Source organism: Pleurodeles waltl, chromosome 1_2 (genome assembly GCF_031143425.1).
Source record: "Pleurodeles waltl isolate 20211129_DDA chromosome 1_2, aPleWal1.hap1.20221129, whole genome shotgun sequence".
Taxonomy (NCBI): Eukaryota; Metazoa; Chordata; class Amphibia; order Caudata; family Salamandridae; genus Pleurodeles; species Pleurodeles waltl.
Window position 1 is genome coordinate 1,248,483,122 of NC_090437.1, and position 288,358 is coordinate 1,248,771,479.

Genomic DNA, 288,358 nt, shown 5'->3' on the forward strand with positions numbered 1-288,358 from the left:
CTGCACACATAAGAAAGTACGCCCCAAACAAAACTAACATGTCATTGAGAGAGCGTAGTTTAAATATTACATACATTAGATGTGAAATGCTTATACCTAACAATGCTGCATACAAAAACGATCACAAAATATTATTCGCTTGGATGTATTCTTAACGCAATAATAAGTGTGAAGCTGCTATTGTACACATATACTAATGTCGACTATAAGAAATAATTGCTTGCATTATGATTAATTGAATATGTTAACACCTATTAAGATTAAGTTTATTAGAATCCATAAGTCTTAAGTTAGCGTGAGCCGAAAACTTAGCCGTGTAGCTCTCATATTAAAGCATATTTTTCTGTTTCTTCAGTGTGCTGACTCGCAAAAGGCCATGACCCAGTATGTGTTCTTTTCTTTGTTTTATGTTGCAAGTTATGCTCCGTTCCCATCCGCAAGCTAGCTGCCTTAGTATAAGTTTTATACATTTTGCAACAAATATGGAAACATTCAAGGACAATCGACCATGGAAAAGAGAACTTTTGACCTGAAGAACGTGCCAGAGAATGAAGTAACCCCGGATGTGCCACCTACGAAAAACGTCAATTATGAAGACCAATCAAAGTGTTATAAATTATCGTGGGGTGATAATTGTATTACCTAATGTATAATTTGATAGGCTAAAGATAGTGGGGTATAGCGATTATCCAATAGAATTTTGGGGGAAGGTATTGCGAAAAAGGGATAAAAACCCATGACACAGAAGACTCGAGAGAACTAGGTAGGGAATGATATCGATTGCATCCAGAAACTCTGTCACTCTGTTTGGTGATTTGAGACTTAAAACCATCCTCATCTATATACTGCCCCATTACACTTTTCCTCCTTATGAGGGAAGTGTCCCCCGTCCCTTAGACGAAGTAGATTGACGGCGATCTAACTGATGTCCTGAAGACGAAGACTGATCCTGTATGCTGACTCATTCCGAGGAGGGTAATTATGACAATTGCTATCGTAATTTGTCTATCTGCTTTTCCTTTCTAGGTACCAACTGCTGTATTTTTGGATAGAGACCTTAGCTAGATGTTTTCCAAATTGGTGTTCAAAATTATTTTGCATGAAGCCCAACATGCTGATGCTAATTAGTGGTTAGGTTAGGAAATCACTTTGACTGACACAAATAGACGTGACTGGCATTGTGCTACGCTGAACTAAACGTATATGATGTTCTATGCACTCTGATCTGTGTATATCTTACATTGGTGCTTTTATGTTTGTGATCTTTGCATTATCAAAATCTTGTCACAGTTGCCATATCGTGACTATGCTCTTTTGCTTCTTGGTTTTGAGATTGATACTCTTATTATTAGATTGTAATCAATAGGGAATAAAATTCACAAAACTTCAAATAAAGGTGTGGTTATTCATGGCTGAAAGGTCATGGTTGTGCCGAACAATTTAATAAATGTTTTCATCTAAAGTAAAGTATATTGTGGTGATATATGTTGATAACATCATTGACATATTGCTTGACATATTGATTAGTTATCTCGTTCTACCGTGTCTCACCACTGGGTCAAAAGATTCATCGGCCTAAAACGAGTCCTAATGTGTATAAATTGACATAAAGGGACGCATTAGCAGTTCTGGTAGCAGAGCGACGGTTTGGCCCTTGGGGGCCCTAGGACGGAGATTCATTGTTTAATTTGTTTTTCTGTGATAATGCAATTCGGAGGTATGATGGGTTTCTAAGTTCACCATGGCTTTCCCGGGATCTCGGAGCCTGCCTAAATGAGTTGGGAATGTTCTTGGCACCATAGAGTGTGTGGTTAGGGTCTTTGCGCTTGCCTAAGCTTACGCATTTTACAGGTGATTGTGAAAATTTGTGTGTATTTAGACCAAATTTAGTGTTGTTTAGTAGGAGTGGGCGTACTCCACAGTATGAGAGTAGGGAAGTCGGCGTACTTCATGTGAATGTAGCGCTTGATGCTCAAAATTATCCACGTGGTTGGTTGTTGTGTACGGACCTGTTGAGGTCTAAGACTCCAGAGTATGAAGATAAATGTGGTTTATGTTGTAATCTGTGCGGTTTAATAGGTCAATCGGGCGTGGTTGACAAGTCGAGTTTGAGTTATAATGTGTGTATGAAACCTTCGATGGAGATTTGACGAATTCTAAAGTGTATTAGAAGGAGTCATTGACAAGTCGAGAGTAGAATTTGCGGGTCGAATTCTGCTTGCGTATGCGGGAACTGATAAGGAGAGAGTAGCGGCTGAGGCTTCAAGTGAAATCTCTGTAAAGTTCTGAAGCGAATGTGTTACCCTTCCTGTAGTAAACCGACAGATTTGTGTTGTCATTTTAAGGTGCTCGCAATAATTTGCATTAGTTTGTGTTAGTTATAGGGGTTTAGTGAGGAGCGGAGAAGCCGCAAGACTTTGTCAGCTGCAGTGTGTGTGAGTGTGATGTCAGTGGTGCCGCGCTGAGATAGGTCAGATGTCGAGAGGGGTCACGCACGGATTGGCTGCCGTCCGTGAGAGGCAAAAGGTTGAGAAAGGCAGGTGAAGAGTGTCCTGGGAACTAAGCCATTTCTGATTAAATACGAAATAAGAGGATTGCAAAAATAAATTTTGTCAAAGCATTCAAGAGCGCTCTAAAGGGAGATGTATATATTGTTGCAACCGATGGGGAACCTACACCACCTGAGGGTACTCCAGCTTATACAGTTATGGAAGACAAAGGTGTTGCGCCTTATTTATGGATGATACAGTGGCACAAATTAACAGAGAAAGAGGGGTGTCTAGCGTTCCCAGAACATGGGCCGTTTACCCCAAAGGTGCTAGAAAATTTGAGGTGGATGTTAAGTACGGAGAAACCACCTTCGAGACCGGCACAATATGAGGCTTTGGCGATTTGGGACTTGATGGCTCTTAAACATAGACAAGAAAGGTTTCAGTGAAGACTGAGGAGGGCAGAAAAATCCTATGCGGAGGCTAGATGGGATAATGAGAGCAACATGTGGAGACGGGGAATTGTAGACGGGTTGAAGTTATTCCCAGCAATAACACAGGGAGATGAAACGCAGGGAAAGAAAGCCTCCTGTGAAACCGACAAAGATTCAGGCAAATCTAAAGAAAATAAAAGATCCTGGGAAGAGGAAGATGATTCAGACGATGAGGAATTTATGGATAGATTGTTACATGATCGTCCGCCACCATATGCGGTGAGCGACAGTGCTCCAAGTACTAGCTTGGATCCTGGGAACCAGAAGCAGGAAAAGGGAGTTACTGATACGGTACGGACTAGCGATACAGCTTTGATACAGAATGGTGTCAGTGTACCCACTGCACCAGACATGCCGATACAGTTACAGCCTCCACCGCAGATAAAGAGAATCTACCCTGATGTTCCAGTACTCGAGACTACTACGAATTTGATTGTGCCGCCAGACCCAATATATACAAAGCCAAAGCTAATACAGATTGAATCGACTCCAAAATTAATGTCTCAACCACAACCACAGTTAATACCAGGGTATAACCCTGTAGCGGGACCACCGTTAGTACCTGTTCCGGGTACATTGGAACAGACCTATGGAGTTGCTGCTCCAAGAAGTCTGGGTCCAGGTCAGACACCTGCCGCAATATCGTTACCCATTACTGTTGGTCCCCCAGTGCCATTATATGCACAAGGTAAAGCAGAGGTGTGTGACCAGGGAGTGATGACTCAGGAGGCGATAAGAGGAGGGTCTATGGGAACTCCACAGATAATGGCCCCTGGAGAGCAAGTAAATGAACCACCGAGACCCCTAATGAACCTTATTCCAGTGGGGGCACCTCTCGAAGCAATGCGTCAAGCAGGGTTGGGAGTTCTAACTCTGCAAACCATGAGTACGAATACCTCACATTCTCCAATGATACATGCAGGGAACATTTCACTGCAGGGTTTCACAGTTCAACAGTTAAATGAATGGTTAGAAAAAACTTATACTTCACAGAAGACTGCAGTGACTACAGTTGAACCTGAGAAAGAAAAGCAAGATGAATACCCGAACGTTGTACGACTAGGGGCGGAAGCTGCCGAGTTAGTAGAAGGGACAATGGGAGTAAATAGATTGGAGTCATACACAGAGGCAGAATTGAGATACTTGTGTCCCAAGATTACCAAGGAAGTAGGCAAAGTACATCAGAGATTAGAGAACTTAGCAGACAAATACAATATCGATATCGGAAATACTAAGCATTTGAAAAGGAGTTACAGACTAGATTTTGACTCAAAAGATTTTGAACATATGAGATCTGCAGGCATGAAAGCACATCTGAGAGAACTGTTGCAGAGTGCACAAATTTGGGGTGCATTGGAGAAATGGGAAGGCCGATGGGCAAAGAAAAGAGATAAGGGAAAGGGTGATAGCCCAGGACCTAATCAAGCTAGAACCTCACCTGATTTGGAATCAGTAAAAATATTACCTATGAGAGAGACAGCTGGTGGTGTTTTAGTACATGTGCCATGGACTAGAGGATATATTCTATCCTTTACTAATGATTATCCCAGATTGAGAGAGAAACCGATCGAGTGGTATCAACAAACGGACAGGTTTGTGAAACTTGCAAAGTGTTTCTGGGAGGACTTGAACACTTTATTTGAGATCATTGTTCTGCCTGATTTGTGGCTCGAGTGCAAGAGAGGGGTAGATTGGCCAACGAAGGAGCCGGCGAGAGATAAGGTGACTGGAGCACCTTCAGAAGAGGTGATGAAATATTATCATAAAGTGATTGAGTTTTTTAAACAAAAGTTGTCGCCGAAGGTAACCGACTGGCAGAAAATCGACCGGACTTCTCAAGAGGTTAAGGAGTCAATACATGCTTATTATGAGAGATTGTTGAAAGCATTTAAGCATTACAGTGGTACTGAGACTATTGAACCAAAAGACATGAACCACCTTGTGTTTAGATTCGTCGAAGGATTGAGACCAGAGGTTAGCCAAATGATTAAGAATCATTTGATTTGTTGGCAAGCTAAACCAATTGATGAGGTATTGCAGTATGTAAAGTACTGTAGTGATGAGATTGAGTTGAAGCAGAAAAAAAGTTGAAGGAAAAGGTGATGGTGATGCAGATAAGAGCTGCACAGGCTGGAATACAGGGAAATGGAGTTCAGCAGATGATACAGCAACAACCGCAAATGAATGGTGTGTTTCAGTCCCAACCGAGGGGCCGAGGCCGAGGGTTTGTGAACCGCGGTTTAGACATGAATAACGTTGTTATTCAAAATGATGTTCAAGGAGTGAAAAAGATGTCACCATGTCACGCGTGCGGGGCGTGGGGCACTGGAAACGGGAGTGTCCAAATATGGTGCAGGATGGTGCAGTTCAGCAGAGCACTAACGTTGGTACCTTACAAAATTCACGAGGCCCAAAAATAAGACATCAAAATCCGAATTTCCAGAATAATCTGGTACAAATGCAAGGGGTACAGCCCATACAGCAGATGCAAATGCCACGTTTTCAGTCAATACAAATGAAACCAGTACAACAGCAGATTCCTATGGTGCCTAGACAGCAAATGCAATTACCAATGGCTCCGATGGGACAGCAACAGGTGATGCTTCCTCAGCAGGTCACAGGTCAGGTAACAAATCAAAATAACAATGTACAACAGTTCCCACTACGAGGTGAAAATGGGATGAATGAGGATTGGTCAGACGATAGTTCAGACAGCGAAGAGTGCAGACTTGCAGCATCCCTAGAGGTAGATCAGAGAGGCCCATACGTAGAAGGGAAGGTGATGGGCTATAAGGTTTCATTTCTGGTTGACATAGGAGCCACACGCTCTACAGTCAGAAGTGCGGAAGTTCCGAGATTACCACTGTCAGGGCGTACCATACGAGTGGTTGGAGTAGCAAATCAGTATCTGACTAACCCAATTACAGATCCAGTACAGGTTGAGATTGGAAATTTCCAGGGACTACATAGGTTTGTAGTATGTGACTCAAGCCCGGTATCCCTACTGGGAAGAGAATTAGGCGGTCATTCTGACCATGCGGTTACCGCCGAATGACCGCCCCGCGGTCAAGAGACCGCAGCGGCCATTCCAACTTTCCCGCTGGGCCGGCGGGCGACTGCCAAAAGGCCGCCCAGCGGGAAAGCCCCTGCAACGAGGAAGCCGGCTCCGAATGGAGCCGGCGGAGTTGCAGGGGTGCAACGGGTGCAGTGGCACCCGTCGCGATTTTCACTGTCTGCAAAGCAGACAGTGAAAATCTGTATGGGGCCCTGTTAGGGGGCCCCTGCACTGCCCATGCAGTGGCATGGGCAGTGCAGGGGCCCCCAGGGGCCCCACGACACCCGTTCCTGCCATCCTACCGCCAGAAACAGGATGGCGGGAAGGGGGTCGGAATCCCCATGGTGGCGCTGCAAGCAGCGCCGCCATGGAGGATTCCCTAGGCCAGGGGAAAACCGGCGGGAAACCGCTGGTTCCCCTTTTCTGACCGCGGCTTTACTGCCGCGGTCAGAATAGCCCAGGAAGCACCGCCAGCCTGTTGGCGGTGCTTCCGCTGCCCTCCGCCCTGGCGGTCAGAGACCGCCAGGGTTGGAATGAGGGCCTTACTGTGCAAGACAAAATGTTCAATTACCTGTTCCAATGACGGAATTGAAGTACAGACAAATAGTGACGATGAGGGAGACGAAAGTAAATTTTTAGAGGAAGAAACAGGGACAAATGAAGATTACCCTTTGATTACTCTATTCCCAATGCATACTTTGATTGATCTGCCTGTTGAACTGCAAGGAACGGTAACAGAGAAAGTGTGGGATTTAACCGGGAAAGAAGTAGGATTGATAAAGGGAGTAGAACCAGTCAAAGTTCAGATAAAACCGAATGCAGTGTTCCCACAAGTGCCACAATATCACATGACCCAAGACGTCCTTATTGAAGTGTCACAAATAATTGCAGACTTTCTCAGACAGGGAGTCCTGAAAGAGGTTTTGAGCAGTCCATGTAACTCTCCCATAATGGGTTTAAAGAAGCCCTGTGAAAAAGTTCGAATTGTGCAAGACTTGAGAAAAAAAAAATGAAATTGTGATAAAATGTTGCCCTGTGGTACCTAACCCAGCAGTAATAGGGGGTCATTCCGACCCCGGCGGGCGGCGGGCGCTGCCCGCCAGGCGGAGACCGCCGAATGACCGCACCGCGGTCAAATGACCGTGGCGGCCATTCTGGCTTTCCCGCTGGGCCGACGGGCGACCGCCAAAAGGCCGCCCGCCGGCCCAGCGGGAAAGACCCAGCAACGATGAAGCCGGCTCCGAATGGAGCCGGCGGAGTTGCTGGGGTGCGACGGGTGCAGTGGCACCCGTCGCGATTTTCAGTGTCTGCAAAGCAGACACTGAAAATCATTATGGGGCCCTGTTAGGGGGTCCCTGCACTGCCCATGCCATTGGCATGGGCAGTGCAGGGGCCCCCAGGGGCCCCACGACACCCGTTCCCGCCATCCTGTTCCTGGCGGTAACAACCGCCAGGAACAGGATGGCGGGAAGGGGGTCGGAATCCCCATGGCGGCGCTGCAAGCAGCGCTGCCATGGAGGATTCCCTGGGCCAGGGGAAAACCGGCGGGAAACCGCCGGTTCCCCTTTTCTGACCGCGGCTTTACCGCCACGGTGAGAATGGCCCAGGAAGCACCGCCAGCCTGTTGGCGGTGCTTCCGCAGTCGTTGGCCCTGGCGGTCGGTGACCGCCAGGGTCAGAATGACCCCCATAATGTTCCAGGTTCCCTGTGATGCTGAATGGTTTACCGTAGTAGACCTATCACAAGCCTTCTTTTCAATACCTCTTCATGAGGACAGCCAATTTTTGTTCAGTTTCAAATTCCTGGACACGGTGTACAGTTGGTGCAGAATTCCTCAAGGGTTTTCTGAATCACCATCCATCTTCAATCAGATATTGAAAAAGGATTTGGAACCTCTTGTGCTGCCTTTTAATTCAACTCTTGTGCAGTACATTGATGATTTGCTAATTGCGTCCAAAATAAGAGACAGTTGCAAATACGATACCATTGCATTACTAAATCATCTGGGAAAGAATGGGCATAAGGTGTCGCCCAGAAAGTTACAATATTGTCAGAAAGAAGTCAAATACTTGGGACATTTGATTGAGAAAGGGTCCAGAAGAATATCAAAAGAAAGGATAACAGCTGTTTTGCAAATGAATCCCCCAACAACAAAAAGAGATGTCAGAATGTTTTTGGGAATGGTGGGCTACTGTCGCCAGTGGGTACCTAAATTCTCAATCATTTCAAAGCCATTGATAAAACTGACAGGTAAAGAAATCAAGGATGAGCCATATACTATAACCCTATCAAAAGAAGAACTTGAGTTGTTTTTGGAGTTAAGAGAGTGCATGTGCAGGGCACCAGCACTGGGAATGCCAAACTACGAGAAACCTTTTCTGTTGTTTTGTCATGAACGTGATGCTTGTTCTTTGTCTGTCTTAACAAAGGTCCACGGAGATGCAAATCGCCCTGTAGCATATTTTTCAGCTACCTTGGACCCTGTCGCAGCAGCCTTACCGGGTGGTTTGCGTGCAGTTGCAGCAGTTGGTCAAAGCCTTTTACAATGTGAAGGCATAGTCATGGGATACACTCTGACAGTAATGGTTCCACATTCAGTTGAAATTCTGTTGACACGAACTAAGACGCAGCACATGACAAAATGCACGTCTCACTAAGTATGAGACGATCATACTGGGGTCGCCTAATGTCACTCTTAGAAGATGCACTGTACTGAACCCGGCAACTTTGCTTCCAAATGAAAATACAGAAATTAAAGATGGCGAAGAATTTGAACATGATTGTCTTGAGGTGACTGAGCTGTGCACCAAACCTCGTCCAGATATTCAGGACACTCAATTGAAAGAAAATGACTGCATTATGTTTGTCGATGGGTCCTGTCTAAGAGATTCTGCAAGAACACTGAGAGCTGGTTATGCAGTATGTACTATAACTGGCATTGTCGAAGCCTCCTGGGTCGAAAAAGTGTTTTCTGCGCAAGTGGCAGAATTGATTGCTCTTACAAAAGCATGCCACGCAGCTGTAAATTTAAAGGTCACTATCTATACTGACAGCAGATAGGGATTTGGAATCGTACATGATTTTGGCCAGCTTTGGTCACAGAGAGGTTTTATGACCTCCTCTGGTTCTCCTGTGAAAAACGGTGAACAAATAAGAGATTTGTTACACACGATTCAGTTACCTCTCGAAATTGCCGTGGTGAAATGCAGTGCTCACATCAGATCACAAGATTTTGTGTCTATGGGCAACGGCTATGCAGATCAAGTCGCAAGATTCTGCGCATTGAACTGTATATCGTTTAAGGAGCAATGGGAATTGTTACCACAAACTGAAAATGATACGTGTTTAAACTTAGCATTACGGGTGGTTGACACCTTAGATGAACTAAAAACATTACAAAGTCGTGCGAGCAAAGAAGAAAAATGCTCTTGGCAAAGAATGCAATGTGTGCAGAGAGCCGATGATTTATGGGTTTCAGAGGAAGGAAAATTGGTCTTGCCAAACAGCCTTTTGTCACAGTTTGCCCGGCTCTACCATGGGCAGGCACATCTGGGAAGAGATGCCATGATCAGATCCTTTAAAATTGATTGGTTTAACCCAGAATTCAGACATGCCTCAGAAATCACTTGCCACAGGTGCGTCATCTGTCAACAGATGAACGCCGGAAAAGGAACTGTGGTAACTTTGAGTCACATTGGGAGAGCTGGAGGTCCATTCAACAAAATGCAAATGGATTTTATCGAAATGCCTGTTTGTGGAGGATTGAAGTACGTGTTGGTGATTGTGTGTGTTTTCAGTCATTGGATTGAGGCATATCCCACACGTAGAAATGACAGTCTTACAGTTGCAAAACTACTACTTAGGGAACTGATACCAAGATTCGGGTTTCCGGTTTCTATAGAATCAGATAGGGGTAGACACTTCGACAATGAGGTGATTAAACTCCTGTGTGCCGCACTCAACATTGATCAAAAGCTGCATTGTAGCTATCGCCCTGAAGCATCAGGACTAGTAGAGCAGATGAATGGTACTTTGAAATCAAGGATGGCAAAAATGTGCGCAGCAACCAATATGAAGTGGCCAGATGCCTTACCTCTAGTGCTGATGTCAATGAGAAATACCCCAGACAAGAAAACGGGACTGTCCCCCCATGAAATCCTCATGGGCAGAGCTATGAGATTACCGGCAGTACCTGCAAATGCACTAGTGAATATTACAGATGATATGGTGTTGGATTACTGCAAAGGTTTGGCTGACGTGATTCGCTCTTTTTCTCACCAGGTGGAAGCTAACACGTTGCCGCCGATTAGCGATCCAGGCCACTCTCTACAAGCCGGTGACATGTGAGGAAATCGTGTCTAGAACCACGTTGGAAATGGCCATATCAAGTAATATTGACGACTACTACCGCTGTAAAGTGTGCCGGGGTTCCCAACTGGATACATGCCAGTCACACGAAAAAGGTAACGTGTCCTGTTGAAGAGGAACTTGAAGTTTCCGGCACAGCAACTTTGGAGGGAGAGGTCTCAGGGTCAGAGAACAGTCAAGAAGGAACTGAGACTACTGGAGGGCCCACTGAGAACGGCCTTGTCCCTCAAACAATCAATGAGCTCGAGAGGGGTGACAGTGTGCCTATCTCAGTAGAGGCAACAGGAGAACTAAGTCAAGGATAGGTTCTCCCAGAAGTAGACGGATACGGGTTAGAGCCCGAACCCAACTTAGAACCGGAAGAAGAAAGAGAAGGAGAAATTGTAGAGAGAAGTCAAAACGTGTCAGAATCTCCAGAACCAGTTGCAGGTCCGTCAAGAGAAAACACCATATCACCAGAGGAGGGTGCTGTCCAACGTCCTGAAGGAAAACGTTGAGAAAAGACACATAGAGGCGACAATTGGCCAGACAAGCAACTCCTTAAAATAAGGGAGATATCAAATGACACAATAATAGAAGAGAGTGATACATCAAGCAGATGATCTGAGTGAAGGAGAACAACAAGGTGAACGAAGGTTAAAAAGAAAAAGAATCGCAAATAGAAGATATACAGGTCCTGAATGGGCATACGCTACAACCTCTGAATGGCCACAACAATTCCTAGCATTCTGTTTTGATCGAGAAGTACCAGGCCAATATTACGGTACCTGAATGAATCCGAGGAAAGCCTGGTTAAGTCTTGGAAAATTTTGAAACTAAAAAGAGACATTATAAACTACCGGAAGTGACACTGAAACTGGATTGACTTTAAACCTGATTACGACAAGCTGCTAACCGAATTTGACAAGAGGTCCTGGAGTGAGTGTAGACGCTGTAAAATACACAGAAAAGAAAAAAAAAAAAAAAGTTTATCCTCAAGTTGATTGTTGATCTACTATTCTGATTCTATATAAACATGGCTTACAATAGAAATAGTAGCAAGGGAAGTAAGGTGTGTGGTTGGTTAGGTCTTATAATAGGTGTTGTGTGTGCAGTAATAATTGTGGGAGTGATTGTAGGAATGTCATGGATAGAGAAAGAAGCTATTAACGCTACTTCAAAACCTGAAACTACCACACTAACACCGTGGGAGAGATTTGAGCAAGACGCAAGACACATGCATGAGGGAACTAATGCAAAAGGGGAACTCTCTACTAATGTCTTCTATCGCTTACTAAACGAGTATGTGGAAACCATGGATGCAAAAGATTGTTATGTATGTACTAAAATTCCTTCATCTGTGCAGGAGGGGGTTACTTATCATAGCCTCCCTCTTACTTATGGAATTAGTTGCAGCTTGCTACTAACAAGATTCTGTAATCAAGAGCATGTGCAGTACTTTTATTCAAATTTGGATGTTGTGTTTTCCTTTGTGCCTGTGATTTTAATTTTTTAAATAAATTAGCTAAAGAGCACAATATAAAAATAGTTAGAGGATTCTTTGAGCCGACACTTACATTTGGAACTGCCTATGCACACCGCAACAATTTGACTTGCTTACTGTCATCTGTAGAGAAAAGCTTTCTAGATCACACAGACGATAGACGCAAAGCACTGAAAGAAAGATTAGAAAAAGGATTAGAGAAACGTACCTATGCAAATGATTATGCTTACACTGTAATCTAGACGCAAGGCAAATTAGCTATAGATGCATTACATGTAGGTAGGCTTTGTATATATAGGCCAAAATCTGATCAGGATAATTTGTTTGTGGGAACGAGTGAATGCAGACATGTGTTTTTGTTTCAGAGCAAGTGGACCTTTATGCTGAATGGACAAGATCCAGCGATTCCTGGAATCTATTACATCTGTGGGCTAAATGCTTATTACCGTCTCCCTAAGGGATGGTATGGAACATGTTATTTGGGGATAGTATTCCCAAAGATATACCAAATTGATGACTTAAAACAAATACCTAAAACATCTGAATTACAACATCCTAGACAAAAACGAGAATCAGTGGCGGCTGTCATTGGTGATATATTTGGAGCTATAATCCCATCAGTAGGGGTTATCTTAAATTCCATGAAAATTCAAAAGTTGTCTACTATACTGGATAACATGTTGACAAATTTTAGAGGGGCCATACTCCTGATGGATACTGAACTTGCTGCAGAAAGAGCTATGACTCTTCAAAATCGGCTTGCTTTAGACATACTTTTAGCTAAGAGTGGAGGGGTCTGCAAGATGCTTAAAGAGCGTCATTGTTGCTCATTTATCCCGGATAACAGTAAGAAAATTAGAAGCATGCTTACTAACCTTACTAGAGATAGTACAGATTTGAAGGATTTGAAAGAACTTGGTGTTTGCGAGAAATTTGGAAGGGGAATTGCCCGAGTTGGAAGCTGGTTTACCAACATTTGGAATGGGGTACTTGCAAAAATTCTGATGGGTTTACTAATTGTTTTGGTTTGTCTATTAGGATTATGGGGGCATGTAAAATTAATGACAAAATAAAAAGAAATTGGACTAAAAAACCAGAAGAAATGAAGAGAGTGAAAGAGAGAAAATGTTCAATGAGATATGGGAAAGCTCACATAAAGGGCAAGATGTTGAAATGCGTATTATGCGCAAGGTGAAAAATTAGATCAAGGAGAAATTTGTGTGATGACGAGCGTCATCAGAGGAGGGACTGAGAGAGCGTAGTTTAAATATTACATACATTAGATGTGAAATGCTTATACCTAACAATGCTGCATACAAAAACGATCACAAAATATTATTTGCTTGGATGTATTCTTAACGCAATTACAAGTGTGAAGCTACTACTGTACACATATACTAATGTCGACTATAAGAAATAATTGCTTGCATTATGATTAATTGAATATGTTAACACATACGAAGATTACGTTTATTAGAATCCATAAGTCTTAAGTTAGCGTGAGCCGAAAACTTAGCCGTGTAGCTCTCATATTAAAGCATATTTTTCTGTTTCTTCAGTGTGCTGACTCGCAAAAGGCCATGACCCAGTATGTGTTCTTTTCTTTGTTTTATGTTGCAAGTTATGCTCCGTTCCCATCCGCATGCTAGCTGCCTTAGTATAAGTTTTATACGTTTTGCAACAAATATGGAAACATTCAAGGACAATCGACCATGGAAAAGAGAACTTTTGACCTGAAGAACGTGCCAGAGAATGAAGTAACCCCGGATGTGCCACCTACGAAAAACGTCAATTATGAAGACCAATCAAAGTGTTATAAATTATCGTGGGGTGATAATTGTATTACCTAATGTATAATTTGATAGGCTAAAGATAGTGGGGTATAGCGATTATCCAATAGAATTTTGAGGGAAGGTATTGCAAAAAAGGGATAAAAACCCATGACACAGAAGACTCGAGAGAACTAGGTAGGGAATGATATTGATTGCATCCAGAAACTCTGTCACTCTGTTTGGTGATTTGAGACTTAATACCATCCTCATCTTTAGACTGCCCCATTACACTTTTCCTCCTTATGAGGGAAGTGTCCCCCGTCCCTTAGACGAAGTAGATTGACGGCGATCTAACTGATGTCCTGAAGACGAAGACTGATCCTGTATGCTGACTCATTCCGAGGAGGGTAATTATGACAATTGCTATCGTAATTTGTCTATCTGCTTTTCCTTTCTAGGTACCAACTGCTGTATTTTTGGATAGAGACCTTAGCTAGATGTTTTCCAAATTGGTGTTCAAAATTATTTTGCATGAAGCCCAACATGCTGATGCTAATTAGTGGTTAGGTTAGGAAATCACTTTGACTGACGCAAATAGACGTGACTGACATTTTGCTATGCAGAACTGAATGTATATGATGTTCTATGCACTCTGATCTGTGTATATCTTACATTGGTGCTTTTATGTTTGTGATCTTTGCATTATCAAAATCTCGTCACAGTTGCCATATCGTGACTATGCTCTTTTGCTTCTTGGTTTTGAGATTGATACTCTTATTATTAGATTGTAATCAATAGGGAATAAAATTCACAAAACTTCAAATAAAGGTGTGGTTATTCATGGCTGAAAGGTCATGGTTGTGCCGAACAATTTAATAAATGTTTTCATCTAAAGTAAAGTATATTGTGGTGATATATGTTGATAACATCATTGACATATTGCTTGACATATTGATTAGTTATCTCGTTCTACGGTGTCTCACCACTGGGTCAAAAGATTCATCGGCCTAAAACGAGTCCTAATGTGTATAAATTGACCTAAAGGGACGCGTTAGCATCATCATGTTGTTGTAAACCTTTATTACATTGCCCCTGATTCTGAGAAATAATTTGTTGAGGAGTGAGAAGATTTACATCTTTGTGATATTCAGAAAAGCAGTAATTACTAATAATCCTTGAGATGTTTGAAGACTTGGAGCAAGAGATAATTTGACCTAACTCCTACTGTCACACCATTAATACATGCATCAAAAAACTGTTTGTACACAATTTCCTATCCATCCTATCTTTCCAGAGGGGCACTGCTGGCAAAGTGGGCATCTCACACACGTCAATTTCGCTGCTTGCAACATGATAGCACCAATGGTGGCACTTCGGCCACCTTACCACAGAGAGCAACATTCCAACAAAGACATGACCGTAACTCCATCAATGTACAAGTTGACTCCGATGCCAGGTCACTGATGTGTACATTGCCTTTCCTGGCTGCACACATGACACCTACATTTTTCATAATCTTCTTATTGCACATCAGTTGGCTGTTGGTGATTTCAGTGAACTGTGGCTACTAGGTAAGTTCAATCAACTCACACTGGGATTGACATCGCAAACATAGGCGGTCATTCTGACCCTGGCGGTTGAAAACCAGAGTTGCCGCCGAAGCACCGCCAACATGCTGGAGGTGCTTCATGGGCAATTCTGACCGCGGCGGTAAAGCTGCGTTCAGAAAAGGGCAACCAGCGGTTTCCCGCCGGTTAACCCCTGCCCCAAAGAATCCTCCGTGGCGGCGCTGCTCGCAGCACCGCCATGGGGATTCCGAACCCCTTCCCGCCATCCTGGTCCTGGTGGTAAAAACCGCCAGGAACAGGATGGCGGGAACGGGTGTCGTGGGGCCCCTGGGGGCCCCTGCACTGCCCATGCCACAGGCATGGGCTGTGCAGGGGCCCCCTAACAGGGCCCCATAATGATTTTCAGTGTCTGCATAATGATTTTCAGTGTCTGCCTAGCAGACACTGAAAATCGCGACGGGTGCCACTGCACCCGTCGCACACCAGCAACTCCACTGGCTCCATTCGGAGCCGGCTTCATCGTTGCTGGGGCTTTCCCTCTGGGCGGGCGGGCGGCCTTTTGGCGGTCGCCTGCCCGCCCAGCGGGAAAGTTAGAATGACCGCCGCGGTCATCTGACCGCGGTGCGGTCTTCTGGCGGTCTCCGCCCGGCGGGCGCCGCCCGCCGCCCGCCGGGGTCTGAGTGACCCCCATAGTCACTTTTAAATTCACACCATCACAATGGACACCTATAACACTAACTCCAAATGCATAGAATTTGACTACATTCTCAATGTAATCATATTGTAACAACAAATATCACACATCCATGTTGCCTGTGAGCCTGGATATAACCTCTATCCCGTTTCCTAACCCCTTCCAAAATTAAACAATTCTGCCTCAACTGAGGTGTAACCAAGTACATACACTTATGAGAGCCATCATTGAGCACAATTATGGCATCCTTAAATTGTGCATCAGGTGTGTAGACCATTGTGAGAAATTAGGGCCCATATTTATACTTTTTGACGCTAAACTGCGCTAACGCAGTTTAGCGTCAAAAAGTTTTGCGCCGTCTAACGCCATTCTGAAGCGCCATGCGGGCGCCGTATTTATGGAATGGCGTTAGACGGCGCAATCAGACCGGCGCTGCCTGGTTTGCGTGGGAAAAAACCACGTAGACCAGACAGCGCCGGCGTAGGGGGAAAATGGCGCATGGGCGTCTTAAAATGGGGCAAGTCAGGTTACGTCGAAAAAATCGTCTTAACCCGACTTGCGCCATTTTTTAACGACGCCCATCCCCCATCAACATGACTCCTATCATTGTAAAGATAGGAGTCATGCCCCCTTGCCCAATGGCCATGCCCAGGGGACTTATGTCCCCTGGGCATGGTCATTGGGCATAGTGGCATGTAGGGGGGCACAAATAAGGCCCCCCTATGCCACCAAAACAAAATATAAAAAAATAAAAAATTATACTTACCTGAACTTACCTGAATGTCCCTGGGGTGGGTCCCTCCATCCTTGGGGGTCCTCCTGGGGTGGGCAAGGGTGGCAGGGGGGGTCCCTGGGGGCATGGGAGGGCACCTGTGGGCTCATTTTGAGCCCACAGGCCCCTTAACGCCTGCCCTGAGCAGGCGTTAAAAAGTGGCGCAAATGCGCCGTTTTTAGCCACGCCAACTCCCGGGCGTCTCTTTTGCCCGGGAGTATAAATACCACGTAAAGGCCTGGGAGTCATTTTTTAGACGGGAACGCCTCCCTTGCATATCATTAACGCAAGGAAGGGGTTCACGCTAAAAAATGACGCACATTCCGGGAACTTTGGCGCTATTCGCCTCTAACGCCATAGTATAAATATGGCGTTAGTTGGCGTTAGTTTTGCGTCGAAATTGCGTCAAAAAAAACGACGCAATTTCGGCGCAAACGGAGTATAAATATGGCCCTAGGTTACTGGTTGACTGGGGTGTGAGTCCTGGTCAAATAGCAACTGCAGTCCTTATCACGGTGGGGAAAAAGCCAATCCTAAATTAACCCGTAGTCAACCCTCTGGTAGCTTGGCACACAGCAGTAAGGCTCAAATAAGAGGCAATGTCTATAGTATTTGTTCAACACTTCTAACAACAATATAGTGAAAAAACAATACAACATGACCCTACATCAAGTTAGACAAATAGAGTAAAATGTAATAAAAAAGACAAAAACAACGCGGTGCTTGCTGTGCCACCCTGTTCCACCAGGAAAGGGCAGAAATGTGCCATATCTATGAAATACAGCACTTTTCTGTCCTTTCCCCCTGCACTTATGTAAAATAGGCTGCATTGAGGTGATGATTGTTTTTGTGCAGGAAGTCACACCTTCCTGAATAAAAACAATCACTAGAGGTGTTTTGCTCTTTCTGTGTGTGCCCTGTTGCGTCACTTCTAAGCCACCTCTGAGGTGGAGTAGGAATCTAATGCATTCCCAGGCTTGTTAATTTCTTAATGCATGAGATTCCTTAGTATTTCGTGGATGTTGCGTGAAAACACACACAGCAATACACATTGAACACCCTTTTTATGCAGTTATCTGTGTGAAAGGGGCCCATATTTACAAGGTCATGAAAAGCCACACTATGGCCCTCATTCTGACCCTGGCGGTCTTTGACCGCCAGGGCGGAGGACCGCGGGAGCACCGCCGACAAGCCGGCGGTGCTCCAATGGGGATTCCGACCGCGGCGGTAAAGCCGCGGTCGGACCGGCACCACTGGCGGGGTCCCGCCAGTGTACCGCGGCCCCATTGAATCCTCCGCGGCGGCGCAGCTTGCTGCACCGCCGCGGGGATTCCGACCCCCCCTACCGCCATCCAGATCCCGGCGGTCGGACCGCCGAGATCCGGATGGCGGTAGGGGGGGTCGCGGGGCCCCTGGGGGCCCCTGCAGTGCCCATGCCACTGGCATGGGCATTGCAGGGGCCCCCGTAAGAGGGCCCCTACATGTATTTCACTGTCTGCTGCGCAGACAGTGAAATACGCGACGGGTGCAACTGCACCCGTCGCACAGCTTCCACTCCGCCGGCTCGATTCCGAGCCGGCTTCATCGTGGAAGCCTCTTTCCCGCTGGGCTGGCTGGCGGTCTGAAGGCGACCGCCAGCCAGCCCAGCGGGAAAGTCAGAATTACCGCCGCGGTCTTTCGACCGCGGAACGGTAACTTGACGGCGGGACTTTGGCGGGCGGCCTCCGCCGCCCGCCAAGGTCAGAATGAGGGCCTATGTGGTTTTGAGTGGCCTTGTAAATATGAGATGGCACACTGCACCACCGGAGCATAAAAAAATGACTTGTAACCAGTTATGGATCACAACCTCACTGTAGCTGGGTCAGGTGTCTGGAGCAGGATGTTGGGAAGCCTTTTATGTCCCTGATGCATAGGTAAGGAGGCAAGCAGACTAGACCTAGGAGTCACTCAGGTGTCCAGGGTCAAGGGTTTAGTTGCAGGTCACGTTCTCAGCACGAGTGCAGCAGACTGCAGTTCAGCACAGCAGGGTGGTAGTTCCTTCAGAGCAAAAAACAACAAGTGATGGACGGAATGCTGAACATTGTCAAACACTCACCCCCAGTCATAGATCTGGGTTTAATCCATCGTTCTTTTGCTTACCATGCCACCCCAGTTTGGACCCAGCCATATGCAAATCAGTCTTGACCCTGTTCCTCATGGGAACAGTCCAGCCTGAACTGCCAAGCCAGGTCCTCACTGGACCGGAAACAAGCATCCTGGGACCGGTTTCGGGGTTTCACCCCTCATCAGCCAGGCTAGCTTGAATCCAGCGGCATGGGAAGCACGGGACCCAGGTCTGGGCATACCCTTCCCACTTAGGGCGACAAAGCAAAAAACAACAAGTGATGGACGGAATGCTGAACATTGTCAAACACTCACCCCCAGTCATAGATCTGGGTTTAATCCATCGTTCTTTTGCTTACCATGCCACCCCAGTTTGGACCCAGCCATATGCAAATCAGTCTTGACCCTGTTCCTCATGGGAACAGTCCAGCCCGAACTGCCAAGCCAGGTCCTCACTGGACCGGAAACAAGCATCCTGGGACCGGTTTCGGGGTTTCACCCCTCATCAGCCAGGCTAGCTTGAATCCAGTGGCATGGGAAGCACTGGACCCACGTCTGGGCATACCCTTCCCACTTAGGGCGACAATGTTGTTTTTGCATTTTTCGCCCTACGTGGGAAGGGTATGCCCAGACGTGGGTCCCGTGCTTCCCATGCCACTGGATTCAAGCTAGCCTGGCTGATGAGGGGTGAAACCCCGAAACCGGTCCCAGGATGCTTGTTTCCAGTCCAGGGAAGACCTGGCCTAGCAGTTCGGGCTGGACTGTTCCCATGGGGAACAGGGTCAAGACTGATTTGCATATGGCTAGGTTCAAACTGGAATGGCATGGGCAGCAAAAAAACGATGGATTAAACCCAGATCTGTGACTGGGGGTGAATGTTTGACAATGTTCAGCATTCCGTCCATCACTTGTTGTTTTTGCATTTTTCGCCCTACGTGGGAAGGGTATGCCCAGACGTGGGTCCCGTGCTTCCCATGCCACTGGATTCAAGCTAGCCTGGCTGATGAGGGGTGAAACCCCGAAACCGGTCCCAGGATGCTTGTTTCCAGTCCAGGGAAGACCTGGCCTAGCAGTTCGGGCTGGACTGTTCCCATGGGGAACAGGGTCAAGACTGATTTGCATATGGCTAGGTTCAAACTGGAATGGCATGGGCAGCAAAAAAACGATGGATTAAACCCAGATCTGTGACTGGGGGTGAATGTTTGACAATGTTCAGCATTCCGTCCATCACTTGTTGTTTTTGCATTTTTCGTCCTACGTGGGAAGGGTATGCCCAGACGTGGGTCCCGTGCTTCCCATGCCACTGGATTCAAGCTAGCCTGGCTGATGAGGGGTGAAACCCCGAAACCGGTCCCAGGATGCTTGTTTCCAGTCCAGGGAAGACCTGGCCTAGCAGTTCGGGCTGGACTGTTCCCATGGGGAACAGGGTCAAGACTGATTTGCATATGGCTAGGTTCAAACTGGAATGGCATGGGCAGCAAAAAAACGATGGATTAAACCCAGATCTGTGACTGGGGGTGAATGTTTGACAATGTTCAGCATTCCGTCCATCACTTGTTGTTTTTGCATTTTTCGTCCTACGTGGGAAGGGTATGCCCAGACGTGGGTCCCGTGCTTCCCATGCCACTGGATTCAAGCTAGCCTGGCTGATGAGGGGTGAAACCCCGAAACCGGTCCCAGGATGCTTGTTTCCAGTCCAGGGAAGACCTGGCCTAGCAGTTCGGGCTGGACTGTTCCCATGGGGAACAGGGTCAAGACTGATTTGCATATGGCTAGGTTCAAACTGGAATGGCATGGGCAGCAAAAAAACGATGGATTAAACCCAGATCTGTGACTGGGGGTGAATGTTTGACAATGTTCAGCATTCCGTCCATCACTTGTTGTTTTTGCATTTTTTGCCCTACGTGGGAAGGGTATGCCCAGACGTGGGTCCCGTGCTTCCCATGCCACTGGATTCAAGCTAGCCTGGCTGATGAGGGGTGAAACCCCGAAACCGGTCCCAGGATGCTTGTTTCCAGTCCAGGGAAGACCTGGCCTAGCAGTTCGGGCTGGACTGTTCCCATGGGGAACAGGGTCAAGACTGATTTGCATATGGCTAGGTTCAAACTGGAATGGCATGGGCAGCAAAAAAACGATGGATTAAACCCAGATCTGTGACTGGGGGTGAATGTTTGACAATGTTCAGCATTCCGTCCATCACTTGTTGTTTTTGCATTTTTCGTCCTACGTGGGAAGGGTATGCCCAGACGTGGGTCCCGTGCTTCCCATGCCACTGGATTCAAGCTAGCCTGGCTGATGAGGGGTGAAACCCCGAAACCGGTCCCAGGATGCTTGTTTCCAGTCCAGGGAAGACCTGGCCTAGCAGTTCGGGCTGGACTGTTCCCATGGGGAACAGGGTCAAGACTGATTTGCATATGGCTAGGTTCAAACTGGAATGGCATGGGCAGCAAAAAAACGATGGATTAAACCCAGATCTGTGACTGGGGGTGAATGTTTGACAATGTTCAGCATTCCGTCCATCACTTGTTGTTTTTGCAGTTCCTTCAGAGCAACAGTCCTTACAGCAGCACAGCCTTCCTTCTTCCTGGCAGAGTATCCACAGGAGCAGAAGTGTACTCCGAAGTTGGTGTCTGAGTGGCAGCATTTATACATAGTTGTGCCTTTGAAGCCATCCTCCCAGTGATGGCCCATCCACTCACACCTAAGCTTTCCATTGTGAGTGTGGCTGTCTAGGAGGAATACACAAATCCCAACTGTCAGCTACAGCCAGTCATGCTGCCAGAGACAGGCTGCATCCACCAAATGGCCGAGGCAAGAACATGCCAACTTTCCAAAAGTGGCATTTTCAAAACTGTAATTTAAAAATACAACTTCACCATATGTTAGTGTTTTAAATTACAATTCCAAAGACACCAGACATGAACTGGGTACCTGTTTCCATTTGGAGATTACACTTTTAAAATTTAATAAGACGATTCCAATGTTACACTCTAGGAGAGTTAGGCCTTGCCATTGTGAAGAATGAATTTAAGTGTTTTTTAGTACCAGGACATGAAAAACTTAAAAATACATGCTCTAATTTTTTTATTTTCTGCACCCTACCCTCGGGCTGTCCATGGCCTACACTACAGGTGGCTTTCATATATTTAAAAAGGTTTAGGCCCGGCAAGAGGTGCATTTGGCCAGTTTAAATGGCAGTTTAAAAATGCACACACAGGCTGTGCAATGGTAGGCCTGTGACATGTTTAAAGTGCTTCTTAAGTGGGCGGCAAAATCAGTGCGGCAGGCCCGCTAGTAGCATTTAATTTACACATCCTGATTATAAAGTAATGTACTGCTCGCTATTTATTTTAAAATGCACATTTTAACTTAGCATTTCTTTTCTGATGGTGACCATTTACATGGCTTTTGACTCATGCGATATGTACAGAGAAATCACTGCACAAGCAGTTTGTGTCTTGTAAGCATTGATGCCATCCAGTTTGTACACTTTGTCCAAGGCTAAGCACACAGAATGTGATGTCTTAATTATTCTGATTGTGCTTGGAAACAGTTCTGCACTTGCAGACATATCATAGCATCGAGTCTGCGCCTCTAACACAGTGTGACAGGAACAGTGCTTGTATTATAAAAACTGCCTCTACACCACATTCTGCACTACACCAGACTGGATTCCTGGTACCCTTCCCAGGTATTAGGGTTTGGGCTGTCCCAATTGATCTGGCAGTGGGTACTCCCATTATATTCTCAATAGTGTAGATAGCAACAGATATGAGTGAGCCAACAGAATAGCACTACAATGGTTGAACTTTTTTATCTTTTTAATCATTTTGGTACTGTTGGTTACATGCTTTGTCTCATTTGCCTAATATTTGCAGCTCATTTTTTTTATGCAAGAATAAGATTGTTGAAATAAATGTTCCAAAATACATTTCTGCATCTTGCTTATGTCTCATCCTGGATACGCAGAGTGACAACAAAGGGTAATCTGTTTCCACAATTTTGTTGTGACTCAGAGTAGTCATGCTTGATGTTGCAAAAATCATCTAGTACCCTAATGTGTTCAGGACGTTCAGATTGGGCACTGTGAGGAAGCTATGAATCCTATCAACATTTCCATATGATATATGTGGACTGAGTCCCTATACTCTGGTGTTTATGTTAACCAGATAGACAGTCGTATTTGGTTTGTAGAAACCATATTATAGCCCTGGGCACAGGTAGTGTGCGCTATTTCTAAGATATGGTGCACCATGGCAGTAGTAAGGGGAACTGGCGTCAAAATTGTTGACGCTAGTTTGGAGCATTGAAGGATTAGCGTAAAACATTTTGATGCTATTCATGCAAAGCCCATTGAGGGCCATTGTAAACAATGGTGTGCCTCTTTTTAATACCTGCACTGAACTGGCGTTAAAAGTACCCCAAAAAATGACAAATTATTTCTTTGTGCCATTTTTTTGGCCCCTCTGGTGAGGGCATAATGTAGCGCAAAGGGTTACAAAGTGGCACAATTCATGCATTGCCCCACTTTGTAAATTTGGCACAGTGATTTTGGCCTTGTTGAGCTACATTAGCATTAAAAAGTGATGCTAATGTGGCCCGAGGAGGTGCTATGGGCTCCTAAATCTTCCCCTTAGGATGCCAATTGGATACAACCAATCCTACCACATTTTAAGGAGAGAGCACAAGCACTTTATTATTGGTTAGCAGTGGTGAAGTGCACAGAGTCCTAAGATCAACAAAAACAAACTGGGCAAAAAACTTTAGGAGTGACCCTGTAGAAAGGGTCAAGTCCAACAACCATAAATGCAGGATGCCCCAAAACTAGCTAGAATCACTGCGCAAGGTCATTGTAACATGTTGCACAAGATCATCACAGATTAGGACTTGCATGTAGATTTACCCCTTGAACTACAGCCCTATTGAAGCTCCTGGGGTGGAACGTAGAGCAGAGGACAGAGTCTACAGGTGAATGACTAACTGTTGGCCCCATATTACAACTGAGCTGCTAGTTTGGGTGTTCAGTGAGGTTGAACAGTGTTTAGTCAAAGGTGAATGGTGGGTTGTGCCATTGTCCATGTTTACCATAATGTCATACCTAAACCTGCAGCACTCAGTGTAATATGCATACACTAACACCAAACTAAATTACATCAATCATTAATACACATTTGCAATTTACACTCACACCAGCACACCCACAAGAGGTATGTAGACAATAACACATTTTTCAGGTGATACATCTACTGATCTTCATTTTCACATGCATCAGAAAATCATGAACACAGGCAATTTTCTAAATGTACCTTATTACATTGCCAGTGCATTAAAATTCTCTGCCTCTGCAATGTAGGTGGACAACTACTTGGTAGAGTTGGAGAGGAACATAACAGCTGTGGAGAACTCTGTTCTGTGCTCTTTTGGTAAATAAAGCCCCCCAGGTGGTTGATGATCAAAAGGAGAGGGTCCCAGGTTCTCACAGGAGCCTTAGAAATCTTGGGAGAGGAGGGGTCCTCCAGATTAGCCTCAGCTTTAACAAACTGAGCAATATAGTGTGGAAAGAACTCTGGCAGGACACCATTGTGGTCTGCAGTGTAGTGACTATTCGCATGTGATGATCCAGGAAGGACCTCAGTCCTTGAGATGACCCTTAGTGCAGGACAACGTTGTAGGCAGAGGACATATATGGTACCCCAGGCTTTCCTCACTGCACAGGAGATTCCTGAGAACAGCAAGGTTGGAGACCTCCATGTGCAGCTGAAAGACTAAGAGCAGCAGCAAAGTGGTAAGTCTTAAAATATAAAAAATGAAAGCCTTTATCTGTGGAATGAAAGTGTCATATCTAATGTTTCATTTGGTTATGCCCATGTTGTCCTTTTTATATGCTGCTGTCTAAAAAGTATAGTAGAACAATTTTCATCCATGTAAATCATTTATCCTTAATAAATATTTTAATGTCTTTTATATTACGTTGGCATTCAGGAACTCAGGCCCTCATTATGACCTTGACTGTCTTTTTAGTAACGGCCACCAACAGACCACCGCAGAGAAGGCTATTCGCCCGCCATATAATGACACACAAAAACAAAACCGCCGGAAAGCAGCCAAAACAACAATTCCACCAGACCTACCGATGTCGAAAAACAGTCGGTCCTACCACCCTCCCCGCCTAGGCTGCAACACACTACCCTCCAAATGATGACTCCAGAATCACCACAGTGGTCACTCAATGGTGGTTACCCATTGGCGGTGCGGACTGCTGCGGTCGATTTGGCCACTCCATACCAACAGAAGGCTACATTGGCCAGATTGAAAAACCCACACCTGACACGTATACAGACACCATACACAAACCCTCCAACAGCACTATAGAACAACCCCCCACACAACCCACAACCTAGATACACATTGCCAGCCCAAATATTTAGAGAACTGCACACACAAGCCACAACCACCTATACACCAGTCACGTATCACACACCACACACCATACATCAACACCTAACACACACCAACACTGTACACCACAGCATCCCACATACACACACCCTGCATCCTTACATAACATTCCACCCTCTGCACAGCACACACACTACGCTCACTACATAATAGGCATGTGCCCACAAAAGAACCCCTGTTTCACTGATGAGGAGTTGCGGGTGATGGTAGACGAAATCGTAAGGGTTGAGCCACAGCTGTTCGCTGCACAGGTCCAGCAGATATCCATTGCCAGGATGCTGGAGCCATGCCAGAGGATCATGAACTCATCCACGTACAAGGGCCAACATAAGAAAGAGTTGGAATGACCTAAGGGGGAAGGTGCGTACAATGTCATCCAGCAACACATTGCTGTCATGAAGACTGGCAGTGGACCCCTATCTCCTCCTCCACCGCTGACAACATGGGAGGAGATAGTCTTGGCTATCCTGCCTCCAGAGGGCCTCACTGGAATCACTGGAGGGCTGTACACTGGTAAGTCACCATTACTACCCCACCACCACCGATACCTGCATAGCCTGTCACTCCATCACCCTGACTCCCTTCACTGCACTCCATCCCAAACAGAGAACCAGCCCACATAACCACCCTCAACTCTTTCTCCCTGCATCCTACCCACTGTAAGCACACCCCTCCAAGCTCAGCATGCACACACACAGTAATGCATGGGCAGCATGTAGCACTACCATTCCCACAATCCATCACCATACACAAACCAAAGGTGGAAGAACACCACCCATCACATAGATAAAGGCAGAAATGCTGAATATGTAACTGACAATGACTGTAACAAATCTCATACATGTCCACATGTACCCCAGCCAATGTCAGCAGCCAGCATGTGCCACGTCAACCCAGTCCTCCACCAGAAGAAGGCTCTAGTGATAACAGCAACTCTGGACGTCTGGATCTGGAAGATCTCCATGGCCCATCTGGGACCACTGGTCAGTCAAACACCACAGGCAGCACCTAGTCCACCACAGGGCACCCCACATCAGACTCCAATGCAACAGCAGCCACCCAACGTCCCAAAACCTCTGTCCCCAGGACACGTCAAATAACAGTGTACCTACCTGTACAGCGACCTGAGTCAACACCACACAGGCAAGATGATGAAGGTCCTGCTGCCAGTGTGAGTGGGCACACAGATCATGGGACACAGGTACAGGGGGCCATTGGGATGATAGCTGTGCACCAAGGGCTGGGCCAAACCAGGGAACCGACTGCCCAAGAGGCACTCTCACATGTCCTGGGAGCATACCAGAAATCCCAGGACAGAATGGTTTAGGTAGTTACCACCTTACAGGAGATCCAGAGGCTTCAAGGGAAACACCACCAGTAGGTCATGCATCAGTTGCAGGCCTTAAATGCCAACATGGCCTCCATTGCAGGGGTGCTGAGTGACATGGCTACCATCATGCATGAGTATACAACACACCAGCAGGCCCCTTCCACTAGCCAGTGTACTGACCAGCCCTCCACATCTTCCTCAGCTAGTGGACAGGACGATCTGCCAAAGGACTTACAGGCCACCAGCACCCCTCCTTCTGCAGCAGAAGAACCACCCCGCAAACGTTCCCTGTGACCCAGACAGCCACAGAGACTGAAGCCAAGACCCAAACTACTGCCAGGAGGTAAGACCCTCCTAAATGTCTTCCTTGTGTGCCACTGAGACACCTTGTTTACTTTGGACTGCCATTGCTCCTTTTCCCATGGCCCTATGGATACAGGGCCTGTGCTACAAACTAACTGGGCCACTGCACTGAGGATTTCGTCCTTCATCATCCCCACTGTATTGCACTATCCCTTCTTTTTTGTCATTTCAATAAACACACTTAAACACAACTGAAGGATTTGTGTTGTTATTTCATCAACATGCAATGACTTGACCTTTATTATCCTGTGCAAATGTAGTGTAAAGTGTGAATCCATTCAATGTACAATCAGCTTGGGGTGCACATTACAAAGGTAAGAGCATGCCACAAGTCACCATCCACCAAACTGTGTGAAAGCAATCTGTAGGCATTACATGAGTTCACAGTAGTGACCACACCAACATCTGCAAAAAGGGGAACCATTAGTGACATTCAAATGAGAATTTAAGGAAGTAGAGCAACATGAGCCGCTGTAACATAACAGCCTGCATTTAGCTGGTCACTTCAACTCAGAAATTTGCACAGCAATTGACTCCAAACACCATACATGATGAGAAACAACTCATTTCAGGCCCTCACAGAAGATACCACAGTATTAGCTATGCTATGTTGGCAGTATGCCAATCCTCCTCTGGACCACCAAGTCTGGGCTACACTGTCAGGGAATTTGAAGTCATAGAGCGGTAGTGTAAACATATTGTAACTCACTTGACATTCCCAGCAGAAAAATGCTAAGTGCTGTATGGAATGAGGGCACAGTTTGCAGTGGGCAAGTATTTGAAAATGGTAAACTACTGATACATTGCATGGGCTTAATAAGCTTGATCACTATCACATAACACTGGCACGACTGACCACAGATGGAACAGTATCAGGTCACATAATGCACACATTTGTGCTTGGTACAACACAGCAGCCACACAGCGCTTAATTGCCTGAGGGCCAAATTGTGCAGCATGCAGCAGGTCTCCACTATCTGGCAGCCTTTCCCAGGGGCGTAGAGTAGAGATCCACCAGAAATATGGAGGCTCCTGAACCTGGCTTTCAGTACTCCAAAAGTCCTTTCAATTATTCTTCTGGTCCGATCATGTGCTTCATTGTAACGATTCTCTGACCCTGTCCTCAGATTCCTCACTAGTGTCAACAGCCAGGATATGTTTGGGTAGGTGGAGTTACCAGGAAGTAGTGAGAGACACACATTACTCATGTACAATAGGACAGAGAACAACTCCAGGTGGCATACAGTGACATACATGTGAAACTTCAAGCTCACCTATGAGCCACACACTCTCTCTCTCGGTAGTTGTGCCTTCATGTGTGGAATGCTTATGTTCCTCAATATATAGGCATCATGCACAGGTCCTGGAAAGATGGCAGTAACGTGGGAAACATACTGATCAGCAAGGCACACCATCTGGACATTTATTGAATGGCAATTCTTCCTATTTCTGTACACCTGCTCATTTGTCCTGGGAGGGACCAGGGCAATATGGGTCCCGTCAATTGCCCTAATCACATGTGGAATGTGTCCCATTGTGTAGAATGCAGCCTTCACAGTGGGCAAATCTTCACTGTGGGGGAATGAGATATAGCTGCTTATGTGTTTCATCAAGGCAGCCAAAACTCTACTCAGCACATTATAAAACATTGGCTGTGACATACCTGCAGCCAAGCCCACAGTCAGCTGGAAAGAACCACTGGACAGGAAGTGGATCACTGACAGCACCTGTACTGCAGGTGGTATTGCTGTAGAACTACGAATAGCAGGAATAAGATCTGGCTCTAATTGCTGACACAGTTCAGTGATTGTGGCCCTGTCCAGACGATAGGTGAGTATAATATGGCATTCCTCCAGTGTAGCCAAGTTGACTAGGGGTCTGTACACGGGTGCATGCCTCCTCCTCTGTGGTTGGTATCTAAATAAACAACACATCAGAAGTGTGTGATAACAGGAAGGCTGGACACACAACATCACAGTACACAGAGCAGTCTCATCTAATTCACGCAACCAATCATTGTAATTAGCACTGGTGTCCTCTACATGCAAACAGACTTCTTCAAAAATTACATACTATTCATTTGCCATTGTGTCTCACAGATGTAGACCGAGTTGTGTGTTGTGACTTGTAGCATCCCATTTTAACTGTTCTGTCAACTACTCATCTGCAAGCAGTGCACTTTTAAGAGATCTAATTTGAGTGCCAGAATCTACAACCAAACCAAAGTATGTAGCGGATTGGAATTGCCTTGATGTGTACCATTGGTACCTATGATGCACATTAAATAGACCGACATGAGTAGCAGCATCTGGAAATGGCAACCGCCTGTCCTGCATGCAGGGACAGGTGGAAGTGACCTCACTCCGCCAGCGTTTGGCATCATGGCAGAGAGCAGACTGTACAGCCGTGCAACTCCACAATGGTTAACATTGCAGTCTATTGAGCACAGGGGCCAATGATGATCACCCCCGGCGGTGAAGGTGTTCACCGGTGGGTACATGACTGCCATTTTATGTACCCCACTTCACTTGATTCCTGAATCTCACCATATCAACACATGGTGGTCAATCCGGAGTTGGATGGGTACATGAAGGCAGCACACCTGCCACAAGGGGGTGAGTACACACTGTGTGGAATTCTTTTCTGATTCCTGCCATTGTGTTTGGGTGCAATATGCTAGTCAGTGTATGGCCCAATATGCCTGTGTAGCTAATCTTGTAGACTCCTGCTTGGCAATGATGAGTGGTATGTACATTTTGTATGGGCAATTAGCCGGTATTTCATCTTCATTTGAGACCTAAATCCTGACTCACTGGTGTTGTTGTGATGCTCTGATACTCACTGCCAAGGTGGTGTGACCTGTCAATTGCATGTTGTGCAGTTACTTTGTTGGATATGTGTAGCTTTGACTTTGTCAACAGGCAGACATGGCTTAGTGAGTCCCAGTAGGTGTGCAGATGGCAGTGTCTGGGTTAATTTCTGCTGTTGTTCCCAGGAACAACTGTGGTTGTTACTGCACAGTGTTAATTCCAGTGAGTCATTGTGATGTGTATGCCAATGTGCTGTTATTGCTGTAATTCACCCTGTGTTCCCTTTCTTTCTCCCCATCCTGTCTCCTTTTCTTCTCCTGTCCTTGTGTGCATTAGCATCATCTGGCGAAGGAGCAGGGGCACCAGCAAGTGAGGGAGCTGCAGCCCATGGGACCGATGAGGCAGTGTTAACTGATGCCGATATGAAAAGCGGGTTGGAGGGTGAGGGGAGCTCCACGGGGAGACAGGAGCTACAAAAACAGACTCTGATTCCTCCTCTGATGAAAGCTCCCTGGTGATGGCGGACCCCTCTTGGACCACCCCACCTACACCATCTTCCGTCACCCGTGTACCAGCACCACCCTTCCAGTAGCCCCCCACCAAGATGCCCTTGGGTGTCTCCTTCACCGCAGGCACCTCAGCCCCTGCCCAGTCAGCCCTACTGCCCTCACTGAGGAGGCTATTGACCTCCTGAGATCAATCTCTGTAAGGCAAACAACCATAGTGAATGCCATCCAGTGTCTGGCATCTCAGATGCAGCAATGCAATGTCTTCCTGGAGAGAATTCACAGTGGCTTGGCTGCCCTACAGAGATTGTTTCAGGTTCTGGCTTCCTCTTTGACAGCAGTCAGTGTCCTGGTTCTTCCGTCCCCCTTCCAACTGACTGTTCCCAGTCCCAGAGCCCTCTCCACCCACCCATTCCAAGCACACAATCAGACCAGCATGCACCCAAGACAACAGACAGGACTCACCATGACAAGCACAGGCACCACAGATCACATCATGAGTAAACACACAGCCAACACCCAGGAGCAAACACAACAGCCACTCCCCTTCCTCCTTCTCCCTCACAGTCATATCAGCACTCACACCTGCAAGCACTGCATCCTCAGTCCCAGATCCTGCCACCTGTACAGCCTTGCCCACTGTCACCATTACAGCAGATATGCAGACTAGCAGCCCATTCACCACATGCGCAGTCACCATTACCACCATCACAACCACATGCAGCACACCCACCTCACTTGCAAACACCACCACAACATACATGCACACGACCTGTTTGTCCTCTCCCACCCTGTCTGCCCCCCTCCAAAAACAAATAAACGCTCCCACTCAGACACTCAACAGCCATCCACATCACACATGTACACTGTACATGCACCTGCAACCCAGTCCAGCACACCTACTCCTCCTACAACCACTCCCTCCACCTTCACTCCCAAACCTCCTCCCACACTCCATCGCACTGTACCTAAAAACTTTTCCTTGCCCACCTTGACTTCTTCCCTCCTCCTGATCCACCCCGTGTTGTCCGGAAAAGGAAGGTCCGCTCCCCCAGCTGAATACCTCCAGCTCCCAGTCCTCCCATGGCCCCCCTAGTGTTTCCAATGTCCCACCCCGCTAAGAAGGCTTCCACTCTGGGACATAAGGTAGCGAGTCCCAGCCCCCACTCCAGACCCACTCCCCCACCCCTAAAAGGGGAGCAAGAGCCCACCTCTTCCCAAATCCAAGTCCAAGGACCTCCCTTCCAAGAAACCCCCCACCACCACCCCCTGCCCCCTGAGGTACCTGCCTCCAACATTGATGTCCCTGCCCAGTGGAGTCACTCTGGTTGTCAGGAGTCGAGTTGGGCCTCTCACGTTGTCCAGTATAGTGCCATGGACACTTTTGGACTGGCCAATGGCCCTTTGTGTGTATAGTTTGATGACTTTGATGTGATCTTTATTCCCACTGGATTACAGTGGTTGGACCAAAGGTGTTTGTCCTGCCTATTTTTTACTTCTGGCTTCTATTTTTGTTGTGCTTCTCAGAGGATTGTTCTCCGTGTGTGGTATGTGTGTTTGGTGTGTGTTGTGTGTGAGGGTGTGTCACTCTCCCCTCCCTCCCTTGTGTGCTAGGCGGCTGGATTCACCGCCGTCGTCTTCGTCTGCGTTGCTGCTCCTGGACTCCCATTGCATGGTACAGCATTGGCAGGGCTTCCCGTTCGGGTTCCATGGTGGCTGCGGACTCCTATGTGTCCCTGCAGGTGAGTGTCTCCTTTTATATGAGTCGTTTCTGCCAGGCTTTTCATGGTGATGGTCCCGCCCCGGAAATCCTGGCGGCCTGCTATGTCGTAATATGGTGGGTGGTGCATGGTATTCCGCCAGCCTGAAGATTGCAACCGCCGTGGTCGGTGGCAGGACCGCACTGGTGGTTCAAGAGGTCCATTGGCTGTATATGGGAGGGATCACCACCATAGTCATAAAATCATAAAACCTTCACTGCAGCCTGGGGCGGTACTACTGCCATCACCATCGCGGTGGTCCGCTGACCACCAAAGTCATAATGAGGGCCTTAATTTGCAATGTATTTCTGCTTTAAACTGTGTAAGGAAATGCCTCCTTGGCATGGTTACCCCCTAACTTTTTGCCTTTGCTGATGCTAAGTTATGATTTGAAAGTGTGCTGGGACCCTGCTAACCAGGCCCCAGCACCAGTGTTCTTTCCCTAAACTGTACCTTTGTCTCCACAATTGGCACAACCCTGGCACTCAGGTAAGTCCCTTGTAACTGGTACCCCTGATACCAAGGGCCCTGATGCCAGGGAAGGTCTCTAAGGGCTGTAGCATGTCTTGTGCTACCCTGGGAACCCCTCACTCAGCACATGCACACTGCCTCACAGCTTGAGTGTGCTGGTGGGGAGAAAATGACAAAGTCAACATGGCACTCCCCTCAGAGTGCCATGCCAACCTCACACTGCCTGTGGCATAGGTAAGTCACCCCTCTAGCAGGCCTTACAGCCCAAAGGCAGGGTGCACTATACCACAGCTGAGGGCATAGGTGCATGAGCACTATGCCCCTACAGTGTCTAAGCAAAACCTTAGACAGTGTAAGTGCAGAGTAGCCATAAGAGTACATGGTCTGGGAGTTTGTCAAACACAAACTTCACTGTTCCATAATAGCTACACTGAAAACTGGGAAGTTTGGTATCAAACTTCTCAGCACAATAAATGCACACTGATGCCAGTGTGCAATGTATTGTAACATACACCCAGAGGGCACCTTAGAGATGCCCCCTGAATACCTACCCGACTTCTAGTGTAGGCTGACCAGTTTCTGCCAGCCTGTCACACACCAGATATGTTGCTGGACACATGGGGAGAGTGCCTTTGTCACTCTGTGGCCAGGAACAAAGCCTGTACTGGGTGGAGGTGCTTCTCACCTCCCCCTGCAGGAACTGTAACACCTGGTGGTGAGCCACAAAAGCTCTCCCCTTTTGTTACAGTGCCCCAGGGCATCCCAGCTAGTGGAGATGCCCGCCCCTCCGGCCACTGCCCCCACTTTTGACGGCAAGGCTGGAGGAGATAATGAGAAAAACAAGAAGGAGTCACCCACCAGTCAGGACAACCCCTAAGGTGTCCTGAGCTGCGGTGACCCCTGCCTTGAGAAATCCTCCATCTTGAGTTTGGAGGATTCCCCCAATAGAATTAGGGATGTGCCCCCGTCCCCACAGGGAGGAGGCACAAAGAGGGTGTAGCCACCCTCAAGGACAGTGGCCATTGGCTACTGCCCTCCCAGACCTAACCACACCCCTAAATTCAGTATTTAGGGGCTCCCCAGATCCCAGGAAATCAGATTCCTGCAACCTGAAGAAACAAAAAGGACTGCTGACCTACAAGCCTGCAGAGAAGGAGGAAGACGACAACTGCTTTGGCCCCAGCCCTACCGGCCTGTCTCCAACTTCAAAAACCTGCTCCAGCGACGCATCCGACAGGGACCAGCGACCTCTGAAGCCGCAGAGGACTGCCCTGGACTAAAGGACCAAGAAACTCCAGTGAACGGCAGCCCTGTTCAAAACCAGCTACTTCTTTGCAACAAAGAAACAACTTTCAAAGACTGCACGTTTACCGCCGGAAGTGTGAGACTTCACACTCTACACCCGACGCCCCTGGCTCGAGATCCAGAGAACAAACACCTCAGGGAGGACTCCCCGGTGACTGCAAGCCCGTGAGTAACCAGACACGACCCCCTTGAGCCCCCACAGCGTTGCCTGCAGAGAGAATCCAGAGGCTCCCCTGACCGCGACTGCCTGTAACAAGGGACCCGACGCCTTGAACCAACACTGCACCCGCAGCCCCCAGGACCTGAAGGAACCGAACTTCAATGCAGGAGTGACCCCCAGGCGACCCTCTGCGTAGCCCAGGTGGTGGCTGTCCCGAGGAGCCCCCCGTGCCTGCCTGCACCGCTAGAGTGACCCCCGGGTCCCTCCATTGTTTCCTACCTGAAACCCGACGCCTGCTTTGCACACTGCAACCGGCCGCTCCTGTGCCGCTGAGGGGGTGTTTTGTGTGCCTACTTGTGTCCCCCCCCCAGTGCTCTACAAACCCCCCCTGGTTTGCCCCCCGAGGACACCTGCTGACAGACTGGAACCGGAGCACCCCCTGTTCCCCATAGGCGCCTATGTGTTTTGGGCACCTCTTTGACCTCTGCAAATGACTGGCCCTGAGCTGCTGGTGTGGTAACTTTGGGGTCGCCTTGAACCCGCAACAGTGGGCTGCCTATGCCCCAGAACTGAGACTTGTAAATGTTTTACTAACCTCCTAATCTAACCTTTACTTACCCCCCGCAGTAACTGTTGATTTGTCCACTTTGAAAATAGCTTATCTCCATTTTTTCAAAGACTGTACATGATATTGTTTTCATTCAAAGTTCCTAAAGTATCTAAGGGCCAGATGTAGGAAAAAATCAAATTGCGACTTGCAATTTGCGAGTCTGTGCGACTCGCAAATTGCAAGTCGCAATTTGACATGCAGAAAGGTGTCTCAGACACCTTCTGCAACTCGCAATGGGGTCGCAAAGACCCACCTCATAAATATTTATGAGGTGGGTCGCAGTTTGCGACCCCATTGCGAGTATAGGCACTCGCTAACATGGAGGCCTGCTGACGTCAGCAGGCCTCCATGTTAGCGACCTGCCTTTTAAATAAAGGTTTTTTTTTTTTTTGAAGTGCAGCCCGTTTTCCTCACAGGAAAACGAGCTGCATTTCAAAAACATCCGAAACCTTTTGTTTCGGTTTTTTCAGGGCAGGGAGTGGTCCTTTGGACCACTCCCTGCCCTGAAAAAATAATTTGGGGTCCATTCACAAAGGGGAAGGGGTCCCATGGGGACCCCTTCCCGTTTGCGAGTGGGTTACCATCCACTTCAAGTGGATGGTAACTGCGACTCCATTTGCGACCGCGTACGCGGTCGCAAATGGAGTTGCATACCACTCCGACTCGCAAATAGGAAGGGAACACCCCTTCCTATTTGCGAGTCGCAAATGCATATTGCGAGTCGGTAACGACTCGCAATATGCATTTGTGCATTGCAAACCCACGTTTGCGAGTCGCAAACGGCGATTTTCGCCGTTTGCGACTCGCAAAAGGGTTGCTACATCTGGCCCAATGTGAAGTACCTTACATTTAAAGTGTTTGATGTAAATCTTGAACGTGTGGTTCTTAAAATAAACTAAGAAAATATATTTTTCAATATAAAAACCTATTGGCCTGGAGTAAGTTTTTGAGTGTGTGTTCATCATTTATTGCCTGTGTGTGTACAACAAATGCTTAACACTACCCTCTAATTAGCCTACTGCTTGACCACACTACCACAAAATAGTGCATTAGAATGATCTCTTTTTGCCACTATTTTACCTCTAAGGGGAACCCTTGGACTCTGTGCACACTATTTCTTACTTTGAAATAGTATATACAGAGCCAACTTCCTACAAACTGTTTAGCTGAATATTGGCCCAGGGCCTTATTTATTACAGTGAGATACTTACTAATATTAAATACACAAAACACATGTAATCCAGGAAATGTCCATAGTGTCGCACACACAGGTCACAGACAGTGTGAAAAACATGTTTAACATTTTAAGAAAGTTATACACATAACATAATAATTGTCATGTAGAATACAAACAATATGCACTTACAAGCATCAACCATCACATGCCCACATAATACCCAAACATGCAATACTAGTCTATCAATCCTTGACCTTCAAATCCAGTATATGTTCTCGTTTGCCATTATAAGGGTTTTTCAGGATGACACTGTTTTAGTAATTCATGATGACCCGTATGTTAAAGTGACATTGCTATTTCTGTAACACTCTAGAATTAATCATGCTTAACAGGTTTAATTGGGACTAGCATTTGGTTCAGCTGCACCTTTCATAACCAGGATCAACCACTGGCAAAAATGGCATATATGAATTATGACCTTGTATGAGAAATGAAGGCCCGCTTGGAAATATAATGGGCTAGGGCTGGGAGTTTATGTGCCCCTCTTGTGCTCTCTAAAGAATTCCTTCCTTCACTATAAATAATAAAACAGGCACTGACCTCGGAAGAGGAAGTGTTCACAGAGCAGAAAAAATTAGAATATTCAAGGGGTTAATGGTGCTTGGAAGTCATCTTGGAATTGGCCGCTATTCAAACCTTACCCATCGGATTCTCATTGTTTTTATCAGATGATCTGAAAGGTATCGGAACTCCCTGCTTCCAAAATAAGGAGCCATGAAGGCTGACTCTGCAGTGAGGTGTGAGTGTTAAGTGACTCAACAATTTTATAAGGATGAGCAAGCTGATGGTGAGAGCTAATGTTTATTGGGTAAAAGAAATATGGATTTCATGGGGTGATTTATCAGCCAAGAGGAAATGAGTCTGGAAGCTTTAAAGGAAGCGTCAAATGTTAAAAATGCAGAACACACATGGAAATGCAAACGGCATAGAAGCCCTTCTAGGTCCATGTGCCCCATCCCTGGGTGACTAAAGAATAGCGCAGCATCCCACATAAACAAAGCGGGCATCTCTAGGAACAACTGAATCATGGTTAACATTTACTGACAGGAGAAATAGATTATTCCAGTTTGGTTGAAGGGTTAGGAGCTGGCTCTCGGTCCCTGAATAATAACAGCAATTGTATTCTCTTCTTTTCTGAAGGAAGATGTGCAACATGTTTTCTTTAATTATTTTAGCTTATGTGTTTTGTTTATAATTTGGCCCTGACTCCCTTCCCGTTAGGCGTATTCATTTTCTACTATGTGTTCTCCTTCCAGTGGTGGTTGTATGGCCACGAGGGGTTCAAGGTTTCACACTCCCTTTGTAGCCTCAGTAGAGAGAAGAACAGGTCTCTAAAAGTTCAGGGTGAACCTGACATCTAGTCTGACCTGCAACCCCAGGTGACTGCACTTGTGAAGAAGCTTCCGTCCGTCCTACCTTGCGAGAAAATGACCAGGAGTTTGGTCCCTTAACCCAGAGCAGCTCGTCGGACACTTCATCTGTTTGGGGATTCACTTTTACTTTATTCTTGACTTAGAATGTTTGTTTTTAATTTGAAAATTAATGTTCTACTTTTTTAATACTGCATCTGCTACATATTACTGTACAATTCATTATTTTCTAGGTATTATCCGCATTGCCTTACCTCTCTAGTTGACTCTTTTTTGTGGACTCAGAAACTATTTTGTTCTTCCTCTCCTTCCCAAGAGCAGTCGGCTTATCCCTAAAACCTATGTCCAATTTTTTTTTTCTCCATTTTTGATAAGATATAGGAATATAAATATTTAACGCTATCATGTACGCTTTTTAAATATTTTCTCTGTGTGTGATCATGTTTGTATATGTTTGTGATTGTATTATTGTAAGGGTTAATGTTTAATATACTACAGTCTCCAAGGAAACATTACATTATTTTCACACGCTGTCCAGGCTCATATAAGATGATACACAGGTTAACTGTAATTGCAAGTAATAGTTATAGAAAATATTTAACCATATGCATTTTGTAAATTCACCTTAATTGGAGCCATTTTGCATTGTGCTTATCGGTCGCTTCACAAATTGTCTATTCACAGGTAGGGTGACCACCTGGCATTGAGGCAAATTCTGGACAGGACTGTAAAAAAGTCACGACAAAGGGTCAAAATTCAGGACAAAAATTCAAGAACAAACGTCAGTTTTATAGACACACGCAAGAGATGTTGTCAGTGCATTTCTTTACTCTTTTTTAACATAGCACTATTTATTCACTGTGGTCTTTTGGTGATTGCCTCCTGGTATGCTACGTTCAGGTGTCACATTACGTCCTTGTTCAGTAGTAAATTAATGCCTTTCAGTACTGAGACAAGGCCATCACCCCTACCCAAATGTACCCACTGTTTCTTGGAGAGAAAGTAACAGCAACATTTTGATTATGTTGCTGAACATTTTTAAGCCCCTGGCAAACAGTATGGGAAACATTAAGGTAATTAACCTTATGCTAGTTTAAACAAATTGGACAAAAACATCTGGCTTACCCCAACCGCCCATGGACTTTCAACCTAATTTTTTTTAAAGAGGTAGGGCAGATGTGTGTGCTCTCACACCTAATGTCAGGATGTGAGGTACCCATAACTTGTCTGTAGTCTCACTGCACTAGAGTGTATGTCTGGGACTCTACATTTAGCTCAGAAATGGGAGTCCGGACTACCAATCAAAGATGATAAAAGAGGAGGATAAAATCGAGATCAAATGGGAGATCCACGGCAAGTAATTCAAAGGGTTGTTGCTAAAAACTGGATGAATAAAGAAGAGAAGAACAAGGTGGGACAATTCCTAAAATCAGACAAGATGAATCCACAAAGACTATTCGAAGTTATTGGGTACCTGGGGAGTTGTCTCTGCACATAGGAGCGAAACAGAAGAGGCACTGTCAAGTGGTTGAACAAGCAACACCCATCCACCTTGGCAAACTCATCTGGTGAAATGGTCTGCTGTTAGTGCTTGTGAAGGGTGAGCAGGGGCCAGACCCCTTGCAAGGTTGTGCAAGGCAATTGCCCGCTTTGTCCATGTCTTTTGAAATTGAGCAAAAGCCAAACTAGAGATCTGGGTTATCCCTAAGTGTCAAGTACACATAGAATCTTCAAAATATTTGGGATGTAAATTGCACAAACAAAATGTAAAAATGTTAAAATGTAATTAGTGTTTCTTTAACATATGGAACTGTTTTACCCTTTATATACAATTAGATCTCAGGTTGAACTGGAAACCAGTTAACTTTTGATACCTAGTGATTAATATCTACACTGATTTCTAGGATGAAAATCTCGGCAGAGCGAGCGGTCCCTTCAAGCCCAGTTTGCGTTTTATTCTTCTCTTCTGCTTTCTGTAGTGGGCCACGTGGCACTAGTGAAGATGGTGTGCTACCCCAATGATAGTATTATTTTTCAAACCTTCTCCTGCTCGTCCTTCATTCCTTCTTCAGACAGGCCACACATCTGATTTGGTCGCTGCGGCACCATCGGATAGCTCTTTCCACTCTAAAGCTAACTGTGACTGAGGGTGGAATAGGTCTTCTGGACTTGGAATGCTATTATTCAGCTGCACAGGTCCAATGGGTGGCTTGCTGCATGCGATGGGGTTTACCAGTAAAGACTTTTAAGGAAGGCTTAGTGCACCGCTCATTGTTTCCTACTGACCATTCTACGGATCACCATCCCGGGTTATCATGTACGGCTTTCTCTTGCCTTGCCAGAACCTGTAAACTCACCGACACGAAGAAACCCTATGCTCCTGCACTACCCTTGCTAAGCCTTCCCACTCGCACAGGATGGCTGTGCTCAGAGCAACTCCATCAGTGGCATGTTGTAGGTATCTTAAAATTAGGGAATTTGTTTCTGAACAGTGAGCTACTAAATTTCCAAACCCTTGTGGCAGACTACCATCTTCACCCCAGTCAACTCTTTACTTACAACCACCTTAAATAATCATTAAATGCCATATTTCATGTCTGCCACCTAGCACTAACCCTACAAGAGGTGTGCCAGAAGCTCTATACCATAGGAAATGGTGGCAAACTGATAGAATGGGTGTACAGACCTTTCCTGCAACATGGAAACCACTCCAGGTCTTCTCGTCATACTACCTAGGTGATTGGACTTTCCTCACAAAGTATCCCACAGCTGTCACTTTAAGTAAATTCATAGTGCTTCTATGTGAATGCATTCTGCCCGTTGCTTGCCATTGGCCTTGTGATTTGTAACTCACAACTTGTTACTTTCAATATGCTGGCATAATTTGTTTTAGGCTATGCAGCTTGAATTCGTCCCTTCTCTTGCCAAAACTTTATTTACAGTATCCTTCTGAGTGCTCCCTTTCTGTAAACAGGCCTTTAAATCTTGATCTTATCTCATCACATTTGCTGTGCATTCAATGAACAAAGTCAAATGTCAGGCTCTGTCTTCCGTGGGAACTTAGGTGGTCATTCCAAGTTTGGCGGGCGGCGGTTGCCGCCCGCCAAACTTACGCCGCCACTTGGCCGCTCCGCGGTCAAAAGACCGCGGGGGCCATTCAGACTTTCCCGCTGGGCCGGCGGGCGCCCGCCAAGGGAGCGCCCGTCGGCCCAGCAGGAAAGGCCCTGCAACACAGAAGCCGGCTCCGAATGGAGCCGGCGGTGTTGCAGGGGTGCGTCGGGTGCAGTTGCACCCGTCGCAATTTTCACTGTCTGCTATGCAGACAGTGAAAATCATGCTGGGGCCCTGTTAGGGGGCCCCTGCACTGCCCATGCCAGTGGCATGGGCAGTGCAGGGGCCCCCAGGGGCCCCACAACACCCATTCCCGCCATCCTGTTCCTGGCGCTAAAAACCGCCAGAAACAGGCTGGCGGGAAGGGGGTCGGAATCCCGCAGCGCCGCCATGGAGGTTCAGCCCAGCCAGGGGAAATCCGGCGGGAGACCGCCGGATCCCCTTTTCTGACCGCAGCTTTACCGCCGCGGTCAGAATGGGCAGGAAAGCACCGCCAGCCTGTTGGCGGTGCTTTCCGCCGTTCACGGCCTTGGCGGGTTTTACCGCCAGGGTCAGAATGACCCCCTTAGTGTTTACTTCCCTTTCTCTGACTTCAACGTGAGAGGATTTATGCGACAATCTTGCTGGATACTGGGGTTAGGAAAGAGTTTTTTCTATCACATGACAACATTTAAATAAACTTCAGAATATATCAGAATTAGGAGTACAAATGAAGCAACCGCTGGAAACAAATACCTTTACATGATTAAAACAAATCATTGCATTAGGTGATGCAATTTCCACACATCATTGTCTCTGCACAGTATAGTTTGATTTGAAAAACTGTATATCTGTGCAAATGTAATGGTCATTTCAATCAAAAATGTGTTGTCTGTAATGGCAGTGTGTTAGCATACCATCCATACTGCACTCCACTCTGCTCTGCACCACTACACGCCACTGCACCCTTCTCTGTATCACTCTACTTTACTCCACTCTTCTCCATTCTGAACCACTCCACATTATGCCACTGCACTCTATTCTACTTCACACTATGCCTCTCTACTCTGTACCACTCTACTCTATGCCACTGCACTTTACGCCTCTCTACACCACTGCTCTCTGCTCCTCTGCACGCCATTCCACTCCAGTCTAGGCAACACCAATCTAATCCGCACAACCCCACTCTCTGCCACTCTGCAACACTGCACTGTACGCCACTGCACTCTAAGCTAATACACTCTGGGGGTCATTCTGACCTTGGCGGTCCATGACCGCCATGGCGGAGTGCGGCGGAAGCACCGCCAACAGGCTGGCGGTGCTTCCTTGGCGATTCTGACCGCGGCAGTAAAGCCGCGGTCGGAAAAGGGGAGCCGGCGGTTTCCTGCCGGTTTCCCGCTGGCCCAGGGAACCCGCCATGGCGGCGCTGCTTGCAGCACCGCCATGTGGATTCCAACCCCCTTACCTCCAGCCTGTTTCTGGCGGTGTCCACCGCCGGAACCAGGATGGCGGGAATGGGTGCTGTGGGGCCCCTGGGGGCCCCTGCACTGCCAATGGCATGGGCAGTGCAGGGGCCCCCTAACAGGGCCCCACAAAGATTTTCACTGTCTGCTTAGCAGACAGTGAAAATCGCGACGGGTGCCACTGCACCCGTCGCACCCCTTCAACTCCGCCGGCTCCATTCCGAGCCGGCTTCATTGTTGAAGGGGCTGTCCCGCTGGGCCGGCCGGCGGTCTTCTGGCGGTCGCCCGCCGGCCCAGCGGGAAACCTGGAATGACCGCCGCGGTCTTTTGACCGCAGTGCGGTCTTTCAGCGACCGCCGACCGCCGCGGTCAGAATGACCGCCGACCGCCGCGGTCAGAATGACCGCCTCTATGCTAATGCACTTTACTCTGTAACACTCAACTCCATGCCCCTACACTCTACATCAATACACTGTATGTCACTCTAATCTACTCTGCACCTCTGCACTCTATGCCATCACACTCTATGCCGCTCTATGCAACTCCACTCTACCCTGCACCCCTCCACTCTAAGCCACCTCACTCTACTGTAAAATGATCTACTTTATGCCACTGCATTCAATGCCACTGCACTCTACCCTGCACCTCTCCACTCTATGCAACTGCACTCTACTCTGAAACAATCTATTCTACACTACTGTACTCCATACCACTCTGACCACTGCACTCTAGTTCAATGCACTCTACACCACTACGAGCTGACACTCTACTCTGCAACACTGCACTGGCCGCCACTATACGGTACACCACTCTGCTCTGTACTACTGCATTCTGCACCAATATACTCTATTCCACTGCACTCTATGCCACTCTACACTGCCCAATGCAACTCTATGCAACTGCACTCTACACCAGTGCACTGTATGCCACTGCCCTTTACTCTACACCACTGTACTCTATGTCACTGTTCTCTGTACCAGTCTACACCACTGCACTGACACTGTACTCTGCAACTCTGCACTCTACAACACTCTACTCTATGCCAATGCACTCTATGCCACTGCACTCTAGGCACTATACTCTACTCTACACCACTCTACAATACTCCACTCTGCACCACTAACCCATTGCACTCTATGGCACATGAGTCCACTCTGCAATCTGACACTGCACCACTCTGCATTACGGCACTTTCTGCTACTCTATTGTATGCCACTCTAATCCACTGCACTCTATGTAACTCTACTCCATGCCACTCTATGCCACTGCACTCTGCACCACTGCACTATAAACAACTGCACTGTATGCCACTGCCCTCTACTCTGTACCACTGTACTCTACGCCACTGCTCTCTGTGCCACTCTACATCACTGCTGACACTCTACTCTGCAGCGTTGCACTCTCCACCACTGTACTATACACCAATCTACTATGTACTACTGCATTCTATGCCACTGCACTCTATGCCACTCTACTCTGCATCACTCAACTCTACGCGACTGCACTCTACAGCACTATACTCTACTCTGCACCACTTTACATTACGCCACTGCACTCCCTGCAACGCAAGTCTACTCTGCAATCTATGCCACTGCAACACTCTACATTACTGCTCTCTCTGCCACTCAATTGTATGCCACTCTATTCCACTGCACTCTATGCCACTCTACTCTGTCCCACGCCACTCCATGCCACTGTACTCTAAACCATTGCACTCTACGCTAACACACTCTAACCATCTGCACTGTACCCCACTGCACTGTACTTTGCACTACTGGGCTCTACGCCACTGCTCCTATGCCACTCTACTCCACTCCACACCACTATGCCACTAACTTTAAGCCATGCTGAACAGCAGCTATTCTGGTGTATAACATAGTTAATGGCTGAAACACATTAGCAAAGCCAATTACTCTTTCAAAGACAAGACCTATTGGCTTTGCCAATGTTTGTTAGTACTATGGGGTACCGAGGTCCCTGAAAGACCTGTGAAAAATACAATTACATCATAATAAAGGCTGCTAAAAAATTTGCAAATACATTTTGGTAAAATTTAAAAAAGTGCTTCTCTAATACAGATTTGAATAATATACAGTTTATACCTAGTACTAAAATTTGTTAAAACACTCCATTAAAACGACACACTCCACAGCTCACCTTGGAACACCATTACAGTACCTCTCTAAAAGAAATATCTTTGCCACCAAAAAACTTCAAGTGACTCCTTTTAGTAAAATCAATGCAGGTTTTCAAGCCCCTTTGCATTTGCAGATGTACCAGTTGCCCACATTTGCATGTCTTTAGGGAAGGAGACACCCTAGCAAGAAGGTCTGATTCTTATCTGTCTGCCACTCCCTCCCTCAGAGTAGAGGAGACTCCCTGCTGTTCAGTCCACCTGGGGAAACTAAACTGCCTGTAATTTCACTCTACCTTCCCTTGTCCTTTTGGTGAAAGGCTAAAATTACGGACAAATGCCGTCCGTTAAGCCTTTTATCACAGACAACAGACGGCAGGGCGAAATTACGGGCAGTCCGTGAAATTTACAGACGGGTGGTCACCCTATTCACAGGGGGTAGCAAAATTAACTGCCAAGTGAACATTAGGCAGGTTGCAGCTCGTCCCCACTGAGTGGAATGGTTGTCAATGCAGGTGCCAAGACCTTCAAGGGACAGCAAACCTCGATTACTTTTTTTGCTTTCTGAAACAGGAAATACGCAATTAAAAAAAAAAGCCATTGTCCATTAAAGGCACTGGTGCTGCTTTAAAAAAAGTCATTGGGGAAGCAGGCAGGGTTCCACACTGCCCGATGCATGATTCCTCCTAGGCTGCTGATATTCCCAAAGGAGATGGTTATTCGAGGAGACACTTTCCCTTTTGCAAATAAGTTACCACCTTAAGCGCCACTTGGGGGTCAGTAACTTATCAATGGGTCCAGACCACAGTTGCAGTTACAAACCTTCCACACATTCCTTACCAAACTACAAACAAGAAAAGGACGCCTTTTCCATTCACCTTCTTATATGTGATTCAGAAACAACTGCAAAAGCCCATAAAATGAGTTGGGAAATAATTTTCTGACTTGTAAAATGGCATTGTGCATTAAGAAAGCCTTTTTAGTTTCACAAACCTCTAATTTTGAGAATCATAGGGTTTAGGACCACATAAGGCCTTTAAACATTGGTCCCTTGGTGAGTAGTTGAGGAAAAAAAGTACAGCAAGACTGTGAATCTCAACTCTGCAAATTGGTAGATGATTCAGTTTGGCATTTTGAGACAACAGTGGTTTGACATTTTGAACAGAGGAGAAAAAGCTTTTCTAATGCTCACAGTCCACTTTTATTTGGCATCAGTGAGTCAACTCTCAGAGTGGTGGCTGGTGATATTTAAAAGTTATGGGTAGTAAACACAAAAATTTGGAAGAGTAAGTGAGTCAAGCCATCAAGCCCAGGTCTTCCAATAGGGATCCGTAATTGTTTTGGAAACTTTTAATGTATAGGCAAGTGCTGTGGATCAAAAATAAAAATTAAATTAGTCTCTGGGAGCCATGGTTATGCATGCTTTCTGAATTGCTCCATGTGTCTTTCTTTGTTCTATTTTGTGGTATTACCCTATAGTCGTCGGGAGAGGAGACATCACCTTCCTCTGAAGCCCTGACATTAATATTGTGTTTTGAAGCTGCTATAGGTCACAGGTCTAATGGATTATCCACCGAAATCTAAATCCCATTATGTCTAATGGCATTTAGATTTTGGCAGATGGGATATCTGTCACCACTGTATCGGAGTAGCCCCTCTGCCAATTTCTAAATCCCATTATTTTTAATGGGATTTTGATTTCGGGAGATGGGATATCTGTCATCATTGTGACGGAGTAACACCTCCGCCAATATCTAAATCAGGCCCTTAGTCTGTGCATGTGAAAAGTTTCCGCCTGTCACATAAGCAGGCAGCAAATGCTCTGTAGGATTGGGAAACAAAGGCAGTGTGTGCTTAGTTGAAGAGGCAGTACACCAAAGCCTTAATGAACGACTTGCCATTGAATTCTCACCTATGTCTGTGCCATATGCCCAGAGATCTGCTGAATAGGTAGTTTCTGATGCTTTCTTCAGAAAAGATGCATTTTGGAATATGTCTCCACCTCCTTCCATTGCTGCTATGCCTGTGGCTCTGATTGCAGCAAATCTTAAGGTGTTGTTTTCCTCACGTTTTTCTATCTATGTACCAACTTTGCATTTCATATATTACATAAATTAATTATTTGAGTGCACAAATCTGATTTATAAATGCATTACAGTTAAGGCCTGATTACAAGTCAAGGTGTTATTTACCATCCCCAATAAATAATAATACCGCAGGGTACGTTATTCACTGGGTGCGATAAATAACAGCTATTATGTGTTTATGGGGAATAACATGCAGATTTTGGTATTTAACCCTGAGAGATTTTAGTAGGTTTGCCCTGCTGAAATATAACTAATGTTTGGTTATTTAAAAATTCAATAATAACTATTGTTAATTATCAGATGTGTTAAATAAAAACAAACTGTAATTCGGTCCCATTCATTAACAGGGGCTTACGCATGAATGGAATTAACTGCCTAACATTTAATCAGGCCCCTGGTATTATTTAGTATTGTTTGAAGAATTTTACTGAGTAACAATTGCTTCATTATTGTTTAATGGTTCAGCAATAATTCATGAGTGGAACAAGATTCTTTTGTCAATTCTTCCATTTGCCATCATTCGATACAAGGCCTCCTCTTTTCAAAATAATGAGAAAAGTGCATTTAAGTTGGGTCCAGACACGTCTTGTGAAGGCCACAGACAGGTATCTTTAAAACAACCCAGACTTATCAGCTCACAAGAAAACCATAGCTACCAAGCAGGGATAGCCAACGAATGGCATAATACATGTTAGAAATTGGGTTTGTGATTGACAGAGGTATGCACCCTGTCCAAGCAGGAACCGCAACCCTACTCAGGATAAGTCACAAACACCCGCTAAATTAACCTGTGCTCACCCTCTGGTAGCTTAGCACAGAACAAAAAGGCTTAATTTAAGAGCCAATGTGTAAAGTATTTGTGCAATTCTTCAAACAGTAAATCAGTCAAAACACCTCACAAAAAAGATACACCACTTGGTTAGCAAAACAGACTTATTGAATAAAACCAAAATGAACTACAATCTAATAAGTAGACCATGAGTTATGGATTGTTAAAAAATAAACTGTAGAAAAGCTCTAGGAAGTAACAAGTGCAAATCAGGGATATCTGGTTGCGCTGGACCAGCACAAAGTCAAATGTTCAGGCCAACTATGATGGAGCGTGGGCTGGCTACAGGGGCACTGTTGGGCCCGCTGAACCAAAACACCTTAATCCTGGTTGCGTTGACTTCAAGGTTGTGGGAAGCAGGCTGAAGTGATACATCGGTGGTTATATCCACAGTGCCGGTGATGCATCAGTCCTTCTCAAGGAGTAGTGAAGATGCTTTGATTTTCTCCACTCACAGCAGCGATGCTTCAAGAATTTGGTTCAAGAAGCAGCAGTTCTGAAGGCAATGCACCAAGGTAAATTTGTGCTGGAGAGGCAATACACGGACCTCGATCCATGCAAGTGGGCTGATACGCTGGTTCTGATTGACATAACAGGGGTGTGCCGGGTCTGATCCTTATAGCAGTTGTGATGCATCATTTGAACACCTTTGGTCCACTGGATCCAGGTCTATGGTGGCATCACTTGGCAAGACAGATTCACAGATGGCAGAGTTCAGTTGTAAAGTTAGATTGGTTGGAAGTCTTTTATACCCCTGAGACCTCAATTATGACACCATTCAGCTGGTCCTTTGAGTCACTCTGGGTTCTGGGTTGGAGAGATGCAGGTCCAGTTCTTCTCACTCCCAGGCAAGAGGGCAGCAGGCTTCAGGGAAGCACAGCAAAGCAGAGTAGCAGTTCCACAGAGTGGCAGACCTTAAAGCAACACAGAGGTCCTTCTTCCTGGCCTAATATCTATCAGTGCAGAAGAGTACTGATTTTGTAGTGCCAGAGGTCCAGTGCTCATACCCATGTGTGCCTTTCAAACGGGCAGATACCTTTGAAGTGCACTGCCATTCCTGCCTTGGCTCCAGACACACTACAGGTGGTATGCAGCCTTTTGTGTCTGGGCAGGACACACCCTATTCAGGTGCAAGTGAGCTCCTTCCTTCCATCCTGCATAGAATGGCCCATCAGGACACTGATAGCCCATCACGTCACACTTAAGCTCCTTTTTGTGCAGTTATCTAGGGGAATACACAAAGACCAGCTGTCCTCAACCCCAGAAATATGATCATAGACAGGCAGCAGGCACCAAAAGGCTAAGACAAGAAAATGCCAACTTTCTAAAAGTGGCATTTTCAGAGATTCAATTTAAAATCTGAATTCACCATAAATTGTGATTTCAGAGACACCAAACCCCCAAAAATGATCTCCTCAAGATTGTGAATTACACTTATAAAATGTAATAAGGTAATCCCAAAGTTAACTTAGGGGAGGATAGGCCTTGCGATAGGGAAACATGACTTTAAGAGTTTTTCACTACCAGGAGATGTAAAACTAAAACATACATGTCCTACATTTTGAATACATTGTACCCTGTCCTTGGGGCCTACCTTATGACACCTCACTGCCCCTACACAACAGAGGGAAATTCCAGACAGTTGCCATCACATGCTGCACGTATCATTGCAGTTTCTGCTGAGACCTGTCGCTTTCTCTGCCTCCATGTGGGAGGACTGTCAGTAGACCAACAGACCTCTTCTTTAACTACAAACACAGGTATGGAGGATGAGTTCCTTCTAGGGGGCCTCATGGGCAGATTAGGGCTAACACTGCCATGCTCTTGTATAGAATATTGTAGTGCAGGTAGGGATTCCAAAAAAATTGTTGTGACAGTATGGTGGGACTTTTCTTATGTTTCATTTTCCTTGTCACTGCCTTACCTTTATTATGTTTTATCATCCTTATAATCCCAATACATGCCTTTTTACATAGACTTCAGTTGATTTAATAAAATGTATTGCACCTAGTTCTGCTTGCCTTTGTATGTGTTAGACATATGTGATTGAGAGAAAGGGGTAAGATCTGTTCCACCACAGTTTCCCTGAGAAATCTAGATGTCATCTGAAGGTCTGCCACAAACTACCTTTACTCTTGGGTTCTGAGGTGCTGCTAGCTGGTCGGAAGGGTTAGGCTAGTAGCTGTCACACAGAGCAGGATCAGACTTAGGGCCAGATGTATTAAAAAGTTTTGCACTTGCAAACTGTGCGAATCGGTAAATTCGGCCGTTTGCGAGTGCAAAACTGTGGTCTGCGATGCATGAAATGCATTCGCAGACTACAAATAAGAAATCGCTAAAATTGCAATTTCTTGAGTTACGACCTGGAAATTGCGAGTTGCAATTTACGATTCGCAATTTCCGGGTTGCAAGGCTATGCAGGAAAAAAATAGCAAATTGCTTTGTAGGAAAATGGGTTATTGGTAAGGGCAGGTAGGTACCTACACCTAGCAATAGGCCACTAAACTCCACTAAGGTCCAGTTAGGTCTCAGTAAATTAACCCCAGCTCAACCCTTGGTAGCTTGGCAACGAGCGTCAAGGCTTAACTTAGGAGACAGAGTGTAAAGCATTCAAAAATCACAAAACAGTAATTAAATAAAATACAGGAAACTGTTTAAAAATCCAAAACCAATTTATAAGAATAGAATATATTTTTATCTTTAAAATGACACCAAAACGAATAAAATCGGATAAGGGGAACCGGAGATATGAATTTTTAAAGAATTTTTATTTTTTAGCTCCTAGAAACAAAAAGCACCAATCGGGTCATCTGGTTGCACCTCGACCGGGGCAAAGTCAAAGTTTAAGGCCGACCGCGTTGGAGCCCTGCTCGGCTACAGGGTGCGTGAGGCCTCGGTTAAAAGTTTACCTTCACACTTAGGGGGTCATTCCGACCTTGGCGGGCGGCTTGCGCCGCCCGCCAGGCGGAAACCGCCATGCGGCCTCCAATGCAGCCGCACTCACGCGGCCCCCATTCCGACAACCCCGCTGGGCCGGTGGGCGCAAACCAAGTTTGCGTCCGACGGCCCAGCGGGAATGAGGCCGCAACACAGGAGCCGGCTCCTAATAGAGCCGGCGGTGTTGCGGCCGTGCGACGGGTGCAGTTGCACCCGTCGCGCTTTTCACTGTCTGCTATGCAGACAGTGAAAAGCTGGCCGGGGCCCTGTTAGGGGGCCCCTGCACTGCCCATGCCAGTGGCATGGGCAGTGCAGGGGCCCACAGGGGCCCCAGGACACCCCTTACCGCCAGCCTCTTCCTGGCGGTGCAAACCGCCAGAAACAGGCTGGCGGTAAGGGGGTCATAATCCCCAGGGCAGCGCTGCTTGCAGCGCTGCCCTGGCGGATTATCACCGCCGGGGCATAAACGGCGGGAAACCGCCGGCCCCAGCGGTGCGACCGCGGCGGTACCGCCGCAGTCAGAATAGGGAAGAAAGCACCGCCAGCCTGTTGGCGGTGCTTTAGTTATTTTTGCTCTGGCGGTCTCGGACCGCCAGGGTCAGAATGACCTCCTTAGTCTTTTTTTCAAAGATTTTCTTCAGCGGGACGAACCTGCCAGTCCAATCCGACCTCCTGGAGCCCTTGTCTGGATATGCGATGCTGGAATCCTCAATGGAGGTTTTTACCTTCGGACTTAGTCGTTTTTTCGAGGTGAAAATCCTTCGTCCGGGGTAAACCTGGATCTTGATCCAACGTCCATGGAGCCCTCCTCGGATACGCTGGCTGGGAAGTCCCGGTCAACTTTTTACCTTCGGACTTAGGGGGTCATTCTGACCCTGGCGGTAAAAGGCACTTACCGCCGGTCAGAAGACCGCCATCATCCCGCTGCGGCCGCGGTAAACCGCCACGGTCATTCTGACCCACAACTGCCAAACCGCCAAAAACCCGACATCCACTGAAGCCCGCCTCATCAGCGGTCAGCGATAAACTGGAGATGACCAAACCTCCACCGTCACGCCAACACAAACACGCCCATGCCATTACGACCCACGAATCCACGCGGCGGTCTTTCAACCGCGGTATTCCATTGGCGGTACACACCGCCGCGCTCAAAATACCCACACCTTTACAAAACACAGCCACATTGGACAATTCCAAATACTCTCACCTGATACACATACAAACACCACTCCCACACACCCATCACCATATAAAACACACACCCACATCACCCACAAACCCCCACAAAGCGAAATTCAGAGACAAGGCGCAATACACAGAGAGAGAGCACAGGGAACGCAAACCACAACACACACAGGAACCCAACATCATCACCCACACCACATCTACGCACAAACTACCACACACCACTACACTCATCACCACAAACACCACCCCACACCTCATCCACACCACCCCATGGCACCCCAAAGACACCCCAGGTTCACAGACCAAGAACTCAGGGTCATGGTGGAGGAAATAATCAGGGTAGAGCCCCAGCTCTTCGGCACACAGGTGCAGCACACCACAATAGCCAGGAAGGCGGAGCTATGGCAAAGGATCGTCGTCAGGGTCAACGCTGTGGGACAGCATCCCAGAAATCGGGAAGACATCCGAAAGCGCTGGAACGACCTATGGGGGAAGGTGCGGTCGATGGTGTCAAGATATAACATCGCTGTGCAGAAGACTGGCGGCGGACCCCCACCCACTCCACCCAAATTCACAGCATGGGAGCAAGAGGTCTTGAACATCCTGCATCCTGAGGGCCTCGCTGGAGTAGGCGGAGGAATGGACTCTGGTAAGTCTAATCTCAACTACTTCACCCCCCCAACCACCAGCATGCCAACCCACACCCCCACCCTCACCCCTAACCCCCCAGCACACATACTCCCTGTTAATGTCTCACCAGCACAACCCACCCAACCCAACCCAAACCCCTGAATGCCAACACAAACCATGGACACCCATCACCTAAGCATGACCACTGCACATACCCACCCCCCCCCCACAAACCACCCTCACAACTCCTCCCACATGGGACTGCCAGCACTGGGGGACAAGGGCACCCACAAATCGCACGCCACGGCACACACAAAATCAATAACCATATTCTTTTACCCCTGCAGGGCCCGAACGCCAACACACCGGCCAGGAGGGTCCAGATTTGTCCATCCCACCCCCAGAACAGGCCCCCAGTGATGACAGCAGCTCTGTCGACCTAGAACCTGATGACCAGCCCGGACCATCGGGGACCTCTGGACAGTCGGTTACCCTCAGTCAGCCCCAGACCACAGCAGACCTACCCCCCTCAGGAAACACCAGCACAGCACCCACCCAGCGGGCCCATGCTTCTGTCTCCAGGACAGGTCAAGCAGCGGTGTGTCTACCAGTACAGGGCACCCAGGGTAACCCACAACCCCAACAACAACAGGGACCTGGGGGCAGTGGTAGTGGGCACACCGTCCAGGGGACAGAGGCCCAGGAACAAAGAGGAACTGAGAGGGCTGCTGTGCGACAGAGGAAGGACAGGCCTAGGGAACCCACTGTCCAAGAGGCCCTCACCACCATCATGGGAGCGTACCACCACTCCCAAGAGACGATGGCGACGGTCCTGGCCAGGTTCCAGGAGATCCAGGCCATGCAGGAGGGCCAGTACATGGGGTTCAGGGAAGAACTGCGCACCATCAGTTCCGCAATGGGTACAATCGTGGTGGCACTCAACCAGATTGTCACCACATTGCGGGACCATGTGGCCCCCCAAAGGGCCCCTGCCACTAGCATGGAGGAAGAACAGCCCACCACCTCCGCCGGCGCTAGTGGTCAGGAGGCCCCGACACAACAGCAACGGCCCTCCCGGACCCCACCCCCTGCAGAACAAGAACCACCCCGCAAGAAAGGCCTGAGATCGAGGAAGAAGACAGAGTAGGATGTCAAGACCCCCGCCATGCATGGAAACCCCCGGATGTCATCCCACTGTCCCACTTGTTTACCCTGTCCAACCTTGAACTGCCCCTGCTCCACCTTCCACAGGCATATGGACAATGGACCTGTAGGAACGACAGTCTGGACACTGCCATGGACATGCCTCCACCATCACCCTGTTTGAACTATACACCTATTTTAAAACTTCAATAAACACAATTATTGCACATTAACCAACTGGATTCTGCTATCTATTTATTTAAACCAAATGTATTCGATATAACCAACAAAACATTTCTAGTTACATTGTGATGACAACATACCAGTGTCACACAGCGGTAGTCCATGGGGAAAAAAAACAGAGGGCACTCCGTGGGGATCAGATCACTGAAATAGGAAGAGATATACACAACTAAGTTACCATACATTGTTTGAAAGGTCAGACAGTAGAGAGCCACTACAGTTACAGATATAATACAATGCTGGAGTAGATTATTACCTGTGTGTCACTGGAAATACTGCAGTATCACTCTGTCCCTGTTGTCTGTGTTGTCCTCTTCGTCTTCCTCCTCTTCACTCTCCGCAGGCTCCACAGCAGCCACAACACCACCATATGGACCATCCTCCTGCAGGAAAGGCACCTGGCGTCGCAAAGCCAGGTTGTGAAGCATGCAGCAGGCCACGATGATATGACACACCTTCCTTGGTGAGTACATTAGGGATCCACCAGTCATATGCAGGCACCTAAACCTGGCCTTCAGGAGGCCGAAGGTCCGCTCAATCACCCTCCTAGTCCGCCCATGGGCCTCATTGTACCGTTCCTCTGCCCTGGTCCTGGGATTCCTCACTGGGGTCAATAGCCAAGGCAGGTTTGGGTAACCAGAGTCACCAATTAGCCACACACGGTGTCTCTGTAGCAGTTCCATCACATAAGGGATGCTGCTATTTCGCATGATGTACGCGTCATGCACTGACCCTGGGAACTTGGCATTTAAATGGGAGATGTACTGGTCAGCCAAACAGACCACCTGGACATTCATCAAATGATAATTTTTATGGTTCCTGTACACCTGCTCATCGTCTTTTGGGGGAACCAAAGCCACATGGGTACCATCAATGGCACCAATGATATTGGGAATGTGTCCAACGGCATAGAAATCACCCTTCACTGTAGGCAAGTCACCCACCTCAGGGAAAATGATGTAGCTCCGCATGTATTTCATCAGGGCAGACAACACTCTGGACAACACCTTTGAAAACATAGGCTGAGACATCCCAGATGAAATGGCCACGGTAGTTTGAAATGATCCACTTGCCAAAAAATGCAGTACTGACAGCCCCTGCACTAGAGGCGGAATCCCTGTGGGTTGGCGGATGGGTGACATCAGGTCTGGCTCCAGCTGGGCACACAGTTCCTGTATAGTGGCACGGTTGAGTCTGTAGGTGAGTATGACGTGTCTTTATTCCATTGTCGACAGGTCCACCAGCGGTCTGTACACGGGAAGATTCCTCCGTCTCCTCGCAAGTCCCAGCGGACGATGCCTAGGAAGGACAACATGGAGCACAGAGTCAAGCAACCCACAGGTAAGTGCCCACAGCATGCCCAGTACACGTATCTCTCGGGATTGAATGGCTAGTATGATTGTCGGTGCAAGGCCTAGCCATGTGTGACGCAGTAGGAATGAAGCCATGTGGGCCCTTGAAATGGCGGCTGCCTGACCTGTGAAGTGTGACAATGTGAAGTGAGGTCATTGCGCAAGCGTGGCACACCGTGGCGGTAGGCGGTCGCAGTCCGCGGCGCAAAGCCGCATTGGACAACAATGAACCCTATGGGTTTCAGGAGCCAATGGCGGTGAGCGCCGGCCGTTGCGGTACGCACCGCCGCGGTACGCACCGCCGCGGCATGCACCGCCACGGCCGTAACCGCCATTTTCTCTCTGCTTGATCACACGAGACCTGAGCATCCACAGGAGAGGACCTATACTGCAAGTGCTGCTGTGACCTCGGTCTGGAAGTGACAATGGCTGCTGCGACTGGGGAAAGGGCCCCCGCCTTCAGTTCCGAGGAGTTGGAGAAGCTCGTGGACGGGTTCCTCCCCCAGAATGCGCTACTCTACGGGCCTCCAGACCAACAGGTGAGTACACGGGGGCAATGCATAGTGCCCAATGCCTGGGCTGAGTGGGGAGGATGTACGATGGAGGGGAGGGCAGCGAATGACGAATGCATGGCACGACAGATGAGAGCATGTGCCACATGGCAAGGTTGGGGAGGGGGGGCCACTCACATCGAGCATGCAGAAAAGTGATGATGTTTCTCTTCCCCCCCTGTACATGTCACATAGGTCACCGCCCATCAGAAAATTGACATTTGGCGTGCCTTCGCCAAGGACGTCCGGGCCCTGGGGGTCCACACCAGAAGGGGCACCCACTGCCGCAAGAGTTGGGAGGACATCCGCCGCGGGAGCAGGAAGACCGCGGAGGCTCTGCTGGGGATGGCCTCCCAACCTAGGAGGGGTGCCAGTCGTACCTTGACCCCCCTGATGTCCCGGATCCTGGCGGTGGCCTACCCCGATTTAGATGGGCGCTTGAGGACATCACAGCAGACACAAGGGGGTGAGTACCAGCACATTCAGCTATTTTGCGCGCAGTGGAGGTGCCTGGGTGGGGGAGGAGGGCTGTGGGTATCCCTAGGCCAAGGCGATTTCTGTAGGATAGGCCCGTCCGTGAAGTATGGTCCTGTGCCCCCGCCCCCCACCTCTGTAGGGTGCCTAGTAACGCGATTCATGGACCAGTGTATACTGTGTGGGCAGTTGTCGCCCATAGGCTTGTAGGGCATGTCCCATTGAATGAGTAGTGTACCCCAAGTGCGCAGCGTAGTGCAGGGGGCTTCTGTGTCTGTCCTCTCTGCCAACGGTGTCCCCAATGCATGCACTCAACTTGTCTTTATGTCCCCCCCCCATTTTCTTTGTTTTTCTGTGAATGTGTGCATTAGTATCATCAGGCGGAGGAGAAGTGGCATCGGCACAAGAGGGAGCTGCATCTCACATGGCCCCGGAGGGCCATGCAACGGACTCCGACATGACCAGTGAGACAGAGGGCGAGGGGGGCTCCACCACGGGGACCCGTGGAGACGGCAGCGACACCGACACGCCCTCGGAAGGGAGCTCACTTGCGGTGGCGGCAACATCCATGCCCACCGATCCTACAGGTACAGCCGCCACCCAGCGCACCAGCTCCGCCCTCCCAGCAGCCCCTCGGCCTTCGGCCCGTGCCCGCAAGGCCAGGAAGCCGGCCATCTCCTTCACCCCAGGCACCTCAGGCCCTGCCCCAGTCACCCCGGCTGCCCTCAGTGAGGAGGTCATTGACCTCCTGAGGACCATCATTGTTGGGCAGTCTACCCTTTTGAATGCCATCCATGGTGTGGAGAGGGAGGTGCATCAAAGCAATGCATACCTGGAGGGCCTTCATTCGGGTCAGGCTGCCCATCAACGATCGTTCAACGCTCTGGCCTCAGCACTGACGGCAGCGATTGTCCCTGTCTCCAGCCTCCCTCTTCTGACTCCCTCCACCCAGTCCCACTCCCCTGTTCCTCTGCCTATCCCATCCACACCTACAGACCAGCCTGCACACACCTCAACACCCAAGGGCAGCTCATCCAGACATAAGCACCACAGGACACACAAGCATTCACCCAAGCAACATCCAGATGCAGACATGCCAACAGCCACTACCTCCTCTGTGTCCCCCACCTCCTCGTCTCCCTCCTCCCTCCCTGTGATGTCTCCACACACACCTGCAAGCACACCACTATCAGCCATTGCACCCATCACCAGCACACCCTCCACACCAGTCCGCACACGTGCAGTCACCACCCCCACTGCCATGTACACGTCCCCTGTGTCCTCTCCCAGTGTGTCTGTCACCCCCGCTTCCCAACCACACAAACGCAGGCAGGCACCCAAACAACAGCCATCCACCTCACGTCAGCCTCCTGCCCAAGCACCTACACCCAAAGACACCACACTTGACTCTCCTACAACCACATCCTCTTCCTCCACTCCCATACCCACTCCAGCCACCCTTCCCATGGCTCCAAAGAAAATTTTCCTCTCTAAAGTGGACCTCTTTTCCTCACCTGACCCACCCCCTCCATCCCGTAAGAGTTCCACAAACACCTCAGCCACCACCAGCCCAGCAACTCCAAAGAACGTCGTGCCTGGTTTTTGGAGTCCGCCCTTTCCTTGGGCTGGGACATCGTTCAGCAGCAAAGGCACAGCCAGCCCCCCCCCCTGGGAAGAGGACCAAAAAACAGAAGGGCACTGCGCGACAGGCCTGATACGCCTGCCCCCAAGGAGGGTAGCCTTGCACCGTCACCTGCCACATCGGGAAAGGGAGCCAAGGGCCACGGACAGTCTGCCAAGGAGGGCAAGGGCAGCAAGGAGCAAAAGGCAGGGAGCAGCCGACCTGGCCATGAGGGCCCCACCAGCCCCATTCCGGGGGTATCGAAGGAGAGCCAGGGCCCCAGGACTCCATCACAGGAGGGACCCGAAACGGAAATGTCCGATGCAGACTGAGCGGCAAGTATTGGCCAGGTGTGGTTCACTGGAAACACAAGACAGGCATCGCTGAACAGGGCCCCGCCGTGAGGAGCACCGCTGAACAGGGCCCCGCCGTGAGGAGCACCGCTGAACAGGGCCCTGCCGAGACCAGAACCGCTGAACAGGGCCCCACCGTGAGGAGCACCGCTGAACAGGGCCCCGCCGTGAGGAGCACCGCTGAACAGGGCCCCGCCGTGACCAGAACCGCTGTACAGGGCCCTGCCGTGACCAGAACCGCTGAACAGGGCCCCGCCGTGACCAGAACCGCTGAACAGGGCCCCGCCGTGAGGAGCACCGCTGAACAGGGCCCCGCCGTGACCAGAACCGCTAAACAGGGCCCCGCCGTGAGAAGCACCGCTTAACAGGGCCCTTCCTGTCAAGCACCGCTCCGCTAGGCCCTTCATCTCAAGCACCGCTCCGCTGGGCCCTTCGTCTCAAGCACCGCTCCGCTGGGCCCTTCCTGTCAAGCACCGCTCCGCTGGGCCCTTCCTGTCAAGCACCGCTCCGCTGGACCCTTCATCTCAAGTACCGCTCCGCTGGGCCCTTCCTGTCAAGCACCGCTCCGCTGGGCCCTTCCTGTCAAGCACCGCTCCGCTGGGCCCTTCATCTCAAGTACCGCTCCGCTGGGCCCTTCCTGTCAAGCACCGCTCCGCTGGGCCCTTCCTGTCAAGCACCGCTCCGCTGGGCCCTTCATCTCAAGCACCGCTCCGCTGGGCCCTTCATCTCAAGCACCGCTCCGCTGGGCCCTTCATGTCAAGCACCGCTGGCCCATTGCCAGTCCCGGTTCTGTGTCGGGCAGGCCTTCACGACGCACTCTGCCCACCATGCCTCCTCCATGACCAGTGGTCTCTGTAATCCACCTGATGGACTGTGGCTTTGCACTCCCCAGGATGTAACAGTGGGCAATCCACCCACTGTAGAGACTTGTGAGACTGTGGCTTTGCACTCCCCAGGATGGCACAGTGGGCAACCCACCCACTGTAGAGACTTGTGAGACTGTGGCTTTGCACTCCCCAGGATGGCACAGTGGGCAATCCACCCACTGTAGAGACTTGTGAGACTGTGGCTTTGCACTCCCCAGGATGGCACAGTGGGCAACCCACCCACTGTAGAGACTTGTGAGACTGTGGCTTTGCAATCCCCAGGATGGCACAGTCGGCAATCCACCCACTGTAGAGACTTGTGAGACTGTGGCTTTGCACTCCCCAGGATGGCACAGTGGGCATGGAGGCCCTTCGTGGATCTGGCGTCGTGGACTCATGTGGCTGAGGTGCCCCCCCTTCCCTTCCCCCTGAGGTGCCTGTCTTTTTATTTTAGTGATGCCCCAGCAGTGTTCTCTCCAATGGACTGGATCTCGGGTGTGGCCTTTGCCCATGTGTTGCTGCACATTGGCCCACGGACCTTTGGACTTTGATTGACTGGGCCAGACTTTTGCTGCTTGTATGGATAGAGTTCTAGATGTGTATTCATTCTTCATATATTGCTAAGTTCGCTATACTTTATTGTTGCCACAATATGGTTCTACTTTTACATTCATTGGCTTTTGTCTTTGTTTTTTGGGGGGGGGGTTGGGGGTGTCACTCTGACTTTTTTATCTGCATAGGTGTGTAGGTATTTTGGTGGGGGTGAGGGAGGGGGTGGGTGTGTGGCGTATGTGTGTGCCCGTAACCTTTCCTCCTCCCCCCTCCCCTGTGTCGTAGGTGCAGTACTCACCGTTGTCGTCTGCGGCGAGGTTCGTGATCCTGGAAGAAGAGCAGGAAGGCAATGGCTGGGAGGATGTGGAGTTCGGGTTCCATGCTGTTCCGATTCCGAGTGGAGTGTGTCGAGGTAAGCGTTTTCCATTGGAGATGTCTGTTTCCGCCATGTTTTTATCGGCGGGGCTCCCGCCCCGGAAAAGGTGGCGGATTGGTGGGTCGTGATAGGGTGGGCGGTACATTGTCTGCCGCCTGCCTGTTGGCAGTGACCGCCGCGCTGTTTGTTTGTACCGCCGTGGCGGTCGGAGTGTTAAAGCGGCGGCCTGTGTTGGCGGTTCCCGCCAAGGTCAGAATTCATATTTTTAGGCCGCCAGCCTGTTGGCGGGTTGGCCGCTGCTTTAACACTGACCGCCAGGGTCAGAATGAGGGCCTTAGTCTCTTTTTCTGAGATTTTTCTTTACCGGGACGAACCAGCAAATCAGGCCGGGTCGCGGTTGAGGCAAGCCGGCTAGAGTTGCCGCGGCGGGTCGGTCCCTCTATGGAGCTTTTTTTCAAAAGTTGTCCAAACTTCTCCAAACTTCTGGGGCTTCTTCCAGATGTCCTTTTGAGGTTCTTTTGAGGTCCACAGCTCACCCAAAGGGTCCAGAAGTTCTGAGATGGTCCTTGGGGGGTACGGACTACAACTCCCAGAATGCACCTGGCGCAAACTCCTTTTTGGCCACTGGACAGTGATCAGCTGGTCGCTTTCTTCAGGAGTTGGTGCAGGGGACTCCGCTTAGCAATTTTTCACCTGTAGCAAACAGGGAGTCCCTCCTTGAACCAGTTGAAGCCAGGCAAAGTCCTTCTTGTGGTGAAGCCCAAGTGTGCAGCTGGTGCAGTCCTTCTGAGTGCAGGTTCCAGGTGCAGGCCAGGGGTCCAGCAGGGCAGTCCTTCTTCTTCTGTTGTTCTTCCTTGTTGGATGTGGTAGGGAACTGAGGTGTGGGTGCAGGTCTGCCAGTTTTATCCTTGCTCCTGGGTGAAAAGCAGGGGGGTCCTGGTTCTCCAATCAGGTGCAGGGTCCTTCCCCCTGTGATGACCACTTCCTGGGAAGTGTGGTAAAAATCAATCCCAGGAGGCAACATTCTCTAAAAATCCATCATGGCTGAATCTGATTTTTGGAGGTTACATCTGGCTGAGCCCACCCAGTGGTGTGGCTAAAAATCATAAACACACCCCTCTCCTGCCCTCTCCTAATCTAATCAAGGGGGCACCTAGTTGTCTGGGGTTGCAGGATGTGGGGGTGTTGCTGGTTGCTCCAAATGTCCTTCTCTGCCTTTGAAGACCAGTTTGGCAGACCTCCCCCTTCCTGCCTCACCATCTGCTGAGGGGAGATTCCCTCCCACAGGCACATTCCTTTGTGTGAAGCCAGGCCACTTCACACCTCATCAAGGCAGCTTGGTCAAGCTGCACAAGGCTGGCCAATCAAAGCACAGCAGCAAAAACAATGCAGGGCTGAAATTGGCAACTTTTCAGGTAAAGTTTAGAACTCTTTACATGAACAAGTTATATTAAATCCAACAACTGGAAGTTGTGGGATTTATTACAACAATTAATTTGATACCAAACTCTTGGTATGCATCATTTAAGGAGACTTTAAAAATTTAAATAAAGTCTCCCCACTCTAGCCTATGAAGGCCATTTACTACAATGAGGGAAAAACGAAATTGGCTGTTTTTACCTCACCAGGGCTTATAAAACTATTTTTATAAGGTCCCTGCTTATAGTTACATGGCACCCAGCCCCAGGGGCACATAGGGCACACCTTAGGGGTGACTTATATGTAATAATAAGGTAGTTTAAGACTTTGGAACTACTTTTAATTCTAAAGTCGAATTTGCATATAACTTTAATTTAAAAGCAGCCAGCAAGGCAGGCCTGCCTTTAAAATGACACTGGGCACCTCAGAAGTGCACCTATGGGTGCACTACCTATGCTGTGGTCCCTAAACCTACATGCCCTACCATATACTAGGGACTTATAGGTAGGTTAACTTAGCCAATTATAATTAGCCTAATTTGCATATTGATTTTACACAGAGCACAGGTCCTGGGACTGGTTAGCAGTACCCAGGGCACCATCAGAGTCAGGAAAACACCAGCAAAAAGTGGAAAATGGGGGCAAAAAGTTAGGGGGCCTCTGCAATCAGCCCTGTTTTCTCACACACTTGCAAAATACCATGAAATGCAACCAGGTGGTACCCTGGTGCAAAATTTAAAAATGCAGTAAAACTGCATTTTTAAATTGAACATGTAAAGCACACATGCCCTTTTGGCATGTGTGTACCTTACATGTAAAAAAAACAAACATTTGGGGTGCAGGAGAGGGGGCCTTAGGCCCCAGCACCCTGGCCTTTTGCATTTCCAAAATTGCGATTTCTGGTTCAGAAATCGCAATTTTGGAACTGCAAAAAATTCGGGGCCAGTATCGCAATTTGCGATTTGGTAATAGCATTTGCAATTTTTAAGAAATCACTATTACCAATTCGCAAATGTGATACATGGCCCTTTGCGAGTCGGTAATAACGATTTCTTAAAAATCGCTATTACCGAATCGCAATGGGCCGTGATGGTACATCTGGCCCTTAGTCCCCACACTCTGTGGTCCTATTGTCTCTACAACCCACCTGATGTGCAGACACTCATCTATGGTCAGTTTATATGGTGCTAAGTCACTGCAAGTGCTTGTGTAGTTCCTGAAAATCTAGGCCACCAAGCTCATACATAGTTGAGAAACTGGAAACCGTGATAGTACCCTAGGAGCAAAGAAAGTTTGCAAGAGACTAAGAGACTAAGAGTGACTGAAACAAAGAAGAGGTAAGTAGCCAGAAAGAGTGTTTAAAGTTGGTAATTTGATTTTAAAAACAATCTAAAATGGTTTGTCCAATGTGTTACTAAGATATCATGTGAAGAGTGAGGAGTGAGATGTGGCTTAGTAGCAAGAGTTGCCAACTTTGGAACCAGAAGACACATGTTCAAACTCAGCCAAGACCTTTGCTCAATATCGTAGGATTATGGGCAAATCACTTAATCATCCTATTCCTAAGCAAATGGAAGGTGTGATTGTATTTTTGTAATCCCTAGTTAATGTACATGATATTGTGATCCTACCTCAACCCTGCAAGTAATGTACAGGCCTTAGTTGTTTCCTAGCCAGCCTTGCACTATATGAATTCCAATACATACACACAATAGGTAATTTGCCTGGTGTCATAGAAAGTGCAATATAAACCATAAAAAACACACTACTCAAGCTAAGTTAGGAGCAGATAAAATAGCTAATAGGTGATGCTACCTCTCCATGCAGCTCAGAAAGTGGAACAAATTAAATCTCTACCTTTAATAAAATTAATATTTGTATAAGACTTCAGAAAGTATGAAACATTCTGACAGATAAGTGGACACAAAAAATCAACTAAACAGCTTTGTGGTGTGAGATCTTCATAAAAGGAATGTCAAGCCCACTGCATTTATATCTAATGTGTCATACAATACTTTACATTTAACTAATTATATCACCTAATGGTGACTCCTTTTAAATGCACTTTTATGTGCTGCACCATTTGAAAAAAGGTTTATCCAAAAATGATACTTCAACAAGGAATGAAAGTAAGCATACTTCTTTTTCAGAATGTTATTACGTCCCATAATAATGACTTGAGGGAGAAATTCTCTGGCATTTTAGCACACCAATGACAGGACTACCAGTTGCTACCTGACCCACACTTTTTCAAGGAGGAGCTTAGCGAGTCCTCTGTTTTAACCTAAATACATTTTGAACATTCAGCTATATTAGTACTCACACCTCGTGGAAAGTTGTAGAATACCTTTTACAACATTCATTGGGATGAAATACAAGAGTGCTGAGTTCTAAAAAGAATCAAAGGAAATGTCAAAGCATCTAGTATATAGGAACCTGCACAGTACCAGATGGGACTTAATTACTGTACCTAAAGCCAAGTTTGTGAGGCTTTAACACTGTCAAAGAGCATCAAATTTGCACTGTATTTCCAAATAAAGTCTTCAGGAGTCATTCTGTGAAATGTTTCTAAAACGCACAAACTAAGGGCCTCATTTACGAGGCCCATTGTACAGGGCAGGCCAGCAAGTGCTTTGCTGCGCCACACTTCACCACCGGGAAAGGGCAGAAATGCTCCATATCTTCAAGATATGGTGCATTTCTTTCCTCTCCCCCTGCGTTAGCACACAAAATTGCTGCCATGCGCCAACCCAGACATCCTTTGTGCAGGAAGGGACGTCTTTCTGCACAAAAACAATCTCAAGAGGTGTTTTCCTCTTTCCATGTGAGCTGCACTCTTACACCACTCCTGAGGCGGCGTAGGGATCTGATGCATTTCCAGAATTGTATCCTGAGAATGCTTCAGATTCCTTTGAATTCCATGGGTGTTGCATGGGAACACCCCATGTAATGCCCAAGGAATACCCTTTTCAACCAGTGTTGTAAATATGGGTTGGTACACTGCGCCACCGGGGCATAAAAACCACGCTCTGGTGGTGTATTGTACCACTAAGTCCTCATAAATGAGGCCCCCGATATCTAACTTACTTGGATCTTGATCTTTAGGCAGGATCTCAAGAGTAATTTTTGAAGGAGTTGCTGGAATTGGACCCCTGGAGCCAGCTGTATTTTTCAGGGTTAAAAGCTTCAGACTTCATACCAACTGATCCCAATGCTTCACCTCCATACCTACAGCACTTTATTGTGCTCTCTAGGGTCAAGGTGCAAGGACTTATCAGCTTCAGGGTTCCAGTTCTGATACAAGCTTCAAGGCTGTTTCTTCAATACCAATTAAAAGACCCTATTCAAATTAAGATTAGTTATTCAAATAGGGAAATCTGAATCCTGACTCAAGATAGTTTCATTAATGATTGTATGACAGAATATCAATACAAAAGTAATCTAACAGAAATATCATTGTGATAATGTGGACTTTTACTTGGGGTAGATACTAGCCCACCACAAGTAAGAATGTCACTCTTCTTGTTAGGTCGAGTAAAGGTTTCAGTATAGTATAAATCTGAGCTTTAAACCCTGGTAGCTATGGCACCGAGCAGACAGACTTAACTTTAGAAAATGTGTTAAGCATTTAGAAGTGTCAAACTGTTGAAAAGTTAAAAACACAACAAAGTGTTAGGCACTGTTGCACTTTGCCCGCTCTAAAGGGCCATCCCCAATCTTTTTGCCTTTACCCTCCTGTTTTCTGAACCCATTGTCGTTGGTTTTTAGGACTCTGCTAATGCGCTTGTCGTCTCTCCTTTAAACATGGTAAAATTGGCTTACAGACAATTGGCATATTTAATTTACTTGTAAGTCCTTAGGAAAGTTGTACTGCATGCTCCTATGGCCTGTGGCCTGTAAATTAAATGCTGCTACTGGACCCCCCCACTGATTGTGCCCCCCACTTAAGTGGCCTTTTAAAACTGCAGCCTGTGTGCAGTTTAAACTGCCTTTTGCCAGGTCAAAGTCTTCCTTGTAATATATATGTCATTCCTATGGTAGGCCCTAAACAGCCCAGAGGGCAGGGTGCAGTGTACCAAAAAAGTTGGACATGTACTTTAAACTTTCACAAATCCTGGTTATTGCAAGGACTCCCTCTCCCATGGGATAACATTGGGTTACCGTATTACATTTATTAAGTGATAACCTTCAGTTGAGAGCAGGTAAAAAATTCAAATTTGGTGTCCAAAGAATTGTAATAATATGCCATCTTTAATAGTCAAGTCAAATTTCTAATTTCAATTCATAAAATGCCACTTTTAGAAAGTTGCCATTTTCCTGTTCTAACCTATTCGTGTCTGCTGCCTGTATCATGGGTCACAAGACTAGGTAGACTGGCAGTTGATCTGTGTGTATTGTTCCTAGACAGTGAGACAAAAGGAAGGTAGGTGTTGGCAGGATGGGCCACTCTGAGTTAACAAGGGGTAGGAGCTGCCATCTACCACACTCGCACATCTCAAAGACTCTGTCTGAGCACTCTCACAAGGGTTTAGTCACTAGTGTTTTATGACCCCAGACATCCTGGGGCCAGGATAATGAGTAAGGGGATGCCTGTAACCCAAGGGAGTAGGAAACCTCTAGAAACTTCCTCTACTTCAAAGTAGCACCAGGTGTAAATGTTGGACCTCAGACCCCAACTCTTAAGATCACTTCAAGAACTGTGGACTTTGCCAAGAAGGAGGATTGCCCAGCTGTGAAGTCTGCCCTGCTGACCTGCTTTGCTGCCCAAGTATTGCTGTTGCTGCGCCAGAATTCTTCTGCAGTGAGCTGCCATGCTGAATCTAGCCTGCTTGTTTGTCCCAGGACTCCAAGATCTCCAAGGGTCAGTCAGCTGACCTCCTGTTCTCAAGCCACAGGGACACAACAGGCTTTTCTGTGACATGCATCTTTGCTGCAGGACCGTGCATTTTCTCAGCAGCTCCACATGCTTGGCCCAGCATAATGCATCTCTACGCCAAGAACTGGCCCAGCATCTCCCAGCTCCTCACAGCTCCAACACAGGACATCATGTCACCTTGTGCAAGCTCAATGACGACATCTGGCCTGCTTGCTGCAGGGCTGCACATCTCAGAGCAAGAGCCAGCCACTTCACCAGAACCTGCCCAGTGCAATGGACCTTCAATTCAGCACCTACGCTTAACTACGCAAGTCTGTGAAAGCCAAAACAGCTTCCTCAACAAGGATGCTGGATCTCACATTGCAAGCTGATGGTCACTCACTTTACTGCATAGCATGCGCAACATGCATCTTGGAGCAGGACCTTGTATTGCAAGCTCTACATCATCGGTTTTTCAATGTTCAACTCACAGCAAAGACTTTGGATCACTCCACAACCAGGATTTGTGGCACTCTTGTTCTGAGGGCCTAAGTGGGTCTCTGCAGCTGGCCTGCACTCACGGTTGACCTAAACCTGTGACTTTGTCCTGGTCCGTGAAACCAGATAACCACAGTTGGCACTTTATACTTTTTTGGGCTACATTCACTGAAATCTTTAAAACTGCAGATCTCTGGTTCTACTGTTTGGTCATTTTGATGTTGGATTATGTATTAGATTTTATTAGATTTCACTCTATTTTTCTAAATTGACACTGGATCTTTCTTGCATGGTATTTTAACTTTACTACGGTTTGAAGAGCTACATAAATACTTTACACACTGCCTCTAAGTTAAGCATGACTGCTTTGTGCTAAGCTACCAGAGTGTTGAGCACAGGTTACTTTATGGTGTGCTTGTGACTTCACTCTGACAAGGAATGTGGTTGCTGCTTGAGGAGGGTTCCACCCTCCTCAACCAGTAACCCAGTTTCCTACATTTGTGACGAGCAGTGGGATTTGGAAGTGTGTTTGTGCAGTGCCATACAGTAATTTTGTATTATACTTTCTTCCCAAATAAATCATTTGATTACAATATGAACTTTTAAAATTCTCCCTGGCTAGCTATTTTTGTGTTTCCAAATTTACTCTTATTGCCACATGACTGTTTTTGACTATACCTCCAGTAATAGAGCGTGAGTTGGCTAACCTATAAAGTTACACTGTAGTTGAGCTTAAGAAGGTCTGTAAGGAAAGTGGACTGCAAATGAAGAAGGGCACCAAAACGTTGAAGCTTCAGAGAGCACTGAGGGCCTGGACGGATGAACACCAGTTACTGAAAGCAACAGAGGATGCGAATGAGGAAGATGATGTGCAGGAGCAAGACTATGGGGGTCATTCCAACCCGGAGGACCACGGAAGCACCGCCAACAGGCTGGCGGTGCTTCCCTGCCCATTCTGACCGCGGCGGTAAAGCCGCGGTCAGAAAAGGGGATCCGGTGTTTTCCCACCGGATTTCCCCTGTCTGGGCTGAATCTCCATGGCTGCGCTGCTGGAGATTCCGACCCCCTTCCACCCACCCTGTTTCTGGTGGTTTTTACAGCCAGGAACAGGATGGCGGGAACGGGTGTCGTGGGGCCCCTGGGGGCCCCTGCACTGCCCATGCCACTGGCATAGGCAGTGCAGGGGCCCCCTAACAGGGCCCCAGCATGATTTTCACTGTCTGCATAGCAGACAGTGAAAACGCGACGGGTGCAACTGCACCCGTCGCACTCCTGCAACACCGCCGGCTCCATTCGGAGCCGGCTTCTATGTTGCAGGGCCTTTCCCGCTGGGCTGGCGGTCGCTCCTTTGGCGGGCGCCCGCCGGCCCAGCGGGAAGGCCAGAATGGCCTCCGCGGTCTTTTGACCCCAGAGCGGCCAAATGGCGGTGACCGCATGGCGGGCGGCTACCGCCGCCCGCCGCGGTCAGAATGACCGCCAATGTTTTGTTACTAGCCCTGAGATACGATCCTCACAGGAGGAGGATAATTCATCTCCTGAGTTTGAAGCCTTCTGCCAGAATCAGAAGCAGCGTACCTTTGCATGACCTGTACCCAGACTAGCTGGTGGGCAGGAAGGACGAGAGGGCTTTTCAGCTGCAGATGGAAAAGTGAAAAATTGAAAAAGAGATAGCACAGGAAGACAAGAAACTGTCCATGAAGGACAGAATGACCCATGAATGTAGTCTCAGAGAGCTAGAACCTATTGCAAAGCAAACAGATTCCAGCAGCAATGGTGGCAGCATACTCGCAGTGTCTAAAGGAGACAAGGTGGTCCACATCCCTAAAGATCTGGTGCCCAACTATGTGGTAGTTGATGACATAGACTAGCGACTTGCCTCATATGAGGTAGCTCTAAAGATACACCAAATTCCAGAGGAGTACTGGGTGGGAGCTTGTGTACATGTCCCAACTGAGGAGGGACACCCTACTGACACTGGAGGTAGAAGACCAGACAATTATGTCCCTATGAAAGACATTATTTTCACCAAGTTTGGACTCACTTATAAGAAATAACACAACAGGTTCAAGGATAGTCAAAAGATGCAGAACCGTGGGATTTTATTGACTAAGTCAATAAATTGCTGATTGGCTGGATGAGGGACAGCAAGGTTAAAGATTATAATGGGCTGTAAAACTTGACTCTGATGTAGCACATGCACAATACTTTTTTTTACAGAGGTGCAACAGTACCTAGTTGGTAGTTAGCTCACTGACCCCAAGGAGCTTGCTAAGGATGTAGAGCTCTAGGTTAGCATATGAGTGTCCAAAAAGGTATCTGAGGTGATCACCAGAAGAGTGGTATGAGTTCCCACCAGAAGAAAGAGGGAGAGAAAAACTTAGAAAATGAGGAGTTCTCTAAAGGCCCCCAAAATAATTGCCAAGGGAACCATAGTAACCAGTCTAAATATCGGCCAAAGAAGAAAGGGCTCTTTAATCAGGCAGAGAGGTTTGCCCTCCAGTGTACTAAGGTCTACAAGTAAGCACACTCCAAGGGAGATGCCACATGTCCTAAAAGCGCACAGCCCCCTACTGGTGAGCAGATACCTGGGTTGGTGAGTGTAGCATTTGGGGAGGAGATGGTCCCATTTAGTTTAGGGAAGAGGACATAGGTTACCTTACCGTACCTGGGGGATAAAGAGATGGTGCCAAAAGACTATGCACCATCCAAAAGGGTAGATGCTTGAAGAGACAAAGGAGCAAGCATGACTGCAGTGAGATGTCATCTGGTGTCTTCAGAGAAGGTGCTCACTAAGGCATTCCATCATGTAATAGTGGTGAGAGTTACTAATAAGTGGCTCTGGTTCCCTTTAAGTGGGGGGAGGGATCTCAGCTTCTCTAAAAGCAGCTGTGAGCCCTGCCATGCCTGCAGATCGTCTTTTGGACAACAACCTAGAGCACACTGTCTGGATGTTAGTATTGCCTGAATTAATCTGAATGACCAAAAGGTCCATGGTTGCTTAAGAGTTAAATACAAAAAAAAACCTGAAGCAATGGCCCAGGCAGCAGCCAAGAGGAGAAGGGACATGGGGCAGAGCAAGCCAGTCCCTGAATTTCCCATGGACCAGGTTGATGGGCACCTGAGGAAAACACCCCTGAGCCTACCCTGGAAGACATTGCCACACTGGGAAACCTGCCTGAGCTTGCACCACCGTCAAGCTGAGGGTGGGTCCACCAGGAAGGGCTTCTGCAAAGCACAGAAGGAATGTTGACCTTTATAAGGCTTGAATCAGCAAGCTGAGGCCCAGGCAGCTGGTGATACTTTTTGAGATCACCTTATCTATTGGGAAATTGTGTCCTAAACAGTGAGCCTTAGGTTCCCGTGTGCTAGTGGTCCCTCAATTTTAGAGGACCTTCCTACTGGAACTGGCTCACAAGATACCACTGACAGGTCATCTGGGGCAGGACATGGCATTTGGCAGACTTGTTCCCCACTTCTATTTGTCCCAGATGAAGGCAGTCTCAGACATGTTCTGCATGTCTTGTCCCACCTGCCAAACCAGAAGGAAAGCAGGAAAAAAGTTTAAAGCTCCCTACACTTCAATGTCTGTTGTGGGCACCTTCTACAATACAGTTGGCATTGACATTGTTTGTCCCTTGGCCCCCGACACAGTTTTGGGAAACAGGTTCACCCAGTTCTTGGTCACCATAGCACCTGCTTCCCAGAGGCTATCCTTCTCAGATTGGTGACTGCACTCCCGGTCACTAGGGCCCTGAAGGAGATTTTCACTCATGGGAGGTTCCCAAGAAGTAGTGTCTGACAGAGTTACTAACTACATGGTCCTCTACATTAGGGGTGGAGCTTTACTCTGTGGAATTCAGCAGTTTCATAAAAACTCTGCAAAGTGCCACTGAGTTCGTCCACCCCAATTTCCCAAATGGTCATATATATTTGAGCAGATTTGGTTTCCTTTTAACTAATATAGGTGCATGGATCACAAGCTATGGTGACATACAGCAAAGTGACCAGCAGGTGGCAGATATCTCTCATCTCTGGCTAGATTCCTGTGATCCAGTGACAGTTCGATTCTTAGGTAACATTAGCTCAGAAAAATCTTTTGAGGGAAAACATGGAAAGCATGACGTTGACATGTATCTAATGATAATTTTGCTTCTATGAATGCCATATATTTCATAAACGTATTTACTAAAATAACTTTCACAATGACATCACCCTTGAGCCATGTTAACGATATTCAACTAGAAATGTCTCACAATACTATCTGCACAGGGGCAGGATGGTTTTTGGACATAGAAGGCAGAGACGGACAACACTGCCTCTTTGTCAGGATCATGCACTCCACTGGGGCAAATAAACTACCAGCAGGGCAGAGAGGAGGAGACACAGAAGTGCTTATCAAGGACAAAGCACCCCCACATGCCTCCGGCCTATAGCTCAGAGTGACATGTAGGGGGCAGAAGATTGATGGATAGAGTAGATAGTATGTGCTTCTGCACTTTTGTGTGTATCAGCATGTAGCTCTGTTGTTATGAATCTCAATGTAACAGTCTCTGCCTGCTTTTGATGTTCATGTGTACCAGCATATGCCAATGCTGCATACCCATATTGACCTCTGCATAGCCATCTGTCTGTGTTACTGTCTGCCTCTGTGCCTTTGCTTTCAAAGGACAGGGCCTGTGTTGTACTTTCTTTTCCCCCTGCACAACCTGTGTGCTGCTTACGTTGCACTCTAGTCCTGCCTGAAGAGATACTGGGGGTCATTTTGACCCCGGCGGGCGGCGGTCGCCGCCCGCCTGGAGGGAACCGCCATATGGCCGCTCCGCGGTCGAGAGACCGCGGAGGCCATTCTGGCTTTCCCGCTGGGCTGGCGGGCGACCGCCAGAAGGCCGCCCGCCAGCCCAGCGGGAAACCCCTCCCCACGAGGAAGCCGGCTCCGAATGGAGCCGGCGGAGTGGGCATGTGCGACGGGTGCAGTTTGCACCCGTCGCGTATTTCAGTGTCTGCTAGGCAGACACTGAAATACACAGTGGGGCCCTCTTACGGGGGCCCCTGCCGTGCCCATGCCATTGGCATGGGCACGGCAGGGGCCCCCAGGGGCCTCGCGGCACCCCCTACCGCCATCCTGTTCCTGGCGGGCGAACCGCCAGGAACAGGATGGCGGTAGGGGGTGTCAGAATCCCCCATGGCGGCGCAGCAAGCTGCGCCGCCATGGGGGATTCCAAGGGCAGCGGTAAACCGGCGGGAGACCGCCGGTTTACCCTTTCTGGCCGCGGCAGAAACGCCGCGGTCAGAATGCCCTTTGGAGCACCGCCGGTCTGTCGGCGGTGCTCCCGTGGCCGGTGACCCTGGCGGTCACCGGCCGCCAGGGTCTGAATCAGGCCCACTGTGTCCTGTGCATGAGGGTTTTCCAACAGCAGGGCAATGCAAGCACCACATACCAACAGATGAGCACCCTGGCAGAATTTCTCACCCTACTTACCCTGGCAATATTACGTATCCACCAGTGCTCAATATGCCAGGTGCCTACACCAAGCACTGTTCACCGAAAAAACACTTTACATAGCCATCAGAAGACTGCACTGCTTCCAATGACTGAGTGGGAAAAATAGCACAACAGCACATGAAAAGATGCCACTAACAAAATACACCCACAAAACGATAAGGAATCGCTAACAGAATTTCAGACTACTTTAACAGAATGAGCCTTTATGTGGCCTGGCCTGCACCAGGCTATTATTAGACAAATAGAGCCAGCACTTTCAGTATAGTTTTGAATTAAAGCATAACTCACTACTTTCACAATAAATCTGCTAATTGCCCCTTAATTCATTTGGCACATTTTGCAAATCACTGAATATGGATTAAAAAAAGTGATTGGTTCAGCTAATGTAAACTTGCACAGGCTGTCAGAGGGCCCTACCAAGCATTCCCTCTTCCTTGATTGACTGAGGTACCAGAAATGGTTACAACCACTGCTGCTTGGAGAGAACTGACAGCTATAAAAACTAGTGCTGAATGATAACTTCTACTGACGGAGCAGAGCGGCAGAGTTTATTAGTAATTCAGTTACAAGAGTAATGCAGAATTACTAAGGTGGTGTTAAAACGGCGGTAAGACCGCCAACAGGCCGGCGGTAAAAAATGTACAATTATGACCGTGGCGGAAACCGCCAACAAAGACAGCCACTTTAACACTCCGACCGCCACGGCGGTACAGGCGGAGGACAAAGTACCGCCCACAGTATCACAACAGGCCAATCCACCACCTTTTCCGGGGCGGATTCACCACGGATAAAAACACGGCGGAAACAGGATTCCGACGGGAAAACGCTCACCTCTACACACCCCACGAGGAACTAGGACACCATGGAACAGAACTCCAAATTCTCCCTGCGATAGTCTTCCTGCTCTACCAGGAGCACGATTGCCGGCGGCGAAGACCACGGTGAGTACTGCACCTACCACACAGGGGAGGGGGGAGGGAAAAAAACAGGGACACAAACACACAACACTCTCACCCCCACCCTCACCCACTACAACACACACACTAATACATATTTATACATGATATTTACACCCCCCAACCCCCCCGGAAGAATGCAAAGACAAAAGGAAATGAGTGTAACCATTGTAATATATTAAAATCAAGTAGGCAAAAATATATATATATACACCATAAGAAAATATACACCAAGCATAGTAGTCCAGGTGGTGCTCCAATTAAGTCAGTGGAACACTGGGCCCACACGGTATGGGCGAGGCCCACACAAGATCCCCGACCATGACGGAGAGAACACTGCATGGGCATCAGAGAGCAAGAAAACAGGCACCTCAGGGGGAGGGAAGGGGGGCACCTCAGCCGGTTGAGTGCACAACGCCAAATCCACGAGAGGGCTACATGCCCACTGTTCAATCCTGGGGAGTGCAAAGCCACAGTCTCCCAAGTCTCTACTGTGGGTGGGTTGCCCACTGTTCAATCCTGGGGAGTGCAAAGCCACAGTCTCACAAGGCTCTACAGTGGGTGGGTTGCCCACTGTTCCATCCTGGGGAGTGCAAAGCCACAGTCTCTCAAGTCTCTACAGTGGGTGGTTTGTCCACTGTTCCATCCTGAGAAGTGCAAAGCCACAGTCTCTCAAGTCTCTACAGTGGGTGGTTTGCCCACTGTTCCATCCTGGGGAGTGCAAAGCCACAGTTTCTCAAGTCTCTACAGTGGGTGGGTTGCCCACTGTTCAATCCTGGGGAGTGCAAAGCCACAGTTTATCAAGTCTCTACAGTGGGTGGGTTACCCACTGTTCAATCCTGGGGAGTGCAAAGCAACAGTCTCTCAAGTGGATAACAGTCTCCACTGGTTCTGAGGAGGCATTGTGCCCAGAGTACTTCATCCTGCTAAGGACTGAGGTAGTAGATGTATCTCTCCACTGGTTCTGGAGGGGGCTTTGTGCCCAGAGTGCTTCATCCTACTAAGGAAAGAGGTAGTGGATGTATCTCTCCACTGCTTCTGGGGTCGGCATTGTACCCAGAGTGTTTCATCCTGCTAAGGACAGAGGTAGTGGATGTATCTCTCCACTGGTTCTGGAGGAGGCATTGTGCCCAGAGTGCTTCATCCTGCTTAGGACTGAGGTAGTAGATGTATCTCTCCACTGGTTCTGGAGGGGGCTTTGTGCCCAGAGTGCTTCATCCTGCTAAGGACTGAGGTAGTGGATGTATGTCTCCACTGGTTCTGGAGGAGGCAGTGTGCCCAGAGTGCTTCATCCTGCTAAGGACAGAGGTAGTGGATGTATCTCTCCACTGGTTCTGGAGGGGGCTTTGTGCCCAGAGTGCTTCATCTTGCTAAGGAAAGAGGTAGTGGATGTATCTCTCCACTGGTTCTGGAGGGGGCTTTGTGCCCAGAGTGTTTCATCCTGCCCGTGACGGACTCAGTAGCGTCAGTGCCCTTGGCGCTCATGGGCCAGCGGTTCTTGAGGCGGCGGTGCCCTGTTCAGCGGTGCTTGAGGCGGCGGTGCCCTGTTCAGCGGTGCTTGTGGCGGCGGTGCCCTGTTCAGCGGTGCTTGAGGTGGTGGTGCCCTGTTCAGCAGTGCTTGGAGCGGGGGTGCCCTGTTCAGCGGTGCTTGAGGCGGTGGTGCCCTGTTCAGCAGTGCTTGTGGCGGCAGTGCCCTGTTCAGCGGTGCTTGAGGCTGTGGTGCCCTGTTCAGCAGTGCTTGGATCGGCGGTGCCCTGTTCAGCAGTGCTTGTGGCTGCGGTGCCCTGTTCAGCGGTGCTTGTGGCGGCGGTGCCCTGTTCAGCAGTGCTTGAGGCGGCGGTGCCCTGTTCAGCAGTGCTTGGAGTGGCGGTGCCCTGTTCAGCGGTGCTTGAGGCGGTGGTGCCCTGTTCATCGGTGCTTGTGGCGGCGGTGCCCTGTTCAGCGGGCCTTGAGGTGGCGGTGCCCTGTTCAGCGGTGCTTGAGGTGGCGGGCTCTTTTGCAGGGACTCAGCTGGTGGCGGTCTTCTCTGTCCCAGCGGGGCTTGTGCTGGCGGTCCTCTCTGTCCCAGCGGGGATTGTGCTGCGGGCCTCTCTGTCCCAGCGGGGCATGTGCTGGCAGTCCTCTCTAGCCCAGCGGGGCTTGTGCTGGCGGTCCTCTCTGTCCCAGCGTGGCTTGTGCTGTCGGTCGGGGCTTGTGCTGGCGGTCCTCTCTGTCCCAGCGGGGCTTGTGCTGGCGGTCCTCTCTGTCTCAGCGGGGCATGTGCTGGCGGTCCTCTCTAGCCCAGCAGGGCTTGTGCTGGCGGTCCTCTCTGGCCCAGTGGGGATGATGGCGGTGCGCCTCCTGGGCAGCGGGGATGATGGCTGTGGCATCCTGGGCAGCGGGGATGACGGCTGTGGCCTCCTGGGCAGCGGGGATGATGGCGGTCTCCTCCCATGTGCTGCTCTTCCCAGACTTTCCTGGTTTCTTGTGGCCCTTCCCCACCTTGGAAGGTGTCGCAGCTGACTCCACACTCCCACCGGGACCACTGGGAGCGGCTTTGGTGGCTGGAGTCTTCCCCCTATCCTGCCGGGCACTGGCCAACTTTTGATGCTTCACAGGTGGGGGACTGTCTGTGCTGTGGCTCAGTGCCACACTGGCTGCCCTGGTGGCCAGTGCACTCCATATTCCGGTGACTACAGGCACCACTGGTCCCGGAGATGTTGTGGCTGAGGTGCTAGTTCGGGACCTAGGAGACGGACAGGGTGGGGGAGGTGTGGGATAGAGGTCAAGCTTGGACAGGAAAAGTTTTTTGGAGACACTGGGATGGGTAGCCGGAGGGGGTTTGGGAGTGGAGGAAGAGGTTGTGGTTGTAGGAGATGTTCGTTTGCTGACTTTGGGTGAAGGTGCATGCGCTGGATGCTGTCGTGAGGTGGATGGCTGTTGGGTGGGTGTGTGCCTGCATTTGTGTATCTTGGGAGGTGGCGTCACAGACACAATGGGAGAGGACACAGGGGACGTGTGAATGGTGGTGGGGGTGGTGACTGCACGTGAGCGGGGTGTGGTGGTGTGTGTTCTGGTGATGGCAGTAGTAGCTGTAGATGTAGTGCATGCAGGTGTGAGTGTAGATGAGACTGGGAGGGAGGAGGGAGACGAGGAGGAGGGGGACACACTGGTGGCAGTGGATGTTGGTGTGTCTGCATGTGTGTGATGCTTGCGTGAGTACCTGTGGGATGTGTGGTGCTTATGTCTGCCTGAGCTTCCCTTGTGTGTTGAGGTGTGTGCATGCTGGTCTGAAGAGTGCTTGGGATAGGCTGGGGTACAGGGGATTGGGTCTGGGTGGAGGAAGTTGGAGGGGGGAGGCTAGAGACGGGGACAATGGCTGCCATCAGTGCTGAGGCTAATCTCAAAAGCTCACTGAAGGGCCGCCTGACCAGAATGAATGCCCTCCAGGAATGCATTTGTTTGTTGCAACTGCCTTTCTACACCCTGGATGGCATTCAAAATGGTAGACTGCCCAACAGTGAGGGACCTGAGGAGGTCAATGGCCTCCTCACTGAGGGCAGCAGGGGTGACTGGGGCAGGGGATGAGGTGCCTGGGGCGAAGGTGATGCCCACCCTCCTGGGTGAGCGGGCACGGGGCAAAGGCTGAGGGGCTGCTGGGAGGGCGGTGCTGGTAGGAGGGTGGCGGCTGTACCTGTAGATGCGGGGGCGCAGATGTTGCCGCCAACACAAGGGAGTTCCCATCAGAGGACGAGTCCGTGTCGCTAGTGTCAGCTCCTGTCCCCGCCGTGGAGCTCCCCTCGCCCTCCATCCCACTGGTGAACTCTGAGTTCGTAGTTTCGCCCTCCAGTGCCATGTGGGATGCAGCTCCCTCCTGCTCCGGTGCCACTGCTCCTCCGCCTGATGATGCTAATGCACACAAGAACAGGGAGACCACAAAAAGGGGGGGGGTGACAGAAGAAAGACATGTTGAGTGCATGCATTACAGCTACCGTTGGCGGACACGACAGACACAGAAGCCCCCGAAACTACGCCGTGCTCTTGGGCTCCACTGTTCAATTCCTGGGAAATGGCCTACTAGGCTATGGACGACATCTGCACACATGGATGACACAGGGGCATGACTAGGTGTACTTGGCACTCTACAGAGGTGGGGTGGGGTGCCACATGGCCTGCCTTAGGGAGGGACCTTGCCGATTAAACTCGCCCTTGCCTAGGGAAACCCACAGCCCACCTCCCCACCCAGACACCTCCACTGCGCGCTAAATCAGCAGGATGAGAGTGTACTCACCCCCTTGTGGCTGCTGTGATGCCCTCAAGTGCCCATCCAACTCCGGGTACGCCACCGCCAGGATCCTGAACATCAGGGGGGTCATGGTGCGACGGGCACCCCTCCCACATTGGGAGGCCATCCCCAGCTGAGCCTCCGCCGTCTTCTTGCTCCAACGGCGAATGTCCTCCCATCTTTTCTGGCAGTGGGTGCTCCGTCTATGGTAGACCCCCAGGGTCCGGACGTCCTTGGCGATGACACAGCAAATATCTTTTTTCTGGTGGGCGCTGACCTACATGATTTGTACAGGGGGAAGAGAAACTTATTACCAACTGCACCGTCACAGTCATTGGCCCCCATCCCTACCCTTGGCATGTGGCACATGCACTCACTGTCGTTTCATGTACGCTGCATTCTCCCCTTTCCTTCTTACATCCACCCCTCTCCAAACAGGCATAGCCCATACAGCATGCTCCCAGTGTACTTACCTGTTTGTCTGGAGGACCGTAGAGTAGCGTGTACTGGGGGAGGACCCCATCCACGAGTTTCTCCAATTCCTCCGTGAAGGCAGGGGCCCTTTCCCCAGACACTCAAGCCATTGTCTCTTCCAGACCGAGGTCACAGCAGCACTTGCAGTGTAGGTCCTCTCCTGTCGAAGATCAGGTATCGAGTGATTGAACAGATAGAAAATGGCGGTCACGTCAGCGGCTGTGCGTACCGTCACCGCCGGCGTACATCATCATTGGCTCCTGGGACCCATAGGGTCCAATGTTAACCAATGCAGCATTGTGCTGCGGTCTTCGACCGCCTACCGCGATGGTGTACAACGCCAGCGCAGTTACCTCACATCCAATTGTCCCACTTTACAGGTCAGGCAGCTGCCATTTCAGGGGCCCAAATGGCTTCATTTTTAACTGCGTCACACATACCTAGGCCTAGACTCAACACACATACAGACCACTTTTTGGATTATGATTGGTGTTCTGTGTAAGCTGTGGGTACGTACCTCTGAGTTGTTTGACTCTGTGCTCGCTGTTGTCCTTCATAGGCACCGTCCGCTGGGACATATGAGGAGATGGAGGCATCCTCCGGTGTACCGACCATTGGTGGACCTGTCGACAATGGAGGAAAGACATGTGATCATCACCTACAGGCTTGACTGTGTCACAGTCCAGGAACTGTATACCCAGCTGGAGCCAGACCTGATGTCAGCTATCTGCCATCCCACAGGAATCCCCCATCAAGTGCAGGTGCTGTCAGTGCTCCATTTCCTTGCAAGTGGGTCATTTCAAACAACAGTGGCCATAGCATCAGGGATGTCCCAGCCTATGTTTTCCAACGTGTTGTCCAGAGTGTTGTCTGCCCTGCTGAAACAAATGCAGAGCTACATCGTTTTCCCTTAGGTGGAGGATTTGCCTACAGTGAAAGGTGATTTCTATGCCCTGGGACATATCCCCAACATCATAGGTGCCATTGATGGGACCCATGTGGCTTTGGTCCCCTCGCAGGAGTGAACAGGTGTACAGAAACCAGAAGAGTTATCATTCAATAAATGTACAGATGGTATGTTTGGCAGACCAGTACATCTCCCATGTGAATGCCAAGTTCCCTGGCTCCGTGCATGACGCCTACATCCTGCGGAATAGCAGCATCCCTTATGTGATGGGTCAACTCCAGAGGCACTGAGTGTGGCTATTAGGTGAGCACCTGGAAGCAAGACAGTGGGAATGGTTGTCTGGGTCTGGGGATATCCCTACAGGTTAGTGTGTGTCTAACAGTTGTCCCTCGCCATTTGCAGGTGACTCTGGTTACCCCAACCTGTCATGGCTACTGACCCCAGTGAGGAATCCCAGGACAAGGGCAGAGGAATGCTACAATGAGGCCCATGGGTGAACTAGGAGGGTGATCAAACGGACCTTCGGCCTCCTGAAGGCCAGGTTCAGGTACCTCCATATGACAGGTGGATCCCTATTCTACTGACCAAAGAAGGTGTGCTAGATCATCGTGGCCTACTGTATGCTTCACAACTTGGCTTTGCGATGACAGGTGCCTTTTCTGCAGGAGGATGGTCCAGATGGTGGTGTTGTTGCAGCTGTGGAGCCTGTGGACAGTGAAGACGAGGAAGCAGAAAAAGAAGACATGGACAACAGGGACTCAGTGATCCAGCAATATTTCCAGTGAAACACAGGTAAGAATACAAACCTGCCTACTACATGTACTTAAACACTACTACCTCTCTACTGTCTGTCGTTTTCACCCAGTGTATGGTCACTGAGTTGTCACTTTCCCTTATGATTTCACAGATGTGGGTCCCAATGTGTGACATCTGCTTTGATTCCTCATGGACTACAGCTGTGTGACATAGGTATGTTGACATTACAAATGAAAGAGCTTTTTGCCACAGTAATTGCTAATACACTATTCCGAAATCACAGACTGACTCAAGATTGTTTTGTGCTTCAAGGGTGTTTATTTTAGTGCTCAATATTGGAGGGGGTAGCAAAATGGTGAGGGGTGATGGGGAGGCATGTCCATGGCAGAGTCCAGTCTATTAGTCTCACAGGTGCATTGCCCAAATGGGCATAGGAAGTGGAGCTGGGGCAGTTTAAGGATGGACAGGGTGACAAAGTGGGACAGAAGGATGACTTTCAGGGTGGTCTCATTTCTTGGCGGGGGTCTTACCATCGTTCTTTGTTTTTTTCCTGGATCTCAGGGACCGTTTGCGAGGTTGTTCTCCCTCTGCAGGGAGTGGGGTGCTGGTGTGGTGGTCCTGTTGCGGTGCCTCCTGTCCACTAGCGCCGGCGGAGGTGGTGGGCAGTTCATCGTCCAGGCTAGTGTCAGGGGCCCCTTGTAGTGCCACAGTGTCCCTCCTGGTGTTGAGTACTTCCTTCAGCACCCCTTCGATGGTGCCCAGGGTGGAATTGATGGCTCTGAGTTCCTTCCTGAAGCCCAAATACTGTTCCTCCTGCAGGCGCTGGGTCTCCTGAAACTTGGCCAATACCGTCGTCATCGTCTCCTGGGAGTGGTGGTAGGCTCCCATGATGTTGGAGAGGGCCTCGTGGAGAGTGGGTTCCCTTGGCCTGTCCTGCACCTGTCGCACAGCAGCCCTCCCAGTTCCCCTGTGTTCCTGGGCCTCCGTCCCCTGAACCGTGTGCCCACTACCACTGCCCCCAGGTCCCTGTTGTTGTTGGGATGGTGGGTTAGCCTGGGTTACCTGTAGTGGTGGACACACTGCTGATTGACGTGTCCTGGGGATGGAGGTATGGGCCCGCTGGGTGGGTGCTGTGCTGGTGTTTCCAGAGGGGGGAAGCTCTGTGGTGGCCTGTGCCAGTGTCAGGGGAACCAACTGTCCCGAGGTCCCCGATGGGCCGGGCTGGTCATCTAGATCCAGTTGGACAGAGGTGCTGTCATCACTGTGGGCCTCTTCTGTTGGTAGTGTGGACATGTGTGGACCCTCCTGTCCGGTGACGTTGGGTAGGGGTCCTCCAGGGGTATAAAAGGATGTTTATTACATCTGTGTGTGCCATGGTGTGCAATGGGTGGGTGACCGTGTACCCCAGTGCTTGCATTCCTGTGAGGGACCTTGTGTGATGATGGTTTAGGGGGGTGTATGGGTATGTGCAGTGGCCATGCTTTAGTGATGGGTGTCCATGCTTTGTTGTTGCATGCAGGGCTTGGTGTTAGGATGTGTGGTTTGTGATGTTGGGACATTTGTGAGGAGTTAGAGTGATGGGGGTGAGGGTGGGGGTATGTCCTGGCATGCAGGTAGGGTGGGGGATGTAGTAGTTAAGATTTGACTTACCAGAGTCCATTCCTCCACCTACTCCTGGAATCCCCCTTTTGCTCCATCTCCCATTATGGGCACGTGCAGCAATCCTGGAGAGCGCTGGGCTCTGCACGCTCCATGACCCACACCTTCTGGCTAGGTTGAAACTCCACCAGGGTGGCCTTCCAGTTGCACCAGAGTTTTATTATCTCTTGACTAGCATCAATATCATCTTTTGCCTTTTTTGTGGAAGCCAGCATGTAGTTGACTACATACTGTGGAAGCTTCTTGGGAGCTTGCTCCCATCCCTCTTGCAAAAGGTTGACAGGTACCCTTAAAGGTTGTCATATAGAGGCTCAAAGGGGCTAAACCAAACCCCTTTCTAGGGTACCCCTCTGAGGTACAGCACGCATGTTAAGAGGATGTACCACATCTGCCTCATGGACTTAGGTAGGCCCATTATCATGTCCACAGGGTTTTGTTGAATCTCTCAACAAGCCCATTTGTTTGAGGGTGATAGGGTTTGGACTTCATGTAGGGAAGTGAGTGGAATTTTTAATTATTGCGGTAGAACTGGAGGAATTTAGGCGGGGGGTTCCAGGAGATCCAGGTACTGCAGGAGGAACAGTACATGGGGTTCAGGGAAGAACTCCGAGCCATTAGTTCCGCAATGGGGACCATCGTCGTGGCTCTTACCCATATTGTCACCACATTGCGGGACCATGTGGCACCACTAGGGGCCCCTGTCACTAGCATGGACCAGGAGCAGCCTACCACCTCCGCCGGCGCTAGTGGACAGGAGGCCCCCACACAACAACAGGCCACCAGAACCCCACCTCCTGCAGAAGAAGAACCACCCCGCAAGCGGTACCTGAGATCTAGGAACAAGACAGAGTAGGATGCCAAGACCCCCGCCAGCAAAGGATACCCCCTGATGTCATCCCACTGTCCCACATTGTCACCCTGTCCAACCTTCAACTGCCCCTGCTCCATCCTTCCACAGGCATATAGACAATGCACCTGTGAGACTGAAAAGCTGGACTCTGCCATGGACATTACTCCACCATCACCCATCACCGATTTTCAAGCATGTCCCTAAATTTAGCACTTAAATAAAATCACTTATTGCACTAAAATTATCTGGAGTCTGCTTGTATTTTGAACAAATGTATTAGACATAACAGTGCCAAAATGATCAGTTACATTGTGATGACAACATACCACTGTCACACAGCTGTAGTCCATGGGCAAACAAAGCAGAGGTCACGCAGTGGGGCCCACATCTCTGAAAACGGAAGGGAAAGTCACAACTCAGTTAACATAAACTGGGGGGAAACACAGACAGTAGAGAGGCAGGAGACTGTAAGTACATGTAAAATGGCGGTGTTGATTCGTACCTGTGTGTTATTGAAAATACTGTTGTATCACTTTGTCCCTGTTGTCTGTGTCGTCCCCGTCGTCTTCCTCCTCTTCACTCTCCACAGGCTCCACAGCTGCCACAACACCACCCTCTGGACCAACCTCCTGCAGGAAAGGCACCTGGCGTCGCAAAGCCAGGTTGTGAAGCATACAGCAGGCCACGATGATCTGGCACACCTTCTTCGGTGAGTACATTAGGGATCCACCTGTCATATGCATGCACCTAAACCTGGCCTTCAGGAGGCCGAAGGTTCGCTCGATCACCCTCCTAGTCCGCCCATGGGCCTCATTGTACCGTTCCTCTGCCCTGGTCCGGGGATTCCTCACTGGGGTCAGTAGCCACGACAGGTTGGGGTAACCAGAGTCACCAATTAGCCACACACGGTGTCTCTGTAGCTGTTCCATCACATAAGGGATGCTGCTATTTCGCATGATGTACGCGTCATGCACTGACCTAGGGAACTTGGCATTTACATGGGAGATGTACTGGTCAGCCAAACAGACCACCTGGACATTCATAGAATGATAACTTTTCCTGTTCCTGTACACCTGTTCACTTTCACTGGGGGGAACCAAAGCCACATGGGTCCCATCAATGGCACCAATGATGTTGGGAATATGTCCAAGGGCAGAGAAATCACCCTTCACTGTAGCCAAATCACCCACCTCAGGGAAAATGATGTAGCTCCGCATGTATTTCATCAGGGCAGACAACACTCTGGACAAAACCTTAGAAAACATAGGCTGAGACATCCCTGAGGAAATGGGCACTGTTGTTTGGAATGATCCACTTGCCAAAAAATGGAGTACTGACAGAACCTGCACCAGAGGGGGAATCCCTGTGGGTTGGCGAATGGGTGACATCAGGTCTGGCTCCAGCTGGGCACACAGTTCCTGTATAGTGGCTCGGTCAAGTCTGTATGTCAGTATGACATGTCTTTCTTCCATTGTCGACAGGTCCACCAGCGGTCTGTACACGGGAACATTCCTCCATCTCCTCGCAAGTCCCAGCGGACGGTGCCTAGGAAGGACAACATGGAGCATAGAGTCAAGCAAACCACAGGTACGTTCCCACAGCTTGCACAGTACACGAATCGCTATGCATTGAATGGCTTGTATGAGTGGCAATGCAAGGCCTAGGCCTGTGTGACGCAGTAGAAATTAAGCCATGTGGGCCCTTGAAATGGCGGCTGCCTGACCTGTGAAGTGTGACAATGGGATGTGAGGTCAATGCGCTGGCGTGGCACACCGTGGTGGTAGGCGGTCGAAGACCGCGGCGCAAAGCCGCATTGGTTAACATAGAACCCTATGGGTTTCAGGAGCCAATGACGAAGTGCGCCGGCGGTCGCGGGACGCACCGCCGCGGTACGCACCGCCGCGGGCGTGACCGCCATTTTCTCTCAGCTTAATCACTCGAGACCTGATCATCCACAGGAGAGGACCTATACTGCAAGTGCTGCTGTGACCTCGGTCTGGAAGAGACAATGGCTGCTGCGACTGGGGAAAGGGCCCCTTCCTTCACTTCTGAAGAATTGAAGAAACTCGTGGATGGGGTCCTCCCCCAGTATGCGCTACTCTACGGTCCTCCAGACCAACAGGTTAGTGCACTGGGACCATGCTTGGTGGGCAATGCCTGGGTTGAGTGGGGTGAATGAACGAAGGTGCGGAGGGGAGCGTATGAGGCATGCATCAAACGACAGATGAGAGCATGTGCCACATGGCAAGGGTGGGGATGGGGGGACACTCACATCGAGCATGCAGAAAATGTTGATATTTTGTTTTCTCTCCCTGTACGTGTCACATAGGTCAGCGCCCATCAGAAAGTCGACATTTGGCGTGCCATCGCCAAGGACGTCCGGACCCTGGGGGTCCACAACAGACGGGGCACCCACTGCCGCAAGAGGTGGGAGGTCATCCGCCGTGGGAGCAGAAAGACTGCAGAGGCTCTGCTGGGGATGGCCTCCCAACGTAGGAGGGGTGCCACTCGTCTATTGACCCCCCTGATGTCTCGGATCCTGGCGGTGGCCTACCCAGATTTGGATGGGCGCGTGAGGACATCACAGCAGACACAAGGGGGTGAGTACAAGCACATTCTGCTATCTTAGCGCGCAGTGGAGGTGTCTGGGTGGGGGAGGAGGGATTTGGGTATCCCTAGGCCAGGGCGATTTCTGTAGGCTAGTCCCCTCCATAAGGCATGGCCCTGTGCCCCCGCCCTCCAGCTCTGTAGGGTGCCAAGTACAGCTATCCATGGCCTTGTGTCACCTATGTGTGCAGATGTTGTCCATTGGCTTGTAGGCCAAGTCTCACTGATTGAGTAGTGTACCCCAAGTGTGCGGCGCAGTGCAGGGGGCTTCTGTGTCTGTCCTCACCGCCAACTGTGTTGCCAATGCATGCACTCAACATGTCTTTATTTCTCCCACCCCCCTTTTTTTGTCTGCTCTTCCTGTTCATGTGTGCATTAGCATCATCTGGCGGAGGAGAAGTCGCATTGGAGCACGAGGGAGCTGCATCTCACATGGCCCCGGAGGGCCATGCAACGGACTCTGATTTCACCAGTGAGACGGAGGGCGAGGGGGGCTCCACAACGGGGACACGTGGAGACATCAGCGACACCGACACGTCCTCGGAAGGGAGCTCCCTTGTGGTGGCGGCAACATCTGTGCCCACCGCAACTACAGGTACAGCCACCACCCAGCGCACCAGCTCCGCCCTCCAAGCAGCCCCTCAGCGTTTGCCCCGTGCCCGCTCGCACACCAAGGCGGGCATCTCCTTCGCCCCAGGCACCTCAGGCCCTGCCCCAGTTACCCCTGCTGCCCTCAGTGAGGAGGTCATTGACCTCCTCCGGACACTCATTGTTGGGCAGTCTACCCTTTTGAATGCCATCCAGGGGGTGGAAAGGGAGGTGCATCGGAGCAATGCATACCTGGAGGGCATTCATTCGGGTCAGGCTGCCCATCAGCGATCGTTCAACGCTCTGGCCTCAGCACTGACGGCAGCCATTGTCCCTGTCTCCAGCCTCCCTCTTCTAACTCCCTCCACCCAGTCCCAGTCTCCTGTTCCTCAGCCTATCCCATCCACACCATCAGACCAGCCTGCACACACCTCAACACCCAAGGGCAGCTCATCCAGACATAAGCACCACAGATCCCACAAGCATTCACACAAACAACATCCAGATGCAGACATGCCAACAGTCACTACCACCTCTGTGTCCCCCTCCTCCTCGTCACCCTCCTCCCTCCCTGTGACGTCTCCACTCACACCTGCATGCACACCACCATCAGCCAGTACTTCCATCACCAGCACACCCTCCATTACAGTCAGCACACGTGCAGTCACCACCCCCACTGCCATTTACACATCCCCTGTGTCCTCTCCCACTGTGTCTGTCACCCCCTCTTCCAAACCACACAAAGGCAGGCAGCCACCCACCCAACAGCCATCCACCTCACGACAGCCTCCGTCACAAGCACCTGCACCCAACGACAGCACACTTGACTCTCCTACAACCACATCCTCTTCCTCCACTCCCATACCCACTGCACCTACCCTTCCCATTGCTCCTAAAAAGTTTTTCCTCTCCAAACTTAACCTCTTTCCATCACCTGACCCACCCCCTCCATCTCGTAAAAGTCCAATCAGCACCTCAGCCAGCACAAGCCCTGGACCTACAAGGACCATAGTCCAGGGATATTGGAGTCCACCACCTTCGTGGGCAGCTACATCGGCCAGCAGCAAAGGGACAGCCAGCCCACCCCCTGGGAAGAGATCCAAAAAAGGCAAGGGCCGGTGCGAGAGGACAGAGACAGCAGCCTCCACAGGCACCACCCTGGCACCGTCAGGAAGTGGGGTGCCACCTGGCACATCTCCAAAGGGAGGCAAGGGACACAGAGGATCAGGCAAGGATGGCAAGGGCAGCATGGCCGACAAGTCCGGCAGCAGGCGAGCTGCCCAGGAGGGCCCCACCAGACCCATTCCGGGGGTGAAGGAGGACACCCACGGGCACGGAACACCAGCACAGGAGGGCCCCGCAAGCGAGAAGTCGGATGGCGAGTGAACACCATATATTGGCCAGATCTGGTGCCCTGGAGACACATGTGAAGAACCGCTGAACAGGGCCCGCTGTCTCAAGCACCGCTGAACAGGGCCCTTCAAGACAAGCACCGCTGAACAGGGCCCCTCAAGACAAGCACCGCTGAACAGGGCCCCGCCGTCTCAAGCACCGCTGAACAGGGCCCTTCAAGACAAGCACCGCTGAACAGGGCCCTTCAAGACAAGCACCTTTGAACAGGGCACCGCCGTCTCTGCACCGCTCCGCTGGGCCCTTCCTCTCAAGCACCGCTCCGCTGGGCCCTTCCTCTCAGGCACCGCTCCGCTGGGCCCTTCCTCTCAGGCACCGCTCCGCTGGGCCCCGCTGTCTCTGCACCGCTCCGCTGGGCCCTTCCTCTCAAGCACCGCTCCGCTGGGCCCTTCCTCTCAAGCACCGCTCCGCTGGGCCCTTCCTCTCAGGCAACGCTCCGCTGGGCCCGCCGTCTCTGCACCGCTCCGCTGGGCCCTTCCTCTCAAGCACCGCTCCGCTGGGCCCTTCCTCTCAGGCACCGCTCCGCTGGGCCCCGCCGTCTCTGCACCGCTCCGCTGGGCCCTTCCTCTCAAGCACCGCTCCGCTGGGCCCTTCCTCTCAAGCACTGCTCCGCTGGGCCCTTCCTCTCATGCACCGCTCCGCTGGGCCCCGCCGTCTCTGCACCGCTCCGCTGGGCCCTTCCTCTCAAGCACCGCTCTGCTGGGCCCTTCCTCTCAGGCACCGGTCCGCTGGGCCCCGCCGTCTCTGCACCGCTCCGCTGGGCCCTTGCTCTCAAGCACCGCTCCGCTGGGCCCTTCCTCTCAAGCACCGCTACGCTGGGCCCTTCCTCTCAAGCACCGCTCTGCTGGGCCCCGCCGTCTCTGCACCGCTCCGCTGGGCCCTTCCTCTCAAGCACCGCTCCGCTGGGCCCTTCCTCTCAGGCACCGCTCCGCTGGGCCCCGCCGTCTCTGCACCGCTCCGCTGGGCCCTTCAACTCAAGCACCGCTCCGCTGGGCCATTCCTCTCAAGCACCGCTCCGCTGGGCCCTTCCTCTCAAGCACCGCTCCGCTGGGCCCTTCAACTCAAGCACCGCTGACACATTGGCAGAAGGGGCAGGCCCGGATCCGTGTCCGACAGGGCTGCACGATACACTCTGGGCACCAAGACTCCTCCAGCAAGCCACCCACTGTAGGGACTTGAGAGACTGTGGCTTTGCACACCCCAGGATTGAACAGTGGCCATGGAAGCCCCTCGTGGATCTGGCGTCGTGGACTCATGTGGCTGAGGTGCCCCCCTTTCCCTTCCCCCTGAGGTGCCTGTAGTTTTCCTATCTGATGCCCCTGCAGTGTTCTCTCCAATGGATTCGGGTCTCATGTGTGGGCTTTGCCCATGTGTTGAGGACCATTGGCCCACGTACAATGACAGAAAGCCAATTTTGACGGGACAATGTACATATGTGTATATAGTTATGGGATGTTCGACTTACTTATTTACTTAGCCTTACAATATATTTGAATTCTAATAACATATTATTTTGTCTTTGCATTCTTCCGGGGGGTTTGGGGGGTGTCACTCTGAGTTGTTGCTCTGCCTTGGTGTGTAGGTAGTTGGGGGGGGGGTCGCGTATGTGTGTGCCCGTATTCATTTCTCCTCCCCCCTCCCCTGTGTCGTCGGTGCAGTACTCACCGTTGTCTTCTGCGCCGGCGTTCGTGCTCCTGGTAGAAGAGCAGGTAGACAATTGCTGGTAGGATATGTAGTTCTGGTTCCATGCTGTCCAGATTCCTCGTGGAGTGTGCAGGGTGAGCGTTTTCCCGTTCGTAGTCTGTTTCCGCCGTGTTTTTATCGGCGGGGCTCCCGCCCCGGAAAAGGTGGCGGATTGGTGAGTTGTGATAGGGTGGGCGGTACATTGTCTGCCGCCTGTCTGTTGGCGGTGACCGCCGCGCTGTTTGTTTGTCCTGCCGTGGCGGTCGGAGTGTTAAAGTGGCGGTCTGTGTTGGCGGTTCCCGCCAGGGTCAGAATTACATTTTTTGCACTGCCTGCCTGTTGGCGGGTTGGCCGCCGCTTCAACACCGACCGCCAGGGTTGGAATGAGGGCCTATATGTTGTGTCAAAGTAGCACTGAACATTGCTTACCGGTGTAGGGATTCCTCAGTGGTTGTTCTTCCTCTTCTGAAGTTAGTGAAAACATTGCGTGGGGCCTTGCCAGAACACTTTTTGACAAAGGTCGTCATATATATGTTGAAAATTTCTCCACAAGTGTGACTATTTAAGAGGTGTTCAAAGTGGGCACTTTAGCATGTGGCACAATCCAATTCATCCACAAAAGTTACCCGAAAGAGCAGTGTGTGAAAGTATTTCAGAGTGGGCAGACAAGTGCCTTACAGAGCAATGAACTACTTGCTGTATCCATATACTAAAACTATTCCCAATGAAAGCACTTAACTTCACTCTTGATTGTTTGGGGGCCAGGGGATGAAGTAGAAGAAATCCACAAATTAGCATGCATTCTAGACTACAACAAGCACATTTGAGGTGAGATGAAGCAGATCAGATCAAAGGTTGGAGCCTTCCAATGTTGCTCAAATTCATACATTTGGCGTGCACTTGGTATTGCCTTCTATTGCAGAACCAGTTTTGTTTGTATTAATACTCTGTGCACTTTTTCCCTGATAAAAACAGTGGTAGTTTTCTGTGCTCTCTCCCTAAAGCATGGTAAAATTGGTGTAAACCTAATTGGCGCATTTTACTTACTTGTAAGTCAATTCCTAGTATGTGGTAATACATATAGCCCGGGCTTTGTGAATGAAATGCAACTAATGGGCCTGCAGCACTCATTCTGCCGCCCACTGAGGTAGCCTTTTACAACATTCCTCAGGCCTGCTACTGTACACTGTAGTGCAGTTTTAAACTGGCATTTCAGGCTGGCAAAATAAACCCTTGGCCAGGCGCAAACCTTTGGTTTTAATGCTTACAAGTCCCCCTAAGGTAGGCCCTAAGGGCTCATAGGGCAGAGTGCATTATATTGAAAAAGTAGGATGTGTGGACTTAAACTTGACATGTCCTGTTACAAATTGGGTCTTTGGTTGGCAGTCCGGTTATCCCCTGTCTAAGCAAGGACCCTCACTCTAGTCAGGGTAAAGAAGAATCACCCTCGAGCAGGCAGGCTTAACTTCAGAAGCAATGTGTAAAGTATTTGTGCCAACACACACCGTAATACAGTGAAAACACAACAAAATGGACACCACAGCAGCTTAAAAAATTGGTAATATTTATTTAAATCAAACAAGACCAGAAGGACAAAAATCCAACATACACAAGTCAAGATATGAATTTTAAAAAGAATAAGAGTTATAGGGCCAGATGTAGTAAAATCAGATTTTGCGAATCCGAAATTGCGAGTTGGTGCGACTCGCAATTTCCGATTCGCAAAATCGGATGCAGAACGGTGTCTCAGACACTGTCTGCGAATCTCAATGGGGTCGCAAAGACCCACCTCATTAATATTTATGAGGTGGGTCGCATTTTGCGACCCCATTGAGATTCCCTGCACTCACAGGGATGGGGGCCTGCTGGAGACAGCAGACCTCCATGTCTGTGACTGCTTTTTAAATAAAGCATTTTTTTTTTTTTTTGTATTGCATCCCGTTTTCCTTAAAGGAAAACGAGTTGCAATACAAAAAAATAATGAAACCATTTGGTTTCGGTTTTTCAGAGAAGGCAGTGGTCCATTGGACCACTGCCTGCTCTGAAAAAACATTACTGGCGACAATCACAAAGGGGAAGAGGTCCCATGGGGACCCCTTCCCTTTTGCGAATGGGTTACCACCAGTGTGACACTGGTGGTAACTGCGAATTGCTTTGCGACAGCGTTCGCAGTCACAAAACAATTCTGCATTGCGGTGCGAGTCGCAAATAGGAAGGGAAGACCCCTTCCTATTTGTGAGTTGCATTTCCATTTTGCGAGTCAGTACCGACTCGCAAAATGGGAATGTGCATTGCGATGCATGTTTTGCATGGCACCAACTGCGATTTTCGCAGTTTGTGCCATGCAAAACGCTTTCTTCATCTGGTCCTTAATCCTTAGAAAACAGTGAGAATGCTGTTGTTCCACAAAGTACCTGGTTAGAGTAAAAAATATAGCCACACGGGCGAGCGTGCATCAAAAAAGGCCAGCGATGTGTCGTTTGTCACTCAGAAGCGAAACCGTGCCTGGTTTCTCTTCTCTGGTCAGATCAGCATCCATCATTTCTTCTCTCCCGCAAGAGAATGATGCATCAATTCCCAGACGGGCACCTTGGGTCCAGGCAGGTGTTGCCTTGATTTTTCACACCCAGCGAAGTTGTGTTGAAATCCAGCCACACAGGCCCTCATTCTGACCTTGGCGGGCGGCGGAGGCCGACCGCCAAAGTCCCGCCGTCAGGTTACCGTTCCGCGGTCGAAAGACCGCGGCGGTAATTCTGACTTTCCCGCTGGGCTGGCGGGCGGTCGCCTTCAGACCGCCAGCCAGCCCAGCGGGAAAGAGGCTTCCACGATGAAGCCGGCTCGGAATCGAGCCGGCGGAGTGGAAGCTGTGCGACGGGTGCAGTTGCACCCGTCGCGTATTTCACTGTCTGCGCAGCAGACAGTGAAATACATTTAGGGGCCCTCTTACGGGGGCCCCTGCAGTGCCCATGCCAGTGGCATGGGCACTGCAGGGGCCCCCAGGGGCCCCGCGACCCCCCCTACCGCCATCGGGATCTCGGCGGTCCGACCGCCGGGATCTGGATGGCGGTAGGGGGGGTCGGAATCCCCGCGGCGGTGCAGCAAGCTGCGCCGCCGCGGAGGATTCAATGGGGCCGCGGTACACCGGCTTTACCGCCGCGGTCGGAATCCCCATTGGAGCACCGCCGGCCTGTCGGCGGTGCTCCCGCGGTCCTCCGCCCTGGCGGTCAAAGACCGCCAGGGTCAGAATGACCACCACAGTGTCTGGAAAACACGCTGCTTTGGGCTTGCATTATTATCAGCAGCCGCTAGCGGGTATTGCACATTGTTTCTCCAGCCTCAATGCATCAATCTTTCAGCCACAATGCAGGTGGAGTGTCGATTTTTGCCCCGAGGCCGGTGGCGCGTAATTTAGCAGCTGCAGTGTGGATGTTGCATTGGAAACTTTCCTACACAGCGGTCGTTACATGGATTTCTGTCGTTTTCCACCAGTTTCACCTTTGAAGGGCAGGTTAGGAAACCACTTCGCAGGGCAGGAGTCTCAGCAGAGAGTCGAGGTGCTGGCAGAGAGAAGTCTGTGATGTTCCTGAGTCTTCAACAACAGGAGGCAAGCTCAGTTCAAGCCCTTGGAGAGTCTTTACTAGTGGAAAGTCACACAAATGTCTTTGTCCTCTCTCAGGCAGAAGCAGCTGCTGCAGGCCAACTCAGCAAAGCACAGTCACAGACAAAGGGGCAGTACTCTTCCTCCACCTATCCAGCTGTTCTCCTTGGCAGAGGTTCCTCTTGGTTCCAGAAGTAATCTGACTTTCAGGGGTTTTGGGTCCACTAGTTATACCCTTTTCTGCCTTTCAAGTAGGCCTACTTCAAAGGGAAGTCTCTGTTGTTCACAAAATCCTGCCTTGCCCAGGGCAGGCCCCAGACACACACCAGGGGGTTGGAGGCTGCATTGTGTGCAGGCAGGCACAGCCCTTTCAGGTGTAAGTGACCACTCCTCCCCTCCAGCCCAGATGGCTCATTAGGATATGCAGGCTACACCCCATCGCTCACTGTCTAGAGGAGAGGTGCAAACCCCCCAACTGTCAAACTGACCCAGACAGGCAGAGTCACAGACTTGTTTAAACAAGAAAATGCCTACTTTCTAAAAGTGGCATCTAATGACACCCTTTACCAAAAGATGTATTTTTAAACTGTGAGTTTAGAGACCATAAAGTGAATATTTCTATCTACTCCCAAAGGGCATCTGCACTTTAATAATATTTAAAGACAGCCCCCATGTTAACCCATGAGAGAGAGGCCATGCAACAGTGAAAACCAAATTTGGCAGTATTTCACTGTTAGGACATGTAAAACACATCAGTGCATATCCCCCCTTTAACATACACTGGCCCTGCCCCTGGGGATACCTAGGGCATATCTTAGGGGTGCCTTACACGTATGAAAATGGAAGGTTTAGGCCTGGCAAGTGAGTACACTTGCCAAATCGAGTTGGCAGTTTAAAACTACACACACAGATACTGCAGTGGCAGTTCTGAGCCATGTTTATAGGGCTACTAGTATGGTTGGCACAACCAGTGTTGCAAGCCCACTAGTAGCATTTCATTTACAGCCCCCGGGCACCTCCAGTGCACTTTACTAAGAACTTACTAGTGCCAATCATGGATAAGCAAATGTACACATATAATTTATACAGGGAACACTTACACTTTAGCACTGGTCAGCAGTGGTAAAGTGTCCAGAGCAAACAAAACAGCAACAAACAGAGTCCAGCACACAGAAAAAACCTGGGAAGCAGAGGTAAAAAGTTAGGGGAGACCACCCCAAGGATGCCAAGTCTAACATGTCCTAACAATGAAAAACTCCTGAAGTTGTTTTTTACTGTTGTAAGGGCTAGGTCTTCTATTCACTAACACGTGGAAACTTTAGATTGGGAGCTATCAGAAATATGCTGTTTGCACTCAAATTAGCCATAATTGAAAATACTCTTCAATTGTAAAATTGGATTATAAACCACAGTTCTGAAAATGCCACTTTTAGAAAGTTGTCATTTTCTTCTCCTAACTATCTGTACCTTCTGTCGGTGTCCTTGGTCAAGAGCCTGTGAATGTCTCTTCTGTTAGGGTTTCTGTATTCCTTCCAGGACAAACAAAAGGGGCTGCAGGTACGCAGCATGGGCCGTCCTGCCAGGATGGCTGGGGGCAGAGTTGTGCCTTGCCCCAGTTACACTTCTTAGTCCTTGCCTCCATCACACACATGATGGAGGAAGGGAATAACTTTTCAGAACCAGTTGTGGGGGTAATATAGGGAATCCCAACACTTCAAAGGCAGGTGCCAGGTATAAATATTGGACTTCAAGGGGCATTCATCAGTGCACTTGTCAACATGTGGACATTACAGAAAAAGGACTGCCTTTTTCCTCAGAGGAATGCCCTGCTGCTACCAGAGGAATACCCAGCTGCTTGAAGACTATATTTCTGTCTAGGAAGGAAAACTCAACATGCTCTGAGTGACTCAAGGAATCAGTTAGCTGACATCCTGCCTGAACTATAGGGACAAAACAAGCTCCCGAGGCCTCCCTGAAATTGCCCAGCTGACCTGCTACACTGGATCTGCGTGGGTTGGCAACCGGATCTGTCTGAGCACTGCTGGCCTCTGATTCCTTAACCCCGAAGTTCAGGGCTCCTTGTGAATGTGAACAGGCTCATTGTGCTGAGGCTCTGTCGCCCACCACACCTGTCAATGCAAAGCTCCTGTGATCCTGACTCTTTGCACTATAGTGACTGCCAGCAATGACTGGCAATGCAAGATCCACACTTTGTGCTACAGTAATATCTCCCTATGATGACAACTAACATGAATGTATAGTGACAACATTGTTATGTGTGGTATTCTGGGCCTAGAATGTATTGACACAGAATGCTGGAGTCTCCTTGGAGACAGCGACAGTTGGAGGAGAGGAGAGGCAGAAGGAGAACGAAGGAAGGATTAGCTGTAGGCTGAGGTGTTTCTTGTATAACTATATCTTATATTAAAGATCCTGCTTCTTACAAAGAAGACTGTGTTCTAGCGATCTTTCACTGGCGACGAGGATGGGATGCTGAAACCCCTTATGAAGTCGGAACACCTCAACTACCTATCCTGGTAATTGTGCGATCTCAAGTTTTTTTTTGTGGCCACGCTGTTCTCTGGAGCAGTCTGTTATTTTTTTGGAGGGGCTGTGCTGTGTGTCTAGTGTATATTGTCGACTGGCCAGACTTATACACACTGTTGTTCGCGCTACGCTCAGCGGGTGCTTAGGCTCGCGCTAATTGTTAACTACGCGCTGCCTTGCCTACCTGCGCAGCTCGCCTATCTCAGACACGCGCTCACTCAAGAGAGTATCAACACGGCGAAACCGGCACAGCGCTAACTTACAGCAACAGCTCGTCTATCTCGGACACGTGCTTACTCGAGAGACTATCAATACGGCAAAACCGGCACAGCGTTAACTTACAGTAAGGTAATTACAGCGAACCGGAACAGCTTTCTTCTCTCCTGGTTGCGTCATCCGCATACGCTCATTGTTAAGCATGTAAAGCCTCGTTCTCATGCCTTGGCGGCCATCTTGCTACATCAAGTGACAGACAAGTTAAAGTTCCTGGCGGCCATTTTATGTTGCTTTGCGATTCTGTGTGTCAAGCCTCATTCTCACGTTTTGGCGGCCATCTTACTACATCAAGAGGCATTTGAGTTGAAATTTCTGGCAGCCATTTTAAGTTACTTCGTGTTTCTGTGTGTCAAGACTCATTCCCACATCTTGGCTGCCATCTTGCACATTAAGAATCATATGAGTCGAAGTTCCTGGCGGCCATCTTAATTTGTATTGTGTATTTAATTTTAAGTTTTTTTTTTTAAATATAACACAGGCACAAGATACTGTTAGAAATGTACAATATGCAGAATGTTACTTGTCCACCATTTTTTTTGCCTTCTGCTGGTGAACCACTAATTCCGTGGAAAAAATGGAAAAGTGTTTTTGCGCACTATGCTCGAGTTTGTGGCACCTCTCTAAATGCGGAAAGGAAAATGTCTCTTCTGATGCATTGTTTAGGTTCTGAAGGACAGGAAGTCTTTGAAAATCTACCTGAACTTACGGTTGAAGATGCAGGAGATCTCAATGACTTTGAAATCTGTATTAAAAAACTAGACTTACATTACTTACCGAAAATTTCCACAGTCTTGGAGAGGTATCATTTTGGAAAAAGATTTCAAAGATCTGGAGAATCTGTAGAGGAATACATTACTGTACTTCGGAAACTAGCTTCCACATGTGGTTTTGGTAGCAGTAAAGATGAAAGATTGAGAGATCAATTCATGTTGGGATGCAACGTTGATAAAGCGAAAGAATCTTTTTGGATTAAAGACAATCCGTCACTTTATGAGGTGATATCTATTGCTAAAACACATGAACATAGCTCAGCTTGTCTTGATGTGATCAGGAAGACAAGTTCACAGGGAAAGGGGGATGAAGTTCATGTTGTCAGTCAAGGAGGGTATGTACAAGATAAGACAAATCCTCAGAAATCAGTGAAGGATAATTTCAATAGCTCTAAAGTTAAGAAGGGGGTACAGGGAAGATGTTACAGATGTGGTGAGTTTGGCCACTATGCTAATTTCAAAGGTTGCGTAGGTTGGAAGGTTTTTTGTAAAAATTGTGGTAAGAAGGGACATGTCACTTCATGCTGCAAAAATTCTAGTTCACAAAAGAAAGGGGTCCAAGAAATAACATTGGAGGATGAAGATTCCCCAAAAGAATTTGTGTTACAAATAAAAAATGGAATAAGTGGCCCAGTGGAGGTTGTACGTATTGAAGGTGTATGTGTCCCTATGATGTTTGATTCAGGAGCAAAGATCACATTAATTCCTATGGGAATATTTGATAAACATTTGAAATCCTCTGTAAAATTATTCAAACCAGATATTTCTCCTAAAGGATATGGCGGTGAACCTATCAAGCTGTTGGGGTATTTTATAGGTTCCATTCAATATGTGGATAGACTCACAGCTGGCAAGGTATATGTCTCTATTAGAGGTGATTCCCTCATCAGTTGGTCTCATCAGAAAGATTTAAGGGTTTACCTTGATCCTAACGAGTCCCCGTCTGTTAGGCTGAAGAGTTTAGACTGTGTTAATACGGTAGATAATGGTAGACCCTCCTATGAGCAGGAATTTTCTAATCTTTTTCAGGCTGAACTTGGATGTTTGAAGGGCTATGTTCATGAGATCAGGTTAAGGAAAGGTGTTACACCTGTAGTCAGTAAAGTTAGAGGGGTTCCTTTGATGGTGAAGGAGAAAATGAGAACAGAATTAGAGAGGCTGGAACGGGATGAAATAATTGAGAAAGTTGAAGCCACTGAGTGGTTGGCTCCAGTGGTGATGGCGGTAAAATCTAATGGTGATCCGAGATTATGTGTGGACTTGAGAGAGCTTAATAGATGTGTGATAGTGGATCACTATCCATTGCCCAACATTAATGAAATGTTAGCGCTTCTCAGTGATGCTAAATGTTTTTCATCTATTGACTTGACCTCTGCATACCACCAGGTTAAGCTTCACAAAAATTCTCAGGACTTGACAGCTTTCATAACTCCCTTTGGTACTTACAGGTTTGTCCGTATGCCTTTTGGTTTGGTCTCAGCGGCTGCTGTATTTCAACGTGCCATAGAGAGGGTCCTTGAGGGGATTCATGGCGTCAAGATATACCAAGATGATATTCTAGTGCATGGCAAAGATGCATCCGAACATAATACAAGGGTACGGCAAGTTCTCCAGAGACTAAGGGAAAGTGGCCTAACGTTGAAAGCAGAAAAATGCAAGTTCAATCTTAGTGAAATTGATTATTTGGGGCATAGGATCTCCTCTCATGGTATCGAGCCAAAAATAAATCTAGTGAGTGCGATTGATAATCTTGCGAGCCCAACTTCAAAGGAAGAAGTGATGAAGTTTTTAGGGATGGCAGAATTTTATAGTAAATTTGTAGTCAACTTTGCGGAAAAAACCAAAGCCATTAGAGGGTTGGTTAGAAAGGGAGTTACATTTCGATGGGACAAAGCTTGTGAAGATGAATTTGAGAAGATAAAACATGACCTGAAATGTGCTCCGTGCTTGCAAAGCTTTGATCCAAGTCAACAATCTATCATTATGGCTGATGCTAGTGCCAAAGGTCTTGGTGCTGTTCTACTTCAAGTTCACAACGGGGTGGAAAAGACTATACTTTTCATCTCGAGGTGTTTAAAGGGAGCAGAATTAAATTATTCTGTCATCGAGAGGGAGGCGCTAGCTGTATTTTGGGCGATAAACAAACTAAGAAAATTTGTTTGGGGTAGTAAGTTCTGTGTGAGAACTGACCACAAACCACTGAAAGAAGTTTTTGAAAAAAAAGGGTTGGATTCGATTTCAGGAAGGATTAGAAAATGGGTAGTAACCTTACAGGAATTTTGTTTTGATGTGCATTATGTACCTGGGGCTCAGAATCTTGTTGCGGATTGTTTTTCCAGACTTGTGAATGAAGTTTCTGATCTTGAAGATCAACTTACTGAGAGTCTTGATGATTTTGATGTATGCATGATTAGGGAAGGTATAATCAAAGAGGATGAGTGGATGACTGGTCTTAGTAATGATAAAGTGGTACAAGATGTTCTAAAAAAAGTCAAATATGGATGGGATGGCACCGAGAAACAAGATGAATGCTTTTGTGGTTTCTGGAGGGTCAGGGATGAATTGTCCTCTCAAGGGGATCTATTATTGAGGGGGACCAAACTTGTTCCTCCAGTGCAACTAAGGGAAGAACTCATTTCTATAGCGCATGAGAGTCATCCTGGTATCTCTAAAACTAAGGAAAGATTGAGACTCTCATATTGGTGGCCAGGAATGGATGTACAAATTGAGCGGAGAGTTAGGGAGTGTTTGGAGTGTTCTAGAGCTGATAAGACCTTGATGTGCAGAGTCCAACCTATGGAGGTGAGGGAACTGCCTAGGGAACCGTGGCAGGATGTTTCATTGGACATCTTAGGACCTATTAGGTATTCCAGCACTGACAAGTATGTCTTAGTTTTAATAGACATGTATTCGAGATGGCCTGAAATTGGGATCACATCTTCGGTAGAAACGCAAGTTGTCATAGACTTCCTTAATCAAATCTTCGATAGGGAAGGGTTCCCATCTTCCATCCTCACGGACAATGGTGTACAGCTTGTCTCTCGAGACATGGAGAGATTTCTTAGTGACAAGGGAATTACGCATAAGAGGGCCTCTCTTTATCATCCCGAGACTAATGGTATGGTGGAGAGATTAAATAGGGTACTAAAAGAAACTATTCAAATGGCTCTTGTTAATAACAAGTGTTGGAAGGAGGAGATTTTGCATAAAATCAGGAATTACAGATTGACTCCTCATACAAGCACAGGTCTCACACCGTTTGAGTTGTTCAGGCGCAGAAAACCTAACACACAGATGTGTCCATCTTGGGTGAATGACAAAGTAGCTTTAGAACCAGACTTTGGGCTTAAAAAAGAAAGTAAAATGGACAGAGAGGTTAGAAAAGCTTTTGAGAGAAAGGCCAATTTTGACAGAAGGAAGGCAGTAAAGAAAATTGAGATTTCTGTAGGTGATATTGTCAAAGTAAGAAATCCTCGTTTTGGTCTGTCTAATAGTCATTCTAAATTCTCTTCTCCCCTCAAAGTGATAAAAGTCATGAAGAATGCTGTAAAAACTGAAGATCATAGGATATGGAATGTTGGGAGAGTGGTAAAAATCACTGGGGTGGGGGAAGATGTATCTGTGAAACGTTATGGGAAAAAGAGTGAACAAAGAGATGACAATGTCAAAATGAGAAAGAGCTCTAGGATCATTAGACGTCCTAAATCGTTAGTGGACTTTGTATAAATCTATGTAACAATGTGAGTAATGGTGTAACAATGTGTGTGAACGGTATAGTTGTATTAGTTATTTATTTCTTATTGTATTGTGTTAACAAAAATATATATATGTTTAGTTTTGGTTAATAAGGGGAAGATGTGTGGTATTCTAGGCCTAGAATGTATTGACACAGAATGCTGGAGTCTCCTTGGAGACAGCGACAGTTGGAGGAGAGGAGAGGCAGAAGGAGAACGAAGGAAGGATTAGCTGTAGGCTGAGGTGTTTCTTGTATAACTATATCTTATATTAAAGATCCTGCTTCTTACAAAGAAGACTGTGTTCTAGCGATCTTTCATTATGTCCGACCAGATATTTGCTCTGCAGCAACTATCGTCTTTCTGCTCCTTGTGGCCTCCTCCACTATAAACTGAACTCTTAGGGCTAGACTTTGAGAAGGTAACTTTTTCAGTGAGACTAACCTGGTCCTTGTATCCAGCCCACACTTGATCGTGGTTGCCTTGAACCTGTGACTAGCTCCGGTCTAGCATGACCAGATGTCCGCAAGTGGCACTTTGTGCTCCCAAGCTCTATATCTACCTATAACTTTGAAAATGCATATCTTTAGATCTACTGATTGAATGTTTTTTCATTCTGGTATCATTGTATTTATTAACATTTATTCTATGTTTCTAAATTTGGTTGGGTTTGTTTGTGCTGTATTTTCACTTTATTACCGTTTACACTTTGTCTCTAAGTTAAGCTTCACTGCCTCATGCTGAGCTACCAGAGGGTTTTGTTAATTAAATTTTTTTTGCAGTTCACCCTGCTAAGGATTGCTGTTGTTTCCTGTGTGGGGCCTTCCCCTCCCTCAGCCAATGATTCAGTTTTTTACAATCTGGTACAAGATGTTGGCTGTTCATTTGTTTCATTTGGTCATCCTTCAATGTTTATTTTGTTCAAGAGGACTTTTGTACAGTTCTAGCAATCTAGAGCAAACAAGTGTTCTTATATTCAGAGGAGTTGAGGATGTAGCTTGATTTAAATATTACTGCATTCCTAAATACAATCCTCCAGGGCCAACAAGGACCTTCCTTGTCTGAGATGTAGGGTCTGTGTAAATGGGATATGAAAGGACAGTAATATGAATGTCCCTGAGTACCATACACAGCTGAAGTATCGAGAGCAACCATTATAATGAAAGGCAACTAATACTATGGTCTATATTGCTATATAGTTTCTGGTTTGACAGCACATTTTTTGATGTTTTTAGTAAGACTTGTTGTCCATGCAAGCATAATTGGTTTTTCGTCTTTTACCAATCTGTGGGTTATTATTCTTTTATTTTTTAAACCTGAAAAAAATGTGCTGTCTTCAGATGAATGTTTTTCTGTATGTGGTTTGACCTTGTAATCTGTTCACTGTGGGAGTGCTTTAGAAATGAAAGTTACATGGAGCTTCATGGTGATGTCTGAGTGGTTGATGGTGGTGTATGTAGTGGTGGATAACTGGTGGTGTTGGGTCTGTTTTTGCCAGTTTTCTGGTCAGCATTACTGTCCAGGCTTTAACTTTGCACACCTTGACTGAGATGGCACTACATCCCCCAGTCTTCTCAGTGCCAAGGGCGAGGCCTGAGAAGTAACATCACGCTCATAAGCGCACCAACGATCCCACAGCAATAATCTGGCCCACATTCCTGCAAAACATTAAACGTTGCACACCTAGAGTGAGGTGGGACTATGTTCAGTCTCCTCAGCAGCAAGGCAGGGCACTCATAATGGGCCAAGGATTTTACAGCAATACCGTATGTGGGTTTCACCTGGGTGTGCGCCCAGCCTAAGTCCAGGCCTGTACAAATCTGAATGAGACCGGGCCCTCCCTCTTGGCTTGAGGTCTTTATGTTCCTCAAGGACTTTTTATCAATACGGTAAGACTCACTCTAAAGTTTAAAAATATTTTAAAGTGACTGGCCCCAGACTCTGCGGCAAAACAATCGAGGAGTTTAACTACCACAAATGCCATAACAAACTACCTAACAGATGCTGATGGTTTAATAAACAACAAGATTGTTAAAGCAGGAGCAAGATTAGCTGCAACCAAACATGCAGCTAATAAAGCCTTGTGTAGTGCACTAGAAGAAACATTTGTAGATATATTGCCGTCTTTAATCAAGACTTTAATCCTCTCAGGTGGTGTTAAAACAAATATAATTACAAATAACATCAGAGAGGCACCTTGCATCTCAAATATGCCTCTGGACATGATTGAATTATCACCAAACCAAGGGCTGAAATCACCACCAGTAAAAAAGAGCAGAAAGCCAGGAGGACCATTAAGTTCTATCACAATTAAGTCTACAAGGGCCACAGGTAATAACATTAGAGAAAAAGGCTGTAACTTAAAGGGTCCTGAAAAAAAGGAATATCAACCGCCTTTACCAAAAAGTTTGGATACAACGGTAAAAAGAGTACATGCCAAGTTAGATAATATTGAAAAGAACGTAGCTCCTGTCTGAAATTAGAGAAGTAAAATAAAGAGTTACAATACTTGAGAATGCAGTCAAAAATCTACCTGATTCCATTCAGAATGGATTTAGTCTATTAATGAACTCAAGGCCCACCATAGTAAATGCTGCTACTGAATTAGATCGCTCAGTACAAAAAAAAAAAACGGCTCACTTGCGTCAGCACACCAGGATACATAGTATCCTTCAATCTAATGTTTTGCACGAAGGGTTTTATAATATTCCGAGGTGGCACCCGCCCATGAGAGTTCTCCAGGTATCCGAATGACATCTCAGAGGATGAAAGATGTATGACAACAAGGCAACTATAACACCGGTGTCACAGAACCCGCCCTGAGACCTTCCACATATTACACAATTCTACTCCCTATGCAATCATCTTGAAGGACATCCCTAAGTTAGACTCACACTCTGTTGAGGACTGGCAGGCCCTGAAAAATCAAGTTGTTCATTGTGTGTCAGCGTAAATCTGTAGAACTGCATTTTTTATCATGAGATAAACATGGTAAGGAGCGTAAATTGTTTGAGCTACTCACAAAAATCAGGGTACGGCGATTGTATTGTAGCTCATTTCTGGCACTCAGCGATTGTAAGGTCTCTTTTGTTTGGCCTCTATCGAAGGCAACAGTTAATGAATAACCTTGTGGGGAAGATCACAGGAGTACCCTTGAGCTTCTTTTATAAACCCCCTGTAATTGAGCAATGATACTTGCTCAATTAACCTATGTGTATTATCCATATAGGTTTTCGCCACAACATGACTGTGAATATTGCAAAAATAATTTCCCCTTTGTCTAACCTCAGTGAGCAGGATGGACAGAAGGAGCCCATAGGGACAAACAAGGTATTAGTGGGACTGGTGGTTAAGAATGAACAACAATATGAAAGGAGCAAGACAAACAAGGTATTAGTGGGACTGGTGGTTATGAATGAACAACAATATGAAAGGAGCAAGAGAATAAAAGGCAGGGTTACCGGCAATATTTTGGTTATTAAATCCTGGAATGTAGCTGGAATTAAAAATAAACTTGAGAATAAAGGTTAGTTGAGCCTGATAAGCACTGCACAGGTGATATGCCTCCAGGAAACCTGGCAGATGGAATGCTTTAATATAGATGGCTTTTCCCCTATAACCACCCCAACAATTCCCTCGAACAGTGGAAGAGAAAAGGGAAAATTGTTGGAGCTTATTTCAACCCTAGCCCCAGTAGCTGTAAAGACAAAGCACACTAAATCCCCCTATTACCAGTTAGTACATCTACATACTGACTTGAAATTAAACATCATACTGAATCATTTTTCTAATACTGTTTTAATAATATAAGTCATACGATTTTAGTGGATCTCAATAATGAACTAGAGACATTTGTAAGCCATAAAGAGGCAGACTGTGTTTATTTTTGGGTGGGGGACTTCAACATCATAGATGTCTAGAAACATCTAGTGCAGAATGCAGTTATACGGATGGCCGGGGAGTGGACAAGTGCATTTTCTGCATGATATTTAAGGTGAAAGCATAAAGAAAGTTCTATTCAAATAAAATGTTGAATTGCTGGAGCAGTGTACAGAGAATAATGACGCTCCCTTGCAAACCTTTCAAGATAATGGTCACTGCTTGATCATATATTACTCTCAGTTAATGGAAAGGAGTTCTTTTAATCGTTTGTGGTAGAACCATCCATTTTTAGTGACCATTCTCCTATAACCCTTACCCTCAACATTAATTTAAATCAAAGGGAAGGGCCCCAATTAGAAGCATATATTGAAACTGCAGATAGTAATGGTGTATTCTTCAAGTGGGCAGGTGTAAATGAATGTGCACTATTGGAAGCAAGAGGAAAGGAAACATTTGAAGACTTTACCATCTGTACCGAATGGGATGCCTCCCCTCGCTGTTGAAAGCATTTGGCAATAAACTGAGAGCCCCTTAAAGGCTACAAATAATAAGAATCTAGGCTGCTTTGACCATCATTGTTCAAAGGCAAATCAAATCCTAAGGAAAGCTCTATAGTGAAATCCTAGAAATAGAGAGGAGGTTGAAAAGCTTAGGTTGATGTGTAAGCAAGCGGTGGGCTCCAGGATAAAAGAACTCCAGGAGCAGGCATGGATTAGTTTGTAACAAGGAGATTCTTCCCTGTTTTGGAAAACCATAACTACTTCATTTCTTAGGGATAATCTTTCACCTAAAGTAGAGGCAAATTCTGAGCCCCCACCATGCAGTTTTTTCATCGAAAATTTACTGCAAATATACCATTGATATTATCAATGATGCTATCAAAGATGTCATGAGTGCCATAATTTGTGGGTTAATTAGCAGTGCATGGCGAGGGCGTGAGTTATAGTTACCTTAGGGCATGACTCATAGTTACTTGAGGTAACTCTAAGTGTAACTGTTGAATATCTATGGTTTTGTACGCTTAAAATGAGGTCCAAACTATAACGTCCCTGTGTCCTTTGGGTTTTTAAGTGAATTTCTTTGTTTTTTAAAATTCTATTTCCTAACTATAACGTCCCCATAACCTTTGCTTTTTTCAGTGAATTTCTTTTTTTTTTTTTTACGTATAGTAATTTTAATTATTATATATTAATCCAACCATCGCTGCGCACGGCTTTTTGGCATGCACGACGGCGGTTGGCCACAAGCCCTTGGCGCATCCCATATAAGTAACCAACCTTGCACCGTTCATGGCCTTCATCCATGTGCAGCAAAGGTTGCCTGCAAGACCTGGCCTGCAGCCAGACCCTGCAGCCAACCCTTTCTTAACCACCCTAACCCATGCTGCGCAGTGCCCTTTGAGTGTGCACTGTGGGAATTGGTCGCTGCCTCTCCAGGTGTAATATGTGACAGAGTGTGTATCGGGGTGAGAGTGGCTGTGAGAGTGTCTGTCAGGGTGTGAGAATGCGTACATCACTGTTTTAGTGGGTGTGTCAAGGAGTGCCAGGTCTGTGAGGGGGCCTCTGAGTGGGTGTGTGAGAGTATGAATGGGTCTGTGAGTGGGTGCATAACTATCTGAGTGGGTCTGTGAAGGGGTGTGTGAGGGTCTGACTGGGACTCTGTGTGGGTGCACAAGAGTCTGAGTGGATCTGTGAGTGGGTGCATGAGTGTCTGCGTGGGTCTGTGAGTGGGAGACATTGATTGAAAGAGAGACAGAGAAAGAGAAAGTGGGAGGAAGAGAAATAGTTAGGCTTTGATGTATGACATACTTAGAATCAGATATTTCTCCACAATTAAAAATAAAAAATGTATCTGTCATTTTAATTTTTTTAAAATAATTTGTACTTAAAAAAAAAGTGGGAGGCGAGTCCGGCTGGACTTGAACCCTGAATGCTCAGTGTGAAGATCTGCAAACTTTTTTTCATGTCTATCTGGGACTGCAAGGGAGCCCTCATGGGCTGCCCCGCGGTCCCTACATATATATATATACAGGGAGTGCAGAATTATTAGGCAAATGAGTATTTTGACCACATCATCCTCTTTATGCATGTTGTCTTACTCCAAGCTGTATAGGCTCGAAAGCCTACTACCAATTAAGCATATTAGGTGATGTGCATCTCTGTAATGAGAAGGGGTGTGGTCTAATGACATCAACACCCTATATCAGGTGTGCATAATTATTAGGCAACTTCCTTTCCTTTGGCAAAATGGGTCAAAAGAAGGACTTGACAGGCTCAGAAAAGTCAAAAATAGTGAGATATCTTGCAGAGGGATGCAGCACTCTTAAAATTGCAAAGCTTCTGAAGCGTGATCATCGAACAATCAAGCGTTTCATTCAAAATAGTCAACAGGGTCGCAAGAAGCGTGTGGAAAAACCAAGGCGCAAAATAACCGCCCATGAACTGAGAAAAGTCAAGCGTGCAGCTGCCACGATGCCACTTGCCACCAGTTTGGCCATATTTCAGAGCTGCAACATCACTGGAGTGCCCAAAAGCACAAGGTGTGCAATACTCAGAGACATGCCCAAGGTAAGAAAGGCTGAAAGACGACCACCACTGAACAAGACACACAAGCTGAAACGTCAAGACTGGGCCAAGAAATATCTCAAGACTGATTTTTATAAGGTTTTATGGTCTGATGAAATGAGAGTGAGTCTTGATGGGCCAGATGGATGGGCCCGTGGCTGGATTGGTAAAGGGCAGAGAGCTCCAGTCCGACTCAGACGCCAGCAAGGTGGAGGTGGAGTACTGGTTTGGGCTGGTATCATCAAAGATGAGCTTGTGGGGCCTTTTCGGGTTGAGGATGGAGTCAAGCTCAACTCCCAGTCCTACTGCCAGTTCCTGGAAGACACCTTCTTCAAGCAGGGGTACAGGAAGAAGTCTGCATCCTTCAAGAAAAACATGATTTTCATGCAGGACAATGCTCCATCACACGCGTCCAAGTACTCCACAGCGTGGCTGGCAAGAAAGGGTATAAAAGAAGGAAATCTAATGACATGGCCTCCTTGTTCACCTGATCTGAACCCCATTGAGAACCTGTGGTCCATCATCAAATGTGAGATTTACAAGGAGGGAAAACAGTACACCTCTCTGAACAGTGTCTGGGAGGCTGTGGTTGCTGCTGCACGCAATGTTGATGGTGAACAGATCAAAACACTGACAGAATCCATGGATGGCAGGCTTTTGAGTGTCCTTGCAAAGAAAGGTGGCTATATTGGTCACTGATTTGTTTTTGTTTTGTTTTTGAATGTCAGAAATGTATATTTGTGAATGTTGAGATGTTATATTGGTTTCACTGGTAATAATAAATAATTGAAATGGGTGTATATTTTTTTTTGTTAAGTTGCCTATTAATTATGCACAGTAATAGTCACCTGCACACACAGATATCCCCCTAACATAGCTAAAACTAAAAACAAACTAAAAACTACTTCCAAAAATATTCAGCTTTGATATTAATGAGTTTTTTGGGTTCATTGAGAACATGGTTGTTGTTCAATAATAAAATTAATCCTCAAAAATACAACTTGCCTAATAATTCTGCACTCCCTGTATATATATATATAATTTTTTTTCTTCAATTTAATATTTATGAAAATGCCATTACAGGCTATCTGGGACCACGAAGGAGCCATCGAGGGCTCCCCCATTGTCCCAATATATATATTTACCAAGGGCTCGTAGAAAAGTTAATCCAACACTGCAATTGGCTTGCTGTGGTGAGAACGTCAGAGAGAAAAAGATGCAAGCATAAAAATTTGACAAGGACTTCCTGCGCAAAGGATCTGAGGAGGGCTCCAAGGTGGATGGCTTGAATTTCGAAATGGTCCCGGGTGAAGGATTCTGTCCTGAAAATACTAAGGGGCATATTTATACTCTGATTGTGGTGGATTTGCGTAATTTTTTTTACGGAAATCCGGCGCAAACTTAATTCCATAATAATATTTTGACGCTAGACCCATCTAGCATCAAAATATTGGAGTTAACGTCATTTTTTGCTTGCGGGAAACTACCTTGCGTCAATGAGATGCAAGGTAGGCGTTACTGGACAAAAAATGACTTTAAGGACTTTGCACCTTATATATCCTCCTGTGCAAAAATCACACACGGGAAGAGGAGGGCCTTAAATAATGGTGCTAAGCCTGCTTAGCACCATTATTTAACGCCTAGGTCAGGGCAGGTATTAGGGGACCTGTGGGCCATTTTCCATGGTCAGAGACAATGAAAACAGCCCACAGGTGCCCTTCACTGCTCCCAGGGAAACACCCCCCCACACACACTTGGAGGGGGGACTCATCTCAGGTAAGTCCAGGTAAGTTTTAGAATTTTTTTTTAGAAGTGCCATTGTGGGGCTAACTTGGGCCCCCCTCCATGGCACTGTGCCCAATGTGCATGCCCAGGGTTCATAAGTCCCCTGGGCCTGGTCACTGCGTAGGAGGGCGACTGTCCATGGGGGTTGTGCGTCAACAAATTACACTTATCAGATTAGAGTAAATTTTCTGATTCTAACCTGACTAGCGCCATTCTTTGAAACACAGCCTCCTGTTTCCCCTACGCCTCCCCCTCCCGGTTAGCGTAATTTATTTTGACGCTAATTGGGCCTTATTGCAGGCTAGCGTCATTCCTTAAATATGACGCCCGGCTGGCATCTAGGAATGGCGCTAGCCGGCAGTAAACTTTTTGACGCAAACCTGCGCTAAAGCAGGTTTGCGTCAAAAAGTATAAATCAGGGCCTAAGTCAGAATGTTGAATCTTCATCGAGGTCTATTGTGCAGCGCATCCGATGAGAGCTCCAGGGAGGTTGGCTTCAATTCTGACTTGATCCCGGATAAACATTTCTGACGTGAAAAAGAGACTATGGCCCATATTTACCCTTTTTTTGTGCTGCATTTACGCCGCTTTTTGACGCAAAAGCAGTGCAAATGTACAAAATACAACTGTATTTTGTAAGTTTGCGCTGCTTTTCAGTCAAAAAATGACACAAATGTGATGCTAAAATAGTATAAATATGGACCGAAGTCCGAACGAAGGACTCTTCTCTGAGGCCTCCTGCCACTCGGATCCGAGGAAGGGCTTCAAGGTGGTCAGCTTTATCTGTGACTTCGCCCCGGTGAAAAAGGAGAATGTCAAAGAAAGACTAAGGGGCATATTTATAGGACCCTAGCACCACCTTGCGCCACGTTAACGTCATTTATTTTTACGTTAATGTGGCCCAACGAGGGCAAAATCAGAGTGCCTTATTTACAAGGTGGTGCAATGCATGCATTGTGCCACTCTGGAACCCTTTGCACTACATTATAACTGTGAGATTTCCTTGCGCCATTTTTTACGCCACTTTTAACGCCTGCCCAAGAGCAGCCATTAAAAGGGGGCTGCCATTCTTTAGAATGAGGCCCTATGTCCTCTGCAGGAGTAGCACCAACATTGTGGTGCTACTCCTGCAGAGTATATCAATAGCATCATAAAAAATGACACTATTGCCCCCTACTCTGTGCCATGGTGTGCTGTATTTTAACTACGGTGGCGGTAGGGGGGGTACTAAGGGGAGCAGGGAAAGTGGCGCTACACTCAGTGCAGCGCCACTTTCCATAAATCTGCCCCTAAGTCTGAAGGTAAACTTTTGATCAAGGCATCCCGTTTGCTATAGCCGAGCAGGGCTCCTTTGCGGGCAGCCTCAAACTTTGACTTTGCCTTGGTTGATGTGCGACCAGATGTTCCAAGCGGCGCTATTACTTTCCATACGCTAAAACCAGTTATTCTTTAAAAATTCATATCTTCGATTCCCCTTATCTGATTCTATTCATTTTGGTGTCCAATTCAAGATAAACATAAAGTCTACTTTTATACATCGGTTTGGGGTTTTTAAACAGTTTCCTGTGTTTTATTTTATTATTGTTTTGTGATTTTTGAATGTTTTACACACTTTGGGTCCTATTTCGAGTTTGGCAGAAGGGAAAGCCCATCCACAGAATGACGACAGGTTGGCCGCTGCCTACACAGCGTCCTTCCCACCAGAGTTATTAAAAGTTTTCTGTTAGGTCTGCAGGTGGAAACCTGAGCTTCTGCCCGCTGGCCTAGCATCAAACAGGCTAAAGCATTCTCTCTAGATTGTAATCAAGCCAGGGGCAATGCTGTAGCGAGCAGAGTGCACTAGGATCCTCGCAATGTTAGTGAACATTGCTAGGGGTCTGGCCAGGGGAGCCCCTGCACTGCCCATGCCAAGTGCCAAGAGGAATGCCAGACTGTAGACCCAGATAATCCTACTGTTCCCTGTATACAAGAAAGAAAGGTAAGAGAGGTAAGAACTGACAAGGATTACGAGGTTCCCGCTCTAGACTCATGAAGAAATGTACTGAATGTAGGCCCGGATGTGGAACTCGGCTCTGCTGGTGGAGGTTGCGAAATAGAATGGAGTTCCTTATACTGCACTCCGGCGCGTTAATTTGAGCTTGGAAGAGTGCCACTATAATCCTGGGCTGCTAAGGAGTATGTGCAAGACTTTGTGCTCGCTCGCATTGCCCCTGGCCACACCAGTGGCTAAAACAGCTGCTTGTGAGCACAAACTCATTTGTGGAGAAGAATTTCTACATCTGATGCCACTAAGTCAAGTCAAAAATAGATTTTTTACTTGAGTCCCTTCTCCAATGGACCCTGCAATTTGTTTTTCAAATTGAGAAGCTTTTTTGTTCCAAAAAGGAAAGAAGTGCATCCGAGACTCCAACTTCCTGTTCCTAGGTCACTTTCACTTGGATTTCGAGGTAGAAGGATCACTCTCTTTGTCTCCTGGGCATACCTTTGGATTTAAGGAGTTTGTTTTTGTTGAATCACACAAGTAAGTTAAAAAACTATTACATAAGGGTATTTTTGTTTGCTTGGGCATGCACCAATATTTATTTGTACTTTGATTAGATTTTAAAATGTTATAGTGGTGGGTGATCTGGAGTTTTAGTATAGGCCTAGGCATTATTTATTTTGCATTTAATTGATTTTTCACTTTTCGTAAAGGAAAATTGTTGCACAGCTCAGTACCTTTTCTACATGTTTGTAACATTTGCAATATAATTTTAGTATGTGGGCTATATTTCCAAAGGGCCATCTAGCCAGCAGGAGCCAGCACTAGTAGTCATCAGTGCATCAAAAAAAAAATGTTTCAATAGAATATGTTTTTAAAATTTTATTAAGGGTAGGAATGGCATTGGATTAATTAAAAATGTTGGCTGTTGTTTGCATTTAATGTTTTTTCTTTCAAAAAGTGTATATGTTCTGAGGTAATATTTGATGAAATGTTTTTTTTTTTCTTTTAATTTTTATAGCTCTGTTAATTGTCACGTTTTGCATTGGTGAATTAATGTTGGTTCCTTTTCTTTTCCTCAGGCCTTATGTCCAGTGTGTGTGTATGTGTGTTTGTGTGTGTATGTGTATGTTTGTGTGGGTTTGTCATCACCCACGATTTCTTTTGTTCTCCATGCACGATGGCCAGGGGATATTTTCTGTCCATAGGCTTGCATGTGTTCTTTGTTCTCCATGCCTGCATGTTTGCAGATGTTGTTTGGCCATGTGACTAGCGGCCACTTTGTCCATCCAGTCAGTGCCCCTTTGCAATAGGCTTGCATGTGTTCTTCTTTGTTCTACTTGCTCTTTTGTTATAGTTGTTTGACCACATGGCTGGCAGCCATTTTGTTCTTGCAACCAGTGTACTTTGCTATAGACTTGCATGTGTACTTACCAAGCCTTTTTGTTCCTTGTTGTTTGACCATGTGCCTTGCAGGCAGCCATTTTGTGCATGCATCCAGTGTGTCTTTGCCATAGCCTTGTATCTGTCCTTTGTTTGTCTTGCCTCCTTACTCCTTGTTGTTGTTGTTTGACCATGCAGCTGGCTGGCGGCCAGCTTGTGCATGCAACCAGTGTGTCTTTGCCATAGACTTACATACAACATTTGTTTATTATTGATCATTTGTTTTTTAAGTTTCTGTTTTTATATTTTTATATATTTTGTTTAAATTTACTATTTTTATTTTCAATTTTATGTTTTTTTAAATTTAGTTTATTTTTTATTTTTATTTTTACTTCTGTAATTTTTTGTTTCTTTTATTTTTTTCTTTTGCCTTTTAATTTTACCATTTTTAAAATTTATTTGAAATGTTTATATTTTATTTTGTCATATTTTTTTTAATTTTTATTCAATTCTGCTTTTTGCCTTGATCTATCAATCCACATGCATCCATTCCTCTATCCATCCATCCATCCACCAAAGATGCACAGCTGCACTACAGCATTCGGTTTCTTGTAATTCCACTTTTTCGAGGACACCCTGGGCGCGAAGCACTGCAGACAAATCAACAACATAAAGAATTTAGTTAATATTTATTCCATTCCCCCGGACCACCTTGCCACCATCGTTTTTTTAGAGGAATATTCCATTTACCATGTGCCTCTCTCTGACTACCCAAGGTGTCTCCTTTAAAACAGATGGAGATAAGGCAAAGAGATACATCTGCATGTTGTGCTGTCTGATTTGAAATGCATTTTTTTATGGTGTGGTGGTGTGGTTTGACTTTACAGTATTTGATTAATTATTACTTATGTACTTATTACATAAGTAACCAAGTGCACTAAGATTGCATTTGTCTGTACGATTTCAACCTGCAACAATGCCAAGTTTCACTAACAACATGTTTTTCTTGCTTAGTTGTTTTTAAGTGTGCAAGAGAAGAGACCCCACATCACCCTCAGTACTGCCAAAGAGAAGGCCTTACAGTTACTTTGGTCCTCCAAATTCTTTCACTTTTACATCTTTGTGCCACTGCCAACCTAGGGCTTAAGCTGTCCCCAAAGAAAGTTGCTCCCAAGAAAGTGGGCAGTGAGAAGATGAAGCACCTGTCCGCGAGGGGGGTGCCAACCGCATCCTTTGTCTGGAGGCATATGCCTGCTGCACCTGACTCCTAGGAGGAACCTGTGAGCAGCACTCACGCATCGACAGCACCACCCCAACCTAAGCCAAATACCATGTCTGTCAGTATGTCAGCCACTGCAATCATGGTGATGCTGACAAGCAGTGACGTTGAATTAGATTTGCCCCTTTTGCAAAGTAGTACCCAATCATATAAGTAAACAGAGCAAAGTGGACAGCAGCAGCACACAGTAATAGTAGATCATCCCGAAGTTGGAACAGAACAGGAGGTCGAGATTCCTGATGAGCAAGAACCTCCTCTTTTAGAATCAATGGCTCCCAGGTCTCCAGCAAGAAAATGGAAGGGTACTACTCCATCTTCTTCTCCAAGCACCAATTTTGATGGCATTGAAAGGGACAAGAAGTGGGCCCAAGCAGAGCCCGGGAGATGCCAGAAGAGGCAAGGTAAAAGAAAAGTTCCAGAAAGCTTTGGAATCATGGCAGGGGATGATGAGGAGGAGGTTGATGACGATGAGCCAGTCATTGTGGTAGCTGGCATAGAGGAGTCAGACATTACTATCCAATCTGCTGACAGATGTGGCACAGGTAGCACTGCCAGATCGCATATTTGTAAGGCCCCAGCAGAGACCTGCACCTATCTGTACCTCTGTAGACATATGTACTGCAGAGAGGTTATTGACACACCCACCTACATCCAGTTCCTCGTCAGGTATTGGCAGTGGCCCATTAAGACAGTACTCCTCCCCAGTTTGGGACTTTTCTACAATTAGCCAACAGTAGGAGAACATTGCCATATGTTCCATTTGCCACACACGTGTTCATTGAGGTAAGCCTGGTTCACATTATGGCACTGGAGGGCAGACGACCCACATAGAAAAACATCACACAATCTAGTGGGAGGAGAACCTTAAAGAAATGGCTGAATGTGGTTCCAGTGGTGAAGTTGAGGAAAGCCAGGTAACGTCAGCTACAAATGGTCAAATCATGGGGGAAGGTGAGAAAGAAGAGGGTGATATCATCATGCAAATTATCCATGTCCCCAGCAGTACACCAGAATCACCTTCCTCAGTGACCTCACAATAGCACAGAGAAACTCAGAGTCAGATGGAGACACCATGGCATACGGTGAGTGCACCACAATGCACATTGAGTCTACAACCACCTACACCTCAAAAGCCAACTGCATCAGAAGAAAATCCAGGCTACAATTACTGCCATGTTTAGGCAGGAGGAGCCCTAAGATCGCAACCATCGAATGGCATGTTTGTAAAATGGGAAGCTGGCAAAAATGATCACGCTGGACCTCCTCCCTTTTCTTTTGTGAAAGGAGTGGGGCAGCGCTCTGCCTGAAATGAAAGGTTCCAAGTCGGACCTATTTTGCCAGAGTTGCTGTTCCAGTGCTGCATCATGATGTGCTGTAATTGGTTGGACATGCTTTGTAGCAACGTGTTGTCCACACTGCCCACCTGAGGACAGATATGTGTACCAGTTGTTAGGCACCTGATAACATGTGCATCACTGCACAGTGGATCTCTTTTGTGGGAGTAAAGCAAAAGCTATCTACTGGTCTTAGCCATGAATACATTTTTAGGAGCGTTCAGTAGCATGCAACAGTAGCCATATTTGCCATGAAGAATTCACACACAGCTGCAAACATCTTGGACAAATATATTCATAAAGTGTCTGAATGGCTGCAACCCAGTACTCTTTGAATTGGATTTGTTGCCATGGGCAATGGCAGTAACATAGGCAAGGGCATGGCAGAAAGTGGTTATTTCAGGGTTCTGTGTTTGTGTGCAATGCATCAACCTGGTTGTGCAAAACTTTCTTTACAAATTAGACAGAGTCAACAACATACTGCCCACCTCAGGTACATCTGCGCTCATTTCAGCCATTCAGTTAAAGCCTGGAAACCGCTGCAAATTATTCAGCATGGGAACAGAGTACCAGTCAAAGCCTTGATGATAGAGGTACCAACAAGTTGGAACTCAACCAATTATATGTTGCAACGTTTGTTTGAGTAGTACAAACAGATCAATGACTATATCATTCAAGGAGGAGGGGATGCAATTGGGAAAGCTTTGACCATGGATACCAACAAATGAGGCCTAGTCAAATGCCTCACACAGATGCTTCTCCCTTTTGAGGTTTCAATGCTGGGAGTTAGCAAGGAGGACAGCACAATGGGCCAAGCTAATTGCATCTGCTACAGGAGCAGCTAAAGAAGGTGTCTGAAAGTTTGCATTCGGAGGTGCAAATGAAAACCCAGAAGCGCATACCTTGGTTGAGTGTCTAAGCTATCACTTGGCTTGTAATGTAAGGCTGCAAAATGACATTATCTCCTCCCAAGAGTACATCTGTGCCATCCTACTTGATCTACGCTACAAAAACACTCCTTCCACTGTCATTCCTTTTTCTGAAGGGGGTGTTTTTTTACAATAAAATAGGTGGAATGTCAAGGAAGCAAGAGAACTGGAAGTAGGGAGGCTGGAACTTAAAGGTCCCACTCCGTAGTTCTGGGGTGACGCCTTCAACATTCAGAGAGGGACATTTTGTCTCACACCTGCCAACCCCACCAACAAGAAAACAGATGACAACAACAGCAAGAGAAGAAGAAAGACCCAACCTCTGCGTGGGCCTGGTTTCAAGTGGCAGGTCTTACGTCAAGTGTGGAGGTGAAGGCAAAAATGGTTGAGCAAATGGCAGCACCAATGACCATTCAGGGGATGTTTCAGGAGTATCTGGATGACTTGAATGAGTTGTATGTATACCATCAAGGAGGAGAGATTTTGTTCAACCACCTCAACAGCTAGAGGGAGAAAGTTATCAACTTCAAAGAGAGACCATGATGATGGTCAAGGCTCTGAGGTCTAGTATTCACTCAGCTCTGTGAACTGGAGAGAGATGCGTTGAGTTAGAAATTATGTTGAGTATGTGTTTTCTGCACTGCTGGCTCAAACGTGAAACTCCTCTATCATGTTCTTGCTCTGCCTCTGAGTCTTGTTGGTCCACTTCTAACTACTGATGAAACATACCTTGCTTCCTTTTGTCCTTCTCCTTTACTCTAAAATACAGTTACTAGGAAAATGCAGGCCTTCTCCTAGTCCTCTCCTGCATGAACAAAACTTGAGCAAAGCTCAAGGCTCCAGCTTACTTACCGAACAGGTTCAGACAGGTACTCAAACGTGACATATATCCCAAGAAGAATGGAGATGCATTGCCCAATTTGGTAATATAGTATCATTTTCCTTTTAACAATCATAATTTATAGAACTGGGTGTGTTAAATTCAATCTTCAATAATTTGTATATTTCAAAACTAGAAGACATGACATTTAGGATATACTATCTGCGGTCTCTCTGGGGCAGATGAACTCTGTCATACTTATCCCTTTGTTTCCTTCCACAGCAGATTGATTATGGTGTGCTACTCAGCACCCCAATGAATATTGTAGTGGTATTTTATGTAGCCTTTATCCTAGTCACAACTTTCCCCAAATCCCCTTTCGCATCCATTTATTGAGCCTCTAACCCTCTTTCCCCGAGCTGTATGATTTATTGAGATGTGACTTAATTTGACACTTTAAATGAATCACACAATTGCTGGGGCCAATGTTGTGAGAGTGACACAAGTTCACTGCATGACCTTCTAACCTTCTATTACCTGAGCAAGTTTCCACACTGGCCCCATCAACATTATCATTCATGCCCTGTGTGTGCGTTTTGTAAATGCTTAACTCGGTAAAATCACTCTTGTGTCTTAGCAGACTTCTCCTGACTCCATGATTTTTTTTGTGACTTTAGTTTATAGCTCCCCACCATTGCGCAGACAAAATAGATATTGCTAGATGTTATTAGCCTATCAGATCTTCTTTGTTTTGTGTCTAATGCTGTCATTGTGGTAGTCTGGTTTCAGTCGTGGTACATTTATGATGATATATGACCCACTAACTCTCTGTTTTCTTTCAATCTAGTAGACAGTGATGGACAACCCTTTGGTTAATCCTACAGCTGGAGTTCACATAGGTGGGAGTGGCACCTTCTGTCATCCCTGTTAGCGCACTAGCCTGCTACTGCTACTAAGTACCACCTAAGAATCCACCTAAGGAAAAACCCTGCAGTGAGAAGACTTCCTTGCTTCATTTATTGCGGTAATAGAAAAACTATGGATTGAAGTGAACTTGTTTATTTAGTGCTCCTGCAGAAGAAGATGTTTTCTGTGTGTACTAGGTTTTTGTTGGCAAAATAGGCAGTGGCAATCATCCCAAAGTGGTCAATATACAATTGCAGATAGCAATAGAACAAGGGTATAGTTTTTTTAGCAGATTAAAAAAACAGGCTACGCTAAAAGGCAACAGTGCAAACTAAAACACCAAACTAAAGATTTGAGGCACAATGAAGTAAAAATAAAATATTTGCTTTAATTTTTTACAAACAGAAAACCCTCCCTCTCCACCCACAACAGTCCAACCCCTCTCCCCAAACAATTAATAACTATGTCCCTAAAAGTCCAATGAAAAGTCCAAAGTCCACCCCAACTCCCTCACCACCCTCTTCACCCACAAATCCCTCCCAACAAACCAATAAAGGTAAAAAAGAGCTTAGGAAATGGCATTGTCAATATGGGTCCGGAGATGGTCCCCCCTCTGCTCAATGCTGTCGAGCTGGCTAACCATGCAGTCCATCCATGGCAGGAAGTGGTTAAGCAATGCCCTGTTCGAGCAGGATTGTGCAACAGCAGGTTCAGTCAGGGACCCTGACTGCTGGCGGCAGCACTGGCAATGTACTGGCCAAGAGGCTGGGGGCTGACTTGCTGCTCTGTTGGGTCCTGGGTCCAAGACAACTGTTTCAGCCTCTTCCTCCTAAAGGACCACCAGATGCTGGTATTCAGCCTGGCTGCTTTCCCAGCCTCTGTCACTGCAGACAGGCCACTATCTCCTCCCTGGTTGGTACTGGTCATCAAGCAGGAGCAGCTATATTGAGAAAAAGAAGAATAAAAAAGACAACTTGTAAACAATGCTCTGAAAACACTTCTTCAAAATTAGGTAGTTGGTGGCACAGTAGCACTACATTGCTGGACCCCTACAGGCACTGGAATGTGATATGATTATGATTAGAAGAGTCAGAGGGCCAATTTTATTTGTTTACCTACACATGCCTCACATAAAATTCACTGACTGTCTAATAGAAAAGAATGAAGGCAGAATAACACCAGAATAAAAAAAACTGTGATTAATTTTTTTTTTCTTTTAAAGGCTTTTCTAGTAAGTAAACAGACACATTTGGTAGAAAAATCAAAATTAATTACCTCTCATTTACGATGAGTAAGGCATTATGCACCATTAATTCCAGTGGCTCTGCCCTTCCCCAAATGCCTCTCACTTATTTTCTACCCTGATTCCAAAGAGGCTGATGAATAAATAAAATATGTCACAAATGTTATGTACAAACTGGGGATATATTCATCCTGTCTGCCGTATGTATATGGTGGGGAAAATGATGCAATGCACTAGAGGGAAAGGAAGGGGCTATATAGATTGTATTTGACACGTTCCTCACCGAGTATTCCTTACAGCAAACTTGAAATCAAATCAGGAACTTACTAGTCCCAGTTTACTCACTGGCCTCACCCACCATCTCAAATTCTTTCCAACAATTTATTTTGCTGGCCAGTAAGGAAAGGTAACTTGACTTACTCTTCTGAAGAGTAAGGCAGAGGGATTAGGCAGGTAGGTATAGCTTTTGCTATAGAAGAATAGAGGGGCATCACTGATCATCGATTCATCATGTGCCTAAGCACCGTATAGTGAAAGTCTAAAGGAAAAACTCTGAACAGGTGTAAAAAGAAATCCTGCACTGCACTTCTTTGGTCAAATGTGGCAAAATGCAAGGAGGAGGTTGATTTATGATGATGGGATACACATCTGTCTCGTTAACAATTACAGGGAATCAAGGGATTACAATACAAATTAAAATACCCCCCACTTTTAACCATAGCTTTAACAACCATAAGTGATAAAACACAAAGTAAGCGAAGATGATGAGCAGCATGCCTCTCTACAGAAGGGCTCCCTTCTTTATTTATCCAAACAATTATCCGATTATCCTTTCATTCTTCCTACTATATTCACCCATAGCCACCATGATTTAAGCTTTACTTTCTCTCATGCAGTCTTTCACCCCAATTCAATATCCTTTATCCATCCTTGCAGTACCCACTATCCACCCTTTCTTTCAATCATCCTTTCAACCATCCAGCCATTTACTCAATACTCACCCACACATCCTTTTTATCCACCCATGCATCATTTCCTATCACTCTTTTCACACATCCTTTCTTTTAACCTTTTTCTCTTCCATGTTTCCATCAAGCCATCATGTTTTGCATACATTATGTGTGCATTTGCTGTGTTTAAGATAAAAGAGGCCTTAAGTCACCCAACCACTGCTGTAGCTGTAATGTAGGGGCTTCACAAATCCGATGATGACAACGCCCTTCTAGCTAGTAAATATTAGAAATTGTCAATAAGCAAGCAATGCTACTTACCATCATCCATCTGTGCCTCTGCATCTCCCCCTGCTCCATCAGCTCCTGCAGCGGTGAAACTTGAACCAGCGTTACTGGTTGCAATGGTGTGTGTGGCTAGAAATAATAGTATACAGTTCTTAGATGCTAGGTACGCCTCCTTGTCTTACTTTTTTTGATCAAACAAATGGAACCACAAGATATTGTTACAGACCGGTTAGCACTGCAGTGTCTTCTATCAAAAATATCACTCTGGGCATTTTGTTGGACTTGGAATGTTAGAAAAGTCAGGTAGTCGGCCAACCATAAAATTTGCATAATGGAGGGGTAGAGCTATAGCCTATGATGAAGATGACTCAGAATCATTAAAGGACAATGAAAGGCTGGAATACAAAATGGTCAACAAAAGACAGAAAAAAGTTAATGCAGGGATAACAAGAATTAAACAAAACTTGGATAGGGGAGATGGAAAAAAGGGAGACAAGGCAAAATCAAAACTAGTATAAAAGTAGAAAGAGGTCAAATTTAGGGAAATAGTAATTATAATAATAATAAATAATATGACTTACTGGGAAGAGCAGAGCCATCAGCATCAGCGCTGATGGTAGTCACCTCCCCAGCTTCTGCCATACCCGTTTGTGTAATGCCCCTCTTCTTGCCCTTGGATGCTGATGTAAGCCATAAAGAAGATAGAAAAATACATTAGTGGCACAGTTAATCTCCACAAAATGATTATGCAACAGGCAAATACAATAACATTGCATTTAAATCAGACCGCCTATGGTACTAGTATGATCGATTATAGCTGAGTTGACTATATTCCTAAAATCCCTATTCCAGATTTCCTTAACAAAAACTACATTTGGAATTAATGCATTGCAATAAATGATTGTTGATCCTATTATCATTTCTTAACCCCCTTGATGAACCAATGCATAAATGCATACTCGTATCTCTGTGAAATTGCTTGGGACTGTATAAGCTGCAAAAAGTCACAGAGAACATTAACTCACTGATATCACTGATTAGCTATGGAGACAGGAGGACAGAGGAGTCTGCGTTGCAATGACTTCTTAAATACTCACCCAAAGTGAGTGCCTATGACTACAATGATGTAAAGCCAAGCACCTGCCTAGCTCTAACTGGATTACATAATGAATAATATTATTAATGTAAACTAAATGTAACTTACTTCTGAGTGCAAGCCGCATGCTATTTGGAAAAAAAGCTAGGACTGTGGAACACAGACGCAATAATATAATACTCACTAAGTCCCAGAATCTTGACACCTAGCAGGTCCTGCCTGCGGTCGATTATATCCGCCCACCGGTGTGTCAGCTGCTGGGTGGTGTGCTGGAACTTGGTGGCGGCCCTGATACACCGGCATACCCTAGTCTAACACAGCTGACGCTCCTGTAGGAGGTAACCACTGCCAGGCCTGCCACCTGGTCCCAGCATAGAGGGTAGGTGGCAGTGCATATAAAAGACCAGTACTGCCTCCTCCTCCTCAGGAAAGATTGGCCAGAGCTGCACCCCTTGGCGGCGCCACTATCCATAATCTAGGCAGCTGCTTGCTGTCAGGCGGGCCTAGTGCTGCCGCTCCCCTGATCGCCAATACAATAAATAGATTAATGAGGCGGGTGGAAGATTACAAATAAAAATTGTGGATGAAAAAAAACAGGCCCAGCACCCTAAACAGAGTGAAAAACATGATGGTCATGCCCATGCAACCCACGTGGTGCTGTTTGTGCATGATTCTGAACATCAGTACATACTTCGCATTGTGTTTGATGTCAACATGAAGGGGCACGATGGAGAACTCTGCCCACTCGCAGAACTCCACGCAGCACGGCAGAGGTTTTTTTCTACTTTGCGGAGTTCTCCGTAGAGGGACTCCATGCACTCTGCCCAGGCCTAATTAAATGTACATAAAGAAAGGCTCCCCACTATAAAGTAGGTCTGCGTATTAGAACGGCAGAACTTCAGGACGAGGGACTAAGTCCATCTACACAATCAGTAACTGCTGACCCAATTCCTAGTTAGCTCACAGTTGCTCACCTGAACCCCCAACCTTCCCAGGGTGACAGATGATTACAGCAATCTCAAAAATGACACTCTGACTCTCAAGGAAGTAATTGAATCAGATCTTACCCCTTTCATTGTTTTACTCATGTAAGTAAATACAAGAAAGGTATGGATAAAGGTTTTCAAACTTTTACTGATGCAATTGAGTTATTTCATAGAGACAATGAGCTGCGATAATTTGGCAGTTGAAACAAAGTGTTGAAACCAGCGTTACTGACATAGTGAAGACAATAAACTGTCCAACCATTTTAATCTTAGATCTGTATCTTCCTACCTAGTGCTATCTACAATCTGAGATCATAGTAGGGGTCTAATAGGATAGTCTGAGACCCCCATACCTAGAAAGCTGAGCCAGGTTGCTGGTCTATTTTTGGAATTGGCAATTATTTTCTGCATAATGGAAGATGAGCGTCAGCAGAGCTGCATGTCAAACACAGCATTCACTCCCAGACTGTATTGGCCAGAGTGCTCCTCTGACCCCTTTGGGGCAATGTGCAGTTGATATAACCAAACCCCTGTGTTAGAGGCACAGCTCTGATGTAATGATATGTCTAGTTGTTTGAAGCTGACTCTGTACGGGCAACACAAGCACTAGGATAGCTTGTTCTTGTTCATAGCCTTGAACAGAGTGTACAGAGTACATGTTGAGAAAGGCTAACTAAACACAAGCAGCATGTACAATATATTCTTAAAATAATTTAGTACAAGCATGAAGCATGTAAAATATCATTGCTTAAAGTGATGTCAGCTAAAACATGTAAAATCATAAAATATGAAAATGAGCAAAAGCAGAGAACCAACGTGGGCCCAAGAAGACCTCATGTCAGTACCCTTTCTTATGTTTTCAAGAAACATGGGTGATTGATCCCATTTTCTCAAAGGGTACTTTTCCTTTTGTTCCCTAACTGTTAGATCAAGCCATGGCAGGTTGGAAAGGGGGTTAGCTATCTTGCTATTTGTGTCTTTTCCTGGTAGTGTAACCAGAAAAGGTGGTAATTCACCACAACATCAGAGCATTAGGGTTAATTTGAAGGGCACTTAGGACATAATGTTAATTGATTATTATAACAATATCATTCATTTTACCAGTGCCAATGTGGTACATGCCTAAGAAAATGAAGAGTTTATTCGGTAACAAGAGCAGCAAGACTTTCATTGCTTGGCTTTGGCGATTTCAATGCACACATTTTTACAAGACACAATGGTAGTTTGTGGAATGTTAAACAATGTGGGTGAAAGGGTGAAATATTTTATTTATGATGGTTATGGAGATGTGTTTAATACTTTTTTAATGAAGATGAATTTCAGTTTTGTTATTGACAAGTGCACCTTACAAGAGGATCACCTTCCAACATATGTAATGAATAGATGTTCAAGTATTACTGACTTTGAGCCTTTTAGCAGGACATGTTGAATCTTTTATTGAACGATTCGAAATAGTATTTACCTGTGTTAGTGATCACAACTCCTTATCCCTGGACACTAAATGGTATTGCTAGGGTGTACTGCTGAGTCTTCCAGGACAAAAGCTAGTGATGGGAAGAAGAAATGGCACTGCACTTTACTGGGACAAAATTGACTCAAGGAAGTTTTTGTGTGATCTGATAAAGGATTAACGGGGACAAGTGGCTACCTACCTTGACAATACTTTTGAGAGAGCTTCGATAATTTTAGCCTTCATGGAGCTTGGAAACTATTTAAGGGAGGTCTTATTGCAATGCCCAGGTAATGGTCTTGAGAAAGTGTTTGGGTAGTTGGATTCAACTGCACAAAATCTCACAAGATGTTAAAAAGGGTATTAAAGAAAAAGTACAGGTCTGTTATAAAGGAGAAAGCATGGGATACACTTCAGAAGGTGAGCAAGGAACCTGATTGGCTGCCCTTTTGGAGTGTGGTTAATGCACCATATTTTAGGGAGTCAGAAATTCTGTCAGTGTAAACAGTTATTCTACCAGTTGAATCGGTAAGGCATTTTGCAACAATATACGCTGCATAGTACAAGACTGTGTCTCCAAATATGAATATGGCCCAGGTAAGTAATTAGGCATTATGTAAGGTCCCCTTGGAACTGAGTTTAGAAAAGGTCAACAGCGCCATTAAAGGAGGAAGGAAAGGGAAAGCTCCAGCGCCAGATGGCTTACCCCTAGATATGTTCATGGACAATTTTGAGTTTTGGGCACCATTGGTCACAAATATTTTCAAAAAAAGGCAACAAGATGGGGCCAAGCTATTTACAGACAATTTCTCTGCTAGCCTTAACCTTCAAGGTGGGCAGGATCTTATTGATAGTCTTAGAGACTTTGATAGAAGAGAAGAATATTATATGTGACAGCCAGTATGGTTTCTAGAAGGAATTGGGCACTATAGAACAATGTTCAAATTTGCATGTTTAATTAGTAAGTATACTCTGGTAACAAAGGGTGTACTATACATAGCATGTATGTATTTGTCATGCGCTTTTGATAGTGTCTACAACAGTGAATTTTGGGACTTTCTGTTTGACATGGGTGTTGAGATGACTATTCTACTGAGTTTAAGACAACTGTACTTGAGGACCAAGTAATGTGGAAGATATGGAAATAAGGGGGAGTACACCAACATATTTAATGTGGAAAAAGTAGTGAAGCCGGTCTGCATCTTAGCTCCATTCTTATTTTCTTTGTTTATTAATTATATTGGGAAATACCTTGGGAAATACATGGTGGACAAAGCATATGACTTGCTGCAAAATAGGTCTTAACCTCTGCCGACTTTGTTTGATTTTGTTATATGCGGGTGATGCAGTCTTGATGGAGCATACGAGTAATGCAATTCAGCCATTCCTTGATCACTCTGTGCTGAGTGTGAATCAAGGAAAATCATTTAGGATAGTCACAGGGGCTACAAAGAAGAAGACATGTTCACACTTTTTGAAAGGTAAAACAATGATTACTACTGAGGCTTTCTCTTATTTTGGCCTCTTATTTTACTGTCACACTAATTGGAAATCATTGCTCGAGGCAAGGTGCATGTCCTTTGAAAGAATTTGTGATTTGCCACAAGGTAGTTTCAAACCCGTTGAATGTGATATCCTATAAATACAAATGTAATTGTGTGAAATTTGCATCTTATGGGGGAGGAGTATGGGGATGGGCCTATTTGAAGATTATTCAGCATGTACAAAATACATGATTGAAGTGAATGCTGGCAGTACCACCACCCCAATTCTGCTCATTTTAATTATCATGAAGAGCTAGACATTCCTTTTATTGAGAATAAAATCCATCTTGTACCCTTACTCTTGTGATAAGCAGCATGGAATAAGTCGGCAGCTTCTTTGAATAGTAAAACTATCCAGAACTCCCTGGCCCTAAATAGGATCGGTAAAATACCCTGGCTAAATTACATCAGGAACATGTTTGTTAAGATGGGTAAGAGTAACTTTTTCTTAGATCCAAAAAAGGGAACTGAAAATTAATTTCCTCGATTTGGTCAAGAGGTAGAGGGAGAACAATGAATTGTTTAAAAGTCAGTGTGTCTGCCCCATACCCTTTTACTCTGATCCAGTTCTTTATTACATTGTTTACTGATTCAAATCACAGGTTTGTATTAGCAATGTATTCTTGGAATGCATACCATTTATTTGTCTTCAGTGATTCAGACAGAACAAGTCGTTCTCTTGTCTATGCTCCTGTACTAATTTATCTTAATAAAGCATTTTACATTTATGTTTCTTTTGTATATTTCATATGCTATCTAGAAGAGAGTTAATCATTAAACACTTACATTTTGTGCAATGCAGAACAGCATTGGTATTCCTCCAGCAATTACACTGAGGAGCTGTACTCCATAGCCAGCTATCTTGTTCAGGTTAAGAAGATCAGGAAATGTTTTAATGGGGGACAGGTAATTCTTTTTTATTATGTGTATTTTTAGTAATGTTTAGGGACTATGGCCCTGATTTATACTTTTTGGTGCAAAACTTCACTAACGCAGTTTTGCACCAAAAAGTTCAACACCGGCTTGAACCATTTCTGTGCCCTAGCTGGGCACCATATTTATGGAATGGTGCAAGACGGTGCAAAGGGTAGGCTAGTGTAAAAAAATGACGTTAGTCGTGTGGGGCTGGCGGTATGGTTTTGCACCAAAAAATGACATTAGGCAGGTTAGAGTAAAAATGACTCTAAACTGCCTAGAGTCATTTTCTTACGCAAAACCATCCATAGCACATGACTCCTGTCATGCCCACCACCAACCCAATGGCCAGCACAGGGGACCAGGGTCCCCTGGGAATGGCCACTGCACCCAGTGCCATGTAGGGAGGCCAATTCCAGGGCCCCCAATGGCACTTTAAAAAATATATACTTACTTGTAATTACCTATATTTACCTGGGATGGGGTACCACATCTGCTGTCCTTCTGGTCTGGGTGGGGGTGTCCCTGGGGCCTGGGGAGGGTACATGTGGGCTTATTCCATGGTGTTCCACCATGGAAATTGGCCCATAGGTCCCCTAACGCCTGTCCTGACCCAGGCATTACATAATGGTGGAAAGCCAGCTCTGCACTATTATTTGACCCCTCCTCCCCCGTGCCTGATTTTAGCACAGGGGGATAAAATGGCACTAAGGCCATAGAGTCATTTTTTGCATGGGAACTCCGACCTTGCATCTCATTAAGGCAAGGTAGGTTTCCACGCACAAAAAATAACTTTAACTCCGTAAATTTGGCGCTAGATGGGCCTAGCGCCAAAGTATAAATATGGGGTTCGTTTTGCACTGGCTTTGCGTTAAAAAAAATGATCCAAATTCGGTGCAAAACAAGTATAAATATGCCCCTATATGTTGAATATATATATATATATATATATATATATATATATATATATATATTACCAATATTCACATATTTCCTAGGCTTCAGAACCTCATATATAAATTGCCCCTATATGTTGTATATATATATATATATATATATATATATATATTTGATCAATATTCACATATTTCCTAGGCTTCAGAACCTCATATATAAATTGCCATCCCTATCTGACTTTAAACTGATCCTCAATTGAAGGTACTGTATTGTCCAGTTGTGCTGGGGACAATGTGAAGCACCACAACAGTAAATGGCTGATGTTTAAAGTCTATGATTAATTGTCTTTTTATATATGTTCTTATGTTTTATTGATTGTATGCTTTAGATTTCTTTTACTGTATTGGCTCATTGTACTTTTATGGTTTTCTTGAAACTGAATTAGGTGTTTTTTTAATTGAATATTGATGTTTTTTAGATTCTACATACTGGGGCACCGGTGCCCAGAAACTCATGTGTGTGCTCTGACTTCTAAAACATCTTACATTTGACTAATTCCTAATTGCCGTATTCAACTCAGATTTCCCTTATATGAAATTTGTCATTTTAGTGTCATTTTGTTTGTTACATTTTCACTCTATTTGTCTAGCTTGGGATTTTTATTGTGGCGTTCCCAAGCCAGAATGGTTTGGATTTGACCTGGAGAGATTGCACCTTGCCTCTTCCTATGTGGTGCCCCAAGAAGACAACTGAAGCCTGCCCTATCCAGCCTTGATAGTCAGGTCTGCTCTCTGAAGAGCCTGAAGCACTTCCCTGAGTTGGCAAAGGTGGTTCTCTCAAATAGAACTGAAAACTGCAGTGTCCTCTAGGAACAAGGCACTAAAGTTCGCCAATCAAACCAGCACCTGGTTGACCAACCTCTGGAAACTGGCAGGGGCATGCTTCAACCCAAAGAGCATCACCTAGAAATGGAGGTGGACTTATGGTATAGAGATCCCAGACCTCTTTTTCGACCCCTGAGTCAAGGCAAAATGCTAGTACCCAGAATTTAAGTCTAACATGCTGAGGAACTTAGCAGCTCCCAATCTATCTGCTTATTAGCCCGGGAGATGGGGTGTACATGAGTCTTGGTGACTGCATTGAGCCCCTGAAAATCCATGCAGAATATAAGTTCAGGGTTGGTGCTGGGGGGCATCCTTGAGGACCAACACCACTGGGTTGGACTAAGGACTGTTTAAGGGCTCAATCACCCGCATCTCCAGCATTTTGGAGAGACACTTTTTAAGGCATGGGAAAAGAGGACTCTGGCACAAGGTCAAAGTCTGTCAGGGGGTGGCCTTGATAACACCAGATCTCTTCAGCAGAGAGTCCTGCCCTGATGACCTTGAATAATCCTTAAACAGATTGTGGAAATAGTGTTTTCCTTTATTTTTATGTGGGTAGTTTGGAGTGTCTATTCAGTGATTTTGCAGACTAGTATTCTGTTTATGTTTCATGCAATAGCCTTAAAAACTATTCTTTTAGTTCAAACTAGGACCTCACATATGAGATAGAAGGGTGTCACAAGGATTATTTGCAGTAATAATAGTGAGCTGCTACTGTGTCACAATATTGAAAACACTCATCACTGTCTCTAAATATTAGATGTTAACACATTTGAAATTTTGACCAGTGTGCCAGCGCACTGTCAGTGACCTGGGCAAAAAGGGCATGAAAGAGCTGAAACTGGATCATAAATTCAAAGTTCCAAACAGGGGCCTCCAATACACGTTTGGCCCTGGGCCCCCCAAATCGTGATGATGTGCCTGATTTTAGAGACTTTCTTCTTCATGCTGGCCCTCAACGTATCAGATAGTCTATAGAATTTACCCTTTACAGGCATACTGTCCCCAGTGTCAATATCATGGGTACACCAGGGGTCAGGGTAGGGGAGATTCTGACACCCTCCCATGACCAAACCTGGTCAGGGAGAGGTTCACTCTCCTCCTCCACTCCTTCAGCTGTACCAGGAGTATGGTTGACTATGACCTTGCAAAGTGGGGCTTAGAGTGATTCACATGCAAAACCCTTAAAAGGGTTTGTGGGAGTTTTGAGATGCTTGCCTTCTTTTACATCAAAGGGCCCAAATCATTGGTCTTGAAGGGCTCTGAGCTCCACAGGCTCTATTACCCATGTTTTCTGGACAGATTGAAACTCAACCAGACTAGACTTCTGGCCATTTCACCATTTCATGACCTCCTGCCAGGCTTCTAGATTATCCTTGGCCTTCTTCCAGAAGCCCTTCATATGGGTACAGAGTGCCAGCATGGAGCTGACCACATCCTGAGGACTTTACTGGAAACTTGCCCCAACCTTTCTTGAACAGAATAGGATTCCTAGCACAGAGTGCCCAAAGTGGCTGCATCCAACCCCCTTCTGTGGTACCTCCCTGTACGCACACATTAGGTATGGGAATCAGACATCCCACTTCCTCCTCATAGGCCCATGATCATACCTTTCTGGGTCTTGATAAACCACTCAACAAGTAGTTTGGGGATGATAGGGTGTGGAAAACGTATAGGTCACCCCACACTCTTTCCACAATGACTTCATGTATGCAGACATGAAGTTGGTACCTCCTTGGGGCATTCCACATGGTTAAATATCCCCATCAGTGTCTTGGCCATTGGAGGTGCAGTCACTGTCATCAGAAGAATAGCCCACAGTATGAAGTGTCCACCAAGACCAGGATGAACCTATTGCCCAAGGCTGTCTTGTGGTCCAGAGACCCACAATGTTGATGTCCACCCTTTCAAAGGGAGTGCCAACAAACAGGAAATGGCGACAGGGGAATCTTGCGGTTTCCTCCTGACATATCACTGACCTGGCGGGTAAGGCAAGACCTTCAGATTGCATCTGATCTCTTCCCATCCAGGGCCAATAGGAGTAGGTGACAAGCCTTTAAAATGTCTTGCCCTGGCTTAAATGACCTGTCAGGGAAACATCAGGAACCAGCTCCAGTAAGAAGGCCCTGTAGCACTGGGGGACCACCAACACATGGGATGTACTAGGCTCAGGAACCTTAGGCTCGTTATACAGGAGCCCATTCTCCCAATAGATTAGGTGATCTCCAGAGGTATCTCCAATTGCCTGGGACTCAACCTGCCACCATATGCCCTCCACAGTAGAGCATTCCTTTTGCACTCTACAGGACTCCTCCATGGTGGGACCCCATTCCTTCTGCTAATTGGTTATTTTAGATAGGTTTCCCAGGGTGGCAATGTACTACCTTGTAGGTTCCAGGGCATTGCTGTCAGGCTCAAGAGCTGGCTTACTGTGTCACTTTCCCTTCCTCATACTGGCAGGCACCTAGGCCATTCTTCCAGGCTTCGGGACCCCCTGACTACCCTCCTGGGTGGCTATAAATAATGTGATCAGGCACACCCACTCAGGCAACCCTAACTTCTTCAGGAGGGACCTGAGAGCCATCTCATTCGATAGTGTGTGCTTTAGGTAATGGCCAGCAGCCAATCCACATGCCATTGATGATCTCACAGGTACCTTTAAGGAACCTGTGAACCCCCTCTCAAAGGGAACCAGAGCCACTGGATAGTGTCAGTAATTGTTGTCAACTACACTAACCTGGTAGAATGCATTAGAGAGCGCCTGCTCTGAAGTCACCAGATGAAATCTGATAGTTGAGATGCTAGCTCAAGTGTCTCTCAGAGCCTTTATCTTCTGCCCAGTGACTCACTGCCCTTACTTCTCAGTATTAGTAGACTTGGGAGCCCCTGACACTATCTATCCATCATCCAGGGACACTAGGATAACCTCTGCACTACCTCCACACTATCTGGGGCAATCTCCTCTCCTAGTGCTACAATAGCCAGCCTTGTATCTGCCTTCACGGGGGAGTTGTGCCTGCTTGTGATACTTGGCACCCCCCCTGAAATGCCTAATTAATGCACTCAAAGCTCTTTGAGGGTGTCTTCCCTGAGGACTAGCTTTCAGTAAACAATTTATTTTTCTGCTCAAATGGGGGTGGTGGTCCTGACCCATTGAACTTTTTTGGGGACAATTAGAGAACTCCTTGTTTTTATGTTTTTCTCCCCCTCCTTCTCCTGGTGGGGACCTCTCCCACCTGTGTGGTGACTCCCCCATTTTATGGACCCTGGTGCTGAACCAGTGGTCTGCCTCTTTAGCAAGCTCCCTGGTGCCAGTGAGCTTACTATCCATAAGGTGTTGGTGCAGATCTACAAAACAAAGACTGAACTTGTCCTCACTTCCAATCAAGTTATACTGCCCCTGGTTATCCTTTACTTCACTGCCCTTTACCCAGGTATCCAGTGCCTTGCAAAAGGAATCCATGCAATCCATCCAGCACTGATGGGTCAGCCGCTGACTGTCCCTAAACTTTTGCCTATACCTCTCAGGGGTGAGACCACATTTCCTAATGGACTAGTAGAGCATCCCTCCCCTCACTAGGGATGTGCTTCCGGAGGTTAGTCTTCCAGTCCTCCTCAGGCATCCTATGCACTAGCAAGGCTACCTCATAAGCTTCAAAAAGTTTGTCGATAAAGTTTCCCACAACAAAGTCAAGCACCAGACCTTCTAGGAATGTGCTAGATGCTGTATCTCAGGAAGGACCCTTCTTGCCTTTCCATCACACCATCACCATCTGTCGCTGTAACTAATGCCTAGGTAACGTCTGCCCCGGCCCTCGGCACCTTTTGGCGATTCACTTTCCTGGTGTTGCTCTTGGTTGGAAGACTCCTCTCCTTGCAGAACTCCCTGAGATGGGTTGGAGTGTAGGGCTCCATGTTGGCCAGCTCTATCTCCATTCTTACAAGTGTGGTTTCAGGCATAACAGTAAAGTAAAGTGAGAGGGAATCTGGAAAAAGCAAAATGGCCAATCATAGAGATATGTAAAACTTGCATTGGAGCTAGGGTATTTAACTGGGATGTGCTGTGTAACACAAAATCACTGTATGGCACTGCACGGAAACAAGTCCAAATCCTCACAGCTGATCACCAATCTGAGAAATTTGTTTGCTGGGTGAAGGGTGGAGGGGTGAAACCCGACTCAAGCAAGCACCACAATAATTGTCAGAGTGAGGCAAAGGCAAACCCCAAATTAGCCTCTGCACAACTCTCTGGTAGCTTGGCACAGAGCAGTCATGCTTAACTTAGAGGCAATTAATAAAGTATTTATGGAGCATTTCAATCAGTAATTATGTGAAAACACAGCACAAAAAATTCCACACCAATTTAGAAAAATAGAGAAAATACAGTAAGTAGAACTGGAAATGTGCAATTTAAAAAAGTAGGTGGAATAGCACCAAAGAGCACCAAAAGTGACAACTGTGGGTATCTGGACACACTAGACGGGGTCAAAGTCACAAGTTCGGGCTGACCGCCATGAAGCACATGCAAGCCACAGGGACTCAGTTAGAAGCAAGAATAACTTGAATCCTGGTAGCAAAGAGTTGTGGTGTTCTGAATTGAGGATACTTCACGCAGCAAAGGCAATGTGAGGTCCAGGTCAGAGATGTGGCACTCAGTGTCAGTTCTGAAGAGTTGTGAGACTACGATGTGAGGCCCTGTGTTGTCATTGAGGATGCTGTCAACTTGAAGGGCTTCTGATGCTAAGTGCTGCATCAAGGATGTGTCACTCACCAGCTGATTCTGAGGAAACTACAGGGCTTGCGATGTGAAGTCCTGCGTCATTGTCTGGGCTACCATCTATGAGAGGCCTGTGTCGAGGATGTGTTGTGCACTGATGAAGCTGTGGGCTCTGATGTGGAGTCCTTACGCTGGAAAAGTTAATGCAACAGAGGCAATGTGTTGATTCTGCTCCAGATTGGGCCTCGCAGCAGAGGGGATGCTTTGATTTTGCTAGATCCACGGACGGGCTGGCACATCACCTTCAGGCCCACTTCCAAGGGTCTACAACTGGGGTGGCACCACTTAGCAGGGTAGGACTCACAGATGGCAGAGCCCAGGTGCTCTGTTCAAAGTGGTTGGAACCTTATGGTCCTAAGATTCTAGTAAGACCACCAGCCAACGAGCCCTTGAGTCACTTTAAGGTCCTGTGTTCAACAGATGCAGGTCCAGGTCTTCTCAATCAGTTAAGAGGGCAGCAGGCAGCAAGTCAGCACAGCAGGGCAATAGTACTTTAGAGCAGAAATCCAGCAAAGGGCAGTCCTTCCAGCAGCATAGCAGCCTTTCTTCCTGGCACAGTCCATGTGTCAAGAAGTGTACTGAAGAGTTTGTCTAAGGGTCCAATATTTATAGCTGTTGTCCACTTGAAGTGGAGTACACATCTACAGTTTCCAGCAGCAGCTGAGGTGTCAGGCATCCCCTTCTTCCCTGCCCTTGACCCAGCTTGTCTGGGGTCACAATAAACTGGTGATAATCCCTTTGTGAGAGTGCTCAGACAGTGGCTTTGTGATGTGCAAGTGTGCCCCCCCCACCTTGTTAAATCAGAGTAGCTCATCCTGCCAACACCTATCTTCTGTTTGTCTCGCTGTCTGGGAGCAACTCACAAAGGCTAACTGCCATCTACACCTATTCATGTGACACAGGAACTGACTGCATGCACCAAATGGTTAGGACGAAAAAATGCCAACTTTCTGAAAACAGCATTTTCAGAATTGTGAGTAAGAATCAGACTTCACAATTAAAAAGGGCTATTAATTTCAACTCTTTAGACACAAAACTCAACCTGCCTACCTGTTCCAGCTTATTACAGCTTATTAAATGTAATAAGTAACTCCAATGTTATCCTACGGGAGAGGTGGGCCTTGCAGTACAGAAAAACTACTTTAGGAATTGTTCACTACCAGGACATGTAAGACGTAGAAGTACATGTCATACTTTTTTAATTTACTGCACTCTGCCAGCTGGGCTGTGCAGAGCCTTCCCTATGGGGTGGCATATATGTATTAAAAAGAAAGGTTTAAGTCTGGTTACATTTTTACTTTGCATGGTCAAAATAGCAGTTTAAAACTACACACATAGGCTTTAAGGGCATGCCTCAGAAATGTTTAAAGGGCTACCAAAGTGGGTGGTGCAATCAGTGCTGCAGGCAAACTTGTAGAATGTAATTTACAGGCCCAGGGTACAGGAAGTATCTCTTTACGAGGGACTACCATATAGATTAAATGTGTCAATTTGGTATAAGCCAATTCTACCATATTTAAAGGAGAGAGAACAAGCCGTTCATCACTAGTTAGCAGTGTTAAATTGGGCAGAGTCCTAAAGCCCAAAAAAACCAAAGTCAGCAAAACAGGAAGGTTGAAGGCAAAAAAGTTAGGTAAGAACAATGGCAAGGATGCCAGGTCTATCAAAAATATAAAACTTGATCACCACAAAATCTCATACATTCCTGCATGGATTCTCATTGGAATAACCCCAGTCTGCTCATAGTTTCAAAATATATTTCTCCTTCCTTGGAACTATAAAATTCACTCTCAGACTACTTTTTAGAAAAAAAAAACAAAAAAACTTTGTTCTGCAATTAACTGATACGTCCCGCACACTCTCTCATTTATACACAGTTAGTTTACATCCTTCTAAATGTCCCTCTCTTACTATTGATTCTATCTTCTCATTTGAAGTCCTAATGAATCTGTATCATTAGTTTCTTGTATTGCTCACATACTAGTAAAAGTGGTTTACTCTATTAGTCCAATCATTAAGATCTGTGTCAGTCTACCCTTTGATCTGGTTTACCACCTGGTGGACTACTGAGAAAGGTGATTGTCCAACTTCTGGCATCAATGCTCATGATTTTGGTTTCAAATTTTACTGCACTCTCTTTCACAGCTCCGATTACTAAGGTGTCAGCTATCCATTTGTCCCTCCTCCACTGTATTTGCTTGGTTGTTTGTTTGTTTCCCATCAACTACAGTAATTTGTTGTTCAAATCTAAATTATCCAGCATTGACTGATGTAAATCCATTAACATGTGCATGCTTTCTAACATAAGGCAACATTTGCAGCTAATCCTAAACATGTCATCACTGTTAATCTCAGAATGTGTATCCCCCTTATTTATATACCTACTACTTTTCACCTGTTGTGCTCTTCACGCGCAACCAGTGGCCAAACAGGTAATTTTCAAGTTTCACGTCATCTTCTATTGCATGGTTTTACAAAAAAGGCTCTGTTTATGTTCACTTCTCTTTATGAACCTCCCAGGACTCTTCATTCCAACAATGAGAATTTTCTACTGGATCCTAAAATCTGTCAAAATTGGTATGGATGACCCTTATTTGTTTTGACTGCCACAAAATAGTGGAACGTTCGTCCAACTGCATTACACTTTTCTTGTTATCCAAATGTCTTTCTGTAAATGAATGAAAGCCTTGCTCTTTCAGATGCCTAATTTTAGAAATCGTGCTATTGGTTGGCAGGGGTTTGCAGCTTGTCCAAGCTGGAACCACAATACTAGTCAGGGTAAGTCATGAACACACCCTAAATCAACCTGTGCTCACCCTCTGGTAGCTTGGCACACAGCAGGCAGGCTTAACTTAGGAGGCAATGCAATGTGTTAAGTATTTGTGTAGTGCTTCAAACCATAAAACAGTGAAAACGCCACACAAAATGATATCTGGTTAGAAAAATAGAAACTAATTTAATGGACAAAACAAGGCCAAAAAGACAAAAATCCAACAAGTAAAACTAGAGTTATACATTTTCAAAGATTAAAATGCAATATAGTGCTTAAAAGCATAAATTGACAACCAGAGACATCTGGTTGTGCTAGACTGGGTTGAATCCATAGGTTCAGGCCCACCGTAATGGAGTACGAGTTGTATACAGTCCCAGATAAGTTCAGCTGACGTTTTTACCTTCTAAAGAACTGGACCAAAAGTCCTGTTTGTGGGGAAGAGAGGAAGAAGTTCACCTGGAGCAAGGTGAGCGTTGCTGGTCCATGGGCATGAAGAGTCAGCTGGGCATCGCGGACAGGAGGTCCGCAAAAAGATTAACTTGCTGTGGCTTGTACGGATTCTTCGGGCGAGCAGCACTGTTCTGGTGCAAACAGGCTTTGAATCTCGACTTCAGGAGCCAAAAACCACTTCCAAGGGTCCACGACTTGAGAGGCACCTCTTGGGCGTCAGGAGATGTTTGAAAATGGGTCCAGGAGCTGTGGGGTGCATGTTATGACCCAAAGGCTCAGATCAGGAGCCCAGCAGACTAGTCCTTGAAGTCACTCTGGGGTCCTGGTTCAGGATGGAGGTTGCAGGTGGAATTCTCCTTCTCAGGCAAGAGGGCAACAGGTAAGCAATGCAGGCCAAGAGTTCCTTATAGAGCGGAAGTACAGCAGTGTGGCAGTCATTGTAGCAGAACAACACTCTTTCTTCCTACCAGAGTACCCACTGGTCCAGTTGTGTCATGAGTTGCTGTGTTAGCGGTCCAGTACTTATACCCAGTTTGGACATTCAAGTGGGGGAGACTTCAAAGAAAGGCCTTTGAAGGGCACAGAGGTCCTGCCCTCCCTGCACTGGCTCCAGACCTACTAAAGGTGATTATGCAGCCCTTTGTATGGGGTCAGGACACAGCCTATTCAGGTGTAAGTGTAAGGCTGTGCCTAACTCCTCCCTTCCATCCTGCCAAAAATGGCACATCAGGATGTGGATGGCCCATCAAGTCAGACCTATGTTCCCATTGTGTGTGGCTGTCTAGGGGGAATACACAAAGCCCAGCTGTCACCCCACCCCAGAAATGATCAGAGACAAGCAAAAGGCACCAAATGGTTAAATTAAGAAAATGCCAGCTTTTCAAAAGTGGCATTTTCATAATTACAGTTTAAAATACTATTTCACCATAAGTGTGAAACGTATCTCTTCCAGATTGTGAATTACAGATATAACATGTAATGAGGTAATCCTAATGTTTTCCTATGGGAGAGATATTCCTTGCTGTAGTGAAAAATGACTTTGATAGTTTTTCACTACCAGAAAATGTAAAACTTTAAAGTACGTGTGCTGCCTTTTAAATACATTGCACCCTGCCCTTTGGGTTGTCCAGGGCCTGCCTTAGGAGTGACATATTTTAAAAGGGATTTTTTGGGCCTGACAACATGGTTATTTTGCCTGGTCGACATGGCAGTGTAGAACTGTACATACAGGCTCTGCAATGACAGGCCTGAGTCTTGGTTAGCGGGCTACTTATGTGGATGGCACAATCAGTGAGTCATGGTTAGAGAGTTAAATTAGGTAGGCAGCACAATCAATGCTGCAGGCTTTATAAGTAGTTGCCAGTTACTCATTCACTGAGGTTACAGTTGACTAATATAGTTGTCCAACACACATGACCTTTCCGAAGTCTGAAACACCAGTTCCAAAGGCAAAAGCCAATACCTCCTTGGACAGCTCATACCTTCTAAATTTTAGATCAGTCATGGAAAAAGTCTGAGACCTCCACTTGCGGCCCAACGCTTCCCCAGAACAAACTGCTCATTTTCCTCAGGTGAGTTCTAATTTTCTTTTAAAGTCAACCTAGCCTTGCAACTATAATGACCGATTCCGAAGAGCATCCATCTTTTATACTCCGACTAAGAGCAGTGTGAAGCCAAGAATTCTACAGTGGGAAATAATGAGTAAAACCTACCAGCTCCTTGAGATGGGAGAGTGAAGATTACAGTGTTCTGGCATCATTTCCAGTCACTTCTGAGAACAAAATTATGTTACTCAGTAAAATAACTATGCAGTGTAAGGCAATATCAAGGACTAAGAAAGCACTGTGATAATTACTGACCTTTCTGCGAGCTAACAGAAGCTCTAGTACATAATATACTTGAAACAAATGAGCATGCACTCAGTGTGAAATGTATAAATGTGTGCTGCTGGGACAGGTGACATTTATTTGACCTATTGAAGCCGTGTTCAACAAGAACGGCAGAGGCATGCGTTGGAATATCAGCTTTCCAAGTACATTTCTGTTTTAATGCTTTATATCTCTAATTAAAACAGAGACTGTGGTTATATTTGTACAGCGCAGATGGAGTGAAAGTTAAATATACATTTCCTACAACTTTAGGCAAAATAAAAAAATGTTCACAAACCTGACTTCCAAATGTTAAGGCAATATCGCCACCCATTTTTCATAGGTAAAACTCCTAAATGCCAAGAACGGTGGTAAAATATTGTAGACTGCTTTACACGGCTGACATCTCATAAAGCTCTCGATGCAGCTGGCATTTCCTATTCAGCACACCTAGGCCTCACTTTGAAGTTTTCATATTAGGTTGCAAATTATATAGAATTGGGAACATACGGTTATAATCATTTTTGCATGCTTGGCATACAAGTATACTGCATGCAAAGAAAGTCAATTTCCTTTCCTAGAGCTTCAGGGGAAATGACTCACTCAGATTGTTCAGTGACAACTAGAAAAAATCCACTACGTATGCAAATGAATACACAAATACAAAACATTAACCATTTTCGTTAGGACGAAGGTTCAGTTAATTCCGTACATATGCTCTTTCGTGATGTTTAACCTGATCACATCTAATCTGTGGTTACATAGCACTTTCATTATTCAACTATGAAAATGTCAACTATGAAAATGTCAAGGTGCGTCTCACAGATGTAAGACATGAACCCTCTATGTTTGTCTCCAGTGCTTATCATTTTCACGATGTAGGAAAATCACTCGCTTTCTTTGTTCATTACTTCTCCCAAGTGTTGAATCCATCTGCTATACTGCAATAATACTTCATTTACTCACTCCATTTGAGCCGTTTCTTCATCAAGCAGTATTGAAGATAGATGTAGGTGGAAAAATGCAGGCGAGATAGAAATGGGACTTATTGTGGTCACGTGCAAAACCGAATGCAACTTTCTCTCTTGTTGCTAATTCTGGTACCAGCTTTCCATTACTGCGTCTCTATGAGTTTCGGACCTCTGCTTGATAGATAACCCTTTACTTTCATGGGTTGCCCCTTTTCAAACTCAGATTACGGAATGTTTACCCTCAAAGGATCTGTAGATACATGTAGCTGGTGTTTGTAGTGCTCACATACATTTAGACTAAAAAGTAAGAAGTTTTCAACTTGGAGCCTGATTTAGAACGGGTTAGTCCGTCACAACTGGGATGGATATGCAGTCCACCAAAATATAATCACGTTATATTCTATTGTATTGTAGTTATAGAGCGCATTCCTGCCGTAACATCAAAGCGCTAAGGAGTGAGTAAAGCAGGGGGAGCCCTAGAGTGAACAAAAAAGATCAATGTGACTGCAAAAAGAATCCTCCCTAATTAGAAAAGAGCCAAGTTTTTAGCCGCTTCCGGAAAAGGAGGTACATGTCTTTCTTCCTAATGGGCAGCGGTAGAGAGTTCCAGAGTGTCACCGCCACCCCCAAAAAGGCATTGTCCCCCCATCTGGCCTTTCGACAGGATGGCACCGAAATTAGATTGAGAGCAGAAGATCTGAGAGGACGACAAGGAGAGTATTGCTGCAATGAAGAGCCAAGGTATTTACAGCCTTCCAAGTGGAGAGCTTTGTGTGTGAGGCAGAGTGTCATAAAAATAATGCACTTTTGCACTGGTAAGAAGTGCATCTGCCTCAAGCTGCTACTGGCAGATCGAAAAAGAGGCGATCCGCAGCATTCTGAATCAGCTGTAATCTATAAAGGGAGCCCTTGCTGATATTTAACATCAGAGCATTGCAGTAGTCAAGTTTATAGATAACTAAGGCTAAAATCTATTGGATTAAGATTTCAGGGGACCGGATATCCACTGCCATTGTGATGGAGTAACCGATCTGTCGAGTTCTAATTCAGGCCTTTAATTTGGAGTGACATCTGTCCTGACTTTGTAGTTTTATTTAGTATGACCGGAACGCTTTACATGAGCACCTTTTACATTACACCAGGACACGTTAGTGTTTTGGTAAGCAAGGGCAGGTTAAGGGCCTGATTTAGAACTCAGCGGATGGGTTACTCCGTCACAACAGTGACAAATATCCCGCCCACCGAGATCTAAATCTCATTATGGCCTACGGGATTTAGATTTCATTGAGTGGGATATCCCTCACTGTTGTGACTAAGTAAGCTGTCCGCCAAGTTCTAAATCAAGTCCTAAGTGATTTGCACAGAATTGCAGGCTTTTTCCCCATTTCTAAAGTTGGCAGCACTGGCCATTAGGCATCATCCCTAACGCGGAAGAGGGTTTGTGGCAAGACGTTTTTGAGCAATTGACATCATGAGACATTACTCTGGACAGCCTCCAGTTTATAGATTTCGTATGCTAGGTCAAATAGTGAATGTTAAATTTAAATCATTTATTTTCTATTTCATACTTTGCCTCTCCTCTTACCATTGAGTCCATATTTTACAAGGTCTCTAGTGAAACTTCTAAAGTGGTGAGGGTGAATATATACCTTGAGTAGGACTTCACGAGTAAAACAAACCAGGGTGAATCTCTGTTTGAGAGTTCGAGGGTCACTAGCTGATAAAAAGGGCCTAATGATCGACAATTTTCACATAAGTAAGCAAAGAATTCTAGAGTTTCTCATTGAGCTTTTCAAATACTTCTGGGGCTATTATCATGTATAGGACTCACTGTTCATGCTTGGTCTACGAAGCACTTATGAACCCGTGTGTTGGCACAAACATGAACAGTGCACCCAATTACAATGAATTCACTACCCTCTGGGTAGCTGCAAACTAGGGGCTGTCCTGAGTGCAGTAAATTCAATGGAATACGAAGTGGCTTGGTGTTTCACTGTGAAGGCTTCAACCGCCTGCACTTTTGAGAGAGGAAAGAGATCCCCCTGCAGGCAGGTTCAGTGAGTAACTGCATCTGCCTGCAGAGGGATGTCTGGGGTGGGGTCCATGGGAACTCCTTACTCCCTCCAAAGGGCTTCTTTTAGGATGCACACTTACAGTGCACCCCTTTTTGTGGTGTACTGTGAGTGGACCACAAAAAGGGTCTGCTTGCATCTGCTCCAGTGTCTATAGTATAGCACGAGTGCAGAGTCAAAGAGATAGACTCATTTGCATGAGGTCAAACCCCCATGAAAATGAGGAAATATCCTTTTATGGTAGCACTGGTGAGGCTTACACACTACTACATAAACAAAACACTCAGAAGGAGCATTGGCAACCCCCTAGACAGCGTGGAACTGTCAATGTTGCAGCTTTGCACATGCGGGAGATGACAGCGACGACAACAGGTCCTCCCAGCACCACGGCAGCAACCCCAAACACCCCAGCACAGCCACAAAGGCAGCTCAGAAGGCGGGAGAGGATATTTCAGCAGCGCACAATCTCATGCTCAGGGAACAAGATATCATCAGAACCTACTGTCTGAAGCAGGAGACCATTATACTCCTGGTGCACCACATTGCACGAGACATCATTGCAAGGGTGGAAACTCCAACAACTATTCCACCCATGACCAAACTCCTGGTTTTCCTCCATATGATGGCGTCAGGATCGTTCCAGAAAACTGGCGCACAAGTGGGTGGTATCTCCCAGCCATCCATCTCGGCCTTCCTTCCAGAGGTTCTGCATGCAATCATCCACCTCACACCCCAGCACATCTGCTTCCCCAACACCCAGCAACTGCAGCAGGAGATCAAGCAAGGTTTTCACCAAATTGCTGGGTTCCCGCATGTGCTGGGTGCAGTGGACTGCACCCATATCCAACTTGTGCCACCTGCTGCAACAGAACACCTCCTCTATAAATGTGCAGGCCATTGCAGACCACTGTGGGCTCTTCACAAACATTCTAGCCAAATATCCCAGCAGCGTCCATGATGCCTACATATTCCAGCACTCCAACATCAATGAGCGGTTCCAGGATGGACAATATGACAATGGCCTACACGTAGGTAAACCACCTAACCAATCATTACACAGACAACACACCAAACTTGTAGGACAGACAATACATACACCTCACAAAACACACATAAACAGGGGAGCACAGATGTCCAGACAACAACACATATGCCACATGCCACACTACACCGTATTCATAGAACTTCACACTCACATACACCCATATATACATAATACAAGCACAACCTGATTGGCACACCACCTGAAGGACATGTGGAGCTATGTCCCCTTTGCATACAGAAGCTGGGCCTAATCCTCTACAAGTGTCCACTGGTTGACAACTAAATACAGATCTCATACACATAACACCTAACAAGGAATAGCTCAGCGATTTGAAATGCATTGGCTAGGTCAACATAAAGAACGTCACTTATAGGCACAGCCCCAATATTTGTCATTGTGTAGAAGCCTTCAGCGGCCCCAATATCAAATGCCATCCAAGTGTTGCCATCACCAACTACATATCACTTAAACCAGACGCATGCATTGTGTCCACCTTAACCTGTCTGGTGCATTGTGCCGCACACATAGGAATACAACATCACCAGCCATGAAGCATCATGTCTAGGGATGGACACCTCACAGCACTCCTACAATCATAGCTGTTAATTCCACAACTCCCTAACATGATACCAGGGTACCAACAGCGCAATGTGCTTGAGCTGGACTGCTGACAATGTACTGGGAGAGGCCAGAGATGCATGAGAATGAGACATGGGACTTAACAGGACTGGTTGTGCGATGTAGGGCACTGCAGAAGAACACATCATTACCTCTCCTGTCACACAGGTGTCTGAAAACGCGTGCATACATCACTAAACAAACCATACAAAAATGCCACACTGTGCCCATGATCCACATGCAGATATGTATGCCAGCGAGCAATTGCCAACAACAAAACTTTGTGCACGGGAACACCTGTGTCATGGCACACAACACACAAAATAGGTTCAAAGTCTGAGAACATCACTCATCTATAGGTCTAAAGTGAAGGGACTGAGGGCCACATGTTAGGAAAGTGGCACAGCATCAACAGCAGCACCACTGTAATTGTGCCCCTTTGCTGCACCCTACTGCCTCCATGTGGGCCCCGTATACAATAAATGGTGCAACATGGTGCAGAGTAGGTGCAATAGTGTCAAGATAATCGATGTCATAGTTGGACTCTGTAGGAGTATTGAGAACATACCTGACCATTTCATGCACTGTACATAGGGACCCATTTAAAACTATGGTGTGTCCCCTCTTAACGCCTGCTCTGTGCAGGTGTTGAAAGTGTCTGTGATAAATCATGCGTAGGAACCTTGGAGAATCCTCTGCACCAATTTTGCTAGTCCTCCTATTGTGTGAATTTCACCCTTGTACACATGATGGCTGGCACAGATATAATCTGCCACAAAGGGTCACTGAGTGTTGCACTGCATGTGTAATGCCACATGGTAACTTGTTTGTCTACCATAGTGTCAATACAAATAACGCTATTGTGGTGCAAGGAGTTGGTAGGTTCCACTAACATTAGGACACAGCCTCAAATATGACACATAGGGGGTCATTCTAACCCTGGCGGACGGCGAACGCCAGGGCTAAAATGACGGAATCACCGCCAACAGGCTGGCGGTGCTTCCTTGGCCATTCTGACCGCGGTGGTAAAGCCGCGGTCAGAAAATGGCAACCAGCGGTTTCCCGCCGGTTTACCACTGGCCCGGGATTCCGACCCCCTTACCGCCATCCTGTTCCTGGTGGTTTTCACCGCCAGGAACAGGATGGCGGTAACGGGTGTCGTGGGGCCCCTGGGGGCCCACTAAGATTTTCAGTGTCTGCTAAGCAGACACTGAAAATCGCAACGGGTGCCACTGCACCCGTCGCACCCCTTCGACTCCGCCGGCTCCATTCGGAGCCGACATCCTCGTAGAAGGGGGTTTCCCGCTGGGCCGGCGGACGGGCTTCTGGCGGTCGCCCGCCGGCCCAGCGGGAAAGCCAGAATGGTCGCCGCGGTCATTCGGCGGTTCCCGCTTGGCAGGCGGCGACCGCCGCCCGCCAATGTAGGAATGACCCCCATAATGTTATGGTCGAAATGTCAGTCCAGATTTAATTTCACAATCACCAGCTCCCTGAAGCACAATCCATCACACACCACCACACATCAATGCAACCGTTCAACAAAACAGGAAAACACACAATACCAGATGCAAGTCTTAGTCACCAATCCACCTAAAACTAACATCTGCCATGGCACATATGACACCACAAATATGCATGACAGACACATGTTCTCACATTCCTTTGCAGCCGACCAAGGTTACAGCATCCAGCCATGGGTGATGACTCCTTTTGGCAACCCGACAACGGAGGAGGAGCGGGCATACAATGAAGGGCACAAAATGTGGTGGAGAGGACATTTAGGCTCAGGTCAAGGTTCAGGTTCCTGGCCCTGACAGAAGGAAGCCTTTTGCATGCACCACACCTGGTATGCACGATGATCCTTGTGTGTCCAATCTTACATAACATATGTATTCAGACCAATGTCCCCTGGGATGAACTGGTAGATGTCCCCAATGAGGCTGAGGCAATGGTGCAGCTCAGGTGGAGGTGGAATAACAAAACATTGCTGCAGGAGTTGGGAGGAGACAACAAATTGTACTGAACTTCTACACCTAGACACTGTACAACAAAAATCATCTGGTAAATATCACCATTAAAGCTCCAGATTGTCCATGGTTTATTCAATTTCTGCTACATATACCATTGGAAAGTTGATTGTACCTCAGAGAGCAGGAAAAAAAAAACACAACAGTTACAAAGAATGTTGGAACATAGGTTGTGACGTAGGAGGGTCTAGCGCCTCCATGCGGCATATCAGCGTCACATAACTCACGCTCACGTGGCTCTCGAAGGCCTAGATCCACGCACCAGAAATAATCAGTGGAGTAATGTAATGTAGGTATTGCACAAATTCTGACCCTGTTCACCACGTCATGGCTACACCAGGAAAGGTGTATGCAAGGGAGGTGTAATGCAAGGTGTATGCAATAGGAGCTGTTTCCAAATGGTGTACTTGAAAATGAGGAACTAAACTGTGTTACATATCAGGTGGGTAGCTGTAACGCCATCACTTAGCACGTGTGACAAGGGGGAACACCATTGGTATCAATGGACCATCATGGACTGGTCAGGGTAAGTGTTAGACCTGACAGCCTTAGTGTGGTCAACCCAAACTTTTTGCCTGCCTTCCTACACTTCTTGGACACTGTTTTTGCTAGTTTTAGGACTCTGCCACTTTACCACTGCTATCCAGTGCTAGAGTGCATATGCTCTCTCCCTTAAAACATGGTGACATTGGTTCATACCCAAATGGCTTATTTAATCTACTTGTAAGTCCCCAGTAAAGTGCACTACATGTGCCCAGGGCCTGTAGATTAAATGCTACTAGTTGGCCTGCAGCACTGATTGTGCCACCCACATAAGTAGCCCCTTTGCAAGGCATGTGTGGGCAATTTCACTGCCACTTTGACTTGGCATTTAAAAGTACTTGCCAAGCCTCAAACTCCCCTTTTTCTACCTATAAGTCATCCCTAAGGTAGGCCCTAGGTAACCCATAGGGCAGGGTGCTATGTAGGTAAAAGGCAGGACATATACATGTGTAGTTTATATGTCCTGGTAGTGTAGAACTAGTAACTCACCGACCGGACCCAGAGAGTCCACCTTCCACCTTTCCACTCCAACGCTACCAATTCATCTGCGGAGTCCCCCATGGGTCCTCCCTCAACCCCACACTCTTCAACATTTACATGATCCCCCTAGCCAACATCCTCCGACCACACGGAATCACTATCCTCTCCTACGCAGATGACACCCAACTCATCCTCTCCTTCACCCGCAACCCAACCACCGGCAAAACCAACCTGCACGCTGCTCTCCTCGACACCGCCAACTGGATGACAACTAACCACCTCAAGCTTCACTCCAACAAAACCGAGATCATCATCTGCGGCCCCAACAAAACCATATGGGATGACTCCTGGTGACCCACCGCCCTAGGCCCCGCACCCACCCCTGCAAACCACGCACACAACCTCAGCATCATCCTCGACCCCTCCCTCTCCATGACACAACAAATCAATGCACTAACCTCCTCCTGCTTCCACACACTCCGCACTCTAAAAAAAATCCTTCAAATGGATTTCCCGAGAGACCAGGAAGACAGTCACCCATGCACTCATCAGCAGCAGACTTGACTACGGTAACGCCCTCTACGCTGGCACCACACTCAAACTCAAACGCAAACTCCAGAGAATCCAGAACACAGCCGCACGCCTCGTCCTTGGCCTCCCCCGCCATGAACGAATCTCACCACACCTCAAATATCTTCACTGGCTCCCCATAGACAAGAGAATCACTTTCAAGATCCTCATCCACGCACACAAATCCCTCCACAACACCGGCCCGACCTACCTCAATGAAAGAGTGAACTTCCACACTCCCACCCGCAACCTCCGATCAGCCGACCTCACACTAGCTACAGTCCACCGTATCCATCGAACCACCACAGGAGGCAGGGCCTTCTCCTACCCTACACCCACAACCTGGAACTCCCTCCCCACCAACCTCCGGAAAACCAAAGACCTCTTACTTTTCAGAAAAAACCTCAAGACATGGCCGTTCGAACAGTAACCTCCCTCACCCCCGCCACTAGCGCCTTGAGACCCTCACGGATGAGTAGCGCGCTCTATAAATTTGTTCGATTGATTGATTGATTGAACTGTGTTTTACCCTGCTGTGAGGCCTGCTCCTTTCATGGGCTAACATTAGGGTTACCCTCATATACTGTTTGAGTGGTAGATTCTGATCTGAAAGGAGTAATAAGGTCATATTTAGTATGGCCAGAATGGTGATACAAAATCCTGCTGACTGGTGACGTTGGATTTAATATTACTGTTTTAGAAATGCCACTTTAATAAAGTGAGCATTTCTCTGCACTTAAATCCTTCTGTGCCTTACAATCTACGTCTGGCTAGGTTACTTGACAGCTCTCTTGTGCATTTCACTCAGACAACCCCAAACACAAGATGCTCAGTCACACCTGTACACATCTGCATACTGAATGGGTCTTCCTGTGCTGGGAGGCTGGAGGGGCTGACACTCATATTTGAAAGGACAGTGTCCTGCCCTCACATTGGACTGCCTACTGGGACCCTGGCAGACAGGATGGAACTGAAAGGGGACCTGGCGCACTTCTAAGCTACTCTTTGAAGTTTCCCCCACTTCAAAGGCACATTTGGGTATTTAAACAGGGCCTCTGACCCTACCAACTCAGGCACTTCTGGACAAGATAACTCTGGTGATGAAACTCTCAACCAGACCCTGCAACCTGCCAAGAGGAACTGCCTGGAATCTACCAGAGGGTGGTCACAGGATAATTTGGATTGTGTGTGACTTACCCTGTCTAGAGTGAGGTCCCTGCTTGGACAAGGGGTAGCCTGACTGCCAACCAAAGACCCCATTTCTAACAGTAAGGGACAAATGTTTGACCCTAACCCTGCACCATATATCAATGGTGTTACGTACTGTGAGTGCTATTGGTCCCAACCCTGATATATGGTGTGCTGTCTCTCAAATATGGCACACACATGTTGGCTGTGGAGTGCGCTAAGGGTTGCAAGACAAGCGGAGCAGCAATGGGTGCTGATCCACACTCCACACATATGCTCCATGGCCGGGAATGATCAATAAAATGGGAGAATGCACCACCACAAAAATGTGTGGGTGGACTATAGCACTTCCAATGAACATTCTTATACACATGTCACACAATTGTGTTGTTTAGACATATGCCTGCAGTTAATCTGGAAATATATGTGAAGACTGATGTACCGGTGTATAGCCTAGGTAGGAAAGGATTAGCAATTAACTACAATGGTTAATATGTGTCTGCAAGCTAACCCAGTATGGTCTGTATGATACCATCACACACCACATATGAAAACACACCTCTCATTGACACTCACATGTCTGACCAAGAGAAAATGACCTACTGGGACCAATACCCTATAATGTCTAGGTCTCCTAAATGGCAATCCGGCTTGGGATGTGCATGTAAGTCTAGCAATGTCCAAACATGTTAGAGACCCATCAAAAATTGTATGGGTGAAGAAGGAGACAGAAATGTTGCACGTGGCAATTCACATATTCATAGATGAGATGATTTCACACACAAGATACACTCATTGTGAGAGTGACATAGGTTGTGGAATGCAGGTGTGAGTGTATGCCCATGTACAGCAAAGGATGTGGAAGAAAAGCCGAGAGACTCCCTCAGACACTTGGAGATACAACATGGGGAGGTCACTTGGACACTACACAAGTGTTGTGGCCGGTGTACTGTCACATGTGTGTGGAAGTCATGTAATATAGCAAAACGTGGGAATGGAAGGGATACTATCACGTAGCCAGTAGAAGTAGATATGTACATCTTCAAATTACAGAAGTCACACATAGCATCCTGTCCATGTATGACCAGACACTGTTGCAGTAGAGGATGCGTACAAAGGGTAAGCAGCCTAAAGTATGCCAGGTCAGAAAACATAAACAAGTTACACTAGAGATACATGTCCTAACCAAGCTGCATATGGAAATGAAAAACAATGTATAACCATTTGTGTCAGACCATGCAAAATAATGACATGTTCTAAACGAACGAGCAGCAAGTCCCCTGTACATGAAATGGTGATCCTGACACTAAGGGGGTCATTCTGACCCTGGCGGCCGGTGGCCGCCAGGGCCACCGACCACGGGAGCACCGCCAACAGGCTGGCGGTGCTCCCACGAGCATTCTGACCGCGGCGGTTCAGCCGCGGTCAGAAGCGGAAAGTCGGCGGGCTCCCGCCAACTTTCCGCTGCTCGGGGGAATCCTCCATGGCGGCGGAGCGCGCTCCGCCGCCATGGGGATTCTGACACCCCCTACCGCCATCCTGTTCATGGGGGGAAACCCGCCATGAACAGGATGGCGGTAGGGGGTGCCGCGGGGCCTCTGGGGGCCCCTGCAGTGCCCATGCCAATGGCATGGGCACTGCAGGGGCCCCCGTAAGAGGGCCCCGCAAAGTATTTCAGTGTCTGCGTTGCAGACACTGAAATACGCGACGGGTGCAACTGCACCCGTCGCACCCCTGCAACTACGCCGGCTCAATTCTGAGCCGGCGTCCTCGTTGCAGGGGCATTTCCTCTGGGCCGGCGGGTGCTCTTTTGGAGAGCGCCCGCCGGCCCACAGGAAATGTCTGAATGGCCGCCGCGGTCTTCTGACCGCAGAGCGGTCATTTGGCGGCGGTACCTTGGCGGACGGCCTCCGCCGTCCGTCAAGGTCAGAATCAGGGCCTAAGTACTCCAAAGGAAAAAGAAACATGCCAGACAATGGGATCACATTTATGAAGGTGTCTGTCTGTAGGGGACAGAGCATTGAGCTGCTGAAGAGCTATCATGATGAAGGTAGATCTCCACCCTACGCCCCATAACCCCAATGCTGAGGCTACACTGACTTTTTACACAGTCAGTGGCCTGATGCTTGTGCACAGTGGACTGAGCTGCGTGGAGCACTGTCAACCTGCGGCAATACATACAACCCTGGGTCTTTGTTGCCACACAAAGTGCCACCGGAGCGATGATGACTAGGTGCAATCATTGCGGTTTATGTCATTGTATGTAACAGTCAAAAGAAACATGCTGTGGTCTATTGTATGTACCAAGTTAGTGCCTTGCACACATATGTCTGAATTCTAAGCACAAATGTACCACTTCAATGGTACAGGTCTGGTATCGTGTATTGGTGTATGCACAAAAGTCAACTTTTTACTAATGAAAATGTATATGTATTACATGATCATCAATAGACTTAACCGACCTTCAAATATGTTCCCATAGAGGGAAACATAGGTGGCACTGATATAAATATGCAACCATGAAACTATGGCCAGCATTTGTCCATGCTGGAAGATAGATTTGTGAGTTTTCATATCCCATTAACACACCATTTTGGCATTCATTACACGTTTTACACTACACATATCTTTCCACACACACGTCACATACCAATCTTCATGGACTGATGTCAGTACACCATCTCCTGCATCATAGATGCATGGAGAACCCTATGTTACACGTGTAGCATAGCATCATGAACCCTGAACCATACAACACACCACAGTGTGGACACACATGCACCCACATTGCCATGGGTTACGTGAAATCAACCCAGCAGCTGTCCACTCCATCCTTTGAGTACGATCTGTCAAGGATATCACATGCATCAACATGTATTGGATATAGCTCATTATATCTAAAGTGGTGTTGACAAACGTACATTTGGAAATCATACATGACTATGTGGTAGACACACAAATATGTATTATATCACATGTACACTCCCAGTACACTGTGGTAACATGTATGTTGAAAAGGTCTATCAGCACATGCACATATGCAAACGGTATCAGTCATTGCATGCATCACACACACATACAAACATATAGTAACACATTCAGATGTTACCATTACATATATGAATGCACATGCACACACACATAGCCATACCATACTGACCACATACATGCATAGCCCCTGTAACATGGTATGTGAATATGGATGCACTGTCAGCCTTCCTACAAAATCCATGCATTCCTGTTATACGTAATGTTTTTTCACGCAAACGCCAATACTCCATGCTTTGCTATTCACCACAATTACGCCTAGCCCTTGAATGTCAGCCTTCACGGGAAAAATACCACCCATGACATTCATGTGTCAATAAAAAGGATGCATATCAGAAAACGTGACACACTCCCAGGAAGTGATGAAACAGGAATTCCTTGCTGCAAACATGGTACAGTGCTTTCACTTTAATTTTTACTTTACAGTCTTTTGTCTGTTATTGTGAGAATGTGTGTGGAGCTGGTGCTGGTCGAGGAGTGATGGTTTTTGAGAGTTTTGCGCTGTGCCCAGTTGCTGTCCTCTCAATTTTGGAACTTTGCTGAGTCTTGTGTTGTGTTTTTGCCCTGTCATAGTAATTGTTTTGTCAGGTGTTTGGGGTAGTGTAGTCTGTTGGGGTATGTGGGGGTAGGTGGGATAGTGTTTTATTATTTTTGGGGCTACTTTATTTGCAGTGGAGGGAAACTGCAATATGTCGGGGAAGGTGAGACCACAAAGGATGAGTGGAAATGAACTGGGAGGGTTCATCTGGCTGGTCAAATACTACCTCCCCATGATCTTGAGCATGGGTAGCCGGGTCATCCATGGCTACCTTACTAAGGCATGGAAGCTGTGTGGGGCAAAGTGCTCTACCACCTGTGGCTGATCTTTTGTATTGTGTGTACCGACCTCCAAATCAAACACAATTTGGCAGACCTCACTGCATGAGAGCAAGATCTACTTGATCACCTGGTGATGCGGATTGGTGGACCAGTTGTTAAGTACACTTTGTGCATTGCAACATCCTCATTTGCATGTGCATGACAGGGGGACATAAGGGTGACTGCAGCATGTTTTGTCAAGGATCAGGACAGGAGGTTTTGTGTCTGAAGCAAACACATTTAAGAGATCTTAGCTGTGCACCGGGTGCAGACAAATTGCACATTCCCCTTACATTGTACATTGTGTATCACATAAACCCGATGAAGTGTCAAATATCAGACACACGTTTGCAATGGTGCAAGAGTACATGTTTAAAAAGCACAAAAGTACATGTCCATCATGGTCATTACAACTGTGTAAATGAGAGTAAGTAAAGTTGAAGTGATGGGAAACATGGCGCAGGGGTATTGCCAGTCATGGGTGTGTGTATGCTGAGAGTTATGTATGTGCAGAGTGACATGACAGTTACAGAGATGTAAGCAGGAGTGATTGCCTCATGATGCTACATCTGTGTCTAATGTTTCTAGGTAATGTAGCCAATGAAGGCAATGTGACAAGTGCAAGTATTGTGGCAGTGTGAAAGGCTGGTGCCACATGATGGCAGAACCAGGCCTGAGGAAAGGAAGCTGTGTATTCCTGCTGTAGGGGGCACCCAAAAATATAGCCTAAACATCAACTTGGTTACATTGTTCCTTTATTGGAATCAAATTATATATCTGCCTAAGGCTGGTTGATTTAATGACTGTTATCTTGCCATTAAAAAGCCAATTTCCACTTTGTATGTGTTGCATATTCATGTATGATGCCAAACATGCCAAGTGTATCCATACTAACAGGATTCCCATCATCAGTGTCCTGACATCCACCACGGTGTGTCATATGTTACATTTGGCACACACATGGTGGAAGAATGTGTTGGTGCTATGTGATTGAAAACACGCAAGCATCTGAGTAGTTGGCTGCTTCTTCGCATAGATCAACTAAAAGCTTCAGACAATGGCCAGTAGCATGCCCTCCAATATTGTGATATCTGTGGATCTTAAACATGTGCATATGTCTGTCACACAAATCTGTGCATGTTCTTGTGTGATAACTATCAGCCACATATGTGTGAAACAGGTGCAGCACAGTGCTGTGCCAACATCAACAGCACTGCGCTGAATTTGAAGCACAGGCCTGCCCCGTGTTACAGAAAGTATGGTGCATGCCTGCGTCTGCACCTGCACGGCACATAACTCAGCAGCCAGCACCAACGCAGGCATACTTAGACCACAGTGCAAGTGTGTCTGTATTGAGGGGAGTGTCTATGTGCAGGTAGGTATCCCTTCCTCAACATAAACAGTCTACATTAGTGATAAGCCACTTCTATGTGTGCTGCCGAATTCAGCCCACATAGTAGTACCAAGACATCCATTATGTTATTTTGTAAATGTGCAGGAAGTGACACTTACGTGCACATAAACAGACATCCATAGCATTTTACATCTACAATGTGTGCCTTCAAATGGCACACACATATAAGAATTAAGAAACAAGGAGGTATCAATGCATTCCTCAACTCTTTGCTATGTTTACACAACCACTAGGCTATTGTCAGTTTTTTGGCGCTGGCAACAAGTGAGATGTCTTCAGAATCTGGGGCAGCATTAAAAACGATGGGTGTTACAATGGGACGGTGTTGGACTTTTTCCCTTTTGCAGGGTCATCTTCAATCTTTTTGCCTCCTTCCTCCTTTTTTTCTTACCTGTTGTTGTTGGCTTTAGGACTCTGGGCACTTTACCACTGCTAACCAGTGCTAAAGTGCATATGCTCTCTGTGTAAATTATATTGCTGATTGGCTTCCATGATTTGCATATTTTATTTACTAGTAAGTCCCTATTACACTGCACTAGAGGTGCTACTAGTGGGCCTGCAGCACTGGTTGTGCCACCCACATGAGTATCCCTTGGTTCAGACCTGCCACTGTAGTGTCTGTGTGTGCAGCCAGTTTTAAACTGCCGATTCGACTTGGCAGGTGTACCCACTTGCCTGGCCTAAACCTTCCCTTTTCTTACATATAAGATGCCCCTAAGGTAGGCCCTAGGTAGCCCCATGGACACAGTGCAGTGTACGTTAAAGGTGGGACATGTACTTATGTGTTTCAAATGTCCTGACAGTGAAATACTGCCAAATTCATTTTTCACTGTTGCAAGGCCTATCTCTCTCATAGGTTAACATGGCAGTTGCCTTTAAAATCTATTAAAGCACATATTCCATTTGGGAGCAGATGGACATATGAAGTTTGTGGTCTCTGAACTCACAATTTTAAAATACATTTTTTATTGAAGTTGGTTTTTAGTTTGTTTGTTCGAAAATGCCACTTTTAGAAAGTAGGTATTTTCTTGCTTACACCCTTCTTTGACTCTGCTTGTTTGTGGATTCCCTGGCTGGGTCAGTTTGACAGTTGGGCTGTTTGCACCCCTTCTCTAAAATCAAATCAAATCAAATCAAATCATTAACATTTATAAAGCGCGCTACTCACCCGTGCGGGTCTCAAGGCGCTAATAGACAGTGACACAAAGGGAGTTGGGGTGTAGCCTGCATATCCTGATGGGCCATCTGTGCAGGGAGGGAGGGGAGGAGTGGTCACTCACACCTGAAAGGGCTGTGCCTGCCCTCACACAATGCAGTCTCCAACCCCCTTCTGTGTGTCTGGGGCCTGACCTGGGCAAGGCAGGATCCTACAAACAAGAGAGACTTTCCTTTGAAGTTTGCCTACTTCAAAGGTAGAAAGAGATATTTGAAAATGAGATCAAGAGGAACCTTTGCCAAGGAGAAGAGCTGAAGAGCTGAGGAGAAGTGCTGCCCCTGCCTGTGAGTATGCATTGTTTGGCTATCCTGCAGTTGCTGCTTCTGCCTGTGAAAGAAGACCGGACTTTGTTGGGCATTCCTACTTGAGAAGAATCTCCAAGAGCTTGAACTGAGCTTGCCTTTTGTTGTTGAAGTCTCAGGCCATCAAAGGCTTCCCCTGCCAGCACCTGGACTCTCTGCTGAGACTCCTGCCCTGCCAAGTGGTGCCCTCTCCAGTCCCTGGGCCCTTGAGAGGTGAAGCTGACAGCTAAAATCTGAAAATCCAAGCAAAGACCACTGTGTGGGAAACATTTGACGCACCACCCACCTCGCGGCTGATAAACGACACGCCTCTGGCCTTGCGGTTAAAATCGATGCTCCACCTGCATTGCGGCTGGAAGATCGATGCAACGCAGCTTGAAAAATGACACACAACACCAGCAGCGGCTGCTGTTAATGATGCAAGCCCCCACGCAGCGCGGTTTCTGGACACCGTGCAACCTGATTTCAACGCAACATTGCTGGGCATGGAAAATCAATGCAAAGCCTGCCCGGACCCGAGGTGCCCATCCAGATCAAATCATTGCTTTCTTGTGGGCGGGAAGAAACGACGCACACCGACCCGACGGGAGGAGGAACGATGCACGTTCCTGCTTGCGGGTTAGAAATCGATGCTTCGCTAGCCCTTTTCGACACACTCGCCTGTGCGGCTTCATTTTGATGCTACACAGGTACTTTTGTGCGCTAACAGCATTCTCACTGTTTTATAAGGATTAAGACTCTTAGGTGGTCATTATGACATTGACGGTAAATGCTGCTTACCACTGCGGTAACAGCTGCCAACATACCATCATGGAAGCGCACATCCGTTCGCCATATTATGACACACACACACTCAGCCAACAGAATACTGCCACAAACACAAATATGCCAGACCAAAGGTCAATGTTAAAGTGTTGGTACGAACACCCATACCGTTACGCCAACAAAACAACGCCCACCACATTATGATCCGCGAATCACCACAGCGGACATTCGACGGTGGTAAACTATTGGTGGTACACACTGGCACGTTCAGAATGGCCACCCAAATACAAAACAACACAATATTGGCCAAAACTAAAATCACACAACTGACACTCATACACACATCACACCCACCCACCCACAGCACTATAAAGCACACACCCACATTACACACAACCCTTGCCAACACAAAAAGACTGCAATAGCTAGCCACGAAAATCACAGAGACAACTACACACACCACAACAACCCATACATCCGTCATGCACTCCACATCCCACACTCCACTACATTACTCAACAACCTCTGCACAACACACACCACACAACACCCATGTCCCCACGAAGGCACCGCCATTTCACAGATAAGGAGTTAAGGGTTCTGGTGGAGGAAATAGGGTAGAGCCACAGCTCTTCGAAGCACAGGTACAGCAAATATCAATTTCCAGGAAGATGGAGCTATGGCGGAGAATCGTGGATAGGGTGAACGCCGTGGGACAGCATCCAAGAACAAGGGACAACATCAGGAAGAGGTGGAACAACCTACGGGGGAAGGTACGTTCCGTGGCAGTAAGGCATCAGCTTGACGTCCAGAGGTCTGGCAGTGGACCCCCACCTTCTCTCCCACAGCTGGCAGCATGGGAGGAACTAGTCATGGCAATCCTGCATCCTGATGGACTCACAGGAGTAGCCGGAGGACTGGACACTGGTGAGTCAATATTTACTACTTATCACCCCATACCTGCATGCCATCTCACCCCTCACCCTGACTCCCATCACTCCACTCCATCCCACACACTGCACCTGCACATGTGACTAACCCCAATGCCAAGCCCTGCATGCCATACCAATGCATGTACAGCCCTCCCAGCCCTGCATGTACATCCATCACCAAAGCTTGCACAGCATGGAGAACTAAGAATCCCACAATACATCACCATCACAATGGTGGAAGGGCAACAGCAACAATATTGGGGGAAGGTAGGGCACAACCATGAAGCACTCACACAAACAGCAGACAGTTGAACACACAATCACATCCGCTGCCTCCACTGTCTCCCCCTCCTCCTCCTCCTCCTCCTCCTCCTCCCTCACAGTCACATCTGCACTCACACCTGTATGCACTGCATCAACAGCCACCACCACCATCACCACATCATGCAGCACACACACCTCACTTGCAGACCCCTTCACAACATCCATCCAAGCGTCCCATTTGTCCTCTCCCACCCTGTCTGCCCCCCTCCTAAGAGAACACAAAGGCATGCACTCAGACTCCCACCAGCAATCCACCTCACACACGCACACTGTCCATGATCCTGCACCCAAGTCCATTAGACGTACACCTCCGACAACCACTCCCTCAACCTCCATTTACATCCCTTCTCTCACATCCCACCACAACGTACCTAAGAAGCTTTTCCTTTCCCATCTTGATCTCTTTCCTCCCCTAAGGCCCCCCACCCTGTCTGTAACAGCAGGGTCCAGATGACCCAGCACAGCACCTCAGCGAAACAGTATGCCACTGCTCCTATCAAATCCTTAGCTGCTGGCACAAAGGGGCCTCAGAGTGTGACAGCTGCCACTCCTACTGTGAGCACACCTCAGCCTCAGAAAGGGAAGACTAGGGTGGTGAAAACTAAGGGATAGGAGACGGGACAGTGAAGGCACCTCCTAGTCCTGGAAGCAAGAAAGGGAAGGTTCCCACTCCACATCCCAAGAAAGGGAAGGTTCCCACTCCGCCACTCAAGAAAGGGAAGGTATCCACTCCACCACCCAAGAAAGGGAAGGTTCCCACTTCACCGGCAAAGAGAGGCAAAGGCCCTCTCCACCAGCAGAGGTCAAGGAGCCCTCACCTCCAGCAGAGGCAGCCAGGGTAACACCTCCACCAGCAGTGGGCAATGAGACCTTACCTCCAGCAGAGGCAGCCAGGTTAACCCCTCCACCAGCAGTGGGCAAGGAGCCCTCACCTCCAACAGAGGACATGTAGGCCACCCACCAGAGACGATTGGGCAAGGAGCCCCCTCCAGAACAAGTGGGCATGTTCCCCACTTCAGGGACTGTGGCCTTACACTCCCAACCAGGGACAATTGGGCAAGGACCCCCCCCTACAGAACCAGTGGGCATATTCCTCACCTCAGAGACTGTGGCCTTACACTCCCCACCAGGGACAATTGGGCAAGGACCCCCTCCAGAACCAGTGGCCATGGTTCCCACTACAGAGACTGTGGCCTTACACTCCCAACCAGGGACAGTTGGGCAAGGAGCTCCCTCCAGGACCCGTGGGCATGTTCCCCCCTACAGAGACTGTGGCATTACACTTCCCACCAGGGACAATTGGGCATGGAGCCCCCTGCGGAACCCGTGGGCATGTTCCCCACTTCAGAGACTGTGGCCTTACACTTCCCACCAGGGACAACTGGGCATGGAGCCCCCTCCAGAATCAGTGGGCATGTTACCCACTTCAGCTGAGGTGTCCCCCACCCCTCTTCCCCCTGAGGTACCTGCCCATATCCAACATGATGCCCCTGCACAGTGGAGTCCGGATAATGTCAGGAGTCAAGTTGGGCCGTGGACTGTGCCTTGTGGCCATGTGGGCTTTTTGTACTTTGGACTGGCTATTGGCACTTTCTGAACATTGACGGATGCTTTTGTTTTCGCATGGACAATATGGTGGCTGTTGGCATCAAATAACAGTGTCACTTAAACCTCAATGTGGTCCTTGTTTTAATTAGATGTGTGTCTAGTGACGTTGCTTTAACTCTGCAGCTGGTTGTGTTTATGATGTCTGTGTGTGTGTGTGTGATTGGTTGTGTTGTGCGTGTGTGTTTCACTCTCCTTTTCCTCTATCCAACCATGGCGTACAAGAGTATCGGGAAGACTTGAAGTTCCAGTTCCATGGCTGCAGCAGTCTCCTCTGTGTCTCTGATGATGAGTCTTTTGTTTTCTATGCAGTGTTTCTGCCAGGCACGATGATATGTCATAATATGGTGGGCGATACCTTGGCTTCCGGATGGCTGATGATGGCTACCACTGTGGTCAGTGGTGTTAACGCCCTGGCGATTGGTGTGGTACATTGGCTGTCTATGGGAGTGATCACAGCCATGGTCATAATTTGGAGGTAATTACCACCAGCCTGTTGGCGTTATTACTGCCACTTCAACAGTCAACGCCAATGTCATAATGAGGGTCTTATTCTTTTTAAAAATTCATATTTTGACTTGTGTATGTTGGATTTTCGTCGTTTTGGTCTTGTTTTGTTTAGATAAATGGTATCTATTTTTCTAAACCTGTACTGTGTCATTTTGTAGAGTTTTGCTGAGTTACTGTGTGTTGGTACAAATACTTTACACATTGCATCTGAAGTTAAGCCTGCCGCTCAGCTTCCAAAGGGGTGAGCAGGGGGTAACTGAGGGTGATTCTCCTTTACCCTGACTAGCGTGAGGGTCCTTGTTTAGACAGGAGGTAACCTGACTGCCACCCAAAGACCCCATTTCTAACAGACGGCAACTGCAACAACCATTGCATGCCCCTCTGATGCAGAATACATGCTAGCCCATATGTACATGGAGGCGTTAATCTACAAAAAGCTGCATAACAGATCCTTGTACATCTGGTGCAGTGAAAAGCACCACAGGAGCATCAGGAAAAGTGACACTCTGGTGATGCCAGGGCCTCTTTAATTTGGCCCTTTGTCTTTCAGACAGAAATGTAATGTTTGGCAGTTGTTCAGTCCTAACACAAAGTTGACTTGCTTACTCAGCTTAACAAATGGAATTTGTAACAGTTGTCTATGCCCATAAATGTTAAAAAACCACTAAGCTATGTGTTTCTTCATGTCTTGCAGGTGGGCCCCCACCATACACAATTAGAGAGGTGTCTAAGTTTGAAGACCCTGATGCAGCCAGTAAGTGTCACCTTCTGTGTCACATGGCATTTCAGGGTTTTGTGTGAGAGGGTGTGATGTGTGCCATGCAGTGATGAAATGACATGTGTGACCAATGAGATGACATGATCTGAGTTAGGATATTGACATCATGTCTAATGCAATGTTGAGGATGTAGATTAAGTTGATTGTTGCACAAATGCCAACCTGTGCTGCTATGAAATTGTGGGTGTTAGGAAAAGAAAAGCATGCCCACAAAAACAGTGATGTCAGTCAAGATATGTGTCAGAGGTACTGTTTATCTGCTTAGCATGCCTGTTGCCAACATATTTGTCACAGCACTTTTTAAAGCACTTTGTGCCACATGTGTCTTTAAGTTTCTCAGGACATGGTACAAATGATGTACATGTGTTGAGGTCTCTAGGGGACTTATGAAGGAGATACCTGCACCACCGGTGCCTCACTACTCTTCTGAAATTCTGAATTGAACAGTCAGTTGATTACACAATGAGAATACAACTCTGCTCCATGTGGATGTGGGACATGTCAGCGGATTGTAGCAAACTAGATGTGTGCAGATTAACCAACATGATCTACTCATCATGATAATTGTGAGTGAGCTTGGTCACATTATGTGTGTATAGAATGTGGATGCTGAGTATAAACCTTATACTTAGGAGATGTTAAACATGCATGTGCACAGGTAGTTCAATAAGAAGGAATACTGGGCCAGATGTAGGAAGCCTTTTGCGCCTCCCAAACGGCGAAAAACGCAGTTTGCGAGGCGCAAAAGGCCTTACGCGATGCAGAGTCACATTTTGCGAGTCGGTACCGACTCGCAAAATGTGATTCCGACTGGCAAATAGGAAGGGGTGTTCCCTTCCTATTTGCGACCGCATCACGATGTTGAGTTGCTTTGTGACTGTGAAAGCGGTCGCAAACCAACTCGCAGTTACCATCCACTTGAAGTGGATGGTAACTCATTCGCAAAAGGGAAGGGGTCCCCATGGGACCCCTTCCCCTTTGTGAATGCCACAAAAACGCATTTTTCAGAGCAGGCAGTGGTCCTATGGACCACTGCCTACTCTGAAAAAAACGAAACTAAATGGTTTCGGTATTTTTTCTTTTTGCAGCTCGTTTTCCTTTAAGGAAAACGGGCTTCAAAAAGAAAAGAAAAAAACTGCTTTATTTAAAAGCAGTCACAGACAAGGTGGTCTGCTGACTACAGCAGGCCACCATCCCTGTGAGTGCCTAGACTCGCTATGGGGTCTCAAACTGCGACCCACCTCATTAATATTAATGAGGTGGGTCTTTGCGACCCCATAGCGAGTCGCAGAAGGTGTCTGAGACACCTTTCTGCATCTCGGATTGCGAGTTGCAATTTGCGAGTCGCTATGACTCGCAAATTGCAAGTCGCAATTTGTAACTTACCTACATCTGGCCCCTTAGAGCACTAATACAGCCACCATGTGTGCGCGGCATGAGAAGCTTTGCACACCATGCCACATGGTAGGGGGCAAAAGGTACAAAATCCGCAAACAATATAGATGTACTATTCAAGCTTAGGGAAAACTATATGGGCACTACCCTGAACTGTACATAGGTGCCCATTGTAAGCAATGGTATGTCCCATAACACAAGGATACATGAATGATGCATTGGCATTCCTTAGAATTCACGGTCCTATTTTCCTGTCCCCCTACCAGGTGAACCCCACCTTGCATCCAGGATGCCTGGCCAAGGCTTAATGTAGAGCACGGGGTGTGAAAGTGGTGGAATGCATGCATTGCACCACTTTGTGACTTTGGCACAGAGATTTGGGACTTGTTGGACCACTTGATCCTCACAAGTATGATGACACAAATGTTACGCAAGGAGGCACCAGTCCACTTACCTCTGGGCCCTAATGGTCAACAATTGATAGCCGCTAACCCAGTGACATGTACATGATACAATAGATGGCTAGTAGGAAGTGCAGTCTTGAATTGGTAATTGACAGTGTTGTGGAATCTCTGGTGGACAGCATGTGTCATCTGAGGATGCTGTGTACATTCATATTTGTTCTAGCTCTACCCAATGCAGTATTTGATGCCATGTTCTCCTCATGTTTTAGCTGCCACTATGACCCCAGCAGAAATGTGTGATTTTGACAAGAGGGCAGAGTGTTTCTGCCACATCATGGAGGTACAAGCAAGATACCGGAAGATAGCCAAGAGATATTGGCGGGTGTTGGAAAGTGGATAATTGGTAAGGGCAGGTAAGTACCTACACCTAGCAATAGGCCACTAACTCCCACGTAGGTCCAGTTAGGTCTCAATAAATTAAAACCATCTCAACCCTTGGTAGCTTGGCAACGAGCAACAAGGCTTAACTTAGGAGACAAGTGTGTTAAGCATTTACAAATCACAAAATAGTAAATAAAAATACAACACCAATTTATAAAACTAGATTATAGATTTATCTTTAAAATGACACCAAAATGATTAAAATCGGCCAAGGGAAATTTGAGATATCATTTTTTAAAGAATTAGGGGGTCATTCTGACCCTGGCGGTAAAATCCGCCAGAGCCAATGACCGCGAGAGCACCGCAAACAGGCTGGCGGTGCTCCTTTGGGCATTCTGACCGCAGCGGTACAGCCGCGGTCAGAAACGGAAAACCGGCGGTGTACCGCCGGTTTTCCGCTGCCCTGGGGAATCCTCCATGGCGGCGCAGCTTGCTGCGCCGCCATGGGGATTCCGACCCCCATACCGCCATCCTGTTCCTGACGGTTTTGGCCGCCAGGAACAGGATGGCGGTATGGGGTGTCGTGGGGCCCCTGTGGGCCCCTGCAGTGCCCATGCCAATGGCATGGGCACTGCAGGGGCCCCCGTAACAGGGCCCCACCAAGATTTTCCGTGTCTGCCATGCAGACACTGAAAATCGCGACGGGTGCAACTGCACCCGTCGCACCCCTTCCACTCCGCCGGCTCCATTCGGAGCCGGCATCCTCATGGAAGGGTGTTTCCCGCTGGGCTGGCGGGCGGCCTTCTGGCGGTCGCCCGCCAGCCCAGCGGGAAACCCAGAATACCCGCGGCGGTCTTTTGACCGCGCAGTGGTATTCTGGCGGTCCCAGCCAGGCCGGCGGCTTCCGCCGCCGGCCGGGGTCAGAATGACCCCCTTAATGTTTTCCAGTGCAAAGAACATTAAAAAAAATCTGGTCATCTGGTCACACTGGACCGGGGCAATTTCAAAGTTTGAGGCTGATAGCAATGGAGCCCTGCTTGGCTACAAGTGGGAGGCCTCGATCAAAAGTGTACCTTCGGAATTAGGGGGTCATTATGACCCCGGCGGTGAGTGTTAATGTGGCGCTGGAGCCAACCCGCCACTTCTCCACTCATACCGCCATGGCCGTATCAGCTGCTGGGCCAGAGATATCAATATCCATCCCGGATGCCGACACAGTACCGCCGGCAGCATTATGAGCCTGCCTACCACTGTGGTTTCCATGGCGTTAGCAATGCCACAAAAATCATGGCAGTAGGCCCCACCAGTGACAGGGAATTCCTCTTCTGTCACTGGTAGGTGCCTCCCCACCCCCAAAACACACCTGACACCCCCAACCCCTCAATCCAAAGCCCACCTCACCCCCCATACATACTAATCCCCCACCCCGACATTCAAATACACCCCTCCACCCGAATCCAAGCACTCACCCCAACCCCTCCATTCATCACACACACACCCCCACCCTCTCCAATCATCACACACACACCCCATACATGCACATGCCCGCAGACCTGCACCACGCATACACCCACTTACTCACACTGGCATACACACATTCATACATGCATATTTCCAGACATGCTCGCACACATTCTTACACACAATCACACTGACATGCAGACACGCACTTCACCATTCTAACACGCATTCTCTCACACGCATACAACCACGCAAACAACACACCACATTCAGATATTCATGCACACTCAGACACACACACACAATACCGCCCACCATCCCAAACCCTCCCCTGTCGGAAGTCTGACTTACTTTGAGCGAATAAATCTTCTGGCAGGGAACGGGACGGGGCACTGCTACAGGCAGCAGCGCCCCACCAGCAGAACACCGCCAGGCCATATTACTTGTCATAATACGGCTGGTGGCATTCTACTGGTGTGGCAGTGTTGGTGGTAGCAGCACCACCTTACCATCATCCACCACCATGGACACTGACGGATTTCCACCCTTCTTGTGGCGGAAGTCCGGCAGTGCTCATAATATGGAGAACGGATGGTAGCCGTGGTGGAGGTATTTTGGCGGCCGTCACTGTAGCGGTAGGTGGAATTTACAGCCAATGTCAGAATGACCACCTTAGCGTTTTTCTTGGAGATTTTCTTCAGCAGGGAGAAGTCACCAATCTGAGCCAACCTCCCTGGAGCTCTATTCGGATACACGTCGCAGGAGACTTCGGTGAAGAATTCTACCTTCGGATGTAGACAATTTTTCAGGACACATGTCTTTGTCTGGGCCAAAACTGAATCTTAATCCGATGTCCCTTGAGTCCTCCTTGGATACACTGCACGGGAAGTCTTGGTCAACTTTTTTTGTAAGGCCTTTGTCACTATTTTGAAGCTTTCTCTCTCCGACATCGGACGACCCTCCACAGCAATCCAAATTCGAGTCAATGTCATCAGATTGCCTGGCCAGGAGGCCTCGGTGAAATCCTGGAAGTCTAGGGCTCCCTAGCTTTTCAGCGGGATGAACCTATATGTCAGGCTGGGTTGCGGTCGATGTAAGCCGGCTTGCCTCTCGTCTGTCCCTTTAAGGAGCTTTTTACCAAAAGTTCTGTAATATTCTCTGAACTTCTGGATCATCTTCCAGAAGATCTTTGAAGGTCCTTAAGGAGCCCACAGCTCACTGTAAGGTTGCAGAAGCTCTGAGTTGCTCTTTGAGGGTTAGGACTCCAACTCCCAGAATGCACCTGGTTCAAATCCAAAAATGACCTTCAGGTTTTGATTCAGGGGACTCTGGTTAGCTATTGTTCACCTGTAGCAAGCAGGGAATCCTGTCTTGAACCAGTTGAAGACAGGCACAGTCCTTTTAGTGATGAAGCCCAAGTGTGCAGCAGGTGCAGTCCTTCAGAGTGCAGCGCAGGTCAGGGGTCGAGCAGGGCAGTCCTTCTTCTTCTGATCTTGTTCTTTGTAGGGATCTGAGGTGCTGGGACAGCTCTGCCAAATGTATTCTTGCTCCTGGGGTAAAAAGCAGGGTGGGTCGACTCTCCAATCACAGGCAAGACACCACCCTCTTGGATGACCACTTCCTGGGAACTGTGGCAAAAATCAATGCCAGGAAACAACATTCTTCAAAAATGCAAAATGGCTGAAACTGAAATTTGGAGGTTAGGTCTGGCTGAGCCCACCCACTAGTGTGGCTAAAAATCCTTAACGCACACCGCTCCTGCCCTCTCCGAATCTAATCAAGAGGGCACCTGGTTCTCTGGGTTTGTAGGAAATGGGGGAGGTCCCAAGCCGTTCCAAATGTCCTTCCCTTCTTTGAAGACCAGTTTGGCTGTTCTACCCCCATCCTGTTTTACCATCTGCTATGGCAGATCTCCTCCCTCAGGCACTTTCTTTGTGTTCAGCCCAAGCCACTTCACAACTCATCAAGGCAGCCTGACCAGACTGCCAGAGGCTGACCAATCAGAAAAGGGTAACTTTAAAGACGAGCTCGAAAACTCTTTCCCTGAACTAGCTATATTAAATCTAACAATGGCAAGTTGTGTTGTTGCATTTATTATAACAATCAGTTTGAGACCAAACTTGCCATATCCAGCTCCTTTGGAGACTTTGGGCCTGATTACAACTTTGGAGGAGGTGTTAATCCATCCCAAATGTGACGGATATACCACCAGCCGTATTACGAGTTCCATAGGATATAATGGACTTGTAATACGGCTGGTGGTATATCCGTCACTTTACCGTCACTTTTGGGACAGATTAACACCTCCTCCAAAGTTGTAATCAGGCCCTTTATTATTTAAAATAAAGTCTATCCATTTTAGCCTATGGAGCCTATTCACTATGATGAGGGAAATCAAATTTGGCTATCTTTTCTCACCAAGGCTTATAAAACAAATATTTTAAGGTTCCTGCTTATATTTACACTACATCGACCCTGGGGGTACCTAGGGCACACCTTAGGGGGTGACATATGTAAAAATAAGGTAGTTTAAGACTTTAGAAGTACCTTTAATTCCAAAGTCAAATTTGCATGTAACTTTAATTCAAAAGCAGCCAGCAAGGCAGGCCTGCCTATAATATGACCCTGGCCACCTCAGCAGTGGACCTATGGGGGCAATACCTATGTTGGGGTCCCTAAACCTACATGCCCTACCATATACTAGGGACTTATAGGTAGGTTGATACTGACAATTATAATTAGCCTAATTTGTATACTCATTTTAGACAGAGCACAGACCCTGGGGCCGGTTAGCAGTACCCCGGCACCATCAGAGTCAGGAAAACACCAGCAAAAAGTGAAAAATGGGGGCAAAAAGTTAGGGGGCTTCTGCAATCAGCCCAATTTTCTCATAGTGGGAAAAATATTTGGGGCTTTGCTTGCCCTTCCACATGGGGACCTCGGAAACAGGTAGCAACTGTGCAGGGCACATCAGGCACAACATCAGGAGTCAGAGGGGCCTCAGCTGGTCTAACCCCCTCCACATCAACAGCAACTATGCCTACTCAGCCACTGCAACAGCACCTGCAGTAGCCACATCCTCAAACTTTGAGGCTGACACGAGGAGGGACATGGCAGCCATTCTGGCGAGGTAGGACAAACTTGAGAAGGACAATGCTTGGAATTTCAATTTGCTGAAGTTTTGCAAAACAAAAAGGTGAAGAAGCTTTAATCATGTTAATGGACAGCCTCCCAGTTCCTTCCCTTCTCCAGTTGTATATTGTAATCAGTTTTAGTGGGTTTTAGGTGGGTAGTGATAGGTTAGTTAAATAGATTAGGTTAGTTGTAGGATAGATTGAGCACAGTTGAGTGGTTAGTATTTTTTTGTTTTGCAGGGTTGGGTGGGGGGTTATATATGGGGCTCTATGTTTATAAAAGAAATAAAAAGCAAACAAATTAAAAAATCTACAAAAATTTTACACAAAATACATATTTCTTTAGGACATACGTTAAGTTAGTATGTGTGTAGCTTTAGTTAACGTTGTCCTACTCATATCTTGCCTCTTAAGGGGGAGTGGGGGGACACTGCTTAGTGTGCGGCGTTACATGTTTAAGATAAGTTGAGATTAGGATAGATAGCTTTAGGGTTAAGTTTAGATAAGTTAGTATAGGTTAGTTTACTGTAGAATAGTGTCTAGGTTTGTTTTTAATGAGGTGTTGTTTTTAAGTTTCGTGTTCTCATGTGTGCACTGTCCAAGTTAGAGGAATGCCTTAGGGTATGCTTTCTGTATTGATTTACATGCATGGCAATGTGTGTCCCCTATGACCAAGGAGCTGTCAGATTGGCTGCAATATGACATCAGCTCCTCAAAACATTTGTCATCCCCAGTTCCTGACATTCATATTGTGTATGTATACAGAATCTTTGACAGGTAAATATGGAACTTCAACTGTCATCACTTAGGTCTGTCAAAAAAATCTTGTAAAGTGTGGCACATATTTCTTAAACTTATTTGAGTTATGTATCCTGGCACACTGACAGCTGCCTGTCACTGATCAAATGTCCTCTTCTGTTCCATTAGTTGTACTGGTGTTCTCATCTGAGAAAATTCCAGACACTAGGGGCCACATGTTGCAAAGGGTTTTTCCCATTCTGTGTCAATGGGAAAATGTGTTCGTACATATGGCCCTTAGTTCTGATGCATACATGCCATATGCCAACTTGCATGGATATCTGTTCAATACCTTCTTTAAGGCTCTGTAAGTTGGTTGTAGCCAGCAACACCATCAGTCACCTTTTTCAGAGTACTAGTGTGTGGCTTTGTGTCTGACAGTAAGCTGCACATATAATTAGGTTCTGTTCTTATTGAAATAGCTTCACACAATGCTTACATTTAGATGAGTTGATGGAGCACAGTAAAATATGACATGATACATGTGACTATGGAGATCTATTTACATGTGAAAATGTATTTAAAAATACAATACAATGTCCAGTTTACAGACCCCATGAGAGATCTTGAATCATTTGTTGTACATTCAGAGTGCAAGGGTGAGGGACATGCCATGAGGAATGGGTAGGAGAAGTGTGCATTAGTGACGTGGTATCCTAATTGACAATAGGTAGGAATTGAGATAATGACAGTCTATAGCAGATAAGTCAATAGTGGTTAAGTGAAGAGATCACATTGCCAGCAGTCACAACACTGGCATGATCTTAAGCATAGAACCAAGGAGATACTGTCCATGTGTCAGAGACTGATGCTACCTGGTGGTTTTCCGTGTGAATGTTGTTTCTTCCACATCTTCATCCTCTGATGTGTGTGATGCCTCCTGTGCCATGGGTGGTGCTTTTGTGGAAGTTGAGGGGGGAAAACATACACATCAGGGGATAGAGATGTAGAATCATAGGTCCTGGCAGCTTCCACTTGTGGGAACACATAAGTCATCACTGCAGCAAGGAGGCACTGCTGATTTCTCAACACCGCAGCTACATCACAGTGGTAGGCAGCCATGTTTTTCATGAGGGAGGCCACTTCCAGCAGTATGGACTACAGGTTATTTGGATAGTCCCCAGCCTGTCATCTATCATGCTGCTGCTACTTTGGGAGGGCAATTGTTGAAGCCTCTGCATCATGACAGCAACTATGTCGGCCAGGGACTGCTGGAGTCCACTTTGCTGGGAATGGGTACCTCTGATGGCAGCGGAGATGCCTCTGCACTCCCTCTAGGCTGCCTGTCAGGGTCTCATTCCCCTCCCGCACCTGCTTTGCCAGCTCCTGTTGGACTCCTACCACTTTCCTCTGAAAGGTGATGTCTGGACCGTGGAGTCCAGAGCTGTGGCAGGACTGGTTGGTGCTGTGTGTTGGTAGTTGGGCGGTTCATGTGGAGACCCCACAACTCTGTGTGTCCTCCCTGTGACTGGAGGTGATAACTGGAGGGAACCTAGGACATCCTGGAGAGTCTCTTCATTGATGGTTGGCAGCTGGTCATCCATGTCATCTGTAACTTCCAAGACAGGCAGCTCGGCAGGAGGTAAGCCATCATCCTCTGCAATGAGATGGTGAAATGTCAATCTTTGACAGTAGTGGCTGTTGACATGGCTCATCATTTACTTACTACTGGAGGCTCAGTGATATGTTACAGACTCCAGGTTGTTGTTGTTAATTAGGTGTTGCATTGTGCATCACACATCGGGCCACCTTTCAAGGAATTTTGTGCATTGATCCCACACCACTATATTCCTTGCAGGCTTCTTGCCCCAGCCATTGATACCATGGTAGCATGTCATTGCTTTATTGCATTGGCACCATGAATAATGGCACTAGTGCAGCAAAGCACAGGGTAGTCCATTGCTTACAATGCTTGTGTTGCTTTGTCATCTGCCTTAAGCAGGCCCCACATATGTGCTAATTGGATGGCACAGTGCAACCATAATGGATTGTCAGCCCATTAGTTCGGCCCTCCCTATTGCATACAGCATTTCTGCCACAGGCATATGTTGGTATAAGGATGTACAATGTTGATCAATGCATGTATTTTGAGACTTTGCTAATGTGGCACGAGGGGAATGGGCAGCTTGGATGCATATGGGCAACTATTTGTATGATGGTACTGTTGAATTACAGGCTAGTGACATTGGCCCTCATTACAAAATTGGCAGTAAAAGCCGCTTACCGCCGTGCAGAAGACCGCCAACACACCACCGCGCCCGCGGAAATCCGCCACAGCCATTATGACCCACAGCACGGAATCTGCCAAAATTCAGACACCCACACAAGTCCGCCACACCAAAGGTCAGTGATAAACTGGCAAAAACAAAACCTCCACCGTCACGCCAACAGAAATACGCCCACACTATCACGACACACGAATCCACGCGGCGGTCTTTCAACCGCAGTATTCCATTGGCGGTACACACCGCCACGCTCAAAATACACACACACATACAAAACACAGCCACTTTGGACAATTCAAAATACACACACCTGATACACATACACACACCACTCCCACACACCCAATACAATATAAAACACCCAACCACATCACCCACAAACCCTTACTACCAGAATTCTGATACCATGCCACAGAGAGACACCACCATCAACAATACTAGCATCCACAGGCACACAACACCATCACCCACATAACTACCACGCACCTCACAGAACACCCCACTACATATCAGCACACTTATCACCACACACACCACACCACACATCACCCAAACCACCCCATGGCACGGCAAAGACACCCCAGGTTCTCAGAGGATGAGCTCAGGGTCATGATGGAGGAAATCGTCCGGGTGGAGCCACAGCTATTCGGATCACAGGTGCAGCAGACCTCCATTGCAAGGAAGATGGAGCTATGGCGAAGAATAGTGGACAGGGTCAACGCAGTGGGACAGCACTCAAGAAATCGGGATGACATCAGGAAGAGGTGGAACGACCCACGGGGGTAGGTGCGTTCAGTGGTCTCAAGACACCACCTTGAGGTTCAGCGGACTGGCGGTGGACCCCCAACTCCTCCCCCACAACTAACAACGTGGGAGGAGCAGGTCTTAGCGATTCTGCATCCTGAGGGCCTCACAGGACTACATGGAGGAATGGACTCTGGTAAGTCAAATCTCAACTATTACATCCCCCACCCTACCTGCATGCCATCACATACCCCCACCCTCACCCCCATCACTCCAACTCCTCACAAATGTCCCAACATCACAAACCACACATCCCAACAGCAAGCCCTGCATGCAACACCAAAGCATGGACACCCATCACCAAAGCATGCCCACTGCACAAACCCATGCACCCCCCTAAACCATCATCACACAAGTTCCCACACAGGAATGCAAGCACTGGGGTACACGGTCACCCACCCATTGCACACCATGTCACACACAGATGTAATAAACATCCTTTTATACCCCTGCAGGACCCCTACCCAATGTCACCGGACAGGAGGGTCCACACATGTCCACACCACCAACAGAAGAGGCCACAGTGATGACAGCAGCTCTGTCCAACTGGATCTAGATGACCAGCCCGGCCTATCGGGGACCTCCGGACAGTCGGTTCCCATCACACAGTCACAGGCCACTACAGAGCTTCCCCCCTCTGGAAACACCAGCAAAGCAGCCACCCAGCGGGCCAATCCCTCTGCCCCCAGGACACGTCAATCAGCAGTGTGTCCACCACTACAGGGAACCCAGGCTAACCCACCACCCCAACAACAACAGGGACCTGGGGGCAGTGGGCACACGGTCCAGGGGACGGAGGCCCAGGAACACAGGGGAACTAGGAGGGCTGCTGTGCGACAGGGGGAGGACAGGCCAAGGGAACCCACTCTCCACGAGTCCCTCTCCAACATCATGGGAGCCTACCACCACTCCCAGGAGACGATGGCAACGGTACTGGCCAACTTTCAGGAGACCCAGCGCCTGCAGGAGGAACAGTATTTGGGCTTCAGGGAGGAACTCAGAACCATCAATACCACCCTGGGCACCATCATAGGGGTGTTGAAGGAAGTACTCAACACCAGGAGGAACACTGTGGCACAACAAGGGGCCCTGACAGTAGCCTGGACGATGAACTGCCCACCACCTCTGCCGGCGCTAGTGGACAGGAAGCACCGCCACAGGACCACCACACCAGCACCCCACCCCCTGCAGAGGGAGAACCACCCCGCAAGCGGTCCCTGAGATCCAGGACAAGACAGAGAACGATGCCAAGACCCCCGCCAAGAAATGAGACCACCCTGAATGTCATCCTTCTGTTCCACTTTGTCACCCTGTCCATCCTTAAACTGCCCCAGCTCCACTTCCTATGCCCATTTGTGCAATGCATCTTTGAGACTAATAGACTGGACTCTGCCATGGACATTCCTTCATCATCACCCCTCACCATTTTGCAACCCCCTCCAAAATTGAGCACTTAAATAAACATCCTTGAAGCACAAAACAATCTGGAGTCAGTCTGTGATTTCGGAATAGTGTATTAGCAATTACTGTGGCAAAAAGCTCTTTCAATTGTAATGTCAACATACCTATGTCACACAGCTCTAGTCCATGAGGAATCAAAGCAGATGTCACACAATGGGACCCACATCTGTGAAATCGTAAGGGAAAGTGACAACTCAGTGACCATACACTGGGTGAAAATGACAGACAGTAGAGAGGTAGTAGTGTTAAAGTACATGTAGTAGGCAGGTTTGTATTCTTACCTGTGTCTCACTGGAAATATTGCAGGATCACTGAGTCCCTGTTGTCCATGTCTTCTGCTTCCTCGTCTTCACTGTCCACAGGCTCCACACCTGCAGCAACACCGCCATCTGGACCATCCTCCTGCAGAAAAGGCACCTGTCGTCGCAAAGCTAAGTTGTGGAGCATACAGCAGGCCACGATGATCTGGCACACCTTCTTTGGTGAGTAGAATAGGGATCCACCTGTCATATGGAGGCACCTGAACCTGGCCTTCAGGAGGCCGAAGGTCTGCTCGATTATCCGCTGTGTTTACCCATGGGCCTCATTGTGGCATTCCTCTGCCCTTGTCCTGGGATTCCTCACTGGGTTCAGTAGCCATGACAGGTTGGGGTAACCAGAGTCACCTGCAAATGGCGAGGGACAACAGTTAGACACACACTAACCTGTAAGGATAACCCCAGACCCAGACAACCATTCCCACTGTCTTGCTTCCAGGTGCTCACCTAATAGCCACACTCAGTGCCTCTGGAGTTGACCCATCACATAAGGGATGCTGCTATTCCGCAGGATGTAGGCGTCATGCACTGAGCCAGGGAACTTGGCATTAACATGGGAGATGTACTGGTCTGCCAAACATACCATCTGTACATTCATCGAAGGATAACTCTTCCGGTTTCTGTGCACCTGTTCACTCCTGCAGGGGGGGGACCAAGCCACATGGGTCACATCAATGGCACCTATAATGTTGGGGATATGTCCCAGGGCATAGAAATCGCCTTTCACTGTAGGCAAATCCACAACCTGACGGAAAACGATGTAGCTCTGCATGTGTTTTAGCAGGGCAGACAACACTCTGGACAACACGTTGGAAAACATAGGCTGGGACATCCCTGATGCCATGGCCACTGTTGTTTGAAATGACCCACTTGCAAGGAAATGGAGCACTGACAGCACCTGCACTTGAGGGGGGATTCCTGTGGGATGGCGGATAGCTGACATCAGGTCTGGCTCCAGCTGGGTACACAGTTCCTGGATTGTGGCACGGTCAAGCCTGTATGTGATGATCACATGTCTTTCCTCCATTGTCGACAGGTCCACCAGCGGTCTGTACACTGGAGGATGCCGCCATCTCCTCACATGTCCCAGCGGATGGTGCCTATGAAGGACAACAGCGAGCACAGAGTCAACCAAATCAGAGGTACGTACCCACAACTTACACAGAACACGAATCATAATCCAAAAAGTGGCCTGTATGTGTGTTGAGTCTAGGCCTAGGTATGAGTGATGCAGTTAAAAATGAAGCCATGTGGGCCCCTGAAATGGCGGCTGCCTGACCTCTAAAGTGGGACAATGGGATGTGAGGTAACTGCGCTGACGTTGTACACCGTCGAGGTAGGCAGTCGAAGACCTCAGCGTAATGCTGCATTGGTTAACTTTGGACCCTATGGGTCCCATGAGCCAATGACGATGTACGCCGGCGGTGACGGTACGCACTGCCGCGGACATGACCGCCATTTTCTATCTGTTTAATCACTCGATACCTGATCTTCGACAGGAGATAACCTTCACTGCAAGTGCTGCTGTGACCTCGGTCTGGAAGAGACAATGGCTTGAGTGTCTGGGGAAAGGGCCCCTGCCTTCACATCGGAGGAGTTGGAGAAACTCGTGGATGGGGTCCTCCCCCAGTACACACTACTCTACGGTCCTCCAGACAAACAGGTAAGTATACTGGGAGCATGCTGTATGGGCTATGCCTGTGTGGAGTGGGGTGGATGTAAGAAGGGGGGGGAGATTGCGGCGTGCATGAAACGACGGTGAGTGCATGTGCCACATGGCAAGGGTAGGGATGGGGGCCATTGACTGTGATGATGCAGTTGGTAATACGTTTCTCTTCCCCCTGTACAATTCATCTAGGTCAGCGCCCACCAGAAAAAAGATATCTGGCATGCCATCGCCAAGGACGTCCGGACCCTGGGGGTCTACCACAGACGGAGCACCCACTGCCGGAAAAGATGGGAGGACATTCGTCGCTGAAGCAAGAAGATGGCGGAGGCTCAGCTGGGGATGACCTCCCAGCGTGGGAGGGGTGCCTGTTGCACCATGACGCCCCTGATGTTCAGGATCCTGGCAGTGGCGTATCCGGAGTTGGATGGGCGTTTGAGGGCATCACAACAGCCACAAGGGGGTGAGTACACTCTCATCCTGCTGATTTTGCGCGCAGTGGAGGGGTCTGGGTGGGGGAGGTGGGCTGTGGGTTTCCCTAGGCCAGGGCGAGTTTAGTAGGCAAGGTCCCTCCGTAAGGCAGGCCATGTGGCACCCCACCCCACCTCTGTAGAGTGCCAAGTACACCTAGTCATACCCGTGTGTCATCCATGTGTGCAGATGTCGTGCATAGCCTAGTAGGCCATTTCCCAGGGATTGAACAGTGGAGCCCAAGAGCGCGGCATAGTGCAGGGGGCTTCTGTGTCTGTCGTGTCTGCCAACGGTAATGGTAATGCATGCACTCCACATGTCTTTCTTCTGTCGTCCCCCCCTTTTCGTGGTCTCCCTGTTTTTGTGTGCATTAGCATCATCAGGTGGAGGAGCAGTGGCACCAAAGCATGAGGGAGCTGCATCCCACATGGCCCTGGTGGGCGAGACTACGGACTTGGAGTTCACCAGTGGGACGGAGTACGAGGGGAGCTCCACGGCGGGGACAGAAGCTGACACCAGCAACACAGACTCGTCCTCTGATGGGACCTCCCTTGTGGTGGCGGCAGCATCTGTCCACCCCGCATCTACAGGTACAGCCGCCACCACCCCTACCAGCACTGCCCTCCCAGCAGCCCCTCAGCCTTTGCCCCGTGCCCGCTCAACCTGGAAGGTGGGCATCACCTTTGCCCCAGGCACCTCAGGCCCTGCCCCAGTCACCCCTGCTGCCCTCAGTAAGGAGGCCATTGACCTGCTCAGGTCCCTCACTGTTGGGCAGTCTACCACTTTGAATGCCATCCAGGGTGTAGAAAGGCAGTTGCAACAAATAAATGCATTCCTGGAGGGCATTCATTCTGGTCAGGCGGCCCTACAGCGAGCTTTTCAGACTCTGGCCTCAGCACTGATGGCAGCCATTGTCCCTGTCTCTAGCCTCCCCCCTCCAACTTCCTCCACCCAGACCCAATCCCCTGTACCCCAGCCTATCCCAAGCACACCTCCAGACCAGCATGCACACACCTCAACAAACAAGGGAAGCTCTGGCAAACATAAGCACCACACATCCCACAGGCACTCATGCAAGCATCACACACATGCAGACACACCAACATCCACTGCCTCCACTGTGTTCCCCTCCTCCTCGTCTCCCTCCTCCCTCCCAGTCTCGTCTACACTCACACCTGCATGCACTACATCTGCAGCCACTACTGCCATCACCGGCGCACCCACCACCACACCCCGCTCACGTGCAGTCACCACCCCCACTACCATTCACACGTCCCCTGTGTCCTCTCCCAGTGTGTCTGTGATGCCACCTCCCAAGATACACAAATGCAGGCACACACCCACCCAACAGCCATCCACCTCACGACAGCCTCCAGCGCAAGCACCTTCACCCAAAGTCTCCAAACGAACACCTCCTACAACCACAACCTCTTCCTCCACTCCCAAACCCCCTCCAGCTACCCGTCCCAGTGTCTCCAAAAAACTTTTCCTGTCCAACCTTGACCTCTTTCCCACACCTCCCCCAACCCGTCCGTCTCCAAGGGCCCGACTCTCCAGGTCCCAACCTAGCACCTCAGCCACAACATCTCCGGGACCAGTGGTGCCTGTAGTCACCGGAATCTGGAGTGCACCAGCCACCAGGACAGCCAGTGTGGCACGGAGCCACAGACCGGACAGTCCCCCACCTGTCAAGCATCAAAAGTTGGCCAGTGCCCGGCGGGAGAGGGGGAAGACTTCAGCCACCAAAGCCGCTCCCAGGGGTCCCGGTGGAAGTGTGGAGTCAGCTGCGACACCTTCCAAGGTGGGGAAGGGCCACAAGAAACCAGGAAAGTCTGGGAAGAGCAGCACGGTGGAGGAGACCGCCATCATCCCTGCTGCCCAGGAGGCCACAGCCATCATCCCCGCTGCCCAGGAGGCCACAGCCATCATCCCCGCTGCCCAGGGGGCCACCGCCATCATCCCTGCTGGCCAGAAGACCACCGCCATCATCCCCGCTGCCCAGGAGGCCACAGACATCATCCCCGCTGGGACAGAGAGGACCGCCAGCACAAGCCCCGCTGGGACAGAGAGGACGGCCAGCACAAGCCCCGCTGAGAGAGAGAGGACCGCCAGCACAAGCCCCGCTGGGACAGAGAGGACCGCCAGCACAAGCCCTACTGGGACAGAGAGGACAGCCAGCAGCTGAGTCACTGCAAAGGAGCCCGCCCCCTCAAGCACCGCTGAACAGGTCACCGCTGCTTCAAGCACCGCTGAACAGGACACCGCCGCTCCAAGCACTGCTGAACAGGGCTCCGCCGCTCCAAGCACCGCTGAACAGGGCAGCTCCGCTCCAAGCACCGCTGGCCCATGAGCGCCAAGGGCACTGACGCTACTGAGTACGTCACGAGCAGGATGAAGCACTCTGGGCACAGAGCCCCCTCCAGAACCAGTGGAGAGATACATCCACTACCTCTGTCCTTAGCAGGATGAAGCACTGTGGGTGCCATGCCCCCTCCAGAACCAGTGGAGAGATAGATCCACTACCTCTGTCCTTAGCAGGATGAAGCACTCTGGGCGCCATGCCTCCTCCAGAACCAGTGGAGAGATACATCCACTACCTCTGTCCTTAGCAGGATGAAGCACTCTGGGCACCATGCCCCCTCCAGAACCAGTGGAGAGATACATCCACTTGATAGACTGTGGCTTTGCACTCCCCAGGATGGAACAGTGGGCAACCCACCCACTGTAGAGACTTGAGAGACTGTGGCTTTGCACTCCCCAGGATGGAACAGTGGGCAATCCACCCACTGTAGAGACTTGTGAGACTGTGGCTTTGCACTCCCCGGGATTGAACAGTGGGCAAACCATCCACTGTAGAGACTTGAGAGACTGTGGCTTTGCACTCCCCAGGATTGAACAGTGGGCAACCCACCCACTGTAGAGACTTGAGAGACTCTGGCGTTGCACTCCCCAGGATATGGCAGTGGGCAACCCACCCACTGTAGAGACTTGAGAGACTGTGGCTTAGCACTTCCTCTCGTGGATTTGACGTTGTGCACTCAACCGGCTGAGGTGCCCCCCCTTTCCCTCCTCCTGAGGTGCCTGGTTTCTTGCTCTCTGATGCCCCTGCAGTGTTCTCTCTGTCATGGTCGGGGATCTTGTGTGGGCTTCGCCCATACTGTGTGGGCCCAGTGTTCCACGGACTTCATTGAGCACTACCTGGACTACTAAGCTTGGTGTATATTTTGTTTATGGTGTATATATAGATTTTTGCGTACTTGATTTTATTATATTACAATGGTTACACTAATTTCCTTTTGTCTTTGCATTCTTCTGGGGGGTTTGGGGGGTGTAACTATAATGTACAAATATGTATTAGTGTGTGTGTTGTAGTGGGTGAGGGTGGGGGTGTTGGATGTGTGTGTCCCTGTTTTTTCCCTCCCCCTTCCCCTGTGTCGTAGGTGCAGTACTCATCGTGGTCTTCGCCGCCGGCGTTTGTTCTCCTGGTAGAGGAGCAAGAAGATAAGAGCTGGCTGGATGTGCAGCTCTGGTTCCATGGCGTCCGGATTCCTCGTGGGGTGTGTAGAAGTGAGCGTTTTCCCTTCGAAGTCCTGTTTTTATCAATGTTTTTATCCGCGGTGAATCCGCCCCGGAAAAGGTGGCAGATTGGTAGGTTGTGATACTGTGGGCGGTACTTTGTCTTCCGCCTGTCTGTTGGCGGTGAACGCCAAGGTGTTTGTCTGTACCACCGTGGCGGTCGGAGTGTTAAAGTGGCTGTCTTTGTTGGCGGTTTCCGCCACGGTCATAATTCCAATTTTTTTACCGCCGGCCTGTTGGCAGTCTTACGCTTTAACACCGTCCGCCAGGGTTGTAATGACCACCATTGTGCCCATAGTGCATCATTGATGCCACTTGTGCCTGTTCTTAAGCATGAAGGTGTCCTTTTATGTACAACACCAACCATTCACACAACACAGGCAACCTTGTTACATGGTGAAATTGAAGCTACTTGTACAGCAGCACAAATGATGATCAGAGACATGCCCCATATGTTGTATAAATTCATCTTTGTGCCCATTCCCAAATGGTGCATGGAGGTGTGTGAGAGTTGTTGTTTGCCCACCCTGGGCAGGTTGAATACCACATGTTGCACATTGAGGCCCTGATGTTTTCTTAAGTGGTGCAGCTCAGTGGAACGGAAATAATAGCTGCACTGCGCTGCACCAGTTTCGAAACGCAGGGATACACCGTTTTTTTTCTGGACTATGGTACACCTCTGCATTTCCCCCAGCACCTGCACAGATTTGAGCTCCCTGCACCAACGCATGTATACTTGCACCATAGTGCTGTGGAAAGTCAATGGAGCTGGTGCCAGGCCACTGCAGGGGGCCACTTGAAAAAGCACTGCACAGTTAGACTTAAAGTTAGGTTCCATGGGTCCTTTTGGGGTATCGAGGTCGGAAGGGTTGTGGGACCCTTAGGGCACAGCTGGATCTTCGGTGCAGGGCATAGGGCAGCCGGTTGCAGAGTGAATCAGTGTGCCAGAAGATGTGCACAAAAGTGCCCTTGAAAGCAGGTGGTAGCTCACTTTTAGGGTTGATTGCAGTTCAGCAGGGGTATGGTGGGAGGTCCAGGTGGTTCCTGAAGTCCCTTGATAAGGGATTCCTCCTAGTTCTTTTTCAGTCCAGAATGGACTGTCCTTCTGGGTGTACGATGTCAGGTGACCAGTACCTAGGGCTATTGCACGGTCTGACCACTGGAGTTTGCAGTGTCACCAAACTTGGGGAACTGGTGGGTTGTGTCCTTATGGTCCAACAGGTGAAGCCAGCTGTGGCATCCAGTTCTGTGGTCAGCAGCTGGTCAGTGAAGTGGCCTTCACTGGCTCTTTTGGTTCCATTGGGTTGCATAGTGATGCCTTCACTCTGGAGGGAGATCTTTGGCAATTTTGGAAGAATGAAAGTCCTTTGGGGGTTTATAGTGTCTGTCTGACATCCAAGCAACCCCTCAGCAATGATTATCGAGTCCTGGATGCACCAGGCAGGGTTTGGTGCCTTTTTTGGTGCAGCAGGACTTCAATTCTCGAGCCATGGGTCGTCTTTGTTCTTAGTCTACGGATGCCCAATAAATATTGTATTTAGTGGGCGTTTTAGGGTGTTACCTAGTAGTGACCAATTGGTCATCTCCCTTAGGATGGCTATACCCACTAAGTCACTACTTCATGTGGGCAGAGGTCACTTCCCTACACCTGATTGGCTATTTTCCTTCCATGCAAGATGGAGGAAAATTAAATAGAGAGGTCACCTTGCATGCAACACCTTAGGGGTGGTGCAAGCAGGAGCTGACCACTCCTCATGTCCTTTGTCTGGTTTCCCACCCTTGCTCCCACCAAAAGTTGGGATTTGCAATGGGGGCAGCCATCTGCTGCCAGCAGAAGGCCTAGTGTCAACGTCCAAGGGCAGTAAGCCCTTTGAAGCTCGCTAGCAGGTCAGTGCACATTCCTGAGGGTGTCAGCACCCCCACCTAGGAAAGGCTTTGTTCTGAATCCCAGAGAGCAGGATTTCTCACCCCGGGGATTCAGACTCTTGTCTGGTTGTGGCAGGCTGGTTGTGACCACCCAGCAACCATGCCAGGGTAGTTAGCTTTTTTGCAAGGGGCACCTGTAAGCAATAAGTCTAATCCTGTTACTAGTTTGGATTTATCATTCTGAGTTGTTTGATACCCTCTAACCCAGGGTTCAGAGTGGCCATCATGTAGCTGGAAAACTCTTACGGACCAGTGTCCAGCACATGAATTTAAAATAGCTGCTCTGTTCACTTACGGTTTGGCAAGGACACTGTAGGGACATACTGCTAATGCAGCTATGTCCTCAAAACAGTATAGTGCACTCTGCATTAGGGTTAGAAGGCCTATCAGAGGGGTGACTTACCTATATTGCATGCACTGTGGAGCGGAAAGTGCACACTGAATGTGTGTCATGTTGAGTTTGCATTTTGGGATTGCACTGGGACGCTAAGCCTGGGTGATTTTACAACATTGCCGCTAGCTTGATTACAAGCTGGAGCAATGCAGTAGTCATTTCTCTCTAGGCCAATGGGAGGAAAGTTAGATTTCCCCCCGCCGACCTAGCGGGAAAGCCCTAATAACTGACGGGGAGGTCACCACATAGGCGGCAGTCCATCTGTCGGGTATTTGGTGGACGGTGTTTTACGTCGTCAAACTCAAAATTACCCCCATATTTTTGGGGGGTTATTTTTTGTATTTTATGTAATTTTCACAAAGTGCGTTATGCTAATTTTGCAGGGGCATCTGGCTTTTAGAATTTGGCAGATGAGATATTCAGTCAAAATGTGACGGATATTCTGTTTGTAATTTTATAAGTGCCAAATGCAATAATGCACTTATAATGCAACGAGCGGGACATTGACCATGTTTGTGATTGAGTATCATGTCCGCTAAACTATACATACCAGTCATAGAGTCACCACAAATGACCACACCTCCAGCATCAAGAGTTGGGTTTTAAGCGCACCTATTGGAGTGTCCATGGTGTCCAATGATAGTCATATAATATCTTTTTTAAATGCTGGACTTTAGATGTGTTTCATTCAGGCCCCTATCCTGTGTCCTCAATACCTTCACTCAGCCCTCCGCTGTACAGTGCCTGTCCAGCTGGCATGTCCATTTATTCAGCAGCTTTCTACAAAGCACCTTGAAAAAAAAATGATGGACTTTCGATGTGTTTCTTGCAGGCCACTATCACATGTGCTCAATACATTCACTCAGCCCTCCTCTGTACAGTACCTGTCCTGTCAGGGTGTCATTTATCAGCAGCTTTCTTCGAAGCACCTTGGAGTACACTGTTTCACTCAGGACATTGTAAATTCCAGAAGTCAACCTCTGGGAATTCACACTATCTCTTCAGTTAGCTGTGAATCAAAAAGCAAAAAGGGCCCTTCGCCCTGTGTGCTGTACAAGCAGTATTTCTATTGTATATATTTCAAATACTTCTTGCAGTTCTCAAACTGTTTTTCCCCATCCTCTATCATGTGTTTCACATACAAAATTCCTTTATGCACTCAAACCTTCAATGTATCCATCTATCCCCAATAAGGAACACTGTGTTGTGTGGTGTCACAGAGCAATGGACTTTCAGTGTATGATTCTAAATGCTCACATACCTACTGAAGATAGTGTTACCTTGATCCTGGGACAGGTTCCTCTCTCCTTACAGTACTGCCAGACAACCAAGCCACCCACTAGGCACTTTTCTTTTAACACCCAATTGTGTCTCAAGGAGAAATGGTAAACCAGGGGAGGTGGATGATGTGCCTATAATGAAAAGCTCCTCTTGGCAGGTGCTTTTGTTCATTTCAGGTTGGCTTGGAGGATATTTTACCAATCCAAAGCTGTAATATTGTGCCAGGAGAGGTAAAAGGCTTTTATCATTTTACAGTTTGGCATGAAAGGCACTAGCTAATCCTATGCCTAAACACTTTGGGGCACATTCAAGTAAAGTGGCGCTGCACACATTGTAGCGTCATTTTTCTTGTGCCCCTTAGCACCACCTAACACCACCATGGCGGTAGTTAGGGGACAAGAATCAGAATTTTTTAGGCTTTGCGTCAAAATTGTTGACACTAATTCTGCAAAGAACCCAGAGGCACATTGTAACCAATGGAAGCCTCCTTTCAATGCCTGCTCTGAGAAGGCGTTAAAAGTGCCAAAACGAAATGACACAAAGAAACCTCTTAGATTTCTTTGTGCCATTTGTTTGGCTACCCTAAGGGGGGCACTCTCCTTTTGCATACATTATGCCTGGTGCAGGCATAATGTAGCACAAAGGGTTATAAAGTGGGGCAATGCATGCATTGCACCAGTTTGTGACTATGGCACAGTGTTTTTGGCCTTCTAACACCACATTAATGTAAACAAATGACACTAATGTGGCGCTCAAATTGCGCTAGGGGCTGTTAAATATGCCCCTTTGTCTCTCTTGTCGTGGATGGCACTGTGCTAATCCTATGACAGAAAACTTTGTTTAAAAAAAGAACTTTAGAGGTGAACACATTTAGGGAGTCATTACGACCCTGGCGGCCGGCGGTAGGCTGGCAGTAACACCACCAACAGGCTGGCGGTGTTCCGCCAGCTATTATGACCGTGGCGCAATAGCCACGGCCATACCGTCGACCGGCAGCCTATCCGTGGCGGTAAACACCCCCATGGAAAGGCTGGCGGTAAGGGGACTTGGGGTGCCCCTGGGGGCCCCTGCACTGCCCATGCACCTGGCATGGGCAGTGCAGGGGCCCCCAGGCATAGCCCCGTCGCGCATTTCACTGCCCGAATTTCGGGCAGTGAAATGCGCGACGGGTGCTACTGCACCAGCTGCACATCAGCATTGCCGCCGGCTCTATTACGAGCCAGCAGCAATGTTGATGTGACTTTTCCACTGGGCCAGCGGACGGTAACACTGTTACCATCCGCTGGCCCAGCGGAAAAGTCATAATAGGGAGCCAGGAATACCGCAGGCAATGGCAGTATTCTGGCTCCCGCAGCCTCGGCGGTCTTTTAGTAAGACCACCGAGGTTGTAATGAGGCCCTTAGAGTTCGCTGCTTCTTTTTTGCATATATGTATAAATATATAAATAAACCAGAATCGTAGGTCCAAGAAAGACAGACTTACTCAAGAAAAAGTTGCAAAAGGTGAAAAGGCTTTTTTCCTATGACGAGTTTTGGTTCCGAAGAGCCTTGTTCACATGAGGGCAGCCAGAATACATAGAAGTAAAATAATGTAGACAGACAAGGAAAAACAAAGAGAACTATAATGAGCACCTTCTTGAAAAGTGCAATCACACTAGAACAGTCAAAAAATAATAAAGACATCTTACAAGTTTAAATCCAGGAGCTCAATTAGTCAAACACATATAAGTTATATTACTTAAATCCTTGTAAGCTATGCAACATCAAAGTATTTCTTCATACTACTCTGTTGTAATAAAGCCCAAGTTGGTTCATGCTACAGACATGTATGGCCTCACAGTGCAGACACTCTCCCAGTGTTGATGCAGGTGAATTAAGAAGAAAAGGTGTATACAGTGGCCAAACTCCAGGCTGCATTGCAAAAGTTGTCACACAACTAAATCATATCCAATGTATAAAATACATATAGAATATATCTGATGTTACACTCAAGTATAACATGTAAATACATCCAGTAATAAATATTGATCAGTCATATTATTATAAGAAATGGACACATCCAACTTCAACTCTGAATGTGATTCTAGAGTATTGCTGTAAGATCAACACATCTTCTAGTAGTAATAAGTAGATCATAAACACCAATACATGTATGTCAACTGTAACCAGTCTTGTTTCATGAAGACAAGCATAGAGGGTGATGTCCACCTCTCATAAGAGAGTCCCTTCCTCGTCACCTGCGAAAAAGTGTCAAAGTAATTTGACACAAAACAAACAAGGCTGGCATATTCAATAGAACTATCAGTAATCACAGATTAATCCCCCACATATACTGCCTAATCTTCTTCAATGTTGAAACCCCTTGGGACTTTTGTTTCAAAGTTGATGATATATCTTGAATCAATGCACCTCAACTGTAAAATTCTGTTGCCACCCCTCATAACAGCATTAATACAATCAATTCAAAAGTATTTTAACAGATTTTGATTTGAGTAGTGAAACTCTGCAAATTAATGAGAGACAGGATAGTGGTTGTCATTTTATAACAATCGCCCTTATGTGTTCAAGGATGCATTTTTAACAGGATGGATCGTGCTCCCCACATACAATTTACCACAGTGATCAGATAAAATGAAATCTATGGAACTGGTGCTGCATGTAATACGTTTTTCACTCATCCTTCGTCCTCAACATATGGCATAAGGAAAATCTTAATTTTGATACTGTGTTCACATGCCTTGCAATTGCCAAAAGAATAAAAGCCTTTAAGCCCCGAGCTTGCTCCCATTTCTTTCTTACAATCATTTATCATTATGTACCAAACAATCACACATTGATCTACTTCTATTGAATGTAATCCTAGGGTTTAGACATGATACTGATACTTCTTAGAATTGTCCAGTTTTTATTGAGAATAGTGATAATTCTCAATAATTTCTTGCAGAAAGTGGTAATTATGTGAGTTTCATTTTGACTCAGATTTGTGTTTACTGTTATCATAGAGGGTGTACTCTCTTGTTTTCCACGTTACCCTCTTCTTTGCTTGATCAAAACCCCTTGAAGGGCACCCTCTTTGATGGAATTTGCTGAATATTTTAGAGTTTGGTTTCAAAGTCTTCCTTAGAGCTATGGTTTATTCTGGCCCACTATATCTCACCATACATGATACTCTATTTTAAAGGCTCAAGGTGACTGTTCTCTGTGAGTAATAAGGTATTACCTGTTGTATCCTTGTGAAGGAGTTTGCTTTCTAACCGGTTACCTGACACCCTCACAGAAACGTTCAATAATATTATTTGATTGACACATTTTCAAGCTGCTTCTGTTTTAATTTTTTTAAAGAAAATCTCTGGCAGAAATCTCTGACACTCGCCATGTTACCGAAAGATCACATATATGTCTAAACTATAGGATTACTTTCTCCATGTCTCCTATGGTGTCGCTGGCCATGGACTCCTGTTCCTCCCACCAGCCTAATGTCAAATTTGCAAAGCTAGGGCAAAACAAGTGCCCATTGCAGTATCACAAAGTTGTTTATGTAGCATGCCATTAAACAGGAAGTGTCACGACTTACGTGCTGCTTTACCCTGGAGGCCGCAGAGCGAGTGGCGTGGATCCTGTTCTTGAAGGTTCGTCCTTGGCCCAAGTAGGGACGACTCTTTCTGGTAGCCACGGTGCTGCAGGCAATGGGTACGCCAAGAGCAGGCCGTGCCCCTCAGAAGTAGTGCCAGAGGGAAAAAAAACCTAAAAGGGGAAAAAACCTCCACAAAGAATGTTCCAAAAACAGGAATAAAAACGAAGAGATATCAGCAAGAACAAGTACAGGAAAAAGTATTCTGAACTGACGAGAACCAGCACAGGAATACGAGGAAACAGGAGCGAAGGCACCATCCAAACAGAAAGTGTTGCAGCGCAAGGAGAGAAAGAATCACAGCCCTTAAATACCAACAAACAGGAAACGACCAACAGGAAGTAAAAGGACACCATCTTAGATAGGGAAAAGCACATAGAACAGAATGGACTAGGAACCATAGAGAATAGGGAACAAGGAATGCTGGGAAGAGAAAGGAAACATGGGAAGGTGTAAAAAACATAAAGGAAGGCACAACCAGATGTCCAAAAAGAAGAAAAGAAGAAAAGAACAGGTGAGTGGGGGGTCAGACATACCTAGAAACGTGGTGCACAGCAAAAGAACGAGGCCCCATGCCCAATTTGGGCCCTCTGCAAGCACACAACAGACTGGGGGTGTGTCGCGTCAGAGAAGCACGTGCTGCGGCCCGAGCCGAATGTTCGGCTTGTGCCGCGCGCAGCGGCGCAACAGGAAGATGTTGTTCTCCAAACAGTACCTCCTCAACTGCATGTTCTTAATGGTGTGTGAATACAGGGGTATAGGTCTTGCTCTAAGAAAATTATTCACACTTCAATACCTGTCTCATGTTGTACAGTGGTGTAGCTTGAGGTCAACAAAAGAAAATCCTCCTCCCAGTGATATACCATTCATTTTTGTGTTCTGTACATATGATGGAAGGGCATATACAAGTGTTCTCAGAAAATGTCTATGTACTTAGAGGTATTCTCAAGAAAACAATATAAGACACAATGGGGCTTACCGGTCGATTAACTCAGTCCTTGTGGATCTTAGGTAATGGATAAAGCACTGGTATACGGTAGTGTTCATATTTCACTCTGAACTCTCCACTTACTCGTCAAGTTCCAATTAGTTACAAGGGGGCACAAGTAGTTTCTTCTGTTAATAGTAATATAATTGTCTACTATACATAGCTGTCTCAATCCCTCATTGAGGTGCATCTGTTTGGGCATAAGAATAATGTTGGTTCCTTTGCTGCAGATTGGATGACAATATTATCATCTCATGCTAAATTCTTTAATGCCTGCATTTGGGGCAAGAGCAAATTATTTTTACTCTTATATCTTGTCTAGTTGCATCTTTTGAGGTCTACAACTACAACTTCATGGAAAGTGTTAATACAATCATGTGTACCCCAAGCATGAAGCAGGATTTATGTTTAGAATTACTGGGGGAACACTTAATATATATTATATTTAGACTTCAGTGTTGTGAGTGATATTAGTATGAGTGATTGAGTGATATTGAGTGATATTAGTCTCAACCAGTTCCAACTCGTGCCATGTTATAAATACATCAATATCACTGATCTTGAGGGAACCATGTAAGTTTCAAAATTGTCTGTCAACCAAAGTATCTTCAGAGTTTTTTTCAGTTTCATTTTTTTGATAAATTGGAAAAGGTCAATCCTGGTCTTGACATAGTCAAGATTACTACTGGGGCAAAACGATAAACCAGATTTAACACTTTGAGTTCCTCATTAGTCAGAGTTCTATTCAACAAATTCATTCCGTTTTGATTACCCCCACCATTATTGTGATTTCTTCTGTTGTTTCTTCATTTCTATGAGGCTTCCTTGTGGTGTCTCTCTTCCGTTGTGTGCATTGGTATTCTTTACTCTGCTTCCACCCCTTCTGCAAAAGATGGTATTCAACTAGAAAAATTCTGGATTCTGATTTCTCCCCCAGATGTTGTACGTTCACTCACGTCTGATGTGTCACTGCCCTAGAGCATGTCCAAACAACTTTTAGAGATGGTATCTTCATACTGTTTTTGAATAGTTTATATTTCTCTTCTTCATATATGGATTCAAAGCATTTGCTGAAAGTCAATATATGTCTTGACGCATAGTCTTCAGTGTCCCTCTCCTATTTCCTTTGTTTCCTTAGTTTTATATTGTTTCCCCAAATTATCTAATCTCATTTTTTTTATATTTCTCAATTTTGTTCTGTTCAGGTTTCAATTCTACCAATTCATTTATCTCATTAGTAATTGTTAAAGATGCTCTCTGGTCAGCCTTGTGTAATTTACAATTATTTCCATCCCAGCTTTTTACCATGATTTTGATTTCTGTGCCCATTCCTCTATCATTTTAGGATTTGTATTGTACTTTGAAGGAATAGTATAAATCTGCAGCCCCCTGAAAATTATATCAGTAACAATATATTGATGTAAGAAGGTTGCCTCCCACCAATTGGAAAGATCTATTTTGAAATGTTTTTCCAATTTCTTCAACTATTCTGTTAGTAATGGATCCCTAGATGTTCTGACTTCCAGACTCTGTGTTTGCAATTGATTTTAGATTGCTGTAAAACGTTCTTTCACAGCCATGCTTCTGCATGTGTCATGATTTAACAACAGATGAGAGGCTGTTTTTTGTGTTTACATTTGAAAGCTTTCTGATCCAACATCTATGTGAAGGTAGTGTGTGCAGGCAGAACCCGAGTTATGGTACATGTGGTGGGAATATGAATGTTTACAATCTCCAGTGTCAAAAATGTTCGAGCACAAGAAACAATGGTTAGTGGTGTGCACCAGAAGATTTTTACAGTTCTAAACCTGCAGCATTATGATATCATTATGAATTTGCAGCTCATGCTACGTGGTTCGCTAAATACCGTGCAAACTGTGTATGTTTCACAAAACTGTTGTTTGATTCTAGCTATAATGGATGTATAATACTGTCAGAGAATGTGCTGAATAATTTGCACATTTTCCATATAATTAACCACGTCTTTCCACATAATTTTGTTCTCCATGCAGCAAATTATTGTAGCCTAGACAATGGTAACGCTCTACAGAATGCAATGTGGACTGTCATTTGTTGGAAGGTAGGTTATTAGTAAGGTTTGGTAGTTCAGTGGATGGGATTCAAATCTACTACTCCTACTCTGCTAGGGGCATCCCCAAGGGCAGGTGCTGGACAGTGGCTGGGGTTAAAATTTACAGTTCCCACTCCACTGGGAGCATCCCTCAGGGTAGGTGTTGTACAGTGGCTGGGAATTCAAATGTGTTACACCCAATTCGCTGGAGGTGTCCCTCAGGTGTTTGACAGTGGCTAGGGGTCAAATTTACTATTCCCACTTCGCTGGCAGTTTCCCTCATGGCAGGTGTTAGTCAGTGGCTGGGGTTCAAATTTACTATGCCCACTTTGCTGGAATTGTTCCTCAGGGCAGGTGTTGGACACTGGCTAGGGTTCTACTTAATTATTTCAGCTCAGCTGGGGGCGTTCCTTAGGGTCAGTGTTGAACAGTGACTGGGGATTCAACTTCACTATTACCACTTCCCTGGGGGTGTACCTCAGGGCAAGTGCTGTGCTGTCGCTGGTGTTCAAATTTATTATAGCCACTCTGCTTGGGGCACCCCTTCTGGCAGGTGAGGGACAGTGGCTGGGGGTCATATTTACTATTACCACTCTGCCGGAGGTGACCTTCTGGGGAGGTGCTGGACAGTGGCTGGGGGTTAAGTTTACTATGGCCACTCTGCTTCAGGGACCCCTCCTGCTAGGTGTTGGACAGTGGCTGTGGGTCAAATTTACTATTCCCACTTTGCTGGGGGTGTCCTACAGGGTACGTGTTGGACAGTGGTTGGGGTTCAAATAAATTATTCCTGCTCGGCTTGGGGCATCCCTCAGGGGAGGTTTTAGACAGTGTTTGGAGATTCAACTTTACTATTCCCACTATGCTGGGTGTGTCCCTCAGGGCAGGTGCTGGGAAGTGGCTGGGCATCAAATTTAGTATTGACACTCCACTGGGGGTGACTCTCAGGGCAAGTGCTGGACAGTGGCTGTGGGTCAAATGTATTACTCCCATTACGCTGAAGTCATCCCTCCTGGCACATGCAGGACAGTGGCTGGGGGTCAAATTTAATATTCCCACTCCACTCGGGCGTCCCTCAGGGCAGGTGCTGGAGAGTCGCTGGTGGTCAAATTTACTATGGCCACTTCCCTGGAGGTATCCCTCATGGCATGTCTAGGACAGTGGCTGGGGGTCAAGTTTACTATTCCCACTCTGCAGTGGGTGTCAGTCTGGGCAGGAGCTGCTCAGTGGCTGGGGGGGGCATCAAATTTACAATTCACACATGACTACTATACTACTACTTTATGTCCTTCAAGACACAGGGCCTGATTTAGATTTTGGTGGAGTGATCACCGAAATCTAAGTTACATAGGAAACAATGGGATTTAGATTTCGGTGGATGGGCGTTCGGTCACTGTTGTGACGGAGGGACCCCTCCACCAAAATCTAAATCAGGCCCACAGTTTGTAAATAGACCCCTGGTGCTGCCACTGCAGCTTCTACTTCGTTCATGACTGACTGGCTTAGTTCTATTAACTCCAGGAGAACACTGCCTCTTTTAATTGCCAAGAAACCGGTAAATAATTTTGCTTTACTATTTATTGCTGTTATTGATGTGTATGAGTTGCACACAGGCTTGTCCTTTTCCTTTTTCCCTGTTTTGGGATGACCAATGATGTAGCATGAAGCTTTTGGTCACTTATGACTGTATTGTTGGTAAATGAGTGGATATTTACTGAAAGAGGAATGGTTAGCTCTTCTGCTCAGTGGATTTCTTCATTTTCAGTCTAGATATTCCAGTAATCACTTTGTCTATTTGTGGGAGATTTCTGAGCTCTTGTATTTGCTCATTTGTAAGTTTCTCTTTTGGAATGTTGGAGAAATATTCATCAGTTTACATCAGTTTTGGCCTTCGTCTTGGCATAGTTCATTAATATTCTTGGAAGGCACACCAAATGTCAAGCAATAGTGAGTATTCCACTTTGTCAGTTTCTTAGCTTGTACACACAGCAGAGGATGCATCAGTCCCAGGGGAGCAAGTACCTAATGTAGGAGGCTGGACCGGCTTGTAGTGAGTACCAAGGGGTACTTGCACCTTGCACCAGGCCCAGGTATCCCTTATTAGTGTATAGGGTGTCTAGCAGCTTATGCTGATAGATAATGGTAGCTTAGCAGAGCAGCTTAGGCTGAACTAGGAGACGTGTGAAGCTACTACAGTACCACTTAGTGTCATATGCACAATATCATAAGAAAACACAATACACAGTTATACTAAAAATAAAGGTACTTTATTTTTATGACAATATGCCAAAGTATCTTAGAGTGTACCCTCAGTGAGAGGATAGGAAATATACACAAGATATATATACACAATAGAAAAAATATGCAGTATAGTCTTAGAAAACAGTGCAAACAATGTATAATTACAATAGGATGCAATGGGGAAACATAGGGATAGGGGCAACACAAACCATATACTCCAAAAGTGGAATGTGAACCACGAATGGACCCCAAACCTATGTGACCTTGTAGAGGGTCGCTGGGACTATTAGAAAATAGTGAGAGTTAGAAAAATAACCCTCCCCAAGACCCTGAAAAGTGAGTGCAAAGTGCACCAAAGTTCCCCTAAGGACAAAATAGTCGTGTTAGAGGGAGAATGCAAGGAAAACACAAATCAGCAATGCAACAACGATGGATTCCTGTCTGAAGGTACCTGTGGAACAAGGGGACCAAGTCCAAAAGTCACAAGCAGCTCGGAGATGGGCAGATGCCCAAGAAATGCCAGCGGTTGGTGCAAAGAAGCTCTTACTAGGCTGAAGAACTGTGAATACTGCAGGAATGACAAGGGCTAGAGACTTCCCCTTTGGAGGATGGATCCCCCACGCCTTGGAGAGTCGTGCAGAAGTGTTTTCCCGCCGGATGGACGCCAACAAGCCTTGCTACACGCAAATCGTGCGTTTGGCGTTTTTGGACGCTGCTGGGGCCCAGGAGGGACCAGAAGGTCGCAAATTGGACCTGCAGAGAGAGGGGACGTCGAGCAAGACAAAGAGCCCTCACTGAAGCAGGTAGCACTCGGAGAAGTGCCAGAAACAGGCACTACGAAGATGCGTGAAACGGTGCTCGCCGAAGTTGCACAAAGGAGTCCCACGTCGCCGGAGACCAACTTAGAAAGTCGTGCAATGCAGGTTAGAGTGCCGTGGACCCAGGCTTGGCTGTGCACACAGGATTTCCGCCGGAAGTGCACAGGGGCCGGAGAAGCTTGCAAAGTCGCGGTTCCCAGCAATGCAGCCCAGCGAGGTGAGGCAAGGACTTACCTCCACCAAACTTGGGCTGAAGAGTCACTGGACTGTGGGGGTCACTTGGACAGCGTCGCTGGATTCGAGGGACCTCGCTCGTCGTGCTGAGAGGAGACCCAAGGGACCGGTAATGCAGCTTTTTGGTGCCTGCGGTTGCAGGGGGAAGATTCCGTCGACCCACGGGAGATTTCTTCGGAGCTTCTGGTGCAGAGAGGAGGCAGGCTACCCCCACAGCATGCACAAGCAGGAAAACAGTCGAGAAGGCGGCAGGATCAGCGTTACAGAGTTGCAGTAGTCGTCTTTGCTACTATGTTGCAGGTTTGCAGGCTTCCAGCGCGGTCAGCGGTCGATTCCTTATCAGAAGGTGAAGAGGGAGATGCAGAGGAACTCAGCTGAGCTCGTGCATTCGTTATCTAAAGTTTCCCCAGAGACAGAGACCCTAAATAGCCAGAAAAGAGGGTTTGGCTACCTAGGAGAGAGGAAAGGCTACTAACACCTGAAGGAGCCTATCACAAGGAGTCTCTGACGTCACCTGGTGGCACTGGCCACTCAGAGCAGTCCAGTGTGCCAGCAGCACCTCTGTTTCCAAGATGGCAGAGGTCTGGAGCACACTGGAGGAGCTCTGGACACCTCCCAGGGGAGGTGCAGGTCAGGGGAGTGGTCACTCCCCTTTCCTTTGTCCAGTTTCGCGCCAGAGCAGGGGCTAAGGGGTCCCTGAACCGGTGTAGACTGGCTTATGCAGAATTGGGCACCTCTGTGCCCAACAAAGCATTTCCAGAGGCTGGGGGAGGCTACTCCTCCCCTGCCTTCACACCATTTTCCAAAGGGAGAGGGTGTTACACCCTCTCTCAGAGGAAGTTCTTTGTTCTGCCATCCTGGGCCAGGCCTGGCTGGACCCCAGGAGGGCAGATGCCTGTCTGAGGGGTTGGCAGCAGCAGCAGCTGCAGAGAAACCCCAGGAAGGGCAGTTTGGCAGTACCAGGGTCTGTGCTACAGACCACTGGGATCATGGAATTGTACCAACAATGCCAGGATGGCATAGAGGGGGCAATTCCATGATCATAGACATGTTACATGGCCATATTCGGAGTTACCATGGTGAAGCTACATATAGGTAGTGACCTATATGTAGTGCACGCGTGTAATGGTGTCCCCGCACTCACAAAGTTCAGTGAATTGGCTCTGAACAATGTGGGGGCACCTTGGCTAGTGCCAGGGTGCCCTCACACTAAGTAACTTTGCACCTAACCTTTACCAGGTAAAGGTTAGACATATAGGTGACTTATAAGTTACTTAAGTGCAGTGTAAAATGGCTGTGAAATAACGTGGACGTTATTTCACTCAGGCTGCAGTGGCAGGCCTGTGTAAGATTTGTCAGAGCTCCCTATGGGTGGCAAAAGAAATGCTGCAGCCCCTAGGGATCTCTTGGAACCCCAATACCCTGGGTACCTCAGTACCATATACTAGGGAATTATAAGGGTGTTCCAGTAAGCCAATGTAAATTGGTAAAAATGGTCACTAGCCTGTCAGTGACAATTTGAAAGTAATGAGAGAGCATAACCACTGAGGTTCTGGTTAGCAGAGCCTCAGTGAGACAGTTAGGCACCACACAGGGAACATATACATGCACACCTATGAGCACTGGGGCCCTGTGTGACAGGGTCCCAGTGACACATACATATAGGCCACAAACCTATGAGCACTGGGGTCCTGACTAGCAGGATCCCAGTGACACATAACAACCATACTGAAAACATGGTGTTTTCACTATGAGCACTGAGGCCTGGCTATCAGGATCCCAGTGAGACAGTGAAAACAGTGACAAACACCCTGACATACACTCACAAACAGGCCAAAAGTGGGGGTAACAAGGCTAGAAAGAGGCTACCTTCTCACACAACCCCCCCCCAAACGAAGGACAATAAGGCTAACCTTGGCCAGTTGAGACTTTATTGTCTAAGTGGTGATAAGTAGAGAGTAGCTCTGCAATAGACTGGTTACTCCCTTTATCATCCACTATATGGTTACTTCCCTGTGGGGATGTAAACCACCCTGTTTGAAGTTTTTTAGCTAAGCAACAATGTGAAGATGTATTTTCAGAGTTTCTATCAGTAAGTTTTAGTTTAGAGCAGTGGGAATTGTCCACTGAACCTATTTGTAGTGATGGAAATGCCAGACAGGGATGCTGTCTCAGAAAAGCCATAGCTGGGCAAAAACTTTGTCCATGTGGCTGGAAGAGAGAACAGGGATGCTGTTTCTCTTGGGTTGGAGCAGGGCAGGGATGCTGTCCTATGAGCTCCACACTAGGGCAGGGATGCTGTCCTAAGTGTTGTGAGGCAGTGCAGGGTTTCTGCACTAAAGTTTCTCTGGGAGGGTTGGAGGGATGCTCCATGTTAACTAAAATGGTGCTCTTTTTCTCACCAATGTTAGTTATCCCACAGAGAGGTACTTCCACCTCAGGGAGTCCAGCTTTGCCAGCTGATGATTCCCTTGGAACAGGTACCACCCCAGGAGAGGTTTCTCCCACCACAGGAATGGTATCCTGAATGGTAGGGTGGTTAGGGGATACTGTGATACCCTTTTTACCTGTTGATGGAGAGGGATCCTGAGTTTTCAGGCCTTCTCTCCTTTGCTTTTTCATTTCACTTGAAATGAGAGGGAACAATTCCTCAGGGATGCCCAGCATGGCTGCATGGGCATAAAACTCTACATCAGCCCAACCTGAGGCCTCTAGGTCATTACCTAAGAGACAGTCTACAGGTAAGCTAGGTGATACCACCACCTGCTTAGGGCCAGTAACTCCACCCCAACTAAACTGAATTATAGCTAAGGGAAGAAACTTAGTGGAGTTATGGACATCAATAATCTTATACTGTTGTCCAATGATGTGTTGTTCAGGAGGCACTAGGTTTTCAGTCACCAAAGTGAAACTGGCACCTGTGTCCCTGTAGGCCAAGGCCTCAACACCATTTATTGAAACTGTCTGCCTGTACTTATCCATTGTAAGGGGACAAGCAGCCAGTGTGGCAAGGCCAATGCCACTAGGTGTGACAGAAACTGTCTTGGGACTGATGACATCAGTTTCCACTATGGACCCATAAGTGAACCCAACTACACCCTTTGCTTGACTGTTGCCAGCAGTCCCACCACTAGTACCACTACTGCTAGGGGCACTAGAGCTTGATGTATTAGTGGTGGTAGGCTCAGGGGGTTTACCTGGACAGGACTTATCCCCTGGCCTATGGCCTCTGTTTTTACACACAAAGCACCAAGGCTTTTTAATGTGTGCAGGTTGGGAAGAAGAGGAAGAATTTGTTTTATCCCCACCCTCTGAAGAGTGTTTAAGATTTGAAGTGGGATCTTTGGTTTTACCCTTATCCCCATGCTTATCTTGAGATTTTTCACCATCTTTCTTCTTATTGCCATCTTTGTCACCCCCTGTATGAACTTTTCTGTTCACCCTTGTTCTGACCCATTTGTCTGCCTTCTTTCCCAATTCTTGGGGAGAGGTCAGATCAGAGTCTACCAGGTACTGGTGCAACAAATCAGACACACAATTATTAAGTATATGCTCTCTCAGGATTGTGTTATACAGGCTTTCATAATCAGTAACTTTACTGCCATGTAACCACCCCTCCAAGGCCTTCACTGAATGGTCAATGAAATCAACCCAGTCTTGTGAAGACTCCTTTTTGGTATCTCTGAACTTTATCCTGTACTGTTCAGTGGTTAAGCCATAACCATCCAGGAGTGCATTCTTAAGAACTTGGAAATTGTTAGCATCATTTTCTTTTACAGTAAGGAGCCTATCCCTACCTTTTCCAGTAAATGATAGCCATAGGATAGCAGCCCACTGCTTTTGAGGGACATCCTGTACAGCACAGGCCCTCTCAAGTGCAGCAAACCACTTGTTAATGTCATCCCCCTCCTTGTAAGGGGGAACTATCTTATGCAGATTCCTGGAATCATGCTCTTTTGCAGGATGACTATGGGGAATACTGCTGCTGCCACCATGGGTTTCTAAACCCAACTTCTGTCTTTCCCTCTCTACTTCTAAAGACTGTCTATCCAAATCCAGCTGTTGCTTCTTGAGCTTCAGTCTGGTTTGCTCCACTCTCAATCTATTGAGCTCCCTTTCTAACAATCTGTCATCAGGGTGGGTGGGAGGGACATTTCTAGATACAGAGGTATGATGGGAATGAACAGAAGGAGACCTGTCCCTTACCAAGGGCACCCTAACAGCTTGGCTACCAGCATAATGTGAGAGCACATCATCAGTATGATGTGATTCAACCTCTGTACCAACTATGCTAGACTGTCTAGTAATGGGCAGGCTGAGAAGTTTCTTTCCTGAACCTTTTCCTGGGGGAGTCCCTGGATCAGATTGAGAACCATTAGCTACTTTTTCTACAGATTGGGCACTTATGGCCTTATCCTGTACTCTAAGCATATTAATTAACAGTTCTAAGGAAGGATTCTTCCCTACACTCAAACCTCTCTCTATGCAGAGACTCCTTGCTCCTTTCCAGCTAAGGTGATCATATGCAAGTTTGGACAGTTCAACTTTTTGGCCTGTGCCAGACATTTTTTAGAGAGAGTTAAAGTGATAGACAAAGAGAAAAAAGTTTTCAGAACTTTTTGGAAAGACAGAAAAAACTTTTTAAACTTTTAAGAACTTTTTGAAAGTTTAGAAGTACTTTTCAGCACTTAGAAAAGAGTGAAAAGAGGAAATGCAAAACTTTTTGGCTATGTGTATATACACTGACCTTGTTTTGTATATTTTTCTCTTATGAAAAGTACAATGACAAGAGTGGTAAGTAGTCTCAAAGCACTTATCCCACCGCTGCACAACCAATGTAGGAGGCTGGACCGGCTTGTAGTGAGTACCAAGGGGTACTTGCACCTTGCACCAGGCCCAGGTATCCCTTATTAGTGTATAGGGTGTCTAGCAGCTTATGCTGATAGATAATGGTAGCTTAGCAGAGCAGCTTAGGCTGAACTAGGAGACGTGTGAAGCTACTACAGTACCACTTAGTGTCATATGCACAATATCATAAGAAAACACAATACACAGTTATACTAAAAATAAAGGTACTTTATTTTTATGACAATATGCCAAAGTATCTTAGAGTGTACCCTCAGTGAGAGGATAGGAAATATACACAAGATATATATACACAATAGAAAAAATATGCAGTATAGTCTTAGAAAACAGTGCAAACAATGTATAATTACAATAGGATGCAATGGGGAAACATAGGGATAGGGGCAACACAAACCATATACTCCAAAAGTGGAATGTGAACCACGAATGGACCCCAAACCTATGTGACCTTGTAGAGGGTCGCTGGGACTATTAGAAAATAGTGAGAGTTAGAAAAATAACCCTCCCCAAGACCCTGAAAAGTGAGTGCAAAGTGCACCAAAGTTCCCCTAAGGACAAAATAGTCGTGTTAGAGGGAGAATGCAAGGAAAACACAAATCAGCAATGCAACAACGATGGATTCCTGTCTGAAGGTACCTGTGGAACAAGGGGACCAAGTCCAAAAGTCACAAGCAGCTCGGAGATGGGCAGATGCCCAAGAAATGCCAGCGGTTGGTGCAAAGAAGCTCTTACTAGGCTGAAGAACTGTGAATACTGCAGGAACGACAAGGGCTAGAGACTTCCCCTTTGGAGGATGGATCCCCCACGCCTTGGAGAGTCGTGCAGAAGTGTTTTCCCGCCGGATGGACGCCAACAAGCCTTGCTACACGCAAATCGTGCGTTTGGCGTTTTTGGACGCTGCTGGGGCCCAGGAGGGACCAGAAGGTCGCAAATTGGACCTGCAGAGAGAGGGGACGTCGAGCAAGACAAAGAGCCCTCACTGAAGCAGGTAGCACTCGGAGAAGTGCCAGAAACAGGCACTACGAAGATGCGTGAAACGGTGCTCGCCGAAGTTGCACAAAGGAGTCCCACGTCGCCGGAGACCAACTTAGAAAGTCGTGCAATGCAGGTTAGAGTGCCGTGGACCCAGGCTTGGCTGTGCACACAGGATTTCCGCCGGAAGTGCACAGGGGCCGGAGAAGCTTGCAAAGTCGCGGTTCCCAGCAATGCAGCCCAGCGAGGTGAGGCAAGGACTTACCTCCACCAAACTTGGGCTGAAGAGTCACTGGACTGTGGGGGTCACTTGGACAGCGTCGCTGGATTCGAGGGACCTCGCTCGTCGTGCTGAGAGGAGACCCAAGGGACCGGTAATGCAGCTTTTTGGTGCCTGCGGTTGCAGGGGGAAGATTCCGTCGACCCACGGGAGATTTCTTCGGAGCTTCTGGTGCAGAGAGGAGGCAGGCTACCCCCACAGCATGCACAAGCAGGAAAACAGTCGAGAAGGCGGCAGGATCAGCGTTACAGAGTTGCAGTAGTCGTCTTTGCTACTATGTTGCAGGTTTGCAGGCTTCCAGCGCGGTCAGCGGTCGATTCCTTATCAGAAGGTGAAGAGGGAGATGCAGAGGAACTCAGCTGAGCTCGTGCATTCGTTATCTAAAGTTTCCCCAGAGACAGAGACCCTAAATAGCCAGAAAAGAGGGTTTGGCTACCTAGGAGAGAGGAAAGGCTACTAACACCTGAAGGAGCCTATCACAAGGAGTCTCTGACGTCACCTGGTGGCACTGGCCACTCAGAGCAGTCCAGTGTGCCAGCAGCACCTCTGTTTCCAAGATGGCAGAGGTCTGGAGCACACTGGAGGAGCTCTGGACACCTCCCAGGGGAGGTGCAGGTCAGGGGAGTGGTCACTCCCCTTTCCTTTGTCCAGTTTCGCGCCAGAGCAGGGGCTAAGGGGTCCCTGAACCGGTGTAGACTGGCTTATGCAGAATTGGGCACCTCTGTGCCCAACAAAGCATTTCCAGAGGCTGGGGGAGGCTACTCCTCCCCTGCCTTCACACCATTTTCCAAAGGGAGAGGGTGTTACACCCTCTCTCAGAGGAAGTTCTTTGTTCTGCCATCCTGGGCCAGGCCTGGCTGGACCCCAGGAGGGCAGATGCCTGTCTGAGGGGTTGGCAGCAGCAGCAGCTGCAGAGAAACCCCAGGAAGGGCAGTTTGGCAGTACCAGGGTCTGTGCTACAGACCACTGGGATCATGGAATTGTACCAACAATGCCAGGATGGCATAGAGGGGGCAATTCCATGATCATAGACATGTTACATGGCCATATTCGGAGTTACCATGGTGAAGCTACATATAGGTAGTGACCTATATGTAGTGCACGCGTGTAATGGTGTCCCCGCACTCACAAAGTTCAGTGAATTGGCTCTGAACAATGTGGGGGCACCTTGGCTAGTGCCAGGGTGCCCTCACACTAAGTAACTTTGCACCTAACCTTTACCAGGTAAAGGTTAGACATATAGGTGACTTATAAGTTACTTAAGTGCAGTGTAAAATGGCTGTGAAATAACGTGGACGTTATTTCACTCAGGCTGCAGTGGCAGGCCTGTGTAAGATTTGTCAGAGCTCCCTATGGGTGGCAAAAGAAATGCTGCAGCCCCTAGGGATCTCTTGGAACCCCAATACCCTGGGTACCTCAGTACCATATACTAGGGAATTATAAGGGTGTTCCAGTAAGCCAATGTAAATTGGTAAAAATGGTCACTAGCCTGTCAGTGACAATTTGAAAGTAATGAGAGAGCATAACCACTGAGGTTCTGGTTAGCAGAGCCTCAGTGAGACAGTTAGGCACCACACAGGGAACATATACATGCACACCTATGAGCACTGGGGCCCTGTGTGACAGGGTCCCAGTGACACATACATATAGGCCACAAACCTATGAGCACTGGGGTCCTGACTAGCAGGATCCCAGTGACACATAACAACCATACTGAAAACATGGTGTTTTCACTATGAGCACTGAGGCCTGGCTATCAGGATCCCAGTGAGACAGTGAAAACAGTGACAAACACCCTGACATACACTCACAAACAGGCCAAAAGTGGGGGTAACAAGGCTAGAAAGAGGCTACCTTCTCACACCTAAGGTCTATTTTCAAGGTTCCAGGACTGGGGGTCCCACCACTTGGCAGGACAGACTCACAATTGGCAGAGTTCAGGTGCAAGAGCAGAGTGGTTGGAAGTCTGTTATGTTCCTGAAACTTCAGATCAAGAGGCCGGCACCGACTAGCCCTTGGAGTCATTCTGGGTTCATGTGATGCAGGTCCAATCCTTCTCGCTCAGGGAAGTCAACAGCAGGCAGCATAGCAGCATAGCAGCACAGCAAGGCAGGAGTGCAGCAAAGCAGCAGTCCAGCAAAGTGGCAGACCTTCAGCAACACAACCGTCCTTCTTCCTGGCACAGTATTCACAGGTCCAGAAGTGTACTGAGTTGAAGGTGACAGAGGTCCAGTACTTATACCAAGTTGAGCCTTTGGGGGAGACTTCAAAGACAGGCCTTTGAAGTGCACAGAGGTCTTGTCCCTCCTGCACTGGCTCCAGACTCAATACAGTGGGTAATGCAGCCCTTTGTGCATGGACAGGACACAGGGACAGCGCCTCCCTCCAATACACCAGGATGGCTCATCAGTGGCCATCAAGTCACACCTAAGCTCCCATAGTGTGTGCCTTCGTCTTGGCGTAGTTCATTAATATTCTTGGAAGGCACACCCAATGTCAAGCAATAGTGAGTATTCAACTTTGTCAGTGTCTAACATGTAGATCTGATATCTGATTGCTGACAGCCTATCTCAAACTCACATTGAGCCAGTCCATTTGTCAATACCCTCTATTGCCATTTGCTAGGATTCTAGGTGCTCCTGTTTCTTTTTTTTTTTTTTTGTGAAGCACGCTGGGGCCTGCTTAGAGTCTCCATTGTTAAATGCACATTTTTCACTTAGCATTTCTGTTCTGTCGGTAACCTTTTACATAGTTTTTCATTTATGTGAGGATGTACTATGAAATGATTGTACTTGCTGTGTGTTCCTAGTAAACATTGACGCATATAGTCTGTACACTATGTGCAAGGCTGAGCAACCAGAACTTAGGGGGTCATTCTGACCCTGGCGGCCGGTGGCCGCCAGGGCCACCGACCACGGGAGCACCGCCAACAGGCTGGCGGTGCTCCCGAGGTCATTCTGACCGCGGCGGTTCAGCCGCGGTCAGAAAGGGTAAACCGGCGGTCTCCCGCCGGTTTACCACTGCCCGTTGGAATCCTCCAAGGGGATTCTGACACCGCCTACCGCCATCCTGTTCCTGGCGGTTCGCCCGCCAGGAACAGGATGGCGGTAGGGGGTGTCGCGGGGCCCCTGGGGGCCCCTGCAGTGCCCATGCCAATGGCATGGGCACTGCAGGGGCCCCTGTAAGAGGGCCCCGCTTGTATTTCACTGTCTGCTTAGCAGACAGTGAAATATGCGACGGGTGCAGTAGCACCCGTCGCACCTTCCTACTTCCTACTCCGCCGGCTCGATTACGAGCCGGCTTCATCGTGGGAAGGACGGTTTCCCCTTTTGGAGGCCGCCCGCCAGCCCAGGGGAAACCTCAAAATACCCACCGCGGTCTTCCGACAGTGGTACGGTATTTTGGCGGCTCCCGCCGGGCGCGCGGTGACCGCGCCCGGCGGGAGTCAGAATGACCCCCTTAATGTCTAAACATTCTGATTGTCCATAGAGACAGCTCTGCGTTTGTAGACATATTGCAGCATCAAGCTTGCACCTCTGACACAGTATGACACAGTATGACACGAATGGTGCTTGTATTATAAAAACTACCTCTCCGCCATCCACTGGAGTTATCATGGAACTTGGCACGCAGTGCCCGAGGTGTATCTTGTCTGACTGATGCTGATCCTGAATCCGACCTCAACACTTCATAGGACCAATAGCCTGCCTTATAACAAACTGGCTTACCCAAGTATGGGGGGGGGTCAGGTTTACCAAATAGATTTGGCAGAGGGTGGTCTCACATGCTCTCAGCAGTAAAGGTAGTTCCAGATAGGAGTGTGCCAACACATTTACAAAATCATGGTTGAATTGTTCATTTTTTTTGCCATGTTTATAATGCTGGTTTCCATGCTTTGTCTTGTTTGCCTAATAATCACAGCTCATGTATTTTATGCAAGTAGACTATTGCAATAAATAATTGAATCACTCTAGATGTATGTACCATGTGAGTTCTCTGATAACTTTGAGAAATCAACATTTATGTAAAACATGCCTGAGATGGAATGGCCAGAAGTGAACTTTAAAGAGGAAAACAGGACTGCCTTTGTATCCCTTTTCTTTCATTTAAAAGAAAGGCCATGACGGTTGAGCAGTCGTAAAGAAAATGCATTAGGTGTTAAATGCAATAGTACAGCTTTTAAGAAAGAAGAAAGGAATGCAACATAACCAAAGCAGTGTAAACAAAAAGACTATATGAAGGTGTAAACATGTAGCAATGTCCGTACAAAAATGTAACCTAAGCATCAATTGTTAACTAATGGGAAAACACAGAAAATCTCATAAAAAGAGAAATGTGCATGGATGAAAGCTGGGGCCTTAAGAAGAGTAAAAGAACAGTTTCATCATAAATTAGGTAATTCATATGGGAAGGGTTGACCCCCAAGAAACCTCATTAACATAATTTGGTTAGGCCAGTTATAGTTTTTAGGGAATCTCTCCTCAATGTCTGGCAGAATGAAAATGCAAGACTGAGGCCCTCTATTTTTGATCCTTTGCAGACCTCCATTCCTGCATTTGCAGCCAATCAAAGGGGGCCACAAACTGCAACCTGCCTAATTGATATTCATTAGGTAGATTGTTTTGTGACTTCCTGTGAATCTATCATTTGCAATGCAACCTATTGGTATGTAGGTCATGTCACAAATTGCATTCCCATTTGGAAACCAGTGCAAATTGAACATCCCTAGTTTGTGAATAGGAATAATGCAGGCACTAGAGCTCTCTCCAGCCAGGTCACCTGCAGAGCCCATTCCTCTGTGCTTAGCTGGACCCTATTCGAGTCAGAGGTTGCTCTTTATGTTTTCCTGAAGCAGGCAAGCAGGAGGACAACGATCTGTCATTTAAAGAGCAGTTCCACTCAATGACTGTCAGCAGGAGTTGCAAGTTCTTCACTTGAATGCATGTCATCCAGTAGATTTCAGAAGTCTTCTTTCTTTCAGCACTGGTTTCTTCTTCAGAATAAATCTTCCCATGTCAGGGAATGTCCTAAGGAGTTGGTGGTGACAAGCTAGTTTTATTATGTGCACCAGCCAGTGGTTGAAGGGTTTCCTTACCTAATCCTGACTACTTTCTGCCCTCCTCCTAATATAGCACTTCCACTTCAACTTAGTACAAAATTACTCAGAACCCATATTTGGTGATGTCAATACCCTTGTATTCAGCAGGCAGGCCTCTATGCAGCTCTCTATCAACTCTTCTATGTAGATAAGTTCTCCTCCTAAAAGACAGTGTTTTCCCTTCTGCTGGGCTGAATGTCGCAGTTTAATATGAGTGAACTAACATTTAGGCCCTCATTATGACATTGGCGGTCAGCTGACCATCACCCCAGCGATGGCAGTAGTACCGCAGCCAGGCTTGTGGTGAAGACTGCCATATTATGACCACAGTGGTGATCCCTCCCACATACTGCCAGTGCACCATCTGAACCTCCAGTGTGGTCGGGCCACTGACCACAGCAGTTGCCACCTACAGGCTGGCAGAACACCATTCACCACCCCCCATATCAGGACATAGCTGACTGACACGATTTCCGGCAAAGCCTGGCGGAAACGACCCATAGAAAAGGAGACACTCACCTCCAGGGACACAGAGGAGTCAGCGGCCACCATGGAGCCCAAACTGGAAGCCCTGCCGATGCTGTGCCACGTGGTGGGAGTTCAGGAGCAGCAAAGCCGACAACAATGGTGAGTACAGCTGCCTAGCACACAAGAGAGGGAGGGGAGAGTGACACACACACAACACACACCACACACACACCACACACGGAGAACAATCCAACAATTGAAGCCAGAATTAAAAAAGATGCCAGGACAAATACCTTTGGTCCAACCATTGTAATCTGGTGGGAATAGCGATCACAACAACTAAATCGAACTATGTACACAAATGGCCATTGGCCAGTCCAAAAGTGTCCATGCCACTGCACATGGCAATGTGATAGGCCCAACTTGACTCATGACAGGACAAGTGACTCAACTGGGCAGGGACATTGACGTGGAAGGCAGGCACCTCAGGGGGCAGGGGGAGCTTTTCTTGGAAGGTGGGTCCTCGGATTTGGGTTTGGGAAGGGGTGGGCATTTACTCCTCAGTTTAGGGGCCCGGGGATGGTGCTTGGAGCAGGGGGTCGGAGTGGCTGTCCTGTGACCTGTAGTGGGAGGTGTCTTATTGGGGTCAGGTACATGTGTTACACCAGTGGGGCCATGAGGAGATTGCGAGCTGGAGGTATTGGGCTTGGGGTGCAAGACTTTCCTTTTCTGGACAAAACAGGGTGGGTCAGGAGGAGGGAAGAGGTCCAGGTGGACAAGGAAATGTTTCTTAGGTACAGTGGGGTTGAGTGTGGGAGGAGGTTTGGGAGTGGTTGTAGGAGGAGTAGGTTTGCTGGACTGGGTTGCAAGTGCATGAGTGAGGTGGTTGGCTGTTGAATGTCTGAGTGGGAGCATTTATGTTTTTTTGGAGGGGCAGACAGTGTGGGAGAGGACAAATAGGTTGCATGCATGTATGTTATGGTGGTGTCTGCAAGTGAGGTGGGTGTGCTGCATGTGGTTGTAATGGTGGTGGTGGTGACTGCACATGTGGTGAATGGGATTCTAGTCTGCAAGTCTGCTGTGGTGACTGTGGGCAAGGCTGAACAGGTGGCAGGTTCTGGGACTGAGGATGCAATGCTTGTAGGTGTGAGTGCTGATGTGACTGTGAAGGGGGAGGTGGCGTGGGAGACAATGGAGGCAGTGGCTGTTGTTGTGTGTGCTTCTGTGTGTTGGCTGTGTGTATACTTGTGGTGTGATCTGTGGTTCTTATGCTTGTCTTTGCAAGTCCTGTCTGTTGTCCTGGGTGCATGCTGGTCTGAATGTGTGCATGGGATGGGTGGGGCGAGAGAGCTCTAGTAATAGGGGGGGATGGAAGAACCAGGGACACTGGCTGACATCAAGTTGTGCAGCCAAGCCACCATGAATGCCCTCCAGGTAGGCATTCCATTGTTGCATCTGGGATACCAGGCCCTGGATGGCATTTACTATGATTGACTGCCCTACAGAGATGGATCTCAGGAGGTCAATAGCCTCCTCAGTGAGGGCAGCAGGGCTGACTGGGGCAGGGGCTGAGGTGCCTGTGGCAAAGGAGATGCCCACCCTCCTGGGTGAGTGGGCAGGGGCAACTGGGTGGGGGGCCACTGGGAGGGCATTGCTGGTACGTGGGGTGGCAGAAGATGGTGTAGCTGGGTGGTCCCAGAGGGGTCTGTCACCACCAGGGAGCCTCCATCAGAGGAGGTATCTGAGTCAGTAGTTGTAGCTTCTGTCTCCCCCATGGTGTTCCTCTTGCCCTCCAACCCACTGGTCCCCTCGGCATCGGCTGACACTGCCTCCTGGGTCCTGTGGGCTGCAGCTCCCCCACTCGACAGTACCCTGCTCCTTCGCCAGATGATGCTAGTGCACACAAGGAGAGGAAAGGGAGCACAGGGTCAATCTCAGCACATTTGGCATACACATGACAATGACTCACTGGAACAAACACTGTGCAGTAAGAACCACAATACCAAACCATTGCCTGGGAACAACAGCTGAAATGTCAGGTCACACCACCTAGGCAGTGGACATCAGAGCACCACAACTACACCAGTGAGTCAGGATGTAGGTCTCAGCTAAAAATAGAATACCAGATAATTGCCAATATCAAATGTACAAACCACTCACCATTGACAATCAGGACTCTACAAGCTTAGCTACACGAGCATTTAGGGTCATACACTGACTACAAACTTGCACCCAAACACCATGGCAGGTAGCAGGAAAGAATTCAACGCAGTGTGTACTCACCCCCTTGTGGCTGCTGTGCTGCCCTCAAGCGTCCATCCAACTCCGGATTGGCCACTGCCAGTATGCAGACCATTAAAGGGGTCAGGGTCCTATGGGCACCCCTCCCTCATTGGGAGGAAGTCCCCAGCTGGGCCTCCGTGATCTTCCAGGACCAGTGTCGCAAGTCCTCCAACTTCTTTCTGCAGTGGATGCACCACCAGGGTCCGCACGTCCTTGGCAATGGCACACCATAACCCTTTTTTCTGATGGGCACTGACCTGCATAGGGAACACAGAAAGAAGGACACCATGAACTCCACACCACATTCTGTTACAGCAATGGCTTACATACTGCATAGCAACAACATTAACCTTACACATTTCTCGTACTGCAGCATACGCATTGCATGCACCATGAATACACTCCCTCAATGACACAGTACCTGCACATAGATACGTCTACATACAGCCATGTCACATTCAAAGTACATCACCTGTTGATCTGGAGGCCCATACAAATGTCCATTAAAGGGAAGGACCCCATCCACAAGCTTCTCAAGTTCTTCAGATGTGAAGGCTGGGGCCTATCCCCTGTAGCACAAGCCATTGTGGATTCCAGACACAGGTCACAGCAGCACACGCAGTGGAGGTGTTGTTATGGTGAGAGTCAGGAATCAAGTGAAGTAGGACACAGAAAATGGCGGTGACGTCCACGCCTGTGAACACTGTCACCATTGGCAGTGATCATCATTGGCCCCTGTGCTCCATAGACTTCCATGGTAACCAATGAGGAGTTGCACAGCAGTGCAGACCGCCCCCGCCATGACACCAAACACTGGCGGAGTGAGGTCTCTCCTACCTGTCCCTGCATGCAGGACAGGCAGTTACCATTTCCTGATGCTGGCACTCATGGCAGTCAATTCAATGTGCATCATGGGAACCAATTGTACACAGCAAGGCAATTCAAATCCGCTACATACTTTGGTTTGGTTGTAGACTCTGGAACTCACATTAGATCTCATACCAGTTGTTAGACTTGGCATCCTTGGCGTGGTCTCTCCTAACGTTTTGCCTCTGTTTCCCAGTTGGTTGATGTGTGCTGGACTCTGTTTTTGCTGTTTTTGTTGCTCTGGGCACTTTACAACTGCTAACCAGTGCTAAAGTGCAAGTGCTCCTATATAAAATGTGTATATAATTTGCTTTCCATGATTGGCATATTTGATTTACTGGTAAGTCCCTAGAACAGTGCACTAGAGGTGCCCAGGGCCTATAAATCAAATGCTACTAGTAGGCCTGCAGTACTGGTTGTGCCAACCAAATTAGTAGCCCTGTAAACATGGCTCAGACCTGTCACTGTAGTGTCTGTGAGTGCAGTTTTAAACTGCCAGTTCGACTTGGCAAGTGTACCCACTTGCCAGGCCTAAACCTTCCCTTTTGATATATGTAAGGCACCCCTAAGGTAGGCCCTAGGTAGCCCCAGGGGCAGGGTGCAGTGTATGTTAAAGGTGGGACATGTACTTATGTGTTTTACTTGTTCTGACAGTGAAATACTGACAAATTCAGTTTTCACTGTTGTAAGGCCTATCCCTCTCATAGGATTAACATGTAGAATGCCTTTAAATCTGATTAAAGCACAGATTGTCTTTGGGAGCAGCTAGACACATGGATTTAGGGTCTCTGAACTCCCAATTTAAAAATACATCTTTTGGTAAAGTTGTTTTTTAGATTGTGGCCCTCATTAGAACCCTGGTGGTCGGTGCTAAAGCGGCAGAAATACTGCCAACAGGGAGGCGGTAAAAAAATGGGATCATGACCACGGCGGAAACCGACAACACAGACAGCCACTTTAACACTCTGACCGCCACGGCGCTAGCAACAAACACCGCGGCGGTAACCGCTAACAGGCAGGCGGAAGACAATGTACTGCCCACCCCATCACAACCCACCCATCCGCCAGCTTTTCCGGGGCAGTACCAACGCCATCAAAAGCACAGCGTAAACAGGAAACAACTCAGCTCTCGACATTCAACGAAGAACCAGGACGCCATGGAGCCCAAGCTGCAGGTCCTGCCCATGCTGGTCTACCTCCTCATCTACCAGGAGTACGAACGCCGGTGGCGACAATCACAGTGAGTACTGCACCTAGAAGACTGGGGAGGGGGGAGGAAAAAGAGAGTGACACACACATGCATCATGCAATATCCCCACCCCACCCTCACCCACAACACTATACACTCAAACACATGCATCAACATTACATTTTCACCCCGTAATCCCCTGGAAGAATGCAAGGACAAAAGGAATTGGGTCAAATCAGTGATATGTCAGAAATAGTCAGATAAACGTAATAATCAGAAAAACAGTATTTACAAAAATATACAATATGTACATAAGGCGGTACATTGTCCACTCAAAATGTCCGTGGGCCACTGGCCCAAAACGCATAGGCCAAGCCCACATTTGACTCCTGCCTCAATATGGAGAGAACACTGCAGAGGAATCAGGTCGAAAACACACAGGCACCTCAAGGGGAAGGTGAAAGGGGGCACCTCAGCTGGAAGATGGAATAACGCCACTGCTCCTAGAGGGGGCTCCATGCCCACAGCGATGTCCTAGGGAGTGCAAGGCCACAGTCTCTCAAGGGGTGGGTTGCCCACTGCTTGGTCCTGAGGAGTGCAAAGCCACAGTCTCTCAAGTCTCTCAAGTGGGTGGTTTGCCCACTGCTTGGTTCTGGGGAGTGCAAGGCCACAGCCTCTCAAGTCTCTCATGTGGGTGGTTTGCCCACTGCTTGCTCCTGGGAAGTGCAAAGACACAGTCTCTCAAGTCTCACAAGTGGGTGGTTTGCCCACTGCTTGCTCCTGGGAAGTATAAAGCCACAGTCTCTCAAGTCTCTCAAGTGGGTGAGTTGCCCACTGCTTGGTTCTGGGGAGTGCAAGGCCACAGTCTCTCAAGTGGATGGCTTTGCCACTAGTTCTGGAGGGGGCTTTGTGCCCATTCTGCTTCATCCTGCCAAGGATAGGGGGAGTGGATGCCTTTCTCCACTGGTTCTGGAGCGGGCTTTGTGCCCAGTCTGCTTCATCCTGCCAAGGATAGGGGGAGTGGACGCCTTTCTCCACTGGTTCTGGAGGGGGCTTTGTGCCCAGTCTGCTTCATCCTGTCAAGGATAGGGGGAGTGGATGCCTTTCTCCACTGGTTCTGGAGGGGGCTATGTGCCCACTAATGCAACACTTGGGATGTGGCAGTTCACAGTCCCTCACCTGGGTGTGCGAGGCACGAGATTTGCAGGGACCCAGTTGCATGATAGTCCATTGAGGCACGGCTAGACTCCATCTGGCGGTGGCTATGGCTGCAAACTGGTGGTAATGCCAGTGCTGGTGGGGGTGCTGCCAGTGGTGGAGGGAGGCTCCAGCCCGTCTCCTGCAGCCTCGGACGGCTGCCCACTGGGGCTGCTGCTGCTGGCAGTGGTGCTACTGTCAGCGATGCAGGTGCTTGTGGCGGGGCTTGCGGCGATGCCTGCGGCGGTGCAGGTGGCGATGCTGGCCGCGGTGCATGTGCCGGTGCTGCCAGTGGTGGATGGAGGCTCCAGCCCTTCTCCTGCAGCCTCGGACGGCTTCCCACTGGGGCTGCTGCTGCTGACAGTAGTAGTGTTTGTGGCAGGGCAGCGGCGGGGCAGTTACTGGTGCTGGCAGCGGTGCAGGTGGTGGTGCTGGCGGTTGTGCTGGTAGCCAACAGGCCTGCACCTGCAGCCTCGGATGGCTGAAGTGCCTTGCCTGGTGTTATCTGCCCCTTCCTCACATTGGCAGATGGTGGTGTCACCTTGGGCCTGGCAGCTGGAGTCTTGAGGTGGCCTTGCTGGGTGGTTGTGGCTCCATCCCCTTGCTGGATCCTGTCGCCCTCTTCACCTTGCCAGGTGGCGGAATGATTTTGGCATAGGCAGGGGTTGGTGGCACACTGGCTGGGCTGACGGGTGCCCCCTTTGAGCCTTTGATAGCTGCAGGAACCACAGCGGACGATGATTTGGTGGCTGAGGTGCTGGGCTGGGTTCTGGCCACCCTGGCCCGAGGGGAAGGACGGGGGGATGGGTAGGGAAGAGGTCCAAGTTGGCCAGGAAAAACTTCTTAGGGACACTGGGGAGGGAAGAGAGAGAGGGTTTGGGAGTGGAGGAAGAGGGAGTGGTTGTAGGAGGAGTCTGCTGAGTTTGGGTGGGTGGGTGCTTGCATTTGTGTACTTTGGGAGGAGGGGTCACAGACACACTGGGAGAGGACACAGGGGACGTGTGCATGGATGTGGTGGTGGTGACTGCCAGCAAGGGGTGTGTTGTGATGGGCGTGCTGGTGATGGAGGTAATGGATGAGGATGTAGTGGTGAGAGACACTACTGGGAGGGAGGTGGAAGATGAGGAGAAGGGGGACACAGTGGAGACAGAGGATGTTGGTGTGTCTGCATGGGGATGGTGCTTGTGGGAGTGCCTGTGAGATGAAGTGTGGTGCTTGTGTTTGCCTGAGCCACTTTTGTGTGTTGATTTGGGTGAATGCTGGTCTGAAGGTGTGCTTGGGATAGGCTGGGGTTGAGGGGATTGGGACTGGGTAGAGGAAGTTGGAGGGGGGAGGTTGGAGACAGGGACAAGAGCACCATCAGTGCTGAGGCCAGAGCCTGAAATGCTCTCTGTTGGGCCGTCACGCCAGAGTGAATGCCCTCCAGATATGCATTTGTTTGTTGTAAATGCCTCTCGACACCCTGGATGGCATTCAGAATGGTTGACTGCCCAACAGTGAGGGATCTCAGGAGGACAATAGCCTTCTTACTGAGGACAGCAGGGCTGACTGGGGCAGGGCCTCAGGTGCCTGGGGCGAAAGAGATGCCCACACTCCAGGGAAACATGCTGAGGGGCTGCTGGGAGGGAGGTGCTGGTAGGGGGGTTGGCGGCAGTACCTGTTGTTGGGGTGGGCACAGAGGTGTCTGCCACCACCAGGGAGCTTCCATCCGAGGAGGAGTCGCTGTCTGTGGTCTCCCCTCCTGTCCCCGTTGTGGTGCTCCCCTCGCCCTTCTTCCCACTGGTGCCCTCACCTTCGGTGGATTCGGCCTCCAGCCTCATGTGGGATGCAGCTCCCTCCGTCGCCGGTGCCTCTGCTCCTCCGCCAGATGATGCTAATGCACACAAGGACAGGGTGACAAAACAAAAAGGGGGGGAGAGACAGAGGATACATGTGGTCAATGCCAGCAACAACACTACAGTTGGCATACACGACACACAGGGAGCAGCCCTATGCACTAGGCCATGCATGACCAGTTACTAAGATAGTCACCAGCCCATGGGGTACAATGGCTAACGCCATTAGCTGCACACCTGAAACCCACAGGACCCTGCCCAGTAGTAGATGCCCATTAACACTGGGGTAGGAGTGCTTCATAGCCTGCCCAACAAGGGACCTACCCTGCCAGTTCGCCCTGGCCTAGGGGTACCCACAGCCCACATTCCCCACCCAGGTACAACCTTAATGCGTGCAAAGTCATGATTCTGAATCTGTACTCACCCCCTTGTGGCTGCTGTGATGCCTTCAAGCGCCCATCCAACTCCGGATAGGCCACTGCCAGGATGCAGAACATCAGGGGGGTCAGGGTACGATGGGCACCCCTTCATCATTGAGAGACCAGCCCCAGCTGGGCCTCCGCCGTCTTCCTTGCCCAGCAGTACAGGTCCTCCCACCGTTTGCCGCAATAGGTGCTCTGCCTTTGAAAGACCCACAGGGTCCGCACCTCCTTGGAAATGGCATGCCAAATACCCTTTTTCTGGGGGGCACTGACCTGTATGAAAAAGACAGCAGAAAAGGGAATTAGTCAACCGTCCAGATTGTCACACTCATGGCCCACCAGATCCCTCCCATCCCCGATGCACATACATTGACCACACATACATTGACCACCATACATGCAGCACACTGGCCAGGATGCCTCAGCCTCCCCCCTACATGTGGCTTACACACACAGCACCCCATACATTCATGGCCCACGCATCATGCTCACTGTGTACTCACCTGTTTGTCTGGAGGACCGTAGAGTAACGTGTACTGGGGTAGGATCCCATCTACCAGTTTCTCCAAATCCTCCACAGTGAAGGCAGGGGCCCTTTCCCCAGAAACATGAGCCATGGTCGGTGTCAGACTCAGGTCACAGCTGCACTAGCAGAGTAGGTCCTCTCCTGTTGAAGGTCAGGTAGCAAGTGAGTGAATAGATAGAAAATTTATGTAGGTCACGTCCGCGGCAGTGCATACCGTCACCACCGGCGTGCATCGCCATTGGCTCCTGGAACCCATAGGGCCCAATGATAACCAATGTGAAGTTGTGTCACACAAGAACTGTGTGCCGAATTGGAGCCAGACCTGATGTCAGCTATCCTCCAGCCCACAGGTATCCCCGATCTAGTGCAGGTCCTGTCAGTGCTCCATTTCCTGGCAAGTGGTTCCTTCCAAGCTACAGTGGCCATGGCATCAGGGATGTCACAGCCAATGTTTTCAAATGTGTTGGCCAGAGTGTTGTCTTCCCTGCTGAATCTCAGGCGCAGCTACATTGTATTCCCCCAGGTGGAGGATTCGGCCACAGTGAAGGATGACTTCTATGCCCAGGGACATATCCCCAACATCATTGGTGCCATTGATGGTACACATGTGGCATTTGTACCCCCCAGGAGAAATGAACAAGTGTTCAGGAATAGAAAAAGCTATCACTCTATGAATGTGCAGATGGTGTGTTTGGCTGACCACTACGTCTCCCATTTGAATGCCAAGTATCCTGGCTCTGTGCATGACACCTTTATCGTGAGGAATAGCAGCATCCCATATGTGATGGCTCAACTCCAGAGGCACCGGGTGTGGCTAATAGGTGAGCCCAAGCTCGCCACCCAGTTTAAATTGGTGTATGGGTTTGTCCCTAAGGGATAGTGTGTGTCTAACAGTTATCTCTCGAATATTGGCAGGTGACTCTGGTTACCCCAACCTCTCATGGATACTGACCCCATTGAGGAATGCCAGGACAAGGGCAGAGGAACGTTACAATGAGGCACATGGGCGAACAAGGCAGGTAACTGAAAGAACCTTCGGCCTTCTGAAGGCCGGGTTCAGGTGCCTCCATCTGACAGGTGGATCCCTGTACTACTCACCCAAGAAGGTGTGCCAGATCATCGTTGCATGTTGCATGTTGTATGTTGCACAACCTGGCCTTGAGACGTCAGGTGCCCTTTCTGCAGGGAGGTGAGCCTGGAGATGGTCTTGTGGCAGCGGAGGAGCCTGTGGAGAGTGAGGAAGAGGAGGCAGAGGAAGAAGATGTGGACAACAGAAGTAATATAATACAGCAGTACTTCCAGTGATACACAGGTAAGACACTGTAACTTCACTTTACTTTTCATTTTTCTGTTGGACATTATACATGGCAGCCTGATTTCCCTATGTCTATGGGCACTTACTGTACTCTTTAGCATCTCTATTTTCAGATCTCTGTGGCCCACTCTGGCTCCTGGTATGTTTACTGCTGCCCACTAAAGGTCATTCCAATGTTAATTTAACTGTACATATGACTTGCAATGCTTTGATAATGTTGTACATATTCGAAACATTTGACAGACTCCAGATTTGTATTTGTTCCAAGGGTGTTTCTTTAGGTGCTCATAAGTAGAGGGGGGTGTGCAATGGGCTGGGGTGATGGTGGAGGAAAGTCCAGGGTAGAGTCCAGTCTCTTGGTATCACAGGAAGTGGAGCAATGGCAGTTCAAGGTGGGTAGAGTGACAGGGTGGGACACAAGGGTGACAATCAGGAGAGTCTTATTTCTTGGCGGGGGTCTTGGCAATATTCTCTGGCTTCTGCAGGGGGTTGGGTGCTGGTGGTCTGTTGTTCCTGTGGCGGGGCCTCCTGTTCAGTAGCGCCAGCGGAGGTGGAGGGCTGCTCTTCGGTGTGGCTAGTGTCAGGAGCCTGTTGTTGTAGCACTGCCTCCCTCATGGTGTTGGCCATGTCACCCAGCACCCCTGCAATGGTGACCAGGATGGTGTAGATGAGTTTAAGGTCCTCCCTGATCCCCAGGTACTGTCCCTCCTGCAGCAGCTGGGTCTCCTGCAACTTGGCCAGTATCTGGCCCATGGTCTCCTAGGAATGGTGCTATGCTCCCAGGATGTTTGTGAGTGCCTCCTGGAGAGTGGGTTCCATGGGTCTGTCCTCCCCCTGTTGCACGGCAGTCCTCCCAGCTTCCCTGTTGTCTTGTACCTCTGTCTCTTGGTATCACAGGAAATGGAGCAATGGCAGTTCAAGGTGGACAGAGTGACAGAGTGGGACACAAGGGTGACAATCAGGAGAGTCTTATTTCCTGGCGGGGGTCTTGGCAATATTCTCTGGCTTCTGCTTGGATCGCAGGGACAGTGTGTAGGGTGGTTTTCCTTCTGCAGGGGGTTGGGTGCTGGTCGCCTGTTGTTCCTGTGACGGGGCCTCCTGTTCAGTAGCGCCAGCGGAGGTGGAGGGCTGCTCTTCGGTGTGGCTAGTGTCAGGAGCCCGTTGTTTTACCACTGCCTCCCTAATGGTGTTGGCCATGTCACCCAGCACCCCTGCAATGGTGACCAGGATGGTGTAGATGAGTTTGAGGTCCTCCCTGATCCCCAGGCACTGTCCCTCCTGCAGCAGCTGGGTCTCCTGCAACTTGGCCAGTATCTGGCCCATGGTCTCCTAGGAATGGTGCTATGCTCCCAAGATGTTTGTGAGTGCCTCCTGGAGAGTGGGTTCCCTGGGTCTGTCCTCCCCCTGTCGCACAGCAGCCCTCCCAGCTTCCCTGTTGTCTTGTACCTCTGTCCCCTGAACCGTGTGCCCACTGCCACTGACCCCAGGTCCCTGATCGCCCTGTGTTTGTGTGGTTGCCTGGGGTCCCTGTAGTGGTGGACACACTGCTGATTGATGTGTCCTGGGGACAGTGGCATGGGCCTGCTGGGTGGGTGCTGTGCTGGTGTTTTCTGAGGGGGGAGGCTCTGTGGTGGTATTGGACTGTGGCAGGGTAACCGACTGTCCGGAGGTCCCTGATGAGCCAGGTTGGTCATCCTGATCCAGGCGTGCAGAGCTGCTGTCATCACTGTGGGCCTCTTCTGGGGGGGGACTGGATGTTGATGGCAACTCCTCTCCGGTGACGTTGAGAGATGAGGTCCTGTGGGGATGCAAATACAGTGGTATTTTGTTTGCGTGTGCCATCTTGTGCATAGGTATGTTTCCCTCTATTGTTGTTATTAGCAAGGCAGCTTTGGCTTGGTTTGGCTAAGTGATTGTCACTAGTGTGCATGCTGTGGTGATGGGTGTCCATACAGGTCTGTGATGGGAGTCCATGCATTGGTGATGCATGCAGGGCTTGGTATTGGGATGGGTGGGTTGTGATAGTGGGGTATATGTGAGGTGGTAGAGTGATGGGGTGAGGGTAAGTGTGGGAGTTTGTGATGGCATGCAGGTAGGGTGGGGGATATAGTAGTAAAGATTTTACTTACCAGAGTCCAGTCTTCCTGCTACTCCTGCGAGATCCTCCTGATGCATGATCCCCAAGACTTGCTCCTCCCATGTTGTTAATTGTTGGGTGGGTGGGTGTCCACTGCCAGTCCTCTGTACTGGTACCTGGTGTCTTGCAACCATGGAACACACCTTCCCCCGTAGGTCGTTCCACCTCTTCCTGATGTCATCCCTTGTTCTGGGGTGCTGTCCCATGGCAATGACCCTGTTCACGATTCTCTGTCATAGCTCCATCTTCCTAGCAATGGACGTCTGCTGCACCTGTGATCCGAATAGCTGTGGCTCTACCCAGATGATTTCCTCCACCCTGACCGTTCGCTTCTCTGAAAACCTGGGGTGTCTTTGGGGTGCCATGGGTGTGGTGTGAGTGATATGTGTGAGGATGTGTGAGGATGTGTGGGGTGATGTGTTGGGGTGTGTGGTGTGAGGTGTGTGGATGGTGTATGAGTGATGGTGTTTTGTGGCTCTGATTGAGTGGATGCTCCTGGCTTGTCTCTCTCTGTGTGCTATCTTTTTTTTCACTGTAAAGGGTTGTGGGTAATGTGGGTGGGTGTTTGTAGGAAGTTGGCTCTGTATGTACTATTTCAAAGTAAGAAATAGTGTGCACAGAGTCCAAGGGTTCCCCTTAGAGGTAAGATAGTGGCAAAAAAGAGATAATTCTAATGCTCTATTTTGTGGTCGTGTGGCCGAGCAGTTCGCTTATCAGAGGGTAGTGTTGAGCATTTGTTGTACACACACAGGCAATAAATGAGGAACACTCAAATTCCAGGCAGGCCAATAGGTTTTTATGTAGAAAAATATATTTTATTAGTTTATTTTAAGAACCACAGGTTCAATATTTACAAACAATACTTTAAATGAAAGGTATTTCACTCAGGTATTCTAGGAACTTTGAATAATCACAATAGCATGCACAGTTTTGACAAAAATGGCAATAAGCTATTTTAAAAGTGGACACAGTGCAAAAATCAACAGTTCCTGGGGGAGGTAAGTAAATGTTAAGTTCACAGGTAAGTAAAACACTTACAGGGTTTAAAGTTGGGTCCAAGGTAGCCCACTGTCGGGGGTTCAAGGCAACCCCAAAGTTACCACACCAGCAGCTCAGGGCCGGTCAGATGCAGAGGTCAAAGTGGTGCCCAAAACACATAGGCTTCAATGGAAATAGGGGTGCCCCGGTTCCAGTCTGCCAGCATGTCAGTACCCGCTTCTTCGGAGGGCAGACCATGGGGGTTTTGTAGGGCACCGGGGGGGACACAAGCAGGCACAGAAAGTACACCCTCAGCGGCACAGGGGCGGCCGGGTGCAGAGTGCAAACAGGCGTCAGGTTTCTAATAGGAATCAATGGGGAGACCCGGGGGTCTCTTCAACGATGCAGGCAGGCACAGGGGGGCGCCTCAGGGTAGCCACCACCTGGGCTAGGCAGAGGGTCGCCTGGGGGTCGCTCCTACACTGGAGTTCAGTTCCTTCAGGTCCTGAGGGCTGCAGGTGCAGTGTGGTTTCCAGGCGTCGGGTTCCCTGAAGCAGGCAGTCGCAGTCAGGGGGGACCTCTGGATTTCCTCAGCAGGCATCGCTGTGGGGGCTCAGGGGGGTCAACACTGGCTACTCACGGGCTCGCAGTTGCCGGGAAGTCCTCCCTGTAGTGTTAGTTTTCCGCAGGTCGAGCCGGGGGCGTCGGGTGCAGAGTGGAAAGTCTCAAGCTTCCGGCAGGAAACGTTTGGTCTTTAAAAGTTGCTTCTTTGTTGCAAAGAGTTGCAGTTTCTTGAACAGGGCCGCTGTTTTCGGGAGTTTCTTGGTCCTTTAGATGCAGGGTAGTCCTCTGAGGCTTCAGAGGTCGCTGGACCCTGTTAGATGCGTTGCTGTTGCAGTTTTCTTCGAAGTAGGGAGACAGGCTGGTGGGGCTGGGGCCAAATCAGTTGTCATCTCCGTCTTCACTGCAGGACTTCAGGTCAGCAGTCCTTCTTCTTCTTTAGGTTGCAGGAATCTATCTTCCTCAGTTCTGGGAGCCCCTAAATACTGAATTTAGGGGTGTGTTTAGGTCTGGGAGGGCAGTAGCCAATGGCTACTGTCCTTGAGGGTGGCTGCACCCTCTTTGTGCCTCCTCCCTGTGGGGAGGGGGGCACATCCCTAATCCTATTGGGGGAATCCTCCTTCTACAAGATGGAGGATTTCTAAAAGTAAGAGTCACCTCAGCTCAGGACACCTTAGGGGCTGTCCTGACTGGGGGGTGACTCCTCCTTGTTTTTTTCATTATCTCCTCCAGCATTGCCGCAAAACGTGGGGGCAGTGGCCGGAGGGGTGGGCATCTCCACTAGCTAGGATGCCCTGTGGCGCTGTAACAAAGGGGGTGAGCCTTTGAGGCTCACCGCCAGGTGTTACAGTTTGTGCAGGGGGAGGTGAGAAGCACCTCCACCCAGTACAGGCTTTGTTCCTGGCCACAGAGTGACAAAGGCACTCTCCCCATGTGGCCAGCAACATGTCTGGTGTGTGGCAGGCTGGCAAATCTAGTCAGCCCACACTGGAAGTCGGGTATGTTTTCAGGGGGCATCTCTAAAATGCCCTCTGGGTGTATTTTTACAATAAAGTGCACACTGGCATCAGTGTGCATCTATTGTGCTGAGAAGTTTGATACCAAACTTCCCAGTTTTCAGTGTAGCCATTATGGTGCTGTGGAGTTTGTGTTTGACAGACTCCCAGACCATATACTCTTATGGCTACCCTGCACTTACAATGTCTAAGGTTTTGCTTAGACACTGTAGGGGCATAGTGCTCATACACATAGGCCCTCACCTGTGGTGTAGTGCACCCTGCCTTAGGGCTGTAAGGCCTGCTAGGGGGGTGACTTACCTATGCCACAGGCAGTTTGAGGTTGGCATGACACTCTGAGGGGAGTGCCATTTCGACTTAGTCATTTTCTCCCCACCAGCACACACAAGCTGGCAAGCAGTGTGTATGTGCTGAGTGAGGGGTCCCCAGGGTGGCATAAGACATGCTGCAGCTCTTAAAGACCTTCCCTGGCATCAGGGCCCTTGGTACCAGGGGTACCAGTTACAAGGGACTTACCTGGGTGCCAAGGTTGTGCCAATTGTGGAGTCAAAGGTACAGGTTACGGAAAGAACACTGGTGCTGGGGCCTGGTTAGCAGGGTCCCAGCACACTTTTAAATCATAAATTGGCATCAGCAAAGGCAAAATGTCAGGGAGTAACCATGCCAAGGAGGCATTTCCTTACAGTGTTTTATAGTGTTGTGGGGGTTTGGGGGTGGTGTGTGTATGTGTGTCAGGTGTGTGTAGTTTTAATTGTCCAATGTGGTGTAGTTTTGTAAGTGTGTGTGTATTTTGAGCGCGGCAGTGTGTACCGCCAATTGGTTTACCGCGGTTGAAAGACCGCCGCGGTGATTCGTGGGTTGTGATACTGTGGCTGTATTCCTGTTGGCGTAATGGTGTGGGTTTTGGTACCGCCAGTTTATCACTGACCTTTGGTCTGACGGAATTGTGAGGGTGTCTGTATAGTGGTGGGCCATAATACCCGTAGCAGAATACCGCCGCGGTCACGGTATGTTGGCGGCCGTCAGCACGGCGGTAGGCGGCATTTACCGCTAGGGTTGTAATGAGGGCCTGTGTGTTTGAAAATGCCACTTTTAGAAAGTAGGCATTTTCTTGCTTAAACCATTCTGTGACTCTGCATGTTTTGTGGTTTCCCTGTCTGGGTCAGTTTGACAGTTAGGCTGCTTACACCTCTCACTAGAAAGTGACACACAGGAGGCTGGGGTGTAGCCTGCATATTTTGATGAGCCATATGTGCTAGAGAGGAAGGGAGGAGTGGGCATTCACACCTAGCCAGGCTGTGCCTCCCCTCTTACAATGTAGTCTCGGACCTCCTGGTGTGTGTCTGGGGCCCTGCCAGAACAAGAAAGGATCTCACAGACACCTGAGACTTTACTTTGATGTAGGCCTACTTCAAAGGCAGAAAGGGGTATAAGAAGAGCACCCCAAGCCCCAGAGTTTAGATTACTTCAAGGATTCAAGAGGAACCTCTGCCTGGAGAAGAGCTGAAGAGCTGAGGAGAAGTGCTGCCCTGCCTGTGACTGTGCTTTGTGGAGCTATCCTGCAGTTGATGCTTCTGCCTCTGCAAGGGGACAGAGACTGGACTTTGTTGAATTCCTGCTTGAGAAGTGACTCCAAGGACTTGGAGTAGAGCTTACCGCCTCTTTTGAAGCCTCAGGGACAGAAAAGGATTCACAAACCAGAACTGAGTCTACTTGCTGTGGACTCTAGCTTGTCAGAGGGTGCTATTCTAGTTCCTGGACCCCTGAAAGTGAATTCCTGGAGAGAAACCCATCTACAGAGGCCAGACAACGGCGTGCGACCTAGTGAAGGACGCCACAGCCCGGAACAACAACACCCCTTGCCCCAAAGCCGTGGACCTCGCAGAGTGCGAATCTGACAACCCTGTGAGCTGACACCGCTATCCCAGAACCACAATGCCACCTGCCCTAAGGCTGTGGACTTCGCAGAAGCCCGACGATCCTGTAGGCCTTGTGCTGCTGCAATTGCTGATCCTGCCCGACTTCGTTGACATAGGAGTGTTGTAAGTCCAATGTTGGTGACGTTCTGACGCATCACAGCGTCTGTGGCCCTGTGACATCATCGCGACCCCGTGAGGTCACCAAGAAGCATCGTAACTCCCCAGGACTCGCATCTGCTGGAACCAAGGGAACGACTTCGTATCCTACGCCACCTCACCTCCACCACCCTGTAAAGAGGATCCGACGCCGCTGCGCGATGCCGCAGTCTTCCTGCCCCGTGGTACCGGAACCGATGCTGCATCGAAGCCAGAGAAACCCCTCTCCCTGACTCTGTGTACCAACCTGTTTTCAGCTTGCTCTAAAGGTACTGTACCTGGGGGTCGACCGACTCTGTGAATGCCTTTGTCACAACGCCATGTTTTACCAACTTGCAGTGTTTTCACCACAAATCACTGTTTTCTTGCCTTGAGTGCTAAATCTGTATTTCTATCTGTATATCGTGGATTTTTATCATATTTGGTCTTATTTATTCAGATAAAGGCGGTCATTTATGTACATGGCGGGAAAGACCGCTGACCGCTGTGGCGGCAGTGAACAGAATCCCGCCAGCGGCGGCGAATGGAAACCCGCCATATAATGATCAAAAAACCCACCCCCGCCAAACATTCTCACACCACCACTCCCCGCCAGGAACCTGTCGGCGGGAATCCCGGCCCACCCCAACTCACCACCGCCAAGCACACCCACATCCCGCCCTCCAAATAATGATGCACAAATGACCTCAGCAGACAGTGGAGGCAGGACGACCATTGACGGCTGCGACCGCCACGGACGGCAAGTGGGCCCAACAGCAACCAGTGCACACATTGGCTAGGCTTAGCACCCACACACCTGACACACATCCAGAACACCATAACACCCCCCCCAGACACACCCCACAATCCCTTGCAAGGAAACCAGGACCAGAAGACGGAGAGCACCAGAGCCAGGCAGAGAATGCTAGCAGACAGGACACGCATAGCGACCCACACAGGAGCACCAAACACCGTCCCCAGTCCCAACGCCATCCACCACCCTCACCATGTCCCCCCCAAAAAATCCACGCTTCACCGAAAGGGAGCTAAGGACCATAGTGGACGAGATCCTAAAAGTGGAGCCACAAATATTCGGTTCCGAGGTGCAGCACACACCCATCGCCCGGAAAATGGAGCTGTGGCAGACCATTGTAAACAGGGTGAATGCAGTGGGACACCATCCACACACCAGGGATGACATCCGCAAGAGATGGAATGACCTGCGGGAGAAGGTCCGGTCCATGGCATCCAGGCACCTCATTGCAGTGCAGAAGACTGGGGGAGGACCGCCACCCACATCACCCGACTACACTGACTGGGAGGAGAAGGTACTCGCCATCCTGCACCCAGAGGGACTCACTGGACTCACTGGAGGAATGGACTCGGGTAAGTCGTCTACATTTACCCCATATATACCATACCTGTAATGCATGCACCACCCCACCACACCCACACCCACCTAGACCCACACCCCTCCCAGCCATTACCCACCACATCCACCCCCCTGCATCACCCACAACTCACTACTAGGCCAACATCACTCCCGCTGTGCACAGCCACCCACCCCTGCACGTATCCACAATGGAATAATAACCCCCACCGCAATGTAACGCCACCACTGCCACTAAATGCAATATCCACCTCACAAAGGCACCCCTAAAGGCCACTGAAAGGCACACCAGCACTAAATTGCACAGCACAGTCCACCTCAAACCCTCATGCATATGTAACAAACATTTCTATGTCCCCCAACAGGCATCACCACCCATGCAACCCTAATGGAGGGGAAAAGGAGTGCCACAGCATTCCAGGGAGACAGAGGCACATCACAGGACACTAGTGAAGGATCCCTGGACACTGATGAGCAGGCAGGCCCCTCACACAGCCCTGGATGCGCACAGTGCAGCAGCCCCACCCAGGAAAACACTGTCACCCCTAACACCCAGTCAAAACCAGCAGGCCAGGGGAGGCGTGCCCACACCAGTGGACCCAGGGCACAAACAGGTGGAACACAGCAACAGAGGCCACAGTCTCCCACCCCCAACATGCAGGAAGACGAGGGCCCCAGTACTAGTGGCACGTCAAGACCTGCACAGGGGACACAGGCACAGGGGGCCAGGGCAAGGTCAAGTGCCCCAGTGGGTCAGGGGGTAGGGCGCCGGATAGATGCAGCAGCCCAGGACGTCATTGCAGAGGTATTGGGGTCATACCATCATACCAAAGACAGGTTGGCACGGATTGTAACCACCGTGGAGCGAAGTCAGAGGATGCAGCTGGAACACCACCAACAGGCCATGAAGCAGTGGAAATAACACAATGCCATAATGGCCACCATTCCTGGAGCACTGCTGCAGTTGGTCAACAAACCCTCAGACACCCCCACAGGGCAAGAAGCCCCCACAACAGCCCTGGACAACCAGCAACAGTTGTCCCAAGCAGCTGAAACAGCACAGGAAATACCCTCCCAGGAGTCACAAGGGCCAACCATGCCATCCCAAGTAGCTCCACAGCAGGCTCCCAAACGTAGTTTCAGGCCAAGATATGGCACTGGAAACCCAGCTAAGAACAAGCCCCCTTCCAACAATTGACACTGCTACTACTTCCAAGCAACCATCCCACCCATTCACCAACTGCACTTAGCTGAGGGCTAAATAAAGTACTAAACTACAAATAGGACCCACCTATGATATCAAACAGGCCTGCCACCAAGTCGGTTTTGAGGAAACCCAACCATTACGACTTCCATCACTGTACATAGCACATTTCACTGTATTCCACCAATAAACAACATATCTCACCTGTAACACTGTCCCCTGTCTTCAATGTTGAACAAAGTGGAGTAATGATGCAACAGGCAGGGGTAAACTTTATTGTCAAATTGTGCATGGTGGTGGTACAGTGTGTTTCAAAATAGTCAAGAAGGGAATGCATATATTGTCTGTCTGTACCATGCTAAAGAGGTCCATGACTCACATATCCTGACCAATTCACCCTAGTTGACATGGTACACTTACAGTATCAGTCACTAACCACATATACAGGCTGAAGTCCCAGACAGTTATTGGAAGTAGAGTTGTATCAGTTGGTTTCTGGAATTTACATCTTCCCCTTCCTCCACCTCACCATCACTCTCCTCACCTCTCTGAGGTAACAGATCAGGACCTATAGCACCCTCCACCTCCAAAAGGGGGATTGAATGTCTCACTGCCACGTTGTGCAGCATGCAGCACACCACGACTATCCTACACACCTTATCAGACCCATAGGCCAGAGATATGTAGGCACCGGAATCTAGCGTTCAGGAGACCTATAGTACGCTCTATCACCCTCCTAGTATGTCCATGGGCCTCATTGTATTTCCTCTCTGCATCCGTCCTGGGATTCCTCACTGGTGTCAGGAGACGACGCAAGTTTGGATAGCCAGAATCACCTAGAGAAATGGTCAATACAGAGTCGCCATTGGAATGTCCTTAGTCTGACATGCTGTTTTTCTGCAATGTGCCAGTTAGTGACAGGCACACTTACCTATGATCCACCCTCTATCCTCTTGGAGTTGTTTCATCTTTTGTGGCACACTACTGTTCCTCAAAACAAATGAATCATGGACTGAACCCGAAAACATGGCATTCACATGGGATATGTACTGGTCTGCAGTACATACCAATTGGATGTTCATGGAGTGAAAGTTCTTCCTGTTTCTGTACACCTGTTCACTCACTCTTGGGGGGATGATGGGTATGTGGGTTCCATCAATGGCACCAAAAACATGGGGAATGTTTGCAAAGGCATAGAAGTCTGACTTGATGGCAGGGAGCTCAGCACTTTGGGGGAATAACACATAGGATTGCAGATGTTGTACAAATGCATTCAGAAAACTTGTCAGTACCTGGCTGAACATTGGCTGTGAGAAACCAGCACCCATGCCCACTGTCACTTGAAAAGAGCCCGTGGCCAGGAAATGTAGTGCGGAGCGCATGCTGATTACGATTTCCGGGAGTCAGTGCAGGATCCAGTAATGCACATAGGTCCTGAATAGTTGCACGTGTGAGTCTGTAAGTGATAATGATCTGACGCTCCACCATGGTCCCCATATCCACAGGTGGTCTGTACACAGATGGTGCCCTTCCTCGCCACAAGGGTCGGTACCTGTGAGGGGTAAGAACAAGGAGTCATGTGCACACATACACTGGCATATTTGCTTTAAATATTCACTGCATTGTTCATAGTAGTGTCTGTACAATAACTGCAACCTGACAGATGTACATTTACATCACTAAGAGGGAACAGAGTAAATCATGTGTGTGATTATATACTATATGGATAGAGACATAGGTGCTTCATATGGCTAGTAGGCCCAGCATTGTGAGTAATTTGAATTTCAAGATGCGTAGGTGATGGCTAAATGTTTCCCAATGTAGTTCTGCCCCTTCGTTGTGGAAGTGACCTGAGACCGCTAGCGGTTGACGTCACAGCGTACGGCGGTGTTTACCGCTGTTAGCACCCTCATTGGCTAACATGGATGCCAATGGGGAATCCTGGTGTATCATGATCGCCGCCGGCGGTGACGGTGTATACCGCCGCCGAACGTACGCGCGTTCGTCATCGTGTGATCACTTGACTCCCTGATCCTGTGAGGACAAGTACTCCACTCTGTGTACTGCTGTGGCCTGCCTCTGGCTATGGATGTTCCACGTGGTGCAGGGGAAAGGGCCCCAGCCTTCACCCAGGAAGAACTGGAGAAACTGTTGGAAGGCATCCTGCCCCTGTACGGCAGACTCTACGGCCGGCCAGAGGTACAGGTGAGTCTGGGTTTAGGGGGCACTGTGTGTGTAATGGATGGAGTGGATTGCTCAGATGTGCACTCCTGTGAGCCAGGATGGGGCTTGGTGCATGGAATGCTGCGTGCCACTGTCCTGCATGTCTGGGAGTACTGTCTGTCCTATGTCTAGCAGTCAGCCAGCTATTGCCATCGTGCAGGTGCCTGACCACTGTGTTTCTTCTCTGTGTCTCCCTACTAGGTCAGCGCCCACCAGAAGCGGGCACATTGGCCTATTGGAGATACGGAGCCTGGGGGTCTAGAACCGGCGGAGCACCCACTGTCGTAAGAGGTGGGAGGACCTGCGGCGCTGGGCGTGAAAGATCAGTAAGGCCCAGCTGGGGAAGTCCTCCCAACGTGGTAGGGGTGCCCGTCAGGCACTGACCCCCCTCATTCGAAGGATCCTGGCGGTGGCGTACCCATACCTGGATAGGCGCTTGAAGGCTGCACAGCAGTCACAAGGGGGTGAGTAGTCACAGCCCATACTTCAGCCTGGAAGGATGAGTGTGTGTGCGATAGGGCTCATGGTGCTTAGAGCAGGGTTTTTGACTGTTGTCCAGCTACTGTCTGCTCCCCAAAGGGTGTAGGGGTGTCCCTGTCAGGTTTCACCTACCTCAGCTTCAATGCAATGACAGGATATGGGTGTAGGTCAGCTCAGTAGTCAGGGCCATGGTCATGGGCCTAGTGCATGGTGCTGCCTGTTGGGTGTGTCTGCTGGGTAGGTGTATGTCTGGCCATTGTGTATCAGCATTCAGCTACTTACAAGTGTCTCTCCTGTTGTGTCTCCCCATCCCTGTTCTCTTTTGTGTGTCTGGTACAGGCGAGGGAGCTAAGGCACTGGCTGGTGGGGAGACAGCGGCCCACGGATCCTACGAGGCAGAGACAACGGAGGCCCAGGGGACCAGTGGGTGGGAGGGCGAGGGGACTTCCACGGGGGAGGCTACTACCACAGGGGGTCCTCCGGCGGTGGCAGACACTAGTGGACAAATCACCACCGTGAGATCTTCCCCCACCACCCATACCATCAGCGCCCTCCCTTCTGCTCCCCACCGAGTTGCCTGTGCCGTCTCCTTTGCCCCAGGCACCTCCTCCCCTGCCCCAGTCAGCCCTGCTGCCCTCACAGAGGAGGCTATTGACCTCCTGAGAACCATCTCTGTAGGGCAGACAACCATGGTCAATGCCATCCAGGGGCTAGCATCAGAGGTGCAGCAGACTACTGCCTATCTGGATGGCATTCACGTGCCGTGTCTGCCCTACAGAGATCTTTTCAGGCTCTGGCCTCCTCTTGGACAGCAGCCAGTTTCCCTGGCCATTACGTCCCCCCTCCAACCTCCTCTACCCCTTCCAGCACCCCACTCCTTTCACACGTCCAGGGCACACATTCAGACACGCAGTCAAGCACATCAACACACAAGAAACACACTTCCAAACATAAGCACCACACATCCCACCACAAGCATTCACACAGCCAATAGACACCTGCACACACAACAACGTCCACTTCCCCCTGTGTGCCCGCCTCTTCCGCATGCCTGTCTGTCCCCTCTACATGCACACCCTCATGCACTGCACCTTCACTCACTGTTACTGCTCCTCTTCCTGCACTCACCACAATAGCAGACAGCCATACATGCACCCCATACACCACACCTGCACTCACCACCTCCACTGTAGTGGACATATGCAGCACACTCACTCAACTTGCAGACACCCACCCAACATACATCCACACAAGCTGTCTATCTTCTCCCACTGTGTCCACCCCCCACCTCCCAAAACACTCAAACGCACCAAGATACCCACCCATCAGACATCCACCACACCACAGCATACTAAGCAGTCACCGGCACCCAACACACACACCTACACCCCATACATCAACTCCCTCTGCCTCCACTCCCATGCCCTCATCCACGCCCACCCCAATTGCTCCCCAAAAACTTTTCCTCTCGGGTGTAGACCTGTTCGAACCCACTGGCCCACCCTGTCTTGTCCCAAAACATGCCCACCTCCTTGCCCTTTCCGCTCCTTCCACATCGCAGCCCACCCCGGTCCAGCCTTCCCATTCCCGTGCCCCTTCTCCAGTTAAGAAGAAGGCCCGCTCAGAGCCTAAGGCATCCTGCTCCGCCCGCACCAAACAGCCCCCCACCCTTCAAAGGAGAAGCCCACCCCCCTCCAACCTCCTCACGCAAGTCTAAGTCCCATCCCAGTTATAAATCCCCCCCACCCCCCTCCATTCCGTGAGGTGCCTGGATCCCCCTATGGTGCCCTGTTGAGTGGAGTACCCAGTACTTGTGGGAGTCAGGTGTGGCCTGTTGGGGCCAAGGACAATTGACTGTTTATGGACTTGCCATTGGCCCTGTTAGCATCATTTAGCTCACTGAGCTACTGAATAAAGTTTCTGTGTGGCCTGTGTTTGGGCTGCACGCAGTTCCACCCTGGTGTTTGTTTAAATAATTTATGGCTGTGGTGCTATTGTATGTCCTATGGCCAAGTTGCAGTGGCCTTCGATCGGGTACGTCCCTCTTGTTGTGGGGTGTCTGACTATTGCTGCTGGGAACGGTTGGGGGGGCTTTGCGGGGTGGGTGGAGTGGGTGGGTATGTAACTTTGCCCTTTTCTCCCTTGTTTTGTAGGTTGCGGTACTTACCGTCGTCGTCTTCGTTGGCGGTCTCGGTCGTGTAGATATATGGCAAGGAGCAAGGCTGGCATGATCTGCAGATCTCTGTCCATGGCTGCCGCTGCACGTTTTGTTGACCTCCGGTGAGTGTTTCCTTCTATTTGTTTTTTTTCCTCCTGGCTTTGTGTGGTGGTGGTTCCCGCCCTGGAACTGGTGGCGGAATGGTGGTTTATAATTTGATGGCCGGGTTGGGCCTTTCCGATTGCCTGGGGGCAGTCTCTGCCGTCGTCAGCGGGACTCCTTTTCTGGTGGTGGGTGGTGCGCGGGATGCGTGAGTTTTGTTTGGTTCATTATTTGGCAGTCCGGACCGCTCCTCTGTTGGCGGTTTGTACCGCCACCGCCGGCAGTGCGGAACGGACCGCCATGATCATAATGAGGGCCAAAATATTTTATATTGTTCTAAAGCGGTGATGTGTCATTTTGTAGTGGTTCACTGTATTACTGTTTGTTGGTACAAATACTTTACACATAGACTCTGAAGTTAAGCCTACCTGCTTGTGCCAAGCTACCAAGGGGGTGAGCGGGGTTTAACTGAGTGTGATTCTCATTTACCCTGACTAGAGTGAGGGTCCTTGCTTGGACAGGGGGTTACCCTGACTGCCAACCAAAGACCCCATTTCTAACACCAGAGCACTGCTTTCAGATGAGTATTTGACAGAACATGTACAAAGGGATGCTATAAATCACAACACAATGACTCCGACTACATCTGTGAGACACAATGGCAAATGAATAGTATGTGTCAATAACTTTTTCATGTAGAGGACACCAATGCAAATTACAATAATTTTGTTCATGAATTGGATGTGACTGTTCTCTGTACTGTGATGTTGGGTGTCCACCCTTCCTGTAGTGACACACTTTTGATGTTTGGTTTAATTAGACACAACCGCTGCGGAAGAGGAGGAGGAGACATGCACCCGTGTACAGACCCCTAGTCGACTTGGCTACACTATAGGAACACCACAGAATACTCACCTATCGTCTGGACAGGGCCACAATCACTGAACTGTTTCAACAATTGGAGCCAGATCTAATAGCTGCTATTCGTAGAAGTACAGCAATATCCCCTGCAGTACAGGTGCTGTCAGTGCTCCACTTCCTGGCCAGTGGGTGGCTGCAGGTATGTCACAGCCAAAGTCTGAGTAGAGTTTTGGCTGCCTTGCTGAAACATATGGGCAGCTATATCTCATTCCTCCACAGTGATGATTTGCCCACTGTGTAGGCTGCATTCTGCACCATGGGAGACATATTACATGTGATTTGTACCATTTACGGGACCCAATAATTGTCCAGATGGTGTGCCTTGCTGATTACTACATTTCCCACGTTACTGCCAAGTTTCCAGGATCTGTGCATCATAGCTATGTATTGAGGAATAGCAGCGTCCCTCAGATGATGGCACAACTACATAGAGAGAAAGTGTGGCTCATAGGTGAGCTTGAGGTTGGGGAGGAGGAGGATGTGGACAACAGGACACATCTGATACACCAGTACTTCCAATGACACTCAAGTAAGGCTGTACTTCTGTTCATTCCTCCATCACAACAAAGTGCTGTGTGGCTGCTGTGTTGGGCCAAGCAGAAATGTGTGCATTATTTAACCTGACACTGTTCCATCTGTGGTCAGTCATGCCAGTGTCATGGTGATAGTGATCAAGCTTATTCAGCCCATGCAATGTATCAGTAGTTTAGCATTTTCAGATACATGCCCACTGCAAACTGTGTCCTCGTTCCATGCAGTACTTAGCATTTGTTGCTGGGATTGTTATGTGAGTTACAATGTGCCTACACAACCACTCTGTGACTTCATTTTCCCTGACAGTTTGGCCCAGACTAGGTTGTCCAGAGGAGGGATTGGCATACTGACTACATGGCATAGCTAATACTGTGGTATCTTGTGTGAGGGCCTGACATGAGTTGTTTCTTCTCAGTTATCCTGTTTGGAGTCAATTGCTGTGCAAAGTTCCAAGTTGAAGTGACCACTGAATGTAGGCTGTTATGTTACAGAGACTCATGTTGCTATACTTCCTTTACTTTTCATTTGAATGTCTCTAATATTTCCCTTTCTGCAGATGTTGGTGTGGTCTATACTGTGAACTCATGTGATGCCTACATACTGCTTTCACACAGTTTGGTGGATGTTGACTGGTGGTATGCTCTCATACAGGTTATGTGTTCCCCAAACTGACTGTCCTTTGGATGGATTCACACTTTATGTTACATATGCACAGGATAGTACAGGTCAAGACATTGCATTTTGTTGTAATTAAAGCACAAAACCTTCATTTGTGTTAAAGTGTGTTTATTGAATTGACAAAAAGGAAGGGATAGTGCAATAGAGTGGAGTGATGGTTGACAAGATCTTCGGTGTAGTGGCCCAGTTGGTTTGTGGCACAGGTCCAGTATCCCTGGGGCCATAGGGAAATGAGCAGTCCAAAGTAAACAAGGTGTCTCGGTGGCACACAAGGGAGACATTTAGGAGGGGCTCACTTCCTGGCAGTGGTTTTGATCTTGGCTACAGTCTCTGATGTCTGTCTGGGTCGCAGGGAATGCTTGCGGGGTGGTTCTTCTGCTGCAGAGGGAGGGGTGCTGGTGGCCTGTGAGTCCTGTGGCAGGTCCTTCTGTCCCTTAGCTGCAGCAGATGTGGAGGGCTGGTCATTACACTGGCTAGTGGAAGGGGCCAGCTGCTGTGTTGTGTACTTACACATGATGACAGCCATGGCACTCAGCACCCCTGCAATGGTGGCCATGTTGGTATTTAAGGCCTGCAACTGCTGCATGGCCTCCTGGTGGTGATCCCCCTGCAGCCTCTGGTTCTCTTGCAAGATGGTAAGTACCTGGCTCATCCTGTCTTGGGATTTCTGGTATGCTCCCAGGACATGTGTGAGGGCCTCCTGGGGAGTCGGTTCGCTGGGTTGGGCCACCCTTTGGCACACAGATATCCTCCCACTGGTCCTGGCCCCCTAAGCCTGTGTCCGCTGAACTGTGTGCCCACTCTCACTGATACCAGGACCTTCATCATCTTGCCTGTGTGGTGTCGACTCGGGTCCACCTACAGGTGGGCACACTGTTGATTGATGTGTCCTGGGGACAGAGGTTCATCACTGGCGCATTCAGCTGCTGGAGGACTGGTTTGACGTGGCACATTGTGGCCGCTGACATTGGCTGGGATACTTGTGGACATGTATGAGATTTGTCACAGGTATTGTCAGTTACATTTTCAGCATTTCTGGTTTTCCCTATGGGATGGGTGTTGTTCTTCCACCTTTGGTTTGTGTACAGTGATTGATTGTGGAATTGGTATTGCCCATGCATTACTGATGTGTGTGCATGCTGAGCTTGGAGGGGTGTGCTTGGAGTGAGCAGGGCATGCAGAGGTACACAGTTGAGGGTGGTTATGGGGGTGGTTCTGTGTTTGAGATGGAGTCAGGGTGACGGGGTAACATGGCAAGCAGGTGTAGGAGGTGGTGGGATAGTAATGGTGACTTACCAGTGTCCAGCACTCCAGTGATTCCAGTGAGGCCCTCTGGATGCAGGATAGCCAAAACATTCTCCTCTCATGTTGACAACTGTGGGGGGGATAGGTGGGGGTCCACTGCCAGTCTTCATGAAGGCAATGTGGTGCCTGGATGCCATTGCACACACCTTCCCCCGTAGGCCGTTCTACCTCTTTCTTATGTCGTCCCTTGTGTGTGGATAGGTTCCCTAGGAGTTCACCTTGTCAATGATCCTCTGCCATAGCTCCATCTTCCTGGAAATGGATATCTGCTGGAGCTGTGGCTCAACCCTTACGATTTCATCTACCATGACCCGCAACTTCTTATCAGTGAAACAGGGGTTCTTTTGTGGGGACATGCCCATTGTGTAGTGGGTGTAGCGTTTGTGTTTTACAGAGGGTGGAATGTTTTGTCGGGATGCAGGGTGTGTGTTTATGTGGGATGCTGTGGAGTAGTGATTGTGTCCAGTGTTGTTAAGTGTTGAGGTATGTTGTGTGGTGTGTGATGTGCGATGTGATGCATGTATAGTTGGTTGTGGTTTGTGTGTGCAGTTCTGTAAATGTTCAGGCTGGCAACGTGTTGCTAGGTTTTTGCATTTGCAGAGACTTGTGGGTTGTGTGGGGGTGTATTCTATAGTGCTATTGGTGGGTGTGTACCTTGTGTGTACATGTGTTAGGTGTGGGTTTTTCAATGTGCCCAATGTTGGCTTCTGTTGGTGTGAAGTGTCCAAATCAACCAAGGCGGTACGCACCGCTAATGGGTAACTGCTGTTGAGTGACGGCTGTAGTGATTTGTGGGTCATTATTTGGAGGGTGGTCTCTTACAGGTGTGGCGGGGAGGGTAGTGGGACTGACTGTTTTACGCCATTGTTTTGGTCTTGGCGGAATTGTGTTTTGGCTGCTTTCTGGTGGGTTTGTGTTTGTGTGTCATTATCTGGCTTGCAGATTGTCACCTCTGCGGTGGGCTGTTGGCGTCCGTCACCGCGGCGGTCTTCTGAAAGAACTGTCAATGTCATAATGAGGGCCTTAATCTTGACATCCAGGTTGAAGGAGTTCACAGTGCTTCAAGGCAGTGATGTGATTATGCATTAACGCTGTAGGAAACCTCAACTGGGCAAAAGTTATTTTTTAAACCATGGTTCCAAGCAGGTTTGCTGACTATCATTTTGAATCAGTATATAGTTTGAGAAAGACATCAATGCTTGTATTCATAATCAGCAGGCAATGAGAAAGCCAATAGGTTTTCCCTCTGTGAAAGCTATTTGTTTTGTCAATAGTTTGTAATCTTATTGTGTAGCAGTATGGCTGCTACGCAACAAGGACAATTTTTTTTAAAAAAGGGCTTTGACGCAGTTAATGATGGCCACATCATAGCCCTTTTATTTTATTTACTGTCAGCCATGTTGGTCAGCAGCAGCTGTACAACATGGCAAAAAAATTGACAAAGCCAAACAGTTCCTTCATATGGGAGAGCTATTTGGCTTTGTCAATTGTTTTTTTGTAGCGTGGTGGGGCAGGGAGGGCACATGATGTGGGACAGAATATGGGGCAGCAAAACAAATCACAGCACGAAGAAAGTGGGATGGGCAACACAAGGGCGGGAGCAAACAACACCACAGATGATGGTGGTGTCAAGAAACACCACAGACAATGGGAGAAGGGTGGGAGGGGGAACTTTGCCCTTGGTCCATGCTCCATCAAAAGCATGAACACATATAAATTGGAATTGACACCTGCATGTGATGACCAAATAGGAGCAAAGAACTGAGAGAGGAAAGAAACCAACCAATGGATAGTATAGATGGGTTGAAAACCACCTGTTTTTATTTTTTTTAAGGAACAATAGATCATCGATAAACAACAGCACATGCAGGTTGCTAAAAGTAACAGTCAGCTGTAGCCGATAAGGATTCAGTTTTTTAATGCGGATGTGTTTGTTCAGGTTTCCCTTAACCAGCAGCTTCTACTGATTGCAGGAACTTCTCAAAAGCTAAGAATTCAGGATTCCTGAAAAATGTTCCTCAGCAGGAAGCTCCAAACATCAATGTCGACCAGTTTTTTCTTTTTACCAAGGCCAAGAACTGCGTATCAAATCTGCTATTATTTTCTGAAAGCAGAGATTCATGATAGAAATAGAGGTACACATTGACAGACCCTAATCAAGTACCCGAAAGCTCTCTGGCAGTATGCTCTGAGTCATATATTTTCTTTTGTTTTCAAGCTTGCTCTTAACAGGTAGTTCTCCAGCCAATGTTTTTGTTTTTAAAACAGGGCCAAGGATGTCATTGTTCAGTGATGCTAGCCTATTCCTATTAAGGTACCTACAATTCTCACCTGTTTCTTATGGCAAGATATTATCCCATAGTTCTTTAAAGGAAAAATAAATCACGAGTGATGACACTGTGTTGACTGTTTTTTTTACTTCTTCCCTCAAACTTCACACTTCTGTACCCAACCATCCAAATCCACTTTAAAGGCATCCTAGCATCTTTGACTAGCACTATTCAGCCATATTCCAGAGAGAAGTGCGGAAAGAACGCCTGATTGAACTTACAATCATTGGTAAACAAACATGTTGGTTATGAATTAAGTTCACTGCGCGTCCCTGCATCTTGGGCCTCCTGAGCTGAAGCTTATGTGTCCATGTGCAGCTTGTTCTATCAGATGCACTAAGTTGTAGCGTCATCAGGTCACAAACATGAAGCTCATTATGGCTCTAAAGTTTGCTCAGGTACACAATGTTCTATGTCTCAAAAGCTGAAAAAGAAATATACACACTTTAGATGATTGAACATTTGATCATTTTAGCCTCAGTTATATAATCATAATAATTGTGTTGCTTTGTGTGTCAGAAATCAGGGCACAATGAATGTTTGGACGATTGATGATGCTTGACAGTTTGCATACCTGGCCTCTAAACAACAGTATTTTATTACTGCTTCCCTCGTATTGGCAGCTTGGTGTACTGAGTGAGGCAAGGCCTACTAATCTAGGTACCACGCCAGTGAGTTCTCCGAGGCCTTTTAACAGTCCAGCGGAGGTTAACTCGTCAAGGTCCATTTATTTCTTCACGATATTTCAATGGATTTGGTAAAATAAAACCAGTTTATCTTTTTACAGAATAGGTCACAGACTGAAACCAGGATGTCTACTTGAAAATTAAAGGTACATAGCAACTTTAAGTACTCAGATACCCTTAAAGATATAACTCGATAATACAAATAAAATGCCTAAATAATAGGTCTCGTGGACTAGTATACAGTAGAAGGATGCACTTTCATTTTCTAATCCCTTTTGTCACAGAAACATCATTAAAGCAATGCCTGGCTACATCACTATAATTTATCTGTTGGCTCCAGGGAGTAGCATGCTACTCATCATCAAAGCCTTTTGTATGCCTTATCAAGAGTAGTAAATGCCATATATATCTACATTAATTTACAACACAACTCTAGTAAAACGAATTCAAAGATAAGCTAACTCAGCTTGAACCATACTCCAAATTTACAAAATTAATCTAATTGGAGACCTTATTGGAGAATTTAGGCCGATACATATACTTTTTTATGGAAAACTGTAAAAACGCATGGGGTCCCTCATCCTCTGGTATGGGTACTTCTGGGGCTTGGGGTGAGGACCTGTGGGCTCTTTCTATGGTGTATGACCATGGAAATGGCTCCACTGGTCTCCTAATGCCTGCCCTGACCCAGGCGTTCAATAGTGGCTCCAAGCAGCGCCATTTTTTGCACAGGAGAATAAACAAGACGCTAGGGGTTTTGTGTCATGTTTTGGACGGGAACCCCTGCCTTGCATCTCATTGACGCAAGATGGTTTCACATATCCAAAAAATGACTTTAACTCCAATATTTTGACGCTAGATGGATCTAGCATCAAAGTATGAATATGGACTTAAGTGTGCACTGAATTTGCATAAAAAATATAACGTTAATTCAGCCTAAAGTATAAATATGCCCCTTAAAGTCGAAAACAGATGTCGCAACTGTATGTATTGAGTCACCATTGTGCAGCAGAACATTTCCCATAAATTGCGAAACCTGAGGCAACTGGGGAGCATATTTATCAAGGGTGACCCCAAAACTAAGGGCCAGATTTATGTGGAAATGACGGTGTGCGCAGCGTCACTCACCGTCATTTTCACAACGCAGGGAAGTGCCATATTAAATAGATACGGTGCACCCCTGTGTTGCCCCTTATGCCGGGCTGAATTTTCTGCTGTGCGCCAACATAGCAACCCTTTCACCATTGTGCAAGAATGGCTGCGTTGAGGGGAGGTTGCTTTTGTGCAGGAAGGAACACCTTCCTTCACAAAAACAATCTTAAATGGCAATTTGCTCTTTCTATGTGTGCTTCAGAATGCAGGACACATAGAAAGAGCAAAAAACAAGAAGAAATGAAAGCATTTCACCTCGTTGCGCCCTGCTAACGCCACGCCTGGGGCACTTTTTGGCAAAACACGTAAATCTGGGACAGCGTCAAAGTGCAATGGGTGTTGCTGTGGCACACCCACAGCAACACCCATTACAAACCTCTTCCAAACAAAGTGCTGCGTGTGAAGGGCTGTATTTACAAGTGGCGTTAAGCCACCAAGAGTGGCTTAACGCCACCTTGTAAATACGGTGCAGTGCATATCGCCACCGGAGAGTCATTACAACTGATTCTCTAGTGGTGGTAGGGGCTCTTAAATATGCCCCTAAGTGTGATTTATCAAGCAACGCCACCTTGCATAGCCCTCCATGGTTTGATAAATACAGAGGCAGTGCAAATCACAGCATTGAGGTTCTCTTCCCCTAGGGAGGTGTTCCATGGGTGGAGCGTGGATGTTCCCACACATCCACCCCTGGATTTTGGCACATTCCCAGATGTACCAACACTGGTAAACCTTGGAATGCATCAAAATGCTACACCTTCCCACGGGAGACACAACGAGGAGAAATATGTTTTTTTCCCCTTGTTTCCTCTTTCTAAGTGTGCTGCATTCTGCAGCACATTTAGAAAGAGCAAAATGCCTCTGAGGATTGTTTTTGTGTAGGAACTTGATGCTTCCTGCACAAAACAATCCTGCCTACAACGTAGGCACCTTTGCCCCAAGGTGCAAGTGTGCCTGCTTTGGTGGTAGGCAGCCAAAAGGGCACATTTTTGTCCATTCACACAGCATGGCAAGGCGGCTTGCTGCACTGCATGAAAGTTTGATAAATGTGGCCCTGAATTTAAAAAGTTCAATGATGCGCATCCCTTCGGCTAAACAATAGGAACGTGATATTGTTACCGATGCCAAAGCTACATCCCAACATAATTTGTCTTACTGCACTCTCAATTTGCGTATGCAACTTGGAGTAGCGGGCAAACCCAAATGGCCTAATATGAGTGTGAGCAGGGCATTTATGGTTTTGCTTGGCCTGGTGCGGGGGAATGAATACGTAACTTCTCACAGCGTGCAGCTCAGAATACTGCAACCATCATCGACCTGGTATTTCTTATCAGCTTAAAATGTGCGCCGATCTGCATTGAAAGCACAAAATACAATTAAAAAGTGCATATAAATGATAATCTTTATTTCTCTAGTATCACAGTATAAACAGAATTAAAATTAAGTCCCTGTTTAATACTCTGCACATATTTAATTGAACACATGCAAGAAAATTAAAAAATGAGAAAAAAACAAACAATTAAGTTTTAGATGAAGTTTAGTTTCATGTGTACTTGGGAGACACTTATTAATTTGGCATTGTACTCCGTAACACCAGATTAAGCAGACCAAAGCGGTGCGCTGGTCCACCGCCTTCTCATCTATTGGCAGACGTTTCCAGAACGAAATGAATTTGACGGTCGCTCTGAGGGTTTGAATGGAAGGGCGAGTATCCGAATGGCAGGTTGACAACCCGCAATGCACACATAACCATTATGATTGTTAAAATATCACCACCAACATGAAGGGAAAAATATCAGCGGTCAAAAACCTGTCTCAGGATAAGATAGAAACATAAACAATGTAAAGGTCATTGTGAATCTTAAATTTCCCTTTCAAGAACTCAGAACAGTCTATCATTTTGGTAACATATTTTAGTTTAAACGTAGTACACGAAGTGAACATATGGATCGTGGGCAGTGCAAGATAAGCAACGATTCTAAATTATAGCGGGTTAGTTAGGAAGGGCCAGTGGTAGGAGTAAGTAGTGGTATGCCCATCAGTGACCTCATGCACCTGAGACCCCTGCTTCGCACAACCAGAACAGCTAAGGAACAGAGACTCCTGAAGGTCAGACAGAGATTAAATACAATCTGGAAAGCAGGATAGTGGACCCGCTTTATTTTACTGAAGAAAGAGGTAGACATATGGGTTCAGATGTATGACATTTTGTTTTGCAACTCGCAATATGCCACCCTTGTTGGAATCGCAAGTTGAGACTCGCAAAACAAAATGTACAACAAAATAAAGCAAACTGATCACGATTCCCAATGGGGTTGCAAATGACCTACCTCATCAATATTCATGAGGCATGTCGCAATCTGCTACCCCATAGGGAATGGTTGCACTCATAGGGATGGTGGCCTGCTGGGGACAGCAGACCACCATGTCTGTGACTGCTTTTAATAAAGCTGTTTTTTTCCCTAAAGCAGTCTGTTTTCCTTAACCCCTTAGCTGCTGGGCCTTTCCCCCCCCCCAGTGCTAAGCCCTTTTTTGGCTATTTGGGGTAGTTCGCGATTAGGGCTTCATAACTTTTTTTCCACATAAGCTAACCACGACAAATTTGCGTCCTTTTTTTCCAACATCCTAGGGATTCTAATGGTACCCAGAGTTGGTGGTTTCCCCTGGAGGAGACCAAGAAAATAGCCAAAATACAGTGAAAATTTATTTTTTTCCAAAAAAATGGGAAAAAAGGGCTGCCGAAGAAGGCTTGTGGTTTTTTCCCTGAAAATGCCATCAACAAAGGGTTTCTGGTGCTGAAATCACTATCTTCCCACCTTTCAGGAACGGGCAGACTTGAATCAGAAAACCAAATTTTTCAACACAAATTTGGCATTTTACTGGGACATACCCCATTTCTACTATATTTGGTGCTTTCAGCCTCCTTCCAGTTAGTGACAGGAATGGGTGTGAAACCAATGCTGGATCCCGGAATGCTAAACATTTCTGAAAACTAGACAAAATTCTGAATTCAGCAAGGGGTCATTTGTGTAGATCCTACAAGGTTTTCCTACAGAAAATAACAGCTGAAATAAAAAAATATTGAAATTGAACTGAAAACAACAGCCATTTTTCTTTATGTTTTACTCTGTAACTTTTTCCTGCAATGTCAGATTTCTGAAAGCAATATACCGTTTTGTCTGCTGGACTCTTCTGGTTGCGGGGATATAAAGGGCTTGTAGGTTCATCAAGAACCCTAGGTACCCAGAGCCAATAAATGAGCTGCACCCTGCAGTTGGTTTTCATTCTATACTGGGTATACAGCAATTCATTTGCTGAAATATGAAGAGTGAAAAAGAGGTATCAAGAAAACCTTTGCATTTCCAAAATGGGATCAAGATAAGGTTTTGAGGAGCAGTGGTTATTTGCACATCGCTGAATTCCGAGGTGCCCATACTAGCATGTGAATTGCAGGGCATTTCTCAAATAGACGTCTTTTTTACACACTCTCTTATATTTGGAACGAAAAAATGTAGAGAAAGATAAGGGGCAATAACACTTGTTTTGCTATTCTGTGTTCCCCCAAGTCTCCCGATAAAAATGATACCTCACTTGTGTGGGTAGGCCTAGTGCCCGCGACAGGAAATGCCCCAAAACACAACATGGACACATCCTATTTTTTTTATAGAAAACACAGCTGTTTTTTCCAAAGTGCCTACCTGTAGATTTTGGCCTCTAGCTCAGCCGGCACATAGTGAAACCTACCAAACCTGTGCATTTCTGAAAACTAGAGACCTAGGGGAATCCAAGGAGGGGTGACTTGCGGGGCTCGGACCAGGTTCTGTTACCCAGAATCCTTTGCAAACCTCAAAAAGTGGCTAAAAAAACAAGTTTTCCTCACATTTCGGTGACAGAAAGTTCTGGAATCTGAGAGGAGCCACAAATTTCCTTCCACCTGGCGTTCCCCCAAGTCTCCCGATAAAAATGATACCTCACTTGTGTGGGTAGGCCTAGCGCCCGCAACAGGAAACGCCCCAAAGCGCAACGTGGACACATCCAAATTTTTGGAAGAAAACAGAGGTGTTTTTTGAGAAGTGCCTACCTGTAGATTTTGGCCTCTAGCTCAGCCGGCACCTAGGGAAACCTACCAAACCTGTGCATTTCTGAAAACTAGAGACCTAGGGCAATCCAAGGAGGGGTGACTCGCGGGGCTCGGACCAGGTTCTGTTACCCAGAATCCTTTGCAAACCTCAAAAAGTGGCTAAAAAAACAAGTTTTCCTCACATTTCGGTGACAGAAAGTTCTGGAATCTGAGAGGAGCCACAAATTTCCTTCCACCCGGCGTTCCCCCAAGTCTCCCGATAAAAATGATACCTCACTTGTGTGGGTAGGCCTAGCGCCCGCGACAGGAAACGCCCCAAAGCGCAACGTGGACACATCCACATTTTTGGAAGAAAACAGAGGTGTTTTTTGAGAAGTGCCTACCTGTAGATTTTGGCCTCTAGCTCAGCCGGCACCTAGGGAAACCTACCAAACCTGTGCATTTCTGAAAACTAGAGACCTAGGGCAATCCAAGGAGGGGTGACTCGCGGCGCTCGGACCAGGTTCTGTTACCCAGAATCCTTTGCAAACCTCAAAAAGTGGCTAAAAAAACAAGTTTTCCTCACATTTCGGTGACAGAAAGTTCTGGAATCTGAGAGGAGCCACAAATTTCCTTCCACCCGGCGTTCCCCCAAGTCTCCCGATAAAAATGATACCTCACTTGTGTGGGTAGGCCTAGCGCCCGCGACAGGAAACGCCCCAAAGCGCAACGTGGACACATCCAAATTTTTGGAAGAAAACAGAGGTGTTTTTTGAGAAGTGCCTACCTGTAGATTTTGGCCTCTAGCTCAGCCGGCACCTAGGGAAACCTACCAAACCTGTGCATTTCTGAAAACTAGAGACCTAGGGCAATCCAAGGAGGGGTGACTCGCGGGGCTCGGACCAGGTTCTGTTACCCAGAATCCTTTGCAAACCTCAAAAAGTGGCTAAAAAAACAAGTTTTCCTCACATTTCGGTGACAGAAAGTTCTGGAATCTGAGAGGAGCCACAAATTTTCTTCCACCCGGCGTTCCCCCAAGTCTCCCGATAAAAATGATACCTCACTTGTGTGGGTAGGCCTAGCGCCCGCGACAGGAAACGCCCCAAAGCGCAACATGGACACATCCAAATTTTTGGAAGAAAACAGAGGTGTTTTTTGAGAAGTGCCTACCTGTAGATTTTGGCCTCTAGCTCAGCCGGCACCTAGGGAAACCTACCAAACCTGTGCATTTCTGAAAACTAGAGACCTAGGGCAATCCAAGGAGGGGTGACTCGCGGGGCTCGGACCAGGTTCTGTTACCCAGAATCCTTTGCAAACCTCAAAATGTGGCTAAAAAAACAAGTTTTCCTCACATTTCGGTGACAGAAAGTTCTGGAATCTGAGAGGAGCCACAAATTTCCTTCCACCCAGCGTTCCCCCAAGTCTCCTGATAAATATGATACCTCACTTGTGTGGTTAGGCCTGGTGCCTGCGACAGGAATAGATCACACAACGGTCAATGTTGGTCCTTACGTGAGGCAGCTGTTGACCCTGGGGTGATCCATTCCTGACACAGGCACTAGGTGTAGGCACTCAAGTGGGGTAGTGTTTTTATCAGGACAGGTGAGGAGTCACTGGGTGGTAGGAATGTTGTGGATCCCAGCATATTCCTGTAGTTTGTGTGACAGAAATGCGAGAAAAATAGAGTTTTTTTTCAACATTTCAGCTTTGCAAGGTATTCTGGGTAAGAAAACTTTGGGGAATCCACACAAGTCACACCTCTGTGGACTCCCCCGAATGTCTAGTTTCCAGAAATGTTTGGGTTTAGTGTGTTTCTCTATATGGCCGCCGAATCCAGGACCAAAAACACAGGTGCCTGCCTTACAAAACCAGTTTGTTTTGCCATAGACAATTTTGATGTCTCCACAATATGATTTGGGTGGTGGAATTTGGGGCTGAACTAAATTGGTGAGCTCCCAAGAGAGCACTCTCTCTCTGCTTGCCGCCGCATTTACCTGCTCTCTGGGTTGGCCTAACCCACTATTACCCAGTTGCACGAACAGCTTGCGAAGGGACAGCAGGACTGTCCTCACAACCTCCCTCATAATGTACTGGAAGAGGAGTTTTCGAATGGGACTCCTCTGACTGAAAAATCACTCCCAGAGTCTGCGCCATTGTCCTATCCCTCAGATGCTGTCTCAGTATCTGATGTCTCAGTCTCTGATCCTATGTCAGAGCGGTCCTCTATAACCCGAGTGCAGGCAGCAGTCATCCATCAAGATGCCATCTCTGCTATTGGCTAAACTGTTGCTCTAAAACACTAGCCTACGTAGACAGTCACAAAATCGATGGTGTGTGTGAGATACGTGCAACAGTAGAGGCCACCTTACCTGCGCTTCTTCCCTCAATCAGCACGTACTTTCAAGACACTCAAAAAACACCTTGTCACATACCATTCGTCACAGTCTTTAGCACCTCCTGCGCCCAGTCCAACAATCATTATTGGTGCTCCCACTCCCTCCTCCTCGGATTCCCTCATTACCACCCAGCAAAAGTGCCCTTCATCTCTCCATAGACTTTACTAATGTACTCAGCTATTTACATAAAATACAGATGTGCTCTTTGCAGTAGGCATATAAACCTTCTGCGCTTCTTTATGGCACTAAAACTGCCACTAGACAAGTCGGACCCTTTTCCCCCCAGGGAAACCACACACATATTGACAAAAGTGATGTATATATGACAGCCAACCACCTGAAACTCAACTCAAGCAAAACCGAAATAATCCTCTTTGGCCCTCACCAAAAAAACCTGGGAACCCCCATGGTGGCCCACCACGCTAGGCCCTGCACCCACCCCCGCCAACTACGCACGCAACCTCAGCATCATCCTAGACTCCTCCCTCTCTATGACCCAACAAATCAACGCTCTTACCTCCTCATGCTTCAACAAACTCCGTATACTGAAAAACATTCAAATGGATCCCCACAGAGACCAGAAAAACTGTCACTCACGCACTCATCAGCAGCAGGCTTGATTACAGAAATGCCCTCTACGCCGGCACCGCTCTAAAACTCAAGTGCAAACTACACACATCCAGAACTCAGCAGCACGACTCATCCTCGACCTCCGCCGACACGAACACATCTCTCCACACCTCAAATCCCTCCACTGGCTCCCCATTGACAAAAGGATCACCTTCAAGATCCTCATCCTCGCACACAAATCACTCCACAACACAGGCCCTGCCTACCTCAACGAGAGTCACCTTCCACACCCCCACACGAAACGTCCGTTCAGCTGACCTCTCTCTCGCCTCTGTCCCCCGCATCAAACACACCACCACCGGGGGCAGATCCTTCTCCTACATTGCACCCAAAACATGGAACGCACTCACAACCCACATTCGCAAGACCCAAAACCTACTTCTTTTCAGGAAGGGCCTCAAAACCTGGCTTTTTGAACAGTGAACCTCCTAGCCCCTTTCCCTCCCTCCGTCCCCCCCCCAGCGCCTTGAGACCCTCACAGGTGAGTAGCGCGCTTTATAAATCTCTTTGATACAGATCTACCTATATATATATATATATATATATATATATATCTCTCTACATAGATATATCTATAGATATATCCATGTACCTAGATATATCTATCTACATATATATATATATATATATATAGATATATACATATATTTTTTTTTAGTTGTTGTATGGTTTCCTTGGGGGCCAAAATGGCCCCCAGGGAAACCCTACAACATCTAAAAAAAAAATTGCCCCCACAGGGGGTCACCCTGCCCACGGGCGACCCCCTGTCATTTCATTTTTTTTTTTTTTTGAAAAAAAAAAATTCCCCTGGGGTGGGGGGCGACGCACCCGAGGATTTATTAATGCCTTTCCTGGTGTCGGCCACTGGTCGTGACCCGCACCAGGGAGGGTGTGTGGGCGTCGGCCAGTGGCCGACGCCCGCACTTAAGAGGTTAATGGAAAACGGGATGCATTACAAACAAAAAGAATGAACAGTTTTCTTTTCATTTTTAGGCAGTCCCTACGCCGCATCTTCAACAAGGCCAGCCAAATTATCGCTCCCCAGCTCTGGGCCGTCATCAAGAGTTACTTCGACACCGCAAGCTTCCCAGATATTTGGAAGCACGCTGAAGTCAACGCTCTTCTCAAAAAACCCAAAGCAGACCCTGAAGACCTCACAAACTACCGACCCATTTCTCTTCTCCCCTTCCTCGCAAAGGTCGTGGAGAAGATAGTGAACGTACAACTGTCTTGCTTCCTAGAAGACAACAACATACGTGACGTCTCCCAGTCTGGATTCCACAAGAACCACAGCACTGAAACCACCCTCATCGCCTGCACAGATGACATCAGGACCAGATTGGACAAGGGCGAGACTGTCGCCCTCATCCTCCTAGACCTCGGTGCAGCTTTTGACACTGGGTGCCACCAAACCCTCCATGCACGCCTTTTCACCGCCATAATTCCCCACAAAGCCCTAGACTGGCTCACCTCCTTCCTCTCCGAAAGAACCCAAAGAGTTCGCCTCTCTCCTTTCTGGTCTACAGCCACCAAGATCATCTGTGGGGTCCCCCAAGGATCCTACCTCAGCCCCACCATCTTCAACATCTACATGGCTCCTCTCACCAACATCCTCCGCCCTCACAGCATCACCATCATTTCGTACGCTGATGACACCCAGCTCATCATCTCCCTCGACAGGAACCCAGCTACCGCCAAGAATAACCTGCACGCCGGACTCCTCGACATCACCAACTGGATGACAGCAAGCCATCTCAAATTGAACTCAGACAAAACAGAGATCATCATCTTCGGCCCCCAACAAGGCAGCATGGAATGACTCTTGGTGGCCCACCACCCTGGGACCACCCCCAACACCCACCACCCATGCATGCATCCTTGGAATCATATTGGACTTATCTCTCTCCATGACCCAGCAAATCAACGCCATATCATCCTCCTGCTTCAACACCCTTCGCATGCTACGCAAAACTTTCAAATGGATTCCTTTAGAAACAAGAAAAACAGTCACCCACACACTCATAAGCAGCAGACTGGACTACGGCAATGCCCTCTACTCAGGGACCACAGCCAAGCTTCAAAGAAAACTCCAGCAAATCCAGAACGCAGCCGCACGTCTCAACCTCAACCTCCCTCGCCATGAACACTTATCCACCCACCTCAGATCCCTACACTGGCTGCCCATCAACAAAAGGATCATTTTAAAAATTCTTGTCCACGCTCACAAAGCCTTCCATGACACTGGATCGGCCTACCTCAACGAACGAGTCAACTTCCACATACCAACTTGACAGCTCCGCAGACCTCGCCCTCGCGACAGTCCCCCTCATCCAACGCACCACCTCTGGCAGCAGATCCTTCTCCCACCTCACAGTCAAGACCTGGAACTCCCTCCCCACCAACCTACACAAGACCCAGGACCTCCTAACCTTCAGAAAGCACCTAAAAGCATGGCTTTTCGAGCAGTAACCGGCCACCCCCCCTCCCAACACCTTGAGACCCTACTGGGTGAATAGCGCGGCTTAAGAAATTTATTTGATTGATTGAGTGCGTTCTTTCCACCTTTGTAAATAGTCGTGAGTGTGAAGTCCCCTCAGTTCTTAGTGGGTTGAATCAATGGAATTGTCTGTTCTGTTATTTGTGCACTGACTGGTCTGACCTACTTCTCTTCCTTAACTCCACATAATAAATACAACACTGCCCATAGGGACACAATTCTGAAGGTTTTCCTTGATAATTAGCTGATCAACTGGTCACTGTAAAAATCAGAAGTTTACTTAGCAATAATAATCATTAAATGCACTGATTTACAAACATACACGGAATCAAATGCAGCCATTTGCTAATAGACAATACAAGCAGATTCACTTATGTACACACATTTTTTTGCGAACACACTCTTGCATAAACACACTATCTAACACTTCCTCTGCAATGCATACACATACAAAGAGACAAACCAACTTTGCTGCAAGTTCACACTTGCATACAGTTGCCACAAACCCATGCTTTAATATGCACAATTGAAACCACACAACCTTACAGTCCTGCACACATGCACATACACATTAGCATGTGCTTTCTTTCACATGCAAGTATTCATATACAGACGTATTTGTTCACATTCTCCAACTCACGTGCACAGGCACTTGCTTTTAACCTCTTCCGTATGTTGGATGGCTAGGAGCCATCCAACAACACTGTGGGGGTCCTGGCACCTGCCCATGAAGAAGCACTGGCGCTCCCCCATTGGGACACCCTTGTGCACCCCCCACCAGGGATAGCAGCAGAAGCACTTACACTGCCACTCCTGACCCCCCACTGCAGTATCTGATGATATCAGCACGCACAGCACTTCGACATCATAAAATTATGTAGGGACGCGCTAGGAGCCATCTGCTTCCAGTGAATCCAGGGGATTACATGTGGCTGTGCGGTCAGGGATGGAAATCGGGGACAACAATGAGACATCAGGGGAAAATAAAGGGGTTTCCTTTCCCCAGATGTCTCTGTGGTGTGCATTCCTGCTCACCATCACATTTGGTGCCGAGCTTCTGCAGCAGAAATGCCTACTAGACACCATGAGTTTTTTTTTAATTTACTGTATTTATAAAATGTTATGGCGTGGCCCCTTGGGGAAGGGTTGTTCCCTTTTGAGTAGCATGTATTGTGGCCATTTCTGCCCCATCGTGAAGGCACATAGGCCTTTTTTTAGGTCTATCTGCCCCCATGGGGAGAAGAAACCAATAGGTCACCAGGGAATCTTACTGTGCCAATATTTGGGGAGCAGCCCCTTGACAAATGATCACTCCCCTTTGGGGAGGACATATTTTGGCAGTTTCTGCCCACCTTAGGGGCATATCAGTGTTTTTTAGGCCTATCTACCCCTAAAGGGGCAGAAACCACTAGGCCACCAGGATATTTATTGTGGCAATATTTAGTGAGCGACTCTTGGAGAATGGTCACTCCCCTGTAGGGTGGAAATATCCTGGCCACGCAAGCAAACATAGGGGTACCACTGAAAGTGATATCAAGTGTCTTAGAGTTAAAATATTACTGTAAAAGCAAAAAAAGTGTCTTAAGTTCTCCTAGAAACAACAAGTGTTTCTTGCAGGGCAAAGTACCTGGTTTGCACTGAAAAATCCTCGCAAGGGACCGCAGAGGAGGAGATGTGCGGAAAACGGTTGGTTTCGCCCCTTCGCACTTGGACTTGCATTATTATTTTCAATGCAGGGAAGGTGTTGTGTTGATTTCTGGCACACGGATTTGGATACTCTTCGGGTTGCGGGGTTTTCAGATGCTCCGTGGATGATGCGTGGCATCCTGGGCTAGCGGAGCGAAATCACAGGGGCTGTGTCGATTCTGGTAGGCGATTTGTGGAATTTTCTTCCGCACGGCAGGCGCTGCATCTATTCCTCTCAGGAGGTTGGGCGGCATCATTCTGAGTCGGCTTGCATTGATTCAGTAGGGCCGTGTATCGAAGTTCCGGTCGCGTCGCTGGCGCTGCGTTGATCTTCTGTAGCAAAGTCAAACTGCGTCATTCCAGACTCGGCGTGCGATGAATTTTTCACTGCGACCAGGCTGTGCGTCGTTCTTGGCAGGCGGTGCATTGAATTTTCGCCACACGGGGATTTCCGCTGCAGGAGAGAAGTCTTTTTGGTCATGAGACTTCAGGGAACAGAAGACAAGCTCTATCCAAGCCGTTGCAGAGCACTTCTGCAGCAAAGCAAGAGAGCAGCAAGACTGCAGGGCAACAGCAAGGCAGCAGTCCTCTTCAGAAAGCAGTCAGGTGAGTCCTTTAGGCAGCCAGGCAGTTCTTCTTGTCAGGGTGCAGGTTCTGGTTCAGGTTTCTTCTCCGGGAAGTGTCTGCAGTGGTAGGGCAGAGGCCCTGTTTTTATACCCAAATGTGCCTTTGAAGTGGGGAGACTTATAAGAGTGGCTTAGAAGTGCACCAGGTCCCATTTCAGTTCAATCCTGTCTGCCAGGGTCCCAGTAGGGTGTGTGGCAGTCCTTTGTGTGAGAGCAAGCCCTCCACTCTCCCAGCCCAGGAAGACCCATTCAAAATGCAGATGTATGCAAGTGAGGCTGAGTATCCTCCGTTTGGGGTGTGTCTGAGTGAATGCACAAGGAGCTGTCAACTAAACCCAGCCAGACATGAATTGTAAGGCACAGAAAGATTTAAGTGCAGAGAAATACTCACTTTCTAAAAGTGGCATTTCTAAAATTGTAATATTAAATCCAACTTCACCAGTCAGCAGTATTTTGTATTCTCATTCTGGCCATACTAAATATGTCCTTCCTACTCCTTTCAGATCAGCTGCTACCACTCAACCAATGTATTAGGGCAGCCCCAATGTTAGCCTATGAAGGAAGCAAGCCTCCCAGTAGTGTAAAAACAAATTTAGGAGTTTTACGCTACCAGGACATGTAAACTACACAGGTACATGTCCTGCCTTTTACCTACACAGCACCCTGCCCTAGGGGTACCTAGGGCACACCTTAGGGGTGACTTATATGTAGAAAGAGGGGAGTTTTAGGGTTGGCAAGTACTTTTAAATGCCAAGTCGAGTTGGCAGTGAAACTGCACACACAGGCCTTGCAATGCAGGCCTGAGACAAGGTTAAGGGGCTACTGAATGGGTGGCACAATCAGTGCTGCAGGCCCACTAGTAGCTTTTAATCTACAGGCCCGGGGCACATATAGTGCACCTACTAGGGACTTATAAGTAAATTAAATAGCCCAAATCAGTATGATCCAATGTTACCATGTTTAAAGGAAGAGAGCATATGCACTTTAGCATTGGTTAGCAGTGGTAAAGTGTGCAGGGTCTAAAAACCAGCAAAAACTGTATCTCAAAAGTGGAGGGAGGCAGGCAAAAAGTTAGGGGTGACCACCCTAAGGCTTTCAGGTCTAACAGTGTTGTGTTGTCTTAAGTGTAATTTTGTTTTGTTTTTCTTCTTGTGGGATATTGTTGGTCCTTGCTGGGTCTGTGCAGAGTAGGTGGCGGTGAGTCTAGGGGCCTGATTCATACTTTTTTAGTGCTGCATTTGTGTCAAAAAATGACACAAATGTGGCGCAAAAAAGCACGAATATGGGCCTAGATGTCTCTGGTAAGTGAGTGGTATTGTTTTTGAGTATATAGGTATTTGTGATAAAGCCACACTTTCTTTAGTACTTATTATACAGAGTGCTGGTTGTTGTTGACTTATATGTCATGTTACTTTTATTAGTAAGGAGTATGTCTAGCCACAGGACTACCACTCAGCAGGTTGTTGGTATGCTTTTTTAATCTTCCTCTGACCATGATTAGGAGACATAGGGCCCGAATTATAGGCCCCTCGCGCCACCTTGCGCCACATTACCGTAATTTATTTTGACATTAATGTGGCCCAACGAGGCCGAAATCCCCACGCGGTATTTACAGTGGTGCAATGCATGCATTGCACCACTCTGTAACCCTTTGTGCTACATTATGCCTGAGCCAGGCATAATGTATGCAAAGGGGGTGTGCCCCCATTAGGGGAGCCAGAAACATGGCGTAAGGAAATCTATGAGATTTCCTTGCGCCATTTATTACAGCACTTTTAACGCCTGCTGAAATTAAAAGGTAGCTTTTATTATTTAGAATAGACCCCTATGTAGTCTGCAGGAGTAGTTCCAATATTTTGGCGTTACTCCTGCAGAGTACATCAATAGCGTCATAAGAAATGACACTATTGCCCCCTACCCTGCGCCATGGTGCATCATATTTTGAAAACAGTGTACACATGATGGCAGTAGGGGGGTGCATAGGGGTGCAGGGAAATTGGCGCTGCACATGGTGCAGTGCCACCTTCCATAAATTTGCTCCTTACCCTCATTCTGAGGTAGGGGGGAAGTGCCAGATTCTGGCAGTGAATTATTTGTCAGAAAGAAATCATCTGATGATAAAGCCACTCTCAGTGATTGCACTGAGATTGCAGCCTGGAGTTAAAAGGTTTCCAAATGGATAAGATGAACTCTGTGCTGCCTCAAACATGGTGCAGCCAGCGTTGCCTGCCTTTACTAGTGTTGCAGGGTGTTGAGTGAATACTGAAAACTTATTGACTATACTTTTCTTTCAGTTGTTTAGGGATGATTTTGATGTATTTTTGGAAGGTGATAGTTGAACAGACTAATTTGTGTGCTGAACAGTATTTGAGGGACAACAGTGGCAAACTTATCCCCGCTCTAGAGCTATCCAGTTGACTCCCATAAATCTGGATGAGATGTTGAATTTGTTGGGTGTAACTTTTTTGATGGGCTTGATAAGAAAGCCATCGCTGCCTTCATATTGGTCTACCAGTCACTTCAATCATGAGTCTTGATTGGTATTTGCTTCTGCTTCAAATGCTGCATTTTGTTGATAATGCTTCAGCGTTGCCACGAGATAACCCTGATTGTGACTGTCTTTTTAAGATTAGGCCATTCCTTGATCACTTTGTACATCGATTTTTAGAGATCTGTGTTCCACGGAAAGAAATAGCTGTTGATGAGTCTTTGGTCCTATTCAAGTGTCATTTGGTTTTAGGCAGTATATTCCTACCAAGATGGCATGTTATAAAAGTAAGATGTATATGCTGTGTGAAAGTAGTACAGGATATGTCTTTAATTTCCGGGTGTACACTGGTAGGGGTTTCACTGTTGATCCCCAGATTGTCCATCCACTTTCGAAGTTAGTGAGAAAATTGTGTGGGAACTTGGAAGAGGAATTTTTTTAATAAAGGTCACCATTTGTACCTAGATAACCTTTACACTGGTGTTTAATTGTTCTGAGAATTGTTCAAAGTAGACACTGTTGATTGTGGCACAGTCTGCTCTAACTGTAAAAGTTATACAAAGGAGCTTGTTTGTAAAAAAAACTTCGGAGGGGACAGTGCAATGCCTTGTGCAGTGATGAACTGTTAGCTGTGAAATTTGCAGACTGGAGGGATGTCCACATGCTGATTACCATCCATGATGAAAGTACTTCACCTGTGCCTGTTGGTATCAGGTTGCTGATGTGCACAAACCTGTGTGCATTTTAGACTACAAGAAGCACATGGGTGGTGTAGATAGAGTAGATCAGATGTTGGAACCTTAAACTGCTGTTTGTAAAGCTTACATTTGGTATAATAAGTTGGCCATTCATATTTTTCATTTAGCAACTTTTAATGCTTCTTTGTATTCATAGATTGTTCTCCAGAGTCAAAGATGACTTTTGTTCAGTTTTGGGAATCTTGTTGTAGTGGAACAGGCAAGTGTTCCTAGAGCTGGCGTGGTGGAGGATGTGTCTTGTTTGAAAGATTGCCTCTTTATTGATCTCATTCCTCCCATGGACAAAGAGAACAATCCATGTAAGAGATGTAGAGTCTGTATGCGAAGAGGCATGTGGAAGGATAGACTTATGCACTGCCCTTATTGTCCTTTTTAACCTGGGCTGTGTGTGCCCGCTTTTATCAGAATGTACCACACACAAAATAATTTTTGGGAGCACCTGTGAGCATTGCCTGATCCGTCTCGTTTTATATTTTTTGTTCAGTTTCATAGTTGCCATTAGTGTGATGTATTTAATTGGAGCTGTTGTGTTTGTAGTTTTGCATTTGCTTACAATTGGTTTGTGTTTTCTTTTTTGTTAAAACATTTCTAGCCAAACACCAGGCCACACATTCCGTCAGCCGGTGTAATTGGTATAACAGGCATGTGGGCATCTGAAAGTTATGGGCTCCTGAAAGGCACTGTCTGTTGATGTGAGTGTTGTAATGTGCTGGGCCTGTGGCTGGCAGAGTGAATGGTCTTGTCTGTGTCACATATGAAAGGTGTGTGAATTGACTATAAAGTGGTTGGTGCCTTGACACAGCTTTATAGATCATGAACTGTGAGGTTCAGATTTTTTACCTTTCAATTATTAACAGTGCCTTTCATTTTTGTGAAATTTCTTGTTAAAGAAATTTTATTTATTGAACCATCACCTACCCTCATGCCAAATCCAACCACTATGCATGTGTACTTGATAAATATATGATTGTGCAGTAATAATTGTTTTTTCTGTCTTTCTCTGCCAGGGTGGACATTGTCTTTTGCTGTGAATGTTGTAATGTAATGGGCCCGTGGTTGACGGTGTATCATGTATGAAAGAATTGGGAATGGCCTGTAAAGCAGTTGGTGCCTTGTTGCAGCTTTACAGCTCATGAACTGTGAGTTATTGGTTCAGTTTTGTGAACTTTCATTTATTAGCAGCGCACTTCATTTTTGTGAAATCTATCATTAATAACATTTTATTTTTTGAACCATCATTCACGCTAGTGCCAAATCCAACCAGTATGTGTGTGTTAAAATAATAATGGGTAGCCGCAAAACATAGTTATTGCACGTCTCCTCTCAGTTGGAAATTCAACTCATAAAAAGACCCGCTCTGCTGTTTTCAGACATAGAAGCACACCCCTGACATGCTAGGTGTCTCGGGTGGGACCCCAATGATAATGTATGTCACCAACTAGGTTGGTGGGTTAGGGGTCTTTTTAACAAAACCTAAGGGTGTTTTCTTAACAATTTGAGTGTTTGGGACATCAAAGAAGTAAGAGGCATGGTAGTGTGCCCTGCAAATCTCAAGATGTGACTAAAATCACACATTTTGCTTGAACCTCTGAGCCATTTTCTTTCAGAAACAGAATGAAACCACAAAGTGTAACCCTTGGTCTACCAATAAAAATGATACCTCAATTGTGTGGGTGCCCAAAGCAGAGCCAGCCTAAAAACCTATAAAAACCTGTGCTTATGACCATGCTTTGGTGCCCCCTCAATCTCTACATGTTTTTGGCCATTCTGTGTCAAAGGCACTTGGCCCACCCACACAAGTGAGGGATCATTTATATTGGGAGACTGAGGGGAATGCTGGGCAGAAGGAAGTTTGTGACTCTTGTCAGATTCCAGAACTTTGCATCACAGAAATGTGAGGAAATTGTGTGTTTAGACACATTTTGAAGTTTGCAAGGGATAACTGGGTAACTAGGTAACTGGATAACAGAACCTGGTGTGATCCACACAAGTTACCTAATCCTGGACTACCCTAGGTGTCTAGTTTTCAGAAATGTACAGGTGCACCAGGCATCCCTAGGTGTCGACTGAGCTAGAGCCCAAAATCCACAGCTAGGCACATAGGGGGTCATTCCAACCCTGGCGGTCATCGACCGCCAGGGTGGATGACCACGGAAGCACCGCCAACAGGCTGGCGGTGCTTCCCTGGCCATTCTGTCCGCGGCGGTAAAGCCGCGGTCAGAAAAGGGGATCCAGCGGTTTCCCGCTGGATTTCCCCTGTCTGGGCTGAATCTCCATGGCGGCGCTGATTCCGACCCCCTTCCCGCCACCCTGTTTCTGGCGGTTTTTACCGCCAGGAACAGGATGGCGGGAACGGGTGTCGTGGGGCCCCTGGGGGCCCCTGCACTGCCCATGCGACTGGCATGGGCAGTGCAGGGGCCCCCTAACAGGGCCCCAGCATGATTTTCACTGTCTGCATAGCAGACAGTGAAAATCGCGACGGGTGCAACTGCACCCGTCGCACCCCTGCAACACCGCCGGCTCCATTCGGAGCCGGCTTCTATGTTGCAGGGCCTTTCCCGCTGGGCCAGCGGGCGCTCCTTTGGCGGGCGCCCACCGGCCCAGCGGGAAAGCCAGAATGGCCTCCGCGGTCTTTTGACCGCGGACCGGCCAAATGGCGGTGGCCGCATGGCGGGCGGCGGTCAGAATGACCGCCATAGTTTTCAGTGGAAAAATGTGATATGTCCATGTTAAGCTTTTGGGTGTTTTCTGTCACATGAATTAGGCCTACCCACACAAGTGAGGTTCCATTTTTATTGGGAGCTTGGGGGAATGCTGGATGGAAGGAAGTTTGTGGCTTCCCTCAGATTCAAGAACTTTGCATCGCAGAAATGACAGGAAAATGTGTTTTATTAAACAAATGTTGAGGTTTGCAAAGGATTCTGAGTATCAGAACCTGGTGAGAGCCACACAAGCCACCCAATCCTAGATTTCCCTAGGCATCTAGTTTATAAAAACATATAGGTTTGCTAGGTTTCCCTAGATGCTGGCTGTGCTAGGGCCTAAGATCTACAGCTAGGCAAATTGCAAAAAAACGAGCCAGTTTTCAGTGGAAAAATGTGATGTGTCCACATTGCCTTTTGGGCCACTTCCTGTAGTGGGCACTAGGCCTAACCATACAGGTGAGGTAAAAGTTTTACTTGGAGACTTGTGGGAACACAGAAAGCAGAACAAGTGTTATCACCAATTGTCTTTTTCTGCATTTGCGCCGTCCAAATGTGTGTAAGAAAGAAGTCATTTTGATAAATGCTCTCTAATTAACATGCTAGTATGGGTACCCTCAAATTCAGAGATGTGAAAATAACCACTGCTTCTAAACTCCACATCTTGTGCCCATTTCGGAAATACATAGGTTTCCTTGATACCTATTTTTCACTCTCGATATTTTACCAAATGAATAACGGTATATCTGGTACACAATGAAAAACCATTGCAAAGTACAGCCCAGTTATTGGGTCTGGGTAGCCTGGGTTCATGGAGAACCTACAAGTCCTATATGTTACTAGAACCATAAGGGTCCAATGGACATAATGGCATATTGCTTTAGAAAATCAGCAATACTTAGAAAAAGTTACAGAATAAAAATGAGGCCCATATTTATGTGTTAAATGACGGAGTGCAACGCTGCGCCAAAATTGGCAGGGCCGTGCTCTGTCATTTTCACAGTGCAGGGATGCACCATATTTAAGGAAATACAGCACACCCCTGTATTGTCCCCTGTGCTGGCGCTAAATTTAGCTGCCAGCGCCAACGCAGGCATCCTTGCACCATCATGCAAGGATGTCTGCATTGAGGGGTAGGATTGTTATGTGCAGGAAGTGAAATGATTGCTTATGTGCAGGAAGGGACACCTTCCCGCACATCAACAATCATTTCTGGCATTTTGCTTTTTCTATGCATGCTGCGAAATGCAGCACGTATTGAAAAAGCAAGAAACAAGGAGGAATAAAAGTATCCCTCCTCGTTGTGCCTTGCTAACACCACCCCTAGGGTGGTATTAGATTTTTGGCACCGACTCACGTTTACAAAATCTTGTAAATCTGAGGCAGCGTTAAATTGCAATGGGTGTTGCTGTGGCACGCCCACAGTAACACCCATTGCACGCCCCTCTAATGCAGATAGCTGCGTCGGAGGGGCCCATATTTACAAACAGTGGCGTTACACCTCCTTGCAAATATGGAGCTGAGGGTGGCACCTGGCAGTAGTTATGCAATGCACACTCCTAGCAGGGCTCTGGGCTCTAGGTTTTTAGCTAAGTTCACGAAAGGGAAGCACTGTTGAACCATGTGTTGTACTTGGCCTGCTCAGGGTGAGGTTTGCTCTGCCACGGCCTCCATATGTGTTCCTGTATCTCCACGTACATAACACAGTTTTCAACTGAGCATTACTGAAGGCCTCCAGTTAGGATTTTGGGGGGATGTGGGCAATTGACCTTGGAATAATTATCCTGATACTTAAATTTCGACATCCGACACAGTCCAGAACCTACTCAGAACTTTGGGGTTTCATAAGTGTGCTATATACATGTGCACATTAATTCTTTAGGAACGTAAGCCATAGTTTTCCAGGTGTGAACTGCCTTTAAAACCGGAGGTGGGGTGTGTGTATCGGGGAGGGGGGTGGCAGTGTGACAGGAGGAGGCATTTGAGGGTCTTTCTAAGTGGATCTAACCACTACCCTTGGGTTGTGGAGAACCATGTGTGTTACATGCTGTATAGCGCTTCATCACCTCGTCAGGGGCATAAGCACCTCATAAATGCATATACAATACAATAAGAGAATAAGTAGTTTCTGAGAAATGATGAGTGGAGAAGAGATGGAAAACACTGACATTGATTCACCAAAATGTCTGTAGAAGATGTGTCACATTATGCAGCCCTTGACCTTCAATTATATCACAGGCTTGACTCTTGCACTATTGTTCGCTCTTCAAAAGCTTTCTATTTGCTTCTTCTGGGAGGGCAAGAAATGCAGAAGGGAGACAGGGCTTCATGACTTTTAGCAGTGCTACCTTCATGACTCAGGAGACCAGGGAGTAGCAGGGGCAATGTAAGGGCAAGACTATGGTGGCAAGTGCTACCCCTAAAATCAATGACTGAAAAGGAAAAAGGAGAAGATTACAGAGGAAAAGGATCAAAAAAAGAGTTGTGTATCTGGGAAAAACACTTGGCTGAAGGTGTAGAAGGCAAGAAATCACAGATCAAGAGGTTGTTGTGTGGGGAGTAAGTAACTGCTCCCTTGAGTTTGAAAGGGAGTGGCTTTGACAAAGACGAGGTGAATACGACAAAGTATGCAAGGGGAGCAAAGGAACCTGCCCATTTTGGGACCTCTCTCTGAAATACATGTCCTTTCTGACCATGCCCGTTCCACTGGAAGCTGTGGGGTCCACTACATTTTGTAATGTGATGCACAGTTACCCTATTTGTCGTAAGGCAAAAACAGTTCATTCAAATGTTTGCCCCACTGCAGAGCTCTAAATAGGCCCCTTTGTGAGTATTTGGTGTGCAGAAGTCTACTTGTTAAGCTGTAAAGAACTTCATTTCTCACTCCGACTGGCTACCACAAGCAAAGTCACCTGGATTCATGCCTGTGGAAAGATCTTTTGTGGAGCACCTTCTACCTCTGAATAAGAATATCTAACCTTCAGATAGGCAAAGGCCATCCAGGATGTCAAGCATATGTTCTGTCATGCTGTGTAACTGACCAAGGCAGCAGGATTTCTAAGCTCACATCTCCCAAATACACTTAATATTGAAAAGGTGCATTCTTAGAATTCCATTTAATTAGTATCAAAGAGACACCTGCAGGTAATTAGATCTATATTGACATTCTCCCTCAAATGACAACCCAAAATATTTTGGCATAAATGTGAGTAACATAGAACATTTTAGAACAGGCACAGTAACAGGGCAGGCAAACTAGACTGGGCCCCAACACCTTCCAGTGGTCCAAGACCAAAGGTGATGGGGGCTGCTAAGGAGGATGGAACTCTGCTCATTTAAGTAAACAAATTGTCTAGACCCCACAATCCTCCTAGCCCACCATCGCCCAGCCATAGGACAGCCCCGTCGTGTGCACAGGCATGGGGAAACCAGCCAACATCATGGTGCAACTGTCGTGGTGTACAATTATTGAGGCAGTGAATATCTTGAATTCTTCAAGGTGGCCCTGTCCTTACTCAGTATGGTCAGCACCTCTCATTTCGTCTCTATGCATGTCTTCCATCCATTGTGGACCCTGTATTACGACAAATTCAGTCCCCTTTTTATGTTTCAGCCCATTGTGGATGTACAACACAATGATTTTCACTTCGGCTGTTGATGTTGCTTTGTGTGTGCCCAACAACTCTATAGGAATCCCATGTGCATCGGAGGACAATAGTGAAGATTACAGAACTAGTCCAGAAGGCGGGGCACAAGCAACAGTGAGAGGAGGTGGAATTGAGGAGGAAATATATAAACGTGGATTGACGTGGGAGGATGCACACTCTAAAGCCCATGCATGTCTTGAATGACCAAATGAAAGAAGAGAGAATTCACACTAGGTAGAAGGCAAATTGCAATCACTCTACCTACATCAGAGTGACACACTGGCAGATATGTAGGAAATCTTTTCCCAGATGGGTGATGGTTTGAGAACCAGCCCCTGCCGTAATGTTGTATTAGGTCTGGATGTGGCACGTTTTTTTTTTGTCTTTTTGACAGCCTCATGGAATAAAAACGTCAGAAATGAATGCATGCATAAATGCATGAATGGAGGGATTTTAGGCCTCTTAATCGAGTGGTTTATTCACATTTTGGTTCCATTGACCACAACATGAAGCATAGGCATTGGACCAGCTCTCTTCTGTCATTGAGTCTCTTGCCCTGTGAGAGATGTCATCTTGCCTGCTCAAATGGTCCTTTCCCTAAAAGTTAGTAAACTTCAATGCTAGGGTTGGTCGGTAAATACTTTATTATTTCAATGCTATTTCCTTTCCATTCGTTTCATTTTATCATTCTTTTTTGTTAGTCATACCTATGTGTTCAATTTTGTCTTTAGGTTACAGTAATTGAAAGCCAGTAGTACATTTTGTTTTCTTCAAATTTTCCTGTGAAATGCCTTAAAACTAAGTTCTTCTGCTTATTAGAAATTTCAACCATAGGGTCACTATGTTCATGAAGCATCAATTTGTTTTTGGACATGTTTGCAATTTGTCACACCACACCAGCTTGGTTTTTCAGTTAGCTTAGTGATTTATTTGCTGTCAAACATGTTATAGTAGCTTTGACTCTACCTGGCAATGTTGGTGCTGTACTGGTTCCTATATGTTTCAGTCCTCCCACTTACAATTATTATTTGAGCACTTATCGCTCACACTACTAGGTGCTGCACCCCAAGACAAGATTAAGAGCACCTCTCTGGTCACCTATCCATGCCCCAAAACTCTTCCATGTAAGATCACAACAAATACAGCACTTAACCAACTGCATATTCCTCCATAATGTAATATGCTACTGTCTAAAAATGCACCTTGGTGCCCCGCAGCTATGAAGTGCCTTCTAATACATAGGATTCTTCAATCCCTGTATTAAAAGCCCATCTCTAATTTCACCCAGTCACCGATCATAAACAATTACATCAGAAGTCAATTGTAATAACTTATTGCAGTTGCATTCTCATGTCACAGTGCCTGCTGCCAGAGCCAGCAGCCAAGGTTAGAGGGATGTCAGGAGCCTAATTAAAACCCCTGCTTGAATAGTGAAAACAAAATGTTACTTTTCTTTACATGCTCCATTTTTCTGGTTGCACAATGATAATCTGAAAGGGAGGATTTATGGCAGTGTATTTCTTACATTCCTAAGGCAGTTATAGAAAGGTTAGAATATTTCTGTATGTTTCTGCTTTGTGATTTTATTAACTGGTATTAAACTGATTCTAATATTGGTTTGCAACAATTATTTAACAGCTTTTTTATGTGCTTAATTTCGAATTAGATATTATGTGATTTTATTTTTATTATTTATGTTTGCAAACATGTTCTCTCCTATGTTAAAGAGCCAAACACAAAGAATTTAATTTTGTTTGTGGGAAAGGTAATGATGTGACCATGTATTATAAGGACTAAAGTACCAACTGCCATACATTGTAAAGAGATTGTAAGTCATATTGGAGTTCCCTAAAAGAAATTCGGCTTTCAGCCTTGTTCCTCTATATGGTCATGGAACTCATCAGGTGCTTGCAATATCCTTATAATGTATGGCGGTGGTACTTCATCCCATATATAAATGCTACAATTTAATATCTGTAGTTCTTTTTAGGTCAAGCGTGCAAGCACTTTGACCTTTTGTTCGAATTGTGGGCTTTTAAGCATGCCCTCCTCACGCCCATTACTTTGGTTTACTCGTGGGCTTCTCTTTTAAAACTCCTTTGTTATTATTGGTAAATGTTTTACGTTTGTCCCTCCTTTGGGTGGTTTTGTTACCGCCTTGTAGACTGGCACTGTTACATGGATTATTGCACGATTGCCGGTATGTTTGACTGCGAGCAAACTTCTTTTTTCTTTTGTCTTTCTCCTTTGTGCTCCTACTCATGGCAGCAATGGCGCTTTGAATAGGCTCGCTTTTGTCAAGTAATGTTTTACTTATCATTTTCAATTTATGTGGCAAGAAAAGTCCAGTTAGGAATTTACAACACCAATAGCTCTAACTGGAGCAAATGTGAGATCGATTGCATTGCAAATGCATGTTTTTTTTTTCAAGTGTTACTTTCTTTAGGAAAACCTTAAAGGATCAACACAAATTACCCTTGCTGAATTCAGACTTTTATCCACTTTTCAGAAATATATAGCTTTCCAGGATCCACTATTGATTTTACACCCGTTTCTGTCACTAACTGGAAGGAGGTCAAAAGCTCAAAAAAATAGGGACAATTGGGTATGTCCTAGTAAAATGCCTAAACTGCACTGAAAGATTTGGGGGCAGATGTAAGAAAAGTAGCACTGCACCCAGTGCAGTGCCACTTTTCCTGCACACCTTAGTGCCCCCCTACCACCATCATGTGTGCACCATATTTAAAATATGGCCCACCACGGCGCAGGGTTGGGGACAATAGCTCCAGAATTTATGATGCTATTTGCTAACCCTGAACAGTACATGTGCCCCCTTTTAACACCTGCTCTCAGCAGACGTTAAAAATGCTGAAACAATGGCACAAAGATATCTAAAAGATTTCTTTGAGCCATTTTTTCGCCCCCCCTAACAGGGGAACACCCCCTTTGCCTACATAGTGCCTGGATCAGGCATAATGTAGCACAAGGGGTTAAAACTGGCGCAATGCATGCATTGCACTACTTTGTAAATCTGGTGCGGTGATTTTGACCTTGGTGGGCCACATTAGCGTACAAAAAATTACGCTAATGTGGCGCAAGAAGGTGCTAAGCCCTTTTAAATCTGGGCCTTGGTTTTATGGTTTTAGTCTGCTTATTCCTGAAAGCTGAGAAGATAGTGATTTTAGCACCACAAGCCGTTTGTTGATGTCATTTGCAGGAAGAAACAGATGCTTTCTTCTGCAGCACTTTTTTCAAATTTTTCCCCCAAAAAACCCAAATTAGCTACATTTTACCTAATCTCTCTGTCCCCTCCAAGGATATCCACAAACTGTGGGTACCTTTAGAATTCTTAGGATGTCAAAAAAAAAAGACACAAATTTGGCATGTAAAGCTCATGTGGGCAAAATGTTATGGGGGCTGAAGCATGAACTACCCCAAATAGCCCAAAAAAGGCTTAGCACTGGGAGGCTTAGCAGCGAAGTGGTTAATAAAGACAACACACATACAGACATACATTAACACAAGCATGCACTATTACAAACTCTTGTTCTTACTGTAAGATACGCTTTCCTCAAACACTCAAACATACAAAAGAACATCCTTGGTCAAACTCATTCACACACATACATGTTTAAACTGATCCATATACTTTCTTGCACACACACACACACACACACACACACACGCACACACACACATGATCATTTATTCACAAACATGATAACTCTGTAGCACTCATATACTTATTCACACCCTCTTACTCAAGCACACAGACATTTATTCATGCATGGGTACCCAATCAATTACACCACAGCTACTTAACATTTAGTACTTTGATTTACATTTTTTGAAAATGCAATCATATTTCTACCAGGCCAGTTTAAATGTCTATCAAAAGACACACATGAGGTTAATTAGCTGCTGTCAAAATTATTCTGTCATAGCTACCTGTTTTCATATTTTTAGTATACCATATTGACTTCCTAGCTATATGAAGACAAGATAAAACAAATGTCCCATGATGTAAGTAGTGAATTGCTGATCCTTAAACTTGCTTTCTCCTTTCTAATCTGGTGCAAAGTTACGTGGCGCTCCGCAAAGCCTCACCAGACAGCTGCAAGCTTCGTCAGAACTGCAGCCACACAATGAGAAGTGTCGCAAAGCGTCACAACACAGCTTAAGTGATCAATGTCATGATAAGTGGTTCATCTGTGTGCCCTGTAGGGGCATCTTGTAGCAATGCTCTGTTACATCACTATGAATGAATCTGCTTTCAGATGCGTTCCTGCACTGATAGGTAGTGTTATATCCACTCGAGGAAGCCTTCCATATTATATTTCACATTCAGTGCCATTCCTTGGTGACCAGTGTGCTCCAGCAAGGAGGACGATGTGCTACAAGGGCAGCCAACATACTTCACCAAGGATGTGAGATGAATTTTCAACATGCAGCAGAAGGAAACCATCTTTTCTTTAATAATACAAACAATCACAAATGTTCCTATTTCTTGATCGATTATTGATTGGAACTAGATATCCGTTTTGGTACTCTAAGTTGCAGACTTTGAGTACCCCTTCTTATACAAGGTAAAACCTTTGAAGTGGAGGGTGGTTTGAAGGGTATTCCTTTGAATTACAGATATAACGGTCATCTGGTGAATGCGTAAATGTGCTCTTCCACTGGGATCTTTACGCCCAAGTTGTACAGGCCAACCCCATCTATACCTGGCTTGTCCCGGGTACTCAAACCTGCACACTGGTAGTAGTGGCAGTTTCTAAATTGTAGGGATGGTGTGGGCACTTTCACTCTGCATTGGTAGTGGGAAAGTGCTCCAAGCCCACACGGGGGCTGATGCTCGTGGCCCACAGCCATGTATCAGGGAACCAGCTCCCCACCTCAGGATCTGGCCAGTTCCCTTTCAGTAGGGTTCCCCCACCCGAGAGCTCCACCACTACCTTGGCATGTCCTACATGATGTACCCATTCAGCTCCACAGTGACCACCGACTCCTCTACTGGGGCCCTCCAGGGATGGGGTAGTGCCCACTCAGGTCTTGTCCGCTTCAAGGCTTGCCTACCCCAAGTGCAGGTGCCTGTGCACCCTGCAGTCCTACTCAATTAGACATCAGACATTGCCAAAGACGCTCTCACTGGGGGCAGCACATGAACCAGAATTCCCCTTGGCAATCAGGGCCGCCACCCCCCAGTATCCAGTAAACCTATCATACAGGGCCAGCCTGGGTGTGGCACTCCTGCCGCTACCCTATCTTCGGTAGGACGGGGTGCTCACTTCCCATCTGCCAGACAGTGGGGAAGTGCTTAGAGCCCTTAGATCTGGCACAGGGGTCTCAGAGGAAAAAGCTAAAAAAAAATGTTTTTTTTCCCTAAAGAGAGCTATGTCCAACAAGGACCAAATGACCCAGGCACCCTAATAAATAAAGATTCACAGTTCATGTTACACAAAACCATGGAGACAGTTTGTGAAATGGTTTTGTTTCCCACACTAGCACCATCACCACTTACCATCACACTTACAACAACTACTACCACTGAACTGCACTTTGGTCTGAATAAAACATCTCCTCCACCAAGAGATCAAAGAAAATAGGACACTTGCTGGTTTATAGTTCCAGATAGAAGGTCTGCAGGGATTTGCAGTTCTGTCATGGGCATATTTTAGAATAGGTTGTCCTGTGATTGAATTAGACTCTCTCTAAATATGGTAGGAGCTCATATGGTAGAATATCCATGTGGGCCTCATGGAAAATACACTTGGCTCAATGCACAAACTGCATTTTCTTATACATGTTGGTAGTACTCAAAATGACACAAAATTCACAAACCTACATGAGGAGTTTTCACCCAGCTATTTCCCAATAGTGGAGGAAGTAAAAATGATTTAGACATTGCGGGACTGGGGATGAAAAACAAATATGCATTGAGTACATAGCATTGATAGTGCTGGTGAGAACACAGACATGTTGTATACATATGGTGACAGGTCTTATAGCTTATGACTGCAATATTTGTGGGAGGAACAGTTGTAGAAAGTTTATGGGAATGGCAGAGGGAGTGTGTGTAAATCCATTCTGCTTAGTGCATGGCTCTCTACAGTTCGTCCCTGTCCCTCATGTTGCTCACCCAACCCTTTTTCCTCCCCCATGCTCCACTTCATAGACAACCATCTCAATACACCCCCCATCTCAGCCCTTGTAAGACTACCACCATCTTGGAGTCAGACAGGAATTGTGCAAATAAGAAATCGAGGGAGACTGACTTCAACTAAAAAATTGTAACATACATCAAGATTTTCAGTAATGCCTGGCTTCGACATGTTAAAGACATACATATTTCTATTGTTATAAGGTAAAAGACTAACTCAAACTGAAAATTAAACACTAACCTGCTGCCTGGCATAAAAATGGCTGCCGCTAGGGACACTGTTACTCACTTGCATGTGTCTATATTAACTCACCACCACATCTGTCCGTTTTGGCATTCAATTGTTGAGGTACTTGGGGATAAGGGACGCCATGGAGGAGCATTGATTAAGGAGATCAACACTTGGCTATCTGCTTCTAGAGTCTGGCAGGGGCCGGGCCTGTTGAACAACAGCTTGCTCTTCCTAGAGCTGTGGAGCATTATGCGAGGTTGATCAAGGGTCCATGACAGAGGCTGTGAGATTTCTTAACAACTCAAGTACAGACCCCTTGACAGGCAAAGACACAGGGGCATCTGAGGTCACGTCCAGGACTCAGTGAGAGACTTCATCCTGACAGCCTGGCCCCCCCACTGAAAGTTGCAGCTGGTGGGGCCTCCCTGCTCTGTAGGCTCTCTTCACATGCACATACAGAGACAGTTGATGTGCTATAGTAGAGGGAGCCGGCAACTCATAAACAAACCCACTGTACTTGGGGAGGTACAAGGGTAGTATTTGAATTAAAAAGACGCAGAGGCTGGGGCAGTATAGGGGTGACTGCTGTGCACTGGTATGCGGTCCCAGTGCTGCCCAAGACCCTAACACCCTCTTGGTGTTTCACCTCATTTCCTGTTGTTCTAATCCCGAACACCATTTAACCTTGGTGCCCCTCCAGTGACCACATCATTCACTGACTCTCTTTCGGTTATCATGGTTTCCAGCCCCGTCGGTCTGCACCTGCCTTGACCATAAAAGAAAGATTGCCTATAACAACAGTGCTGTTGCTAATGGTGCCAGCACTGAGCATGAGCAATCCTGCAGATGTGCCAACCTATACTGCCTACAATACTGCAGTGATGCATCAACTTACTGCCGAGTTTACCGAACATGAAACGCACTCTCTGCCATAAAAGAGGGCCCCTTCATTGTGGTGTAAGGGACATATTTATAAGCCCCTAGTGCCACATTGTGCCACAATAATGTGGCCCAATGAGGCCAAAATCCCTATGCCAGATTAACAGAGTGGCGCAATGCCTGCATTGTGCCACTCTGTAACCCTTTGCGCTACATGATGCCTGGGCCAGGCATAATGTATACAAAGGGGGCATTTCCCCGTTAGGGGAGCTGGTAAAATGGTGCAAGGAATTCTATGAGATTTCCTTGCGCCATTTAATACAGTACTTTAAACACCTGCTCAAGAGCAGGTTTTAAAAGGGGGATTCCATTCTTTAGAAAGGGCCCCTATGTACTCTGCAGGAGTAGCGCCAATATTTTGGTGCTACGCCTCGAGAGTACATCAGTGGCATCATAAAAAATGACACTGTTGCCCCCTACCATGCGCCATGGTGTGCTGTATTCTTAATACAGCCCACACATGGTGGTGGTAGGGGGGGGGCGCTAAGAGGCACAGAGAAAGTGATGCTGCACTCAGTGCAGCACCACTTTCCATAAATCGGTCCCTAAGTATCTGTGTCTGGTACATAGCAAAGTGGCCCAGCACCAAGTTTGAGTCTCAGCATTGACGCAACATCCTGTGATTCTGGGCAAAACACGTAGTCTCCCCGTGTCTACTAAGAAATTAATATATCCTTGTGTAGTGCAACTAGTGCTCATGTAAAGCGCTCCAATACCTTCGGGTCGAGCTTGCGCTATATAAAAACTGCAAAACAAAAACATACAAGCGACTGCAGATACCTGTACTTAGTGCATGTTCAAAAGTAAATAAAATTTTAAAAAAGAGTACCTGCTCACCAGTAAAAGGACACTGGCCACAGGAAGCAGTACTTGGGCCAATAGCCACAGCATGGCTGAAGCTGGAAGAAGCCGGAGGCCAGGAGGAGCTGTTGACCAATAGGAAGCAAGGCAACAGGACCCAAGTGGGAGCCAGCCAATGGTATGTAAAGAGGTGCGGAGAAGCAAATGAGACCCACATGGGAACCAGCCAATGGTAAGTAGAGTGATGTGGGAGCCATGTGGGATCAGCCAATGGTAAGTAGTGGTAAGAAATGGGCAGGGTTTAAGCCCCTTTTAAGTTTTTTTAAAAAATACAATAGATTTCTCTAGTACAAGCGCTGTGTAGGCGAAACCTAAAAAGGGGAGAAATAAAGATACTTCTCCCTGTTGCGTCACTCTTATGCCACCCCATAGGTGGCATAGGAATCTGATGAATTCCAAGTCTTGTAAATCTTGGAATACGTCAGATTCCTTCGGGTTCCATAGGTGTTGTGTGGGAACACCCCAAGCAACACCCATGAAACACCCCTTTCACCAGCGTTATGCATGAAAGGGGTCCATATTTACAAGGTCACTAAAAGTCATGCCAGGTAGCATTGCTTGGCCTTGTGAATATGGGCTGACACACTGCACCACTGAAGCGTTCAAAAATTACTCTCCAGTGGCACAGTGTGCTGCTAGGGCCTTGTAAACGAGGCCCTGTAGAGTGCACCAACTCTACAGCCACTGTGTACACTTTGCAATTTGCAGACCGTATGGACGTCATCAGCACTGAAACACTGCCCTGTCTATATACACGGGAATCGTGCTACCTTGATCAAGGCATAACAAATTTCTGAAGTTTCAGTAACTTGTATTGCACAACTGCTCACCAAGCTAAAACTTAAAAAAAAATAATAATAATTTAATCACATAGGCGAAACCTATTGAATTGGTTTTGTTGTGGAGTCATTTGAAGATCTTCTATTCTCAATTCAGGGGTGCACAGTAATGAATATCTGCCGGGGTGCTCTAGATCTCCATAGCCAGAAGAAGAAAGCAGCACATCAGGCTCCCATGCCGTCATTACATTAGCATAGTGTGAGCATAGGGCACACTGACTAATTATTTTGATGAGTTTATATTTTGATATATTAACTCCCGATGCACTTCCATAAAAAGTGACCCAAGGAAGTCCCACGCAGTTAAATGGTGTTACTTTTTCTGATCATTGTAAAACACTGAAGTTTGTATTTATAGTGAAATGTTATTCCCCTCTCTTAAACCAAGGGTGCTGTGTTAATTAGGTCACGACAGAATGTCTAGTAAATAATATTAAAGTCTTATTAGTAGATAAGTAGATAAAAACTGCTTGTGATAGATGACTTTTTCTGAGAGGATATTGTGCTGGAAGGAAAACCGTGAGGAATTCGTTCCAGCAGACATCTGCCTGGGGGTGTTATTAATTGCATTGTTGAGTGCATAGGGGTGTCTGATTCAATATTGTTTAGTTCAGTGAAATATCTTCTTAAGACTTGGTATGCAGCTCATTCTGAAAGGTTGCAACGAGAAGAACAGGATTGCTTTTCCCAGGGGTAATTAACATAAAGAAGAAGGCGTTCTTAGGCTCTCTCTATAATTACCTTGGTGATCTTATCACATTTGTTAATGTAGCTCTAATTTAGATAGCTTTCATTTTAATGAACCAATCAAGGGACTTCAGAGGCAGATTAAAAGATACAGGAAAAGAGACCGATCCACACTGTTGTACAAAGCAAAACATGTAATTTATTTTACATTTTATATGGTGGGTTTAGTTGCATGCAAGCTTCCTTTCAAGACCAGCTAATTAATACCTGTTTCTATTTGGTAAACATAGGTCTTAATTGGAAGGAAAAGCATGTCGAACTGGTAAGACTAACAACATTTTTGTGAAAATGCGAACTAGCAACCTACATGTTAACAAGAAGTTTCAAATTGTTAAATTATCTTGAAGTTCAGACTGCCTTTAAAGGAGAAAAAGAAAGTTTATTGCAAGTGTGCCCACCATAGGTTCAGGAAATCATGATACATGCTCGATTTTCAGAATAGGCATGTAAAAAAATATAGGGGGTCATTACGACCCTGGCGGTTGGAGACTGCCAGGGGTAATGTGGCGTCCGTACCGCCAACAGGCTGGCGGTACGGAGACCCGTATTACGACCGCGGCGGTAGCGCCACGGTCGCACCGCGGGGCCAGCGGTTTCCCGCTGTTTTAGCCCCGGCGGTGATAATCCGCCAGGGCAGCGCTGGAAGCAGCGCTGCCCTGGGGATTATGACTCCCCTACCGCCAGCCTGTTCCTGGCGGTTTGCACCGCCAGGAAGAGGCTGGCGGTAAGGGGTGTCCTGGGGCCCCCAAACAGGGCCCCGGGCAGCTTTTCACTGTCTGCATTGGGAGGCGGCTCCTATGTTGCGGCCTCTTCCCTGTTGGGCTGGCGGGCGTACACTAGGTTTGCGCCCGCCGGCCCAGCGGGGATGTCGTAATGGGGTCCGCGGGAGTGCCACTCAGGGCAGAATGTTCTATTAAAAAAAACAAATTGCTCACGGAGCCCGAGAGGGCTCTGCTGGCTATTAAAGGCCCACTCCCGCATTAAAGGCCCAAGCCAAAGGCGAGGGCCTTTAACGAGGGAGAGGGCCTTCAATAGCCGGCGGAGCCCGCTACGGCGGGTTCTAAGGCTATTAGAACATTCTGCCATTAGAGGGCAGAATGTTCTCCTAAATAAAACAAAGGCTTCACGGAACCAGGGGGTGATTAAAATCCCCTCAGGCTCCGTGGGGCTTTGTTCACAGCTACTGCTGTGAACAAAGAAGATTGGAATGTTGGCGCTGCAGGCTTTTACTGGCCGGTAAAAGCCCGGAGCACTCCATTGTTTTCAATGGAGCTGCCAACATTCCAATGTTCTAATATAGCCTTAGAACCCGCCATAGCGAGCTCTATCGGCCATTAAAGGCCCGCTCCCGCTTTAAAGGCCCGAGCCGAAGGCGAGGACCTTTAACAAGGTAGAGGGCCTTTAATGGCCGGTAGAGCCCGCTACGGCGGGTTCTAAGGCTATTAGAACATTCTGCCACTCAGGGCAGAATGTTCTATTAAAAAAAACAAATTGCTCACGGAGCCCGAGGGGATTAAAATCCCCTCGGGCTCCGTGAGGCTTTGTTCACAGCTGTTGCTGTGAACAAAGCGAACATTGGAATGTTGGCGCTGCGGGCTTTTACCGGCCAGTAAAAGCCCGCAGCACTCCATTGTCTTCAATGGAGCTGCCAACGTTCTAATGTTCTAATAGTGTTTAGTAGACATCAAATGGCCAGGCTGGTCACATAGCAAGCTGCCAGTTGATGTACATTTTCTGTCTCCCAAGAAAGATTGGGAAACGCCTCTTTTAAAGCTTCCTTATCAAAGTTACTGTTCCTATTCACAAGGAATCAATTACCTTCTGATTTAAAAGTACAATGTTTAATGATTGAGCTATACAAATCCCTTTATTGATTAGTCTGCCTTTCCCAGTGCATATCAAACAGAGCATGTTTCCGTCCCTGAGTTTGACTTGAATACTGATAGCACACTTTAATTGTCAGATTAAATTTACTGCCTCTTCACAGGATATTCACAGTGACCTTTGACTGGCATTTGGTACTTCCCTTTAAAACCTTTCCAAATGTAAAATATTTCTTAGCTCAGTCAGGCCTTTCAATTTTCTGAATTATGTGTATGCTCAGTTTTTACAATATTCCTCCAGAGGGACAGGGGCAAGCACCGGAACACATCTTTGACATTTCACATTCACTTTGAAGCCAGAATGGTCGAAGGAAAATACTTTTATGGCAACTAAGATCATAGAATTAGGTTTTCTTAAAACATAAATTCATCACAGTTATATTTCAGCAATTTTACAGTTGATGTTCTAAGACAACTGAAAGATCAGTTTAGTTGCACTGGTCCCTTCATTTAAAAGGCTGCAGATGAAACTGAGTCAACAAACCTATGTATGTAAGTATGTACATGGTATTTCTATAGCTCCAACCTAGCTAAAAGGAAGCAGAGCGTGGTACAAGGTCAAAGGCCAACGAGTAATGTGAGAAGTTGGCGGGATGTGGATGGTTAACACATTGAGATGTAGGGCCAGATTTATGCTGGCCTTGCGCTGTTCCAAAGCCACATTAGCATCATTTTTTCACGGAAATGTGGCGTTGGAAGAGGAAAAACCCAGCGCTATATTTACAAAGTGGTGCAATGTTTGCTTTGTGCCACCTTGTAACCCCTTGCGCCACATTATGCCTGCACAAGGCATAATGTATGCAAGGGGGTGTTGCGGTGCTATGGGGGGGCGTAAAAATGGCACAAAGGAATCCTGAGATTCCTTTACGCCATTTTTATCTGGATTTTTAATGTCTTCTAAGTCCAGGCGTTAAAAAGAGGCTCCTGTTGATTACAATAGGCCCTCGGGTTCTTTGCAGGATTAGCTCCATAATTTATTACACTAATCCTGCAAAGCGCCAGACTAGCATAAAAAATTATGACGCTAGTCACCCTAACTGCCGCCATGGTACCCCGTATTTTAAATACGGCGCTACCGTGGTGGGTTTAGGGGGGTGCTAAGTGGTGCTAGAAACGTGAAAAAAAATTTAATGCAAAATCGGCGCAAACATACAAAATACAGTTATATTTTGTATGTTTGCGCTGCTTTTGCATTAAAAAATGACGCAAATGCAGCGTAAAAAAAGTATAAATCAAGGCCTTAGTCTTCAACACTGTCCTAAATTGGTGCAGCATTGGGGACATCCTGATGGAGGTTGCTTGGTCCATTTTTCTGGATGCCCTGGAATTCATGCCTAATTTAGCATTGTTTTCTGCGTATGTCTGTTGGTGTGTACTGTATGGTGGGAGTGGCTGAAGGAGTTCAGGTACATGTAGTCAAAACTTTTCCATTGTTATCGGTCACCTTTTTCCCCATGGGCTTGCCCAACATTTTGTGTGAGTTTGTGTATGTGAAATGGCTAATCCATTTGTTTCTGCAACTCTTAAAAGGGTTAATGATTGTCTAGGGCTGTTTGCGTTTAGGGAATTTTTTAAGTTTAGTCAAACATAAACCTTTTTAAAAATGTTCAAATTGATGTGCTATTTTTTTTAGGAGACATGTTTTAGGGTAGGGTTCTTCTTGAAGTCAGCAGTTCATTGTAGGAACCCAATGCATTTGTAATTTCCTATATTTGTTTGTTTAAAATTACTCATTATTTAGGCATGTGTATAGTATGTGAAGGAAATTAGGTTTTGATTTGAAGGGTAAAGACCCTTCTCAAGCAACAACCACAGTCCCTGACTGGGTGAGCCACAAATGTCACTAAATTAGCATGTGCGTAACTCTCTACTAGCTTGGCACAGAAACAGCCAAGTTTAATTTAGGGGCACTGTGCTATGTATGTATGAAGCACACAAACAGTCATGAAGTGAAAACTCAACTCAGGAGGTATCCCACCCAATTTCGAAAAATATAATAAAATTAAATATATAAAATGAGGCTGAACCATCAAAAAGCCATTTAAGAGAGCTGGATGTATTCAAATTTAAAGGTGTAGGTAAAAATAGTGTCAAAAAGCACTAACTGTGGGTATCTGGTCCTGCTAGACTAGGACAAATTCACAAGTTAAGGCAAACTGTGATGGAGTACAGGCTGTGTACAGGGACCAGGTTAGTCCAGCTGAAAGAGGTACCTTCTCAAAGTCTGGTACACAAAGATCAAAACTTCAGGAGGAACTTAGCTGATGCCATCCAAGAAACCAGGACCTGGGGATGCAGCATTTGGGGACCAAGAACTGACTCCAGCAGGTCTCAGATAGGTCCAGTTGCATGTTCAGGCAGGTCCAGTTGTAGGTTCAGGCAGAGCGAGTAGATAGGTGTCAAGTGGTAGCGACCCTTGACCCAAGGGTAGGTCGCTCCCCCTGCCGCTGCAGCTCCTCCAGGTTCCTGAGTTCCTGAGTTCCTGAGACCCACCTCACAGTAAGTACCCCCCCCCCCTCCCAGCCCCTCGCTCTGCCCGCGCTACTCACCCTCTCTCCTGCTCCTGCTTCTTTTCTTCTTCTCTGTTCTTCTGTTCGTCCACCTCGCTCCTCGCCTGTAATCTTCTTCTGTACTCTTCTTTCCCCCGTCTTCACTCTTCTTCTCTTCTTCCTCATCTTCTTCTGTGGTCTTCTGCCCTCTGTTCTTCGTTTTTCTGTATCTTCTTCTGTGTTCTTCTGTGTTCTTCTGTGTTCTTCTGTGTTCTTCCGGTCTTCCTTTCTTCTCTCCTTCCGGTCTTCTGATCTTCCTTTCTTCTCTCCTTCCGGTCTTCTGTTCTTCTGTTCTTCTGTTCTTCTTGTCTTCTGTTCTTCTTGTCTTCGGCTCTTCTGCCTCCTCCGTCCTCTTCTCCCCGCGCCTGCCCTCCTGCTCCTGCCTCATCCCCCTCCCCCACTCGCATCCCCCTCTCTATCTCTCCTATCTAACCCGTTCACTATCTACCTCCCTCACTCCTCCTATCTACCTATCTCTCTATCTCTCTATCCCACTATCTAACTCCCTCACTCTCCACCTCCTCCTATCTTCCTATCTCTCTATCTATTTCCCTATCTATCGATTTCCCTATCTATTTTCTCTATCTATTTCTCTATCTCTCCCCCCCTCCCTCACCCCCTCTATTACCTATCTTCCTATCCTTTCACTCTACCTCTCACCCTCACCCACCTCTACAACCCCCCCTCCCCTATCTTCTCAACCCTACTCCTATCTTTCGCCCTTATCTCCTAAACCTCCTAACACTCACCCCCCTCCACCCTTAAACCCCCCTCCCCCAGCTCTTCTCACTCTACCTGTCCCCCCCCTCGCTTTTTCCCGCCGCGACCTCCTGCACGCCCCCGCCCCCCAGCTCCCATTCGCCCCCACCTGACCCCTCCCCCCCCACCTCATATGGCGGCCGCTGCGCAACTGCGCAACCGCGCCCAGCGCCACGACCCCTGGTCCCCAGCTCCCCCAAGCCCCGCAGACCCACTACGACCCCACCACCCTCCACGCCCTCAACCCAGGACGCTCCAACACCTGCTTCCAAGCTCACCCCAAACGCACCCATGAACCCTTCGCCTGCAACTCCTGCAAACGCACCTTCCACCACGCAACAACCACGACCACAAGCCCACGCGCCATCAACCACCTCAAGTGCATCCTAGTCAACGCTCGCTCCGTCCACAAACACGCCATTGAACTCTGGGACCTCCTGGACTCCATAGCACCGGACGTCGCCTTCATCACGGAGACCTGGATGAACGCCTCCTCGGCCCCTGACATCGCCACTGCCATCCCCGAAGGCTACAAGATCTCCAGAAAAGACCGCACCAACCAGGTAGGAGGAGGTATCGCCATCGTCTTCAAAGACTCCATCAGCATCACCACCTCCAGCGAAGACACCCCTCTCGCCGCTGAACACCTGCATTTTCAGATTTGCACCGATCCGAGGACCACCCTCAGAGGATCCCTCGTCTACCGTCCTCCCGGGCCACGTGCCCCTTTCAGCTACGCCATCGCCGACTTCATCTCCCCGCACGCCCTCGCCTCGCCGGACTACATCCTCCTAGGTGACCTCAACTTCCATCTGGAACAAAACAACGACCCCAACACCACCACCCTGCTCGACAACCTCGCCAACCTCGGCCTCAAACAACTGGTGAACACCGCCACCCACATCGCCGGACACACGCTTGAACCCATCTTCTCCGCCAGCAAACACGTCTTCTTCAGCCACGCCTCCGCCCTACACTGGACCTACCACAGCTGCGTCCACTTCACATTCCGACGCGAGACCCGCCACCTCCGCACCCAACCCATCCCTCGTCGACAGTGGAACAAGATCCCCGAATAGCAACTCTTCTCCGCACTCGCTGCCAACCAACCCACCCTCACCACCGACCCCAACGACGCAGCCCTCAACCTCACAAACTGGATCTCCAACTGCACAGACATCCTTGCTCCCCTCAAACGCACGCATCGACAGACCAACACCAAAAAACCTCTCTGGTTCTCTGACACCCTCAAAGAATCAAAGAAAACTTGTCGCGCCCTTGAGAAAGCCTGGCGCAAGGACCGCACCGCTGACAACATGACCGCCCTCAAGAACGCTACCCGCGAACACCACCACCTGATCCGCGCTGCCAAAAGGAACTTTTTCACCGACAGACTGGACAAAAACAGATACAACAGCAGAGAACTCTTCAGCATCGTCAAGGAGTTCTCCAACCCCAGCGCCAACGCCAACACCGTCACGCCCTCACAGGATCTGTGCGAATCCCTCGCCACTTTCTTCCATCGCAAGATTAGCGACCTCCACGACAGCTTCGGACACCACACCCATCCATACACCACCGAACCGGCATCCACGGCCATCACCCTCAACAACTGGTCCCACATCAACACGGAAGAAACCAAATCCATCATGAACTCTATCCACTCCGGCGCCCCTTCGGACCCCTGCCCGCACTTCATCTTTAACAAAGCCGACGACATCATCGCCCCGCACCTCCAGACCGTCATCAACTCTTCTTTTTCTTCTGCTACCTTCCCAGAATGCTGGAAACACGCCAAAGTCAACGCCCTACTAAAGAAACCTACGGCTGGCCTGAGCGACCTAAAAAACTTCCGCCCCATCTCTCTTCTGCCTTTCCCAGCCAAAGTAATAGAGAAGACCGTCAACAAACAGCTGACCACCTTCCTGGAAGACAACAACCTGCTCGACCCCTCACAAACCATATTCCGAACCACCCACAGCACTGAAACCGCCCTCATCTCAGTCACTGACGACATCAGAACCCTGATGGACAACGGTGAAACAGTCGCCCTCATTCTGCTCGACCTCTCGGCTGCCTTTGACACCGTCTGTCACCGCACCCTAATCACCCGCCTCCGCTCCACCGGGATCCAAGGCCAAGCCCTGAACTGGATCGCCTCCTTCCTCTCAAACCGTTCCCAAAGAGTTTACCTCCCTCCGTTTTGCTCAGAACCCACCGAGATCATCTGCGGCATACCCCAAGGCTCATCACTCAGCCCAACACTCTTCAATGTCTACATGAGCCCCCTCGCTAACATCGTACGCAAGCACGACATCATCATCACCTCCTACGCCGACGACACCCAACTTATACTGTCCCTCACCAAGGACCCCGCCAGCGCCAAGACCAACCTACAAGAGGGTATGAAGGACGTCGCAGATTGGATGAGGCTCAGCCGCCTAAAGCTGAACTCTGAAAAAACGGAAGTCCTCATCCTCAGCAACACCCCGTCCGCCTGGGACGACTCCTGGTGGCCCACGGCCCTCGGCACTGCACCGACCCCCACAGACCACGCCCGCAACCTCGGCTTCATCTTGGACCCTCTTCTCACCATGACCAAGCAAGTCAACGCCGTGTCCTCCGCCTGCTTCCTCACCCTCCGCATGCTCCGCAAGATCTTCCGCTGGATCCCCGCCGACACCAGAAAAACCGTGACCCACGTCCTCGTCACGAGCCGCCTGGACTACGGCAACACCCTCTACGCCGGGACCACAGCCAAACTCCAAAATCACCTGCAACGCATTCAAAACGCCTCGGCCCGCCTCATCCTCGACATACCCCGCAGCAGCCACATCTCCGCACACCTGAGACACCTGCATTGGCTCCCTGTCAGCAAAAGGATCACCTTCCGACTTCTCACCCACGCACACAAAGCCCTCTACGACAAGGGACCGGAATACCTCAACAGACGCCTCAGCTTCTACGTCCCCACCCGCCTCCTCCGCTCCTCTGGCCTCGCACTCGCTACTGTCCCTCGCATCCGCAGCTCCACGGCGGATGGGAGATCTTTCTCCTCCCTGGCGGCCAAGACCTGGAACTCCCTCCCCACCAGCCTCAGGACCACCCAGGACCACTCCGCTTTCCAGAGACTCCTAAAGACCTGGCTGTTCGAACAGCGATAACCCCCCCCTTTTTCCCCTAGCGCCTTGAGACCCGCACGGGTGAGTAGCGCGCTTTATAAATGTTAATGATTTGATTTGAAGTTCTTAGTGAGTGTGCTCAGGCAGCACTATTGAAATGTAAGTGGGGCGGAGAACAGCTCTGTCCCTCCTATACTGGCAGGATGCCTTGTCCTGCCAACACCTAGTTCCCCTTTGTCACACTGTCAGAGAGGAATACGCAAAGGACAACTGCCAACTACACCCAGTATGGTGGCACAGGACACAGGCTGCAGACACCAAATGGTTAGGACAGAAAATTGGGACATTCTAGAAGTGGCATTTTCTGAATTGTTACTTAAAATCTGGCTTTACCATTAAAGAGGATTTAAAATTACAATTCTTGTGAGAGCAAACATGAAATTTCTTCCTGTTCAAAGGTTAGCAATTATTAAATGTAATGAGGTAACCCAATGATATTTTATGGGAGAGGTAGGCCTTGCAGTAGTGAACAATGAATGTAACAGTTTTTGACCACACAGACATGTAAAACTTAAAAGTGCATGTCCAACATTGTACATACACTGCACCCTGCCCTATGGATTGTAAAGTTCCTATCTTAAGGGTGTCATATCTATTAAACTGGTCAAAGGTTTATTTTTCCAAGTCTATCTGCACATAGGCAGCAGTGACAGGCTTAAAACATGTTTTAGAGGGTGACACTGGTGTATTGCACAATACATGCTGCAGGTTCACTAGCATCATTTAATTTACAGGCCCTGGGTACATGCAGTTCTACTTTACTAGGGACTTACATATACATGTATTGCGCCAATTGTGTGTAATCCAATTTCAGCATTTGTAAACGAGAATTACAAGCATTTTAGGAGTGGTTAGCAGTGGTAAAGTACAACGAGTCCTAATGCCAAAAAAAACGAATTTCAGCAAACAGGAGGGAAGAAGGCAGAAGGTTTGGGAGTGACCATGCAGAGAGAGCCAAGTACAACAATATGTATTTTAGTAATATTGTTTTTATATTTTTATGTGTGTCTGTGACACTCAAGTAAAGATTGATCTGATCTGAGCATTAATTGTTATGGTTCTTAAGAAGCCTATTTTATTTTTGTTCATCTTTCATTTTTGTATGTGTCTTTCTAGTAATATTTAAATGTGCATATAGTTTTTTGTAGTAGTGTGTAGTACATGGTTGTTTAAAATTATTTTAACTTTTTATTGTCAACCTTCCCATGGCTACAATAGGACTCCCATATATTATTAAGCAGATTTTCCTGGACTTAATTAGTGCCCGGTCTAACCAGTGAGATTCCATTTGGGTATATTATTGTTATGATGATTATGATGACCTATTTTTACTGACTAGAATTGAATAGCTAGGACACACTATTCATTCACGCTCATTGAATGAATCTAATTATGGAGGACTTTCTCATAAAGGAAAAATTAGTCAACCTCATACTGGTAATCTGTTGCAGAATTTGCACAAATTTCAACCATTCCTTCAAACTTTGGATGCAGCTGAGCATCATTCAGCTTCCCTGTAAAAAGCCATCATGCAGGATGTCCCAAACTCTTTGATTAACCGTCTACATGCTACCATACTAGCTTGAGCAGTAGAGGTCTATAAATGATTACATATAAGAAAGGTGAGGGAATACTATTGCCAAAACGATAACAATAGACATGTATAAGTGAGGTCTAGTAGAGTGCCTGATCCAAATACTATTGTTGTTTAAGATTTTGACAAAAGAAGTCAGCAAAAAGGATTGTTCCATGTGCCAAGTCATCTCTTTGTTTTGCGTGCTCCAAAAGCTGAAACAAACATATACCATTGTCAATGAAGAATATGCCGCCTTGGCCAACTACTTAATCCTTTGTCGGAACACAAATCAAAGGCTGCTGAAAATGATTTTGTCCTTTTAAGAGTACACCTGTGCCACTATACTGGATCCACGGTACAAAGAAAGGGATATCTCTCATTCATTTTTCATAACAGGATCATAAAAATTTGATCAACAGGAAAATAAGTGCCCTTGAAGACATAAGAATGCAGCTATGAGGGCATAGATGAACTAAAGCACAAGCTTGGAGAGTGCAGAGCTGGCTGTGAATCTAAAAGCATGTCACACCTGCAACAGCAAAACACATCATTGCTAACGCAAAAACTGTCATCCCAAGACACACTTGCTACTAAACCTACAGCAACAACAGTATCACTTTCACTTCCAGTTTCTGTAATGGGTTGGTTTATCACACTTTTTCCACTACTTAATTCAAGCAAACACAGAAACAGCAAATGTCGACAGCTATGACAATAGAGAATATGGTGCAATGCTACTTGAATGACCAGAAGACTGATTGAAGCAAGAGTCATTGACCTATTAGAATGATAAAAGAAGAACAGTGGCCAGATAGCAGGAGGCTGGCAATAATGTTTCTAGCATGTCCAGGGCCTCATTTACAAAACCCTAGTGACACACTACACTACCAGAGCATAATGTTTTTGACATTCTGGTGCTGCAGTGTGCTGGCCTATATTTACAAGGCAACGCAAAGCCACATTGCATGGCTTTTCATGGCCTAGTAAATATGGCCCCTTCTTGAGCATAACTGTGTGTGAAAGGGGCATTCCATTGGTGTTGCTGTGGCTGTGCCTATGCAACACCCATGGAACCTGACAGACCCAACGCAGTCCCAGATTTACAAGGCTGAGAATGCATCAGATTCCTTCTCCACCTTAAGGGTGGTGTTAAAGTGGCACAACCTCTTACTATGTGTGCTGCATTCTAAAGCACACATAGACGGAGGAAAACACCATTAATGATCTGCACTTTCAAAGCTGGCTTGCAGCGCCACGCTGCATCATTTCCTCATAAATGAGGCCCTCAGTGAATACTCTGAGTAGGTTTTCAGTGCAGCTGGTTCAGTTTTCATGGGTACAAGTTCCGGTCACACTCCTTGAAATTTGGAGAGACTGATAATGATTAAAATGTATACACATTCTATCATCAACCTTACAGGGCTTCACAAGCTACAACTGTTGAATATGAGCGCTTTCTCAGACATCACAAGTGTGTCAAATGATCATTCTCGAAATGAACTCCCTAAATTTAAAGATGAACTCTACTTTCTGGATTAAAAAATTAACAAGAACACATGAGAGCTGTCTGCAAAAAAAATAAAACCTGTTTAGTTTTTTATATGTGGTGAGTATATTATTTAAAAAATCCTAATTGGACCAGTGTGCATGGTACAGAGAGTGTTGAAAGGTGACAAAAAAGAAACCTGTTTCCACCTGAGAGTGAAATGTACACTATCCAGTAAAGAATGGTATTTAGGTCTACAATGGATGCCTCAATTTCCTGAAGAAATAAGATACCTGCCTTCTATTCCTAACCCTTTATTCTCTGGCAGTGAAGATTGAAAAAAACTGCACAGATTATGATAGATAGATAGATAGATAGATAGATAGATAGATAGATAGATAGATAGATAGATAGATAGATAGATAGATAGATAGATAGATAGATAGATAGATAGATGGATAGCACATTATACAAGTAACTCACTAACTCAGTGAATGCCAAATGATGTGATGAATGTGAGGTGCTTGGCACAATATTTGGGTGATCATTCTGGATTAAAGCTTAGAAGTGTTGCTATGAATGTTAATTGATTGGCCTTTTCTTCTTTGCACTCCATCATCTATGTGTTTTTCTGAGACCTCTAAGTTTAAGTTGACTAGTCTAAGAAACAAATTATGTTTCTTTTTTTGTTGAATTTATATTTCACTTTTTGAAGGAAATAATATCTGCAAGACCAGTCAACGACATACACGAGAAGAACCCATCTCTGCCTAATTTTATATTAAAAAAAGGTGCAAAATGGTCTACCCATATGAATTGGAAAAAGGTTATGTTTTTGAATAATGCACGCTATGGCCTCAATTGGCAAATCTGGTTGCACTACTGACTATCAAACATTGAAATGTTGTGATATAAGAATATCATGGACAAAATATGAAGGACCAAAATATTGAAAGGTGTATATAGAAGAAGTATAGACTTACTATTGCTATCTCAACATTTTTGTACTTCAAAGATATATGTATATTGTTAAGGTACAAATATAGGGAGTTAGCTATCGAAACTCTACACTTATTAACCTTTCAGTATTTTTGGTCTCAGTTATGATATTCTGGGGGTCATTCCAAACCGCCCAAAGACTGCACCGCGGTCAAATGACCGCGGGGGTCATTTCAGCTTTCCCGCTGGGCCGGCGGGCGATCTCCAACAGATCGCCCGCCGGCCCAGCGGGAAAGCCCCTGCAAAGAGGAAGCCGGCTCCGAATGGAGCCGGCGGATTTGCAGGGGTGCGACGGGTGCAGTGGCACCCGACGCGATTTTCAGTGTCTGCTAAGCAGACAGTGAAAATCTTTGTGGGGCCCTGTTAGGGGGCCCCTGCACCGCCCATGCCAGTGGCATGGGCAGTGCAGGGGCCCCCAGGGGCCCCACGACACCCGTTCCCGCCAGCCTCTTCCTGGCGCTGTAAACCGCCAGGAACAGGCTGGCGGGAAGGGGGTCGGAATCCCCATGGCGGCGCTGCAAGCAGCGCCGGCATGGAGGATTCCCTGGGCCAGGGGAAAACCGGCGGGAAACCGCTGGTTCCCCTTTTCTGACCGCGGCTTTACCGCCGCGGTCAGAATGTCCCGGGAAGCACTGCCAGCCTGTTGGCGGTGCTTCCTCTGCCCTCCACCCTGGCGGTTTGAAACCGCCAGGGTCGGAATGAGGGCCTCTGTCTTTAATCTTCAGGCATCACACTGTAAATCACAAGTAATGAATGTGGGTGTAAGCAACACTTTTTTAATGCTTGGGTGATTAATAATCCAAGGTACTAGCAGCTTTTTGGCTCGTTGTCTGGGATTGATTAGATTTGCACTTATTTAATTGAATGATAATATATGTTCCACCCTCCTTAAGCACTCCTTGACTCTGAAACATCATCATCTTGTCTCATTTAACAAGGCTTATACTCTGCAAGTCATCTACATGGCACTTCTGCTTCGTAGTTTCTCTCTGTTTCCGACAGAGTCTATGTCAGAAGATTGCAGTTCTATCATTTGTACACCGTGTAATTTTCTTAAATATTATTCTAGATATTTTTAATTTTTTGTGTCTAGGAGCCTCAACATTTTTAAAGACTATTTGCATAAGTTAACACAACTGTGAATGTTTTTCAATACCGAATGTGCCATGCTCATGAAGTTACTGAAGATTTTTTCTTACCTTTTACAACTTTTTCCTTATACACGCTAGCCATCCATTGATTCACTTACTAACCTATTCGACACAGCCTTGCGAAGCATTGTGCTGTAATCTATTTCCACTCTCAACAAATCTCACACTTGGCGGGGCAGATTTGGTATGAGCAGCATTAAACCATCATAGAAGAAGGTGCAAAAAATTGTTGCCTATACTTTCCTCTGTACCCTGGCCTGAAAGGGCATCTTGGTGAAGAAAGAAGTGATAGCAATACTCAGTAGTTGGTCAAGCATAGCTAATGTGCACTTCTTTTCACAATCTGCCTGCCAAAGTTACCTCCCTCCAAACTTGAATGTTGTTTTTTAAAATCTTTTAGATCTGCTTTAGTAAATGTCTTTGTACACTGTACATTGGACTTTTTCTTTCCTTTTCACTCACTCTGTCATTTAGAATGGTGATCCATTTTCTGTTTCACCTGCTCCATCCAAAGTAAGACAATTATTTTGTTTCCTGCAATTTTTTTCCTGTCTGGACCTATTAAGGCAGCCAGCAGTTAGTCCCTATCGCAAAACTCATTAATCATCTGCTACTCACCAATATTTGAGTAGTTTTTTGAAAATTTTTGCACAGGTAAAAACTAAGAAGGAATGAGCGCTTAGGTTTGTAGTGGCAGGCAGTATAATGTAACAGGACATTGATTCTGTGTATGGTAAGTATTTCAATGGTAACTGCAGAGTGGAGCCAGGGCTATCACTGATGGGAGACTGTCAAAGTGACATCAAGTCAGAAAGGTGGTCCATAGGTTGAGTATTGTTCATTTTCCAACACTGAGGGCCTGATTATGAATTTGGTGGACGGTTTTGCCCGTCAGCCGAACGTCCGACGGAGAGGTTGTTGCCATAGTGGCTACTTCCCAGCTGGGCCTGTTCCAAGCACCCGTACTCCGCCAGTCTTTTCATGACAGTGTTACCGCCATGAAATCGCTAGTGGAGAACAAAGTTGTAATACCCAGGGCAGTGCTACCATGGCAGATTAGAACCGCCATGACCGCCAGACCGCCGGGACAGCTAATCCTGGCGGTCCGACCGTGGCACGACTGCCGTGGTCATAATTTGGCAGCGGTCCAAATGCCACCGCGAGTCTGGCAGTCAAGAGACCGCCAGACTCGTAATGACCACCTAAGTGTTGCAAGATCGAGACCTGTTTTGGGTATAGCCTGGCAAAAGAGCCCAGGTATATTTAGAGAGAGAGTGAATCAGGCATATTTTTGGGTCTTTGCTATGGACCAGTTTGGGGCTCACTCTCTGTTGGTGGGTAGGTACATGGACCTTCTATGGATTACCAGGGATCCCATGGGTTTTCAAACAGTAAAACAAACCACTAAGCTACTAAAGAAACTGTTATATGTAATACCCAAATATGTCGTTTTAAAAAAAGAAACAGTCTCCCAGACCTCCTGCAACAGGCACACCAGCCTTCCTGAACTAAAGGCAAATACAAGAATACCTACTCCTTGACCGTACTGTTACCAACCACATCAAGCCTGCGCCTGTTGATAGTGCTCCAGCCTCCTTCTCTTCCTTCAAGTCCCTCTGTCAGTGGAAGTCCACAGCAGTGGCTTATATTTTTTCCCATGGAACCTTTTTTTTTCAGTCCTCCTTCTAGGTCTGGCCTTGAACCAGACAACAGTATAGTCTAAAGAAAGATAAAAATGACATGAGAATGGCACCCAATGTAATCCCGCAGCTGTATATTGTCACTCAGTTCCTGGTTCAGGGAACAAATATTTTTACGCAAAGTTGACTTTCAGCCAAAACATGTCCTAGAAAAAGGTTTAGATATTAATGGGTTAGAACGTAGGGCAAGAGCCAGTGAAAGAAATGCAAAAAAGAACAATAGGAAGAAGACATGGGAAGAATGGCCACCTGCTGTGACCTCATTCAGAAAGTGGTTTTAGGTATGGCTGGACAGTCAGACGCTTGTCACACACCTCTTGTACCCAATACATTAGATGGCTGAGAGGTAGAGACAGAGAAATGGTCAGTCAAAGCTTACACCAGAGATAAACTTGCATATAAATGGGTTAGGAAGGTAGAAAAAGACCCAGTGAGAGGAATGACAAGACAATAACAAGAATGTTAGGATGAAGGCATGAGATGAATGTGCCATGTAATGTGACAGCATTCGTTAAGCAGTGGTGGTATGGGAACAAAAGTACTATCTATAATAGTTGTAAGCACATGTAATAAGGTATCTATTGCTTGATCAACCGATCATTTCCCCTGTTAGCCACCATCTTATGCAGAGTTACCTGTCCCACTAATAAGCTAGCACTAGAAATGACCTTCCTCCTCTACTAACATGTTTGCTTTTGTCAGAGTAAAGCTTCCACTGCACAGAGATGGAGAATGTGCTGCAACAGAAGAGACATTTAGGAGCATCACTACCTTAAGAACTGCCTCTTTCCTGCTCACATGCTGCCCTTAAACATCACCTTAAGCATACACATGCTCACTAATGCCACCCTAAGTGACCCCTTACTCACGTTGAAAATATATATTTTTTCATCTCAGTCCCCAGCATGGCTTGACATCCACTGCTGACACCCTTCCATGACATGACCCATTAATCACTCAGGACAAGAATACATTTTATTTTTATTTTGTAAATTCAAGATTTTAGCAAAGAGAAAATAAAGTTAAAAATAATTGGCATGATGTTGGAAATTACCACAAAGGATACTGTGATGGGCATTGTGGTGGGCAAGAAGAAAGAAAGGCAGGCTGGAGCAGGTTGGGGGGGAAGTGTCAGACCCCCAAAATGGTCAGTCAACTCTGTCGTGGCACATGGGATTTCTGATTGTTTTCAGGTTGAAATATGCCTTTGGGTTTATTTTGGACTTGAAGTGCCAGAATTAGCATGTTGCATAAAAATGCTTTTGATTTTCAAAGAATTTTGCATAATTGTTTTTAAAGTAGATTTTCCCACTGTTAGGTTTTAATTTAAAACCATTACAAAACATGTTTAGAATAGTTTTTAAGAAAAGGTTGCTTGATAAAATAAAATAAAAAACTTGGAAAGGCTTGAATACTAATCATGCAGCCACCCTTTAGAACAACCCTGCACGGTCTCCCACTATCCCTCAAGAATCTGGCCTTCTCATCCGAGGAGCAGTGCTATTACCAGTTGAGCTATAGATTTGGGTGGAATGAGTAGAGCTGTGAGGTTCCTTTCCGGGGACTTGGATGCTCTGGAGCCGCCGAGAGACAACAATGGTTTGTGGGATTTACTGCAGACAGCCACGTAGAGAAGATGCTTGCCAGAGATGTGCCAAGAGGAAAGTGCATAAGGCCTGGAGGGACACAATGGGTCATTGCAGAGGAGTTAGATATAGCCCTGTGGTCGTCCACATGTGGACACAGGGGCACCTTGCAGCAATGGGGGGGGGGAATCGTTTTGCTGGTGGCGTGAAACTGAGTGAGACGAGGGCCGATCCAAGTGGAGAAGTGTGCTGGTAATCCGGACGAGCTAAGATACTGCCATCAGAGGTGGGCGTGGACCAGGCCACAGGGGGGCTGGGAGACCCTCAGTTACCTACCTGCACACCTTCACCGGTGAGGTGCTGTTAGAAATGGGGTCTTTGGTTGACAGTCAGGTTACCCCCTGTTCAAGCAAGGACCCTCACTCTAGTTAGGATAAAAGAGAATCACCCTCAGCTAACCCCTGCTTACCCCCTTGGTAGCTTGGCAGAGCAGTAGGCTTAACCTCAGAGTGCTGGGCGTAAAGTATTTGTACCAACACCCACAGTAACTTAATGAAAACACTACAAAATGACACAACACCAGTTTAGAAAAATAGGAAATATTTATCTAGACAAAACAAGACCAAAACGACAAAAATCCAACATACACAAGTCAAGTTATGATTTTTTAAAGGTTTAAAATAAAAAGAGTCTTTAGGTAGTTGTAACACCACACTAGCGCTGCTAGCGTGAAAATGTACCTGGTTTGCGGCAAAAATAACCCCGCACGGGCGGTGTGCGTAGAAAATAACCCGGCACGGGTATATGCGTCGAAAACAGCTCGGCTCGGCGAGGCGCGTCGAAAAAGCCAGCCACGCGACGGTCCGAAGTCCCGCGGCGCTGGTTGCGATCTCTCAGCCTTCGTCAGCGATGCTGCGCGTCGTTTCTCCTGCTCCGGGCGTCGATTCTCCGGTCGCGTTTCCAGCGGCGTCGTTTCTCAGCTGCGGAGCCGGCGTCGCGTCGTTTTCTCAGCCGCGATCGGATTCGCGTCGATCTTTTCTCCGCACGGTGCTCGGTGCGTGTATTTTTGTCCTTAGGCTGCCAGCCTCTCCTTTCAGGGTCCCAGGAACTGGAAGGGCACCACAGAGCAGAGTAGGGGTCTCTCCAGAGACTCCAGGTGCTGGCAGGAAGAAGTCTTTGCTATCCCTGAGACTTCAACAACAGGAGGCAAGCTCTACATCAAGCCCTTGGAGATTTCTTCTTCAAGATGGAAGGCACACAAAGTCCAGTCTTTGCCCTCTTACTCTGGCAGAAGCAGCACTGCAGGAAAGCTCCACAAAGCACAGTCACAGGCAGGGCAGCACTTGTTCCTCAGCGATCAGCTCTTCTCCAGGCAGAGGTTCCCCTTGATTCCAGAAGTGTTTCTAAAGTTTGTAAGTTTGGGTGCCCTTCTTATACCCATTTTAGTCTTTGAAGTCACCTTCCTTCAAAGGGGACTCACACCTTCTTGTGAAATCCTGCCTTGCCCAGGCAAGGCCTCAGACACACAGCAGGGGGCTGGAGACAGCATTGTCAGAGGCAGGCACAGTCCTTTCAGATGAGAGTGACCACTCCACCCCTCCCTCCTAGCAGAGATGGCTAATCAGGAAATGCAGATCACACCCCAGCTCCCTTTGTGTCACTGTCTGGTGTGAGGTGAAAAACAACCCAACTGTCAAACTGACCCAGACAGGGAATCCACAAACAAGGCAGAGTCACAGAATGGTTTAAGCAAGAAAATGCTCACTTTCTAAAAGTGGCATTTCCAAACTCACAATCTTAAAATCAACTTTACTAAAAGATGTATTTTTAAATTGTGAGTTCAGGGATCCCAAACTCCACATGTCCATCTACTCTCTAGGGGAATCTACACTTTAATCATATTTAAAGGTAGCCCCCATATTATCCTATGAGAGAGAGACAGACCTTGCAACAGTGAAAACGAAATTGGCAGTATTTCACTGTCAGGACATATAAACCACATTACTATATGTCCTACCTTATCCATACACTGCACCCTGCCCTTGGGGCTACCTAGGGCCTACCTTAGGGGTGCCTTACATGTAAGAAAAGGGAAGGTTTAGGCCTGGCAAGTGGGTACACTTGCCAAGTCGAATTTACAGTGTAAGAATACACACACAGACACTGCAGTGGCAGGTCTGAGACATGATTACAGAGCTACTTATGTGGGTGGCACAACCAGTGCTGCAGGCCCACTAGTAGCATTTGATTTACAGGCCCTGGCACCTCTAGTGCACATTACTAGGGACTTACTAGTAATTCAAATATGCCAATCATGGATGAACCACTTACATATAATTTAAACAGGAGCACTTGCACTTTAGCACTGGTTAGCAGTGGTAAAGTGCCCAGAGTAACAAAAACAGCAAAATCAGAGTCCAGCACACATCAACAACCTGGGGAACAGAGGCAAAAAGTTAAGGGAGACCACGCCAAGGATGAAAAGTCTAACACGTGTCCCCCCCAGCTAAAAGTGGGGAGCAACTACCCAACCTCATGGGAGTTCTCATCACTAAGGCGGAAGAACCTGGACAGACCATCAGCATTGGCGTGTTCTGTACCGGGTCGATGTTCCACCGTAAAGTCCATCCCCTGTAGGGAAATGGACCACCTCAACAGTTTTGGGTTCTCACCCCTCATCTGCATTAACCATCTGAGGGGTCTGTGGTCGGTCTGAACTCGGAAGTGAGTCCCAAACAAGTAGGGTCTTAGCTTCTTCAGTGCCCAGACCACAGCAAACGCTTCACGTTCTATGGCACTCCACCTACGTTCCCTGGGTAGTAACCTCCTGCTAATGAAGGCTACGGGTTGATCTAGGCCCTCTTCATTCAGCTGTGAGAGTACTGCTCCAATACCATGCTCTGAGGCGTCTGTCTGTACAACAAACTCCGTGGAGTAGTCAGGTGCCTTCAGCACCGGTGCTGTGCACATGGCAGCCTTCAGGGCATCAAAAGCGTTCTGGCAAGCCTCTGTCCAGATCACTTTCTTGGGTTGCTTCTTAGAAGTCAACTCAGTTAAGGGGGTAACAATGGTACCATATCCCTTAACGAACCTCCGATAGTATCCTGTGAGACCTAAAAAGGCTCTCACTTCAGTCTGGGTCTTGGGAGGCTCCCAAGCCAGAATCGTGTCAATCTTAGGCTGTAGGGGTGCCACCTGGCCACTCCCCACCTGGTGTCCTAAGTACACAACAGAACCCTGCCCTATTTGGCACTTGCTCGCCTTAATAGTGAGGCCTGCCTTCTGCAGGGCCTCTAACACTCTCCAGAGGTGTTGCAGGTGTTCCTCCCATGTGGAACTAAACACAGCAATGTCATCCAGGTAGGCGGCACTGAACTCATCCAGTCCTGCCAACACCTGGTTGACCAACCTCTGAAAGGTGGCAGGGGCATTCTTCATCCCAAAGGGCATCACATTGAAGTGGAAGTGCCCATCGGGGGTAGAGAATGCTGACCTCTCCTTTGCCCCTTCAGTTAAGGCAATCTGCCAGTACCCAGATGTTAAATCAAACGTACTGAGGTACTTGGCAGCTCCTAACCGATCAATGAGCTCATCAGCTCGGGGGATGGGGTGTGCGTCAGTCTTGCTGACCGCATTGAGACCCCGGTAGTCCACACAGAACCTAAGTTCTGGAGTGGCACCAGGAGCAGTAGCCTTTGGGACCAAGACCACTGGGCTGGCCCAAGGACTGCTGGAGTGCTCAATAACCCTTAGGGCTAACATTTTGGAGACTTCCTCCTTAATGCAAGCCCTCACCCTGTCAGTCACCCTGTAAACCTTATGTTTAACAGGTGTACTGTCCCCAGTGTCCACATCATGTGTGCACAGGTGTGTGACTCCTGGGATCAGGGAAAACAGTGAGGCGAACTGTCCCAGCACGTGGCGACAGTCCCTCTGCTGTTCCTCAGTCAGGGAGGGGGAGAGGATCACTCCCTCCACAGACCCATCTTTCTCTCCTGCAGACAGGAGGTCAGGAAGAGGCTCACTCTCTTCCTCCACCCCGTCATCTGTCGCGAGGAGCATGGATAGCTCAGTTCGCTCAAAGTGGGGTTTGAGGCGGTTGACATGTAGGACCCTAAAGGGGTTCCTGGGGGATTGCAAGTCTACCAGATAGGTGACCTCGCTCTTTCTTTCCACCACCTCAAAAGGCCCAGTCCACTTATCTTGGAGAGCCCTAGGCTCTACTGGTGCCATGACCCACACTTTTTGTCCAGGCTGAAACTCAACCAGAGTGGCATTCTGGTCGTACCACCGTTTCATGTCCTCCTGGCTTGCTTCCAGGTTCTCCTGAGCGAGACGCCTGAAGCGGGCAGTCTGGTTTCTTAGTGCCAGCATGTAGCTAAATACATCCTGGGGTGGTTTACTAGGAGCTTTCTCCAAAGCCTCCTTCACCAGACTGAGCGGTCCCCTCACAGGGTGGCCATAGATGAGCTCAAAGGGGCTAAAGCCAAGTCCCTTTTGAGGCACCTCCCTGTAAGCGAACAGAAGGCATGGCAAGAGGACGTCCCACTTACGCCTCAAGGGCTCTGACAGGCCCTGAATCATGCCTTTCAAGGTGCGGTTGAATCTCTCAACCAGACCATTACTTTGGGGGTGGTAAGGGGTGGTGAACTTGTAGGTTACCCCACACACCTTCCACAGAGACTTCATATAAGTGGATATGAAGTTTGTACCCCTATCAGATACTACCTCCTTGGGGAACCCCATGCGGGTAAAAACCCCCATCAAGGCACGTCCCACCACGGGGGCGGTGACCGTCCTTAGAGGAATAGCTTCTGGGTACCGTGTGGCATGGTCCACCAAGACCAGGATGAACCTGTTGCCCAGGGCTGTCTTGGGATCCAGAGGCCCCACAATGTCAATTCCTACCCTTTCAAAGGGAGTACTGACTACCGGTAAAGGTTGGAGGGGAGCTTTGCATTTCCCCCCACTCTTGCCACTTGCCTGACAAGTCTGACAAGATCTACAATAAGCAGCTGACTGCTTGTTCATCAAGGGCCAGTAAAAGTGGGAGACAAGCCTCTTATAGGTCTTGTCCTGCCCTAGATGTCCTGCCAAAGGCACATCATGAGCCAAACCCAGTAGGAAGGTCCTGAAGCCCTGGGGTACCACCAGCATACGAGCTGACCCCGGCTCAGGAACCTTAGACTCACTATACAGGAGGCCATCCTCCCAATAAATCAGGTGAGTACCTGGCGCCCCGCCAGCCGCCTGGGCTGCAGCCTGCTGCCGCAGTCCCTCAAGAGTAGGGCATTCCTTCTGCGCTGTGCAGAATACTTCCCTGGTGGGTCCCCCTTCCTGCTGCCACTGCGACAGCTCAGGGACCTCCCCCAGTTCAGCCACCTGTTCCCCTGTAGGTTCCGGGGCATCACCCTCAGGCTCTGCCTCCTCCCGGACCGTGGGAACTTCTGGGGCGGGTTTCCCGCGCCTCCTGCCTTTCCTCTTCTTGGCGGTCCCCTGGGCCACTGTTTCAGGCTCCAGGGGCTCTTGACTACCCTGATTGGCTGCCATAGACCGGGTGGATACGCATACCCACCCAGGCAGACCCAACATCTCCAAGTGAGACCTGTGTTCCACCTCCTTCCAAGGGGAATCCTCCAGGTCGTTGCCTAGCAAACAATCAACAGGCATGGTTGGACTCACAGCTACTTTCCAGGAACCTGAGACCCCCCCCCATTCAAAGGAAACCTGCGCCACTCTGCAGAGGCGCTCAGAGTTGTCTACTGCAACTACTTGGTGAAGTACCCGGGGATCAATCTGCTCTTCAGACACCAGGTGACTCCTCACTGTAGTCACACTGGCTCCTGTGTCTCTCAGAGCCTCCACCCTCTGTCCATTGATGGTCACCCATTGCCTGTACTTCTTAGTGTTATCAGGCACTAGGTTTCTCTGGACCATCTCACTGTCCCCTAGTGAGACAAGGGTCATTTCTGCTGGTTCCCACCCACCTGAAACCAACTCCTCCCCAAGCGCTACACTGGCCAAACCCTGGGACGGTGCACCAGTGGGTGCCGGTGTACTTTTGGGGCATTTGGGGTCCCCCCTCACATGACCCACCTGGTCACATGAATAGCACTTACGTAGGGGACCACCTGCCATTGGCTTCCCTTTGGAGAACCATGGCTTCTTTTCACTGGGGGGTTGGGAATCCTTACCCTGGGAATCAGTTTGGGGCCCTTTAGAGAACTCATCCTGTTTGCCCTTACCCCCCCCTTTCTTCTGAGAGGGACCCTGCCCACCCTTGGCGTGGTCTCCCCCATACCTCTTTTGGACCCTGGTGCTCTCCCAGCGGTCCGCTTCCTGTGCAAGCTTCCTGGGGTCAGTCAGCTTGCTGTCAATGAGGTGCTGGCGCAGCTCTGGAAAACATAAACTGTACAAGTGCTCCCAAGCAATTAAATTGTAAAGCCCCTCATACGTGTTTACCTTACTGCCCTTCACCCAACCATCCAGTGACCTGCAACAAGAATCAACACATTCCAACCATGTTTGGGATTCCTTTCTCTTGTAGGATCTAAACTTCTCCTTGTACTGCTCAGGGGTGAGACCATACCTGGTAAGTAAGGCCTCCTTCATGGCAGGGTAGGTGAGACTCTGAGCATCCCCTAAGGCCGTCAGTGTGTCCCTCCCCTCTGCCTCAAAATGCTTCCACAGGGCTTCCCCCCAATGAGCTTCAGGGACCAGGTTCATGTGGAGAGCTGACTCATAACCCTTGAACCACAAGTAGATATCATCCTCCCTCTTATAATCCCTCACAAGGTCTTTTGGGATGTGTACCCTTCTCTCAGGCTGCACTGTAGAATTGCTGCCACCATCCCTACTGGACTGACTCCTCTGATCAATCTCTTTTAAACTGAGCTCATGAGCCATGTTTATCTTCCTTTCCTCAAGGGCCAGCTTTCTCTGTTCCACCTCTAGACTGAGCTTTTTCAGCTCCAACTGGTACTCCCTCTCTGCCTGTCTGTCCTGTAACTCTCCAGGTGTCAGACTCTTGGAGGACACACTGCTACCTGCCCTGGAGATTCTCCCCTGAGACATAGCAGGCCCACCCACTACATCAGTGTGAGTGACTTGCAACTCCTCTTCCCCCTCTGGCTCCTCATCTGTGTGCCCCTCAGCTGCTTTGGCTGCCACCCAGGCCCTCAGCGCCTTTTGCAGCTCATCCTTCTTGGATGAGCTCTCAATGGGACAGCCAACATTCCTACAAAACTGCTTCAACTGAGCCACCTTGTAGCTCTCCAATTTCTCCAAATCAAAAGCAGTTTCAGCTAGGGCATCTCCAGACTGAGACATGATGAGAGGTTAAAAAGAAAATATGCACAGTTCCAAAAACAGAAAAGCAAGTTCTCAAATGAAGTTTCAGCAAAGTCAATCCCGGGATCAGCGAAAAAAAAAAAAGAAACTGAATGCAGAGAAAAACAGTCCAAGTAAAAAAACAAAAATCACAAGACTAGTAGTATGTGGTCACGTAGTGGTCTGAGATCAAAACAGTAGTGTACACTTAATTACTGTATGTCAAGTACAAATACAAGTCTAAATCCCGACCGCTGGTCACCAATGTTAGAAATGGGGTCTTTGGTTGACAGTCAGGTTACCCCCTGTTCAAGCAAGGACCCTCACTCTAGTTAGGATAAAAGAGAATCACCCTCAGCTAACCCCTGCTTACCCCCTTGGTAGCTTGGCAGAGCAGTAGGCTTAACCTCAGAGTGCTGGGCGTAAAGTATTTGTACCAACACACACAGTAACTTAATGAAAACACTACAAAATGACACAACACCAGTTTAGAAAAATAGGAAATATTTATCTAGACAAAACAAGACCAAAATGACAAAAATCCAACATACACAAGTCAAGTTATGATTTTTTAAAGGTTTAAAATAAAAAGAGTCTTTAGGTAGTTGTAACACCACACTAGCGCTGCTAGCGTGAAAATGTACCTGGTTTGCGGCAAAAATAACCCCGCACGGGCGGTGTGCGTCGAAAATAACCCGGCACGGGTATATGCGTCGAAAACAGCTCGGCTCGGCGAGGCGCGTCGAAAAAGCCAGCCACGCGACGGTCCGAAGTCCCGCGGCGCTGGTTGCGATCTCTCAGCCTTCGTCAGCGATGCTGCGCGTCGTTTCTCCTGCTCCGGGCGTCGATTCTCCGGTCGCGTTTCCAGCGGCGTCGTTTCTCAGCTGCGGAGCCGGCGTCGCGTCGTTTTCTCAGCCGCGATCGGATTCGCGTCGATCTTTTCTCCGCACGGTGCTCGGTGCGTGTATTTTTGTCCTTAGGCTGCCAGCCTCTCCTTTCAGGGTCCCAGGAACTGGAAGGGCACCACAGAGCAGAGTAGGGGTCTCTCCAGAGACTCCAGGTGCTGGCAGGAAGAAGTCTTTGCTATCCCTGAGACTTCAACAACAGGAGGCAAGCTCTACATCAAGCCCTTGGAGATTTCTTCTTCAAGATGGAAGGCACACAAAGTCCAGTCTTTGCCCTCTTACTCTGGCAGAAGCAGCACTGCAGGAAAGCTCCACAAAGCACAGTCACAGGCAGGGCAGCACTTGTTCCTCAGCGATCAGCTCTTCTCCAGGCAGAGGTTCCCCTTGATTCCAGAAGTGTTTCTAAAGTTTGTAAGT